Source organism: Pelmatolapia mariae, linkage group LG10_11, assembly GCF_036321145.2.
Source record: "Pelmatolapia mariae isolate MD_Pm_ZW linkage group LG10_11, Pm_UMD_F_2, whole genome shotgun sequence".
In the NCBI taxonomy this organism is placed as follows: Eukaryota; Metazoa; Chordata; class Actinopteri; order Cichliformes; family Cichlidae; genus Pelmatolapia; species Pelmatolapia mariae.
In genome coordinates this window covers 73,419,165-73,706,695 of record NC_086236.1, presented here as the reverse complement: position 1 = coordinate 73,706,695, position 287,531 = coordinate 73,419,165, and the positions used below count along the sequence as shown (strand labels likewise).

General features: G+C 43.5%; 9 protein-coding genes and 5 long non-coding RNA genes across 22 annotated transcripts; 9 read left to right on the top strand and 5 right to left on the bottom strand.

The window, feature by feature from the left end:
* Positions 1–38,155: 38,155 nt before the first annotated feature.
* LOC134637046 (uncharacterized) lies at positions 38,156–42,980 on the top strand. Of its 2 annotated transcripts, none has more exons than XR_010095055.1 (3): positions 38,156–38,597; positions 39,416–39,584; positions 42,215–42,980. It is a non-coding gene; the product is annotated as an uncharacterized LOC134637046 (long non-coding RNA). The 2 variants fall into 2 exon arrangements; XR_010095054.1 differs by having other exon boundaries at positions 39,416–39,596.
* A 21,302-nt stretch (positions 42,981–64,282) lies between these two features.
* Positions 64,283–65,056, top strand: LOC134637705 (uncharacterized). Its single transcript, XR_010095160.1, has 3 exons — positions 64,283–64,326; positions 64,397–64,494; positions 64,887–65,056. It is a non-coding gene; the product is annotated as an uncharacterized LOC134637705 (long non-coding RNA).
* Positions 65,057–67,291: 2,235 nt separating this feature from the next.
* Positions 67,292–73,680, bottom strand: LOC134636638 (uncharacterized). Its single transcript, XM_063486705.1, has 3 exons — positions 73,425–73,680; positions 69,809–69,937; positions 67,292–68,491 (listed from the first exon to the last, which is right to left on the bottom strand). Exons 1-3 carry the CDS (start codon positions 73,434–73,436, stop codon positions 68,321–68,323), a joined length of 312 nt encoding a protein of 103 aa, XP_063342775.1. The 5' UTR covers positions 73,437–73,680; the 3' UTR covers positions 67,292–68,320.
* A 2,631-nt stretch (positions 73,681–76,311) lies between these two features.
* Positions 76,312–90,047, bottom strand: dcst2 (DC-STAMP domain containing 2). The gene is made up of 14 exons (XM_063484964.1): positions 89,721–90,047; positions 88,433–88,603; positions 88,104–88,205; positions 87,612–87,806; positions 87,275–87,340; positions 86,986–87,199; positions 85,001–85,158; positions 84,708–84,872; positions 84,462–84,629; positions 82,526–82,626; positions 79,652–79,797; positions 78,604–78,731; positions 77,675–77,768; positions 76,312–76,501 (listed from the first exon to the last, which is right to left on the bottom strand). The coding sequence occupies exons 1-14, from the start codon at positions 89,908–89,910 to the stop codon at positions 76,312–76,314; spliced, it is 2,088 nt and encodes a 695-aa protein (XP_063341034.1). The 5' UTR covers positions 89,911–90,047.
* Positions 90,048–91,193: 1,146 nt separating this feature from the next.
* Positions 91,194–100,681, top strand: dcst1 (DC-STAMP domain containing 1). Its single transcript, XM_063484963.1, has 15 exons — positions 91,194–91,614; positions 91,871–91,945; positions 92,027–92,155; positions 93,305–93,444; positions 93,556–93,724; positions 93,929–94,072; positions 94,723–94,844; positions 94,931–95,085; positions 95,159–95,258; positions 95,339–95,434; positions 96,204–96,330; positions 96,839–96,955; positions 97,360–97,502; positions 100,136–100,249; positions 100,516–100,681. The coding sequence occupies exons 1-15, from the start codon at positions 91,194–91,196 to the stop codon at positions 100,612–100,614; spliced, it is 2,151 nt and encodes a 716-aa protein (XP_063341033.1). The 3' UTR covers positions 100,615–100,681.
* Positions 100,682–104,217: 3,536 nt separating this feature from the next.
* On the top strand, positions 104,218–135,593 carry adam15 (ADAM metallopeptidase domain 15). Of its 6 annotated transcripts, none has more exons than XM_063488599.1 (25): positions 104,218–104,843; positions 109,236–109,327; positions 117,019–117,095; positions 117,614–117,692; positions 117,783–117,859; positions 119,417–119,699; positions 120,345–120,410; positions 121,546–121,617; positions 121,706–121,875; positions 121,952–122,036; positions 122,206–122,354; positions 123,721–123,898; positions 124,086–124,178; positions 124,268–124,463; positions 124,882–124,990; positions 125,207–125,402; positions 125,744–125,821; positions 127,041–127,152; positions 127,240–127,393; positions 127,554–127,607; positions 128,630–128,738; positions 129,496–129,564; positions 131,415–131,480; positions 131,908–132,059; positions 132,742–132,912. In XM_063488599.1, the coding sequence occupies exons 1-25, from the start codon at positions 104,705–104,707 to the stop codon at positions 132,806–132,808; spliced, it is 2,922 nt and encodes a 973-aa protein (XP_063344669.1). In that variant the 5' UTR covers positions 104,218–104,704; the 3' UTR covers positions 132,809–132,912. The 6 variants fall into 6 exon arrangements, with proteins under 6 accessions (XP_063344669.1, XP_063344671.1, XP_063344670.1 ...); XM_063488598.1 differs by lacking the exon at positions 127,554–127,607 and adding an exon at positions 130,483–130,551 and having other exon boundaries at positions 104,219–104,843; XM_063488601.1 differs by lacking the exon at positions 129,496–129,564.
* Positions 135,594–137,238: 1,645 nt separating this feature from the next.
* On the top strand, positions 137,239–155,439 carry LOC134636250 (semaphorin-4B-like). Its single transcript, XM_063486148.1, has 14 exons — positions 137,239–137,439; positions 144,490–144,650; positions 144,754–144,816; positions 145,165–145,263; positions 145,395–145,485; positions 146,584–146,706; positions 149,235–149,362; positions 149,450–149,631; positions 150,469–150,607; positions 150,889–151,078; positions 151,269–151,384; positions 151,645–151,808; positions 152,541–152,611; positions 152,739–155,439. The coding sequence occupies exons 1-14, from the start codon at positions 137,352–137,354 to the stop codon at positions 153,449–153,451; spliced, it is 2,328 nt and encodes a 775-aa protein (XP_063342218.1). The 5' UTR covers positions 137,239–137,351; the 3' UTR covers positions 153,452–155,439.
* A 5,797-nt stretch (positions 155,440–161,236) lies between these two features.
* Positions 161,237–166,418, top strand: si:dkey-7j14.6 (uncharacterized protein LOC556585 homolog). Of its 2 annotated transcripts, none has more exons than XM_063486629.1 (7): positions 161,237–161,337; positions 162,490–162,730; positions 163,230–163,331; positions 163,422–163,478; positions 163,803–163,988; positions 164,122–164,244; positions 165,965–166,418. In XM_063486629.1, the coding sequence occupies exons 2-7, from the start codon at positions 162,527–162,529 to the stop codon at positions 166,010–166,012; spliced, it is 720 nt and encodes a 239-aa protein (XP_063342699.1). In that variant the 5' UTR covers positions 161,237–161,337; positions 162,490–162,526; the 3' UTR covers positions 166,013–166,418. The 2 variants fall into 2 exon arrangements, with proteins under 2 accessions (XP_063342699.1, XP_063342700.1); XM_063486630.1 differs by having other exon boundaries at positions 161,259–161,383.
* A 1,028-nt stretch (positions 166,419–167,446) lies between these two features.
* Positions 167,447–172,397, top strand: nudt17 (nudix (nucleoside diphosphate linked moiety X)-type motif 17). The gene is made up of 9 exons (XM_063486692.1): positions 167,447–167,518; positions 169,659–169,771; positions 169,856–169,972; positions 170,102–170,285; positions 170,457–170,482; positions 170,609–170,701; positions 170,813–170,911; positions 171,094–171,227; positions 171,600–172,397. The coding sequence occupies exons 2-9, from the start codon at positions 169,697–169,699 to the stop codon at positions 171,763–171,765; spliced, it is 894 nt and encodes a 297-aa protein (XP_063342762.1). The 5' UTR covers positions 167,447–167,518; positions 169,659–169,696; the 3' UTR covers positions 171,766–172,397.
* Positions 172,398–188,244: 15,847 nt separating this feature from the next.
* tg (thyroglobulin) lies at positions 188,245–216,405 on the bottom strand. The gene is made up of 48 exons (XM_063487686.1): positions 216,336–216,405; positions 206,754–206,862; positions 206,439–206,536; positions 205,491–205,646; positions 205,021–205,183; positions 203,858–203,964; positions 203,481–203,624; positions 202,877–203,062; positions 202,246–202,754; positions 201,456–201,840; positions 201,020–201,058; positions 200,245–200,475; positions 199,753–199,857; positions 199,598–199,675; positions 199,392–199,495; positions 198,807–198,918; positions 198,552–198,713; positions 198,173–198,364; positions 197,917–198,044; positions 197,593–197,743; positions 196,980–197,129; positions 196,552–196,695; positions 196,073–196,234; positions 195,849–195,953; positions 195,577–195,686; positions 195,373–195,478; positions 195,091–195,285; positions 194,837–195,007; positions 194,663–194,749; positions 193,695–193,760; positions 193,460–193,597; positions 192,938–193,114; positions 192,683–192,797; positions 192,508–192,587; positions 192,016–192,159; positions 191,819–191,884; positions 191,581–191,715; positions 191,110–191,500; positions 190,843–190,930; positions 190,592–190,742; positions 190,315–190,508; positions 189,994–190,149; positions 189,780–189,917; positions 189,510–189,697; positions 189,284–189,388; positions 188,897–189,037; positions 188,645–188,826; positions 188,245–188,345 (listed from the first exon to the last, which is right to left on the bottom strand). Exons 1-48 carry the CDS (start codon positions 216,403–216,405, stop codon positions 188,245–188,247), a joined length of 7,215 nt encoding a protein of 2,404 aa, XP_063343756.1.
* Positions 216,406–261,155: 44,750 nt separating this feature from the next.
* Positions 261,156–265,807, bottom strand: LOC134637683 (macrophage mannose receptor 1-like). The gene is made up of 6 exons (XM_063488172.1): positions 265,785–265,807; positions 265,450–265,613; positions 264,246–264,605; positions 262,425–262,751; positions 262,257–262,354; positions 261,156–261,864 (listed from the first exon to the last, which is right to left on the bottom strand). The coding sequence occupies exons 2-6, from the start codon at positions 265,484–265,486 to the stop codon at positions 261,727–261,729; spliced, it is 960 nt and encodes a 319-aa protein (XP_063344242.1). The 5' UTR covers positions 265,487–265,613; positions 265,785–265,807; the 3' UTR covers positions 261,156–261,726.
* A 953-nt stretch (positions 265,808–266,760) lies between these two features.
* LOC134637684 (uncharacterized) lies at positions 266,761–268,980 on the bottom strand. Its single transcript, XR_010095154.1, has 3 exons — positions 268,901–268,980; positions 267,737–268,300; positions 266,761–266,907 (listed from the first exon to the last, which is right to left on the bottom strand). It is a non-coding gene; the product is annotated as an uncharacterized LOC134637684 (long non-coding RNA).
* Positions 268,981–281,857: 12,877 nt separating this feature from the next.
* Positions 281,858–282,748, top strand: LOC135933676 (uncharacterized). 2 transcript variants are annotated; one of them, XR_010573888.1, is made up of 4 exons: positions 281,858–281,935; positions 282,247–282,335; positions 282,449–282,600; positions 282,715–282,748. It is a non-coding gene; the product is annotated as an uncharacterized LOC135933676 (long non-coding RNA). The 2 variants fall into 2 exon arrangements; XR_010573887.1 differs by lacking the exon at positions 282,715–282,748 and having other exon boundaries at positions 282,449–282,674.
* A 247-nt stretch (positions 282,749–282,995) lies between these two features.
* On the top strand, positions 282,996–283,909 carry LOC134637707 (uncharacterized). Its single transcript, XR_010095162.1, has 2 exons — positions 282,996–283,235; positions 283,697–283,909. It is a non-coding gene; the product is annotated as an uncharacterized LOC134637707 (long non-coding RNA).
* The last annotated feature ends 3,622 nt before the right edge of the window (positions 283,910–287,531 follow it).

Genomic DNA, 287,531 nt, shown 5'->3' with positions numbered 1-287,531 from the left:
GATGCCTGTCCCTCCTGCCCCATCCACCTGCTCACAGCCAGCTGCAGTTCTGCAACCCTGTGAGATATAGCGTATATTCTTAAAATGTCTTTAAAATGTTCTACTGATTCTCCAGGTGTTGATTTTGGTGTTTTGACCTCCCATCTGAAAAGTTCGATCACAAATCTTGGTGTTAAATTTGATTCTGCATTTACCTTTAATGGTCATGTAAATGGGGTGGTAAAAGCAGCTTTTTATCACCTCAGACACCTATCGAAGGTTAAGCCTTTTCTTTCCAAACACAATTTGGAAACTCTTATTCATGCTTTTATCAGCTCACGTCTGGACTATTGTAATTCCCTTTTAATAGGGGTTAGGTCGGGCACTTTGTCACGTCTGCAATTAGTGCAAAGTGAGGCGGCACGATTTTTAACCGGTAGTAGGAAATTCCTGTAGACTCCTGTCTACTTATCTGATTTGCTGAAGTCACATGTTCCTACTCGCTCGCTCCGTTCAGCTGAGCAGCTGTTCCTAAGTCGAGGCTGAAACTCAGAGGAGACCGAGCGTTTTCAATTGTGGCTCTGATGCTTTAGAATAACCTTCCCCTCCATATCAGACAAGCGTCATCAGTGCAGGTCTTTAAGTCCAGATTGAAAACCTGTTTTTATTCCCTGACTTTTAACTCTGTGGGAAACTGACACCTTTCTTATTGATTTTATTGTATTTTTAATTTTGCTAGTTGTTTTGATTTGTGTTGTTCAGCACTTTGGTCTGCCTGGTGCGTTTTTTAAAGTGCTATACAAATAAACGATGATGTTGATGTTAATTCTGTTGTTAAAAATATGTAAATATAAAATATTTTAACAAAACTAAAATCTGCTTTTCAAAATATAAATATCAATAAATATCTTTAGAAAGACTTGGATTTGACTCTTTAAATTTAATGTAATAAAATATTTTTTTTTAAAAAAAATAATATTAAAATGTTTTCCTATAAAATGTGCAGCCCTTTGATTTGTTTATTCTTTTTAGGTGATGGTCTGTGTTATCTGCTGGACAGCTATGTGGTGGAGAGGCAGGCGAGGAATGCCACTGCAGATGTCACAGTGGAAGTACAGACGTACATGGCAGATCCTTTAATACCCCAGACATAGGATCCACTCCACCTCTGAAGCAACCAGGGAGAACGCATCTCTACCATCTTGCGTTATAGTTTCTGTGCACTCCAGCCTCTTCTGTTCCATGCGAGAGGATTTTCTCTAAGGCAGGAGAAATTATCTCCAAGAAAAGAAACAGACTCAGCCCTTGCACAGTGGAACAAATTCTCTTCTTAAATAAAAAACAAATAACATAACTGTATATGCATTATGTGTTTGCTTTACAAGTTCATAAGCATTATCACTTCCCAGTTCACAACCAATTCTACCCCAGGTCAAAAAACATATAAGAAAATTTGCTGAATATAATATTTATAAACATACCTGTCCAGCTGAGCAGTGGTTATTTATTTATTTATTTATTATTGTGCTATCTACTGTACAATATAAAGCGCCTTGAGGCGACTTTTGTTGTGATTTGGCGCTATATAAATAAAATTGAATTGAATTGAATTGAATTGGTTAAATGCATAAATACGTGGAGATATGACCTCTCAGCAGAAGCATGCTCCCATAATGTGTTGTACATTATTATAACTATATTAGTGTATTTTTAATCTATTTTATTTACCAACATCAAGAAGTCACAAGCAAAGAAAGGCCACACATGATTAAACAAGGAAAGTTTATTGACCAAATTATTTATTAAACAGACAGAACATAATTTTTTTCACCAAAAAAGGTACATGTTCAAAGCAACACAAGGGTGGCCCAATATCAGACAGAACTGTGAACTCCACTCTGCAGAGTGGGCAATAATAATGAAGCAGTTGATTTTAATTTGTAGATTCAAGCTGCTCTTCATATTTTTGACCACTAGATGTCACCAGAGAGGACTGTGTTGAAAAGCTTCGAGTAATGAACCGTTTTTCAACACAAGCTTCAGAAAGCTTCATTTGGCCATCACAACCTCCCGGTTTAGTCTGGAATAGTGATGTTCGATTCGTGAACGAATCGTTCAATACTCGAGAATCACTTTACTGACTCGTGAATCATGATTCACAAGCGCAACTGACTCACTGACTCATCCCTGTTGCTATTAGCAAACGAATTCCATTAGTAGAAATATATCTAGCTTATAATTAAAATTGTGGGGAAATAAACAACAGCCAGTTTATTAACAAAAACATTCCTGCTCTGAACTGGAAGAAAAAACCCTGAGTAGAAGCTCACATCAAGACAATAGCTCCTCGGTTCACAGTAGCATCGCTCAGCTAGCATGCTAATAGCACATTTGAGGTACTCACCCCCTCCCTTGCTGTGCTGAATCATAGCATAAGCGAATCACTCAGGACTCACTAACCCCCTTCCTCCTGGCTCACAGCTCAAACGAGTTGAACGAATCACTGAATCACTCACCCCCTCCCTTTCTGTTACGAATCACTCACTGACTCACCCCCTCCCTCCTGGCTCACAGCTTCTTCTTCTTCTTGGTTGGCAACCAATGTTAAGGCACTTTATCGCCCCCTGGCTCACAGCTCAGTGGACATTTAGATGAGAAAATATATATTTGACACATTTAAGGAAAAAACAAATAAAATAAAAATTAATAAATGTTCCCTTTAGTTTTTTTTGTTCTTTTTTGCTCTAAAGAAAATAGTTGTTTTCTTTTACAATCATTCATCTTAGCAGTAGGATTTACATTAAAAGATAAACAAATTAAGTTTGAGTGAAAATATACATTTTTGCACTCTCTGGTCAACTGACTCAGTGAGTCAAATGACTCAAGAAACCCGATTCACTTTGGTGAGTGACTCATTAAAACTCAATTCAGTAAAAAGAATCGAATTTACCATCACTAGTCTGGAACACCGCAAGCACCACACAGATGGAACTTCCTTCCCACTTCTTCTTCTGGTCCATGCAGGTGACGTCCAGACTCTGAGTGTATTACCGCCACCTGCTGGTCATCACCGCAAACCTCTAGTGTGTAAAGGCCTGCTACAGAGTATGGATCGCCAGGACTGACATAATGAATTAATTAAATACACCATTAAATAATTAATTAAAATTGGAAATAATTAATTAAATAAATATTTTTGACACATTTAATTAATCCATTATGTCAGTCCTGGTGTTCCAATACAGAGGAGCTTCTGTGACAGGAAACACATTTATACAGTGACTCACACCCAGGGAGGAAAATAACATATACTACCATCATCGACGGCCAGCTGGCCAGCTCACACACAACAAAGATGCCCATCAGGTTCTGTGAGACCTGCTTGCCATGCTTCAGCACTGGAGCCAATGTTTCTCAAGAATCTCTCATGGTGTATTCTTCATGTCATCCACTGCAGCTGAAGTTTGGCCAGATGACTGAACCGGACAACATCTCAGCTGGAGCGTGGAAATCCTTTGCCCCCTCAGAGAAGTACCCTGGGTTTGGACAACCAGCACTCCAGTGCCCAGTGGAAAACATACAAAGAACAAAAGCACCAGTAAAGCTTCCCAGTTTCAAATATGCTTATTTTATCTTTGCTGCAATACAGCTGGATTTCATTTAATTGATTTGCACATCATTGCTGATCATGTTATTTACATTTTCACAGGAGCCAAACTTTCTCTACAAGATGTTCACGTTCAGTCTTTAATCAGTCTGCTCGTTACTGATCTATTTCCCGAGTTCATAACGAGTTACACTTTTCTGCCCTTTCCAGAATTATAATAATTACAGCTTCACTCAAATATGACTGAGGTGGTGACGCAGCCATGCAAACACACTCACTGCACGCGAATCCACAAGACTCTGATTCAGATTCAAATGAAGACACAAACCCGAGACCTGACGCAGCAGACAGGGTAAAGGTTTGATGCTGTGAGGAAAGCTTTATTACACTTAGAGACTAAAACTGCAGAAGAAAGTCATAGAGGATAAATGCTTGAGCACTATTTACTGTGTATGACCTCAGTCTGGTTTCATGGTTTCACAGCTCACTCACCATGTTGTGGGTGATGGAGGTCAGTCTGAGTTTGCTTCTCAGATGAATTTGAATAAGGCAGATTTTTGCATTAAGAAAATACTCCTGAAATCTTTAAACAAATAAACCTGAATGAACACTTTCACTTTCCCCTCAGCCTACGTCTGGCTTTACATGATTTACGATGCTTTTCTGAGAGAGGATTTAGGAGCAGATGTTTATTATGTGGATGATTTTAACTGTTTCCAGTTCAGCAGACTGGATGCATCTCTTCCAAATAAAGATTATCATATATGAGTCCTCACTGTGTTTTTGTGTGAGGCCGGTGTTTATACAAGAAAATGATCAGAGTGAGAGCAAACGAGGCTCCATTTAAACATATACCTCAGTTACATGTGGAGATGTTAAAAAAACAATAATAAATTGGTTTAAATACATTTTATAATATTTATTATGAAGAGAGAGCTGAGAGTAAAAGCAGATGATGTCACTTCCTGGTGTGCAGACTAAACTGACTCACAGACTTCCTTCTCACAGTAACCGGCTGTCTCCTCCTCTCTGTGGAAAATCTATCCATCAGCAGTGGTGGTCCCAGACTTTTTGGTGCCCTGGGTAAACACTCCCTGTCTACCTCCCACCCACTCCACCACATGCTGGCTAGTCAGGAGCACGTTCAGTGAGAGACTGAGATTACCAAAGAGCACCACTGAACGACACAGGAAGTCATTCCTGCCTGTTGCCATCTCCCTGTACAGCTCCTCCATCTAACACACTGTGAACACTGCAATAGCTACACCCTTTTTACACACGCTCTTTTCTACTCCTCACCTCTGTTAATCCTTGAAATTTATAATTGAGTGATCTGCATATATTAGTGCTATTTCTTAAATGTGTAGAATCTGTAACATAATGTATTGTTTGGAGTTTAGTCTGTTACTGTTGCTATTTTTACAATTTCTTCTTGGAGCAACTAACCCACACAATTTCCTTAGTATTCTGATTCTGACTGGTTCAGGATGACCTGCCATTATCCAATGACACATCTGCTTACCTGTATCTTTTGCTCGTTTCTCCTCCTCTTCTTTTCTCTTTTTTCTAAACTGAGCACCTGATGGCTTTGAACTTTTCTTGTCCATCTTCCATTGGTTTTAATTTTGCACTCCAGTATGAACACCCATCCCCCAACCTGAGGATCACCACAACATAACCTAATAGATGCCTTGTCAGATGCCCGAACCACCTCAACTGGCTCCTTTCAATGTGGAGGAGCAGCGGTTCTACTCTGAGCCCCTCCCGAATTGCCGAACTTCTCATCCTATCTCTAAGAGAGAGGCCAGCCACCCTTTGGAGGAAACCCATTTCCACCGCTTGTATTCTCATTCTTTTGGTCACTACCCACAGCTCATGACCGTAGGTGAGAGTAGGGGCGTAGATCGACCGTTAAATTGAGAGCTTCACTTTTACGCTCAGCTCTCTCTTCACCACAACAGACCGGTACAGTGTCCGCATCACTGCAGCTGCTGCACCAATCCGTCTGTAGATCTCCCGCTCCCTTCTCCCATCACTCGTGAACAAGACCCCGAGATACTTAAACTCCTCCACTTGGGGCAGGGTCTCGTCCCTGACCCGGAGTGGGCACTCCACCCTTTTCTGGCTGAGGCCCATGGCCTCTGATTTGGAGGTGCTGATTCTCATTCCCACCGCTTCACACTTGGCTGCGAACCATTCCAAGGCGAGCTGGAGGCCATCACCCGATGAAGCCAACAGAACCACATCATCTGCGAAAAGCAAAAGATGAGATCCTGAGACCATCGAAGTGAAAGCCTTCCACCACTTGGCTACGCCTAGAAATTCTGTCCATAAAAATTATGAACAGAATTGGTGACAAAGGGCAGCCCTGGCGGAGTCCATCACCCACCAGGAACGAATCCCACTTATTGCCGGCTATGCGAACCAAGCTCGTGCAATGTTCGTATAAGGACTGAATGGCCCGTAGCAATGGGCCAGACACCCCATACTCCCGGAGCACCCCCCACAGGACCCCCTGAGGGACATGGTCGAATGCCTTCTCCAAGTCCACAAAACACATGTAGACTGCTTGGGCAAACTCCCATGTGCCCTCAAGTATCCTCGAGAGGATAAAGTGCTGGTCCAGTGTTCCACGACCAGGACGAAAACCGCATTGTTCCTCCTGTATCCGTGGTTCGACTAATGGACGAACTCTCTTCTCCAGCACCCTGGCATAGACTTTCCAGGGAGGCTGAGGAGTGTGATTCCCCTGTAGTTGGAACACACCCTCCGGTCCCCATTCTTAAAGATGGGGACCACCACCCCGGTCTGCCAGTCCAGGGGTACTGCCCCTGATCTCCACGCAACATTGCAGAGACGTGTCAACCAAGACAGCCCTACAACATCCAGAGCCTTCAGGAACTCGGGGCGGACCTCGTCCACCCCAGGGGCTCTGCCACTGAGGAGTTGTTTAACTGCCTCAGTGACCTCGCCCCCAGAGATTGGCGGGTCATCCCCTTCGTCCCCAGACTCTGCTTCCACCACGGAAGACATGCCAGTGGTATTGAGGAGGTTCTCGAAGTATTCCTTCCACCGCCTGATGATTTTTTCAGTTGAAGTCAGCAGCACTCCACCCGCACTATACACAGTGCAGGTAGAGCACCGCTTTCCCCTCCTGAGTCGCCTGACGGTTTGCCAGAATCTCTTCGAGGCAGTCTGAAAGTCTTTTTCCCTGGCCTCTCCGAACTCCTCCCACGCCTGAAGTTTTGCTTCCACCACCACCCGCGCCGCATTCCGCTTGGCCTGTCGGTACCTGTCAGCTGCCTCCGGAGTCCCACAGGCTAGCCAAGCCCGGTAGGACTTGTTAGGATAAATGTACTTTTCCTGGTGCTTATTTTCTGATTATTTTGTCTTATGCATTTAATAACAGGCTAGTATACTAAAAGGCCACTTTTCAGTTATAAACTGTGTCATAGGTTATTGCTTAGCAAGACTGAAACTGTGCAGAACAGGAAGCCTTTTCTCGTTTGGCTCTCGGCAAAGGCGGTCGCACTTTTTCTCCTCTCCTCTCCCTTATCTTCCCTGCTTAGCTTCTTGTGTCCTTGTCTTGTCTCGTGTTTTTACTTCGCCCTGGAACACTCTCTCACAGTCCGTTTCTAAAACCTAAAAGAGAATTATGGATTTGATCAGCTGGTCTCTGAATGCAATTGACACGCTCTTCTCAATGAGAAGCCCCGGCTTGGGAGAGCCCGAGTGCCCTGGAGGTACTTTCCCTGCCGGATACACGATGGACGGGTGGCATAATTGGAGGGTCAGGGCTGCCCGCTGGGATTGAAACGTTGGGACGAGGCGCAACTTCTCAGAATGGGCTCATTGAGTGCAGCATGGTTAAGATCTTGGAGAAGCTTACGGCTGCCGTGAATACTCAGAATAACACCTCTGAGCGTATATTGGATTACATCAAGGAGAAGTTCACTCAGAATAACACCTCTGAGCGAAAGTTGGATAACATCTTGGAGCAGCTCACTGCAGTCGTGAGGTCTCAGAATCGGCTCTCTGAGCACAAGAATGACAACATCACGGAGCGTAAGGTTGATAACATCATGGAGAAGCTCACGGCTCTCCAACGGGAGATCAGTGTCGGAGTCGGCGTGTTAGAGAACAGCTTTGAAATTCTCATGAGTTGTTCGCACTAAAGTAAAAACCACCATCACTTCATGCGGCTATCCCGTCGGCGCCAGCTGTGGGCTCAAGGCTGGAGCTGAACAAAACTCCCTGATAACGACTGTGTTTAGACTGTTCTTCCCATTCTATGCAAGGCCACCTGGGTTGGCTGGTAGACTGTTTACTTAGCCTGGCAGGGCGAAGGACACTGTCTCAGCTGAACTATGGACACGCACACACATACACTTACACTGATAAGCACTCACTCTCCCCCCTCCCCTTCCAACGCCTTCGATGCTTGACTCCTCTTGGGGAAAACCGGCGGGTCTGGGCCCGCGCTGGAGAGACGGCGCAGTGGCAGGATGGCTGCTGTGTTGCCTAGGATTACTCCTCACCCCCTACCCACCCCTGTTGCTGGTCACATGCTCCATATTGTTGTACTGTGGACATTTATGTGCTTGTCTGTGCAGAGGAGTTTTTTTGTTTCCTGTTCTCATGCTGTCCTCCTATAGGAGCCCAGCATGAGTAGAGGTCTCTTTTTTTCCTCTTGTACTTTCCCATTGTAGTGTACATTTCAGTGGTTTTCTGTAATGCAACTGTTCTCTGACTTGTATCCCCATGTGATGTCTGTGTTGTGTGTTTATGGTCGGGGGGCGGGTTCATTCCACTGCAGGGCAACCTGCCACTGCATGTGGCGAATAAAATTTGAACTTAAACTGAACTTGAACTTGAAGCTTTGTGCAGAGTTGCAGAGAGCATCGCCTACGTTTGTGCTGCTAAAAGAGAAGAACAGGAAATGACCTCTGGGTCGTAAAACTAGACATGAGGAACTAGGGTGCAGATTCTTTTGCAGCTAGGTAGCAGACATGTAGAATTAAAATAGATAAAGTGACGGTTTTGTAGGGGAGGAGGGAGCAGACTATATTATACACATCCGGCCTATAATGCTTCAGATCTGCAGATGCTTAGCACCGTGCACATCTCCTTTCCGGAAAGTAATGATTGAATAAAATGATTATAAATACTTGATCACTCTGAGTCTGCGTCTTCTCTGGCCGGTCTCAAGAATAAAAGAATAAATAATATAAAAGAACCTGGGTCAATAGACTCCTTCTTCAGCTCGGTGGCTCCCCTCACCTCAGGTGTCCACCATTTGGTTCGGGGGTTACCACCACAACAGGCACCAACTACCTTGCAGCTCCGTGCAGCGGCTTTGGCAGTGGAGGTGCTGAACATGGTCCATTTGGACTCAATGTGCCCAGTCTCTCTCGGAATGCTGTTGAAGCTCTGCGTTGAAGATCTCGCGGACCGGGGCCTCTGCTAGACGTTCCCAGCACACCCTCACTGTACGTTTCAGTGCGCCAGGTCTGTCCAGCGTCCTCCCCCGCCACCTGATCCAACTCACCACCAGGTGGTGATCAGTTGACAGCTCAGCCCCTCTCTTTATCCGAGTGTCCAAAATATATGGCCTCAGGTCTGGTGATAGGATTACAAAATCGATCATCGACCTGTGGCCTAGAGTGTCCTGGTGCCACGTGCACTTATGGACACTGATATTCGAACATGGTGTTCGTTATGGCCAAACTGTGGTTTGCACAGAAGTCCAATAACAAAACGCCGCTCGGGTTCAGATCCGGGAGGCCGTTCCTCCCAATCACGCCCTTCCAGGTCTCACTGTCGTTGCCCACGTGAGCACTGAAGTCTCCCAGTAGGACAACAGAGTCCCCAGGAGGAGCACCCTCCAGTGCCCCACTCAGGGACTCCAAGAAGGCTGGGTACTCTGAACTGCCGCTCGGCACATAAGCATAAACGATAGTCAGGACCCGTTCCCTGACCCGAAGGCGAAGGGAACAAACCCTCTCATCCACAGGGAGAAACCCCAACATACCAGCAGCAAGCCGAGGGGATACCAAGATACCCACCCCAGCCCGACGCCTCTCACCAGGGGCAACTCCAGACTGAGACAGAGTCCAGCCCCTCTCCAGGAGACTGGTTCCAGAGCCCAGGCCATGCGTTGAGGTGAGCCCGACTATATCTAGCCGGTACCTCTCAACCTCACGCACTAGCTCAGGCTCCTTCCCCACCAGAGAGGTGACATTTCATGTCCCAATTGCCAGTCTTGGTAGCCGGGGATCGGTCCGCCAGGGCCTCCGCTCCTGGCCACCGCCCAACTCACATTGCACCCGACCCCTACAGTGCCTCCTGCAGGTGGTGGGACTGCAGGAAGATGGGCCCATGTCCCTTTTTTGGGCTGTGCCCAGCCAGGCCCCATGGACTAAGGCCCGGCCACCAGACGCTCGCCCTCGGGCACCCTCCCCGGGCTTGGCTCCAGGGCAGGGCTCCGGTAACCCTATCTCGGGCAGGGTGAACTGTTCCCTGGATGGTCTTTTCATAGGGGTCTTCTGAATCGCTCTTTGTCTGGTCCCTCACCCAGGACCAACTTGCCATGGGAGACCCTACCAGGGGGCAAAAGCCCCCAGACTACATAGACCCTGGGATCCCTGGGACACACAAACCCCTCCACCACGATAAGGTAGCAATTCGCGGAGGGGTGCCTTCATCCATCTAGATGAAAACAGACAGATTTAAAAAAACAAAAAACAAAAAAACAAATGTGAATAAATATCACTGAAAAGATCAGACAAACTAATGATACCTTTGCGCAAAAAGTATTTTCATCCATCTAGATGAAAATACTTTTTGCGCAAAGGTATCATTAGTTTGTCTGTTTATGCCATTCTAGCTAACTAACACGTTAGTGCAACAATATAGCACACTGTCAAGCTAGCACAAGTATAATAGCCCAATATGAAAGACATAGCTACTTCAAATGTAGATATTGTTTATAACTTAACCTCTGCACATAAGCTAGTTTGGCTCTACCACAGAAACTGTTGTCATAAATACACATTTCAACAACCCATACATAAAATGTATAAGTTTGTAAGATGCAACTGTTGGACAGTTGCAACTTACAAACAACCAAGAACTCCCTGTTGTGCGTCTGCTCCCATAACGTCATTATTGAGAGCACTATCCTCGTCTGATAAGGATGTTTGGGCCTCTTGTAGGATTCTGGACAATGCGTTTTGAAGCCAAGCACAGTTATTTTAAGCTCCTTTCGCTAGCCACTAAGCATCAGCTCATGATTTCATATCACTTGAGGTCATCTAGTATTGAAAAAACTCCTCTACAGGTCACAAATGTCTCAACAGTTCCTGTTGATGTTTTGAAAGAAAAAATGGCTCAGACTATTGCACAGAAATTCCCTGGTACATCTGAAGTCCACCTTGCAAAGTGTGTAAGTGTCACAACTGGGGCAGCAGCCGTGTGATGTGTGGAAAGGAGGACTCAAATGCAGCACTTATTCAGATGTGAGGGTGATTTATTAAGAATACCGAACATAAAGTGGGGATGGCAAAACAGAACTAAGGATGAACTAAACTGGGAGAAACTAAACCAAAGAGCAGCAAACCTGAACATGAAGGGAGAGCACGCAGGGGAATCACAGAGAAATGCAGAGTACGCAGGGTGACACAGAGGATGAACACAGACGACGCGACGAGGAACAGAGGCAAACACACACTATAAATACACAGAGGGACACTGGGAAATCACACACAGGTGGGAGACACAGCTGGACCTGATTAACCTGACGAGAAAGGGGAACACTAACACCAGGGACCAACAGAGGGAGCACAAACCCAGAAACCCTGTATCTAAATTCCCAAAACACAAACCATCCCAAAACAGCCCACAAATAATAATGAAAATAATAATAATAAATACACCGACCACAAAATCACTGAGTCGTGGACTCAGGATCATGACAGTAAGCAAAGGTGTAACTTTTAGAAATGCCATGATAGTTGCTCATGGGTCTACAGGTGGACTGCCTGATTTTGGAGAGATTGTTCAGATTTGTATTGTTCAGGAGAGCTTGTGTTTCATAGTGAGAAGGCTTTCTGGGTGGTACAGGGAACATTTCAGAGCCTTTGAGCTGACTGCATGTCCAAGCAGAGAGACTGTGTTGACTGAACTTGGTGAACTTGCCGATGAACACTCTTTGGCAGACTATTTTGTTGGGCTTCTAAGACTGGTGACATTAAAAAGACACATAAATGTAATATAAGGTTTGTTATCTTTTGCATGTATAATAATGTATATATCAGTTTAGTCACGAAAATCCAAATCCAATTTATTTATATAGCACATGTAAAAACAGAAGGTTTGCCGAAAGTGCTGTACAGAAACAAAGGAGTAAAACACAAGATAAAACCACTGACACTCACATAAAAACATAATAATACACATAATAAACATATGCTCACACCAGTCTGAACGCCATCGAAAAAAGGTGTGTTTTCAAAAGCGACTTAAAAACAGGAAACGAAGATGCCTGTCTAATATTTAAAGGCAGCATATTCCAAAGTTTGGGGGCCATATATGAAAAGGCTCGTTCTCCTCTACGTTTTAGCCTAGATTTTGGGACAACCAACAGCAGCTGGTCAGCTGATCTGAGGGTGGGCGAAGGAATATAAGCCCGAAGTATCTCAGAAAGGCATGGGGGAGCAAGACCATTAAGGCATTTATAAACCAGCGTTAGGACTTTGAAATTAATTCTGTCATGAACAGGAAGCCAATGAAGAGAAGACAGGATAGGTGTTACATGTTCATGCCTGTGGGTACCAGTTAAGAGGCAGGCAGCAGCATTTTGAACGAGCTGAAGACGTGCAAGAGACCCTTGGCTGACTCCAACATAAAGTGCATTACAGTAATCAAGCCGAGTTGAAATAAAGGCATGTATTACCATCTGCATGTCACATCTGGACAAAACTGGCTTCAGCTTTGCTATTTTCCTCAACTGCTTTTTTGCAACACAGAACTGATATGTTTGCCCAATCTAAAATCTGAGTCCATAATGACTCCCAAATTTATCACATGATGTTTGATATAAGACCCTAGCCAACCACAATTTCCATGCATGAAATATTATTAGGTCTAAATACAATCACCTCCGTTTTACTCTCACTGAAAATCAAAATGTTCAGAGCCATCCAAGCTTTGACATCTTCAAGGCAGTTCAATTTGGCAGTCGTCTACGTAGCAGTGAAAGGATATTTTGTGTTTTCTAAAAAGTAGACCCCAAAGGGAGCAAGTATAATGAAAAAAAGAAGAGGGCCAAGGACTGAGCCCTGGGGCACCCCACAAGGAAGGGGGGCTGAGGTGGACTCAAAATTTTCAACATTAACACAAACGCTCTGCAACTCAAATGCAAATGAACGAAGCCAATCCAGTGCTGCACCTTTGATGCCAACCAGGTGTTCCAAACGAGAGATAAGAATATTGTGGTCAACAGTATCAAACGCTGCAGTAAGATCTAAAAGCACAAGGATCACAGGACTTCCACAGTCACTAGCTAAACATGTAAAAGTGCTGTTTCAGTGGAGTGTAGATGTTTAAAACCACACTGAAAAACTTCCATGATACCATTAGTATCTAAAAACGTATTCAGTTGGGTAAAAACTATTTTTTCCAATAACTTTGAAAGGAATAGAAGTCTCGAAATGGGTCTAAAATTTGAGCAAAGGGTCAAGGCCAGGTTTTTTTTTAATAAAGGGTTTATAATTGCATGTTTAAAACCATCAGGAACCACACTGGAAGTAATACTGCTATTTATAATAGCAAGGACTGAGGTTCCAATTAAAGGGAATACCTCTTTAAAGAGCCATGCAGGGATAACATCCACGGGAGAACCAGAAGGTTTAATTTGTCTAACCATCTCGTTAAGAAGTGTAATTGAGATGGGTTCAAACTGGTATAAGGCAGCTGAACAGGGACTAAACATGGATGGGTCATATGTAAGAGGTACTATTGCTGACCTGATGGATTCAACCTTGTTTACAAAAAAAGAAAGAAACTGATTACATCTGTCAGCGGAGCCTTCCAGGGTGGTAGACTGGGCACATTTAAAATAGAGCTGATGGTCTTATAAAGTGCGCAGGGATTATGACAATTTGATGTGATCACCTGAGAAAAATGTCAGTTTTTTTCATTTTTCACTGTATTTTGATAACATTTCCAACAGTCCTTTAGCATTTCAAAAGAAACCTGCAGTTTGTCTTTCTTCCAATTTCGCTCTGCTCTCCTACATTGACGTCTGACCGCTTGGGTGGATTCATTAACCCAGGGCTGGGGAATACGTTTAGGCCGCCTGGTTTTATTGGGGCCACAATGTTTCGGGTCTCAGTACAGGTTTCTTGGAACTGCAAAAGCAGCTCATCCAGACTAAGTCCTAAACTAATTTCAGGGTCAATAAAAGCATTTTTTTTCTATAAAAGTTGAGCAGAAGAGAGCAGCAGTGGAAGAATTAAAAATTCGACAGCGCCTGGGTGGAGCGCGAGCTTTAAACTCATGCACAAGAGAAATGTCAAATAAAACAGGTTTGTGATCAGAAAACACTGAATCCCCAATTTCCGTATTAAAAACAGATAAACCACACGATAACACCAGGTCAAGAGTGTGCCCCTGCTGGTATGTAGGGCCCTGTACAGACTGTACAAAGCTAAAAGACTGAATAAGATTTAAAAACTCCTGAGCAAGCATTCAACCAGGGCAACAGACATGGACATTAAAATCACCAACTATTAAAATCCGATCATATTTAGGCGCAATGTCCGCCAAGAAACATGAAGTCATTAGCTGTGTCCCAAAACGTCGGCTGCATCCTTCGGAGGCCGCATTTGAAGGCCGATTACGTCACAGCTAGGCGACGAAGGCTGTCCCAATTCATCGACTCCTTCAAATGCGTCCTTTATTTCCCCGAATTTGACCATGGTCGGGTGTGTCCTTCATGGTCCACCATATCCCAGAATTCATAGCGCGGCCCAGCCAAATCTAGTTTCCAACAATGGCGGCCGCTACTAAGTTTTAAAATTACTCTTATTAATCTTTCTGAGTCACAAAATAAACTTTTAACATATTTTCAGGCGAGAATGTAGCTGTGTAAACTTCAAATATCTGCTCGGTTTATCAAGACATCACATATTTGCAAAAGTGCGCCGACGTTTTCTGAGACGTCTGTTAACCACCCGCTCGATAGCTAGCCGGGGGGTTCAATGGTCACTCGAGCCGGCGAGAGCAGCGGACTCCAGGCTTCATCATTTTCAGACCCCCGCTGTCTTTCTCTACTCAGGTTAAACATGATATATAAGTCACTCGGATAACTTAAAATGTAATTGTTCGGCTTTTTTCGGTGTTTTATTTGTTCCGGAGTAAATCGGTTTGGCTGAGATCAAAGTTATTAGATTATTAGATTAAATAAAACTTTATTAATCCATCGGGTGGGTTCCTCCAGGGTTTCACACAGCTGAATAAACGTCAAACAGAAAACTGATTAAACAGAAGTGTGAGCCGGTCAAGAATTTACGCCAGTGTCCTGTTATATTTTAGATAGCAAGGAGCAGACGGCCGAGTTTATTAAACTCCACCGAGACAGCGGTGATGCAGATCTGAAGGCTAGACCGTCCCATTTCACAGCCGTTTACTTCCGGCCTTCTCGGTCTTCAAAGGACCCGGCCTTCGCGGTCTACGTGGGCCGGGTCCTCCGAAGGATGCAGCCTACGTTTTGGAAGACAGCTATTGTTAAACTTCGGTGGTCGGTAGATTACCGCACACACAACTGGTTGAGAACGTCCCAGGTCAAACATCAGATGTTCAAAACTGGAGGGGGGAACCGGTACATGGAGTTGCTTGCAATGGAAGTTATTTTAAAAAACAGTCAGTGTTCCTCCTCCTCTACCTGATATCCTTGGAGCAGTCGGAGGGCAATAGTTCAGAAATAATGCTGGACTCAGCAACTCTCATCCATGTCTCAGTCACAAAAAGAAGATCCAATCCATTTGAAGAAAACAAATGTTTTCTTTGCTAAGGACCGGGCATTTATTAAAGCCATCCTCGCTTGAGCTGGAGTCTGGGTGGAAGTTGTCTGTGAAGCCCAAGTTAATGGGCGCAAATTCACAAAGTTTATTCCACGACTCCCAAGACGCGAAAAACACCGGTGAGCAGGCTCACGTCCACCCGAGCCCACGACAGGAACCAACAAGGGGCAACAGGATCCAGGAGACGCCTTGGGATGCGATGGAACAGACGATAATCCACTGGAGCAACCGCTGGAGAAACAGTAAGGCAAGCTTACTGTTTACCGCAGCGTCTGCGTCGATGTGTCGGGGCAGGAGGAAGCGCTCCACGTAGCAGGTAAGTAAGAACATGGTGGGTGGTGGATACCCTGTTGTTTGTCCTTGCTGATTAGTCAGAAAATATAGAATAGAATAGAATAGAATAGAATAGAATAGAATAGAATAATCCTTTAATTGTCCCACAAGGGGAAATTTGGTTGTAACAGCAGCCAAAAAGACACATATACAAACAAACAGTACACAGGACACAGAACAGAAACATACACAATTTTTCTTAAATATTTACATTAAGGACAATGGTTACTATAAACAGAGTACTGTACAGTTATTAAATTAAATAAAAATAACTACTAGTAAGAGGCAAACCAGGTTGTAGTGCGAATCGGTTGATTAACTTATTGCAGTTACAGCGCTGATGTAGACATCTGTGTTTGTTGGGAGCAGTTCTGATTGTACAGTCTGACAGCTACAGGGAGGAAGGAGCTGCGGAAACGCTCCTTCATGCATCTAGGATGCAGCAGTCTGTCACTGAAGCAGCTCTGCAGTTCAGCAACATTTACATGCATGGGGTGGGAGACTCTGTCCATCAGAGATTATATTTTGGCCAGAGTCCTTCTGTCTCCCACCACCTGCACTGGGTCCAGGGTGCATCCCAGAACAGAGCTGGCCTTCCTGATGAGTTTATCCAACCTCTTCTTCTCAGCTGCCGATAAACCGCTGCTCCAACATACCACACTGTAAAAAATGACAGATGCCACCACAGAGTCATAGAAGGTCTTTAAAAGCGCTCCCTGGACTCCAAATGACCTCAGCCGCCTCAGCAGGTAGAGTCTGCTCTGACCCTTCCTGTAAAGAGCATCAGTGTTGTGGCTCCAGTCCAGTTTATTATTCAGGTGAACACCCAGGTACCTATACGAGTCCACTATCTCAATGTCCACTCCCTGGATGTTCACTGGTGTCAGTGTGGTGGGTCTGCGTCTCCGGAAGTCCACCACCAACTCCTTGGTTTTCCCGGCGTTGATCAGCAGCTGGTTCTGCTGACACCAGTCCACAAAGTCCAGAGTCCACTGTCTGTACTCTGAGTCGTCCTCACCTGTGATGAGGCCGACTATGGCAGAGTCGTCAGAGAACTTCTGTAGGTGGCAGCGTGGAAAGTTGATGGAGAAGTCTGCAGTGTAGAGGGTGAAGAGGAACGGTGCCAGCACAGTTCCCTGTGGGGCCCCCGTACTGCAGACCAGCGTGTCAGAGACACAGCCCTGTGACCTCACATACTGTGGACGTTCTGTGAGGTAGTCCAGTATCCACTGGGACATGTGGTGGTCCACTCCCGATAGCTCCAGCTTGTCTCTCAGAAGTCGTGGCTGGATGGTGTTGAAAGCACTGGAGAAATCAAAGAACATGATCCTCACAGTGCTTCCAGGCTTCTCCAGGTGAGTCAGAGCTCGGTGCAGGAGGTAGATGATGGCGTCCTCCACCCCGATGCCAGGCTGGTAGGCAAACTGCAGCGGATCCAATGAAGACCTCACCAGGGGGCGCAGATGGTTTAGAACCAACCTCTCGAGGGTCTTCATCAGATGCGATGTCAGGGCTACCGGCCTGTAGCTGCTGAGGTCCTTGGGATGGGAGGTCTTTGGTACCGGTACCACACAGGAGGTCTTCCACAGCTGTGGTACTTTCCCCAGTGACAGGCTCAGGTTGAACAGATGACCTAGGATGCCTCACAGTTCATCTGCGCAGCACCTCAGGAGCCTGGAGCTGATGCCATCTGGACCTGCAGCCTTCCGCACCTTGATCTTGCGAAGCTCATTCCTCACTTGAAGTGCTGAGATGGAGAGAGGGGGTTTTGGGGGAGGGGTGTGTATGTTGGAATCCACAGAAGCCGGGGGTGGGTGTAATGACTGGGAGCTGGGAGGTGTGAAGACCTGAGATGAAGGACAGGCAGTCCCTGAAGATGAAGGAGATTGCAGCAGGGGGGACGATGCTGTGGGAGGGGTGGGTGGTTGATCAAACCTATTAAAATATTTATTTAGGTCATTCACCCACCCCAAGTCTCCTGCAGCCTGGGGGGTTGGTTTTTGTGCTGAGATTGTCTTCAGGCTGTTCCAAAACCCTCTGATGTTGTCCTGTTGCAGCTGCTCTTCCATCTTCCTCCTGTAGTTTTCCTTTCCTTGCCTTATCTTCCATTTCAGCTTCTTCTGAACAACTCTCAGCTCCTGTTTGTCTCCAGCTCTAAAGACTCTCTTCTTCTCCTTGAGGAGAGCCTTAATTTCAGGATTTATCCATGGCTTGTTGTTAGAAAAACGTCGGACCTTTTTGATGGGTACGGTGTTGTCCACACAGAAGTTCATGTAATCCGTAATGCAGTCTGTGATGCTGTTGAGGTCATCCTCCAGGGGGCTGCAGAGGTTGTCCCACACAGTAGAACGGAAACAGTCCCTCAGGGCCTCTTCAGTCTCTGCCGACCATTTCCTTACTGTGCATTTCACTACTGGTTCTCTGTGTACTAGAGGTTTATACACAGGCTGGAGATGAACCAGATTGTGATCTGAGCCCCCCAGGGGAGGGAGAGGTGATGAGCTGTATGCCTCCTTGGTGTTGGCATACAATAAGTCCAATGTTTTATTGTCTCTGGTGTGGCAGGTAACATACTGAGTGAAGGTGGGGAGAGTGGAGGACAGGGAGATGTGATTAAAGTCCCCAGAGATCAGGAAAAGGGCCTGAGGGTGCTGTGTTTGGAGTCTGCTTGTTACGGTGTGCAGGACCTCACAGGCTGCTGCAGCGCTAGCAGAGGGCGGGACATACACAGCTATCATAATCACGTGTGTAAACTCTCGCGGTAGATAGTACTGTCTCATGCTAATCGCTAGCAGCTCAATGTCCTTACAGCATAGCGTCTCTTTGATAGATAAATGCCCAGAGTTACACCATCTATCGTTCACAAACACAGCCAGACCCCCTCCTCTCTTCTTACCGCTCTCCGTTGTTCTGTCGGCCCGGATCAGATGAAAACCATCCATGTTTACGTGTGAGTCCGGAGTTAGCGCAGTTAGCCACGACTCTGTGAAGCACATCAGGCTGCACTCCCTGTAGCTCCTCTGATGTCGGGTAAGGGCTGCCAGTTCGTCTACTTTATTGGGGAGAGATCTCACATTCCCCATAATAATAGATGGAATCGCTGGCCGGTACCTCCTAACTTTACTGCGACGCCCGATCCCGGCCCGAGTACCGCGTCTCTTCCTCCTCACCTCGCGGGGGATGTTAGCTTGCTCGGCGGTAGGCATGGCAGCGGAGGCTCCGAGGGCTAACAGCTGATCCCTGCTGTAAACAATGGGAGGTCGGACCTCCACACGCTCTCCGGACAAAGACGCCGTAAAAAATGTAATAAAGAATACCATTGTCCATAGAATTCTGAGCTCCATTGTGGGGGAAAGCAGTCCACAATAGAAAAACAAAAACAGTAAACACAAAAACAACAGAGAAACATATATTAAAGAGAAAAAAGGACTCGGTCAGGTCGGAGCTGCTGATACTGGCTGCCAGCTCGGAGCGGCGCCGGAATATACCAGTCGCGAGTTGATTTGGGTGGCACAAATTGTAAAAAACAAAACAAAGAAAAACAAAATTGATAGAGACAGACGGCAAGCCACGCACACCGGCGCCATCTTGGCTTACATCATCAGTTTGTCATAATATATTCTCTTTCTCTGTCTGTTTGTGTGTCTCTCACACACACACACACGTGCACACACACAGTGCTTAACATAGTTATTAAATCATCAGCCAATATTAGGTTTAGGTCATAGCTGTAATGGTTATGCCACTATGGACAAACTCTATAATCTACATATTTTTATTGCTAAAGTACAAATATTGTTGTTATGCATTTGATTTTAAATATATTATCTTATAAAACTAGAAATAAATGGTAAAGCAAATTCTTATTCAGATACCAAATTAAAATTATTTACTTTAATTCCTGAAGAGAATGTTGTGCTTTATTAATTTGACTTCTGAGAGAATTCCAGTTCAAACTTGGTTATAAAATGTGAATAATTCATTTTGAAATTCCTCACTCCTGTTCAACATGGTAAAAAGTTGAATTCACTGAAAAGGAAAGAGTCCAAATTACAGGAATTAACTTGTTTTTTATGACAGGCATTCTAATAAATCTAAAATGTATTGAAAATTAATGTGGCATTATTTTATTTACATCCATTTTAATGGACATAGCATGGCACACTTTTATCCAAATTGCTTTGTTGACATCAGAGTTACCCTTTTGAAACGGTTAACGTTGTCTTAATTTCCTCTTTTAGGCTGAAATGGCTGCAATGGTGAAACTCAAAATCATTTTCGGAGAGAACGATTCCCGGAGTTTGATCCTTCCAAATGGGATGCCAGAGTCTGTCAGTGAACTTGTTCAGCAGATAAAGGGACAGTGTGGAGTTAATGGGGACTTCAGGCTTCAGTTCATGGATGCAGAATTTGGGAATGAATTCACCAACTTGAAGTCAATGTCGGACATTCAGGACAAAAGTACCATCAAGGTCATCTTTAGCTCAGTTGCACCTGTCCAGTCTGGTGACCCACTGCTCCCTCTTTACTCATCTGCTGCCACTTCCTGCACTCTAGATGACTCCTCATCCCTTTCATCTCCTGGGAACTCATTTGATACAGACATATTGTCTTCTCCTGAATCTACGTCCTCAAGAGCCACTGCATGGCCTGATGTCTTCCCCATTCCCTGGTTCTCTTATGAACCCAAATACAGCTACACAGGGCCAATGCTGCTTTCAGAGAAACTGGAGCTTTGTTGAATCCTGATCATAAAATTAAGTCTGCCATTCTTGATGGTTTAGCTGAAACAATTGTTCAGTACAAGGTCTACCTCTCTGACAGGGAGTTTGATGAGGTAGCAGAAGCTCTTGTAACAACCCATCCATGTTTGAAAGAGCCTGGTTCAGTCACTGGATGGAACACAAGTTTGAAGTATAAACTTTCTAACTACTGAACTAAGCTTAAATGGCTTGGATGCCCCGAAGTTACTCTGAATTCCTTAAAACATAAACCTGATGGCAAATGTACTCCTGCGTATGGCGTGAAGAAGCCAAAACAACTGAATTACTGCCCCACTTATCCAGCTGGTGAAACTGCAGAGACACTAGAAGAAATCAGAGTGGACCTCCTGTCAGAAGTTAAGAAAAAATACAATGACCACAGGATGGCTGCAATAAGATAAGATAAGATAAGATAAGATAAGATAAGATAAGATAAGATGACCTTTATTAGTCCCACACGTGGGAAATTTGTTTTGTCACAGCAGGAAGTGGACAGTGCAAAAGTTATGAAGCAAAAATTAGAATAAAATAAAATAAGAATAAATACAGTACACAACTGTACAGAATAGAATAAAAATAGAATACTATATACAGTAGAATAAAATAGAATAAAATATACAATAGGATAAAAATAGAATACAAATGCTATATACAACAGAGTGAAAAATACAACGGTGCCAGAAAGATTATTGCACATTTGTGTTATTGCACATTTGTGGATGTGTGTGTATGATCAGTTAAAGTCTTTGTTGTGGAGTCTGACAGCAGTGGGGAGGAAAGACCTGCGAAATGTCTCCGTCCCACACCGTGGGTGCCGCAGTCTCCCACTGAAGGAGCTGCTCAGTGCTGTCACAGTCTCATGCATGGGGTGGGAGATGTTGTCCAGCAGGGATGACAGCTTAGCCACCATTCTCCTGTCACTCACCACCTCCACTGGGTCCAGAGGGCATCCTAGAACAGAGCTGGCCCTTCGGATCAGCCTGTTCAGTCTCTTCCTGTCCCCAGCAGAGATGCTGCCACCCCAATGATGGAGAAGACCTTTGCTCTCAGAAGGCAAGAGGTAGTATGTGAAGCACCGATGATCGCTGATTTCAATATGAGGTGGCCAGCTCTTCCATGTGTGTGAGGTAATTGAATTTGAAAAAAACAGCAATATTTTGCTTCCATTGGATTATTATATAAAAGTAACTTGTGACCAAATGGGATTTACTGAAGGTCAGCTAAAGCAGCCTGTGTTAGCTCAGCTACAAATATGAATGCAGGAACCTAATATACAAGAAATGAATGGATTATGCATTCACGTGTATTGAACAGACTTGACTGATTTTTAAATGTGTACTGAATAATGACAACACAATCCTCTGTTAATTATTTGTTGTATCTTCCTTATTTAAGTATCCTGTTCTTTTTGAAAGGTGCTGTGTAAATCTCAGTTATAAATGTATTTTTATTATAATCCAAACTGAGTTTTGTCTATTGGATTATTATTCTGTCTTTTGCAGGTGAGTGCAGAATTCAAGAGGATTACAACAATCCATTTGCAGTCCAAGTTCTTCTCCCAGCTGGATAGTTATTTGACAAACCTTGTGAAGATATATGCCAAGAAGGGCAGAGTACAAGGGAGAAAAATTAAAACCATCATGGCACCTGCAACCCAGGTATGACCAGATATATTTATACAAGCCCAACTGAAGAAAGTTTGGATATTGTGTAAAGTGTAACTAAAACCAGAATGCAGTGATTTGCATTTCAAAACCATCTTTTACTTACAAATAAACATAGAAATTTGGTTTTTTAAATGTTTTTGTACTTGATTCTAATCTACTGCTGAGTCATTTTTGCTCTGCATGAACTGCAGCTTCTAGAACACAGTTTAGAAAACTAATCAGTTAAATTTGTAATTCACCTGTTCAGTTACATTCTATTTCACTTTGATATAGAGACAAGCTAATAGGATTTCCATGTCTCCTTTATCAGGCTGTGGGATGGTAAGCTTTAGTGTTTAAGTGAGTCCAGTTTAAATTTTCAGACTCTAATGTGCCGATGTCGCCTTACAAATAAACAACAGCACTTTAAGCAACTTCACTCAAAAATAATTTACTGGAACTACAACGTTTATTTTACTGCTCTGTTTATTAAAACATCAGATTCAACATTTGCTGCACCATTCATCATTAGTCCGTAAACAGCATGGGTGTTTTTTTACTGTTAAATTTTAGTCTTCTTTATATATTTTTAATCACCATCTGATAACGTCTCTAGAGTACACTTATAGGGATTATTTTATAGAAAAAGAGTCATATGACCCGTGAAACGCTCCTTTTAGATTGGTTAGATATTGCTAACACCACTCCTTTCATGGAAACGAGCCGGGGAAATCCTAGCTTAAGTTAATGAGTTAATAACCAATTTTGTGTGAGTCCTTATCCTGATCACCAATGTTAATCCAGATAAGGGAAAGATACCCTGGGTATGTTGAACTCGCTTCATAGGATAGGCCTCTGTTGCTCGACTTTTGGGAGAAGAATGTCGTCTCGTTCTTGTCTAATACACGATTCTAGCTGCTCTACAGAGGCCTATACTAGGAAATGGGTTCAACAGCGAGTTTGAGAATAAATACAGCAGAAAAAGAATGCAAACATGGGCTTAAACTACATACAAATTTGATATGAGGGCAGCATGTACAGCAGCGGTCCCCAACCTTTTTTGCGCCACCTATCGGTTTATGTCTGACATAACATAAACAGGTTATACTCGGCACAGATGTTCCTGTACACTATGCCGGCCACTTGGTTATGGCGCTCCATGTATGCCTTGCCTGCTAGCATCTTGCACCCTGCTGTTATGTGCTGGATTGTCTCATCTTTACACAGCCTGCACCTGGGGTCTTGCCTGGTGTGATAGACCCCAGCCTCTATGGATCTTGTGCTCAGAGCTTGTTCCTGTGCTGCCATGATTAGTGCCTCTGTGCTGTCTTTCAGTCCAGCTTTGTCCAGCCACTGGTAGGATTTCTGGATATCAGCCACCTCCTCTGTCTGCCGGTGGTACATACCGTGCTGAGGCCTTCCATGATGGTGCCTCCTCTTCCTCCTCTTTCTTGGGTTTCTGCTGCCTGAGGTATTCACTGAGGAACACAAAACATGCTAGGTGTGTTATATCATGATTCATATAATACTGATGAGGGATTTTTAGGCTAATAGTTTGGCTAACACACTGACCTCTCATCTTTTCTTCCTCCGCTTCTTTTAAGTGTCTCCCAGCGCAATTCTTAGTATATTTTGGTTCCTGCAACTGGTCCGTCGGGCTATTGTCTCGCCAGAAACACTTCCCTTGTGCTTTTGGAAATCTGTTTTTTCCTATTTCCGTTGTGTTTTGTGTGCTTTTGCTACGTTTTTCTTATTGCTGGTGTTTTATTAAGTTGCAGTCTGTTTGGCCTCTCAGGTCCACCGTACTTGCTGGATTCAAAAGGTTGTCAGCAATGGATCTCAAGTCTGGTTATTGCCAGACTGAGATGGAGGAATGTGATAAACCCAAGAAAGCTTTTGTGTGCCCTTTGGGATTTTACGAGTTCAACCGTATGCCCCAGGGGATCACCACCATCCCATTAATCACACCTTCCAGCGATTAATGGGACGGTGTATGGGCAGCCTCAATCTCAAAAAAGATGTTGTGGTGTTCTTGGATGACATCACTGTGTTCACTAGTACTTTAGAGGAACATGAAACCAAGCTTCTACATGTCATTCAGCAAGTGGGAGAATATGGGTTGAAATTTTCTCCCCAAAAGTGCTCCTTTTTCCAAAGTTCAGTGCGATACTTGAGACACGTTGTGTCTAGCAAAGGTGTAGAGAAGGATCCTGAGAAGATCAGAGCTCTCAAAACCTGGCCAAGACCCCAGACACTTGCTTGTCAGGAAGCTTTTGAGGTAATCATAGACTTAATTGGAAATTAAATCTTAAATGAAATTAAATCTTTGCTCCAGTACAGCTGGATTTCATTTAGTTGATTTGCACATGATTGCTGATCATGTTGTTTACATTTTCACAGCAACTGCTGAATCCAACTGTTACATTTGCACTTTTAACAAACAGTGATGAACTATTACAAAATAAAGAAATAACTTTTTTAAGTCCATAAAATATATATGAAAATGTTAGATATGTTTAAAATGACATTTTGAATGAAAGATATCCTGATGTGGGGCGCTGGTGTGTGAGCAGTGGCCCTTTGCTGCATGTCTTTCCCCCCACTGTCCTTTCAGTTTTCACTACATCACTACCCACTGAAGGCAAAGATGAAAAAAATATCATCTTTAAAAAGAAAGAAAACGTGCTGGGCTGTGTCCTCAGTCTGCTCGTCACTGATTTGTTTAGATAATGAGCTGAGCTTTTCTGCCCTCTCCAGAATTATAATGGTTACAGCCTCACTTAGATATCACTGAGGTGGTGACGCAGCCATGCAAACACAGTCACCGCATGGAAAACTCTGCTTCAGATTCAAGTGAAGACACAAACCTGAGACGTGATGCAGCAGACAGGGTAAACGCCTGCAGAGAGTGATAACAACAGATCACCAGGACTCCGCTGCCCTCTCTGCAGAGCATCTACCATCGCAGAGCCAGAGGAGAGCCGCTCCATCCTCAAAGACAGTCCGTGTTGGGGGTGTGTGGGGTACACACCCCCAACACGGACTGTTCACACTTCTGGCCTCGGGACGAAGGTTTAGAAGTGTGAAATCCAGAACATCTCGACTCAACAGCTCCTTCTTCCCCACTGCTATCAGCTTCTTGAACAGCTGACCTATTTTAACAGTGATAATAATTTTTACACATCAGGTCATCTTTCATATCAAACCAGCATATTCAGTTCATAGCGCTTTTGCACATAAATCTATTTAATACTTCATTTTTTTGTCTCTATTTATTTATTCATGCTATTTGTATTTATCTATTTGTACATATTAACCAGCATCTGTGTGTGGACAGCAGAGACAGAATTTCATTGTACAGAGAAATGCTTTTTTTTCGTACACATGACAATAGACGCTTTGAATCTTGAATCTTGAAAGGTTTGATGCTGTGAGAAAAGCTTTATTACACTTACAAACTAAAACTGCAGAAGAAAGTCATAGAGGATAAATGCATGAGCACTATTTACTGTGTATGACCTCAGTCTGGTTTCATGGTTTCACAGCTCACTCACCATGTTGTGGGTGATGGAGGTCAGTCTGAGTTTGCTTCTCAGTTGAATTTGAATAAGGCAGATTTTTGCATTAAGAAAATACTCCTGAAATCTTTAAACAAATAAACCTGAATGAACACTTTCACTTTCCCCTCAGCCTACGTCTGGCTTTACATGATTTACGATGCTTTTCTGAGAGAGGATTTAGGAGCAGATGTTTATTATGTGGATGATTTTAACTGTTTCCAGTTCAGCAGACTGGATGCATCTCTTCCAAATAAAGATTATCATATATGAGTCCTCACTGTGTTTTTGTGTGAGGCCGGTGTTTATACAAGAAAATGATCAGAGTGAGAGCAAACGAGGCTCCATTTAAACATATAACTCAGTTACATGTGGAGATGTTAAAAAAACAATAATAAATTGGTTTAAATACATTTTTTAATATTTATTATGAAGAGAGAGCTGACAGTAAAAACAGATGATGTCACTTCCTGGTGTGCAGACTAAACTGACTCACAGACTTCCTTCTCACAGTAACCGGCTGTCTCCTCCTCTCTGTGGAAAATCTTCCCATCAGGCTGCGTCCTCCACCTCAGCTTCACCTCCTCTCTGATCCCTTGCTCCACCAGCGTCTCCCTCACCTGAAACACAGTTTTCACACATTAACAGAAGTTCCTCATTAATCAATCACTGAGACTGATTATTGACAGTGTACAAAGAAAGCGTTACAACCTGATGAAGACACAGTGACTGATTTCTAACCAGCACAATCAGTAAGGAGTCTGAAAACACCACCGCAGGATGATTGAATTTCATTCTTTCCCAGTGAGTTATCTTATCAGCAAAGACACACAACTGTTAAACGTATCTCCATTGATCTCAGTGACTGTCTCCTGAATCCAAACTGGAAGCTGGTTCCACAGAAGAGGGGCCTGAAAACTGAAGGCTCTCCCTCCCATTCTACTTTTAAATACTCTAGGAACAACAAGTAAGCCTGCAGTGTGAGAGCGAAGTGCTCTAATAGGGTGATATGGTACTACAAGGTCATTAAGATAAGATGGGGCCTGATTATTTAAGACCTTGTATGTGAGGAGCAGGATTTTGAATTCTGGATTTAACAGGAAGCCAATGAAGGGAAGCCAATACAGGAGAAATCTGCTCTCTCTTTCTAGTCCCTGTCAGGACTCTTGCTGCAGCATTTTGGATTAACTGAAGGCTTTTCAGGGAGTTTTTAGGACTTCCTGATAATAATGAATTACAGTAGTCCAGCCTGGAAGTAATAAATGCATGAACTAGTTTTTTCAGCGTCACTCTGAGACAGGATATTTCTAACTTTAGAGATGTTGCACAAATGGAAGAAAGCAGTCTTACATATTTGTTTAATATGTGCATTTAGGGACATGTCCTGGTCAAAAATGACTCCAGTGAAAATGTGTACTATGCCTTCTGATGATACCGCCTAAGGAAAGCATGTATGTAAAGAAACCACGGCAGACCCGATGGCATTGTTATGCTTTGAAGCATCTTTAACCACTTTTACTGCACTGGTGCTGTCACAACACACCTTGGATGCAGCTTCCGTGCTGCCGGCTACACGTACACAACCACACAACCTTTATCAGCCAGCCAATCTCTAACGGAATCTAAGCAGGACTGCAAGATTTGGAGCTTAGAAACATCAGGTGGCCTAAAAGAGATATATAGCTGAATATCATCTGCATAACAATGATATGAAATATCAGAGAAAGAGCTAAGAAGTTGCAGACGAGGGAGTAAATACAACAAAAACAATAATGGTCCCAAGACAGAGCCCTGAGGCACCCCATAGGCAAGAGAGCTGACGGAGGATCTGAACTTAGGGGTAGCCACAGAGAAAGATCGATTTGACAAATAGGATTTAAACCATTCCAATGCAGTACCCGATACACCCACCCAGTGGTTTAATCTATCTAACAAAATAAGATGATCAGCTGTGTCAAAAGCAGAGGTCAGATCCAGCAACATCAAAACAGTGCACTCTCCAGCATCATAATTCATCAAAATATCATTAGACACTCTAAGAAGTGCAGTTTCGGTAGAGTGAGCCTTACGAAAGCCAGATTGAAATTTATCAAGAACGTTGTGTTCATCTAGAAAATCCGTGAGTTGCTTGGCCACAACCTTTTCCAAAATCTTGGCAATAAAAGGCAGTTTTGAGATGGGTCTGTAACTGGAAAGCAAAGAAGGATCAAGTTTAGGTTTTTTTAAAAGTGGGTGAATGACAGCACTTTTACAGTAAACAGGGACCTGACCAGAGAGTAGAGATGCATTAAGAATTTTAAGAACACTAGGACCAATAGACTCAGAAACATTTTTAAGTAAAGACCCAGATAAAATATCAAGGGGGCAAGAGGATGATCTCATTGAAGAGACCAGCTTCAACAACTCAGGTAAAGACACTGGTGAAAATCTTTCAGATATGACAGGCTTAAGTAAAATCGGAACAGGCAAATGGTACATGGAGGGAGAGATGTTGCTCCTTACATTGCTAACCTTTTCAACAAAGAAGGAAAGAAAATTTTCACAGTCTTCATTCGAAGAAATAGGGACAGCAGCAGAAGCCGGAGCAACAATATCCCTAATTGTGTCAAATAGAACCTTAGGGTTACCTCTGCTCCTAGAGACTAGGTTTGAAAAATAAGCAGCCCTTGCATCACGAATTGAAGCATTACAAGAAACTAAAAGGTCTTTTAAATGAAAGAGATGAACCTGTAAATGAGTCTTTCTCCACAAACGCTCAGCTTTACGACAGACACGCTTTAAGCAGCGAATGCTGTCGTTTATCCAGGGCGAGGGTTTTGTAACAGGGGCTAGTCTAGTTTTAGTAGGACAAATATTATCAATAATAGAAAGACAGTAATTATTAAAAAGATTTGTTAATAAATCAACATCATTAGAAGCAGGCAGAACCAAATTAAAAACGTCAGAAAATTTAGCAGCAGTAGAAGAATCTAAGACGCGCAAGCTTAGAGCACGACGCTCAGGAGGAGGAGGCAAATAAAAAGCAAATTAAATATAATACAATGATGGTCTGAAATAAAAATATCCTCAGAACTAATACAATCGATGGTTAAGTCAATAGTAAAAACAAGGTCCAGAGTGTGCCCTTTGGTGTGGGTGGGGCCAGATACATGCTGTGTGAAATGAAAAGAGTCCATGATGCTAAGAAAACCTCTGGCAAAGAGGTCATCATCAATGTGCATGTTAAAATCGCCAATTATTAGCAATCTGGACAACTTCAAGATGGAAGATAAAAAGTCACTGAATTCCTTTAAAAATTGACTGTTAGGTCCAGGTGGACGATAAACTACAGCACAGTAACACGGATCTTTAATTCCAATTTTAACCAGTCCAAAACACGCGCCGCTCACTCGCTCCTCTCGTATTTGTTTTCAGCACGCTCACTCTCACTCCACGCCACACCACCAGGGAAACAGATCGGCGTTACGGACGAGTCCGAGAACCTAAGCACAAGAGAACTGCGGTTAGCATAAACAGAGTAATCACACGAGAAACAGGGTTTATCGGGGCTATACTGACGAGAGTAACTCAACGATCCAACGAAGAAGCCTTCTGAGCCCTCAGCTTAAATAGCCCAGGAGTCCAGGTAATCAGGTAAATAATCCGAGAAACAGAGTAGGCGGGCAGCCCATCCACGATCCAGGCGGGTGGAGGGGGTCTGGACGGAAGGCACAAAGGACTGGAAAGTACAGGTTTGACTTGTGAAACATGAAACACATTGTGAATTCTCATGTTCCGGGGTAACTTGAGCTTCACAGAGACTGGATTAACCAAGGCAGAGATTTCAAACGGTCCAATGAATTTGGTTGTGAGTTTCCTGGATAAGTCCCTGATGGGAATGAAGCGAGTGGAAAGCCATACCTTCTGTCCGACAGTGTACGTGGGCACGGGAGTTCGGTGTTGGTCTGCGGCGCGCTTATAATGTTCCTTAGTGCGTAGGAGGGTGGCCCGGGTGGCCCTCCAGGCTTGGCGGCACCTGCGGAGATGACACTGGACAGATGGGACAGTGTGCTCACCTTTGACAGCAGGGAATAATGTGGGTTGGTAACCCATGGAAGCTTCAAACGGAGACAGGCCAGTGGCTGAGGAGGTGAGACTGTTATGTGCATACTCTATCCAGGGTAGCTGGTTGCTCCAGGTGGTTTGGTTAGTCGAGGTAACACAGCGTAGAGCGGCTTCCAGCTCCTGATTTACTCGTTCAGTTTGACCATTTCTTTGGGGGTGAAAACCAGAAGATAGACTGACCTTGGCACCTAGTGAGGAGCAGAATTCTCCAGAATTAGCCGTCTGCAGGTACGCCAGATTCTTGTGGTCGGTCCACACGACGAATGGTTGAGCAGAGCCCTCCAGGCAGTGTCTCCACTCCTCCAAAGCAACTCCCGATCCCCAACGTCGTAGTTTCTTTCTGCGGGTGAGAGCCGACGAGAAAAAAAAGCACACGGGTGAAGCTTACCCTCCTTCTGTTGTGACAGCACAGCCCCCACCCCAGAGTCAAAAGCATCCACTTCGACCACAAACTGGAGAGAAAGATCTGGCTGGGTAAGGATGGGTACAGAGGCAAACCGATCCTTAAGGTCCGTGAAGGCTGATTGTGCCGTGTCATCCCACAGGTACGGAACTTTCGGGGAGGTAATGCGGGTTAAGGGTAAAGCAATCTTACTGTAGTCTCGAATGAAGCGGCGGTAGAAATTGGCAAACCCCAGGAAACGCTGCAACTGGTGCCGGTTAGGAGGTTCGGGCCACTCCACCACTGCTTTCACTTTGGCTGGGTCTGGCCGATGGTTGCCCTGTTCAATGATATAGCCGAGAAAAGAGACAGTCTGGACATGGAATTCACATTTTTCACCCTTAACAAACAGTCTGTTCTCCAGGAGGCGCTGTAGAACTAGTCTGATGTGCTGCTCATGTTCTGACAGAGACTTTGAATATTTCAGAATGTCATCCAGGTAAACAAACACAAACCGGTTGATGAAATCTCGTAGCACGTCGTTGACCAAAGCCTGGAAGACTGCCGGCGCGTTGGTCAGGCCGAACGGTATCACCAGGTACTCAAAATGGCCCAGGTGGGTGTTGAATGCTGTCTTCCATTCATCGCCTTCGCGGATTCTTACCAGGTGGTAGGCGTTCCGCAGGTCCAGTTTGCTGAAGATTGTGGTCCCCTGGAGGAGCTCAAAGGAAGAGGTGAGTAAGGGTAGTGGGTATTTGTTTTTTATTGTGATGTCGTTTAGCCCAGGGAAATCTATACACAGTCTCAGTGAGTTGTCTTTCTTTTCCACAAAGAAGAAACCAGCAGCAACCGGGGATGAGGAGGGTCTAATAATCCCTGCTGCGCGTGAATCGTTAATGTATGTTTCCATGGCTTCTTGCTCGGGCTGGGAGAGGCTGTAGAGGCGGCTGGTAGGTAGCGGAGCTCCAGGGAGCAGCTCTATTGCACAATCATAGGGCCGATGTGGTGGGAGAGATGCAGCCCTGTCTTTGCGAAAAACCTCTGATAAATCATGATAGACTGAAGGAACAGAAGTTAAATCGGGTGGCTCAGAAGAGGAGGGCAGAGAGTGACCTGATCTGGATGGTGTGGCGGATTTCAGACAAGACATGTGACACTCCTCCCCCCATTCCGACACACCCCCTCTCTTCCAATTGATCACGGGGTTGTGTTGCATTAACCAGGAGTGCCCAAGAACAAGGGGTGTCTGAGGTGCGTTAAACACAAAAAAGCTAATGTTCTCCGAATGACTGCCTGAGAGAGTGAGGGTTACCGGTTCAGTGATGTGTGTTATGTCTGGGAGCCGCTGACCGGACAAAGCTGAGACGCAGAGTGCATGGGGCAATGCCTCCGTGGCTATGTTTAGCTGGGCTGCTAACTTGGTGTCCATAAAACTCTGTTCGGCACCAGAATCAATCAGGGCAGACAGGGTGTAAGTATTTGTGCTGGATGTGATTTTTGCAGGCAACATCAGACGTGGAGGAGAATCTTTCCCTGAAGTTCCGCCCACCAGTACTCCTACCCTTACTGGTTGGGGCGCCCTTTTGCTCGCGCTGGGCAGGTGGCAACAATATGTCCCTTCTGTCCACAATACAAACACTCACCGGAAGTGAGGCGGCGGTGTCGCTCCGCAGGAGTGAGATGAGAGCGCCCGATTTGCATGGGCTCTTCTTCACGCTCCGGCGTGTGGCTGGGTCCAGAAAAACTCTCCGCCGAGGCAGTGCCGGGGCACCGCAAAGGATCCTGGGAACCGTAGTTCCAGGTTGCGCGGCGTGTCATCAATGTGAATACACAGAGACATTAATTCGTGAAGTGAAGCAGGCAATTCACGCATGGCTAGCTCGTCTTTCACTTCTTCCCGGACATTATTTAATAAGGTTGACAGTAGTAATACGATGGCACTGGTCCAATATGGCGGCCAACCAAACCGGTTTGACAACCTGTTTGACCGGTTTCGTGCGTGTGCGCATGCGCGTTCAGGTGTGCTCGGGGGTATGCGTGTTCATGTGTGGAAAACACCCCCTCTGGGCGTCAGAGAGGTTATATGAGTTTATAGGTTTATATGAGTTTATGTGTTTTTGACTGGGTTTTAATTTAAACAAACCATAGGGTTTTTAATTAAACTATTTTTATCACTTTGGCGTGTCTCGACATTCAGTTATGCAGACATATGTGTCCTTAAGAGCAATTCTTTGTTTTGCGGGCAGAGTGGAAGGCGTTTTGCTTCGCAGTGCACCTTAACAAAGCAGGGATGCTTTTTATTTACATCTAGTCAAAAGTGTTGGTAATAGTGTTTTAATCATACTAATTTTCTAAATCTGACAATGTCACAGCTTGCAGTGATGCAAGCATTTTATTTTAAAAACGGCACAAATGGGAATTTCTTCTGTATGGGTAAATTCAGCCTTCAGGACTGGACACAAGCGTTTCATTTAATCAAACCACTAGTTTTAATTTAACTAGTTTTTACGCATCTACTGGGGTTTCTTTCACGGGTTGATGCGATCATTTTATTTAAAAATCGGGATTTCGGAATGTTGATCCAAGAGGGAGACAGAGCCAGCTAGTTTTTAACACAGTAAATGGTCACAAATAACATTCAGACCTTTGGAAAATAAATGCTATAAGCAGGCAGTATCGCTCTTTTCAAACTAATTGTGTTTTAATCACACTCATTTTGTGATTCTGATGTCACAGCATGCAGCGGTGCAAGCATTTTATTTATTTAAAAAACGGATCAAACGGACATTTCTTCCGTAAGGGGTTTCATGGTTTCAGAGTAGTTTTTAACACAACAGATGGTCGCAAATAACATTCAGCCCTTCAGAAAATAAACGCTGCAGTGATACTTCTAAAACCAGTCGCACAGACCCGCTCCGTCTTTTCAACAGCCGGTTAATTGTTTGAAATTGTTCAGGATTGCAAAAGCCCACCGTGGGTATCATTTAATTGTTGTGCTTCCTTAGGAAGACAAAAGATAGGTGTATCACTTAGTTGTTGAGAGTACCATGCGAACAAGGGCCCAACCTAGAGCTGGGCGATATGACCCAAAATTCATATCTCGATATTTTTTAGCTGGATGGCGATATACGATATATATCTCGATATATTTTTTTTAAGCCATAAGGTAAGAACAAAAAGAGAGTTCTTAGTCAAAGCTGTGTCCCAGATGTCACACAGGCACTTTTATTAACATACAGCGTAGATGTACATGAAAAAATTACTCAAAAATAAATTATGAGCATTTATTAAATAATAATGCTCCATAAATAAAAGAACACAATGTTGTTTTTGTGCATAACAAAAAGCTCACAATTGTGCAGTCAAAATGTAAACTAACAGATGCTGAGCATAATAACAAAGAGACAGATTTCACAGCTGCTCTGTTCCCAACTTCTACTGCGTGACTGACAGCCTGGAGTTTGAAATCCTCTTTGTAACCATCGCTGAACAGGTGCCATTTATGGTCCTTATACACACACAATACGGTAATATTACGTTGAAGCACAGTACATATCACTCCGCGAGGCTCCACTACGGTAGCCGTAATGCTCCGACAATCCATCAAGCGGTGCGGCTCCGTAGCTTACCAAAGTCGTACTAAAAAAACATTTTGACAGATTGCTGAGCGCTGTGTACCACATAAAAACTGTTCGCGGTCAGTAAGCACAGCCAGAATTCATACAGAAGGTGCACTGTCGATTTTTGAGAAAATGAAAGGATTTTAGGTCATGCAGCCCCTGTGGGCTGCATGTCGTTAGCGCGGTTAGCTCGTTAGCGTGGTTAGCTCGCTAGCACGTTGACGCCGTCCAGCCCCACGCACGGGGCGATCCGCGGTAACTCGTTAACGGAGATTTGCCGTGTTCATCTTATCGTTGCCTGCAGGTGAAGCTATGGGGGAGGAGGGGGAGTTGTGTTCAGTGAAGGAGAGGCGAGGCCGAGTAACGCAGCGTAGAGACAAAAGTGGACGAAAGAGAGGCAAACTTGCGGCTCCACAAGTATAATTATAACGTAACATAGACTATATCGATATAAACGATATTGTCACATCTTATATCTTGTATAAAAATATATCGATATTTTTTAAAAACTCGATATATCGCCCAGCACTAGCCCAACCTATTGTTTAAAGTGGCCGGTATCAGCTCTTTTTGTAATTCCTTAGGAATAGGTAAAAGCCCCGCAGGTGTAGCAGTCGGGCGGGGACCCCGCCTATTGTCTGAAGTATCGGCTCGTTTGTAATTCCTTGAGAAGACAAAAGCCCTGAAGGGTCTCATTTAAATTGGTTGGAGACATATCTTCTTTTTGGAAACACCCATCCTATATAAAACACGCTCAGAGCCCGAAACCTTTATTTACCCGTCAAGATCCGCTGCGGAGCACACCATTTTCTTTGCAATCATCAACACTAACATCGTTCTTTATAACATGGACGTCGTAAACGGTAAGTAAAACAAAACCTATTATTGTATTTTTAAAGGTGTTATGTTAACATATTATAGGATATTTAAACTATTTTTTTCCTAAAACAAAAGCTTAATTTTCAGGAGTTCGGGAGAACGGCACAGGACCAGTTTCTTTAGAAACGGGCGCTTTTACAGCTGGAACGAGTTCTCTAACAGGCACAAGGTGTGTACAGAATTACGGGATTTTTAAACGTATGTATGTTTTAAACTTGCGATTGTTTTAAATTATGTAATAACAGCGTTTTTCTTTGATTTGTTCCAGGGTTAACAAACTGAGCAGGAAAACATTCAGACACCGCGACCACAGAGCCCAACCTTACAACAGGTGTGTATACAACGGGATGTATAGTTGTGCATTTAAAAAAAACAACAACAACAAATGGGTTTAAACAATTACAAATGTTCTAAAACCGACCGTTTTACACATGCAGAGCCACCCCGAGTGAGTGGCTGCCTCCTGATTTCTCTGATGTTTTTGAGTACAGTATATCAGATTTCGATCTAGTTCATATACCCACCACCCCAGAATGTGTCAGAAATAGCGATGATTCACACATAGATTTTGAAGAAAACGGTATAACAGACTCTCAAATATCTGCGGCGTATGATGCTTACATGAACGTTGCAGACGCTCAGCCTGCTGAACAGACCCATTCTGCTTCAAAAAACGATATACTGTCTTTGATCGATGCTAAACTCAGCCAACATCAAGAAGCAGCACAGGGCGACTTGCAAGAAATGGCAGGTGCTCTAACTAGTACCCGGCAGGCAATAAACAATACCTGGGGTTTATTAGATCTCATTAGTACCAGCTTTTTAAAGCGCTGACTTTTAAAATCCACACCATGGACCCACCCCGTAAATTATTCAAACACAATGATGGTACCTCCACTCGAGCTAAATGGTTTGACTTTGAGGCTTATAACCAGTGGGCTGCGCAAATAGTAAACAAATGCCAAGTTTTGCATGCAAGACTAGTGTAGGACTGGTTAATAATGCTGATTGTACACCCGCTGTTGCACAGGCCGCTGTTGTTACTGATGCTAACCGTATTGATGCTGCTGCTGGTGATTTTGCGTCTGATGCACAACCTCGCTGGGTTACCTCTGCTGCTGCTACTGCAGTTGCTATTGAGCCTGTTACCGCTTCTACTAATACTTCTGCCACACATGCGTGTCCGGGCGCCGCTGCTGATGGTGCAACAGCGGGTGTACAATCAGCATTATTAACAACAATAGCAGGCGTAGGAACAGTCTGACAAGGACGTGTATCAGATGAGGATGATGCAGCTACACTAGTCTTGCATGCAAAACTTGGCATTTGTTTACTATTTGCGCAGCCTACTGGTTATAAGCCTCAAAGTCAAACCATTTAGCTCGAGTGGAGGTACCATCATTGTGTTTGAATAATTTACGGGGTGGGTCCATGGTGTGGATTTTAAAAGTCAGCGCTTTAAAAAGCTGGTACTAATGAGATCTAATAAACCCCAGGTATTGTTTATTACCTGCCGGGTACTAGTTAGAGCACCTGCTATTTCTTGCAAGTCGCCCTGTGCTGCTTCTTGATGTTGGCTGAGTTTAGCATCGATCAAAGACAGTATATCGTTTTTTGAAGCAGAATGGGTCTGTTCAGCAGGCTGAGCGTCTGCAACGTTCATGTAAGCATCATACGCCGCAGATATTTGAGAGTCTGTTATACCGTTTTCTTCAAAATCTATGTGTGAATCATCGCTATTTCTGACACATTCTGGGGTGGTGGGTATATGAACTAGATCGAAATCTGATATACTGTACTCAAAAACATCAGAGAAATCAGGAGGCAGCCACTCACTCGGGGGTGTTGCAGGTCCTGTGATGAAGATCGGTTCTGACTCTCCACTGTTGCACAAAGCTCCAGGTTTTTGTTGTTCTGGGAGGTCGATACTGCTTAAACATTCCAAAAACGTCAGGGATCGTTCGGTGTCCTGATCATCATGAGGAGGGGTGCTGTTCTGCAGTCTGTGAAGATAGACATATGTTAAAACATTTTATACATGTACCCATTTCAAACAGAATAAGCGTGTCTCCCTCTCTATCTCTTTTTATCTAATTTATATATGCCTATGCTTACCTTGTAGTGTGCGTTATTCCGGACGGTCCTGCTTCTCCACACACACGGTTCTCTGGCGTGGCTCTGCATGTGTAAAACAGTCGGTTTTAGAACATTTGTAATTGTTTAAACCCATTTGTTGTTGTTGTTTTTTTTAAATGCACAACTACATCCCGTTGTATACACACCTGTTGTAAGGTTGGGCTCTGTGGTCGTGGTGTCTGAATGTTTTCCTGCTCAGTTTGTTAACCCTGGAACAAATCAAAGAAAAACGCTGTTATTACATAATTTAAAACAATCGCAAGTTTAAAACATACATACGTTTAAAAATCCCGTAATTCTGTACACACCTTGTGCCTGTTAGAGAACTCGCTCCAGCTGTAAAAGCGCCCGTTTCTAAAGAAACTGGTCCTGTGCCGTTCTCCCGAACTCCTGAAAATTAAGCTTTTGTTTTAGGAAAAAAATAGTTTAAATATCCTATAATATGTTAACATAACACCTTTAAAAATACAATAATAGGTTTTGTTTTACTTACCGTTTACGACGTCCATGTTATAAAGAACGATGTTAGTGTTGATGATCGCAAAGAAAATGGTGTGCTCCGCAGCGGATCTTGACGGGTAAATAAAGGTTTCGGGCTCTGAGCGTGTTTTATATAGGATGGGTGTTTCCAAAAAGAAGATATGTCTCCAACCAATTTAAATGAGACCCTTCAGGGCTTTTGTCTTCTCAAGGAATTACAAACGAGCCGATACTTCAGACAATAGGCGGGGTCCCCGCCCGACTGCTACACCTGCGGGGCTTTTACCTATTCCTAAGGAATTACAAAAAGAGCTGATACCTATGGAGGACCACAAGAGCCACGCGCATCGAAATAAAAATTTCTGTGCTTAAATAATGAATTGTAGAATAAATTCTGCAATTGTAAATTAATTTTTGAATTAAATTGGAAATTGGAATTTTTGAATTCCAATTTAATAAACTGCATTTCAAAATCCTTTTTCCACTTGCAATTTAATAAACTGCAGTTCAAAATCCTTTTTCCATTTGCACTTTAATAAACTGCAGTTCAAAATCCTTTTTCCACTTGCAATTTAATAAACTGCAGTTCAAAATCCTTTTTCCACTTGCAATTTAATAAACTGCAGTTCAAAATCCTTTTTCCACTTGCAATTTAATAAACTGCAGTTCAAAATCCATTTCCCTTTCCTGTTCGCTCCGGGATTAGGTGCTGGATTAGCTGCTGGATTAGCTGCTGGATTAGCTCTTCGATTAACAACTTGCTGGAGGCTATTCAAATTAGCCACACTGTGGGATGTAAGGAGCTCTCTGATTGGTTGGTCAGACACAGGCTGTCTGCCAGCCTGGATTTTTCTAGCTCATAGCTTCGCCCTGCTAAGAAGCGTGTGTGCTTGTACAAAGGCCGTTCAGCCTCGGGATTTACACTCGGCTCGACTCGGATATGTGAAGAATGAAGGGACCCTGCAGCGAAACGGAGAGCGCAACCTCTGACTGAGTGCCTGTCTACACAGTCTGACCACCTGTTGAAGGTAAGGTGCTAACATGGCTTACGCTAGCATCACCGCACGTAGCCCCGTTATTTTAAGGACATCTTAGTTTATGAAAGTTTTACGTCGCAGCTGTACGAGCTCGCTACGTGTTTTGTAAGCTGCTGTGCTCTTCACAAATAAAGCTGGAAGCAGCTCAGACTGTTAGAACCAGCACTGAGGCCTGTTACATTTATACAGTGTTAGAGCAATGGCTGCAACCTACAGCCTTTAAACTAGCGATTACAATGCTGACAGTAAACTCGTCAGTCCAGATGTTACCACATTACTTTGTGATACTTAAAACAACTGAGACAGGCTGATTAAAATAACAGCTGTCAGTTCTCTCATTCCTTATATCAAGACTGGAGATCACACTACTGATTTCAGTTCATTTAATATGTGAGTGCACAGATTCATTCTCAACTGGACATAAATGATGATCAAAGGTTGTATATATGATGAATTCATCAAATCCCAGCCTCTAACACAGTGTGCTGAATCTTAGCTTTGAATGTCCAGTATATTCTAATCAGTGCAATGTAAGCATTCACTGAACCTATAGTATCTACACCTGTGTGGTAAATGTGTGGTAAAGATACAGATAATGAAATTTAATTATTAATACAATATACATCATGAAAAATGAAAGCTGAAATTGATTCAGTTTAGTACTTTTTACTTTTCTCTGTATGCTCTGTGATTATAAAGGCCTTAAATTCTGTGATATATACTGTAAATGATTTTCACAGAGGTCTTAAAGTAGTTAAATCACTGCTGATAGTCTGGTTGTTTATATTTTCACGTTTTTGTGTCTGTAGGGCTGTTTGATGACGATTTGGACTCCTCTGGGAGATGAGGACACACCCACATCTGTTCCATACTGCAGCCATGGATGGTGTTACAGCTCTGAGTCAGCTTTGGGCCATCAGACGCACACACTGGAAAACCAGCACCTGGACTTCATGCAGGAGAGATGGCCTCAGTGATGTAGGTTCATAAGTGAGTTCAAACATTTCTGGCCTCTTATCACTTAGATTCCTTAATCTTAAAAGTGGATGCATTTAAAGCAGGAACTGCACACCTAGCTGTCAAAAGTTTGGCAGCATGAGTAAAGTTTTGTAGGGTCCTTGTTAAAAATTCCACAAGCACCACATTTGTCATATATAGTTCATTTTCAGGGCTCGCAAAATCGCTAGCCCGACGTCCCGGGGCTAGCGATTTTTCCAGTCGGGCTACCAGAATCTATCCCTGCCCTGCCCGTCGGGCTATCATAGGAAGGAAAAATATATGTCAATGCTTTTGCATTCTTTCGGAAATGTAGCTGGGTAAATATGTCATTGGCATCGGTGAACCACTGTCAATATGTGACTAGGGCTGCTCAATTAATCGAATTTTAATCTAAATTACGATCTGGGCTTTCAACGATCATTAAAAATGACTGAGCCGATTATTAGCACCTCCCTCGTGCTTTACTCTCGCGCTGCTCCGTGTGGCAAATCGAGCGCACCTCTCTGCGTTTCGAACACGCCTCACAACAATTAAGAGGAGCTAACAGAGGGAAGCTCGGAAAGCTAAGCAGAAGTTATTTGGAGAGGAGAGTGACTGCCGTTGGTTGAAAAGAGGTTAAAAAAAAAACCCTTCAGTGGTGTGGAAACATTATGGGTTCGCGGAGTCAGACGTGGATCAAGTAGACATAGTGTGTAAACTTTGGTGTTGTAGCTGCACCACAGAGCGACATGGCAAAGTTCACTAAACATAGATGTTTACATTTCATTTTTTATATTGCAAACATTTGCACTGTTATCAGTATTTGCACACTATTTTATACTATTTTTGACAATCTTTAAAGCCATTATTCAATACATTTTTATTGTTAAATAAATATCATCAAATAATCGAGATCTCAATTTCAGTGAAAATAATCGTGATTATCATTTTTGCCATAATCGAGCAGCCCTCTATGTGACATATTGAAATCGCATTTGAATTTGCGCTTGTTTTTTGCTTTCACTTTGCAATCGCGCGAACTGCGTATAGAGAGCGACAGTACTGATTGGTGAGTGACGATAATTTGCGCACCAATTCCTCTGACATCGTCTTATCAATCGTTAGTTTGCTATCAAACATGACAAGTGAAATCTTCCGCAGCAAGCTTAAACATGTGAGAGGTTGATCGCGCAGAGAATCGCTGAGCGTTATGTGAGTGCGTGTGTAAAGGCAGCAGGATATATATTTTAGTTCTGCAGAGCCAAATAAGACCGGTCAGGGTGAAGAAGTGACAGCCAAAGAAAAGCTTACCACAAAACGGAAAAGTTATGACAAATCAGACTATAAGGCAAAAAGAAAGTGCAGCTTTATGGTTTCATGGACAAAAGAATTTCTGTGGCTGGAATATGACAAGCTAAATAACCAGGGGTGCACATAAGTGGTCCGCAGGTGCGCATTCGCTGTCAAAATAAAATACGCGCACAAGATAAGAAGTTGCAACGCGTGTTTGCGTCCATAAGATTTTCTGGAGGAGGACAGACATTTGTTTAGAACTCTTAAAGATGTCGAAGAAGCTCCTTTGAGCAATTACTTTGGTGTTCCTCCACCTCCAAAGAAATGTCAGATGGAGTCCGAACCACAAAAGAAGCGCGTATTCTAGGAAAAGTGGTTGCAGGAGGTGAGCTGGCTTTAAACAAATGATGAATGCACAGAGATTTGGTGCAGAATGTGCCATGAAAATCCCACTCTAGCGGACAAAAACAGTGCCTTTTATATGGACGCAAACGCGCGTTGCAACTTCTTATCTGGTGCGCGTCTTTTATTGTGACAGCGAATGCGCACATGCGGACCACTTATGTGCACCCGTGTAAATAACATAATGTTCTGCCGGGTGTGTTGTTGGTTTCCCTCGATTTCTGAGTCGACAAGTGCCTTTGTTACTGGGACCAGTAATTTTAAGAAAGGCCCCCATTAGAACCCATGAGAAATGCAAGAAATTGATTATTGCTCAGTCTGCAAATAACATACTAAAAATCAACCTGAAAAATCTGTTTAGAACAGCGTACTTTGTTGCAAAGAGTGAACTACCATTGGCAAAATTTAGCAGTCTTTGCAAACTTCAAAAAGCAAATGGCCTAGATCTTGGTTCCACTTGCCTCTTACCTGTGACTCCAGTGGAAATTTCAAATTCAGGATCTGACACAGACTGATTCCTGTTGTACAGTTCTTACAAGTTCATAGAAATTTCTGTTCAATTACAACCAAGTATTTGAGTTGATGATTGTAATTTTTATACAATATTGTAATTTGTGTTTCAACAATTTTTTGATTAATGTTTTTTTTCCGTTACGGAAACAAAACAGGAAACAAAACATAAAAAAAATTGCTCCCTTATTTATTCGGGCTACTTAAATTTATTTTGGGCTACCAAAAACTGAAGAGTCCCTGCCCGAAGGGCTACCAGGGATTTTGAAATTTTGCGAGCCCTGATTTTGTACAGGACATTTTTGAAATTATAAACTATATATTCTAGTTGTCCACTTGTCAGTAATTTTTGAGTAAATGGATGGCACTGATAAATCAGTGGTGATTCACCTGCAAATGTTTTTAACAAACTTTGTTTTTTGTAGAATTCATCAGCAGCTGTGAAGAGATGCATTTGAATATCTTCTGGTTCCACTTTTCCTAACCTGGAAGCTGAGGATGGCTGATTTCTGACAAGGACACACACCTCAGCGCTTATCATGGGTGTTACATCCTCCGTGCAGCAATTCCAGAGAAAACGAGAGAGCAACGACCACTCATTAAGACCAGACAGAAATCTGTCCCTTTTTGGCAGCTGTGGAAACTTCCAATAAGAAAGTTTGCATTCTTAGAACAATGCTGGGTCGTGTGTGATGTGTCATCATATGAGGATATTACATTTTGACTTAATTCTGCTCAATTAAGTGTTTTGATCGTTGATCCAGTATAGCAGCTTTGTGTTGTGCAGCAAGTTAAAACCCATTGTCCTCACGAGCACAGCATCTAACAACTCTCCTTAAAAAAACCGAATGACTTTAACTGGACACAATGGTTTCCAGTGGGAGATACATTCATCACTCATCCGTGACACTGGAGAAGTCACCTGGATGAGTGATAAAACAATTTTCCATGGAAAATCCAGAGGAACTAAACTTTGTTGTTGTTTCTCTGGGCTCAATTTCAGCCTCAGGAGCATCTCTCAGAAGAAAACATTTTGCCAATAATCAGATAAAAAGATTGTTGAACCAGGTGGTATTCTCTGGAGTTTAAGACCAAAACTGAACTCAGTGAATTGACATTAGACTGGAATTCATAAGATGAATCGAAATACTGCTGAAGCTGATATATATATATATATATATAATATATATATGTGTGTGTGTGTGTGTGTGTGTTTTTTCTCCAATTCACCAGGTCTGTAAAGTTCAGTATGACTGTGGTACATGATACAAAAGAATAAATACAGAAGAATAAAAACTTTATGTGAATAACTTTACTCTTCTTAAAAATAACTCATAAAACAAGTAAAAGTACAAATGTGTACAAGTTAGAGACTTCCTCAGTAAGTTTACACTCTTTTGGAGTGATTTTAATTATGTGTTAAAGAAGAAAGAGATTAGGAGGTGAGGTAGAGGATGCACAGTCCATCATCACTGAGGCCGTCTCTCCTGCATGAAGTCCAGGTGCTGGTTTTCCAGTGTGTGCGTCTGATGGCCCAAAGCTGCCTCAGAGCTGTAACACCATCCATAGCTGCAGTATGGAACAGATGTGGGTGTGTCCTCATCTCCCAGAGGAGTCCAAATCGTCATCAAACAGCCCTACAGACACAAAAACATGTGAAAATATAAACAACCAGACTATCAGCAGTGATTTAACTACTTTAAGACCTCTGTGAAAATCATTTACAGTATATATCACAGAATTTAAGGCCTTTATAATCACAGAGCATAGAGAGAAAAGTACTAAACTGAATCAATTTCAGCTTTCATTTTTCATGATGTATATTGTATTAATAATTAAATTTCATTATCTGTATCTTTACCACACATTTGCCACACAGGTGTAGATACTGTAGGTTCAGTGAATGCTTACATTGCACTGATTAGAATATACTGGACATTCAAAGCTAAGATTCAGCACACTGTGTTAGAGGCTGGGATTTGATGAATTCATCATATATACAACCTTTGATCATCATTTATGTCCAGTTGAGAATGAATCTGTGCACTCACATATTAAATCAACTGAAATCAGTAGTGTGATCTCCAGTCTTGATATAAGGAATGAGAGAACTGACAGCTGTTATTTTAATCAGCCTGTCTCAGTTGTTTTAAGTATCACAAAGTAATGTGGTAACATCTGGACTGACGAGTTTACTGTCAGCATTTTAATCGCTAGTTTAAAGGCTGTAGGTTGCAGCCATTGCTCTAACACTGTATAAATGTAACAGGCCTCAGTGCTGGTTCTAACAGTCTGAGCTGCTTCCAGCTTTATTTGTGAAGAGCACAGCAGCTTACAAAACACGTAGCGAGCTCGTACAGCTGCGACGTAAAACTTTCATTAGCTAAGATGATCTTAAAATAACGGGGCTATGTGCGGTGATGCTAGCGTTAGCCACGTTAGCACCTTACCTTCAACAGGTGGTCAGACTGTGTAGACAGGCACTCAGTCAGAGGTTGCGCTCTCCGTTTCGCTGCAGGGTCCCTTCATTCTTCACATATCCGTGTCGAGCCGAGTGTAAATCCCGAGGCTGAACGGCCTTTGTACAAGCACACACGCTTCTTAGCAGGGCGAAGCTATGAGCTAGAAAAATCCAGGCTGGCAGACAGCCTGTGTCTGACCAACCAATCAGAGAGCTCCTTACATCCCACAGTGTGGCTAATTTGAATAGCCTCCAGCAAGTTGTTAATCGAAGAGCTAATCCAGCAGCTAATCCAGCAGCTAATCCAGCAGCTAATCCCGGAGCGAACAGGAAAGGGAAATGGATTTTGAACTGCAGTTTATTAAATTGCAAGTGGAAAAAGGATTTTGAACTGCAGTTTATTAAATTGCAAGTGGAAAAAGGATTTTGAACTGCAGTTTATTAAATTGCAAGTGGAAAAAGGATTTTGAACTGCAGTTTATTAAACTGCAAGTGGAAAAAGGATTTTGAACTGCAGTTTATTAAATTGCAAGTGGAAAAAGGATTTTGAACTGCAGTTTATTAAATTGCAAGTGGAAAAAGGATTTTGAACTGCAGTTTATTAAAGTGCAACTGAAAAAGGATTTTAAAATGCAGTTTATTAAAATGCAATTGGAAAAAGGATTTTGAAATGCAATTGGAAAAAGGATTTTGAAATGCAGTTTATTAAATTGGAATTCAAAAATGAATTTACAATTGCAGAATTTATTCTACAATTCATTATTAAAGCACAGAAATTTTTATTTCGATGCGCGTGGCTCTTGTGGTCCTCCATAGATACCGGCCACTTTAAACAATAGGTTGGGCCCTTGTTCGCATGGTACTCTCAACAACTAAGTGACACACCTATCTTTTGTCTTCCTAATGTAAGGGCACATGCATGTAGATGGTTGTAGCTGCCATATAGTGCCTCAAGTGGCCTGTCTGGGTAAGGCGAGAGAAAATCAAATAGAAGTCAGAGAAGCCGTGCGCGCGCTCTGGTGTGGATGTGTGGAGCCGAGGAGAGGAGAAGTAGCTGTCTCCCGCGTGTTGCCACGTCCAGCCACATTAAGAAAGCCTCACGGTTCGACTGAGCCCAAAAGGGGTATCCGTGAGGTCAGTGAGGCAGAAATCGCGACTGCAGCAAGCTTAGACGGAGTTTCGCTCTGTGTGCAAAGCTTGGCTTGTGTAGCCGCGAGCCGCAACTGGTGTTGCTGCAGGCCACCGTCGAGGTAGATAGCGTGGGGACAGGGAGTTGGAGCGAGAGCTAACTCCAGCTGCGCTTTTCTTTAAGACCCTCCACCGTTTCCAGTTGGATTAGGCTGGGTTTGGCCGTTAAGTAAACGTTCGGAGCGAGGGAGTATAGTTAGCCGTCTCGCTGGGAGCTGACGAGCCGATGGGAGGACTTTAACCACGACACTTAGTGTTGCCCGTTGCTAGCCTGAGGTTGGATGCACTCTACGGACCCGACGTCGAGGACAAAGTGGATCATCAAGGAATAGGTTACCCTGCCATCTAGACGACGTCCTGGTTGTTCATCCTCCTGGTTACGCTGTATGTGAAAGTGTCGCCTTTTCGTAGCCCAGTGCTTTTTCCCACGCACTGTCGCCGAGAGACAAAGGTATGGTTTCTATTTTCCTTGCTTTTGTGAACCTGAAACTGGATTGCTCACTCCGGCTGCTGTAGCTTTGGGACCCTACAGTCAGCTCCTGTTCACTACAGTTACACCTTCAAAAAAGACTGTATATGGTTGCATGTTGAAAAGACATTTTGTTGGGACTGACTCGTAGGAACTGGGACTATTACTCTGTGAACATTGTAAATTGTGTTATGTTTGGGATACAGTGTTAATCATTCTAGAGAAGAGAATTTCTTTGTTTAATTTCATTATTTTATTTGTTTTGTGATTTTTGGATCCCCGTCTGTGGCTAGTGTAAACCCAGGGTTTTACAACAGTGGGGTCACAATTGCCTGTTTCATTCGTTGAACCTGATTTCTTTTTATTTCTTTTGCATTTTTGTTTCTTGCCATCCATGATTTTCAGGGCCCATCGTAACTGATGGATGGTAAAGTTCAAAGGGCCATCTGAGCAAATTAAAGTTTAACATTGCTTAGAAGAGACCGTTTCATGTTTTTGTCTAACCCAAGTTGCCTTGGAGTAGGGGCACCCTAGCTATCTTGGGGGGGGGGGGGGGGATGGGTATTGATAAGATTTTCGCGATTCCGATTCCATTTTCGATTCTGTTTAACGATTCGATTCTTTATCGATTCTTATTTTTAAAAAAAGGAGAACACTAAGGTCGATTAGAACTTTGTTTTATATCTTCTCTTTGAACAAGATAGAAATTTAGGAGTAACATGGCCTTACAAACCCAACAGTGAGATCTTAAGAGATCCACAGCCTACGGCTCTTCAATGGGGTGTCACAGGGACCCCGGGGAAAAAATTGTAAATGTAAAATAATAAAATAAATATTCTTCTGTAGCAATAACAAAGTATAACATAAATTATTCTGTAGCAATTACACAAGAATATCCAGTAATGTCCCTGCCTACAATTAAACACATTCACTTACCGAAAATCGGGGGCATCTGCTGTGACAAATGGGTGCAAGCCTTTGACCACAAACTTAGTCACTGCTCGGTGACATTCGTCTATCCTGGCCTGAAAGGAGACGCTACCGGTAGACTGCAGCGAGAACTGCCAGCATCTGAGCCAGCCAGACTCTGTCTGTCTCATCATGGTCACCTAAATGCACAGTAATGGCAGGTTTTGTAATAAGGCAGATCGCGCTAACATAATATGCACTGTTAGTTGATTATTTACCTGCCGCATTAATGGGAGAGGACGTGCAAACGTTACCGCTGCTGCTGGGTTGAGATTCACGAGTTCGGAGCGGAATTAAAAACACGACATTCATTTAAGGTCATCGCGTGTTTTGTGAGCAAATGCTTTTGCATATTCGTAGTGTTTCCTTCATTTAATGAAATATCTACTTTGCAAGTATTGCAAGTTGCCCTGTTGTCATCCGTTCTCGTAAAGTATGACCAAACTTTTGAGCGTTTGAGCCGCTTAGGCGCCATGTTTCCTGCCAGGTAAATGACGCTCCGCAACGTGGTGACGTCATTCGGGGCGACTGGAATCGATAAGGGAATCGTTTGTAAAACTGCCAAACAATTCCAAGGAATTGAAACAGTGGGAACCGGTTCTCAACAAGAACCGGTTTTCGATACCCATCCCTAGGGGGGGGGTCACGGACTCAGATCCCACCACCCTTTAGTCGTTCAGGGCAGCCTGTGCGCCTCTTCACCCCTACATAGCGGGGCTAGTAGCCCCTTACACTAAGGAAGCACAACAATTAAATGATACCCACGGTGGGCTTTTGCAATCCTGAACAATTTCAAACAATTAACCGGCTGTTGAAAAGACGGAGCGGGTCTGTGCGACTGGTTTTAGAAGTATCACTGCAGCGTTTATTTTCTGAAGGGCTGAATGTTATTTGCGACCATCTGTTGTGTTAAAAACTACTCTGAAACCATGAAACCCCTTACGGAAGAAATGTCCGTTTGATCCGTTTTTAAATAAATAAAATGCTTGCACCGCTGCATGCTGTGACATCAGAATCACAAAATGAGTGTGATTAAAACACAATTAGTTTGAAAAGAGCGATACTGCCTGCTTATAGCATTTATTTTCCAAAGGTCTGAATGTTATTTGTGACCATTTACTGTGTTAAAAACTAGCTGGCTCTGTCTCCCTCTTGGATCAACATTCCGAAATCCCGATTTTTAAATAAAATGATCGCATCAACCCGTGAAAGAAACCCCAGTAGATGCGTAAAAACTAGTTAAATTAAAACTAGTGGTTTGATTAAATGAAACGCTTGTGTCCAGTCCTGAAGGCTGAATTTACCCATACAGAAGAAATTCCCATTTGTGCCGTTTTTAAAATAAAATGCTTGCATCACTGCAAGCTGTGACATTGTCAGATTTAGAAAATTAGTATGATTAAAACACTATTACCAACACTTTTGACTAGATGTAAATAAAAAGCATCCCCGCTTTGTTAAGGTGCACTGCGAAGCAAAACGCCTTCCACTCCGCCCGCAAAACAAAGAATTGCTCTTAAGGACACATATGTCTGCATAACTGAATGTCGAGACACGCCAAAGTGATAAAAATAGTTTAATTAAAAACCCTATGGTTTGTTTAAATTAAAACCCAGTCAAAAACACATAAACTCATATAAACCTATAAACTCATATAACCTCTCTGACGCCCAGAGGGGGTGTTTTCCACACATGAACACGCATACCCCCGAGCACACCTGAACGCGCATGCGCACACGCACGAAACCGGTCAAACAGGTTGTCAAACCGGTTTGGTTGGCCGCCATATTGGACCAGTGCCATCGTATTACTACTGCTGACCTCAGGGCCTCCTCACACCAACCTGTTTCCTCCGCGAGGGTCCAGAAATCAAGAGAGTAGTCTGCCATACTTCTTCGCCCTTGTTTCAAATTGAATAAATGGTGGCCAGATGCCTCTTTTAAATCGTGCTTTTTATTTGTTTTTGTTTTTAATGTCTCTGTAAAGCACTTTGAATCACCTTGTTGTTGAATTGTGCTATATAAATAAACTTGCCTTGCCTTGCCTTGCCTTGCCTCTGTGCTCGAACCCTTATCAAAAACATCCTTGAACTGTGACAAAAACTCAGAGTAAGATATGTCAGGGTACCTTTAGAGCTGCTTGCGCCCACTTTAATGCATGATCTCATAGTAGCTGGACAAAAAAGGCGATCTTGGCTCCGTCATCCTCGTAGGCACGTTTCTGTTGACGAAAGACATGCGAGTACTGGGTGAGGAAGCCTGAGCATTTTTCTAACTCACCCGCAAACGTTTCCAGGGTTGGTAAGAAGGTCTGAGGAGCAGCAGGTGGTGGAGGTGCAGCGTTTGTTGTCGGGGTCTGTTGTGCCGTTGTGAGAGCAGCAAGGGCTCCCTGCAGCTGCTCAATCATTTGCCCTTGCTAGGTTAACAATGCTCGTTGGGCTGCAAGCGTTTGGTGGTTCCGGCAGCTGTAGTGATTCTTCTGGGTCGCCAATGAGAACGGGACTGATCCCGCTCTGCTGAGTCCATGCTGGCTGTATCGTTCTGTCACGCAGGCAAAAATGGACTCAGGCGCAGACCAGCTGAACTAGAATAGCCCCTTACTGTCTTAAATTGTACATGTACAATGAAATTGTACCAACTGTGCAGAAATAAAATATAAATATTAAGACAGCAGGAAGCAATAACAAACCTGAGAGAGATACAAACCCAACAGAAAGGTGAACACTAGAAGAACAGGTTGCAAAGTTCTTGGACGTAGTGCAAAGAAAAGACTTGGTGTGAGTATAGAGTCCGTGTGTGAGTGGGCTGGGTGATGAGGGTTACTCAGACCGTGGCTCAGACTGATGGCAGGGTGGAGTTAGCGTGTTTGTTTATCCACCTTGAGGAATCACCAGCCAAAACACTTCTTTTTTGGTTTATTTATTAAGGCACTGGGTAATTAATAAATAACATGTACATGGACCCCTTTTGTTCAGAAGACCACAGTCTGCAAGCACTCAGCCAACTTCCCAAAAGAGAGTGCCTATCTTAGCATTACACAGAGTTTTATATAGAAAATGTGCATGTATCTGATTGGTAGAAAGAGGTGGGGCGGAGCCACGGTTTAAACTCAGCTCTTCCTTCTCAAGCTGGTCCCAGCCTCTTAGCACACCGTCTCGTCCAATCCTGGGGAGCTGCATCTACAAGAGGAAGCTACCTGTGTATCAGATGTTTCCAGTTTCCTCACGTCTCTCGCCTGATAACTTGTTGTTCTAGTGACCGTGAGAGCAATTCTGGCTGAGACTGGATACTATTTTTATCTCACGCAGTCCCTGAGACGCACCTTAGAGCCTCATACAACTTAGCATACCTTCACCTTGGAGCTTCTACATTGTCATCATTTTTTAACTATTGATGATTGTTGGGAGTTTTTTCTTTGTATGTATTATTATAGGGTCTACCTTACAATATAAAGCACCTTGAGGCGACTGTTGTTGTGATTTAGTGTGTTACAAGATAAATATATATTGTTAGTGCTTATTTTCTGATTATATTGTTTTATGTATTTTAATAATAAAGGCTTGTAAAGCAAGGCCAGTTTAGACTCATAAACCAAGTGCTCAGCCAGACTGAAAAACAGCAAGTTTAGTGTAGAGCTGCAGAGGCATATTAATAAAATACAGGAAACCAGACAGAAAAAGCGGAACTAGTAACACAGAAGGAGTTGTTTTTATCGAAACTATGTGTGACGTGTGAAGGACCAAAATAACACCTATATGAGACACATTTTTAGCTTCTAATGTTAGAGATTCTGCAACTGGCTTTGGGCTGTGCAGGGCTCTCTCTTCCGGAAGATGATTGAATAAAGAATTATAAATGTTTTGCCCACTCTGAGTCGGTTTTCTCTGTTCTATCATGGGGATCAAAGAATCGGGTTTAATATGTGCTATATAAATAAAGTTGAATTGAATTGAATGGCCCAGCAGAAGAAGCTGTTAGTGAGTCTGGAGGTGTGGGACCTGACTGTCCTGAGGGGCCCACCAGAGGGCAGCAGGACAAACAGGTGGTGGTGATGGCCCTGGTTTACCTGACACAGGAGGACCTGGCGATGACCTCTGGGGGGGGGGGGGGGGGGGGGCAGCCTTCCTGTTATCAGTCGTGGCCCCTGAGTACAAACACCAGGCAGTAGGATAGCACGCTCTCACTGAGGAGCAGTAGAAGGCCAGCAGTTCCTCTGAGGTTGTTCTTCCTCAGGATACGGAGGAAGTACAGCCGCTGCTGGGCTTTGAGTAATCTGTCCTTAACTGTTTACACACCACTTTGTATTTAACCCTCTCAAGGCAGGCGTTGCAGATTTGCAACAGTTAAAACACTAACAAACTGATTACCCCACATACATATGTTATGAGGTTTTTTTACTCAGAAGTACCACTGCAGGACTTGGTTGTGCATTAGCAACTAAAACATAATTTGAGCCTGAGAGGGTTAATAATGAATCATTAATTTCTGGATGTTTTATAAATAAACCTGAGTTAAATTGAATTTGTTTACATGCTCACTATCTAAAGCAGTCATGACATAGAAAGCAACAATTATGAACTAATTTAACAGTTTTATTCCCAGAAATGCATCCAGATTTCCTGACGCAGATTCACTCTATTTGGGGATTAGGTGTAGCATTTCCTGTTGTGTAGTTTAATCTCAAACCAGGCAGAAGAATCAGAATCAGGAGAGGTGTTTGTCAGGGTACAACACTCGAAGTCATCACTAACTAGTTAACGAGGAGTAATAATTTGTTCTACATACATTATTTACACTTTACTCCGGTTTTTGGAAGAGTCGCTCACTTCCTTTAAACAAACGTGCAATTTTTAATAATAAATTCCACTTCCAGAATCTCAGTCAATAAAAATCAGTAAACAGATAATCAGTCACTTCCTGGAGTGTAGACTAAACCACCCGAGTCTTCTCTCTCAGAGTAAGCAGGAAGAGCTCCTCTGTACTCTCTGTGGAAAACGAGAGTACAGAGGAGCTCTGTTCCTCCGTCCCCTCCTGAGGTGGAAGATGTAGCATGACACCTTCCACCTCAGGCTTCGTTTGTGTTCTTACTTGATCATTTAGTTTGCGTAGTGTTGTGGCTCTCAGGTTTTTCTTTCGTCATGTCTAGAGTGTGTTACTGTTTGCCTTCTTTGTGATTGTAATTCTTCCTCCCTCGGAGTCTAGTCTTGTCTCTGTGTTTTCATCCCCAAATCACTGTGTCAAGTTCACGTCCTTTCATGTTTGCCTTTCATATCTCTTGTTTCCTGTTTTATTTTGATAGTCCTTTTTCTTGTGTTCAGTGTATTCACTTTTGTTTCCTCTCTGTCTTGTTATGTCTGATTAGTCTCAGCTGTGTTCCCGCCTGTTTCCCATCCCCTCGTTATCCTGCATGTAGAGCTGGGCGATAGAACGATAACGATATGTATTGCGAAATAACTTTTTCTCGATAGAAAAATAAAACTATTGCGATAGACCGCATCTCTCTTGTCCTCTTAAAAAAAAGAAAAAAAAGAACAGCCAATCCAAATTAAGTAGCGCAGAGCCGAACCAATCACAGCCGCAGCGTCGCGTAACGTGACTTGTTACGTACAGCACAAGTTCCAAGCCGCACGTGTATTTGTTTGGGAAGCAGCTAGCCGCCATGCCGCCCGGGTAATGGAGGAAATGAGTGTGCCGTCTAGAGAAAAATCAACCGAGAGCGTGAGCGAAGGTTACCGAAGAGAAAAGAGATGATGGTTCCAGTGCTGGAGAGATTGTCGAACGGAAGGGCCATAGAAGTTCCGTAGTGTGAAGGTATTTCGGCTATTTCAAGTCTGACAAAAAACAGAGTAGCGCGCACTGTAAATTGTGCCGAAAGCAAGTCTGGAAATACAATAAACCGGTGCATGCTCAATCTGTGACTGAAAGCGCTAATTCGTCATTCGGCTTTTGTCAGACTAAAGTCACTGTTTGAAAAGCTAAGCTATACAACAAGGAGAGATTGAGAATTTCCTTTTAGTTCTCAGTTTATTTGATATTGACAAAAGTTAGTCAATTTTGTCTGTTCTTCTGTAAAACAAACTAAGATTTATTTTTAGAATTAAAATTTTGTTTCTAAGTGGAATTGACAATTTAGTAGTCTGTTTTATTTGTTCTATTTTGAAACTTAAACGCTTTAGCGGCTGCCTTTTGTGTAGTTTGCAATATTTGCCTTTATTTATCTGAAACTGAAGTCTCACGTTCCTTAAGTACATCTACCCTGTTAAACTTATTATGGGAAATAAATATTTAAATCAAAACAAGCTGCAGATTATTTCACATTTTACTCGTGAGCAACGGCACATTTAAATCTTACAAATATAGTTATTTGGCTTATATCGTGATATATATCGTTATCGCCTGAAATGAAAAAAACATATCGTGATATGAAAAAATCTTATATCGCCCAGCTCTACCTGCATGTATATTTAAGACTTCGGTCTCCATGTTACCCATGTGTTATTGTGTTAGTTCCATGTTCTCCGGTCATGTCTCGCCAAGTTGGGAGATTCTTAGTTCTAGTTTATCTTTTGTGTGTTTCCTTAGTGTTCATGCACTTTGTTTTTAGGTCGTTTATCCAGCTAATAAAGCTCCTGCTTTAAGCCAAGCTTTTGGCGTTCCCGTCTCCGGCACGGCCGGTATCTGGCTGTTTTTTCACCTCCACTTCTCTCTGTAGCGGGGAGAGCTGAGGCTGAGACTCTGTCTCCCTGTATTATGGACTCAGTGTCTAAAAGTGTGTCTTATTTCTTTAAACACTGTTTCTTTGTTTAATGAACTCAGGACTGAAAATGTTGACCCTGCTATAACAGATTTTTACAGTGAGTGACTTAGGATCACATAATGGACCTATAGACATTGTTTCCATGGGCACTCATGCTAAGACTATTTTTGTGTGTGTGTGTGGCTGAACAACCCGCCCCAGAATTACAATAATTACAACATTATTCAAGGACACTGAAGTGGTCGGGCAGATGTCCGTCTGTTTGCATCTGTATTAACATTTGAATAAGTAATCTTCACATTAACTAGACGTGGGAGGAGGAGCGAGGATGACATTTATATCAGATGAAGAGTTCTGACTGTGTCGCAGCTGCACAGACGTCTCATCGTGTCGGTATGTTATGCATATGTTTGATTTGGTTTATTTGATAATCTCACACATTCATTATCTGGTATTCTAATAAACAAAATGATGATAATTGAATGAAGACAACAGTTTTAAAGTTGAACGTTTCAAATGTTAAATATGTTTGATAGTTTTGTTTGAATGATTCGATTCGGATAGAAATGGAGTGAAAGACAGAGACATCTGCCTCTTTGTTGATGCTGCTTTAAGTGTTCTGATTAATAATGAACGAGCAGCTGCAGATGAGATTCATGAGGACGTCTTCACAGTTTTTCAGCTCTCAGTCATGAAGAGGTGTGGACTGATCCTGCTGCTGCTCTCAGGTCTGTAAACTCATCTCAGTCGCCTCATTTATAGTTTGAATAAAACTTTTGATATCAGAAAATCAAAGAAAGCACAAAGTGAACTGCTCCATAGTGATTATTTTAAAGGTGTCTGTAAACGAGCTTCAAGCAGTCACAGAAACACTCGTACAATCTCCAAAGATCTTTGTCGTGTCAACTAAACTTCTAAAGGTTTCTTTGGGTCCAGTTAGAAGTTTGATTGACAGTTTAATAGTCGGCAGTTTGTAACAGTTTGTATAAAGTGAAGTAAAAGAGTAAAACAAGAAAGAAAGGAGGGAAGAGTCAGTGCATGAGCGTGGCTCTGTTTGTGTGCACTGCTGACAAAAACACGTCTTGATTTGATTTTCTGTGTAGAAATCTGACTGAAAGCCTGAAACGCTGCAAACCCGTCAGCTCGCTGAAACACATCCTGACTGCTTTTAGCACGTCCGTGTGCACGTGTTGTTCAGCTTTGAGCCTCGACCACCAACACGTTGTTTTCCTTCATTGTGCACACTGAAGAGGAAAAATCGTCCAAATACGGGGGTCACGTGATGCACCGAGCTGAGCAGACGTGAGTTTATGAGCTCTGCACTGGACAGCTGTAAAATTGGTATTTTAGCTCATTTTGCCAACAAATTGCCTCGAATGTTTACATAATGTCTTTAGACGAGTTTTCTGCACACCCTGGATCAAGCAAAAAGAGAGAAATGGGCAAACGAGGAGTCAAAGCGAAAGCTAGCAGTGACATGGTAGCTAGCAATAGCCCCGAAAATGAGACCGTGTGCGACGCTGAGGATGCACTAAGTGCACTGCGGGATGATGTGATTGTGGACAAGGTGACTTCTAACATATCAAAAATATTGGATAGCAAAATATCCAAAGTCATAAAGCCAATAAATGAGCTCACTGAGAAATTTGACAATCTGATAGAAAGAATGGGAACAGTGGAGCAGTGGGTCTCGGATTTAGAGGATGTCACGGCTACAAGTGAGCCACGTGTTACCGCTCTCGAGACCCAGCTTAAGAAGGCCATGGAGAGTCTGGAAAGCTTTGAGAATCAGAGCCGGCGGCAGAACGTGAGGATTGTTGGGCTAAAAGAAGGCGCGGAGGGTAGAGCACCAGTGGACTTTTTTAAAAAGTGGATACCAGAAGTCCTGGGCCTTCAGCAGGGTGTCATTACAATCGATAGATCCCATCGCACTGGACGCACAGATGGACCGCGTGCAGTACTGGTCTGGCTTCATTACTACACCGACACACAGAAGATTCTCCAGGCTGCCAGGGCTAAAGGTACCATAAACACAGAGGCAGGAGAAGTGTCCTTCTATCAGGATTTCTCCGCCGAGGTGGCACGAAAGAGAAAGGAGTCGGCGAATGCACGTAAAGCTCTCCGAGAGGCGGGGATCAAATATTCCTTCCTTTATCCTGCCATCTTTAAAATATTTAACCCCGATGGCACTAGCATCTCTCTCGCGACCATGCAGGACGTCAAGGACTATGTGAGCAAATTGTCAAGACCTAAATAAACTGTTGGTGCACGACAGTGCCATTGTAACGTAAGTTATAAACTCGAGGCTTACAGCATTACAGTACTGTTAACGAGCTAAGGTATAGAGCATACTTTGATTTTTGACATACACTCCAGTGCGGGGATGGTACGCGTCTGTATCCCCCTACAGCTGTACTGTAAAGTAGGGTACATCTAGATGTGTAATTTATTTTATTTTACTTTGTGTTATTTGTGTTGGGGAGGGCTGAGGTTTCCAGGCTTTGTGTTCAGTTTTTGCTGGGAACCAGTGTTCTTGTTTTTTGCTCAATTATTTTGGTTAATAGGTTCAGACTGGTCAAATGTAGATTTGGTTAAATATGCAAACAGCACAAAATATATATTACTCTTCTTATATGTCAGTTAAGATAAGTACTTGGAATGTTAAAGGGTCCAACAGTGTGGTGAAAAAAAGTCCATTCTAAATTCTCTGAAGAAAGATTTGATTCACGTTGCTTTTTTGCAAGAAACCCATCTGACAGATGATGAACATAAAAAATACTGTAGAGAATGGGTTGGTCAAATTTTTTTTTTCATCCTACTCCACAAATAAAATGGGGGGTTATTACCCTTATACACAAAAATCTTCCCTTCACTGTTACAGCCACTCACAAGGACAATGAAGTAGTGATGTGTCGGTCGCGAACGAAACGGCTCTTAGAGCCGACTCTTTGAAGTGAACGACGCGAGCCGTGGGGTTTCTTTTTTTTTTTTTCCTTTCTCTCACCCTCTCTCTCGCACTTTTTTTTCCGCTTCACTCCGAGCCTTGTGCTTTGCGCTGGGCAGAGGGGGGAGGGGCGGTAGTTACACTGGCAGTAGCACAGGAACAGAGCGGGAGGGAGAGAGAGAAAGAGAGCAGGGACAACAACGTCACATTAGAAAGGTATAGTAATCATCCACAACTATTTTCAGTTGCAGATGATAAAGGATTCAGAAAGTTTATTCATGCAGGCCCATATGACAGAGAATATGCATCTTATTTTTGTTTTCATATTTTAATTTATATTTAATTGTGTTGTGGTTTGCAGTGTTTTGTGTTGTTTCACTTTAAATTTGTTTAAAAGGAAAAAGCTGAAAATTTAAATAGTTAAAAGTTGAAATGTGAATAGTTGGTTTTTGTATTATATGATTTATTTATTACATTTTATGTGGAGTGAATAAATAAAAGTATATTTACGGTGGCCCCTAGAGACAAAGCACGTGCAAACTCCAAAACACATAAAAACTCCAAAACACATAAAAACTCCAAAACACGTAAAAACTCCAAAACACGTACAAACACAACAGAAGTGCTCCAGGATGCTAGGGGGCAGTGTTGAGCTTTTGTTACCTAGTGGCTACACAAGCCAGGAAGTACCAACGACCAGATTTGGTGTGTGGTAGTAACAGGTAAATGAACATTTTCTTTAATTATTTGAATATATATGAGTGCTTGAGTATAAATACACAAACAATACACATATGCTTTCAATCGTGTAATTTAAGTGATCTAGGTAGCTCTGTTTTGGAAGTTCAGTTAACGCTAGAAATGTGTTTTGGAGTTTGTACGTGTTTTGTCTCTAGGGGCCACCGCATTTATTTATATATAAACATATGTAAATAATACCACGGGGTATTTTTTTTACATTAGTAATTCCTTTTGTGCATAATTTTATATTGTTGTTAATAATAAATTAATTAAAGCAACAAAACAACCTGAAGAGCCGGTTGGGAGCTGAAAGAGCCGGCTCTTTTTAGTGAGCCGAGCCGAAAGAGCCGGTTCTCTAAAAAGAGCCGGAAATCCCATCACTACAATGAAGGAAGATATATTTTGGTTAAAGGGATGTTGCATGGGGAAACTGTTCTCCTAGGTAATATATATGCGCCGAATGCACAGGATGACGAGTTTTACACAGTATTATTTAGTCAATTAGTGGACATGGACTGTGTTAATATAATATTACCAGGTGACTTTAACTGTGTTTTATGCCCAAAAATGGATAAACTTCCCCCACAATCTACTTTGACAGAAAATTCCAAAGCCCTTTGGAAAATTGTAAATGAGCTTGACCTTGTGGACATCTGGCGACACTATAATCCACTATCTAAGGAGTACACTTTCCACTCTAACCCTCACTTGTCAGCATCTCGTATAGATTATATTTTTATGTCTAAGTGCATCAGTCAGTTAGTTCAACAGGTAAATATTGGTCATATAGGTCTCTCTGACCACGCTCCTGTGGTCCTAACCATTCAACCCATGAGACATATTGAGCGCTCCATGTCTTGGAAGATGAGCACACTGTCTCCTTTGGATGAGAAACTTATACGTTTCATAACAGAGCAAACAACATTATTTTTAGAAATAAAAGATAAAGAGGAGATAGACACGAGAACTTTATGGGATAGTTATAAGGCTTACATGAGAGGGATGATTATTTCATACACAAGTCATAAAAGAAAACAATGATTAACAAGGCAGTTAGAGATCGAGAATAATATAAAAAAGCTGGAGAAACAATATTATGTAACAAAATCAGCTGAGACATTAAGTGAGCTTAATATTGCCAGGACATCTTTGCGTAATTTGATAATGCGAAAGGCTGAAAGAGACGGCTTTTTGAATCAGCTAATAAGCCTAACCGCTTTCTGGCTCGTCTTGCAAGGAATACTCCATCAAGTTCTTTTATCACAGCTATTGTGGATGTGAATGGTGAAAGGCAAGTAGGAAACCGTCAGATTAATGAGTGCTTTAGAGAATTCTATACAAACTTATATCAGTCTGAGATGGACATAACAAGGCTTAACTCGGGCTTTTTCCTAAACGACTTAGTATTCCCTCAGCTCTCTGAAGATCAGGTTAGCCTGCTGGAGTCACCCATAACATTGATGGAGCGATATCTGCACTCCAGTCAGGGAAACGTCCTGGGGCAGATGGCTTCCCAGTAGAATTTTTAAGGTAATGAAAGTGAAGTTAAATAGTTTATTATTAAGGGTTTTCAATAAAGCATTTGAAGAATCGAAACTCCCAGAATCTATGTACCAGGCTAATATAACATTGATAGCTAAAAAAGGTAAAAATCCGGAGTCATGCTCACCTTACAGGCCTATTAGCCTTCTTGGTGTTGATAATAAGATCCTTTCAAACATACTGGCTCTTAGGCTAGAAAAAGTAATGTGCTCTATTGTGCATGCTGACCAGACAGGTTTTATTAAGGGGAGGAACTCTTACAATAATACTCGACGCCTGTTTAATATTATTCATTTTATAAATTTTCATCAAATGCCTGGGGTTGTTGTCTCTATGGATGCCGAAAAGGCATTTGATAGAACTGAATGGGAATATATGTTTGAAATAATGAGAGGATTTGGGTTTGGGAAAAGCTTTCTGGGGTGGATCAAAATTATATACAAATCACCAATAGCATCTGTGTTAACTAACGGCTTGTTATCCTCCCCAGTTACATTGAGCAGAGGTACAGCACAAGGTACCCCATTGTCACCACTATTATTTGCTTTGGCCATTGAGCCTCTGGCCATGGCCATTAGACAAAATCCAAGTGTTCATGGAGTTAAAATTGGGGATAAACAACATAAAATCCTGCTCTATGCAGACGATATTCTTCTGACACTGACTGACCCTGCTAACTCTCTACCTGTTCGTACTAGGTGTATCAAGGACTTTGGTCTTATATCTGGATACAAAGTAAATTTTGATAAATCTGTTATAATGACTCTGTGTAGTGGAGGAGACATTGAACCTTTATATGTTAAACCTTTTCACTGGGCACCATCAGGTTTTGTATATTTGGGAGTTAAAGTTACACCAAATGTTGGTCACTTATATAGAGAAAATATTAATGGAATAGTTCAAGATCTTCGAGAGATGCTGACAAGATGGAGGGCACTTCCGATATCATTTTTGGGAAGAATGAATCTCATTAAGATGGTAATCCTACCGAAAATACTATATCCCACAGGCATGTTGTTTGCAATTTTGAAATCAGAAGATATTAAAGTAATTAATGAGGCTATGGTGGATTTTATTTGGGCAGGAAGAAAACCCAAAATTAAATTGGAGACACTACAGTTACCGAAAGATCTGGGCGGGTGGGGCGTGCCAAACATCGAAAATTATGTTCTCTCAATACAAGCGAGGATTCTTTCTTCCTGGATACATGAACATTCTGATCTGCCGTGGCTAAATATTGAGGAAGTATTATGTAAACCATCCTCACCTGTTAACTTTCTAGGGAAACGCCTAAATGACTTACCTCACGTAATAAAGCACAACCCACTGATATATAATGCTATGTGGACGTGGGGAAAACGGAGAAAACTTTTTAACAGTAGTCTTCTGTTTAATATTTTGTCAACACTTATAAATAATCCAGACCTTCTGCCCTAAAACATAGGGTCGAGCTTTGTGGGATGGCATAAAGTAGGTGTAAAGAGGTTTTATGACCTCTTTAAACATGGTGAGTTTAAATCATTTGAATCCCTGAAGTCCCAGTATTCTATGTCAAATACTGAGTTTTATAAGTATTTGCAATTGAGACATTATGTGCTAAAAAATGCTAAATCATTACAAATCTCAACAGCCTCTTCTCAGTTGGATAAATTTCTTCTGGATAATGGGGAGCATAAACATTTTATATCAAAGTTTGATTCAGAGATTTATGCCCTAATTGTGGATAAATTGGCATGGTTGAGAAAATCTTGGGGGATGTTGCTTAAATGTGAAATAGATACACAGGCATGGGACAAAATCCTGCTCCTTCCATCTAAAATCTCTGTTTGTAACCGATTTAAAGAACTGCAGTACAAAATTTTGCACAATGTGTATATTTCTCCGTATATTTATAGTAAGTATAATATGGGAACATCTCCGAATTGTCTCAAGTGTAAGGCCAGAGTGGGCACTAGATTCCATTGCTTGTGGGAATGTGTTATTATTCAGTCATTTTGGAAAGAGGTCTGCGCCAATATTAGTACAGCCATTGGTCATCAGGTGACAGAAAACCCATTAATGTGTTTATTGGGATATATTCCTGTCTCACTGGTACAACATGAGCATGTAATTCAGTCACTGTTAATGTTGGCCAGGAAAAGCATTATGTTGAGATGGGTGGGGGCTGAGCCATTTCTCTATGGAAGTCGCTCATCATTGATGTTATGACTCTGATCAGGCTGGGATATTATATTGATGGGAGCTCCCGAATTTTTGTGGACAAATGGCAGAAACCACTGGAAGCACTGGGAGTAACCTGTAAACTGAATTCTAATGGACAACAATTATGGACATAAATTATCACAAGTTCTCTGTGGACTCTGGAGAATGTGTAACATTCTAGTGCTGTGCAGTGTTACTATCTTGGATGTGAACCAGTCTTGTATTTGTTGGGAAAAAAAAGTTAAATAAAAGTCTTATAAAAGGTCAAAAAAAAAAAAAAAATCATCCAAATACATGTGCAATGAGGCCAGAGTGAAAAACAAAGAAACAAACAAACACGGTTCCTCTTTAGTCTTCAAAGCAACTTTTTAACTTTTTGCCCCGACGCAGCAAACCTGTGCACAGGTGTCTACAGGGATTGTAAAAAACAATGAACCAATGCACAAGTTAGGGATCCTTTGAAGGACATATATATTAACAGACCACAACATTGTTCAAATGTCTGTAAATTCTCCTGATGAGTAAAATCGAGCTGAGGTGAGTCCAGGGGCGGATTTAGAGAAATTTTCTTAGGGTGGCAAAGAAATCAAATGGGGTGAAAAAAATCAAAGCCTTTTTTTTTCAAACACATATGCAGGTGGTTACATATGGTTAAAATGATTCAAATGCAGTAAGTATACATGTTTTTCATAGAAATATAGTCTATAACTTAATTATTGTCTGTAGCCCACATAATTAAACACTTTACTTATATAAAACATGTGAGTTTTGATGTTATGTACTGTATAGCCTGTATAATAACTAAATATGTAGCCCAATAAGTATAAAATCCAGAAAGCTACACAACATGAGGCGGTTCATTTACAAACACAGGTCTAACTTAAGTTTCACTGTTTTTTGTTAGAAAAAAAATCACATTGTTACAGCTTAAATTACACAAAATGTCAGAAATTTGCACTGTCATGAACAAAAATTTAAACCGAATATTTCATGATTTGTTAGATTAACCCTCCGAGCTCCAAAATGTAACCGGCTATTTTTGACTCCTTTTGATTTGACATTTGTATTTCACCTTTAAATTGTTTAATTTAATTTTTTTCCTGCCTTGCTTGGTTTCATTCTTTTCAGCTCAACCTCACGTGTCTGAATTTAGGTGTTTTTTCATTGACATACTGTATTAATATTACTGATTTGAAATCACACAAAAAACTTAAAATCCTAGTAGTATTTTTTTTAATGTAAAAAAACCAGACAAGTTGAGTAAATTATTTTTATAACTTGAAATTCAAATATAAAGTGTACATTCTGAAAACTTATGCACACAGTTTGTAAACATGTACAATTATTTATCTAAAAATGCAACCAATACACCTGCCGTTGTTTTTATTTTGTACAACCATTTAAAAATATTACTAAAACTAAAGTGAGAGAACAATCAGGTGTTGCAATAAGATGCCCCACAAATGATGTGTGCCAGTAAAAAAAAAATTGTCAGTCCACCAAAAGACAGAGGAGAACAGCACAGGGATAAACCTGCAGGCCTGACAGCAGGAGGTGTATCACTCCGCTGGTTTTCTACCTGGTGACAGTGTTTACATTGCAAATGTGCCTTTGTGACATTCATTAGTGCCCTCACTGACACACAAAACAAAACAACGGCTACACAACAGAACAGCTACACAAGACGACACAACACACTAACTACACAGTCCACGCTAAACGTCACAAATCTCCCACATCTAAAATCTCTCTCTCTCTCTCTCTCACTCGCTCGCTCTGTCTCGCTGCCGTTACCGTCACTCCCAAAACTCTCCCCTCTTCCGAAACAACCAGATCCTACATGCCTTTTTTAATTGGTCGACATGGTACATTTTTCCACCGATAGGAAAGAGGTGGCTTTTTTTCCCTTTCTTTACTGTTTTCATGCTGTCCTTAGAAAACGCTTAAAACACACACACACAAAAACGTGACGACAGTATTTAGAAAAAAGCGTGGCTTATATATACACTATCATAACTCTGGATTTAATGGCCTGTAATTAAAATTTCAAAACCGGTGTATACTTTGCAGACTCAGCGTGGCTGCAGCTTGTTGCTGTGTCAGCTTAAATCAGTCACGTGATTTGGAGGTGCAGCGTGTCCGTGGACCCCAGAGGGTTAATAACACTCACCTTCAATCTGAAATTCCCATGGTGTTGTTCAAAATGTGCTCTGGCACAATCATAAGCATCGCTTGCTACTGAAAACAAGAAAAAAGCTGGTCTGCGCTACGGGCTGAACCATTTGTTAATGGTGGAGGGGGGAACACTATGCAATATATTCAGTTTTAGCATTTATATTCACTGTTAACTGTAACTACGCTCAAAATTTTAATGCTGTGTTATTTTAATAAACAACACTGTCATATGCAAAACTAGGGTGGCACTTTCCACCCTTCTAGATCCGCCCCTGGGTGAGTCTGTGACCGCGCTGACTGACTCGTGTCCTCTCAGGTTACGTGATGGTCTGCCATCTTCAGTCTGATCAGTTAGTCAGACAGCTCCACCTCGTTGATCTGCAGAAGTCCTGGAACGATGCTCAGCAATACTGCAGAGATGAGTACATTGACCTCGCCATCGTTAACAGCTCAGCTCTCATCCAGGAAGCTCAGAAAAGGGCGGGGAGCACAGAGGCGTGGATTGGACTCTCCAAGAGCGGCTGGAAATGGTCTCAAACTGGTCCAGTTCAGTCATCCTGGTTTAATATGTGGTCCTGGGGACAGCCAGGGACTGATGAGTGTGTGATAATATATAAGAATGGAACATGGCTCACAAAACCGTGCTTAGAACAACGTGCCTTTTTCTGCTATAATGGTGAGTGTTTTAGACTTTGGTACCAGGGTTTGACAAACTGAACATTTTAGCTGCAGGTCTGAATCCGTCTGATCGTTTGTCTTTCAGCTGCGACTAACAAACACATCCTGGTGAAGAACTCAATGACCTGGTCTGATGCTCAGTCTTACTGCAGACAGACGTACACAGACCTGAGCACCATCACTGACATGCAGGCCAACAGCCAGGTCACTTCTATGATGACACTTTATTATATAAGCTGGATTGGACTGTACAGAAGTGGTTGGACGTGGTCAAACTCGAGCACAGCCTCCAACCTGCCGTGGGGGCCCGGGCAGCCTGATAACAGAGTAAACTGTGCCACAATAGTCGGATCAACGGGCTCCTTCAGCAGTCATAACTGTGGTGACCAACGCCCCTTCCTCTGCTCCAGAGGTGAGTCTGTCCTCTGTGTTTCTGCACAGTCTGGTCCTCCTGGGCTCATCGGCCTTTTCTTTCTCTGCAGATGTCAAACCTTCGGCCTCGAGGTCAGTGAAGGTTCAGCTGAGGGCGGGATCTGCAGACCTGAACGACCCCACAGTGCAAGAATCCATCCTGCAGCAGGTCAGAGGTCACACGGGCCCCGATACAAGGAACAGACCGCTATAACTACTGTGAAATGATAGAGAGCAGTGAGTCTGTGCAGGCTCAGGGACACGTGACAGCACACAGCTGCAGAGATACGGGGCTCGTTTAATGGGATCCCATCGATTTGTATTATTTAACCTTTTTTTAATTGGTAACTTGAAGAAGTCATTTAAATTCAGATTACTGTGAGGAGACGAAGTGAACCAATGACAGGCAATGAGGCCTAATTCCAAACTTCAGTGTCATCCCCAGCCAGTTCATTTAGTTCATTTCCCCCAGAAACAGCACGAACAACGTTTTCTGCTCACTACGGAAACAACGGCTGATTAATGAGGAGCTTCTGTTAATGTGTGAAAACTGTGTTTCAGGTGAGGGAGAAGCTGGTGGAGCAAGGAGTCACTGAGGAGGTGAAGCTGAGGTGGAGGACGCAGCCTGATGGGAAGATTTTCCACAGAGAGGAGGAGACAGCCGGTTACTGTGAGAAGGAAGACTGTGGGTCGGTTTAGTCTGAACGTTATTGGCTGATGTTCCTCAGATGATCTGCTGTGTAATTCAACTTATTTCCATCTCTGTACTCTGACTGCTGGACTGTAACAGCGTAGCTTTGCATGACTGACAGTTGGAAATAATCCTTCTTTATCCTAAGCTCAGATCACAGAGTGTCTGATGAGCTGTTTTATGCCTCTTTGTTTCTTCTGATTGGTGAAGCTAAAGTTTGCAGGTGAGCAGGTGAGCGGACCTTCTGTGTCTCAGATATAAATGTTCATGATATCCTGTCTCTACATATGAAAGTTCAAGAGGAGAAAAAAGTGAAACTGAGTGTTCAGAGCAGTCTGATGTCTGAGCTTTCTGACTTCATACATTATATTTCAAATGAGCACCCAGCAATATAACAGTAGAGATGCCGTATATGTCAGTGAATCGGGCATTTATGCTCTCTATTATGATATTAAATATACATTTTTCTGTACAAGTCTCAGAAATGTCTCTGCTGCTGTTTGATTCTGTAAACTACAGTGATGGCTCTGCATCCATCTTCATTGTAAACTCTATTCAATAAAGTCTATTGATATTTTATTGTCCCTGTCAGAACTTTAAGTTGCTTCATTTTTATGCTCTTATTTTGAATTTGATGCCAGTAACACACATCATAAATGCTGAGACAACATGAAGTTTGATGCTAAAAAATAAGACGTCTCACATACAGTGAAGCTGATTGGCAGGACAGCAGTCACATGACTGGCTATGAAATCCCAGACAGACAATCCAACAGTTTGTGAAACATCTGAATGTAAAATGCTGAAAACTTCTGCTGCTCAGAAAAATCTGTGAAAGCGACGAGACAGCTGTGTGACGGTCATTTTCTAAATAATTCAGATCAAATATTTTCTGTTTTCAAACACAAAGTGTTTCACAGTCTGATAAAACTCCACATTAAGACCAGAGTACCTGTCCACACAGCGCTGCATTCACTGCTGCACACACACTTCCACACACACACATTAGAGGAACAAAAGCCAAAAACAACAGGAAACAGATTAAAGCTCATCTAGAAAATGAGTTTTCAGCAGTCGTTTAAGACAAACTGCAGACTGAGCTGCCCTGACATGGACATGGCTGATGTGTTTACAGATACATGTCTTTATTTTTCCTTTTCATAATGATCATGTGTTTTGAATAATTGTATTGTTTGTTATATTTTCTCTTTTACCGTGGGAGGGGCTTTCATGAGAATGAAATAAAGTAAATGATGGGCTGAGGAAAGCTCTTCCAAAGTTGTGAGCTGTGACTCTGGCTCGGTTTAGTCTGCCCACCAGGAAGTGACTGATCAGCTGACTTTTAATGGCTGATGTTCACAGGTTGATTTGACTCTTTTTTATCTTTAGAAAAATGCTCGTTTTGTTGGACAATAACATTTTTGTTATTCAGTAGAAAAAGTCTGAGTGGTAATGATCGAGTTTTCCTTCAGGACTTCATCGTTGTTACTGAAAATGTGTGACTGACCATTTAAAAGTCCAACCTTTCACCTCCACAGTAACAGTTTTAGACCACGCATGGCGCCATCTGCTGGCCAAACCTTCACATTGCACTACAAGAATAAAGACGATGTAGTGTGCATCCTGGTAACTGCGGCTTGTTTACAGACTCTATTAATATACTGTGTGGAAATGTACAGAAGATTCTTTGTTTTTGTTTGTTTGTTTGTTTTGTTGCATTCAGTAAGACCTGAAATTAGAGACTGCACTTCTATACAGTCAGATTTCTTCCAACCAGACCAGCTGCCCCCTGCTGGCCTGTAGAAAGAATGCAGATTCAAAGCTTCACGTTCAGATGCACCAACGTCCATCCTTTATTTACAGCCTATGGGTGTAATGGCCGCCATAGCGGTGGGTATCAGTGTGTTTACAGTTTTGTTTACATGTGAACAAAAAGAAGGAAAGGACGGTAACTACATGCAACCAAAGACGTGATTGGCCAATGCATGTGGACTACAAATAAATATGTATATAAATAAATAAAAGCAACTTTCACCATTTTTGTTCATTTAGACAATTTGTTGCAATAAGTCATCCTCTGCCTGCTGTGTCCACAGAGGACGTGTCCACCTATAAAAGTGTGAGGGCTCAGCAAACTCCAACCCCTCCACCACTGAGGATGTAGGCCCATCCTTCCTGTCCACTCAGTGAGCCGATACACACCAACGTTGATTTTCTCACAAATAATTATTCTAATAAAAATAATAATTCAGTCGGCACACCGCAGTAGGTTTGTTATACTAAAAGCAGTCACAGGTTTATTAACATTGAGATGATCAGATGGTTTACAGTCAATAAAAACATGTTAGCAACATTCAGAGTGAATATAAATGATGTTAAAAACAAAACATCACAGTTTCAGCTAAGAGATGAAGTCTAAATGAGAAGTAATTTATAAGACTGTGTTAACTCCAGGATTACATTAAAAAAGACATTGATTAGCTAAAAACATCCTTGTTCCATGTTTGTGTTTTTGTTAGAGTGCAGTCATATCGGTGACCTTTCCCTCTGCTCTACTTGTGACAGTCCACCTACGGAGGACCAAAGCTGACTTCATGAAAATAAAGTAATACAGCTGATAAAAACAACTCATATAAAACACTTTGAAATACAAACGAAAAAATACACAATTTAATTCATTTTAAACACTTTTTCATGCTCTTTGTTCATCATTTTAGAGAACCTTGAAAATATTATTTCAGTATTTTATGATTCGAGATGAGTTTGAATGAGTCAGGCTTCAACTTCCATACAAGCAGAACAGTGACTATAATTCTCCTTTTATCCGTTTTCCCCATTTCATGTTGTATTATTTTATTATTATCATCATTTATCAATTTACTACTTGAGTATTTTGTGGACATATTATTACTCATTTGTTACTTTTCAGTGTTACATATATTTTGCGATGTATTTGGTCAAGAACGTCTTAGCTCTGTAAATCATTTTCATTTATGAAAGTTTAAATTATATTTATTCCTAAACACATGTTGTCATTTACAAATGTGTTTATTCATTTGGCCTGTTTGTTTTTCAACAAGTCACCTTTGGTCCTCCGTATTTTCAGTGGGTTTGAAACAGACTGCAGGATGTAACTCGTCTTTAATGCAAACAAAGTTTGAAAATCACCGATAGAACTCTTCTTTTTTTTGTGTCCTCATGTCCCACTGTTACCCTGCAGCGCCCCCCTGTGGTCTGCACAGAGAAAGCCGGCAGGTGTGGTGGTGTTTCTGGGCTCAGGTGTGGTGGCGTTTTGGCTTCAGGGCTCACTGCAGCAGGCAGGTGCACTTGGTGCCCTTCTCTTTGTGCATGGTGCCGAACAGCTGAAGGGCCTGGTTGTTGATCAGCTTCCAGAAGTTGTCGAAGGAGATATTCTGGCCACTCTGCACGCCCATCTGCTCCAGGACCTTACCCAGGCCTTCTTCATTCTCCACCGTCTGCAGGCAGGAAACAGCAAGTCAGTCAGCACTGCTGGAAACACTTAGTGGAAACTCAGGGGAGCGTGACCTAAGGCACAAAGTACTCCAACAGCTCTGGTCCAGAATAACAGAGAGGAGGATGTGGCCTGCTTCATTACTGTTAGCATGAAGGAGTTTTATTTCATATTTTTCTGCTCCCCTTGTATGCTTAAGCATCCATCCATCCATCTTCTTACCCGATCCTTTTTCAGGGGGTACTGGAGCCTATCCCAGCTGTCTTAGGGTGGGAGGCGGGGTACACCCTGGACAGGTCGCCAGTCTGTCACAGGGCTAACACATACAGATAGACAACCAGTCGCACTCACATGCACAACTTAGAGTTTCCAATTAACCCATCCCCACTAACTGCATGTGTTTGGAGGATGGGGGGAAGCCGGAGTACCCGGAAGAAACCCACGCAAACACGGGGAGAACATGCAAAGTCCACACAGAAAGATGCTTAAGCATCATCATATTTGTTTAAGCCATCGAACTTTATTTATACAGCTCCTTTCAAATTAATTAACACAACTCAAGCTGTTTTATCCATCAGTGACAAACACACAAGACAACGAATAATGAACAAAAAAACACTGTAAAATGAGAACATGAAAGACATGAAAGTGAGATATAACCATTTAATTATAAATTACATTTTAATGTTAATTCATATTTTTTTAATATAATACTGACTCTAATCACTTTTTACTTTCTTTTCATGCAAAGCGTGTTTTAAGATCATTTTAAGATCTTAAAAACAACGTTGAGTTGTCAGTGCACAAAGACTCGATTAGTCTGATTATTACCTAACGTGGGACATTCATTCGATGAAGACGAGCCCATAATTAAATCACCTCTGCAGCGCCCTCTGCTGTGCAGATGACTGTATTTGTATTTGTAAAAGAAAGTCTGTTGCTCAGTTGAAGCTCTCAGCGTGGACTCTGATGGATAAATAACTGACATAAAATGAGAGTTTTGCCAGCTTTGCTTCAAATAAGGTTTTAAAACCAAACCAGAACAAAAGCAGTTAAAATTTTACCGTCTGTGCAAATTTCCCTTCAGGACTTTCTGAGGACTGTGTCTCTGTCATAACGTCTCTGATCTGCAGTGAGCATTCCCGAACACGTCAGATGTCACTGAGAACGCAAATTATTCCAGCCCACCACGCCTAATTAACGAGGAACAGACACATGTTCTCCTGCAGTCTCCTTACTTGGTTAAGCAGCCTTTTCTTGGAGACTTAGTTAAATGGTAAATGATTTGTGATTGGAAGACGAGCTGTGATGTCATCAGTACCTTGGCGATTGCCGGCATGTGACTGGAGATCATGGACTGGAACTGGGTGGTGTTCATGGTCGGTCCGTTGTCTGCAGCTTTGTGAAACTCGGTGACCAACGTGTTGAGGGCCAACTCCAGCTCTGAGTACTGAAACAGGAGCAAAACAGCTGCTGTTATCAATACTGTTATTAATTCATTCATTCACATTATTTCATATTCCTGGAAACTTTGTTTCTAAATGTAAAAATCAGTGAGAGCTGCTTTCATCACTGATTTTAATAATGTGACGGTCATTCAGCAGCCTTTCATTCCCCAAATAGCTTGAAAAATGTCAAGATTTCAAGAAAATATCTTGAAGTCTGTTCCTGACAGAAAATTCAGTGAAGACAAAATCTTATGATAAACGTGTGTGTGTGTGTGTGTGTGTGTGTGTGTGTGTGTGTGTGTGTGTGTGTGTGTGTGTAAGTAAATACTCTCGCCTGTCTTGTTATTTTAGAGCTTCTTCCTTATTGGAAACTTCCGGCGTGTACAAAACTTTTGACCATCTGATATCAAACATGAACACTTTCACACGTTATTGAATGTAACAACAACCAAACTGCAGTCTGAAACCATCTTTGTAATAGTAAAGCAGCCTCTGCATGTCTGTCTACTCTGTGTTGGTCCAGTGTTTGTGATCCTCATGATCTGAACTTTACTTATTCAGCAGCAGATATGAACATTTCCACACACAGTTTGTCCTGCTGTAATTTTACAGATGGGCTTCATCCCCCCCACACTAACCCAAACTCTGACTTTAACCCTAAAACTGAGTCTTAACAGCCAGAATCTGTCCTGATACTCACCCTCTGTGACTGCAGCATCTGATGCATTTAGGGAACATGTGTAAATTACAGCTACAAGTACACTAATACTGTTAAATGAACTAAAACATGCAGAAGATTAGAAAGGTATCTCTTTTCCTGGGTAACTACAGGGTGCAGCTAAATGACACACAAAGCTGGAATCTGAAGAATTTCTAGCATCACAGATCAGCGTCTCCAATCTGAGCTGGATGATGTTTCGTGTGATAAATCCAGCAGTGCTCACAGAACAGAGGCAGCGAGGTCTCTCTCTGCACACGTTTAAAGAAACAGGATGACCCAGCCACAGCGTGTTTCCTCACAAGCACCGGGGTTTTATTCCACCCTCTCTTTACAGACTCATTGTGTCAACACTGGATCTCTGCTGTTACTCATACGCGCCTCACTCTGTTACTAACAGGATGAAGATCTGTCAGCCAATCACAATCTGGACTGATAAGGTGCTCGATTTGATTTGAAATGTCCAATGTTCATATTGCAGTTGTTATGAAGCATTAATCATTTACTCCTGAGTGAGAGATCGGTCGTTACTCTTTATGGTTTTATTTTTGTCCACTAAACTCACACACGCTTCGATTTCTGCCCCAAATCTTTTGATTTACGCTCTTCAGTTACAATATTAAGTTTCACACTGTTGTGGGTCAAATCATCCTGGATTTTATTTGTTCACTACACAAAAATATTAACATCAGAAGTTTCCTCCAAGCTCGAAACTGATTAAGACTGGGCAGGATCACAAAAATGAGGGCAGTAATCTTTAAATTATAATGAAACATAATGAGGTCCCTGCAGTGTGAGGGGTTGGGTTTGAGCTGTTTGGCTTTGCTTTGCCTCGGCCGAAGCAGAAAGTGTTAAACAGCTGAATGAGATCAGGCCGAGCGGCCCTCTGAGGGCTCGACTGCTGTTGTGAAAGAGGGCGGCGGCTGCAGAAGACTGCCTGATCCCAAACCAGAAAAACAATTTCTCCTGCTTTAACAGCTGAATTAAAGAGAAAAGATGGCTGAACATGAGCCGACACTCAGAACGTGTCAACCAGCTTTTATGTGTTTTTATTCAGAGGGTCCAAACTGCTTCAGCTCAGTCCAGAGATCCTCTGAAAACCCACTTCATGAGATTGCCCAGCATCCTTCACCCAGTTCATGTGAGCTGCTTGTGCATGGTGGGTGTTCGGTGCCTGAAGCAGATGAGCACATAAAGGGTCTGCTGTCGGCTCCACCTGTATTTTTGCATTCTCAGTGGGTTTAACCTGAGCTCAAATCTGCATCAGTGTTTGGTCCAAAGTAGAAGCTGAATGTAACACTGCCTCCCAGAGGCCAAATGCACCAACTACAGCTTTATTCAGGCAGATTTACAGCTTGTAATGGATTTCCTTACATCCATTTCATTTTGCAGAAACTACTGCATACTGTGTGCAGAAAAACAATAGACAGAAAACTAACTGTACAATATGATATCAGCTTGAAAATGAATAACGTCAGCGCAGTGTGGGAAAGCCCCACTCTTAGGGCATAAAGCCACTGCAGACGGGGCGTGGATGAACAAAGTCAAATCCAGGCCAAAGCCCGGCTGCAGCACCAGAGGTCAGTGCAAAAGTACCAAAACTCTGCTGGCTCCAAAACAGAGACAGTCCAGGTTAAAACGTCCAACTTTAGAGCTGAAACAAAACACAGTTTTAGTCTCTGTAGCTGATTTCCTCCTTCATCACAGATGTACAGGACTGAATAAAAAGAAATAAGAACTTATTTATTGGGTGAATTGACTTGTTGAGGCTCTAAGTTAGGGGTGTGGCTTCTTTGGCTGACAGGAGTCTCCACACAGCCGTCTGTTAGGCTTCAGTGGACCTGTGGGCCGTGTTTTGGAGCATCTCTAATTGGTTAGCTGACCAATAATATGGCTGCTGTGTGGTTGGATGTAACAACAGACTGAAGTCTGAGCTCCATTCTGATGAGTGAAATTTCAGCAGTCAGTCAGCACTTACCTGTGCTCATGTTTTGCACCTGTACAGTTTATGAAAGCAGCTGCTGAACCAAGCTCGCTACCTTTAGCTGATAACTCAGCGCTCCACCGAGTCGTCTACGGTCAGGTCTGTCCCCAGAACGCCAAAGGCAAACATCCCAATGCCGTCTTTTATGTACAGTCTGTTTAAAACTAAACCAAATGGGGAAGGTTTGCTGATACCATCCAACCGACATTTATTTTATTCAAATTGAGCCAGGAAAGAAAAGTTTGACTAGACTTTCAGTGCTTCAGCTTCCAGTAACTGCCGTCCTTTATCTGCATGCAGCAGCTGGTTTCATTTTCAGGTCGTCGGCCTCATTATTTCACTTTTCACTGCGCTGCTTTCATTAAAGCGTATTTATAGAAAATAATCAGTCACAGTCACACTGATGTAACATTAATTAGCCTTTAAGGTATTATAATTGTGACCTGGGTTATTCTCATAAATATTACTTTTACTGTATTACTTTCAGAGAAATAAACTCTACAGAGATGCATCCAAACACCGGACAGAGAGGAGAGAATCTGCACCTCTCGCACCTTTTATGGAAAACTGGAAGTAAATCAGTGTTCCCGTTTGATTTGATCCGTTTCCTTCATCTCTGTCTCACACATCTTCATAAACTTTATCATTTCTCTCTCCAGCAGCTTCATCGCGCAGCTCTGGGCGCCCGATCACACCCAGCAGTCCTGCGCTCCACCCGCCGAGCCAGTCTCAGCCGATCCCTCTGATCAATATGTGATCGACCAGCCGGGGAGTTCGATTATCTTACCTTAGTCTCCATCTCAGAAGTTCGGTCCCAAAAAATGAGTAAAAAAAACAAACAGCAACAACAACTAATAACTGAAAAACCACCGAAACCGAGGAGCACCGAGCGGAGAGTGCCGGAGGATTTACACGTTTCCTGCTGAGAGTCACACAAAGTCCTCCCACTCACCACACACACAGTGATACACACTCAATACACGCACTGAACACACCCACTGAACACACACACATGAATGTGTGAGCCTCCGCAGCTTTCAGACCCTCTAAACTTTGTGTAACCTCTTTGTTTGTCAGCTCTGAGCTCTTATCAGCCCCACCCACACGCGCGCGCGCATACGCGCACGCGCGCACACACAGGGGATATGACCAGTCCAAACTAACAGCAGCGTAAGATGAGCTTTCTGGAACAACCTGTTCAGGTTTGTTCTCCAATTCTTATAATTGTTAATTAGCGCAGACACGTCACAGGTCCGGTTCGGCCCGCATGGGTCCGGTTCGGCCCGCAGGGTGACCCTGCAGACCAGCCGGGTGTGTCTCTGAGGGCCTGAATAAGTCGTTCTTACGTTTAGAGTAAAAGCAGTTCTCTGACGGTGTTTCTGTTGGGACAGCAAGCGGCTCGGGGTCCAGATCCAGCCCGCCAAAGCGTCCGGTCCGCCCCTGGACGTTTTGCCCCCTGGAAGTGTGGAAGTTGCAGTGACGTCAGTGACGTTGTTTGTGTGCATAAAGTTGGCCAAATAAAGATGACTGTGATTGCGACACATGAGACAAGATGCTGATTGGACCATCCAAACGTAACGTATGAAGCTTTTATGCCTTTCCACTGTGACGTGTTTGTGAAATTCCACTCATCTTTGAGATTTCTCAGCTGTTTTTACAAAGATGACACATTAAATGATCAAAACTATTTGACAAAATACTTTCGGTTACCTGTGCTCAGGTGAACATCTTCAGACTGTTTAGCTAAAGATAAGAGAACATGGAGGGTGGCCCGTGAACTCGACTGAATCCTGATAGAGGTGACAAATTAAAGGAAAAACTAACATAGAGTTTGTTAATGTCATATATGGACCACCTTAACACCGATTCTCCAAGTTTCTGAGTCTGGGTGGATGAACACCTTTCTTCCAAAAGATAAGGTGGAGTGCACAGTTTTACACGCCGGTGGTCGTGGGGTCCGTGAAGGGCATTTCAACTCTCATCATACCTTTTAATGAAGGTGCTGACATCCTGGAAAAGACCCAGATTCCCACATGCTTTTAGCAAAAGCGCTTTATAAATAAACTTTATTCTGATAATTTTTGGATAAAACCAATAATTTATTTATTGTCAAGAACACAGCGAGCACAGTCCTGCTCTAAAAGATGATCTGCAGAAAAAAGTCTCTGCTGTCTGAAACCATAAATCAAAAAAGGAAGACACGTAATGATCGTGGCAGCAAGAAGGAAGTAGCCAGTAAATGTGGTCAGGCCTCGACAGGTGAGGCTGGCAGTTACTTCCTCCTGCAGAGCAAAACTTTCAGTGAAACAAAGAACATTTCTATCAGAACATTCAGTCTGTAGATTTCAGTGACTTATTACTCAGTGTGCTCAGCACGCCTCACACTACACACAACAATCATAATGTTATATTATCTGATGCTTTGGCAGTATGTGTTTTTACTTTCACACCAATCAAGGCCTTTTTTCACTTCTCTGTCGGTTCCTGTTGTTCCTTTGTGTCGTTTTAAGTCTCTGTGTGGTTGGTTTGGTCTCTTTTAGCTATTTATTCTCTTTTTTCTGAGGTTTTGTTTCTCCGCTGTCACTGAAACACTTTCGTGTTCTGTGCTTTACCGTGGACGGATCAGAGGATCAGTGCAGCGTTGAGACTAACGTGGACCATTTTGGGTAAAAGAGAGAGGAACCAGAAGACAGTCGGTCTACATTCTTACCATCACCTACGGCCGTCGGGTCGACAGGTAAGCTCGAAGGATCACTGATACGAGCAGCAGATAATCATCTGTAAGGTGACTGAGCTCAACAAGGCGAGGAGCTCAGAGTTGCTTGGTGGTGAAAGGTGTCAGCTGATGTCAGGTAATCTCACCTTGGAGGTTTCAGCGTTTATCCTACTGCAGGGATGTCGAACTCATTTTACACAGTGGGCCAAATATTTGGATCTTAACTGACCCAGATCTGTGAAATTCTGTCAGTGTGAAGAAATTAAACTAAACCCTCAGATTTCTTATTATAAGAAAAATAAATATACTCCAACAGTGCGTCTCAGTTCAGTTTACATGATAAAGAAATCTGTCAGCACGACGTTTTCAACTTAAAGTGTAAGAAATAAACGTGTAAAATTACAGTTCAGGTAAATCTTTGCTCAGACTGTCTTGTAATAATAAACAAAATAGATAATTATATAAAATTATAAGAAAAAAGTTTTTCTAATTCACAGAATTTTTAAATGTGGCTTTACAGTAAAAACAAAAACACAAGAAAGTTGTAAAACTTTCTTGTGTTTTGGAAAGTTTGTGCCTGCTCCACATTTTCCACATTTTCCAAACCCAACAGGAGTCTTTGCCAGGCCCATTCTGGCCCCCGGGCCTTATGTTTGACACACCTGCCCTGCTGGGATGAGCCCTTTAGATCTCGGACGTTCTCCTGTGTCCCGCTTTTTTGTGGCGGTCTCACAAACACCAACCCGAGGCTTCAGGATGTGGGTCCACAAACCTATGATCGGTTTATCTGGAGCACATCTGGATTCTCCGCCTCAGTGAGACGAGACTCGGACTTCAGAATTTGGCCCGTATTTTTGTCCCTCTGTGGAAAAAGTCGGTAAATGGAGCTAAAGTTTTGTTATCAGGTATTTCATGTGTAAATTTGCTTTAATCGCAAAGTGGAACATCTGGCTGAGCTTCATGGTCCGGGAGACGGAGCCCGGAGAGAATCCGATGGTTGTGGAAGGTCCTGGAGGTTTTGAGCACGGTCGGGTCCGTGAATGACGACTGAGACGAGGGACTCGTGCTCTGAGAGAGCAGAGTTAAAGGAGTGGTCGCTGTCGGACTCGCCTGACCCGGGTTTGTCCTGGTACATCAGGTCTGCTTCACTGGCCAGAGGGGAAAACAGATGTTCAAGACTTTTAAACTTAGAGCAGGTCACATTTAAAAATATCTACATGTGGACATGCGATCCTTTAAGTTTACCATCAGCTTCTATCAATGCCTCCTTCAGATGTGTCCTACCTGAGTTCAGAGTCCAGGTAAACACTGTCATCACTGCTGGGGCTCTCTCCTTGTTCTGCTTCCCTTCCTGAGCGGTCACTCGGACTTTCCTGCCTCGCTGTGGGGATCCTCCTCTTTATCTGCGTGTTTGTCTGGCGGGTCGACGACAAACTGGGCCGCTCATCATCAGTGGAGTCTCTAAAAGAACCAGACAGAGACAGCATAGACCAGTGGGTCCCTCAAACTGTGGGGCAGGCCCCTCTTGGGGGACACAGAGCTGCAAGATGGAGGGGACCTTTTTTCCCAGATTGTGATTCCGGGGCAGGGAAGAACATGTTTGACTGATTTAGAGGAAGCACTTCTGTGCTGAAACATCTGGATCACTCGTCTGCTCCTTCACTAAATTTAATTTGGATAATAATGTTAAGAAGCAAATATTTGTTGATGGGCCCCGAGCACAAGTCCAAAGAATTGAAATCTTTAACATGACTCTTGATGAGGAAAGTAAGGAGAACCGGTGCCGTTCTCAGCTGCTCCAACAGCTTTGGGAAACATTTATCTCTGAATGAAATTCAGAAGTGCTGAAGAGTAACAGATCATAGCTGTTAGGTTTCGGTTAACAGCGGTCAGTCTACAGGGAGGCGTGTGCCGATACTAAACGACAAAAGCAGAGACTGACAAATGTAGCTAATACAAAAACCGCAGTTCCCCTGATGGCCACTTGAGGCAGGCTGCAGCGGTAAGTCAGCCCATGTGGGGGCGTGGCCTCAGCTGTCGCTGCCAGCTGTTTGTTTTTAAACAGTGACAGTAGGCATCTCCATGGAAACCGTTGTAGTTCTGCCTCGTTACAGTTGTTTGAACCCTTCGTCACCCTGCGTCTCTGTGACGTCCCGTCACTGGATAACGTCAGAACTCAAATCCATGTGGCTACAAGAACCTCCAAGTGCCGCTTCTATGCTTTTTAAATCACTTAAAACAGAGTCAATGAGACACATGGCGTGGCTGTTACAGACACCGCTCTGGCTCAATTTTACAGCCCTTCTCTGGCGTTCACTCACAGCTCCTCCTCGCTGTCTTCCTGGAAGGTCAGAGGTCGTACACAGATGACACACGTGTTCCCCAAACTCTGGAAGCACGGCCGACAGTACACGCCTGCAAAAACAAGACGGCAGCTCGTAAAAAGAGCATTCTTTTTCATTCATGACACAAACTCTGCTCGCTTTAAATCTCTTACTACGAACTTATGAGGAAATGAAAGGACCAGTGAAACACAGAGTGACCCAGTCTGATATAATGCTCTCCTGCTGGGTGGACTGATTCAATGTCACAGATAACAGGTGTTTTTTTATTAACCAGTTCAGGTCAAACGTAATCCTCTCTCCAGCCTCCCGGCTCTGTAAAACCTAAACAGAAGCTAAAGAGTTAAATCTGCTGCAGTTACAGTTATCTCTCACTTCAGCTGAGTCAACAACAGTGAGTGCTGCAGGACACTCCCTCAGCGCGCACACACACACACAATCATGTATACACAACAAAGCTCCAGTTTACGGCGTCACACTGCAGGAATTTGTCCTGCTGTGAGAAATGATTCAGTCTTTCGCTGTTTTTTGATGTAAAGTGTTACCTCACTGTTTAAAGGGAAAGACACACCTCAGAGACTAAATCACATCACATTCATCATCAGGGAGTGAACATTTATTTATGTCCAGCAAACAGACTTCTCAGGGTTGATGCAGATATTCGGCACGTGGCTCCCTGTGCTTACTTTCTGTTGCAAATGTGCAGAAAATCTGCAAAGAATCTGGACAGGAAGAGGTGCCACGTGGAGAGGTTAAAGGTCAATCCACCAAATAAAAACTAAAAACCTCAGGACGGTTTTATTCAGTCCAGCCGGTCTTAGTGAGCGACACTAAGACAGCGAGTAACGCACTGAAAGAGACGGACAGTGAAGCCATGATTACCAGGAGAGCGCCCTCGGTGGGTTTACCTGAACAGTGCGGGGCATCACAGATGACTGCGCTCAGGTCACGCAGCCCCAGCACCTCTCCACAGACCAGACAGCAGGCAGGTGTCGACAAGCCCAGCAGGTGAGACAGGTGACCTCCTCCAGGTAACCTGACAGATTAATGAAAACAGATCACATCCTGACCTTCTGAAGGTTCTGGTCCCTTTGTTTCAATGAATAATACCAACCCTGTTATTAATGTAACCACACACAACGTTTTAACATTAAACAGACTGAAGGCGATCTACTCTGCTCATCACTGTCAGACCTGTTGCATCAAGAAACCCATTAACCACAAGCTGTGACAGTGAAGCAGCATAAAGGATCAACACATCACGCCACGATCTAAAGACACACAGTCAGTGACATCGATCAGTCTGAGAGGGTTACAGAGACTCCAGTGAACCACGGTGGGAGCCGTTATCCACACATGGACAAAACCTGGAACAGTCCTGGAACCTTCCCAGGAGCGACCGGCCGACCACAATTCATCCAGGAGGACCTGCAGGCCTCAGTTAAGGTCAGAGGTCACAATTCAACAAAATGAGAGTGAGCAAAAATGGCCTCCGTGGGAGAGTCCAATGAAAACCACTGCAGACCGAAAAGATCGTCTCACATCTGCCAACAAACATCTGGAAGATCCCAGAGACTCCTGGGAAATATTCTGTGGACTGACGAGGCAGAAACGGAACTTTCTGGAAGGTTTGAGTCCCGTTACATCTGCGTCAACCTGCACGCAGAACATCAGCCTACCACCACTATAGTCAGACACGGTGGTGGTGATGGTCTGGGCTGCTCTCAGGGAGGATGTCGGCCCATCAGGACAGAAACACAGCAGGAAGTGGTTTTTTTCTTTAATGAATGAAATCATCATTTGAAAAAAATGGAATCAGACTGAATTTGTGTTAAATTGTTTCTGCACTGAGAGAAATACAAACTGTTCTGGAGATGTGTACAATGTTTTTTCATTCCTACAGCAGCTAAAGCGTGCACGTGTTTCTGGGAGACGACTTTAGGTCAGCCTTTGTACCGTATCAGCAGAGCATGGAGACGTCCTCCTCCTCCTCCTCCTCCTCCTCCCTGGTCGGTTGTGCTCCTGCCCGCAGACCTCCTCAGGGCTCTGCGCACCCCCCTCCTCTGATCCAGGATGTGCTGGCGGAGGAACCGGATCCTCTCCTGTCGAGCGCAAAGAGAACAGCCCAGCTCATCACGATCATGTCTCACTTTTCCCTCACACATCCAGAATGTCACGCTCTGTGATTAACATCTACCACAGCAGCAACGCAACCTCTCGCTCTCTGTGAAAAATCAAAAACGCTGGCAGAGTTTCAGCGTTTGTCACGGAGAGTTAAAACATGGCGCTCAGCGGGAGGGTGAGGGCAGTTTCGCTCTGTTAGGCGAGAAAAGCGATGCAGAGATAAACGGACATGTTGCAACGACACACTGATGGCCAACAGATGAACGTGAACCTCAAACACAGCTGCGCTCTGCCTGTGACAGCTTCTTACTCTTTGTGAGGGAACATTTCAGCATAAGCAGCACAATGAAACTGGAATCATTAAAAAAATTCCACGTTAAAGAAATTAAGCATAGTTTCACATTGCAGTGACCTGCTGGTGTCATGTTCCTGCTCAGATTCCCACTGGGAATTTGTCCGTTTGCTTCTCCTGCAGCTCGTCGTGGGTTTGTTTTAACATGCAGTGAACCACGGCTAACACCGACAGCTGCTGCAGCCTCGAGGCTCACACTGACAGTTTCCTATAAAAATGACTGAAAACGACATTAATGGCACCAGAAATGTTTGGAATGTCGTTGATGAAGGAAACAGCATCAGTGAGACGAACACGGAGTAACCGACAAACCATCCTTGTATAAAACATCACGGTGTCATAAATGAACCCACGCTGTCATGTTACTGGTGGCCTGAGGGTTCAGAGGATTCACATCTAATCTGTCGAGGCTCCGACTCCAAACTAACAGAAAAATCAGCAACACAAAGCCGCCCATGAGGCCAAACTCAGCCCGGCAGCATCTCCGCAGCTCTCCCAGTCATCTAAACGAAGCCCATGAGGCTGCGCTGGGCTCAGATTTGGCGTGACACTATGTGGCATCACGCAGGAGGACGCCGGGCCAGCCAATCGCATCCCGAGCATGCACTCCTGGCAGTCAGAAAAGCAACCACGCGCAGAACTCGCGGTTGATTATATTTCAATACAAACAGAAGAAGAGGAGAAATCCACAAAGTAACATTGTTGTGATTTATTGTGTGAAAGTTGCATGCAGCCTGCGGAGCAAACAACATGTGCAGCAGACCACAAACACACACTAACGTGCAGACAGAGGAAAACCAAACACCAGCAAACTGAACTTTTTGTGAAATCAAAGCGGTCTACGGCAGTGGGTCATTTCCCAGAAATTTCACAACCACCACGACCAAAGCAAAGAAAACAGATGTGTTAACAGACACGCTTTGTCAACGTTTGCCACAGCAGTTTGTGATCAACATTAGAAACACAGTCCCCGCCTCAGAGCCGTCGACCAGCCGGGCAGCACAGGATGTTGGGTTCAGGACGACACTTCCCCGCTCTGGTTCCTGTGACCCAAACAATCAGGGTCACGCAGCAACGCGCTGCCAAAATACTTCAGGTTGAAGCGCCGAGCACACCGTTAAACCTGAGTCAGCTGTCGAGCAGCACGCCCGCCTCTAACGTTTTCAGTGTGAATGCTTCACAGTCACGAGCACGGCCTCAGAGCTGCGCTCGCCACCAAACAAGAGCAGCAGCTATTTACGTAGACGGCCTTTAGTGATGGTGTGAGTAAGTGCAGGCTGCAGCTGGGTCATCACCCGGATTTCTAACATGTGGTGAACATGGATCTATTTGAATCCTGACCATAATCCTTTCCTAAACCGCAGGCTGGATTTACAAAAGATGGCACAGCCACCGTGAAGTCAGCCGCTAGGTCTCATCCCCAGCGGCATGCTGGGAAATGTTTCTAATCTTCATTCTGCAAAGTGTTTTGGCAAAAGTCAAACGTTGGTGTTATTTGGTGGTTGTTTATTGATTGATTTCATTTTGTGGGAAATAGTCTAAGACTGGGAAAGCTTTTGGCCTTTAAACTGGAGATCGGTTCGATGAAATGAAGCCGAGTGGATGTGACAGAGTTGCCAGGCTGGTTTGTGGCAGCAGCCTGTTTTCCTGACTTTAGCTTCCGGAGGCCTCGCCCGGGTTCGGGTCTCTGTGAGGAGTCCGGACCTGCCTCCTCCTTCTTCCTCTCATTCTTTCATTCTGCAGATTCTTCAGATGCCTCTCTGCTCCGTGACCTTTCACCCACAGCAGCAGCTGTTCTTCCTCTTCACCCGTCTCACCAAAACAGCACACCTTCCTCAGAGAGGAGGAGTGGGCGGGGCATGCAGGTAAAATAAAAAAAAACCTGCCCTGGGGCACAGCTCTCCGGATCCTCGTGTTGTCAGAGGATCAGTTTACATCATCTCTGCGAGGCTGGCCGTCGTCCAAAATCCTCGAAGAAAATATGAGCCGAGGTTTAAAAAAATGCGAGCCACCCAGGAGCGGCTGCGTGCGCTGCCAGACAGTTTTGTTAGAGGGTTCAGAGCTGGTTTAAATCTGAGTTCTCCTTATAAATCCACACCACTGCAGTGCATTTAAAACTCACACACAGGAGGCATGACTGAAGTGCAGACTTCCAGCTTCTGTTCAACTGGTTTAAACAAAAACGCAGCAATAACCTGCAACAAGGTTTCCGCCCACCCACAAATTTTCTCCCATTTCTCCATTTCGGGGACGATGCCTCTCGCCCAGTGACAGCTGGAGCCCGTCCCCGCTGTCACAGGGCGACAGCAGGGAGAGGCATCGTCCAAATCATGTGACTCTAAGTGTGTGTGTACCTGCTCTCTCTCAGGATGATATGAAGCACAGATGAGGCGTCTGCAGCGCTGCATGAATCCGCTGGTCAGAGACACAAGCAGAGCCAAACCCAACAGGAAGCCTGCAACACAGACCACAACCAGTAAAACCAGTAAAGTCCCTTTATGTCTGAATGTGGTTAAAACACCGACCCTGTCTTCACGGTGTGACGGCAATCACACAGATACAACACAGATATCGGACGGCCAGCTGATTTGATTATGAAAAGGTTGCAATCAGACAAACATCACATTTCTTTCATTTGTCTGCATGTAAATCTGTGTAATCTGATGTAAGGTGAACATATTTGTGTGGAATGACAGAATGAAGTGTTCGTTGGCACACTGGGCTCTGTGCTGGGTGGGTGCTCTGTTAGAGGGTTCAGGCCTTTGCCATTTGTTTTTCTGGGTGGGTTCTTATTGATCTCAGTATTTTATTATTTCATCGTAAGGTTTGAAGAGCAGAGCTCACGCTGTGGTCTGAATAGCTGAGTAAGAGGAGCCTGTAAAGTGATGAAGGATGGTGTGACTCTGTGTTGTCACGTCATAGGAGTGTTAGAAATCCGAGCGTCTGCTCTTTCAGTTTTAATGAAACTCAAATATTCCAAAAGCTTTGGACGGATTAGTGACTGATGAGTCATTGCTACGCTCAAAACAACACAACCTCTTCCTCTGCTCGTCTTTGTTGTGATGTTTGCCATCTGCAGGTCAAAGCTGGATGAAAGCTCCTGAGCTCAGGACGTGTTTGTCTCAGAGATGCTCTGTCATCACAGCTTCTCTCAACAGTCACTCAAAACGTTGCTTCCAGTCGTCTTCGTGTTCAGACAAAACAACGCCGTCGCTCTGACACTCGGATTCCACATTCCTGGATAGTTTTTTTTTAAATCCTCTTCCTCTGCCACTCCCTCTGCTGCTACTGGCCCGTTTCCATTACAGGAAGCTTCTATGAACTCAGGAATTTGGCTTTTATTTTATTACGACTTTGCTTCCAGCAACAAAATGAAACCACTGATGCCTGAGGTGAATATCACCGATTATCTCATTACAGTCAACCTCTTGGTGTGGGATTTTTAACAACAGCAGGTGAGCAGTCAGCTGTTCGAGGTGATGCCCTGGAGGCAGGTAAAAGGCCAGTGAGTGGCCTGAGTGATTTGGGTAGGGGTCAAGCTGCACGCAGTGGTCCAAGGAAGGATGACAGGTGAAGCAGCCAGTATGCTCAGATCCCACATAAGGGTTACTGCAGCACAAAGGAGCCAGATCACTCCACCTCCACCTACAACGAGCACAGAGCCAGACCAATGGAAGGTGGTGTCCCGGTCTGATGAATTACATTTCCTTTTCCATTGTTTACCTGGAGAAGAGATGGAAGCAGGATGTACTACAGGAAGAAGTGTGTGTGTGTGTGTGTGTGTGTGTGTGTGTGTGTGTGTGTGTGTGTGTGTGTGTGTGTGGGGAAAGTATAGGTCCTCAGACTGAGACCACATTCGTCTTTCCCTTCATGGCAGCGTCCTCTTTTGTTCAGGGATCATTTGGGTAGATTGTGGATCCGTTAACAGCTAAAACTAGGAAGATTATTCAAAAAGCTGCAGATGCATAAACTGGATCTTGTAATCAGTGCCAAGTAGCAGACCTATCGATCTATTAGTACAAAATCATATTATTCGTTAGATGACTGCATTAAAACAACAGCACAGACACGCTGCAGAGGTCCGGTTAAAAGAGCTGAAACTGAGCAGACAGCTGGCAGCTACAGCCACCTGTGTCACTGCAGCCACCTGTGTCACTGCAGCCACCTGTGTCACTGCAACCACCTGTGTCACTGCAGCCACGCACTGATTTATTCTAAGCTTTATGTGGTTTGTCCTCCTTTAAAGTTCAATGAGGCCAACTGTGATTCACTTCTTGTGTGATGTCATACCGAGGATGAAACACGTGTTGTAGTTTGGTTCTGACGGCTCCAGCAGGCACTTCTTGCTGATCACGGTGATGTTTCCCCGCTGCAGGATGTTGAACGAGGCCACCACGTCTCTGTAGATGTCTGAGGCGTAACCCGACCCGTTCACCTGGACCGCCACCGTGACCGGAACTATTGGGACAGAGCGTCACGCCGGTTACCGCTCACAGTGAAAACGCAGGGCTGTTTTTGGCAGGTGTGCTGGCTCACCTCTGGCCACGATGTCCTCCGTCACCTGGTGGTGCACCTGATCCAGAATCCAGAACACCAGGAAGTCCAGCGCCACCAGCAGGCTGCCTACGATCAGGTGCCTGAAGACCGAAACCAAGCCCGCCATCACCACCCGCCGCTCTCTGTACGTCAGCTGAAACGACACTGCAGGACAGACGCGTCAGATCGATTCGATGAACATCGCTGATCCACAAACCGTGACATCGTCCGGCACCTGCTGTGTACCTGTCACACAAGCTAACAAACAAATCCACACACACGGATGTACTCACGTGGTGTAATGTAGGTCTTGGCCTCTCTGCGCGTGATTGGAAACACAGAGGCTCCGCCTACTGAGGTCACCCTTTGGTCAAGGTCTTTAAACTGAGCAGTGATGTAGATGTTATCAAATTTAATATCGTGGAGGTACCTGTGTCTGTACTGCACTGCCCTGCAGACACACAACCACATCAACACCCATCAGCAACAATCAGCATCGAGGTTAACGCAAAGCAACGCTCGTGGATGCAGGAGAAATAAAGTGAAGTGTAAAGTGTGAGACGAGGGGAAAAAGTCAAAGAAGGAAGCTCAAGGAGTAAAAATCGAATTAAAAATGCCACAAAGAGCCGAATACAACATGATAAAGTGGTTCGATGACGCAAAATACCTCAATAAGCGATAAACTTATAAACTGCAGAGATGAGATTACAGATGAGTCTCTGCTGCACAGATGTTGCTGCGTGAGCTATGAAAGACTTCCTGAATCCGTCCTTGTGTAGCTGAAGTAAACTGAAGCATGTGGTTTGCATTTGGCTAAAGTGACCTAAAGCATGCAGAGTGTGTGCAGATGTCACGAAGTAAAAAGCACAAATGAAACAAACTGAATCGTGCAGCTCGAGTAAACTGACGCCTGTGGATCAGGGAGACTGAGCAGTGCATGTGAAGCAAAAACAGAGAGTGCACATTAGAAATAATAAAACTTTTTCCTGCTTATTTTATTTTTTGCATTTTTTCACACTTACAGATCATCAAACTGATTTGAATATGATCAATGATGATTTGGTTTACAGGGAGGAAGCTCTCCAAACCCACCTGTGTGAAGAAGTAACTCAACCCTAAACCTAACACCTGGTTGTGCGACCATAACTGACGCTGTGGAGGAAGCGTGCCCCGCTCTTCTTTGCAGAATTATTTGAATTCAGTCACATTGGAGGGTTTTCCAGCATGAACAGCCTCTTCAAAGCTACGCCAAGGCTTTCATTTTGATTTTAGGCGCCACACGATGCTGTGTTCCTGATCACCGTCCCGATGGTGGAACGTTCTCCTTCATCCTGGTAGAGAGCAGAATCCATGGTTCCACCAGTTACAGCGACTCTGACCTTACCTGATGCGAGTGAGGCCTGCAGTTCTTTAGATGTTGTTCTGGGTTCTTCTGTGACCTCCCAGATGAGCCACTGATGCGTTCCCAAAGTAATTTTGGTTGACCAAAGTTTTACAGGCTTAGAAACGGATCTGCAACCCTCTCCAGACTGATGGAGGTCAGTGACTTTGTGTCTTTCTTTCGACCGAGGAATGATGTGCTGCTGTTTGGGATCTTTTGGCGTGCTTCGCTCTGTCAGACGAGCTTTGTCTAAGTCAGGGGTGTCCAACTCCAGTCTGCTGTCCTGCAGCTTTTAGATGCATCCCTGCTCCAACACAGCTGAATCAAATAGTTGTATCATCTCTTCAGCACGCCATCAAGTTTGGCAAAGGCCCAATAACAAGCCATTCATTTGATTCAGGCGTGTCGAAACAAGGATGCGTCTAAAAGCTGCAGGACGGTAGCTCTCAAGGACCGGAGTTGGACACCGCTGGTTTAAGTGATCAGCCCCGGTGTGGCTGTGAAACTGAACTCATGCTTTCCAAAAACTGTAGTTAATCACAGTTCATTCATGAGTTAAGTTTTATTGTTTTATTGTAAAATGTATCTATTTTGATTGTAAGCCCAACAAGGGACAATTGTTGAAAATTAGCAATAGCTATAAACTTATGTGCATTACATCAGTTTCCTGTTTTGTACTTGGACTAAGTTAAACTGCACTGTCCCTTTTAAATAAATAAATTCAAATTCAAGGAGGGGATGAATACTTGCGGTGTGACTGAATGATTTTAAAGTGTTGCATTGCATCTATTGGATGAACTGAAGCATGTGCACTGTGTGGAGCAACTGGAGTGTGCAGCTGTTGTACATTAGATAGATTCAGTGAACCAAATGTGTAGATGTGAGAAGAGTCCTGACCTCAGGAAGGAGCAGGCGAGCAGGACGAGGCCGATGTACGCCAGCGGTCCACTCAGCTTCTGAAACACTTGAAGTTCTGATGAAATCTCTGCCATGATGCTCTGAGACATCTGGTGCAGAGACTGGCTGCTGTTGGCATCCAGGTCAAAGTCCAGTGAGGCGGAGATGTTGAACTCAAACTCACGCTTCATCTTCTGAAACACTGCGATGACAGCTGAAAGAGGCAGGAGTCAGACTCTGTGCGGAGGCCGACAGTAAAGGCTAAACAATAAAGAGGAAATGGACTCACGAGCCGCGAGACGTTTCCTCAGGTGGTCGGCGATGTAGGAAGGGATGACGCAGAAGAACTCGCCAGCTGAAAGACCAACAGTGAGACGATTACAGAGACGTAAAGATGAACGTGAGAGCAAATACAATTTGGAATCTTTGGTTTTTAAGGCCACGCTGACATTAGAATAAAATAATTGAAATAAGTGAAAAGTGCGTAACACTGTCCTGGATCCTTTTCCAGGTTTTATTCTTTAAGTCTCAGAGATTACAGCCTGACCTTCTGTAACTTTGATATTTGTGTCCTGAATGCATCTGAGGGTTAACGTCCACACAAGGACCGGGATACATGGACGCACCGCGGGCCAGGTTGCAGAGCGGCAGGAAGCCGTCCACGATGTCGCACAGGAAGTTGAAGTCGCCCAGCAGCTCAGAGCAGTCGCTTCGAGCTTCCTCAAACAGTGACCGGCACTTCCTGTACGGAGTTCCCATCTTTTCGTTACAGATGTCACCGATATCGGCCAGGAAGCGCAGGACGTTCCTCAGCGCGCGAGCTGCAGGGTCAGAGGTCAGAGGTGTAAGGTGAGCATCTGCAGGCGTATGGTAAACACGGTCCTTATAGTGCTATACACAGTGCTATACACCTCAAGCTCCAGCCTCTGCCATCCTTTACCAAACACAGAAACTCAACTTAAAATCTGATGTCACGACACCTGTACGGTTCTGGGCGGGGCCTGCAGCTCTCTGAGAGTGTGGATTCCCAGGTATGCACATGGAAGGTGTGAAACTGCAGCCGAGCAGCCAACTGTTTTCCCTCATCTACACCAAATTGGTTAAAGAGGCTGACTTACCAACATGGCGGATGCTGTCTGTCATAGCGTAGATGAAGTTCTGGACTCTTCCCGCGACGGCGTAAGCGTTTCTGCTGATCTCCCTGATGTGGTCCAACACGGCTGAAAGCAACAAAAACACTGACGCTCACAGCTCGCCACATTCATCTGATTTGTGACTGGATCAGAAAGAATCATATGGATCCATCAAACTGAATAAAAACGGCAGCAACTGATATAAAATTCATATTTTGTTTAAAATTCTATTAAATTTCAATATAAAACATGAGTGGTATATTTTTAGGAGCACTGGCGGCTGTAACTGCAGTGGGAATGGGGGCGGGTCTTACAGAAGAGGGGCGTGGCTGCTTTCTGCATCAGTTCTTGCGTTTGATTGGCTGCCAGCTCAGCTCCACACAGCAGGCTGGAGGCGGCTCGCTCGGTGTTGTCCAACGTGTTGCTGAGCGGACCGGACACAAGCAGCGACACGAACATGAGGAGGAGGAAGTTCCTGCCATGACCTGAAACACAGGAACAGAAGCGCTGTGACGGCGTGGTCCTGGTGTCTAATTCAGAAGCTCTGACTGTCCACCTCTAATCGGGAAGAGTGACTCTGCTGGGAACTCCATGTTTATTTGGGACCTTGGGATTCAACCTCCACTTCAGAGCTCGCACTGTATCAGGTCCATTTGTGTTTGTGAGGAAGTCCAACTCTGTTCGAAGGTTAGGGAGTACGTAGTCTGTGTGTTGCTTCAAATCTATCTGAGAACTCTATTTGTGCCATTTTAGAAGTCTGCTTAGAGATTTCATACCTGGAAGCTCATAAGCAGAGAGTCACGTTTTTTCTGAATCAACATGATTTATGAGTCCTAACTCATCCCTTTGAGAGCCATGACGTCATTTAGAAATGCTTCTCTGTTTTGGAAGCTCATCTTACTCGACTGGTAGTGGAAGCGCCACAACACCAGAAGACGGTTTACTTGACTTCATGTCTAGATTTTGCACAAGAACAGCATGAGGAATTTGAATTTCTTAAAGTTGTTCCCTTTAACATAGCGAGTGACGTCGTGTGCAGTGGACAAAGATGGAGAGCTGCGTGTGACGACGTCATTTTGACCATTTCAAAGCAGAAGTTTTCAAACTGAATTGTGCAGGAGCTCAGAAGTGTCTTATTTAGAGCTTTAAAGGACAATAACAGCTCGACCTCTCAGAGTTTTCACTCTGTTTGGGACCACCATCTGAATATTGGCGCGCAGTCTCTGAGAGCTCTGTATCTGACGGCGTCACCTGTGGTCGGGGACGTAACTTTATTCAGGAGCTCTGACTTCAGTTAGAAGCTCTGCTGTCTGTTTCAGGGCTCTGGCTGTTATCGGAAGCTGCGCTGACGGGATCACTACCATCCTCATGTCGTCCAAGAAATGTCTCTGTTTTTAAATGATTTTTATTCCTTTTATTTTTATCCTTAATTTACAGAGTTTATAAGTTTCTTTAGTAGTAGTAGCACTAACGATGAGGACTTATTACAACACACAATATTGTCATTTTTGGGATGTTTTTCTCTTCTACAGCATGTCAGATTTATATCGATGAACGAAGAGAGGATCAGTATAAAACCTCAAAGGTGCGTCGCTGACAAACCTGAGCACATGGAGGGCAGCATCACCATGATGCTGGCCCTGACTCTGACTGACAGCCCCATACCGAACGCTGCCAGACCGGCCAAGCCCAGCGTGGTGTGGGCGCAGAACCACAGCGGCTGTTTCTGCAGGAGGAGAGTCATGAGTCCGTACAGAGACGCGATCAGCAGCCCGGATACAAACGCCACCATCCTCTGCCCCACCTCCACCAGGTGAGCTTTGAGCTTCCTCCTGCCGCTGAGGCGAGAGCGTCCCGCCGGTCTGTGGAAGCAAAAACAGTGAACGACATGTTCACTAACCTGCAGCACCACATAAACATGAAGCTACAGTGCTGCCACCTGCAGGCCATGACGTACACTCAGGTTCACAGTGGCTGGGATATTTATCAAAGATCAGTCTTTGTAGGACAAATTGAATAAAAAAGTAATAAAAGTTTAAAACATCAGCCCTGTCTTATTCTATTTAACAAACATGTCTCAGGACTACCTCACCTTCTACCTGCCTTTTTCCCCGAGGCTCGTCATTTCAAACACAAAAGGCTGAAAAGCCTGATTGTTGTTCCTGTTTGCATCGCGCTGGTGGACAAACAGAGACGACTATAACGGAGTTACAGACTTTAAAACTATCAAACTATCTGTGAGTTCTGAGTAAGAATAAACAGCTAAATGTCTCTGTTACACCTTTTTAATACTGGATGAATGGAATAGAAACGATGAGTTTCAGTGTGAGCTGTGAGCGCACGCTGTGCAGTAAAGGTCTGATGCTGGGTGTGAAACCAGAGATGATGAGCCCGTGTGCTTCAGGCTGCCCCGAAGCACACGTCTGTTTATCCTCGCCTTTCACCCTGATGCAGGTCGTAACTTACAAAATACCATCCTGTTGTGTAAACTCATCAGAGTTCACTGACGTCAGGCCAAGTGAGAACTCTGGGGCTGTTTCCCCAAATAAAGTCAGAGTCAGAGGAGCCCCACCCCCACAGATGAATGTTGGGTTCACTTTCAGATGCTTCCATCCTTTATATACAGTAAAATAATTTGCAGGAAGTGAAAAGGAGTGAAGTTAAAATGTTCTGTGATGAGGCTGTAGAGTAATAAATGTGAACACAAATCATTTTTTAAAAAGGTGAAAGGTTAACATCCAGGTCACTGTAAATGAGAATGTGTTAGCTCAAAGGCTAACAGTTAGCACTCAGGTGAATCTGCTTCCTCTACCTGCTCAGAGCTCCTCGGATAGTCTCTGTGACTCCGCCCCTCTTCACCTGGACTGAGATGTCACTTTTCATCAGGAGCTTTTTCCTGTCTTCACTCTTCATCTTCATCTTTTACACCAGGGGAAACGTTTCTGCGTCACCTGGAAACCAGAGACGCATCACGTGACAGGCAGAAGCTAACAGAAGCTCCAACAGTCAAACGACAACACGTTTGTAAGCGGTGTGTGCGTGAATGCAGGTTAGAGGAGTGATTTGTGGTGAATGATGGCTGACACCGGGACACGTCACGGCTGTGAGTTCACCCACAACAACTCAAAACTCAGCGTGGTGGAGCTGCTCAGCCCTGAGGCTGCCAGCCGACGGTCAAAACCTGTTTCCAGGTGTTTGTGCTTCCTTACAGCTGCGCACAGGTGCGTTCAGACCATCCTGCCTCCAGTTGTCCACCGGTTCCTCTTCAGCCAATCAGAGGAGTTTCCGGTGGCTCGCCCGCTCTTCAGGGCGCTGTTTGGAGTAGCGACCGGCACAGGTAACACCTCCAGCGACACACCTGGGCGGTTCATCTCTGATCTTAAGTCCTCACATGTTGGAAACCAGCGCGGGCATCAGAGCGAAAAGACGCCGCAGAGCTGCGCTCATTTTGGGGCCGATCAGCTGTTCGGAGGAAACAGGAGCTGCTCGCACATCAGTGCAGCACGAGCGCTCACAATCAGCCTCTCATTAAATATTCTCATTCATTGTAATATACTAGCTGATGTTATTATGACTTAGTCACATTGTTGTTGTCTTTATTTTTAATATTATTTTATCATTTGTTACTATAAATATAATGAATGCAAAGCTCTTCCTTTACTTTCCAGCTATTTTTTATTATTATTCTAAAAGGTTGTTAGAAAAAAGCTGATGTGATGTTTGACTCATGTTGTTGTTCGTCTGACCATCAGTCTTGTTCCTGGGCATTGCCCACAACCTCCCGCTGACCTTTGACCTGCAGGTGGCAGTAGGATGTTTGTTTGTTGGTGAGGCGAGGTCGCACACTCACATCTGTTCTTTGAAACACGTTTGAAACACGTGGCGATCTGACCGAGTGTGTGTGTCAGCTGTGTGTCTCGCAGGCGGACTCATGTCTTCGTCCTTCAGGTGTTCGGTCCTCCTCATGTTTCCCAGCATGCTCGGCTCCCGTGGCCGCTCCTACCTGATCCTGCTGACCTTGTCTGTGCTGTACGCAGGTAAACACACGCATAAAGACCTGTGCAGAGTGTGCACACGGTTCACAGTGTGGCCGTCACGGTCAGTGCCGTGAGCTTTTTCATGGAGTCGTATCAGAAACATTCTCGTGTCCAGTGAGTCCAAAGTTTCATGAATCTGCAGGAATTTGCACATATTTGGCTTTTTAACTGAAATAACAAAAAGAATGAGCTCAGAAGGTGATGGAGGGAGGCTCCACTCCTCTCGTCTGTACCTTTGAAAGTACAGATCTCCAAAGTGTCTTCAGTCTGCTCCCCTCGCTCCTGTGTTTGGTGAGAATCCCTCAACCAAATCATTGGTTCATCAAGAAACATCAGGAAACAAACAAAAAATCCACAAATAACTTTTCTACAACCTCCACTGTTTCATGTCAGCAAAATGTTGATCAGCAGGACAGATTTAATAACACTCAGCAGGACTTTATCAGCAAACATTAAACACTGTTAAAAACAAAGTGCAGCAATCAAACCAGCAGAGGTCAGTGCTGTCTAAAGTCACACAGACCTGCTTCCGTGTGACTTTGGGATACGCTGATATACTGATCAGTGTTAAAGAGTTCAGACAACAGCAACAATCAATATGTGCGTCGTCCCGAGGGCTCAGCCTGAGGCCGGCTGCACTTCCTTTTGGTTCATGAAGACGTTTCACTTCAGGCATCTTCAGTTTTAAAAATGAGAAGCTTCTTTGTTGAGAGGTGAAATGTCTCATCCTCATGAACCAAAAACCTTCATTTCGACCACTTAGGATGAATGAATACTAAATACATATGAATGAATTAAAGTAATTTGACAACAGTTAGAATGTCAAAGACTACAAAGACTTCTCATGTGATGGAGTGAAATAAAAGTGAGTGTTTAAAGGACGTCACTGATCCTGTGAGCCTGCACAGTAACATTTATGAGTCTGAGTGATGCAACATTAAAGTGCACTGAGACAGTCAGACGGCAGTCAGACATACTGGGTCCACAGGCCTCACTGGACCCAGTATGTCTGTGGCTGATTAAACTCATTTACTAAATACAACATAATACAACATGCAGACACGAGTGCGTATCTCAGCGGCTGAATGGGTCTGATTAACATGTCTTCAGGTGAGTTTTGTGTCATGTGATGCTGCGTCCCGTCTGCAGGCCCAGTTTCAAACATCCAGCGTAATGTAGAGGCCGCCGCTGTGTCTGTGAGCTGCAACCTGGACCTGCAGGTCCGTCACAGCAAGCTACTGTGGAGAGAAGCCATCAAGCCATTTTTGATCATCACACAGGAGCTCATGGTGAGAGGACTATGTTTCAAAGATCCTCTAATTTAACATAATAATAATTATCAACCTACCTACTGCCATGAACATGATCTGAATCAGATCCATCTTTTGCTTCTCTTCTAGGATGATAAAGAAGGTTTTGAGTTGGAGGCTTTAAATGTCAGCAAGAAGTTTCAGGACATCAGAGACGAGATGGTCCTTCAGTACGGATACGACCGATTCGAAACTAAACAAGGCGGCGGTAACAGCACCCAGGAGGAGTTCACCGCCAAGACCCTAAAGCAGTGCGACAGTAAGTCAGAAACGCCAGACGTAAAGTTCAAAGGTTTCAGGCAGGAAACACAATACAGAAGGAAAATGTTGATTATCATCCTCGTGTCACAAATACGAGAAAACAATCGCTTTAAATGTCGTCACTAATGTGATTCAAAATGATTTCACACCTGCTTCACAAACTCATTTAAAGATGAGAACTGGTGCGTGGTTTGATCCCCAGGTGTGGTGGCTCAGGGCGTGCAGCGGTGCGTCGATTGGTTCGCCAACAGGTGGACGGCGTGTTTGGAAGCGATCCCCGTCCCCGTCATCAACTACATCCTCTGCGTTTCCATGAAATTTCACTTCCTGTGTGACATCATGAAAGGTAAAAGGTTATACGTACCACGGCGTTATGAAATATCCACATCCAGCTGACCCCGCGGTCTCTACTCATTCTTTCCAGTCAGACATTTCTAACTCTCAAATATCAGCATCAGAGTAAATTTAAACTGTCACCAGAAAGTCTTTGCTTTAAAAAATAAAACTGAAATTGGGCTCCGGTACTTTGGTGTAATACCACTTTGAGCCACAAGGTGACACTGAGTTTAGCATCCAATCACAACACAGCATGACAACACTATTACTGTTAGCTTGGTGCTAGTTTGACATTTGTACAGAATTCATATGAATGTAATATTTAGCGACTTGTTCTGGGAGCTCGAAGAGTAAAAACGAGCAGTTATATTTTTAAATATTTAAAAAAACGACTACACTAAACCTTTCTGGTAAACGCTGCCATCTTGTGGTGGAAGTTTTTATTAAATTTAGCTAAAGGTTTTGCGAAAAGCACCTTTAAATTTGAAGGTGTGCAAACATTAGCTTCAGTGTTCTGAGTGGTATATCGTACTCAAGTGTCCGCAAACGTAAACGGCAGATTATTTTTGATTTATTATTTCAGGGTTGATAATCTGTGACTCTTCTGTGGTACTGAAAAGGTGCTGCTGTGATCTTTAGTTCTTCTCCTCCTCCCGTCAGTCATGACTCCGTGGTGCAGGGACAACATTCCCGTGGAGGGAAACTTTGGTCAACTCTTTGACCGGCTGAATGTTTCCGTTGACCTGCTGTCCAGAGAGTTCAGCACCGAGCTCACCGTAGAGGTCAGACCCGCACCGCCGGTCCTCCAACACCACCCACAGGACGAACCCAGAGTCGGCTGAAATGTAACCTGCGTGTCGTCTCACAGGAGGAGGAGCAGCCGGCGCTGAGCGAAGCTCTGCTGGACCAACAGTTCACCAACGCTGTCAAAACATCCTTCCAGAAACTGACGTCAACGACGGGACGGGTGCTGAACATCCTGCAGATGCTCCTCTCCTTCACCTTCATCACCATCTTCACCCAGTAAGAGTCTCACCTTCACCTTCATCTCGTTAAGATTCACACCTTTATCTCCATCTTCTTTTCTCCTCTGCAGGGCGTTTGGGTACCTCGGGCAGTACAAGAGGGACATTTGTTTCGACAACGTCTACATCACCACCTACTTCAGACAGATCGATGCCCGCAGACGGAAAGCGGTATCATTCTCATCCTCATCATCCTCACTTCAGTACAGTCCAAGGTCTGACCGTCCTGTCCTCTCCTGTGCTGCGTTTAGGGGAAGCGCTGCCTGCTGCCTCTGAGGAAATCAGAGAAAAACAAGCTGATCAACCCCTGCAGTCTGAAAATTTACCCCGAAGAGGTCAAACAAGTGGTGCGTTCAAGAGCAGTGTGAAGACTCTGGCAGTATTTAGTTATGTAGCCTAGAGTGTTTCACAAAGTGCTTTACAGGAAATAATCCACCATAATAGCAGCGGTAACGCCGACTCCTCAGTTCTTCTCACTCACCTAAAAATCAGCATATTTGTTAAAGGGTCATTACCCTAAATACCACTTTTCCATCTTTTTAGGTTTAAGTGATTTTTATAAATAACGTGTTTAGACGTGGTCCAATCAGAGTGCAGCACTCTCACAAACAGGCATGCAGCAATAGCAGATTTCTGTCCCTACAGGTGCACCTGTGCACCCGTTATTGGACCTTAGGTTAACTATATGTAGATTTCTGTACAGTTCCTTCTAGATTCAAGATGCAATTTCAGGACACAGTCTGTGTTCAGCCAAATACACCCAGAAAAGGGTGAAATCTACATTTTACTGTTTTTATAGCTGATTATCACAGTTTCCCAGTTTAGTTTAATAAAGATAAAAAAGTATTTGAGCTTCTGACTTTGAACCGTGTCCCCGTGCCTGGCAGGTTTTTCATTTAGCTGCAGAATTTCCCGTCTTACTGCTGCTCTGCACCACTTCCTGTTTCAACCCCTCAGTAACCCCACCTTTCACCTGAAGGTTCATGGTGGTGCTTACTCATCACTCCCCACCTGTCTGTCTGTAGCAGAGCTCAGAGCCAAGACTAAAGTTAATGTGTGTGTATGTGTGTGTGTGTGTGTGTGTGTGTGTGTGTGTGTGTGTGTGTGTGTTGGCAGATGTCAGGTGTGTTTCAGGTGCTGACGGTCTTCCTGCTGTCCGTTGTCCTGCTGACTGTCGACTTCTCGCTGTCCCACGTACTGGACATCATCAGCAGACACACCCTCACCCATTTCAACATCACCAGTAAACACACACACACACACACACACCACTCTCCAGTCTTAAATCCCACACATGGGTCACTTGTGTGCCGGGCAGGTGATTTGAACATCAACATGTTTGGAGCTGCTGTGGGTCATTTCGATGTCCTGCTGAAGGACCAGCAGGATGACTGGAGTGAAAGAGGTTTAAAACCTGTATTAAGTAAAACTTCATATAAGTGGAGCTGATATCAACACTCGTGTTTGAAACTCTGTGAAACACATAAACTGGACAGGATATATTCTGTTTTCACCGTGCGTCATGTTGGCGATCTGTCCGAGGTGCACCCCGTCTCTCGTCCTGTGGTAGCTCCAGCTCCCCCGCGACCCATAAATAATAAATATTTTATTTAACCTTTATTTATACAGGTAGTCCCATAATAAATGTTACTCTGCTCTTATCTCATGTGTTTGGGTTTATCTTACAGAAATGCTGCAGATCTCGCTGACTGCAGAGAGTTTCACTTTGTGACTCCGCCCCTTCTCTGCAGGTAGTCACCAGGTGGACATCAGAGTGGGAGGGGACACCATGATGGCCCGCCTCCTGAGGACGACAATTTCAGCCTTCAACAGCTCGTCCACCCTCAATATCCAAAGTGATAACCAGGGTGGGTCATAGGTTAAAGGTCACACAGGATTTGTTTAGCATGTATTCAAATTCACCAGATCATTAAACAACCAGAGAATCAGGCCAAAAAGATGACCACCAGAGGGCAGTATATAACAATACTGTTACATATGCATCCTGACAGCACAATTTAATGATTCAGATTTTCATGTTAATGTTCAATTGATGAACACAGTCACTAATTAAATCAGACTGATGTTACTATGTGTCCGTGTATGTGTCAGTTACATCTCTGACATGGGAGTAAATGTTCATGTTTGCTTTGTGGGACGCTGAAAGTTTCAGTCTTGACTGCCGAACTTTTGATGACGGCGCAGTTTGTCTCACTTATTTGTCTCAAACTACATGCAAAAGTGTCCCACACCTCTTCCTCTCCCCCCTCAGAGTGCATGTCCCCCCCCTCCACCCTCTCTGCTGAGGTCTATGTGAGATGTGTGTGTTGTGTCCTGCTGGTGGCGCTGTTCAGCTGCCTTCAGGTTTATACCAACCGGCTCCGACATGTCATTGCTGCCTTCTACAACCCCAAGGTGAGCACACACACACGCACACACACACACAGACACACACACACACACACACTGACATTTGCCTGTGGAATAAAATGAAGTAAAACATCGTCTGCAAGCAAACATATAAAATGATGAATATTTTCAGTGTTGGGGTTAAATATTTGGATTGTATGATACTAACATGCTAATTTTTCATAATACAAATTAATGTTACTGTGCTAATGTTTTAGCACAGTAACACAGTAGTACTTAAACACAGAGTAAACAAGGTGGCTCTGCGATGTTACAGTTTACACGTTCACCTAACATGAAAAATCACAGGTTTGAGACCAGAAGTAGACGTAATATCTCCAGCACCGAAATCTGTGAATCAAATATGTTGAGCCAACAGAATGGAGAACAAAACAACCCATAGTTATGTATTAAAATTGTACTTTGAGACATCATCATGCAGAGTTTCTGGGTAATTCCTCTCTGGCCTGTCCACATACATTTGGCTATAAAGTGCTGTGTGCCCTCCTACCCCTCTCCTTTCCTGCCACATAAATATATAAAGAAACTCCTTCATGTGTGAGAATAAATCAAATGTGTCAAGTCCCATTTAACTCAACTTAAGTTGGTGTTAAATCCAGATAAATCCAAGTTCATGTTATTCTTGAATGGCAAAGAGTTGTTAGCTACGTCGAGATTAAAACAATTCAAGGAACTGAAATTGAAATGGTCACATCTAACAAGTATCCAGGGATCATTATAGGTCAGAATCTGTCATTTAAAACTCACATTCAAAGGCTTGTGTCGAAGTTAAAACTAAAACTAATTTACTCCTGTTTCTCCCTCCAAGTGAGAAAACACTTGATTCATGCAACGTTTTTACCTTTATTGGATTACGGTGACCTGCTTTTTATGAATGCACCTGCCCACTACCTAAAGAGGTTGGAAACTGTGTACCATTGCACTTTACATTTTATTACTGGCTATGGAAATCCACCTTAGTATGCTGCTGCTAAATGTCCATCTTTGCATATTCACAGACTCTCCCACTGGTTGATCTTTATCTATAAATCTCTGCTTGGGCTGGTTCCCTCTTATCTGTGTGTTTATATGTGTAAAAACCACAACCAATACAGCCTGCGTTCTCACAATATCATACAAATGATTGTCCCAAAAATCAGAACAGAATTGGGGAAAAGGTTTTTAAATACGCCGCCCCTGCTTCCTGGAACAATCTGCAGGAGGAAGTGAAATGATCAGAACTGGTCACCTCGGGGGAGTTTAAGTCCGTCTTAAAGGAACGAGAGAACAACTCTTTTACTCAGTGTGATGGTTTTTAATGTCACTCTTAATTTGATCTGTTATTGTATATTTTTCACATGTTCATACAGGATATTGTATTTGTTTCAAATGTTATATACTTATGTGGTATGTGTATTTTGACTTTTGTTGCCATGATGCCAGGTCTCTCTTGGAAATGAGATTTTTAATCTCAATGAGATTTTTTACCAGGATAAATAAAGGACTGAAATTTTTTTTTTAGCAAAGTGTCATCTGCATACAGAGACATTAAATGAGAACAAAACTGATGTTGCATCTCTGATTTGTGTAAAATCAGAAGTTTGTGTGGCGTTAATATTCCGAGTTCTCTGCGTTTTGGTGATCGTTCAGCTCAGTCTTCAGTGAATATCAAAGCATTTCCTTCGTGTGTGTGTGTGTGTGTCCATTTCCTCATGGCGGTGTTTGTTGTGTTTGGTCACGACTGATCACAAACAGACAAACAGAGATTCGGATGGAGCGCGTGCAGCGGCCGCGTCGCTGTACTGTCTGTAGTGACAATAGCAGTATTTGGTGTGTTTATTAGTAAACAAAGAAACATGAAACGAGTCTTTGTTTTGGTTTGAGCGCACGCCGTGATGTCACTTCCTCTCCTGAACTGATGAAGAAGCAAACCGCTCAAACTCATTAGCACACACACTCTGTTTAAACCCTGGGAGATGCTGTAAATCTGATCTGAGAGCAGATTAGTGTAAGAGCATTACAGCTGAGCTGACTGTGGCCGAGAGACATTCAGAGAGAGAGAGAGAGAGCGAGGCTGCGAATGAATGAGCTTCAGGTGCACACGTGTTCTGCACATTCACATTCAGCACTTTGCAGTCCAGCATCAGCTGCTGATGATGACACGTTCACACGGAGGATCAGAGAGTACTCGGATACAGCCGTGATCGAGACGTTCCTTTATCCTAAAACTTTATTTAAATCTGGTCCATTCAGGTCGTTTTCTCAGGAAGCTAACAGAGTCCTGCAGGTCTGGTTCTGACCTCAAACCTGTGCCGACAGCACCTCTAACAGGAGAACAGCTTTGTGGAAACGTGTTATATTTCTGCACATTTTTACTTAGGCGTAAACATGTGAAGATTATATACAGATGAGAGCAGGTGACAGTCATTTTAATGCAACACTGGCAAGAAAAAATCCCTTTAAACTAAATCAGTGACATAATAATAATGTGCGTTGTTTCACATACAGAGAATATATGTTTCTGCTGCAGAGCATCACTCACCTGGGCACACAGTCAGCACCAGGTGATGAAGAGTAGGCCGGTCCCGAGTTAAACTTAGCATAAGTAAAACAAAACGTGACCTTTGTCTGTGTGTCAGAGGGAGAAGACGAGGATCTTGTTCCTTTACAACCTGCACATTCACGGCCGGATTTCCAGCAGCGGCAGGAAACGCATCATCAGCCGTGGACAGAGGACGGTGAGTGGGTTTCTGGTTAACATCCCGCTTCCTGCCTGTAGAACCACGTTTCACGGAAGTCTGCTCTCAGAGGTGTTTTTCACTGGGACATAAAACATCAGTCAAATCTGATTCGACACATTGCTTAAACTTTACAGATTTTTGACTCAACATAAACTTTTAAAAATGTTTTCTTGTCCTGGAGGTTTCACCTCTGCAGCTGCAAAGTTCTCACACAGACTGCAGTTCTGGATTCTTTGTGCTACGTCTCCGTGTGTGCACGTCTCCTCTGCTGCCTTCAGGTGTTCCAGCGCCTGCTCAGGTGGGGGCACTGCCTTTGCTGGCATCATCACGGACAGGAAGCGTCCAGCTCCGAGAAGACGCACTACGCCAGCGCTTAGAGGAGAGAGAGGAAGCTGCACCTGGATGAAGAAGAAGTCGTCCAGTTTTTTGTGGCAGACTCGAGGTTCAGGCAATAAAAACACATTCAGTTCAAACTGGACTGAAGCTCGTTTTATGTTTTAGTATGAGAGTGGAGTGGATTTGACTCTGTGTGAGAGGTTTCTCTGAGCTGCTTACTGTTTGCATTTATTGCAAAATTTATTTTTCTGCATCAGCCTTAACAGCTGCATCCTGCTACCGTGGTAACCCACTGCTAAATGTATGTCTCCCATTAAACCCTGTGAAACCATCAACGTGGTCAAACTGAGCCAACAGAACAATCATTCATTAACTAAACTGTACAGTCAGTACATTTGATATACAGCACTATGTGTGATCACATGATCCGATTACTCGCCGTATGTACAGAGGAGTTATGTAAGCAGCTGATCCTCTGCAGCGGCAGCAGCACGTGCCACGTTCGCTCACAGTTTCAATCTGACTCTGGATCAGTTTACAGCGGTGCTCCTCTGAGGCTGAACTGTTTCTGACCCCAGTGACCCATAATCCTCCTGAACACACTAATTATTCAGCTCCATGTGGACCACAGGAACACCAGTAACGCTGCTTTTAAACTCACATTAGTCCTTCAAACAAACATGTCTGTCATGTTCTCTTTTTCATGAAGCAGATTAGAAAATAAAATAATAAATACCATACGCTCCTCTTTCCTCTCTCCTCTGGCTGCAGCAAGTAAAACAAAAAAAAAAGTCATTTCAGTTAACTGAAAGAGTAAACTAGACAAACGGAAACATGTCTGTGAGCTTAAGAGTCTTTGGTTTTCTTCTGGTGTCTGTACGTAGCATCAACCTGCCGAGAACTGCAGATGAAAACCGGTCTTCTCCCGTAGTTTAAACACAGAACAGACTCTTAGCCACCTCCTCTGACTCCTATGGGATAATGCTGATGTTTGCATTAAACTATAAAGCACCTCGAGGCAACTGTTGTTGCTCCTCAAGTCAGCCAACATGCCCCAGGCATCTAGAAGACATCCATGAGGTATGCTACAAGATGCTGAACCATACCAACGGGCTCAACACCACAGCATCCTTCTATGAAGCTCCTTCGGTTGGAGGGATGCTTAAAATAAAGCAAAAGAATTAAAATGAAAGCAAAATAAACCTCTGTGATTTTGTGAAAGCTCCAACATATTTCCACACTGTTAGAGGACTCTAATATGTTTGCATGTCTTTGCTTGAATGGTTAATAATACTAGGCTGTATTATTAACCATTCAACCATTCAACCTGTGGACCTCTGGTCACATCAAACAGGTGACAGGAAGGGTTCAAATCCACTGAAGAATTATCATCTGTGTGTGTGTGTTGGTGTACCTTTTTTATTTTATTTTTTAACTTTTTTGTGCATGTTTTGGGAGGTTTATTTTTCCCCGTCTTACTTTACTGCCTGCCTTCGTTCCCACACAGGAAATCTTAAATATCAGGATGAGGTTTGGGTTGAAAGTTGTGGGAAGTCTTTAAAAAATTAGTGTAAGACAATGTATTGGTCTGTAAAGTGTAAAGGCTTATCAGATAATACCGCTTCCAGTCAAATTTTTCAAAGTAAAAGCCTTATTGAGCGCAAAAGACTTCATATATATACATATATATATATATATATATATATATATATATATATATATATATATATATAAATATATATATTAGGGGTGCAACGATACTCGTATCGATATTGAACCGTTTGATACAGTGCTTTCGGTTTGGTACGCATATGTATCAAACAATACAAAAATTTTTATTTATTTTATCAACTTTTCTTCTGACGATGCTGTCTGCGTTGAGAGCTCAGTGGATCTGCGTTCGACTACTCCGCCTAGGCTGCACTGTCGAGCACAGATCCACTGAGCGCAGTGCAAGCTAGCAAGACAGAAGCTAAGCTCGTTGCAACATGGCAACTTGAACCTCCCCCACCCTCATTCAGATCTGGCCTTTGGAACTATTTTGGTCTTCATGTGACGTATGACCCTGAAGGTAAGCGCATTATGGACAAAAGTAAAACAGTATGTCAGATGTGCCACGCAATGCTCAATTACATGGGTGGGAACTAGTGCTTAGCGCAGTTAGCTGGTTAACGTGTTGACTCCGTCCAGCCCCACGCACGGGTCGATCCGCGGTAGCTCGTTAACGGAGATTTGCCGTGTTGTGGCGTTAACGTCATTTCAACGAGATTAACGCTGACAGCACTAGTGGGAACACAATGAATATGACTGCACATTTACGCTGACATCATCCTAGTGCGAAGACAAGTGGAAGCAGACAAAAACAACAAGCACGCATGCTACAAACTTTACCCGAGTCATTTAGACAGCCGTTAGCACATGATTCTCCTTATGGGGACCTGATATGTTTAATATGCTGCTGAGAATATACCCCAGAAGAAGCGTATAGTATAGCTTTTATTTTGGAAAGAGCCATTTCTCTGTAATAAACTCTCTTTTCCAAAGATGAGGGATTTCTCGATCAGATAGATTTATTTTTTTTATTACTTTGTTGTTTCAGCAACATTAAATTTAAAAACTGTACTTTTGAGTTAAAATATATATTTATAATTTTAATAAATGACAAATTAAAAAAGCATGAACATTTTTTTGTATCGAAAAAATATCGAACCGTGACACCAAAGTATCGAACCGAACCGAACCGCGAATTTTGTGTATCGTTGCACCCCTAATATATATATATATATATATATATATATGTATATGAAGTCTTTTGCTCTCATCATATATATATATATCGATTGTTATAACAACAAATCAAGGCAACTCTCTTGTTTTTTTAAATTATCATAATCAAATTTTCACAGAACTCTAATGAATGGGACAGAATACATCTTTTCACAATGCTGCCAGAGGCAAAATACAGAATATGGTAACATGTTTTTATTTATTTGTTTTTATTTTAAATAAAATAATTGAATAATTTTCTTTGTATCATTTCTCTTCAATCGTGGCTCAAGAGTTGGCAGTTCGTCTTGTAATCGGAAAGTGTCCGGCAGCCTCGCCTCTGTCAGTGCGCCCCAGGGCAGCTGTGGCTACAATGTAGCTTGCCATCACCAGTGGGCGAATGGGTGGATCACTGAATGTAGCGTAAAGTGCTTTGGGGTCCTTAGGGACTAAGTAAAGTATTTGTTTTTATTTGACATAAAAACATAAAAACTTTTTTACATTAAAAAAGATAATCATCTTCCATCCATTACCACTGTGAGAAATATTTTTTATTTTATTTTATCTTGCTCATTAAAACAACGGTAAACAATTGTTTAAAAAGTAATTTTCATTATTTCTATTATTTAATCTGAATTTGTTTATTTTAAAAAGGTAATAAACACAAATACAAACTCAGCACTTTTCCAGTTAATGCTAAATCATTTTCTCTCCCATTTTGGCACAAAAATGCAGAAAAAATGAATATTGTGAACAATTTCCTCATCAAAGAGCTAAATCGTTTTATAAAACATCTAGCATTTTCTAGTAATTATAATATAATGACAATCCTTAAAATAGCTACAACACCTACATAAAGGTTTACGCTGTTTTATTTTGAAGGGTCTCTCGCTGTGTTTCCGGTCTCCTCGGCCAGCCTGCTGACGTCACCGTCAGTCCCAGTATAAACACGGACGGTCCAGAGCGCTATGTTAATAAGCAGCTTCAGGCCTCCAAACACGGACGAACAGAGCTGTCCGGAAACAAACGGCCCTAGCCGGAGGAGCTGGCGGGGTTCTCCCGGGGCTGGCGCTCAGTCTGGGACTGTAGGGACACGTTTGGCTGGAGCTGCGCAGATAACGGTCCGAACCAGAGCCGTGATTTCCCGCTACATTACCGACAGTAACGGACACTCCTCCGCCCGGGGTTCGGGACAGCACACGCCGCTTTGTGTGGGTGTTACATGGAAAAGAAGCGCCATGGAGTTTCAGCGGAGCCTCTCCCAGTGCTCGGACACGGTGAGGTAACGGGAGCGGGACGGGGTTGCCTCACACACACACATCAGACAGCAGCAACCTGTTGCTGGTTGCCGGTGACGCAGAGAGGATGAGCGGGACTACCGGGCTGTTGCTGCTACTGCTCAGCGGCCGTGCTGCGTTCATCGTCTGCCGGTCCCTGAACGCACCCCAGGATGTGGGGAGTCTGTCTCGGGACGGACAGACGGACGGTACCGACAGTCTGACAGGTAACGGTAACCGACTGATGGGGGCCGACTATCATTCAGGAATTCACCGGGAGCTTAAAAAGTAAAGATGTAATTCATCCAAAACTCACTGAATCTGGTCTTCTCATCCTATTTTTATTGAAAATAAAACAACAAGTAAAAGAACCTCTTTACATTTAATTAAAACTGTGTAAACAATGATCAAAAAAATAATCATAAAGCTGCGCATACTGTATCTCTACTTAAATTAACTTGGTAATATGAAATTTAAAAATTATAATGAGCATGTCCAAAACCCAAGAAGTCTGGGTGACCAAAGGAAAATCACTGGGATTAAAATAAAAATATTTTAATATTAATTTAATTTTTAAAAATATTTTTTAGTTTAATTTATTTATGTATGTAGTAGTTACTTAATCAAAGAACAGGAAACAATGAATGTAGCTATGATAAGTAATATAATGCAAAGGCTTTGCTTTAAATATGTGGAGACTGGTCCTGGTTATGTGCATAGCCGGCCCCCAAAATGTCAATTTTTAGATCAGGAAAAACCCAAATTAGAGGTTTAAAAAAATAATTAAATAAAAGAGAACAAATGTGCCCTACAGCCAGAAAATCTTGGAGAAATATTTCTTTAAAAACATTTAATAAAGGATTGTTTCAGTTTTCAGCCTGTTCGTGTGTTTATAAATATGTCTCTGTGGGGACCAGTGTGAGTTTTTAACCTGGAGAGTGAGGTCCTTGTGGGCAGTGAGGTCCTTGTGGGCAGTGAGGTGATGGTGGTGGTCCCAGTTCTCTGCAGCTGGATTAACCCTTTGTCTGGATTAAACTGTTGACCATTTGGATCAATCTGGGATTTCTTGGTGTTGTTGCCATTGTTGCCATAACAACACATCTTGAAGGCTACTTGAAGCACTTTTGATGAGTTTTGGAAGATTGTGTGACAGACTCAAATCTGTGACCATGGCAGCTGAGGAAAGGCTGCTATGTGGCTTCTAAAGTTTAATAATTCTGTCTGACTTTATTTTGTCACAAAGTTTTTTATTATAATTTACAGAATTATAAAAGAATTTCAGTTTCGTTTCTTCGTTTCACACCATAAAGAAAATGGGACGATTACTTACACATAGAGCTGGGCGATATAAGATTTTTTCATATCACGATATGTTTTTTTCATTTCAGGCGATAACGATATATGTCACGATATAAGCCAAATTATAACAGCGCTGGCACGGCTGGCAGCCTTAACCCAATTTCCCTCGGGATGAATAAAGTATAATCAATCAAATAACTATATTTGTAAGATTTAAATGTGCCGTTGCTCACGAGTAAAATGTGAAATAATCTGCAGCTTGTTTTGATTTAAATATTTATTTCCCATAATAAGTTTAACAGGGTAGATGTACTTAAGGAACATGAAACTTCAGTTTCAGATAAATAAAGGCAAATATTGCAAACTACACAAAAGGCAGCCGCTAAGGCGTTTAAGTTTCAAAATAGAACAAACAAACCAAACTACTAAATTGTCAATTCCACTTAGAAACAAAATTTTAATTCTAAAAATAAATCTTAGTTTGTTTTACAGAATAACAGACAAAATTGACTAACTTTTGTCAATATCAAATAAACTGAGAACTAAAAGGAAATTGTCAATCTCTCCTTGTTGTATAGCTTAGCTTTTCAAACAGTTCTAACAGTTACTTTAGTCTGACAAAAGCCGAATGACGAATTAGCGCTTTCAGTCAGAGATTGAGCATGCACCGGTTTATTGTATTTCCAGACTTGCTTTCGGCACAATTTACAGTGCGCGCTACTCTGTTTTTTGTCAGACTTGAAATAGCCGAAATACCTTCACACTACGGAACTTCTATGGCCCTTCCGTTCGACAATCTCTCCGGCATTGGAACCATCATCGGTTTTTTTCTTCGGTAACCTTCGCTCACGCTCTCGGTTGATTTTTCTCTAGTCGGCAAACTCATTTCCTCCATTATCTGGGCAGCCCGGCTGCAAAAACAAATACACATGTGCGCCTTGGCACTTGTGCTGTACGTAACAAGTCACGTGACGTGACGCTGCGGCTGTGATTGGTTCGGCTCTGCGCTACTTAATTTGGATTGGCTGTTCTTTTTTTTTCTTTTTTTTAAGAGGACAAGAGAGATGAGGCCTATCGCAATAGTTTAATTTTTCTATCGAGAAAAAGTTATTTCGCAATACATATCGTTATCGTTTTATCGCACAGCTCTACTTACACATTAAACTCCAGACGTTCCAGAATCACGTCCATCACGATTATGTACGTTCCTACAGTTAAGATTGTTTAATTAAGTGTCACCCAACAGTGTCCCTGCTCGTATAAGTTGGAGACATTTGTGCTGAAATATGGCAAAAACTCACAATCACTCTTATCTTTGATCACTGTTGATCCGCTACTTTTCACAAGTCTGGGCTAACTTTAAAAAAAAGAAAGTAACTGATTAAATAATTACATAAATGTCAAAGTTAAAAATAATGTGAAAAATAGTTGCATCCTCATGACGTCACATGTCAGAGACTAGAGAACAGTGTATGCTAATGAGAGTGCTTACAAAGATAGCAATACAAACGGGTGTAACCTTTGACCTCTTTCTAATTTAATACCTGGCGTGTTGCAATGGTAGCTAATCGGACTGCCTCTCTGTAACCAGCTGTAGCGTAAACACGACCTCCCATCCAGCCTGCGTGAGGAACACCGACAGCTCCAAACGGAGCGTCCAGACGGGCGGACAGTAGAGCAGGGCGATATGGCCAAAAATATTTATCACGATATATATTTGAAAATTTGCGATAACGATATAACTGACGATATAATTGATGCGAGACAAAATACAACTCCACAACTTTACTAGCACAAAAAAACACCATCCATTTATTTTCACTTAAACAAGAAGCTGTTTTTTATGTGCATTAAAGCTATATAAAAATTTAACAGTGCAAATGCAAATTCCTTGCTGAAAGTTTAACCAAAAGGCATTTCCAGTAGAAATGGGCTGACATATCCTGAGCATAACCATGTATAATATCCACTGAAGTTAAAAAGAGGTGCTTTGCAACATTAAACTGCAGTGTGCCAAATAAAAAAGTCAAATACATATTTTTCGGACCATAAGGTGCACGGGATTGTAAGGCACATTAAGCGAAACAAAGCAGTCAGATAAATCAAACTTTATTAAACTCATTCTTCTTGCTTCCTCCACTTCTGTACCATTGATTCATTAATGCTGTATTCTATCACAGCTGCTCTATTCCCATGTTGTTGCAGTATATTAATGACTAACCTTCTATTGTGGATGGATTATCTCAGTTGTTCTCCTGATTGAAGTTTGGTCCGTTTACAGCATCCTGCCATGCGATTGCATTTGTCTCTAACCATCAGGAAACTTCACGTTAACTTTTATTGAGTGGAAAAGTGTTAGCGTTGATTCCTCCAGCTTCACTGTTTATGTTATGCTAACATAGCTGTGTCGCTAGCGATCACGTAGCACATCATTACATACCAGCTAGCCCAACTTCAGTAACCTTACAAACGTCACTGCTGTTTAGTTTCTGTCTTCATTTTTGTTGGAAGTGATAGCAGAGCTGTACGTTTGAATTTTTCAGAAATCTCTCAGTCAGAACATGCTATATCATGCTTAGGTAACTAGCGAAACTAGCGAGCTAACTTCCGCTAGCTTCCTGCTAACTTCTAACTCCGTTAAATGTAATAAATTCTGTTTTCATGGATGCCTGGATGTTAAACTTCATAGTTACGCCTGGTAAAGCAGCAACGCTGATCGTTTTATTAAAGATGAAAGAATTTAGACAGTTTTTAACTCTTAGTGATGCTGCAGTGTTTGTTTGACTTTGGGACCTGAAGCGGAGGGAGTTTAGGACCCAGATTACTCCCAGATTTACGAGCACCTTAGTCCGACAAATACGGCAATAACGACGGCCGCTTGCATGTTCTACAAAAAAAATGTGCTTTGTTGTGTATCTGACGGACAAACACCAAACCAGTTCCACATCACTGAAGCTGCACCATTTTTACAAACCAATTCTGGTTCATCCGTTTCACTCAACAATCGGCCATGTGCGTATGAAAACAAAGGCACTGCGCATGCGCGTTTGACCCATATTCTATCGCGATATTTCATTTTCCTATCGTTGCCTAACATTATACCGGTATTACCGTGAACGGTATAATATGGCCCAGCCCTAGCGAACGGCCTCTGATTGGCTGTCAGACAGCACACACTTGGTTCTCAGATCGATTGTTAATAATTAGCAAGTATAAAACTAGCCATAGAAACAACATGATAGTGTAGCCTCTGTCTGGAACCCCGTGTTCCCAGTTCTCCCAGTAGCTCGCTGGAGTTCACCGTCTGTCTTTGTTTTCAGGTGTGGACAGACGCCAACGCCCGCTGCTGGCAAAAACTCGCCCCTTCGTTCTGGTGGACGGGCGGAGACGGAGCCTCGCGGAAGCTTTCCGGGTAGGATGAAAATGTCATTTCGAGGTGGTGCTGCTGTTTGGGTGGGGTATCTGTGTTGGTGCAGTTGTCCTGAGCTCAGTCTGGTTTCCAGCTGGAACTGGATATTCGGGATGGGTGGGAAACACATTCAAACACACTTCCCTTCCTTATTTGAGAAAACAAAGCTGATTTAACCCGCCCATCTGTTATCGCGGTTACCTGATGCGTGTATTTTGGGCACGACATGAAGGGCGTGAAGCTCTGCCTCCACAAACTGCACGTACGGCAGCGTTATGAGTACAGAGACAGCTGAAAACACAAGATGAGGAGATTTGAAATCATATTTTTCACTTTTTCTGTATTCACCAGTCCTCATTTGTAATATTTTTTCTGTTGTCAAACATCAAATCATGAAGTCCTTGTGTTGCCCGGCACTAGATTATCTCCAGCAGACGTGGCCGGGCTGTGGGGGTGGAAGTGTCAGCACAGTTTGAAAGAAAGAGAAAGTGTTTCCATACTGACGTTACGTGGACAGGTTACAGGGTCATTCCTGCACACAGAAATCATCAAACACAACATGTTGTTCTTCAGGTGATGATATAACACAAATGAGATCCTTCAGCTAAGCTACTGCTGCCTGATTGCCTTTTTCTGTGCGTGGACTTACATGTGCAGTCCTCCCACAGAGATCCACTCTGAGCCAGAAAAATGATATTTGGACATTTTTGAATGTTACTGTCCTTCTGAGAGGCCGATGCTGTCCACAGTCAGTTCCCACAGAGACGATCTCGTCCTCCGTGAGCGTTGTCCAAGTCCACCATCGTGGACTTCAGCCAGCGACCGTAGACCTTCCTGCTAATCGTAGGCTCAGACCAGAATCTGCACTAAACTCACTGAGACTGAAGTCCACTGTGGAGGGCGTGGAGTGCATCTGCAGGCCACGAGACTCCTCTGAGAAACAGCTGATTGCAGTAATCATTGAAGACTCTGGAGAAATCTTTATTTATGGAGAACATGGTACATGTTAGCCAGGCTTTGTTTGACTGTGCGTCTGTAAACTTCATCCAGCGAGTGTGGGAGCAAAGTCGTGACTCGCCGGGTTTGTGGACATGCTTGGACTGGGACTGTGTTCGATGGGTACACTGAGGCGCTGCACACTCGTCTGAGCTGCTGCTGGATGATTCATGTTAGCTAACAGGTAACTGTTCTTCTTTACTTGGTGTGTTAGTCGCACGTGTTTGTGAGGAGGCTGTTTCTTTGTGGTGTAGTTTGTAAAGAAGCTATCATGATTGAGAAAAGCGTGTGTAGCTTTATTGATAATGCTGGATAAAGTTTGTTTGACCTGAACGGAAACCGTCAAACTTGAGCGTGCCACAAAGACTGACGGCAGAGCTGCTGAGTTTATTCTGCAGACGAGCAGCAGGAATTGGTGGCTTTACTTTCTCCATCCCAGTTTCAGTCCGACTTCTGAGACGTTATGACTGTTTCAGAGAGGAAGGAAGCCGCAGCGTTGATCATTTTCACCAGAAGCTTCCTGCAGGCACGCTGAGACCTGACTGCAGGAGGGAAGAAGGGGAAGTTGGGGAAAGAGCGTTGTTAGAGGATGGACACTTCCTGCGCTGCTGAGAGAAGCTCTGAAATCATTTCCTGTAGAAACCCCCACCCATCCCAACCCCACCCAACCAGGAGCGAACGTGGAGTTTAGGAAGAGAGAGTAGGAGAGCGGGGGTGAAGGACCCCAGACCATCAGCTCTGACCAGCAAAACCATCATCGGTGGTGCTCTGCCCATAGCTCCCCATGGCTGTGGGTTTGTCTCTGTCCTAGCTCGGCACAGATTCACAGCAACAGTCTTAAGTTGCTTCGTGCTGCAAGGTGACGACCTTACAGCTGTAATCTCCAGTGATCAGATGGTCCCATATAAACTGCATACGGTGATGGTGGGGAGGAAGAACTTCCAATTAACATGGCTCAGGGTCACCTGATCCATCCCTTCACAAAGTAGCCACAGACCGTTTCCACCCGGCTCCCCCACAGTCAGCCTTTACTTCCTTTTACTCGGGGTGATCGCTCCCTCTGAGGGAGGATCTTTTCAGCAGATGTTGCAACATGTTGTGTAACGCAGTCGCAGCTGTGGCTCAGAGAACATCAAACACCTGTGGGATCAGTCCTGCTTTCCTTCACGTGAGCCATTCTTCGGCTTTCACAGAACTGGAACAAAGTTCAGCTCTGGCCTTCTTGTTTGTGTTTGGCTGTCGTTGGCGGCGCCTGACGTCGTGCTTCTCCTGTGTCTTCCTGACACTCGACGTAAACCAGGCCTCAGCTTTCTCCCTCTTATTGCTGTTTCACTCCTCCTTGTTTTTCTGCCTTTCTTCCTGCTCTGTTGTGGTCGGCAGCTCTCGGCCTCGCCCAGAGTTTCTGCAGCTCTGACATCATCTGGAGGCCGGGCGAGAGACATGACCTCACTGCATGGAGAGCGAGTTTTAGGGGCGAAGAGGGAGAAACCTGTCAAGAAGGGAGGGTGGTAACAGATGGTGAGAGTGGGCGAGAGAGGCTGAAAAACACAGCGAGGGGAGGATGAGGTTATAATTAGGTTTGTGGAACAGAATCGTACTTTGAATAAAAACTGTTCAAACAATCACAACAGTGAAAGAAAAAAGTGATGGAATGAACCCACAAAGCTTTCCTGAAGTATTGAAACACATGTATGTGTTCAGACACACGGACACAGGAGGGCTGATTATCAGCAGGCTGAGAGGGCGGGCACAGCTGTACGTGTCACCGGGCCGCGGCTGCGTCGTCTCGAGTTTGCTCAGATTGTTTTGGTTTCGTTTCAGGAGTTTGCAGGCCTCCCCTTAAATGCCCTGTAAGTTAGTCAGTAGGAACATCATCATTGCACTGTGTGGAAATGAGGCTACATATGGCATCATATTCAGGTGACTGCCTCTCCCTTATGTCTGCAGATAGCAACACATCAGGTTTCTTAAGCAAGAGGACCAGAGCTGTCCCACCGGAGTGCCCGATGGGGTCAATTCATTAATGTTTCCATATTTTCAGTGAATTGCACTGCTGTTATATAAAGAACTCCATGATCTCTGAATGTTATGTTCCTTTGTGTAACTCGCACTTGTTTCTGGCTGAAAGCTCGGAGTGAGTCGAGCTGATGGAGGAGTGATGGTGAGGGCAGACTGAGCGTGGCTCAAAGTGCTGAATGGAGCTGAAGGTGAGCGGCTGAGCCGGCAGGCGACGGTGAATCTAAGCACGGGAGAATCCAATTAGCATCGAGGGGCAAAAAAAACACAGAGCAAATTTAGCAAAACCAATCACAAAGGTCTTAGCGTCTCAGCGACGCCCAACGACCTGGCAGAGGAGAAGCGAGCCGAGGTCGATGACCTGCAGGGGACGACCTCGTGAACCTCAGCTGTGCAGGCTGATGGGAGTTCAAACACGAGAGAAGGAAGTGGAAACACGATAGGTTCAACTCACAAATGCAGAGAGACTGCAGGACACAAAGGGAACCAAGTGAGACAAGGAGACACATCCAGGACCAAAATCACAGAAATTCAATTCAATTTTATTAATAAAGCGCCAAATCACAACAACAGTCGCCTCAAGACGCTTCATAGGTACAGAGAAAAACCCAACAATCATATGACCCCCTATGAGCAAGCACTTTGGCGACAGTGGGAAGGAAAAACTCCCTTTTAACAGGAAGAAACCTCCAGCAGAACCAGGCTCAGGGAGGGGCGGGGCCATCTGCTGTGATTGGTTGGGGTGAGAGAAGGAGGACAGGATAAAGACATGCTGTGGAAGAGAGACAGAGATTAATAACAGATATGATTCGATGCAGAGAGGTCTATTAACACATAGTGAGTGAGAAGGTGACTGGAAAGGAAAAACTCAATGCATCATGGGAATCCCCCAGCAGCCTACGTCTATTGCAGCATAACTAAAGGAGGATTCAGGGTCACCTGGTCCAGCCCTAACTATATGCTTTAGCAAAAAGGAAAGTTTGAAGCCTAATCTTGAAAGTAGAGATAGTGTCTGTCTCCCGAATCCAAACTGGAAGCTGGTTCCACAGAAGAGGGGCCTGAAAACTGAAGGCTCTGCCTCCCATTCTACTTTTAAATACTCTAGGAACAACAAGTAAGCCTGCAGTGTGAGAGCGAAGTGCTCTAATAGGGTGATATGGTACTACAAGGTCATTAAGATAAGATGGGGCCTGATTATTTAAGACCTTGTATGTGAGGAGCAGGATTTTGAATTCTGGATTTAACAGGAAGCCAATGAAGGGAAGCCAATACAGGAGAAATCTGCTCTCTCTTTCTAGTCCCTGTCAGGACTCTTGCTGCAGCATTTTGGATTAACTGAAGGCTTTTCAGCGAGTTTTTAGGACTTCCTGATAATAATGAAGTGTCCAGTTTTACTGTTTGCAGTACTTAATCATAGTTCCTAAATCTATGATTATTAAACGATTGGCCAATAAGAAAGTACTTTATTTCAGATCAGAATCAGGATTTTCCAGCCGGGTGGAGCTCCTGAACCACAGCACTGTGGAGTTTCTGATTTGGCTTAAAAATCAGAGTTCCTGCAGTGGAGCTAATCAAGTTTTGTGTTTCACTCTGATTTGATTAGCAATAAATTAAGCCGACTCACGCGATAAAAACGACTCAGCAGCGACGCCGACGACGGCGTTCTCCTCCCAGAGTTTGTCTCTGCAGTTCTAAATACTGACGTCAGTCTATGAACCATCTTACATCTATAATACATTTGTTTCTTTAATAATTCTTGTACTTCAGATTAAGAGCTGCAATAACACGCTCTCCATTTTTAGTAACATGAACAGTAACATCTGTTCCAGCTGCTTCGTCTGCTTTCAGGGAATTATTTGGAGCATTTGAAAAAAAAATGCACACGAGGGCAACTCGAGTCACGCCTGTTTCTTTTAGCGGTGAAAGAAAATCTTTGTACATCAGCTGCGTGCTCTAGAAGTGAACCTAAAGGGGGCGCTGTCATGCTCGTCTGGAGGAACCAATCAGAGGTCTGAACAGCTGCATGTTTCCAGCTCGCAGAGTTTAGTGTGTCGGTGATTCAGTTTCCTCTGCGCTGCCTCTCAGAGTCAGACCCTCCCAGCTGGAACAATCATGACTCAGCCAACACCCCCCCAACACACACACACACACACACACACCCATCCTGCTGCACAATAATCTGACCCCACCACAGTACAAAGTGCAGAGAGGGTGGGGAAAACAAGCACGCCTCAGAGGGGAATTCTGTTCGCTTTTAAAGGAGAACTTCACCCAAAACCTCACCTTCAAAGCCTGCAGGACTGCAGTCCATGATGTGAGGAATAAGTGTTGTTGTTTAGTAAAAGAAGAAAGATCCGAACGGAGCGAGAGCGGTCCAGGTCACATGTTAGTCCAGCTTTCCAGAAAAACAAAACTGAAGGTTATTAATCATCGAGTGGGAGGAGAGCAGAGATGCTCACGCTGACTATTCATGAGTCAGCTGTGAGGTGTAAAGCTGCTTCTTTTTTTTTTAAAATCAGTTGTATAGTCTGTAAACTGTAAGTGTAACAAAATTAAAGATGTTCAAAGTTTGACTGTGTGCTCTGTGTGCTGTGAGACCAGAGCTGTGTGAAAGTCCCACAGTTCTTACCAGTGTGACGTGATATGATCCAGAAATCAATATAACTCCAGATTTCATGTTCTGACACTAAGAACTGCACATTTCCACGATCGCGGCGCGGCAGCGGCCTGGAGCGGCTCCGTGCTGCGTTCAGGAACCGTAAATGCACCTGGGACAGAAAAGAGAGCAGAGCTGTGTCTGCAGCTTTAAACAAACACTTCTGCTGCCGCCTCTGCACTGGACTCGCTGTGGGTGGGGCTACAGGCAGCCCCGCCCACACACAGTGATGGGGAACCAGGTGAGGCAAAGATCAGGTGTTACTCTGGGCTAGCCGGTGTTTCTACCTGGAGAGAGAGAACTGAGGAGTCCAGGTGGAGATTCAAAGAAGAGCTTCACAGTTGTGCTGAGGAAACGCGAACACGACCATCCAGATGTTCATTTAGTTTAAAGACAGCAAAAAGTGGCGTTGAATCAAAGTTCTGTGGTTTATTGATTTGTTTGATTTCTTTTCGAACAGGACATGTTCTATATTGAGTATGATATCGATCAGCGGTCCCCACCCTTTGTTGCCCCACGGACGGTTTAATGTCAGACAATATTTTCACGGACCGGCCTTTAAGGTGTCGCGGATAAATAAACACAAAATAAAATGATCCGACCAAGACAAAAACTGTGGTACTTATGGTGGTAAATATAATAATAAACGTGAATTCACTGTGTAATTGTGTAACTTTATTAGCAGCGTCCTCCTGAAATGTCACGACAACAATGAGAGTAACATCCTCCTCTCTGCCCCTCAATGCTCTCAGGTCGCTATGGTAACATGTAAATATTCCTTTCAAAATAAGACAGACAACTACAACGCGGGAAAAGACCCAGGGAAACAGAGTTAACGATAAAAACCCTGAAAATCATAAATTTCACACCCGAGCCTCAACTCTCGTGGCCCGGTACCAAACGACCCACGGCCCGGTCCGTGGCCCGGGGGGTTGGGAACCACTGATATGACACAAGAAAGAGCTCTCGTAAACTTGGGATACACCATGAACATCATCCCGGCCAGCACTGCCGAGATGATGTTTTAACAAAGGAAATTTAAATCCCATTTTGCATTGCAGTGGGAAAAGTGTAGAAGCCCAGTGCACAACATCTGGCTGATGTCAGGAACATGTGGATGGAGGGGATTTCAAAGCCATGTGTCAGGTGGTTCTAACAGGACGTCCAGCTTTAGCTTCGACCCCGGCGCAGCGGGGCCTGATTCAGTCGCTGAGCCTCGGTGCACAGCGAGGGTTTATGAGGAAAAGCAGGGCGTCATCAGCCACAAGAGCGATGGACAGAGAATGGCCACGTGGCTGCTCCCCATGAGGGGGGTTTCACAGGAAAACTGCTGCTACGCCCAGTAACACACACTCCTACACTTCCTCCAGAGCTGAGAGGAGAAAGCCGCTGGACAGGAAGTGCCTACACTTCAGAGAGAAGCTCCATTAAGACAGGAAGGTGTATTGATTAGATGGCGGATGTACTCTGCACCGCCACATCCTAAAGGAGCAGAAGAAAGGAAGTCACCGGAATGAAGTAAAAATGGTGGAAGCGGAACAATAAGAGTGGGAGTGGGCTCGCTGAATTATAAGAGTTGGTGCTTTTAATTCAGGGTATGAAATCATCATGATGATGATGATGATGAAGTTGAGCAGTAAGTGTGTTTAATAATAAAAATCCAGATGATGATTGGTTCAGGCACACATCAGCCCTCTGTGGTACCTGGAAAAGTTCAGACTGGTGTAAAAATGATCATTTTAAACTGCCGCAGACAGAGCTGTTAGAGTACAGGTGACTGGATATAGAGCAATGAGGAAGCTCCGCCCCTCCACAGCTCTGTTAGTTTCTGTATCTTAGCCAATCATTTATGCCCCCATTGTTTACCTCCACAGGTGCCCTCAGCAGCATTTTGAATGTGCAAATCCGTCTCGTTAGCCTCGGGTATTTGTGTCATTTGGAAGCGCTCCATCCTGTTCTTTTCTTTCCTGCCTCCAGAGTTTAATCGGCTCAGTAAATGAAGGAACTGTTCTTCCTGTGTTCCCAGGATGGCCACCCTGACAGGCTGCAGTGTGGGCTGGAGGTGGGAGGAAGACTCTTCCTGCTGGAGCTGGAGAAGAACCAGTGAGTCTGAGCAGCGTGACATTAAACACCACATGTACAGAACCTCCTGTGACGTTAATCTGAGACGCCGTGAGCTGATATAAATAAAAATGTTGCAGCCGTCACTGCGGATCGTGTCGGATTGAGGAGACATTTTTAATTTTATCGCTGCTATTTGATTCCGAATACTTTCTCAGTCATCATCGTCGCTTACACTCGCTGTTTCTGACTCGATCACTTCCTGTTGACGTTAGTTTACAGCTGATATGTGGGGAATAGTAGCATTGTCAGAGACTTTATTCTGAGCCCCTCCCAACTATCAGCTGTCCTTTGGTGTTGTAATATTTAACTTTTACGCCGCGGCTGCCAGTTTTGGGAAGCCGTGCTCTGACACCAGCCTGGTAGCGAACATCGCAGGTTGTTTGAAAGGCCGTAACGCGAGGGCGCGTCGCATCACTCGTTTGAATGTGATTCTGTTAATGCTGCTGTTTGATTCTCGTCGTCTCTCACACACTTTGACCTTTGTCGTGTCTCTTCAGCGACCTGCTGCCCAAACCGCCAAACGTCTTCTACTACCTCCCCAACGGTACCGGAGTGTCTGTAACGGCCAACCCTGTGGTGAGTCAGCGAACGCACCGCAGCCCGTCAGACCTTCCCCGTGGAGTCGTCCAGCTGTGACAGATGCTGTTGTGCTTATGTCGTCTGCAGACTCACTGTTATTACCACGGCAGCGTCAGAGGATTCCCCCAGTCCAGAGTGGCTCTGAGCACCTGCTCGGGACTCCGGTCAGTACCCCCACCCCCCCCAACAGGAAGGACAACCTTTGAGGCCCATCACAGCGCCCCTCGCTCTCAGCTGGAGGCTTATTTGTGGTTCACAGAGTTTCTAAAAGTAGAGCTTCTTCTGTGAAACCTCAGCTTGGTTTCAGGACACAGACATCCTCTGCTTTCAACTTTAGGTTTGAAACTTTCCTCTTTGGAGGCTGGATCAGGTGACCCTGAATCCTCCTTTCCTCTGAAAAACTAAGAGCAAGACACAACAAACTAAAGCTGAGAGAAGATAAACCTTTACATGTCACTGCCGCGTGCCACAGAGAGCGGAGGAGAAAGCCCCACTGCATCCTGGGACGTCTGCAGGAGAGTTCAGGGTCACCTGTTCCGAGTTTAAGGTGCCTCGAGACAGCTGTTAGAGGTTCCTTATGTATTAAATACAGACACACTATAAAAATACAGTAATTTTAGTCTGAGAGAGGAAGGAAGAAGAAAAGAGAGTTTCTGTGCTTAAACGCTCAAACGGACGTGAAGTCTGACAAACGGAGACGCACAGTTCAGGAGGGAGTCGTCGTGTTTAGACAGCGCTGGTTTCCGAACGCTCATCCTGTTCTGCAAAAACAGAAGCTGCAGATTTCTGCTGACGCGTCAAAGCTGGGCGTCAGGCAGGCAGCTGCTCTCTGGAGGCTCTTCTGGCCTCATTTGAATACAGAAATATGAATATTTATCGCTGACAGCTGTCTGTGTTTAGACTGACAGATGTTCACGTTCGGTCAGTGGAATTCACTGCTGCGTCACGTCCTGTGTAAAAACCAAAAACATGTCAGAAAGCTCCTTAAACCTAAAAACCTCCAATCCGCTCAGTCCAGGACTCGATGTTTCAGGTCGTTGTGTTTAATGCAGTGTTCTTGGCAGAAAACTCGAGTGAAGCGTCAGCGTTCCAGAGCCGGCCGAACTGATCCGGATCAACGACCTCTGACCTGACACAGAAAATGTTCAAGCTGCAGGACGATTATCAGGTTTATTAATCAGCACGTGAAGAGAGAGGGTCCAGCCTGAAGCCCTGAGAGTAATCGCTGAGCTCAGATTATACATGAGCTGTATTAACCTTAATTCATCAGGTTGGATTACTGAGAATGTAAAAACATTTCAAACAAGGAAAAACAAAGATTTTCTCCATCTCCACAGCTCAGCGAGCTCTGTGGTGGTTTCCTGCAGCCTGTGAGGTCACCGTGAAAAGAACTGAGTCTGGTTTGTGAAATGAATCGCTCCATTTATTTTCTAACTGCACAAAAAAAACCTGAGTCATCATTTCCCTCGATGTGATTTCGTAACTGCACGCCCAGCCTACTTCCTGTGATGTCAGCATCATAATAACAAATCAATAAAAAACAGTTTTATTCTGCTTTTTAATCGTTATGTGATAGAAATATTTACAGTGGAGGTCTGAGGTCAAAGGTAAACGCTCCTGTGTGTGTGTGTGTGTGTGTGTGTGTGTGTGTGTGTGTGTGTGTGTGTGTGTGCTTAGAAATATGAATAGGACCCCTGTTAATCAGCTGTTTCCTCCTGCAGTGGCATCATCGCCCTGAACGCCACCCTGAGCTTTGAGCTGCAGCCACAGGAGGAGCACAACCATCACCACCACCAGGCGAGGGAGGAAGAGGAGGAGGAGGGTGCAGGAGGAGAGAGTGGAGGAGGAGGCAGAAATGGAGGTAGTGGAGGAGGAGGTGATGATGATGAAGGAGGAGTCCACCTGCTGTTCTCCACCACCCCCCTGGAGGATGATGCTGCAGGAGGCTGTGGAGTGTCGCACACCGCCGTCCCCCCCATCCACAGCTCCACACACACACACAGGGTGAGACAGGCCGCCATGTTTTTATAAAGAGAGCCGAGTTCTAGTCTGCACAGTTAGGATGTGCTTACAAGGAATGTGTTACAGGTGTCTGCAAAGGTAAGGCTTAGGGCACCCAGGAGGTCAGATCTGGAGAGGCTCTGGCCCACAGTCAGTGACAGGAGCCGCGCCCCCACGGACATGGAGGGTGAAGTGATGCAGTGCTGTGCACGCAGATCTCACACACCTGAAACAATCAGCGTGTTTAAGTGTTCCAGTATTTCACCTGCAGTCAAACAGGAAGTGAAGCCGTTCCTCTCCCCCAGACTTTGTTCAATAAAGCAGGAATTTTAAAGAGTTTTAAAATGTTAGATGACGTGTTAAAAGTCAGTCCAGGTAGATCAGCAGTTCCTGTTTTATGTGAGTAAAAATCACCTCACAGAGAAGGCGATTCTCTTTAAGGTGAGCGAGTCTGGAGGCTTTAAAGATGAACAAACGCTGTCGTCTCTGTCGCCACACAAGCAGTTCAAACTGTAGGTCAGCCCTCGTGCGGCAGCTGTTGACGGGGTCGTTAAAGTTTAACTGCAGAAGTTTGATAAACTACAAATACGTCAAACTTTTACTCCCGTTTGACCTCTGACCTGACCTCTGTGTGTGTTCTGTCTGCAGACGAAGAGAGACATCCTGTCTGAGACCAAATACATCGAACTGGTGCTGGTGGCCGATCACCAGGAGGTCAGTGTGTGTGCGTGTGTGTGCGTGTGTGTGTGCGTGTGTGCGTGCGTGTGCGTGCGTGTGTGCGCGTGTGTGTGCGTGTGTGTGTGCGCGTGCGTGCGTGTGTGTGTTTGTGTGTGTATTTGAGACGGTCTGTTGATGTGTCTCTTAGGCTACGTTCACAGTGCAGGTCTTAATGCTCAATTCCGATTTTTTTTGTCTGCTTGTTCACACTACAAATAAAATGTGACTGCAAACGCGCTCTAGTGTGAACGGTTCACGGCCCTCAACGGAGCCCGCATGCGCAAAAGAAGACGTCACACACAACACGCTCTGTTTGTGGAAGGAAAAATGGCGGCTACAGAGCTAGTAGGTGTTGTTGCAGCAGTCTATCAATTTCTGCAGAGTCGTAACCGACAGAATTTTGACAAATTAATTAGAGAAAGAAGGACACTGAGAAACAAAGAGCCCGTGCTTTAACAATGGCCGCCATGCTTTCTCGTTTGTCTGCTCCGGCGCTGATAATCGGCATCTGTCTTGTGTCAGTGACGTAAAAGACGGATTTAATGCGACATGACCGTTCAAACAGCAGTCGCTTTCTAAAACATCAGATATGTATCAGATTCAGTACCATATGAAAGTGACCCAGGTCGGATTTGAAAGTATCAGATTTGAGCCGTTCACACTGTCGTACCGTGATCGGATATGGGTCGCATGGGGTCAGAAAAGTCGGATTTGATGCGCTTTCGCCTGCAGTGTGAACGTAGCCTTAGTTACCTCTTCAAAGCAGGATTTCACAGGTTTGTCATCGCAGATCTTTAACAGTTATGTCTGATGGGACCCGGCTGAATGCAGCAGAGCGGTGACCTCTGACCTGCAAAAGTCATGTGATTTGACAACTAATATGGGCTGGAGTTTGGAGCAGAGATGAGGGGCGTGCTGCAGCGAGCCAAACAAATGTCTTTTGTAGAGTTTCAGCTTTTTTTGTTTGGGGTTTTTAACCTGCAGTACCGCGTTCTCGACACAAGATGGCAGCAGTTTGTTTCACCCTAAAATGTGTCGACTGATTCTTTGTCGTTCTTGCTGCATTTGATTTGCAGTTTAACACGTTGGTTGTTACGTCCTGATGTGACTAAAGCTGCAGTCTGCTCCACAGTTTCTGAATTACCAGAAGAACAATAACACCATCATCTACCGCATGCTGGACGTGGCCAACCAGGTGGACTGGGTGAGATCTCTGACTTCCTGTCACAGCCGGCCTCTGTAACGCTGCCACAGCAGCAGCACACCTGAACCGCCTCTTCTTCCTGTTTCAGTTCTACCGTCCCCTGAACGTCCGCGTGGCGCTCACGGGTTTGGAGATCTGGAGCGACCGCGACAAGATCCGTGTGGAGAAGAGCCCGACCGACACCCTAAACAACTTCCTGGAGTGGAGGACCAGAGACCTGCTGCCACGCCTTCGCCACGACAACGCCCAGCTCGTCATGTAGGAGCACTTACCAAAATAAAAGTCTCGCATTGCTCCCGGTTCGGGTCGTCACGGGTTCGTTTCTTCTTCACAGGGGCGGGTCCTTTGACGGCACCACAGTGGGGATGGCGTCTCAGTCATCCATGTGCTCCAGAGACAGGTCGGGCGGAGTCAACGTGGTGAGTCGGCCTTCGTGTCGAGCTCTGTTTACTTCCTGTGTCGCTGTGATTTATTGATTAGTTTACATTTTTAGCCAAACAAGATTTTAGTGTAAACCATTTTGATCTTTTTTTTACAGTTTACTGACAAAACTCCATAAAAATGAAGCGATTTCTCTCTTCCTGTCAGGATCACCTGGTCAGTGTTCTGGGCGTGGCTTCAACTGTTGCTCACGAGCTAGGTCACAACCTCGGGATGAGCCACGACACCGCGGAGCGCCACTGCTCCTGCCAGAACGAGCCGCGGCTCGGGGGCTGCATCATGGAGCCCTCAACCGGGTCAGTGCCAGACTGTTTAACCCGGGTCGGCATCAGACCAGAACCCCCAACCCTGCTGAGACTCAGCTCGAGTCCTGTTTCTCTCCTTTACTCTGTGCTTTAACTGCTTTACATCTCTGAAGTCTTAAAGGTATCGTCTCAGCAGGATTTAAGCACAGCTTCTTTTAGTCGTTCCCCCTTTTCCCAAAGAATGTGCTCTTAATGTCTCACCTGGTTAAATAAAGTTAAATAAGGTTATTGAATTTTCTATTCATTTTCAATAAGTACCTCTTATTACGCCCTCGGACCCGTCAGGTCAGAGTTCGCACTTCAGGCTGAAAACAAAGGTGAACCATGTCCGTGACCTTTGCTCCGGTGCTGGATCATGTTTCCTGTGACTGTTCGATCAGCTCAGTCAGTCTGTCGTTTAAAAAACCCGTTAAAGCCTTAATGAGATTATCCACAGAGACCAAAGTGTTTGAGTTTTTGCATCAGGCTGTAAATATGCTGTAAAGTTGGACTTCTTAGGCTACGTCCACATGTACACGGGTATTTTTGAAAACAGAGATTTTCCGCTTTTGTTTTGAAAAAAAATCTCCGCCCACATGTAAACGCTAAAAACGAGATGTTGGCCAGTCAGAAGTCTATAAGCCTGGGAGGGAAAGACTAAACATGGTTTTGTATCCTCACCTGAAGTACTTCCGAACGGCAGATCATTTTGTGTTACTTTTCAAGTGCCTTCATCATTTCAAAGGTAAATAACTAAAGACAGCATTTTGGTTAGTGTAGACTCACAACTTAGGAATGAACAAAATGCATACAGCATACATAAATGTAAATTTTTAAAAAAAGTAAATTAAGTAAGTATTTAAAACCGATGTCAGGATTTGGGTTGCGACAGCGGCTGTGTTGAATGTAGAAGCCACGTCCGAAGTTCACTCTGACGCCTCTGTCTTTCTAAGCGGAGGGACGGTAACTGCGTGTTAAATGTAAGCATGGAAAAACTGCAGATAGATTAACAGCCATAGTATTTTGTCTCTATCCGCCATTGTAGAAATAATCTGATGTAAACAATAAAGGCGCACACCTTTGACGTTGCGTAACTAAACCTCAGTTTTCCTCGTCCACACGTAAACGCAAAAACTGAGTTTTCGAAAATCTGCACCCTGGCGGGAGTTTTAAAAAGTCTCAGTTATCAGTGATCGAAAACTTCGTTTACGTGTGGACGTAGCCTTAATGTGTCTGTTGTTTACTGGCTCTCTGCTGCAGCCTCAAGTGGCCATTAGAGGAACTGCAGGTTCAGTTTTGGTGTCATTTTTCAGTCCCGAGGCTTTCCTGGTTAGTTTCTACCTGTGTAATACCAGTGTCCTGTGACCTCTGACCTCAGGTTCATGCCGGGTCAGCAGTTCAGCAGCTGCAGCGCTGCTGATCTGTCCGTCAGCCTGCTGCACGGCGGCGGCATGTGTCTGTTCAACGTGCCACAGCCGGAGCATCTGCTGGGAGGACCTCGCTGTGGAAACCTCTACGTGGAGAAAGGAGAGGAGTGTGACTGCGGCCTGCTGGAGGTACTCACCTGTTCACCTGCTTCTGCTGTTCCAGCTGGAATTACTGGGCCGAGTTTATCTCGCAGCACCTTTGCTTCAGTTTCAGTCACAGTTACTCTTCGTCACTCCTAGCAGTGATGAAGGTCACACACGTTACTTTGGTTTGTTCTCCTTCTTGGTGATGCGTTGCTGTGCTCTGATTGGTCAGGAGTGTGAGGACCCCTGCTGTAACGCCTCCACCTGTAAGCTGGTTCCTGGAGCTCAGTGCTCGTCTGATGGTATCTGCTGCCAGGACTGTAAGGTCAGGCTGACGTCGATGCCCACAAATATAAAAATAATGTTTCCTGCAGTATTTTCATCTAACCCCTCCTCCTCTTCCTCCTCCATCAGCTGCGAGCGGCGGGTTCGGTGTGTCGTGAGCCTCTCGGGGAATGTGATCTCCCTGAGTATTGCACAGGCTCCTCCCCCTACTGCCCCCCCAATGTATTTCTGCAGAATGGGGAACCCTGTGAGGAGGGCGCCTCCTACTGCTATGGAGGAGTCTGCGCCAGCATGCACACCCAGTGCCAGACGCTGTGGGGACCCAGTAAGACTCCAGTCTGTACCTGTCCTCTGAATCTGCTCTGTCCTGTGCTGGATGTTCATATCAAACATGGAGGAAATAATCACTGTGAGCCACAAATGAGGACTTAAAGCTGTGTGGGGACAATTACGCAGCTGAGAATGAGCAGATAGATTTAAGCCGAGTCTAAATCACCATTAATCACAATTTATCACAGCTTATTTTAGCCTAAATCTGTTTCCACCTCACGTACCAGCGACCTGGAGTGAGTTTGACCCGCACAGTGAACCAGCACTGAAGCCAACAAAGCTTAAACCAGTTTGCACTGAGCCAGCACCTGTTTGAAGCCTGCTTTCTGTTGTACTCTGACTAAACTTTGGCTCTTTTGGTTTAAACCAGTTTAAAATGTGCATTTGTGACTGGTTTTTATTTCTGTCTTCAGATGCCACCAGCGCTCCCGCCGTCTGTTTCTCGTCTGTGAACAAAAAGGGAAACAAATATGGAAACTGTGGTCAGCTGACCAACGGCTCCTACATCCCCTGCAGGAACTCGTGAGTCCACAGGGTCACAGTCATGGTCACCGCTGCGTTACTGTACTGCTGGCCTACAAATCCCATCATGCCCGTGTGTGTGTGTGTGTGTGTCTGTGTGTGTGTGTATTCATATCTTTGTGGAGACCAAAAATTGAACGTTTGCTATACTTATGGGAACCAAAATTCCAGCTTTTCCCGCACTTCACTTCCTGTCACGTTTGCTTGCCGATGCAGGGACGTTCACTGCGGCAGGATCCAGTGTCAGGGTGGGAGGGACCGCCCCCTGCTGGGCACCAACGCAGAGATCCTCACCACCAGGGTCCACTTCAACAACAGCGACCTGGTCTGCAGAGGCACCTTCTTCCACCTGGGTGACGATGTGTCCGACCCCGCCACCGTGGCCCACGGCACCGCATGCGGCCGCAGCAAGGTCAGACAGCGCCTCCTACAGGCTGTGGAACAGTTTGTATTTGAATTAATTCTCTTTAGTTGCAGTAATTTTAATTATAACAGATGCAACAACAAAAAAGGATTAAAACCAAAGCGTCTGTGTAGGTTCACAGTCTTCCAGGTCATGGTCATCGAAGCAGCTGGGAAAGAAAAACAAGTTTCAAAGAAACTGAAAGAAGTCCAGTGGCTTTTCTCTCCAAGCTTCTTAGATAGATAAAACCAAATGTTCCACTGAAGTTCCAAATATTCAGAGTTTTGTAAGATTTTTGTGAGAATTTCTTGAAACAAACTTTTGTAGAAGTGATTTTGTTGCTGTTTCAGGCCTGTTTGAACCAGAAGTGTCAGGATGTGTCAGTGTTCGGCGTGGACGAGTGTCGCAGGAAATGCAACGGCCACGGGGTGAGTCAGATTTAAAAATGTGTGAGGTATACGTTGGCACAAAGACAGAGGTTTCCACCATGATTTCACATGAGACCAAATAAACTCATCATGGTTTATCTGCTGAGGAGTCGCCCCCTGCTGGTCATGAGAAAGACGTACCGCCTTGCACTTTGGGAGGATCCTTCACATTTAAAGCGAAAGAACGACAACCTCAGAAACTCCGTAATTCTAAAGACAATCTTATAATTCTGAGTCGATGCGTCGGCCGCACAGACAAGAACAGGAAGACGCCACCGCCAGAGACAGTCAGGAGCAGCGATGGGCAGTAACGCGTAATTATTTTTTTCAAGTAATGAGTAAAGTAAGGGATTGCTATTGCAAAAAAAAGTAATTAGATTACTGTTACTTTCCCATAAGCACGCTGCGTTACTAAACTGTGATTTTGTTAGTGAGAGTGTCTCATGACAGTGACGTCCGTGGCAGCAACAGACGTGTGCAGATCAACGATGGATAATATGGAGTGAGAGCGAGTACGACCACGCAGCGTTTTAAAGTGTGGAAGTAAACTAATTACTTTTGAAAATAAGTAATCAGTAAAGTAACAGGATTGCTTTTTTTTTTAGAAGTAATCAGTAATTAGTTACTAATTACTTAACTTGACCAGCACTGATCAGCAGGCAGGTGAGTGGGTGAACTTGTCCTAAACACAAGGGATTACCACACAAAGATCACTACACTCCTCAATGACAACAGCACCTGTGAAACCTTAAGATGAGACTCTACAAGCAGCTACAAAAAGAAAATGATCAGCTGCCTCCAAGAACTTGAAAAGGAAGAAGCCACTGACCGTCCTGCGTACCCCCGTCTGCACCCTACATCCTGTATTTACCTCCAAAGACCCAGAAAAGAAGGAGTCCCATTGTTAGCAGCAAAACCTCAGCCACCTACATCATTTCCAAACACCTCGCCACCATCCTAGCACTTGTCGTGAACACCCCCATCACATGAAAAACTCCACCAACTTCACCAACAAGGTCCACAAACTTGGATCCAGATGAGACCGTAGTGTCCTTCGATGAGGTCTCTGTTTCGTTGCACACCTCCAGCTGAGGCGGTGGAGACAGACGACAGAAGCAGCACAGTTAGACCTCCGCCTGCCACCACAGACTGTAACTACAACCAGGTCCCTGCTGTTCTTGGTGCCAGTGTGAGTCTGTTTTGTGTGTTTGTGTTGCAGGTGTGTAACAGCAACAGGAACTGTCATTGCGAGGTGGGCTGGGCTCCGCCCGACTGCAGGTACTCGGGTCACGGCGGCAGCGTGGACAGCGGCCCGGCCCGAGCGGCTCGAGGTGCGTCGCTCTGAAAAACCATCCAAAAATGAGACGATCCTCGTCTTCTCTGCAGCGCCCGTTAATCCTTCGTGTTTTTGCGTTCAGAATCGGATCCCGTCCGAGTCGCCCTGCTTGTCATCTTCCTCTTCATCCTGCCGGTGGTCCTCCTCTTCCTCGCTCTCCGTTTCCCTGGTTTCCGTCGGCGTCTCTTCTGCTTGGGACTGAACAGTCCATTTCATAAAGCTCGACAGCACAACCGGTAACTGTGTGTGTGTGTGTGTGTGTGTGTGTGTTACTGATGAAGATCAGTTAAACCAGTGAAGTCTTCCTCATGCGAAACAGTCAGCTTCATCTCAGTTATACCGCCTCTCTTCACCTCCAGCCTGGTTCTGATGTGCTTTTTCTTACCCACAATGCAGTGTGGCTGACTGTGAGATGTGGGGTTTGGAGGTAACGCCCACCCACGTCTCCAGGTACTGCTGGACCTGCAGGGTCCTCCTCTGTGCTCGGTCCCGTTAGAGTCAGAGAGGTGATGAAGCGCTGGACTGATGGATGCTGATAAAGTGTCTCTGCTGTCATTGACATGCTCGCCGCTTCCTTCACCTCTCTGACCGTCTGCTCTCACCTGCTCTCACCTGTGGAGCAGAACCACGTCAGGACTTAAAGCTGTGCGGGTCCACGTCTCCTCCTGCAGAAACTAAACAAAGTCAGAGTTTGAGGCTCCTTTAAGCAGGTCTCAGGACGCGGTTTCCTGGCGCAGCTTTAAGTCTTACCTGGATCCTTCCCACCTGACTCCTCGCAATCAGCTGTTTCTTTTCCTCAGCACTGATTTTATAAAGCCATGAAAAATGTCTCAAAAATCTGTTTTTCCAGTCAGCAAACTGAGCAGCACGGCCTCGTAGTGTTTGTTCTATGTTACATTTTTTCACTGACGTGGAGATTTATAGATTTAAAAAACCAAAAAACAAAAGTTGTGCTGTTAAATTTAGCCAAAAATCACATTCATTAAAACAAACACCCAATGAAACCGTCTGGTTGTCTATGATGTTGCACAGCTGGAGCTGTGCTGCTCAGTAAACAGACTTTTTAAATGAAACATCTCATATATATAAACTGATGGAAAGCCTGCGTAAACACAGAGCTTTGGTTTTCACAGCCAGGAATCAAATATAAAGCAGAGTGATGGTGTAGAGTCCAGCCTTTAGAGCGGCTCAGGTAATTAAAGACATGTAAAAAACATGCATTCATTCATGATGTTTGCTGATTAAAGACCCCGAGCTCCTCGTGTCCACCCTCCACAAACCTGCAGCAGCTGTAACTGGTGCGGCTGGTGCTGTGTATGTGGCCTGTAGGCAGGTAGTGACGTGCGGTGACTTTAGATCAGCTGTTCTAAAACATATAAACTGTAATAAAATAAGAGCATCACAGAGATTCTGAGGACGAGTTCACACCTGAGCTGCCCGTGTCTCTTTGATTTACTCACCTTCTCGTCCAGGACTCCGGCGATGGAGCGAGTGGACGGCAGGAACGGAGAGCAGGTCCGACCTCTCAGATACCACCTGAACCCTCAGACGGACATCCCGCTGACCCCGCCCCAAAAAGAGGTAACCAGAGTAACCGCACAGACACACCGACACTAACTGTTTGCAAATGCTTGCAGCTGGAGAGGTGCAGCACGCCATGGCAAAGCGCCTGAGCGAGCGTTAAGGATACATAGATGTATGTGTGGAGAGCGAATTTTGCATTTTAAAGTTGGTCTTTTTAATAGTAAAGATTTGAAGCAAACTGGAGGTTTTGTTGATTTTCTGTGAGTGAGGTCTACCACTCGTGGTTTGGGGTTTTTTCTTTATTTTAATCCACTAACACCTCCTACGTTTCCTTTAAAACGAACCCAGTTAAGTTCTTCTAAACCACATCCTGCTAAATATTAGACTCTGTCAAAGGCCCTGCATCCTCCCCTTAATCTCTCGAAAAGGTTTCTTGTAAGCTCCCAAAATATATTTCCATATTTCTCTTCTCGTATCAAATGACATCACAGACAGTAGCTCGTGTAACTTTGAACAAATATGACTGTGTGCGCTGTGGCGCCGCTTCCTTCTCCCCGCTGATGTCCGTTCTGAGTAAACTTCCTGTCTGCAGTGAGTAAAATTAATACTGAGACTCGAGCAGAAGTGGGCGAGGCTTCGCAGAAACATGAAGTGAAACGTCGCCGACGGCTCAGAGGAAGTGGCACGCTCCGACACCTGCACTTGATCTCTTTTCCTCTTCTGTCTGACATTAACACACCTGCCCGTTTGGCCTCTGACCTCTGAGTCTGTCAGCTGTCACTCTGCTTCTGCTTCCTGTTTTCTCTCCAATCAGGTTCATGACAGACCTGCTCCTCCCACTAAGCCACTCCCCCCAGACCCCGCTCTAAAACCTCCACCGCAGGTAACCGCTCCCCTCTAGGTGTGGGCTGTGTGTTCAGGTGTCCCGAGTGTGTTTGTGCGTGTCGTCGTGATGCATGATGTGTGTGAGTCGTGTCGTCTTAGTCGTAACGAATCATTCGTGCAGATTTATGTGATCAGTGGAAAAGCAGGAAAAGTTCAGCATTTTGAAAGATCCTCAGATTCTCTCCGTCCCCGAGTCAGAAATAAAATCAGCTGAGGTCGTCTAACGTGTCAGTGTGGGCGGGACTCTGTAAGAGACGGTCAGCAGGGAAAATAAACCAAAGACGGCATCAGCGACAGGAAGCACCGGTTACGTGAGGAGAGTGAGGCGTGCTGGTGCGTGTGCGTCACATTTTTACTTTTCCTTAAACATGACACTAAATCAGCAGACGGAGGATGACGGTCAGTGGCATTTTCAAACAGGAAAGCCTCGAGAAGGCGCTCTTCCTGCCCGGTTTCAGGCCCTCACACACCTGCACAGGTAGATCTGTTGGATCTATGAGGTGTTCAGCTGAAGTGGATCCTGGACAAACCAAACACGCTGCTTCTCTCTCCTTTCCTGCAGCAGCGAAAGCTTCTCAGCAGACGTGCAGCCAAACACGGCGTGCGTGTTTTTCTGACTAACTAACTCACTCTCCGGGACTGCCAACGACTGCAGCGATCCCTCTGAGTGTTTGTTTGCTAGCACGAAAGTGTTTTGGGTGTGAGCCGCCACAAATGCCACATAATTAAGAACACATTATTAATTTTCATAGCTGAAGTACAAAAGCTGACTTGCTCACCTGCAGAGCAACATTAACGATGAATTTTGAGGATTTCCTAAAATGTTGAACTGTTCCTCGCTGACTCAGCTCGGCCTCGTCTCGACCTCCAAACACTGACTCCATGTTCTTCTGACTTTTTATTTCCGCTGCTTCAGTTGGTTAAACAGCGACCGGCCCCCCCCACCAAGCCTCTGCCCCCCGACCCCCCCACCCCCTCCAACCAGGTACGCTACCTGTAGTGTGTAGTGTTACTGTCCGTCCCGTTTGTCTGCAGTACGTGTGTGTGTGTGTGTCGTCTGTTGGAACGTGTTGTCACTGCTGATGTAGCGCTGAAGTTATCTGAAGTTAAAACAGAATCCATGACTCAGCAAAACTGGAGCTCCGCCTTCTTGGTCTGTTAGTACAGTGACCTCACAGCAGCCATGTTATTGGTTGGATGATGTCAATAAAAAGACGCCAGCAGCATAAACATGGTCCAGAGGTCCAGTTCAGGTGAAGCTAGCAGATACCTGTCAGTCAAAGAGGCCACGCCCCTAAAAGTGCAAACTTTAATCCTTAAATACAAACTAACAGAATTCACCCCTGACTGACTCACTGCTGCCTCTGCTGGATGTTAGAGGAACTGCAGCTGCTGGTGCTTCATTTTCAGGTCCCGCTGCTCCAGTCGAGTAATAAAACTCTAAAATATTTAAATCGAAAAACATAAATAAAAAATAAAAATCCCCCCCCCTCACACCTCCCCTAATGCAGCAGGTGGTAAATTTAATCTGAAGTTCCAGGAAACTGGTGGTACTAATCGGCAGGTGAGACATCTGCCTGACAGCCTACTTTGTCTGACCCGTTTCTGTGGTTCCCCTGTTTGTGCTATTAAATCTGTTCCTGCCTGCATGCTGCTCTATCAGTCTGATATGAAATAACATCTCATTAGTGAGTCAGACCTCTCGGTTTCACGTCAGTCAGCAGAGAATTTCAAAATAAAGCTCAATGACCTCCCTGCACCTGCTGTGCTGTTTCCTCCTCACGTGTCCTCGTCTTTGTCGCTGAAGCTTCACTCTTCTTCCTCTCTTCTTCCTCGCTAACCCTCCAGCAGCTGGTGAGTCGACCAGCTCCGCCCAACAAGCCTCTCCCCCCTGACCCCGTCACACCTGGACAGGTACGCCCTACCTACCTGCATGCTGCTAGCTGCTAGCACGTAGAGAGGAGATAGTAGTGCTAAGAGCTGAAATGGTGATGGGATGGATCAATCACTGTGATTACTGAGAGCTGATGGTCAGACTGGCTGTGTGAGGGTGTGATGTGATTGGTTGGTTGGAATCAGACTGAGTAATGCCTGATATTAATGAGGCGTTCAGGAACGCAGATGAGCGTCGGGCATGCCGGCTCCTGATTGGATAGAATCACCTGTTTTATCATTTCAGACTTGGTAAGTTTAAAGCTGCAGTAATTAGCTGATTAATTTGTAAAGAGGAAACCAATCAACCGTTTTGATTTTAAAAATCCTCGAAGCTTCTCGATGATGTCACATTTCCTTCGACACAGCCGAGCAGTTACAGGTGACACTCATTTGTTTCTTTCGGCAGGTTTCTGTTCCTCTCAAACCTCTAGTCCCAAAAAAGCCCCACCCTCCAGCCATGCCGTCCAACCCCTACCTCCCGCCACACCCCGGCTACACCTCCAACAGTAAACCAGCGCCACACGGGGCAGTCGCACCTGCTGCTGCCGGGCCCAACAGGTACACCTGACAGCTTTTTGTCTCTTTCTTAAAGCTTTCTGATCTAAGACGATGATGTAAGTGTACTTCCTCCCTCCATGGAGGCCCGAGGTTTCCTGTAATCTGACAGGAAGAGAGACACGAGGACATGTTTGCATCATGAGTGAAATCGCAGCTGTGTTTGAGCCAATCAGCTCGTCCGACAGACGATAAGCGGGGCTAATCGTTCAACATGTACAGTTGTGACTTTTTAACAGGAAGCTGCTCTTTTTGTAAAGTGTTGCACAAATGCCAGGGCGTGAAAACGTGCGAGTGAGGGTGGCGGCTTCCTGTGGCGGGTATGCAGCAGGGCGGAGGCGAACGCTCAGGAATCTCTGCAAATTTGATTCAGCATCACACCTCTCAGCACCAACAAAAGAAACTAAAAAAGCGTCAAACAATAAAACCTGTTAGAAGAAACCAGATTCACAGACGTTAGTTTTTTAGGTTCACTGTGACCGTGCTGTGAGAATAAAGGCACTAAAAGAGAGGACGTTTAGGTCGAGAGAGTTTTCAGCCTGAAACAGTTTAAAGATGTAAACGTGTTGAAGCTGAATTTGAAACGTGTGCAGGAGCTCTGTTTGCTCAGCTGAAGGCCGTCTCTGATGTTAGCGTTAATGTAAAAGTGAACCGTGAGCAGTAACGGCTTCTCTCCTCTGTGCAGACGGCCTCCTCTTCCTCCGCTGCGACCCGCCGTCCCTCTGAAGGTGGAGTCCTCTCCTCCGCTCTGACTGATCACAGAGCAGCTGAAGGTGGAGACGATGGAGATGATGGAGACTCGCTGTCACCGGATTTCATCCTCACGAGTATAAATAAGCTCTGCTGTATCTCTGGAGTTCAGTGCCTTGCTCAGCAGCACCTCGGCAGCGGTTAATGTGGACGTTTGGGTGATGTCACGCTCATTCAGTGCCTTCCTTAAAGACCCTCGCACCGACCTATGATTAGTGGTTTCCAAACTGTGGTCCGCGGCCCATCTGCAGACGTTTTGGTTCTTTTTTTTAAGACGTCGTTTTTAGTGAAACTTTGTTTTTTTCCGCTGGAATAAACGCGTATCCGAGCGGACTGACTTCCTGACTGCTCCAGGATCTTCTGATCAACAAAGACTTGGATGAATGTTTGAGTGGGCAGCAGGAGACGAGTCACAGATTTGTTACATTTTATTTTCTGTGCTCGGAATATTTTTATGAAGATTCCCACACACAGGCTGGAGTTACTATTGGACAACATCCTCGCTCTTATTTTGAAAGCTGCACTGCTGCTGACTGGCGAGCTCCGGCCCGTGTTTCCCTACAGACGCTGCCTCTGTGTCTGCAGCTGGTGATGACTCTGTGCTCCTCCCTCTCCTGGGGTGCACAGTGAGCTGGACGAGCGACCAATCACACCCTGCAGCAGGTGTCCGCCACATTCACAGGTGAGGCAGCTGATGACAGCTCCTCCCGGCACAGAGTGGACGCAGAACAGCGATCCGGTTCGTTATGATCCGTGCGTGACTTCCTGCCTCACTGATGCCACATATGCAGCGTCACTGTGCAGGAAACGCCGCTGTCAGGAAGAGCGACTGCGAATAAAGCTGTAACGCTGCTAACTGTTCTGACTTTATTCTGAAAATATCTCCCTGCTAACTTTCACGTATTCACAGGAATAAAGTAAGACGAGGTTTTTGGCCGTCATCACTTTGATCTCAGAGCTTCAGCCTTTATTTTCCAAATATCACAATAAAAGATCACGACTTTATTACCTTGCTGTTACGTAATGTCAGTGTGCTTTTGTTTTTTTAAGGTTTCTACTGTAAAAACGCTGCTCTGATGACGTCAGTCTTTTCAGCTTCTGTCGTGACTTTGCAGGTTTTATTTTTGTGCTTTTTATGTACGTGTGTACTTTGACTTTATTGTGAAAATCTCTGATGTTTTTGTCCTTGTTCTTTTCTTAAATGTTCGCCACACCTCTCTCGCCTTCGCCCACGTGTTTCTACACCTGCTGACTGTTTAATTTGCTGGATTGTGTTTTTTATTTTCTGACCCGCCTTGAGATCAGAGACAGCAGGAATGTGCGCCGATAGTTTGTAACGTGACGCCAAAGAAACGCTGGGAGACTAAAGCGATGAAGATTCAGAGGAAGGTTGACGTGAGCTGCTAAAGGAGCAGTTCGCAGTTTAACCATCGCCTCGTTGCCTTCTCGCTCGCAGCTGTGTGACGTGCTTTAATTTAAAGACATCCGAGAAAACGTGACTGTTAACTTTTTGTAGTTTCTGTCTTTGGAGGTGGACCGAGCGGTCCCCAGTCACCCCGAGTGGGTTGGGGGTTTGATTCCTCAGCCTGTGTGCCTGGTATTAGATTAAACTGCAGTGACTTTAATAAAAGAAAGTCTGACGCCTCAACTTCAGTTGTTTTGTCCCAACAGTGAATAAATGTTTCTAGTTAGTGTTCAGTAGAACAGACAGCTGCTGTATTCAGAGCAGATTCACATAAACCTGCAGTAAAATAAACATATCAATAAAATATATATATTTGAAAAAGCCTGGCCTTTCTTCTAGGATAAGAGCGGACGTGCACTTTTTTTCATTTATCATGAAAGACAAATGCAAGAAGCACGGAGGGTAAAACCTCCGAGTCTGAAGCCTCCAGCTGTCGTCGGGGTTTGAGTGACTGAAGAATCTGGTTATTCCTCCTGCTTCACTAGAATGAGCAGAACCTACAAAATGCACTTTGCTTTTCTCAGTTTGACCTGAGACCCTGAACTCCTCAGGAAGTGTTGCTGAGGTCAGATCATCTCTCAGCCTCCTGTGCAACCGCAGGAACCACAGACTGTATATGAAAGAGGGATGTAGCTCGTGATGTCACCCACTGGTTTCTGCACTTTGAAGCTTTACTGTGAGTGTTTTGGACTTGAATGACCACATTTGGACAAACGGTGCAGACACTGATTCCTGTTGATGCAGAGAGCAGAGATCCCTGAATGTCACTGCTTGTTAGTACGATTACAATAATAATTACATTAAAATGCCTCGACAGTACAAACAGAGTCACTCAGAGAGGCCGCGCCCTTTGCAATGCAAACTTTAAGCCTTAAATAAATCTCAGCCCTGCAGGTCGCTGAAGCCTCGTTAATGTTTATGAAGCCAAACGTCATGAAGCCTCTGAGGTCTGATGCTGATCCAGATCACTTTCTTTAAAACTGTGTGAATAAAAACAGGAAAGAGAACAAGCACACATTCAAAGGCAGAAAGGTGAAGTCCCTGACGAGCTTCTCCTTTCTCAGTTTCTGGCTCTTTTGTTTCTTCTTCGTCTGTACTTTTTCTTGTGTTTCCAGAGGGGTGTTTTCTGTCTCCCCTGAATTTCACAGCAGCGTCTGTTTGTCTGGCTTCTTTGTAGAAGTGAATCTGAATAACGTGGGGAACGAAAGCTCTCGCTTTTCCTGACGCGGGCGACTTTCTGCAGAATTATGAACGCCACTGTAAACAAACAGTCTCATGGAGGATGTGAAAACAAGACGAAGGAAATAAAAAAGTCAGATTCACTCTTCTGTCTCTCAAATAAATAAATAAAAACAGCTGTAATGCTCGGACATCAGAAGACTTCCTGCAGATGTTAGATTAGATGTTGGCTGATATTAAGAGTATTTACAGAGTGGAATCACTCCATGATGTCTTGCGAGGTCACACAAAACACTGATCATGTTCCAGATGCCGTGAGCTGCTGTAATTATGATGGTTTAAAGAGATTATTGGGAAAACAGCCTAAAATCAGATTTGTTCGTATTGCACATGTTTGTCTCCACGGCGACCTGTAACTTTGTAGACCCCCACATCCACCTTCATCATCACCCCCTCCTCTTCAGGTTTCTCGCACCACATCCACTCTAATAGAACTCGGTTCCTCGGAGCGAGACATCTCCCGGTCTGACTGAAAGCATCGTCACATCGATCCGCCGCCACGTGACCATCAGCCCCACGTCCATTAAAGAGTCCAGCAGACTGTGAAAGTCTCTCTCTCCTCTGCTGCAGGAAAACCAAGCAAAGAGCACTTACAGCGGGCTCGGATCCCACCGGAGACTTCCCTCCCTGAGCCGCCACGCATCACTGCTGTCCAACACAAACGAGCTCGGAAGCAGGAATTTCCTTCCTGTGTTACCCCCCAGCACACGCTCCAGTCTCAGTTTCAGCTCGTGAAGGGCTCTGTTTTATCTCGCTGATGTGCATTTCAACATCAGACGGTGAACTTCACAGTCACCCGCCACTTTGTTAGGTACACCTGTTCAACTACTCATTAAAGAAAACATCTAATGACAGCCACTCCATCCATGTGGAAAAGTTCAAACAGGAGCAGAAGGTGAGTGTGGCGTGTTAGCTGGTGTCAGAAACTGCTGATCTGCTGGGATTTCCCCTCGTAAACATTTATAGAGTTTCCACAGAAAGATCCAAAAAAGACAAAAGATCCAGTGAGCAGCGGTTCTCTGGGAGAAAATGAGCTGATGGGAACAAAGTTCCAGCTCGGGTCTGCAGAAGAGCATCTCTGAATGCACAGCATGATGGGCCATAGCAGCAGCAGAATACCACACAGTGTGCACATCTTCTGATGACCGCTTCCAGCACGCAACATCTCAAACAGACGTCGGCCCAGCAGAGCACTGCAGCAGCTGCGTGGTGCTCTGAGGAATGTTTCCAGCGTTTCGATGAATCTCTGCCATGAAGAATTAATGCAGGTCTGAAGGTAAAAGGACTCAAACCCGGTGTAACTAACAAATTGGCATGTGAGTGCTGCAAGTGGCATTTTAAAGGTCATCACTCGTGCTCGGTGGCTTCTTCACGTTGGAGCAGAAACTAGTTGAAGTGGTCTTGAGCGCTGGTTTGTAGGTCAGATGCTTTTTCTTCCTGTACATGTGTGCCCCGTGGGGAGAAACGGGAAAGCAGTGGGTTGATGAGGGAGGATGTGAAACAAGGTGAAGCACCGCAGAGGAACACGAGAAGCAAAGAAAAAAACAAAGTCTCCTGATCTAATCAGCTTTCAGAGGAACAAACGGGACTCTCATTTTAGCGTCTTTAGTGAAAATAAGTGTTATCTGCACAGCATGACACGAGTCAGCTCAGCCCAGCACTGAGGCTGTGCAGAGCAGCTTTCACCCTCCTCCCTCTGACCTCCAACCGCTGTAAGGAGGAAGCTGTGGTCGTGTTGCTCGGTGATCAGAGCCGCACTGACTCAGAGCTCGGCAGAGGCGACAGACGAGCTGCACATTTAACAAAGCTCTGCTCCATCACCCTTCATCAGCTCATCCGTCATGGCTCTCCCAGCCGTCCTCCTCCTCCTCCACCTCCTGTTGAGCTCCGAGGGTTCCCTCTCTCCTCCGCGGATCTCCTTCCGTCTCAGTAAGTCCAACACTTTGGTTTAATCATGTGATTGAGTCTTGCAAGAAGAGTCTCCGTCCCTCCTTTTTTATTGGACGGTTCTTTTTTTTCTTGAAAGGGAAAAAAGTTTATGAAATCTTTGGATGTTTTTTTTAGTTTTGCTCCAAAAAGCAGATTTTTTTGTACTTTAAAAATATTTCATGCTCATATCGTCATTTATGTTCCATTTATCTGTGGTTATAGTGAGGGGAGTCAGAGTTTCTCAGTACGGGGTTAATAATGATCACTGTGATGTGAGAGGTGATGTTTTCACATCTGTTTGTCGTGTTGAAAAAATGTCAAAGCTTTTTTTGTTGCTTAAAAATCAGCTGATTTTCTGTCCGCCTGCACGGCAGAGATGCGTCTGTACGGTCTGATGGCGCGTTACACGAGTCATCTAACACAGGCCTGTAAAATGTCTTAACTTTGTTTATCTGCTGTGATGCGTTCACTTCCCCGGGGTGCTGTCCTCATTCCGAGCTTGGGAAACAGAGTTCGGTCACATGTTCAGCTGAGACTCGTGAATATGACGAGTTTGTCTGAAAAACAGGAAAATGATCTAACAGGAAATATTGTGTTGAGCTCATTTCACACATAGCTGCATGTTGCAAATATTAAGGTGTGACACCAGCGCGCACTGCACAATAATCCTTCGTTGTCTTCCACCGGCGCCGCAGTTCATCCACGCTGCGTGCAGACTGATGTATTTCACGTTTCTGACAACAAATCGGTCCACACAGTGTTTTACTAATCAGTCACATGCAGCCGGGTCAAAGCTGTGCTGTGCTCGGGCGTGGACGCACAGAGGAGTCGTGCCAGATGTTTTGTCAGCTGGACGGACTTTCAGAGCTATCGCTTTCTGTAGGCTGCAGCTGTGGCCACGAGTTTTCCAGGAGAGTTTGTGCAATCGTTTGGCTTCGCACGCTGGAAATGTGTATACGTGTTTACAGCAGTGGGATCGAAGCAGCTGGGATTCATCATCAACTCTCGCGGGAACCTCCGCAGTTCCAGATTTTCCCACCCAAACCCGTAATCCGAGCGAACTTCATCATTCTCCATTCTTTGCTTCTGATTCATATATAAATGATGCAAACCCCATCGGGAGCAGCCTCTGGTCGGTCGAAGCCAGTGTCACCTTCAGAGTAAAAAACACAGCTGCTGCAGCACAGAAACTCGCACCTCCAGCAGCTCCAGTTCACTGGAACCAGTCACGTAAGGGTTAACACTGCTGCTGACAGGCAGGATAACTGATGTGGGGTTAGGGTTATCCTGTCAGGCTCCAGAAGTTGGAGACAGGCTAAGTTTGGGTACCAGAGAAGCTTCCGGCTGAACGGCACACGACAGCTTCCGAGTCTCAGTAACAGAGCAGTCTGTGTGGATGCAAAACGACCCCCTGCACATTCAGCAGGAGGCCTGCACCCAGAGCTTGGTGCAACAGTTACTTCTCCATTTCAGAAAAGAAGTTGGTCCTTTATCGAGTTGGGGTTAGTTGGTTACACATTATCGTCGTTGAGCAATGGCATCAGCCTCAGTAAACCGCTAGCTTTGGTTCATCGCTTTATTGGTTAATTAATTATATCACTTAATTATATCAGTCACAAGGACGTGAAAGCTTCACTATATTATCTCACTAGTTTACAGCTCCACATAAACTCTGTTAAACAACAGTTTGATATAACTTATAACTTTGATATAACTTTCAGTCTTCTTAGTGCTTGAACCCTTTTAACTTTTAACTTCTTCGGGGATTATCTCTACAGCTGGAGATGCCGCCATCTCCCACAGGAACTTGGGTCCAGTAAACCAGTTTAATGTGAGAAGCTTGCTGCAGTGCAAACATATCACCACTGCTGAGGGGATGTACTGAGATGTATTTTGCAAATCTTATTTGATAGAATAGAATAGAATAGAATAGCTTTTTATTGTCACTGTTACAAGAACAATGATATATGTATATATACATATTTGCATCCGTACATACATACACACACATATTTCCACATACACGCTTACATCTATATACATACACATACATGCCATCTAACTAGCAGCTGCATTGAGAGGTGCAGTGTGATCAGTGATGTTGCACATTGAGTGGGTGGTGCTGTTGGAACTATACTAAATAAGGTTATAATAAATACAGTTTAAAGAGGTAGGGGTGTTGGTTGCATTGAAGTATAAATAGAAATATGATTTATAAATAAGGTGTAATGTGAGTGTTGGACATTAGTACAAATGTGTGCAAACCACGGGCCTCGTTGTTGATGTGCCCCAGTACAACCTTGGAGTCTGTCCAGAAGTTCTTCCTTTCGAGTACTGCTTGCAGCAGCAGTCAGCTCTAAGTTGGGGATGGTCACAGCCTTGATTGGAGCTGCTCTGGCTTTGCCATGATCACAGCACAATAAACAGTTCCTTGTTTCAAATATGAACACTGCTCACATCAGAGAGGTGATGTAGCTCTCTCCTTGTGACATTTCCAAAGACTTTTGGTACGCAGCAGCTAGGTATGGTGACTTTCTCCAAATTTTCCAGATCACTCTTCCAGCCTCTCCAGACTGGCTGCAGTTCACTGATGGCTGGCTCGTTCCAGCCTGTATCAGTCTCTTCTGTCTCACGCTCGTCCAGTTCCAAAAGCCTGCGACTTTGACAGCATTTTCACATGGTTATGCTTCTGGTTATGGTGGCTAGCGCCGTGTTTCACACAGCCTCACACAGCCACAATGACGACGTGATGAAAGTCTCTGACATCTCCCCCCAGAGCCTGAAACAACAACAACAAACAGCTAATTAAAGCGAGCTGAGAAAAGGTTGGTGAGTAAACTTTTCTACGTCTGTTAAGCTCCTGAATCCATATTCAAAACACTGGATCAATGCTGCACTTCAAGAAACTTTTGAATGTGCAACAAATTTGTTATAAAGGTCAAACATAAACAAGGGAGCCCGAGAAAAACAAAGGAAAGAGGAAGAGCAGAAACCAACCGCACAGCAGGCCGCTGGACTCAGCACTAAGGACGAATCAGAGGAGAGCAGGTCAACGAGGACGATAACACAGCAGTCAGTAGATGAGCACATTAAACATCTTTGCTCTCTCTGCCAACACACACCTGTGACCGTGTGCGCGTGCATCACTGCAGCCACGCCATTGGCTCATGAGTTTCCCGGTCAGGCTGCTGATTGGCTCTTTGCTGCTGCAGAATTCTCTAGTTTTCCTCTCAGGACTCCTTCAGTGGCTCTTTAACGTCTCTGATTAGATGAGGTGTGTTTAAACGGTCTGCTGTGAATGCTGGAGAGGACAGCGGAGGACACTATGACATCATACATCTGCCAGAGCACGCTGGCTCCTACAACTGCAGCACGCCTCACATCAAGCTGTTCATGTTAGTGTTTTCCGGACTTTTGTGGCCATCAGATCGTTATTCATGCGGGCATTCAGTGACACATAAAAAAGCCATAAAAACCAGTCTGAGTCAGCGTAACCATGGTAACAGACGTTCATTCATGCCTGCGGTGAGATTGGAAAGCAGAAGTAAGTTGTGATGAAACCAGAACTGCGTATAAGACACAGTTTAACAAGATTTAAGGAAGATTTCACTGCCAAGCATTACTGTTTCAAACTGTGAAACTCTGTACAACCACTTTACTAAATTTAATGAAGTCACCTGTCAACAGTCTCCAAGTTACAACATGCTGCAGGTTTTAGATCTCACCCTGGGTCAACACTCCTGAATCACATGATTAGTTCATTACCAGGCCTCTGGAGAACTTCACGACATGTTGAGGAGGTCATTTAGCCTTTAAATCAGTTGAGACATCTAAAACCTGCAGGACACCGGCCCCTGACGCCTGGAGTTCCCCACCCCTCCTCCAGGTGATCAAGGTAATGCAGTTTTGCCACCATGGTGTATCTTAAGTGTAAGTGACAGCAGCTCTCGAGCTGCACAGATTCCACCATCTCTACTTATTTTCTCCCAGCGTTGTTTGAACTGATCCTGCCAGGCCTCTGCGACTGCTTCAACAATCGGATCAACTCAGAACTCGGATCTGGTTTATTCAGTTCTTCTATATCACAGCAAAATTAGGTTCGCTGAGGCTGAGATGACTGCATGCTCTCGCGGTCGCTGTCATGGGGAAACATATATATATATATATATATATATTAGAAACCATAATCAACCGCTCTGTGGGTATGAATGTTAATGAGAGGTTTTATATTTTCACTGAGTTATGAGCTACAGTGAGGCTTCAAACAAAAAGCAGATTTAGTTGGACAAAGAAGAGAGAAGTTGAGGGAAAACACAGGTAACACGTGAAGAAACTCTGAAGGGAACAGCGAACAAAAGCAGAAGACAGTGAAAGCCGTTTTGTTGCTGTCACTGATCTTCAGCAAGGACTCGTTTCACTTTTCTGTCCTTCGCCGTGAATTGCAACACGTCTGACCCGCCCTGAGCGGCGCTTCTTGTTTCTGCTCTTGGAAAGTTGTTCACCGGCGCTCCTCGTCTTCTGAGACCAGACAAACTTCCTCTGACAGGACTTCTGCTGATGGGAGTCTCATGTTTATGATTAGAAGACACTTTCCTGTCTCTCAGTGACCGAGTTTGATCTGTTGGTGTTCAGATGATGATCATTCCTTTGGTCCTGACGTGGATCCACTGAGCAGTTTTAGAGCTCCACAAACTGCCATGACTGACCAGAGCCATCCCTCTTTTTCTTTTTTCTGATGCTTATGATTATTTTTCAAGCATTCCGATTCTAACAGCAAAAAACAAAAAACAAAAAGCATGCGTGCTGAGCTATTAAAAACAAGTTCAGTGGGTGCAGAGTCCTTAAAAACCTGTAAATGGTTGCAAGAATTCATCAGCGCTCACAAATCACTCCAGTACTGTGTGCTCATTTCCTTATATTTTACTTGAAAGACATTATGGACACACATCTGTGGTTTCGTGTTGATGTTTTAATGCATCGATCAGGCATGTTTGAGGTGAACAAGCCTCCGGTGGGGCGATCAGGTCCACCTGAGCGTCCGACGGCTGTTTCAGTACAAAGTTAACGTGGTCACTGCTTCAGTTTCACCGTTGACAAAATCAGTTCCTTATTTTGTTTGTCACAGATTCTTAGTTCTCAAATCCTCCAATTTTCAGATAATTTTCAGGTTTTATGACCTTCAGTTTGCTGTTCAGTTATTTTATTTGAGTTGTTGGTATCAAACTAATCTCTATTAAAAGACTGAAATATATCAATCTTGTAAGATTTCTGGTTTCTCGTGAAATTGTGAGTGTGAGTCATGCTTGCGTAGGCTTTGGTTGCATGCAAGCTAAAAGTACGTCACCAACCGTCCTCTTTTTTTTGCACTTGTTGACCGAAAAGCCTGCATGACAGTTTTTATTTCACCATTCAATAACCGCACAGAGAAGTTTTCTTTAAGCAAACAGTATTATTAAAGTTCTTCGTGACTTTGGAAATCAAAATATGGTCACCCTGTTAGGCTAAAAGTCTGCGAAGCAAACGAGGGGTCACGTTAGCTGACGATGACTTCACTTTTTATTGTCTTCGGCTACGTCCACACGTACTCGGGTATTTTTGAAAAAGCTGATTTTTCGATGCGTTTGCACCTTTCGTCCACACGTAAACACCGTTTTTAGTCACTGAAAACTGAGATTTTTAAAACCTCCTGCCAGGATGGAGATCTTTGAAAACTCAGTTTTTGCGTTTACGTGTGGACGAGGAAAACGGAGAAAACACAGCGTCAAAGGTGTGCGCCTTTTTTGACGTCACACTGTGCGCCACGTTATTGTTTTGCTGAAATGAATTTCTACAATGACGGACTTAGACAAAATACTGTTAATTTTACTCTCTGCAGTGTTTAAATGCTTACAAACACACACAGTTTCTGTCCCTCTACACCTGCTGCTTTGGCATGGTCCTTGGCAGCGTTTTCCTTCGTTTTTGGTGTTTACGTGTGGACGGGATTTAAAAAAAAAACGAAAATGGAAAATCTCCGTTTTCAAAAATATGTGTGGACGTAGCCTTCGTACAAATATATCTGCATTCATAAACAAAGAGCCACGCACAGCGCAGGAAGTACTGAGCCAGCTTCCTGTTAAGTTCTTAAAAACGTTCAGATGTAACATTCAAAACTCTAATTAACAGAAAGCAGTAAAAGTGAATCGAGTCAGTAAGAAGGGGCCATCTTTACTCAAGCTTAAAGGAGTAAATCAATAAAATGTCACATGATCAGAAGTATTGCAGAGGTAGTAGCAGTGTGACTTCACACTGGAGAGCTGAGTCTTCTGAGAAATCTGCTGCTGAGATGTTTCCATGTTCTTATTTTTAAATCTTATCGTTCGTATGTGGAGAGTTTCTCTGCAGCTCTGAACCACATCCTCTCCAAACCTGCAGCCTCACAAACAGGCAGTGCTGCTGTCTCTGTGCCGGTCAGCTAACCAGTGAAGCGCACAACATGTTGCGGGCGCTCTTATTCACTGAGCTGCGTCCTCTCACCTCCTGTTACAGTCTCCATCTGGTCTCGCAGATCTTTATTTATCCCTGTCTGAAGATAAGCTCACAACAGAAACCACAGCGCTGAGCAGAGCTGCGCGGTAAAACTTCAAAAGAAATCTTGCATCGAAGGAACTTTGTTTTGATGTTTTCATTTTTGATAAACTTGTATGATATGCTTTCTTTGCTCTGTTTGCACTTCTGACTAACACTTATCTTTTTAAATGTTAGCTACATTGACCTGCCCCGTATTATGACCCTTCTGCGGCGTCCTTCAAGGTTACAGAGCGTTTTCAGTTAGAGCTCACGGCTCAGACACGCTGCGCCTGAATCACCCTGCGTGTGATCTTTTAGAGCAAGGCCCTTATGTTTACTTAATATTAGCTTCCTCCAAGTGTTTACTGAGATCCTCGATTTAGATTTCTCTTTGAATCTGCTGTGCATCCACCCCCGTATCGGCTTGAGTCCAGCTCCTGTGCCACCTGGAGTTTCCTCAGACTGTAACAGCTGTTGTGGTTTCTGTGTGTTTGTGTCCAGACTCCACAGACAGACCTCTGCTCCACTTTGGCCACGGCGACCTCCACAACACCACCGCTCTGCTGCTGAGCAGGGACAGCTCCACTCTTTATGTTGGGGCACAAAACACCATCCTGTCGCTGGACGTCAACCAGAGTGATGTCATCAGACTGAACAAGAAGGTGCTCAGAAGAAACTGTTTGAATTTTACTGAACTATTATTATTTTTACTGCTGAGGTCCTGTGATGCCGGAGTACCCAACAGTTCGTCTGTGTTTTGTTCAGGTGCAGTGGAGTCCATCTGATAAGGAGATAAAGGATTGCACGGGGAAAGGAAAGAATGTAAAGGTAAATATAAAATCCAGACACAGCAGGAATTGTGTATGAATATGAATCCTTTTTTCTTTTCACTGTATGGTGAATTTTCACCAGTAAGGAAAGATCCAAATTTATTTAACGCTGCAGAGAATTTAAAACCTGATTCCTGGACCACTTCACCCCACGTTGGTCCCGCTGCTCCCTTTTCTACCTGGCCCTAATGTAGCTGGATATAAAAAAGCAAATACGCCCACCAAAGATAAAACTTTGAGATATTTTAACCAGAAGAGCTTCATACTGTTTAAAGCTACGGAGGAGTCAATAGGAGTATGTAAAGGAAAGATGTACAGATTTTATTCAATTTCTGTTGTTTTGCAGAATGAATGTCCAAACTTTATCCACGTGTTACAACCTCTAAACTCCACCCATCTCTACACCTGTGGCAGCTACGCTTACAGCCCCCAAGAAGCCTACATCGTAAGTTCACACATGCTGTCAGCTTCAATCAAGTCAGTCTATTAACCAGATGAGAAAAATCTTATGTCTTATATAAATGACAGTTCAGACACAGCTGGATGTTCAGCTGAGCTTTTGTTTGTCTTCATCAGGACACCCAAAGTTTCTCCATTGTCAAAAAAACCAGCGCTAAAGGTCGCTGTCCGTTCAGCCCCTTCGAGAGGAGCGCTGTCGTCATCGCAGGTCAGTGTGCTGAGCTGCAACTTTCCGCTGGGCTCGCATGCAGCGATAAAGTGGTCAAACCTCAAGGTCTTTGCACGTAACTCAGCAAGAATCTTTGCAGAGTTGATATTTTGGAGATGAGGAGTGCTGCAAAATTTGAATCTGAATTTAAAAACTACTTTCCATTAGTTTTTGTTTTTTTATCTTCCTTTTGTTTTCAAAAAGTTTAGTTTCAGTTCTTTCCAGAGTTTTTTTTTACTCATTTCAGTTTAGTTTCAGAGTAACTGAGAGTGAATGTTTAGCTTTTATTAAGTTTCAGTCACAGTTTTACTTCGGTTCTTTTTTCTTTTTTTTTTTTTAATAAAAATGGAGTAATAGAGTTTCAGTATGACAATTCTTTTTCAGTTTCTCCAGAAGCTTAGCTTTAATTACATTATAAATGAAACGTTAGTACACACTTAATTTTCATCTTTTGTTGTGTTTTAGTTGCCATATAAGTTTAGCTCTCAGTGGAAAAATCTGAAATTGGAAAAAATTGGAATTGGAAAAGTCTATAGGAGTAAATGTCTTAACTTTGTGATCTTTAATGTGGAGGATGCAATGCATTCTAAAACAAGCGCAAAACTATCTGATTCAGTTTGGATGTCAGCTGCAATAAAAAAAAGTTACTTTTTTCACCTTTTGCACAAACCACAGTTGCATGAGAGAATTTCATATGAAGCACAGCATCTGTGGGTGGCATGGTGTCACTGGCTGTGACCCACAAACCAAACAGCAGCAGCGTGTACTCTCTGACACAGAGCGTGCCTGTCATTTCCTTCCCTGTGCACAGCAGAGCGTACTGTGTTTATGTCCTGCAGACAGATGCACTGCATCTATCTAATAAAAAAGCTGAAAAAGGCATCAGATAGCTGTTTTCATGACACACTGGTTACTACGATCGCTAATGGAAGCAATATTAACACTGATGTGCGAGTCGGCACACATGAATACACTTATATTGTGTACTGTGTTGTTATTTTACCAAAGCAGAGACGACATTTGTCGGCGTCGTATGTTCTCACGTTAATATTTGCTTTAAAACAAACACTCGGAGCTCTCACGTTTATTTCTGTGCAGACGGCGAGCTGTTCACAGCCACAACAACCGACTTCAGAGGACTCAAACCACAGATTTTGCGATACTTCAGCAAAGACGGCCGTCCAGACGTCAGCCTGGAGACGTCGATCAGCCTACTGGAAGGTGAGCGAACATGATCAGGATAAATCAAGCTGCAAAAAGCCCAGCTTCTCCAAGATGTGAATCTTTCTGTTTTTGTTCTGCAGGTTTGATTAAACGTGTACAAACAGACACAGATAATGAGAACAAAGTGTCGCAGTCAGATAAAGACAGAGAAAAGGGGAAGGAAAAATAATGGTGTCACAAAGAAACAAATGGGTGCAGAAACTAAAAGAACAAACTGGACTTTTCTGCTTTACACCTGAATTTCACTACAATTTCAGGCAAATGAAAAACCCTATAATATGGAAGCACAAATGAAAGACAATGAGTGCTCAGTGAATACTTCCTGGAACATTTCATGTCCATGTTTCTCGAACACTGGAGGGATGAACAGACACAAAATGAACAAAAGACGGTTGTGATGGACGGAGCAGTGAAGAAAAGTCATGCACATGGGTAAAGTCCAAAAAATGGTTTTTTATTTAACCCAAAAATAAACTTGGTTAAATTATACAGAAACGAGGTGAAAGTAACAGAACTCTACTCAAAAGCTGGCGACAAACAAAACTGTTTGTCTGATCAGCCCACAAAACACACAAAAAGGGTTAGAACACACAAGAACCGGACTGAAACTAGCGTAACAAATTCCATTTCCCCCCGATGACCCAGAGTTGTGGTATGACCCACTTTGCAGGTCTCCATATAGGCTTGCTCCGCCCCTTTTTCACCTCTTAGCTCATCAACCAAGGGACCTGGTGCAGCTGCCACTGAGGCTACTCAGAAAACAGAGAAAGATTCAATCGTACATACATAACAGTGTAAACTGAAATGTGCGCACTTATTTTAGAATTCAGTATTACGTGATTGTATAAATAAATTAATTCTTTACCCTGTAAATGAAATCATATATTTAAAGAAAGACTAATCTAAGTGTAGTGTTATGTGTGAGCTTCTGCTGTTACCCTGATGTTTGGTAGATGTCACCACGTGTGGCTGTAGCTGCATCACGGTGGTGAAGAGCGTTCAGCCACTTTAGTCCATATCACACTCATGGATCTGCATCAGCGTCATCAAATGTGGGCTGTTGGCCACAATTAGTAAACATAATTACTGACATCTGTCTCACACACCTACATGCATATCTGTGATAATGTGATATATGTCTCACCACTGAAACCACCACTAATATAGGAGCATGCGTAGGAGTCCTGTGACACCTCCACCCCCAAACCCAAGGTGGTGAAAGAGAATTATTTAAAAAAATCACCTGTGTGGGATTACTTTAGGTTTTGAGCAGATGAAACTCAGGCCTCGGTTTACAGCCTCAAATTAGAGTTGAGTGGAGTTGACATATGCTATTTAATGATTGGGGTGTCCGATCTGTAATATGTTAAATAAAAAGTAGCTTTATAATCTATCCTGGACTCAGAACTGTGCCAAAGATGGGACTGGAGACATCCAGCCTGGTGTTCAGGTCTCATCTTCTCATCTGTCATATCTGAGTCTTCGTCAGTATCTCAGTACAACTGTCCACTCGAGCTCGACACACAAACCAAAGCACCTGTCCAGTTACCTGAGCCTAGGTGTCTCTTCATTGTTCCTGTTTAAACAGGTTCCACATATAACATTCAGTGCCACTAAAGACCAGGATGAAGGACGTCACTCTTCTACTCATCCGAATGACAAATGTCAGCCAGGGCACAGTGTTTATGCTGCGTACAGTTGCTGCAGCATCCTGCATGGGCATGGTAGGGCAGGGAGGCCAAAGCCAAAGTGGCAAATATGAATCGTTGCACATTCAGTGCCAGGTTTTGTACAGGAAACTGCAAATGGACAATTAAACTCTTCTTGGACCTTGGAGGTTGGGTCTATGGGGTCCAAAACAGCAAAGGTTCAGTCCGGTTCAAGGCTACTCTGCGTCTTTGTTGGAGCTGCTGCTCCTTCTGAGCATCAACAAGCAAAATCCTCAATTTATTAGGTCCGTCTACTAAAGCTCGAATATTCCTGTGATGAGGTTGTTGTGAAGAAACTCCAGAGAGGTGTTCCTGATATTTAAACTACATTTTTATTAATGAAGAAGCAAAAGCAGAAAAAGCCTTCCATAACCTGCTGCAACACCCTCGATGTGGATCACTGTCTTACACAACGAGGCAGTGACTCTGCCAACACTTAGATGTTGGTCATAACTACTGTTCTTTAAAACACTGACATGGAAAAACCACAAAAACCTCATAAACATGGATCAGACATGTTTGTGTCAGCTCAAATACTTTCAACCAAACCGCAGCTGTGAGGTTTGCAGAATTCCCTGCGTTCTGTCTCCAACGGCTCATTTCCTCTTTGTCTTAGAAGTCGCAGTGTCTTCATATGTGTCATTTTAAAAAGTTATGTCTGCTGCAGATAAACACATTATATTACGTTTTGAATCTTTCTCCACCCGTCGGTCTGTCAGCTGAGTACTTCGTACGCTGCAGATCACTTTCCCCTACATTCAGACCACATGGCACAGCCCCTGTTCTGTACTCACTTCCTGCACTTCTGTATTTCAGAGCCCACATTTGTCAGCTCATCACTGGACCCAGCAGAGGGGAAACTCTACTTCTTCTTTAGTGAAGTTGGGAAAGAGTTCAGTTACGTAGATGAACTGAAAACCGCTCGGGTGGCTCAAGTCTGCAAGGTGACAGCAAACAGCGAGAGCGCATAATGTAAATGTGCTTATTAACATTAATATTACATGAAGGACTGTTCTGTGCTGGTTTTACAGGATGATGTTGGTGGAGTGAGGACTCTGCAGAAGAAATGGACATCCTTTACCAAAGCCACTCTGCTCTGTCAGTTTGAGAATCAGCTTCCCTTCAATATTCTCCAGGATGTGTTCACCCTCCCGCCACCAGAGGGCGGCGACACTGCTGACACTCTGTTCTACGGTGTCTTCACGACTCAGTGGTAGGTAAACAATAAACAGGAAATAAGAGGGATGATGTTTGGATTGTCCTGGTCTTAAATGTTTTAACTGTCACATCTGCTTGTTTTTTTTGTTAAAGCCATGTTTACACCTAGTTACTGCCTAATAAACAGCTGAGAATCAACCCCCACATTTCCCAGCTTGGATGTTCAGATGAGTGATTGGTGACTGCTCTTACAAAGGATTTTCCCATGCTGTGGATATGTTCTGTCAATTACTTATTTGGCCATGAGCGATGAAAACAACATGAGCCAGGGTGGCATGGCTCCATGGTCAACAAACACAAACTAGTAGCAGAAAAAGAAAAATGTTCCCTTCCTGCTTGCCCAATACTTGCAATACGGCCCCAGGGGGCCCGATACCCCCATAGACCCCCTTCACAGCTGAGAGATTTACTGTACAAGAGCAAATTTGTGCAGTCTTTATGTTCATGCATGAGAACATTTCAATAAACCAAGTTTTTAGGAGACAGTCACGTTAAAATAAACAGTGGAAGATCAGAGGAGTCTATTTGGGCTTCACTGGATCATCGTTGAGCTGAAATGAGATTCTTTCTTGAACTGCGTCTTTGGGCACATTTTCTTTTAATGTATGGGATATTTGGTAACCATGGCAACGAAAGCAACAGAACCATCAAATTCAGCAGGATCTCGTGTATGTCCTGATTTTAGGCCAATCATTGTTGACTCAAATAAAACAAACCCACAACTCCAACTTTAGCACTTTAGCTCTGTTTCTAAAAATACCTGTTCAAGTCAGGACGTCTCAAATCTGTTTTAAAGACGTCGACGTAACCGTTGCAATCTGGTTTATTTCAGGCCCAGAGGTCCAGAGTCTGCAGTTTGTGTCTTTAGACTTGAGGACATCAAAGACGTGTTCAAGGGGAGCTACAGGACCTTCGTAACGCTGACCCACCAGTGGAGTACGCAACAGGAAACGCACAGCTACCTGGGAACGGTAGGGGGGTTCATGTTTTCTCTAGACTTCCTGAATCCTCAAAGCAATCGTAAAATCAAAGATAGATTTACTCATTTATGTCAGACATACTGTATGCACCTTTCAAGTTTCCATCTGCACTTTACTAAAAACATTTCTTCATTAACCCGCTCGAGGAGAATAAAATGGAGCAGAAAATTCAGTTAAAAACAAAAATTATTTAATGCCGTTTGTTAGAGTCATAAAATGAGCTGTGTTTTCGGATCTTACCCTTTGACCCTCCCTCCATGTTCTCTTGACAGTGTGGACTTGGCAATTCTACTGACGCCGTTCTGGGGGAAGTGAAGAAGAGTTTCCTGACCAAAAATGCTGTGACGCCTGTCGGGAAAGGTCCGGTCGTCGTCTCATTGGAGCAGCAGTACAGTCGTGTGGCTGTGATGAGAGCACGCGCAGCCAATGATACACAGTATACCATCCTGTTCCTTATCACAGGTGAGACTGTGAACATAGACGAGCCCAACCAGTCAGTGCATGGACATGTGATCGAAATGATAGTTGTTACTGAATACAAAAGTTCAGTGATATAAACGGTCAAATCCTGCTTGTAGTAAAGAGCTTTGAAAGGGTTTTTGTGGTTCTTGGATGACTTAAAACAACTTATCCTTTCTCTCTACTGTCCAAGAGTCTGGATTTCTCCACAAAGTGGTTTTGCTTGATCAGGGTCCTTGGGTCATTGAGGAGATTCAGGTCTTCGCCCAGCCTCAGACAGTCCAAAGCATGGTCCTCTCCACCTCCAAGGTAAGCTGCACAATTCATTGACTGATCAGCAAACAAAGTATCCTGTTCACTTTCAAATGTTTTTGACTCACACTCAAAAAATAAAAAGATCAAAAGTTAATCATAGAGAACTACTGGGAAGCACAAGCCTTCACACTGGTGCAGGTAGAGATGTGTACAGGATGACCGTGCATCTCACAGATTTGAACACCTTTGCTCTGAAACCTGAGAGATCTGTCGGATGTGCATTCATCTGGCTGACTGTTTCTCTGCTCCTGCAGGGAGTCCTCTATGTGGGGACATCTGAAGGCGTGACTGCCGTACCTGTGGCCGACTGCTCGACCTACACAACCTGCAGTCAGTGCCTCCTGGCCAGAGATCCTCTGTGTGGATGGAGCCGCACTAGCAGGGCCTGTACCCGTGTGCATGGCAGTCATGAGGACATGTAAGTAAAACTTACTCTGAGATAGTCCAGAACAGATGTGACCTGCATATACAAAATAAACCATCAGCTTTCTTTAAGATTCCCGATTGATATTTGTCTCTTTATCTAATATACTTTAAGAAATGAGTCTTGAAATGATTGGATACTTTAGATGAAACCATCGTGGGCTTTTCAATCCTGGATAAATGACACCAACATTTCTGAAACCCTGATTTTAGTTTAAATTCTTTCAGAAATGTTGGTGCAGGACTCTTGTGACCGTTGTTCTAATAATAATAATTGTCATTATTCATTCATTGTAGTTGTCTTTGCAGCGTTTCCTTGAAGTGCTGAGAGTGATGCCACATATAGCAGATACTCTCTGGTGTTTATGACACGTGGACCATTAAAATTGACACGTAGCTGCAGCTTGAAAACTATCACGTGTGTTTATTTTAAGAACAGAGTAAAATAGAATAGCCCTTTATTGTCATTGTACGCATTTAAAGAAATTGCACAAAAGCAATACATTCTCTAATTTAACAAAAGCTGCAACCACTTGAGAAAGGGGGCTTTATTTAATGTGGGGAAATTAAGATTAAGATGATGAATGGGTGAGACGGAGCTTTGACCATGCTTAAAGCTGCAGCAGATCTTAACAGGAGAATGTCCTGTGAAAGGATAAATATGGAAGCAAAGGGCCAACAGCTCTACAACCAACAGATAATCTGCAAACCATGTTTTCCTTTTCAGGGTTCAGAACCTGGAAGACAGTAATGTGGAAGACAGATGCCAGGGGCAAACCACGGCCGAGAAGATCACAGGTGATGTCATCTTTACTAAATATAAAAATCTGTTGGCAGATATGAAGACTGTGAGAGATTATGTTGAACGTGTTCTGGAAACAAGTTCAGAGTTTTAACCTTGATGCTGTAACGTTGCTGCCTGCAGTGGTCCGTGCTCACGTGAATGAAGTGGTGACGCTTTCGTGTCAAACACCTTCCAACTTGGCCACTCTGACCTGGGCCTTCCCTCAGCCAGAGAAGTTCTTCATCCAATCAGATAACGGCAGTCTCAGCTTCATCTTCACTAACGACTCTTCAGGGGTTTACCGCTGTGAGGCAGAGGAAGCCGGGTACAAGCAAGTAGTTAAAAGCTATGACGTACAATTGATACGCTCTAGAAACTTGACCCCAAGAACCCACGAAACTGCGGTGCCGGACGAGACCTACGAGAGCATTGTTACCGACGATCCAACAATGTTTCTGACACAACTCGTACACACCAACGACTACACCACCGACGACAGTAAGAATGGATTTACAACCAGTCCTACGGGCAAGGTGACCTCCAAAGAACATCGCGGAACAAACAGGAACCTTCAGAGCAGTAGTTCTGACACCCAGTACAGGGTAAAGCCCGACGACGTGACTCCGAAGGAGAAGAGTTACTACAGTGAGCTTGTAGGTGTTTCACTCATGCTGGCCTTGTGCATCTGCATCATGATTCTTGGATCGCTCCACATGTGGCAAAAAAGGAAAGTTAGTCTCAGGAAGGATCCACTGGTCACTCCGGAGGAGGGCAGCAGCATAAACAGGCCTGTGGAGATTTGCTCTCTGAGCAGCCGGGCGGAGCTCGAGCCTGAGCTGAAGGTGGTGGAGTAACTGAAGACGCCTTAACTTACAACTTGCAGCTGGTTTAGCCGGACACTTATCACCAAAGACATCGTGAAAGTAGGAGAGTGTAAGAATCCTTGGAAAGCAGTTTGAGATTTTTAATGTTTACCTCATTGAGTCCTGTTTTTACCGCAGCCTAAAACCAAACGTCATGAGCGTGTCGCAGATGTGACTGAGACACAGAGGGATACCTCACAGTCTTACCGTAGCATCTTAACAGTTCCAAGATGGCTCCAAGCTAAAGCATAATGATGGGACCTTTATTTCCAAAGTGAACATCGTGTTTTATTCAATAAGACCATAAACTCATTAGGGAAGAGTTGACTGAGCTCACACACGTTTTCAGATGATTTAGATCAGCGGTCCCCAACCCCCGGGCCACGGACCAGTACCGGTCCGTGAGTCGTTTGGTACCGGGCCGCGAGAGTTGAGGTTCGGGTGTGAAATGTATGGTTTTCAGGGTTTTTATCGGTTTCTAGCGTTATTTTGTTTTCGTTTTTGTCGTTTACTCGGTTTTTCTGGGTCGTTTCACGTGTGTTATGAATAAATCTTCTTTTTTCGGTACCGGTACTAGTTTTATTTTGTTGTATTTATTTGCGACACCTTAAAGACCGGTCCGTGAAAATATTTTCGGGCATAAACCGGTCCATGGCGCAATAAAGGTTGGGGACCGCTGATTTAGATGTCTACATAATTGGACTCGTTTTCGCCCCCTGCTGGCGAATTGAAAGAATGCAGGCGTAAAGCACCTTTCAGCCCCATGAGCTACAGTTCTATAATAATTATAGAGGAAATGGAATAAGTCTTAAGTCTGAGGTCTCAGAGCCGCTGGACTTAGGCTAATGCTGTGAAGCTAGCATGATTTGAAAGGTGCTCTTCTTATTTACTTTAATATTAAATACGCTCATTTTTGCAAAGGTTTGCATGCTGAACAAGACAAAAAGGTACCCGGCTTTTCTTTAAAGTGGTGTAAAGTGTAAAGCTTTGAGTGCAGTTTGTAAATGGCTGATATACAAACACGTCCCCCCTGTGCAGACAGAAGCAAGCAGCTACCACAGAAACTGCAGAGTTTGGTACTTCCACGTTTTCTGAGGTTGTCTCTTGGTTTGAGGAGGTCCACAGGAACCTTTAATGAATCTGCTGCTTGATATGAAATTTAAGAAAACATTTGAATTGTTTCTGTTGATGCTCGAGTTTCAGAGTCCTTTTATTTCCTGATGTTTTTATGAGTTTTGTGTTTTGTATCTGTTAATATTCTTTGATTTGAAATGTCATGTGTGGAACTTATCACTTTTCTGTTTTAAACTCAGGGCTTTGAAGACAGTGATAAAGACAGTGGGTGTATTTTATTAGTTAACGTTAACGATGTCTTTAAGAATGGATTGAACAAATCATCCTGCATACACGCACTCATTTTAATCTTTTACATTTTTTATTTAATAAGATCTCTTTTGAATTTACAAGGCAGGTCAACTTAACCAGGACAATGAATTTTTTCTTTTTTTGTGAAACTGTTCAGTTTTTATAAAAATCTTGCCTCATACCAAGAAAAAGCTCACTGTTTTCTATTTAACATTTCCTGTTCCTGTTCTTGAGAGGATGTTTTAATTGTTTGTTTTAAATTTTATTTTTTTAAACTTTTTTTTGGTTATTTTACTCAGTGACGTGATTTCTGTGTGGATTTTGTGCACGTTACAGAATTTCTCTGTAACTGTGTTTCTCAGGCAAAATTGAATCTGGTGTTAGTGAATCTATATGATGTATACATTTTCCGATGCATGTTGAATGACTGATGTTTTTATGTGTGAATACTCTGATAAATCATCTATATGCATTTCAAAGATTTAGGCTACATATTTGTGTTAAATGAATGTGCACAGTCAGTCACTGTATGTCAATGAATGTATGTAAACTGTTAAATGTGAAACCTGCTTTGAATGTAACACGAGCTAAGATTCAATAAAACAGTCAGTAAATCCATGCTTTATGATTGTAGGTATGAATGAATGTCGCCCCCTTGTGGTGTAAGTGAACTACACACGTGAACTTGTCGAGGTTGAGTTAAGAAATGAGGCGACTGGTCATTTCGTTCCTGGTATGTTGATGTAAGATAATGTGGTGTTGCTCAGGCCTAATGTTGAATGTCCTTTATGAGTTGAAATCACCTTCATCATTATTTGATCTCCAAAATGTGAACAGTCATCAATAAATCACGAGCAGAAGAATCTCTACCCCTCCTCCTTAATTTGATCACCGCATTTGGCAAAATTTCAGGATATACGATCAATTGGGTCAAAAGTGAACTTGTGCCTTTATCTAAAACCTGTTAATAACCATTTCACATATCTTGGACTGACTGTCCCTAAAGATCCCAAATTATTTTTAGCTTGAACTTTGCTGAATTTTTATCAACATTAAAGCATAATATGGAGTCATGGAAAATTCTTCCCTTATCCATGATTGGTCATATAAATTCCATAAAAATGGTCTCTCTTCCTAGATTTTTGTATCTTTGCCAGAATCTTCCTATTTATCTCACTTCCTCTTTCTTTAAGGAGTTGGACTCGATTATCACTTCTTAGATATGGAACAACAAGAATCCTAGAATAGATGTAGATGTAGAAAACTACATCTCTAGAGGCCCTGCTTTTCCCAAGAGTGGGGAAGGCTGAGATTTTTAAGAAATTAGGGTTTGTTCCAAAACAATCGGAGCATATTTTAAACCAAATTAGAGGTTTCCTTGAATTGCCAAACTCCTCTTTGCAGGCACCAATATGCTTTTTTGCCTCCCTCGGATGATAAATCCTACCATGTTTGGAGAGAGAAGGGCTTAATCAAATTCAAACATCTTTATATAGATGGAAAATTTGCATAATTTAGTCAGGTTAGGCAAAATTTCACTTTAACACATTCAGTTTTTTAACCGCTGCCTACAAATTAGGCATTTTGTGCAATCCAATATCAAGAATGATCGCGATATTCCAAATGAACACAACTTTTTTAATGTGCCCCTGAGCCCTCCTTACTCCAAACATCTGATCTCTACAGTTGTACATGTGTTTGATGAAAGTGTTGAGGCGCGGACTACGAGGATAAGAGACGCTCGGAGGGAGGAACTGGGTGTAGGAATATCAGAATCAATGTGGGACAAGTGCTTATCAAAAATTCATTCCTGCTCTGTTAACATCTGACATCAATTAATATGATTCAAAGTTGTCCATCGGCTACATTACTCCAAGGTTGGACTACACAAAATTTGTTCTTCGACTTCCCCCATATGTGACAGATGTAAAGACAGATAGCACACTGGCTCATGCGTTTTGGCATTGCCCCTCATTGACTAATTTCTGGTCCAGAATATTTGATTGGTACTCTAAAGCTTATGGGATCTTCATCACACCCAATCCAGAAATTGCAGTTTTTGGCTGCGTATGTTCCAGAACTATTCCTGCAACTATGCAGGTGCCAGTCGATCATGATGGTTGCAAAAAGACTTATCCTAAAGGCAAGGGCGTAGATTTGGTTCTGGCATTGGTGGGGACGGATGATTCAGCCACCGAACCCTGCCCTGTTTCTTTTTTTTTCCTTTTTGTCGTTGCTTCTTGATAAAAAAGGAAAAATATACTTCCCTGCATATGCTATTCTACATGCTTTTAAACCATTTAAAATTACAATTCATAGTTTTATATGTGAATTATATAATGTTAAATTACTATTAAACAAATGACTGACTATTTTAGACTTTAGTTTACTTCAGCCATATTCCATATAAATCAGGTATCATACAAAAATAAAAATACAGTCATGACAATAAAAGAATATGACTTTAAGGACTTAACAACATTACTTCAGTTATAGTACACCAACATCTCTGATACATTAGCACTAAGGGAACACTGAATGACCTGCTGGTTTTTGTCCATAAAACTACTCATCTAAGATTACCACAAAGTAAAAGATCTCTCAGCAAAATCATGCAACATTTTAGGCACACGACTGCCCCGATCAAATCAGTGAACTGGGATTTTTTATTCTAAACATGAACTACTGTTACAGCAACAGACATGGACTACTGGTGCCCCACACAACAACTCAATGTCCACTATGTGAAGGAGCCAAACGCATGCCTTCTCCTCTTGTTAACTGAGATAAACTCAGTACATGCGTTTAATCCTCAGATTAAAATTATTATTCTCTGCTTGATGTGCCTCACCTTTGGCCCTGGCTCCTCCCCTCTGACTGCACTAGGACATATTGCCACCTGATAAAATAACACATTGATTCGTGCCATATAAAAAGTGGGACATGTCAATTCAGATTCTTTGTCAAATATACACTAATGAATCAATTTACATCAGCAGCCTAACAACTGTCATGATAATAAATACTAGTTAATCTATAGCACCGAATCATCAGTCAGTCACCTGTGACCTCGCCTCTTCACCTCTGTCTGAGCTACAACATGGCAGAGCTGCCTCTGTCACCTGATAAATAACAGTGAGACACTCCACATACATGCAGTCACACATGTGCTTCAAATACAGTCATGAACCATCAAATCATCATCCAATTCCACCTGTGATCTTGTATCACCATTGCTCTCTGAGCTTTGTGTTAGTTCTTCTGTCATCTGACAAATAGGACATACATGACAATAAGAATAAAATGGGTAGCTGCTTCAGTGTTTCTGTCACTTTGTGCAGATCTTGACTCATCAGTAATGTTTGTAGGGTGAGTGCATTTTTAAAACAATTTGTGCAAACTGCACTACAAGTTGAAATATTTGCAAAATCACGACTACCTCATGATATTTTGTCTCAAAAATGAACCCTATGAATATGTCAACACTATTAGGATGAAATTATTGTGTCACCAACATTTTAACGTTAGACATATAATTTTAACAGCGTCTGTAAACTAATATCCTGGCTTGCTCGAGGCTGCCGTTTTCTCTGACAGTTTCAATCAAAATTAGAAATGCTGCTCTGAGACTGAGAGAACTAATACTGCTGCCTGTTGTGCAGTTAGTTTCCAAAACACGTTATTTATGGTTACATACAATTTTAGACTGATGTGGGCCAAAGCCGAGCATAGCCTGTAACGTTATTATGACGGACACATTTTATGAGTGAACTTGACTTTAAGTGACTTACAGGTTTCTTTGAAAAATACTTTCTTATATCGAGGTTCTTCCTTTTTGCTGCCATCCTCCTCTCCTCCTCTCAGCGCAGGCTTGCCGCTGCTAAAACTAAACAGAGCTCCCTGAAAGGCACAGCCAATCACATTGGCCATATTTGTCACATGATGTAGAGAACGTAATTTAACTCTTTCTGCACCGCTGGGTGAATGAGACGTTGACAGATCGTTTTTTTTTCTTTCTATCGGGTTTGTTTTTCTTTACTCGAAGAGATCAAATTATTGGTGGGGACAATTCAATAATCGCTGGATATTGGTGGGGACGTGTCCCTTCCGTCCATGCCAAATCTACGCCCTTGCCTAAAGGAATGAAAGTCTGCTGTTCCTCCTTCCTTCAATGTCTGGCTCAATGACATGCTATCAGTCATAAAATGGAAAATATTCTATACCTACAAACTTCTGCAGCAAATGTTTTCTCAAAATCCTGGACTCCATTTTTTAACTACCTTGGGAAAGCTCCCATTATATGAACATGTACCATGGTGCTGCGGTTTCTCTGTTTGTTACGTATTCATGATATTTGATGTACTTTGGATGCTGGTAGTTCTTATCATTACAGTGATATTTCTTGTCTTCTTGCCTTAGCACCTGAGCTGTATTTGTTTGTTGATGGGGTTTTCTATATTGAAAAATTTAAATAAAACATTGCAAACAATCGTTACCCCCCCCCCCCCCCCCCCAACAACACCACCAACAAAAAAATATGTATTAAAAAATATGAAACCTGCTTTGAATGTAATTATTTGACTGTAACACGGGCCAAGATTCAATAAAACAGTCAATAAATCCATGCTTTATGATTGTAGGTATGAATGAATGTCGCCCCCTTGTGGTGTAAGTGAACTACACACATGTACTTGTCGAGGTTGAGTTCAGATGTTGATGTAAGATAATCTGGTGTTGATCAGGCTGAATGCTGAATGTCCTTTATGAGTTGAAATCACCTTCATCGATATTTGATCTCCAAAATGTGAACAGTCATCGATAAATCACGAGCAGGACTTTGTTCTGTTTTTTAAAATACCTTCATTGAATTAAAATTCTAAAGGCAATGTTTGGCTCTTGTAGAGTATGATGTGCATTTAGTCTCACAGATGTAAAACCTTTACGTCGTGATCCTCAGACACGTATGTGAATCCTGGAGGAGAAAAAGTACATAAGATCTCCGATGCTGTCATCTGCTCGTCAAATAAGTAATAAAAGTCTGTTAAACCTGTGCAAACATGCCGTCTTGTTTTTCCCCAGAAGCATGTGACTGTTGACTTGTGTGTTTGTCTACAGACAGACTCTGAAAGGGGGCGCTCTTCTGCTCAGTTCCGGCTCGGTGTTTTTATTTAATTTAAAAGCATATCCAGGCCCTGTCTTTAGCTTCTGTCTCAAGTTCAAGCTCTCACCTTTTGCAGCATATGGTAAATGGCTGTTTACTTAGTCCCTAAGGACCCCAAAGAACTTTACACTACATTCAGTCATCCACCCATTCACACACTGGTGATGGCAAGCTACATTGTAGCCACAGCTGCCCTGGGGCACACTGAAAGAAGCGAGGCTGCCAGACCCTGGCGCCACCGGGCCCTCTGACCCCCACCAGTAGGCAACAGGTAAAGTGTCTTGCCCAAGGACACAACGACCGAGACTGTCGGAGCCGGGGCTCGAACTGGCAACCTTCCGATTACAAGATGAACTGCCAACTCTTGAGCCACAATGATATTTACCTTCATAATTTGCTCCTTTAAAAGTCCAGGTTCCTGTGATTGGCTAACTTGTGGAAGCCTGCCAAGGGGCAGTACACAGAGGGTATCCCCAAACTAAATATCAGCTGTTTGTTGCTAATGTCTGAAACAGTCTGCGGACTCAGTCACTGATGACTGACGGAGGTTTTTCCGCTGGGATCCTGAACCCTTCATTGTCTGGGACCAAAGATTTGGGTTAAAACTTTCACAGTGTGAGGCACATCTTTGGGAATGAATACACAGCCACGATGCCAGTGGGGCTCCTCTGAGATGTCGTGAAACATCACGGATCAAAATCTCCCAGGAGTGTTTGCAGCACCTTGTTGAAACTGAGCTAAGAACTGTGGGGGCCGTGTAAAGGGTGTAACTAATAAAGTGGCATGTGAATGTATCATAAAAACGATAGGCCCCCGTAAAAGGAGGCAGGGAAGGTTGTTGCAAAGTTGGTTTTTCACGTTGATTCTGGGAAATGTTTCCTTGTGCTGCCTTCAGGTGTTGTTGGAATTATGCCGACATTTCCCTTCATATCAAGCAGATCCACACACAGGAAAAACATGTTCGTGATTTAAAAGTTATGATGTTGTATTTTAATTATTTTTTAAAAACAACACACCTGAAAGTGTCTTTAAAAGTTACACACAGTGATTAAAGACTGAATCTTCTGAAATCATTCCTTGTTATGTTTTTTTTTTTTTTTTTAAAAAAGGTCAGAAAAAATCCAAAGAAACAGCTCAGTTTATTTATGTTATTGTATTTGAAGCAATATTTCATCGTTTAATTAAATTGGACTGGAACTTCATCACATCATGTTCTTCCCGACAGTTGTTTGGTAAATCAGAATTCCGAGTTTACAGTTTGCTCCTGAAGGCAGCCTAACTTGATCCTGAACAGAATCAACAGCAGCTGTTGTTCAGGTCAGAGAACTTCCGTGTGTCCAGCTGACTGCAGGTAATGCTCAGCAGTAATCCTCAGGAGTAATCCTCAGCGTGGTCAGGTAATCCGTGCGTGTTTGCAGATGTTTCAGAGAGCAGCGCAGCCTCGAGATGATTGTTAGTCGATGTATTTGATCTAATGCGCAGATATACTTCCGGTTAGTTTATCGAGATTTGTTCGCGCGATTCTTATCTTAAAAAACAAAACAAAACAAAACAAAGAAAAACGTCGAAAAGCTCTCGTGTAGGGATAACTGCGATTTCAAAAGTCTGATATTTAACGTCGAACTAAAAAACAAACAGCCGTTTTATTTTCCGGGTAAGCGCACTTCCTTATCACGCAGTAGGAAACTCCAAACCAGAATCCATGTTAAATCCGGGGACTTTTGTTTAACAAAAGATTTTATAGCAACGTTTGGAAGTTTGATGAGTGACCAGTGGATACATGTTATCATCTCAAAATGTCAAACAAAAAGGAAGAAGCGCGGTGAACAGTGCGGCCCACAGCAGTCATAAGCTCATATTTATTTTGATTATTAGTTTACTATTATTCCCGTGTTGACTGTAATACTGGTGATAATGTGAGACTGTGTGCTATGTTGGTAATGAGGTGCCGATCCCCGGACAGATCCCTGGAGCGTCTCGGGGCCAACAGCGCACATCGTTACACGTGTTGTCTTTGCTGCTCCGTTCCGGGGAAATCACCCTTCAGCTGCTTCTGCTGAATCATTAAAGCGGGACTTCCAGTCAATCAATCAATTAAAACAGATTATTAATGAATTCAAAATCTTATTAGGTTTTCATAAGTACCTCTTTTCACCGACATCAACTTTAATAGCAGGAAGTTAACTTTCTCTGTTTTTGTTGTCTATATTTGATAACAGCATCATAAACCTGAAAACTGTGTTTTTGGTGGCCCCCATTTGGCCACCCCTGAATGTCGAGCTCTTTTAGATTCTTAAAATGTCATAAAGGCAAAAATCAGAGAATTATTGCTAAACCAGAATAATTTTCTCCTGTAAGTTTGTCTGAAGAACATCTGGAAGCTAAAGTCGATCAGTTTTTGCGGCACCAGCTGGCACTGCAGCTGCTGCAAATTCCCTTCTCCTCCCTAATACTCAAACATTGTTTTCCCCTCCCTCATTGTTTGCACTTGTGATTTTTCCAGTTTTCCCTCTGAGCTTCTGTGACCTCTGACCTTTATTATGGCATCCACATCTATCACCACCGTCGGTGGAGTGATGGTCGTGACTCAGGTCATTCCCAAGGATGACGGCTCCATCCAGCTCCAGAATGCCGGCAGCTCCACTACACCGGCCCCTCCCCCTGTCAAAAAGACCACGCCCATCCCAGTCAAGATGGACGACATGACCGTCGCCTTCATGCGGGGACAGCCGCACGCTCTCGGGGTGAGTGTCTGGACTCTGACCATCAGATTCATCACAACAAAGCGCAGACACAAACACGTTGTCACAGTCAGTGCGACTTACATGTCATGATGATGTCATCACCTCTGACCAACTAGAATAAACTGCAGAACTTTCCTGACAGTCTTCATGTTTTTAGCTGTTCTTCAGTTTCAGAGTAATACAGCCTGTTAATTATAGGAGGCTCACTAAGTCATGTGATCAGAATGGCTTATGGTAAATTTAAGGTTTAAATTGTTAAAGGTAGGTTGAGCTAAAGGAAGATGCACATGGATCAGATTTTATTGTAATAATAAAGGTTTAATAAAGCTGCCAGAAGGAGTTTGTGACCTGTGACAACACAGGCTGGTCTCAGCCTGCACACAGGTCTCATCTTTGATGCTGTTTTTGCTGTTTTAACAAGAACTTCACCTGCTAAAACTTTTAAAATCTGCATTATTTTTCATCTTTGCTCATGTTGTGCCTCCGTCTGTGTCCTCAGGTCGTTCAGATCATGATCGGGCTGCTGTGCATCCTGTTCGGTCTGACCGCCGTCTACTCGTGGGCCATGATTGCCTACTCTCCATTCGCCCTTGGCGCCGCTGTACGTACACACAAACATGATTAATAACCTCCAGGTAAAGCCTCACAGGTGTCATGTGTCATCTAACCACGCCTCTCTGCTGTCGTGCAGTTTGTCGTCTCCGGCTCGGTGGCCCTGGCGGCAGGGAGACGCACTTCCATCTCACTGGTGAGTTTTAGAGAAACCAGAAAGAGGATGTATGATTGACAGGTCAGCAAACTCAGACCTGCTGATTACAGCTGAATGACAAACTAATGAAATACAAAAGCTGCAGCTCCGCCTCCTTGGACAGTCTGTTAGTACCGTGACCTCACAGCAGCCATATTGTTGGTCAGATGATGTCATTAAAAGTGGTGCAGTTCAGGGACGGTTAGCTGCAGGTGTGATACCTCTGGATCTTCAGTTAAAGTCATAGACTGTATATCAAAGATGGATGAAGCCATTGTACTTCGTTAGCCGCTGTTAGTTTAGCCATATATGGTGTTTGTGCAGGTTTGGGGGTCCCTGGTGTCCAACGTGATAAGCGTCCTGATTGGCCTGGCCGGTGTGGCCTACACCTGCTGGCTGCTGGCCGAATGCCCCCCCTCCTATCGCTTCTGTGACCGACAGAGCTTCATCGAGTTCGAGGACGTAGAAGACCTGAGGAGGAGATGCAGCCAAAATTTTTATACGCTGAATGTAAGTTTATCTCTCGGTCTGGTCCTCAAGGCCGGACTCTCGGTGCACCTCAGATCTGGTCCCGGGGCCTTCCCTGAGGACAGGAGCAGGTTGTTCCTTGTGTGTATTTCCTGTTTCATATTTCCTGTTTCAGGTGGTTCTTTACGGGCTGCTCGGCCTCTTCCTGGTTCTCCTCGTCCTGCAGACCTGCGTCACCATCGTCGTCTGTGTTTTCTCTGGCAAAGCCATCCGGCTCCGCACACCATCTTCTCTCAGCGTAAGACTCCTCCTACCAATAATATTAACTCCGCCTCTCAGGAAATGCTGATGTGTTCAGTCGCAAGAGAAAAAAAGAAAATTGGCAAAATAATAATAAGACCTGCTGAAATACATTTTTAATATCAGCTTTTCTTGCATAAAAAGATTTGACGAATCAGAAAAATATTTTCAGTTTTTGTAAACTGGGATTTATTATTTATTATCATTTATTTCCTCCTGCTTTAAATATATTTTTTCTTATCAAATAGCCAGAGATAAAACTGAAGTGCAGAGCGCTTTCACCACCCAGAAAACTTTATACAGATTACTGACACGCTGACGTGCAGGACTGTCAGGAGATGATTTATATATAGAATAAGTTTCACTTTGGTCCTTTCAGCTCCCGTCTCAAACAGACCCGACTTTTATGTCGTGTGTCCGAGCCTGAAGGCATCGCCGCAGGTTCATTTCCTAAAATGAAATTCAAGTTGAAAGATTGCTATTTTGGCGCAGTAGAAGAAATCGTGTGCACATCACAGACGCTGATGTGCACGCGGTCAGAACGCGAAATTCAGCAAGTGATTAAAAAATATCAAGAGCATCAAAATTGACCTCATGGTGCACAAGAAGACGAGCCTGATGTTAGTGGTGCAACGGATCACGGTTGATTTAAGCAGCCCTTTGCTGCCCAGTCCGACCGGGATGAAGCTATTACAAAAGCTATTGGGGTGTTTAGCTGCAGACGGAGGCCTTATTCTCTTGTGCAAAACAAGGGGTTTAAACTAGTCAACGCGTTAGTTAACACATTGACGCCGTGCAGCTCCATGCACGGGGCGATCCGCGGTAACTAGTTAACGGAGATTTGCCGCATTAATGCAGTTATGGCATTAACGTCATTTTAACGAGATTTACGCTGACAGCACTAGTTTAAACTATGATGAACGTGCTTGAGCCACGCTATGATATCCTGTCGCGCGTCCACTTCAGTGACAAGATCGCTCCAAGCATGCATGAGCAGGAAAAGTTTAAAGTTATGGCTGAACTGTCCCAGGCATCTTCTGTTGCCCTAACTACAAATGGGTGGACCTCCAGGGCAACGGAAAGCTACGTGACCATGACCGCTCATTATATCACAGCGGAGTGGTAGATAGAAAGCACCTTAATTTGTTTTTATATAATTGCATGGAATGAGTCTTGAGTTGAATGTTTTTTAATAGGCAAAAAATACTTAAATAAGTAAATGGCGAGTTAAATTTTTGTCTTCTTTTTTTTTCTGCTGATCCGAAAATTGATCCGATCCGTGACGGAAAAAAAACGTGATCCGATCCGAACCGTGAGACTTTTGAGCCGTTGCACCACTAGCTGACAAATTTAAATGTTTCGATTTGATGTCTGATCACCAAAAATGTGTAACTACGCCTCCTGCAGTGACGGAGGAATGGAACGGTCCGTTATTCACACCTAAAGGATTCAAAACCTGAAATATTCACTTCAGTAACATTAACTCATTGAATCCCTTTAACTGAAAATGATCTGTGATTGTTTAACGAGGCTTTTGCAGGTTTAAGAGAGAGAAATAAAAACATAAAATATCAAAAATTACAGTCAGACATTTACAAGGAAAAAAAAACAGGATTAGTTCCAAACTTTATTCTCAGGTATGAAGCATTTTAAATGTTTGTTTTTGAGAACATTTCCAGAACAGCCGATGTTGATGTCGTCTGACCTTTGACCCGCAGGTGGAGTCTGATGATCGCAGAGGTCTGCTGCCGGCCTACTCACCCTGAGAGGAGGAATCTGCAGGAGTCTGACTCCGTCTGTCTTTTCTTGCTTTTTTTTTTTTTTTTTTTTACTGAGGTGTCACTGGCAACTGTTGCACAGCATTCTGGGTAATTTAGGGGGAAATCTGCCATGTTAGTGTAATCAAAGCTTAATCATCATTATTACTGACAGTCATTTCAAATCACACTCTTGTATTGTAACGTTACCACTACAATAAATTGTTTTCCAACAGAGCTGCATTATAATTGCACTTTTTAAAGGGAGGCTGGAAACACAGCCAAAGTTATGTTTGCAGATGCATCTGACGTTTTTGTCTGACCTTCAATATGAATGTGAGGCAGCTGAGCCTCCACAGCCTCCAAGTCTCTGATTTCTCTGCATCATCTAAGAATTAAACACCTGTCACTTACAGTATTTGTGCTGAATACATTTTCTGTCTTTGAAACTGCAAAAAACTTTCAGAATGTCAGTAAAAGGATTAATTGTCTCCAGCTGTTTTAGAGCCAAATAACAAGAAGAGAAATGGACTGATTCTTATATAGCACTTTTCTACTCTCCCAGAGTACTCAAAGCGCTCTATACAACATGCCACATTCACCCAGTCACACCCATCCTCACAAGCACTGACTCTAAACTGAGTGCTATCTAACAACATTCACACACACAGTCAAACTTCGATGGATGCATCGGAGAGCAACTTGGGGTTAGTATCTTGCCCAAGGATACTTGGCCAAGGATACCTGGAGGAGCCAGGTATCGAACCCCCAACCTTCCGATCAGTAGGTGACCAGCTCTACCTCCTGAGTTAAAGCCACCCTGAAAAAAATGCTCTCAATAAAAAAGTTTTCCCGATATACCTTTTCCATTTTCTAACAAAAGTTTCATTGACAGGATTTCATAAACAACAAAGGTATACTCATAGTGTGTTAAAAGCCAGGGCATAAAAATGTGTCTTTAGTAGTGATTTAAAGTGATCAAGTGTTTGTGCAGATCTAATATTTAGGGGGAGACTATTCCAAAGTCTGGGATGCCACAGAAGGCTCTATCGCCACGAGATTTGAGATAAGTCCGTAGGACGGACAGCATTAATTTTGAGCTAGACCTCAGGGTTTTTCCTGGAGCAGAAACAGAAAGGAGCTCAGACAGGTAGGAAGGGGCTCGGGCGTTAAGCGACTTAAAAACAAAAAGTCAAAGTGTAAATTGGATCCTGTAGGAGACCGGAAGCCAGTGTAGAGAAGCTAAAACTGGGGTTATATGCTGTCTCTGTTTGGTACCAGTTAGTAGGCGAGCAGCTGCTAACTATTATAATTTATTTAATCTGTTTCTGTATAATACCATGATGGGGGAAGTTAATGGTTCAGGATTATTCCATAAACAATAAAAAATACGAAGATTGAATCAGTTCGACCCAAAACGAAGAAGAAAAGCTTTTATTTTGAAGTATGGAAGCGGAAGTTGGATCCGGTTGAAATGACCTGGAGGAGTTAGCGAGCGCCTTCTTCTGTTTTTCAGTAGGTTTCTGCTTCTTCTGTTGTGTTTCTGAGCGAGCCTGTGGGGTTAACCCGTAATCCCTTCACTAACACATGTACAGGTTAATGTGTAGGAAGCTGTTTTTTCCAGAGCGTTTTACTTCCGCTAAATGAGGGTGTTAGCTAAAGGTAGTTAGCTTTGTGGACAGTTAACGTTTGAGCCCAAAGTCCCAGCTGTTGCCAGCTGTTCTGCTAACAGGCGGTCTGTATTTGTCTGGTTTAAACAGCTGGACTCGGCACTAAAGTTATGAATATGAGCTGCTTAAAAGTAATATCTTTATTTTATATAAAACACTCTCAGAAGTTATCAATATCAGATATTAGACATTTAAAATACACTAAAAACACACAGAACCATCACAAATCACTTCTTAGCACAACACCGGGATCTCACTGCCCCTTTAAATATTTCTCTTTCTCCTTTTTCACACTTGTGCTGAGTGTGAGTCATTCCAGCATTTCTAGGCCATGAAATAGAGAAACAATGTTGCTGTTCTGTGTAATAGTTTGGAAACATGACACTGATCCAACACCTCGAGGTCCTGTAGAAAGTTCCTGCAGGATCACCGAGGCTTTCAGGATCTGTAGATCTTTACAGTCTGATGCTTTCGTGTTTTGATGATTTACTTTTGCCACTACATTAAAAAAGTAAAAGGAGTCCTGAATATGTTCTGACCAGCCACGTCTCCCACATAGTGATATGATCCTTCCAATTTAATTAAAATGCACTTTTTCCAGTGAAAGATCAGCAGATCAAATATCCTGGGGATCGGTGCAGGTTAGTTATTGATGCGTCCATCAGGATACCGATGCTTAACTGAGTCACAGAAAAAATAATGAACCAAAAACAGTTTTTAGCAGAGCTGTAATGTGTTTTTGTGTGGAGAGATCAAAAATGCTGAAAAGTTAATGAATTTAAAAAATTCAACATTTCATCCCATTTTATGCACTTCATATTCTAGTATTTGTAGTATAGAGGTGAAATTGAGCAAATATCAGCTGATTGTGAGGCAACAGGTGGGACAAACATGTTAATGTTTTTGGATTTATTACATGTTTGCAGTCATTTTAGCTTAAACTCTGTGTGTTATGTATTAAAACCGGTGATGGGATTAACAGCGTTACAAGTAACGGTGTTACTTTTTTCAGTAACGAGTAATCTAACTAATTACTATTCCTATCGTTACAACGCCGTTACAGTTACTAACAAGGAAACGCGGTCCGTTACTATTTTTCAACAAACAGACGGTTGAAGCTGTCTTCAGCTTACCGCATCTTATATCAGCTGCAGGAAGTAGCTGTAAGTAATCTGGACGCTACAGCTTTAAGCAGCCGCGCGCTCCCGCCGACGGTAATCACTTTTTGGCACAACAGCTGGAGCTAAGGGGGCAAAACAATCGCATGAGTGCTGCTGTTTGACTGAGGAAGAATAAAGTAGTCGTGGTAAGCCAATCACATGACCACTTAAAGACAAAGCAACAAGGTGATATATACCAGTTTATAAACTGTGTCGATAGGCCACGTAAAACCAGAGTCATGATAAACAAGATATACGCGTGTTTTTCCTCAATAGTTTCGTCACGTTTACTGTCTAAGGACAGCACAGCGAGCACTCTCTGCTTATGACCAAAAAATAAAAAAACAAAACAAAAAACAGCCCTTTCGTGTTGGTGGAAAAATGCACCATGTCGACCAAAGTTATAAAAAATATAACTTTTTCTACTCGGATCTTATGTTTTTTGTCTGATTTTAGATCAATTGTGTTAATACAGTTTGTCAAAATGAAAACATGACTGTAAATTCAGACACGTGAGGTTGTGCTGACAACAATGATACCAAACAAGGCAAATAAATCGTCTTTAAGGGTAAAATGTAGAGGAAACATCAAAAGTAGTTAAAAATGACCAATTACACCCTGGACCCCAGAGGGTTAAACGTTTATTTAAAGTAACGCAATAGTTACTTTTCAAGTAATTAATTAACTCAGTTACTAACTCAGTTACTTTTTTGAAGAAGTAACTTGTAACTATAATTAATTACTTTTTTAAAGTAACTTGCCCAACACTGATTAAAATGGAGTGGACTGCCCGTTTTTCAATGCGTGTTGTGGTCACGTGTTCAGCTCCCGCAGACGGACGTGGTCGGGGTCGAGGGGTCGCCATGGATAAAGTGAGGAGGATCCTGGTGTATGTGTGCAAAGATCGAGCGGCTCCACGGCGAGCTCAGTTTGTCCAGGTTGGTGCAGATGTTGTCTCACACCATCTTTAGAGCAACAGAGGGGGCGCTGTTGTCATCTTTCTTCTTCTTGGTGTGTCTCAGAGTGTAACGGGTCACTTCACTGACAGCGGCGAGGATGAGGTGGAGGTGAGCTGCACGCTGGAGAAAAATCAGTTCATTCTTTACAAAGGAGACAGAGGACGAGGGGTCCCGCTGAAGGTCAGACACGCTGAGCATTCGCCCCCCTACATCCGTACTCAGTTCAGTTTAATTCAGTTGTATTTATATAGCACCCATTCACAACAACTGCTGTCCCAAGCTCAGGGTTTCCTGCTATTTCTCTCTCAGAGACCTGCTTTCTGTCCCATCAAACACCTGTCAGCCACAGACGCAGCTGCAATCCCATTGGATGTCCAACAGCGTGGAGTGGATGTGGGTGTGGCTATCCTCCTGCAGACAGCCAATCAGAGAGTGTTGCTGACACGGCGGGCAAAGGAGCTTCGCATATTTCCCAACGTCTGGGTTCCTCCAGGTTCAGCACACACAGATCTGTGTTTGCACACATTATTACATTATTGCACACACACACACACACACACACACACACACACACACACACACACACACACACACACACACACACGCTCGCTGTTATGGGTTTTCTTGTTTTGTAATGCTCTTCATGTATTGTGTTAATATTTAGGAGGTCATGTGGAGCTAGATGAGACGGTAAATGTTTCCTTTGCTTCCCAGCATCATTTTACGTGTCGTTTAGTCAGTGTGACGACGTGTGCAACAACGCAAACGAGGTTAACAAAGTAACTGTGTGAACTTTATTCCTGTAACGGTGTGAAGCTGCTGGGTGCAGGTCTGAGAGAGCTGCACGAGGAAACTGGACTCAAACTGGAGCCGGAGCAGGTTTCTCCAACAGTCCTGGGCCTGTGGGAGGTGAGAGAGTGACCCGAGTATCTTTTAATCACTGCCTGCTGCTCCTGTTTACATCGTACACCGTGAGGTTATATATGTCACAGCCCTCTGTGTGTTCTGTCTGACCATCAGTCGGTGTTTCCTCCCATGCTGTCCAGAGGACTTCCTCAGAGACACCACGTAGTCATCTACATGCTGCTGCACTCGTCTCTCACTCACCTGCAGTTACAGGTAACAGCTGAGGGCGGTTCAGGCTGCCTCCTCTCTCATGGTGGATGTGATTTTGGATAATTTTGGCACGTAATGAATGATTTGACATGATCTTCTGTCTATGTGATGTTGGATGATGATAAAATGTTATTTTAAAGTGAGCCAGCCTCTTGTGTGATTCCTCTCGTTGTCTCCACCCGCAGCCATCTCTCAGGCCTTCGCCTGCTGAGGTCAGCGCGTGTCTGTGGGCGGACAGCCGGCTGGTCAGAGCCATCGTGTCCGCTGTGGACGGAGAGGACGCCAGTGTTCAGCTGGATGACCTGCCGAGCAGCATCAGGTATCACGGGTTTAGATGCAGAGCTGGACGCCACGAAGCTTCCAGCTCACAGAGTTTGTGCTGATGTTAATACCTGAGATGTGCTTGTGAGTACATTAGAGCTCAGCTGCTTGTGTTATGAAGCACAGCTTGTTTTGTAGTTGGATGTTTTCTACAGAAACAGAGAGGATATTGTGCATCCTGTAAATTGTGTTCTTTCCTGTTATGTATGTGAGGCTTTGAGTCGCCCCCTGGCCTGACAGGTCAGAGACAAATAAAGCATGCTGCCCTCCTAAAAACTGCAGACACTGACATTAATGCAGCACAAACTGTGAGCTGGAAGCTTCATGGCATGGGTATGTGCTTCTTTTCTGAGCCCTTCTGTGTCTCCAGCGTGTCGCAGGTCTCTGCAGACGGAGCTCTGACCGAGTCTTCGATGCCTCTGGCAGTCTTCACCAGTCGGGCTCCAGCCAGCGGTCCCGACGTGGAGCGGGTCAGCACCGGGACCAAGTTCGCCCTGGAGCTGTGGTTGAGGAGCCTCGATGTCCCTGACCTCTGACCCCGACCCCCTTTTAAAGCCCACCCTGCAGACATCAGGAAGGACGCACCGGGATGAGAGAAATGATGCTGCTGTGGATCCCACTGCTGTTCTTCACTGAAACACTGAACACTGCAAGTCATGTGTGTTTTACTTCAGGCCAGCAGGGGGCAGTGCAGGCCAGTGCACAGGTGGCTGTTTAACACAGGAGAGGAGGGGGTCACACAGGTGGCTGTTTAATGAGCTCATCTTTCAGTCTCATGTAAAAACAGTAAAACAAATTAATGTACAGACTTTTATCAGATGGCATTCTGAAGGAGCTCATGTTTGCAGCGTCACATTTCTGTATAAATAATATAATAAACCCATAGTTTTGGTTTTGGCGTCTCCTCAGAGACGTCCGAGAAGACGAGTTTTCCAAAATCCTGTTTCTGAGTACGGCCGTCCTGGACTTATTATCTGAAACGATCATGTCATTCAAATAAAAATCTGTTTCCTTTTCACATAAATTCGATTTTTATTATTTAAATAAAGGTTTCCACTGCACAGCAGACCTCATCACGGTCAGAGGAAGCTCGTGTACTGTGGAAACTTAAAAACTGGACGTTTGGTTAGTTTGTCTTTTGACACTGCAATAAATATCCTGTCCTGAACTCCTGTTTTTTTCTTGTTTTAATATTTTGCTTTTCAGAGCCGGCCTTTCTGCTCTTTCACTCACTGTCAGTCTCTGTGCCTGAGCATTTACAGACGAATGTTTTGTCTTTGTTAAACCACTGACCTATGAATCATTCCAGGATAAAACAGGAGCCAACTCATGGAAACCAGTGTTGTGACAACTAAGCAAAGAACCAAGTTTAAAAAGTGTCTTTGGGCTCTTTGTCACACAAACACATCTGTTCGTGAAACATACAGTGAAGCAAACAAGGTGATTCTCAAAGAGCTGAAAACCTGGAATGTCTCAGCGTGCTCTGTGTGAGCCGGACAACTGGAGGAGAAAACAAGTGTCAGACCTTCAGCCTCCAACTTCTGATCATGTTTGATACTCCAGAGACATAAAACAACAGCTGGAAACTAATCTTTGCTTAACGTTAGCGTTACAGTTGAGCTGAAAATAATGTAAGCAAAGAGTCAGAGAATATCTGATATGAAATTATTGACACGTAAAATTCTATATTTGTATTCAGATTGAACGTAGAAGAAATTTTGGCTTAACTGAATGATTTACATTTATAAACTATTTTAATTTGTGACTATGTCAGTAAAGTTTGGGGGAAATTGAAGAGTTAAAACTGTCCCTCCGACCACCTTCTGCAGTGACGGTTATTTACTGTTTCTAAGGTCGACGTGCAGAGTTTCAGCTCTTTTTCACGAATCATATCTTCTTCCTGTCGCACAGGATGGAAACCTAACAGCCTTTCTGTTTGGGTTTCTGTTTTTTCCATCAGCTTCAAAGCAAAACAATGCATTTGTATACAGGTAAACAATATGAAGGAGGAACCCGAATAAGACAGAGGGAGTAAAACACAGACTAAAGAGACTACAGAGAGAAAGAGGCACAGGTGAACACGATCAAGACAGTGACAAGAGCTGACTTCCTGTTTCAAAAGAAGCCCCACCTGCTCTCCAAACCTGTTTGTGAGGGGCAGCCAATCAGAAGAAAGTTGGTTTATAAGGAGACCTCAGTTCACCTTCACATGTCCTGCTGTTGGATAATAATAATTTTATTAAAACTGTGAATCTTGCAGATTTATTCTAGTAGAGCCCAAGACGTTAAGTAAAGAGGTGAGAATCAAGTAAAGCTGCTTTAAAATGCTTTTCTGAATCTTGAGAATAAATAACTTCCTGTGCGCGGTGTGAACACGCGGCGCTGTACAGGTGCTAATCACGATGTTTGTGACCTGGCTCAGTTTCAGATAAGCAGCTGTGGTTGCGGTGGTTGGCCACACCTTTAACCAACGAAACCAGGAATGACGTCAGTTTGGATCAGAAGTGTTATCACTCCCCTCCCAGGGTGGAGCCTCTCCATCCACAGTGCCTGAGGTGTACCACCCTCCCACTCTGTGTTTCACTGCTTTCATATGTTTTGCAGGAGACGCCGCTGTCACACATGACTCTGTAATAGCCTGCAGTCCTGTCTTACCTGGACCAGTCTCACTGGGATTCAATAGTCCTGACCTACATTTTGTTTTAAAAAAAGCTCCAGAGTAAAATTTCACACTGCTGCCAAGGCAGAGCTGCGCCTGAGCCAGATTTGGGGACACCCACGTGTGATTTTAAGCCGGGCTGCAGACCAACTTCTGTTTATATCTTTTCCTTAAAGTGTTCCAGTGCGCGGTACAGGTGCATCCCTTATTCAAGAGGTAATAAGAGGAACCACTGGCCTCTGTGTGGTGTTGTAATGGAGACAATGGCATGACAGCACTATCACCTGGTGTGTCTGACAGTTACAAATGAAGGCAAACAAATGCCAACTGTGATACTCCCAGCTCCTGTCCCACAGGAGAACAGCAGGGATGGTGGGTGTGGAAAGTCATGGAGAAGGTTCAATTCTTTTATGATCAGACACAGAAGCAGAGCCGAGAGGTGGCCGGAGGGCAGGCGCCGCACACACACCGCGTCGCTCAGCATGTATAAAATCCCATTAGCCTGCTTAAATAATGACCTTGAATCCAACTGGGAAGTCTGAAAAACTGTTACAAAGCCCAGCTTCATAGAAGGAATAAATCCGAACCGTTCCAGGTTCATTCCATGTAAAATCAATCAAACTTGGGTAAACTTTGAGGAGACATCGTGTGGCCTCGGTGGCTGCTTAAATCAAGTTATGTCATATTTGATGCCTTGTAGTCATAAATGCTTCTATTTTCCTCTTTTAACAAAGCTCACGGCTGTGAAACAGCAACATTGATGTCAAATGTTTTTATAAGAGTTTGTCTGATGATGAACTGATGTTCTGAGCAGTACTGAACACATGATTAGAACGTTTGGTTATAAATCATAAGCTGAACCAGTCTATACCTGGATGACCCGTCACTGTGAAACTGTTCAAAGTGTGAAGGTAACATTTTGCATGGCTTCAGTAAATATACTAAAGTTACTGTAGAAAAAACATCAGCTGATTCTGGCGGTCAGGTGACAGGACAACAGGATGTTCCTGGCAGAATATTTTGTGTGTATTTTACAAGAAGTTATTTTTAGCACTTAAATCCACTGAAATCATTTAGATTCATAGTTTTTTATTGTTTTCCATTTTGAATAAAGCATCATTGTTCCATACGCGAGGCCTTTGACGTCACATGAGACAGCATCAAGTTCAACAGTGCGAGGCGTTCAGGTGCATCACTGCAGAAGGGGAAGTCATTGAAATGATAACGAAGAAAAATAAAACAGGAAGCTGGAAATACTGATGAGAACAATCATATGTGGCTGTATGTGTGTTCATGCTTCCTCTTACATGCGTGGCATATAAAAGCTCTTCAAAATTTGCAGAAACACAAAGATGGTGGATTTTTAAAATCACACCACTTATAGATATCTGTACATGATTATTCCACATTAACCTAACATCACTGTTTACATCTTCTCGTCCACTGAAATCTTTTGTGTTATTTCTTATAATAAGAAACACTAATAGCTTTATTTATAAATTTCATAAGAAAGATCAGCTGTTTTTAACATTTAGAGGAAAAGGATTTGTCCTACATACTCATCCATAGTTTGGTACTTGAAAGGAAAAAGACGACTTTTGGCTGCTCAATAAACTGAATGTGACTTTTTGAAAAGGGAAAATAATTAGATTGTGTAACAAAGTTCCTGCCCTGACGTCAGCATCCACAGGGAGGTTTGTGGAAAGGCAGACACTCCCGCAGAGCTGTCCGAGCTCGGGCCGTTGTGTTCCTGAGGTGAATAAAAAGTAAAAGTCAACAGAACGGCCGAGCCCTGTCGCGGTCATATGAGTTTCCTTTCAAAGCATTCACTCAGGTGAGTCAGGCAGATGAATACCTATCAGCCTGTCAGTCATCATGAAACCTGAGCCCTTAAGTACATTACACATGTGTTATATCTAAGGGTGTTTCAAGCACTGATAACAGAGGGCCTGACTTGTTTCTTGTTATGAGCTGTTAAAGCTGGATTTGGATTTAGAGTCCAGATTTGTCCAAGCGACCCACCCAGCAAACAATTCCACTCTGACCAACCGTCAGCTGAGGTCTTCTCTCAGCATCGTCTTGGTTTAAAAATAGCTCTGAAATAAAACTTGTGCTGATGTCAAAGAACCAATTCTGCTATTGGCAGGACGTGCTGTTTGTTCAAATGTTGTTTTATATTTTTTATTGATGGCTGATGTTTATGGCACTTACATATGTCAGAAATATGAGGTATGTCTTTTTGTATAACTTGTTGTTCCTAGAGTATTTAAAAGTAGAATGGGAGGCAGAGCCTTCAGTTTTCAGGCCCCTCTTCTGTGGAACCAGCTTCCAGTTTGGATTCAGGAGACAGACACTATCTCTACTTTTAAGATTAGGCTTCAAACTTTCCTTTTTGCTAAAGCATATAGTTAGGGCTGGACCAGGTGACCCTGAATCCTCCCTTAGTTATGCTGCAATAGGTGTAGGCTGCCGGGGATTCCCATGATGCACCGAATACTTCTCCTTCACTCCTCAATGTTTCTGTTAGAGTTTACTTCCTATTAAAAAGGAGTTCTGCTTCCCTGCTGTTACCACTGTTGCTCACTGGAGATGATTTGATCAGTGAGGTTTCTCTCTAATGTTTTAGGGTCTTTAACTCATAATATAAAACCCCTTCTGGTGACTGTTACACTGGGGCTAAACGTAAAATTGAACTGGAGGATAGGGCAGGACATGTCCTTCAACGCACATATTAAACAAATATGTAAGACTGCTTTCTTCCATTTGTGCAACATCTCTAAAATTAGAAATATCCTGTCTCAGAGTGATGCTGAAAAACTAGTTCATGCATTTATTACTTCCAGGCTGGACGACTGTAATTCATTATTATCAGGAAGTCTTAAAAACTCCCTGAAAACCCTTCAGTTAATCCAAAATGCTGCAGCAAGAGTCCTGACAGGGACTAGAAAGAGAGAGCAGATTTCTCCTGTATTGGCTTCCCTTCATTGGCTTCCTGTTAAATCCAGAATTCAAAATCCTGCTCCTCACATACAAGGTCTTAAATAATCAGGCCCCATCTTATCTTAATGACCTTGTAGTACCATATCACCCTATTAGAGCACTTCGCTCTCACACTGCAGGCTTACTTGTTGTTCCTAGAGTATTTAAAAGTAGAATGGGAGGCAGAGCCTTCAGTTTTCAGGCCCCTCTTCTGTGGAACCAGCTTCCAGTTTGGATTCAGGAGACAGACACTATCTCTACTTTCAAGATTAGGCTTCAAACTTTCCTTTTTGCTAAAGCATATAGTTAGGGCTGGACCAGGTGACCCTGAATCCTCCCTTAGTTATGCTGCAATAGACGTAGACTGCCGGGGATTCCCATGATGCACTGGGTGTTTCTTCTTCACTAACTATGTGTTAACAGACCTCTCTGCATTGAATCATATCTGTTATTAATCTCTGTCTCTCTTCCACAGCATGTCTTTATCCTGTCTTCCTTCTCTCACCCCAACCAATCACAGCAGATGGCCCCGCCCCTCCCTGAGCCTGGTTCTGCCGGAGGTTTCTTCCTGTTAAAAGGGAGTTTTTCCTTCCCACTGTCGCCAAAGTGCTGTTCATAGGGGGTCATATGATTGTTGGGTTTTCTCTGTATGTATTATTGTAGGGTCGACCTTACAATATAAAGCACCTTGAGGCGACTGTGGTTGTGATTTGGCGCTGTATAAATAAAACTGAATTGAACTGAAGGCTTCATCTGTAACGTGGTACCTTCTACATTTAGATGAATATAAGATATTGATGCTGTGGAAACGATGTGTTAAAGTTAAACAAAGACAAATCTGTAACAACATAAATACACATGATGACAAACAACGATACAATAAACTTTTGCAGATTTGTTTATTCAGATAAAATATAAAACATTAAAAAAAAGCCCAGAGAAATGGAAACCTTAAACGAGTGAGCGTGTTTCTCTTCGCTGGGGTTGCTGTGATGCTGACTCAGTTCAGAGCCCATCCCAGCCTCTTTATGTTGATATCTGCTTTATCACTCCTGCTAAACGCTCCCAAGTTCATACATTCCTCCGCAGCTCCGCCCGCTCCACGCCCGCCTTCTCTTTCTGTCTTTGTGACCGAGCTGCTTTGTTGGAAAGAATAAACTTAGACTTTGGTTTGAAAAGATGAATCAAACCTGCAACAATGAGGATTTGCTTTCAGGCCCGTTGTCCCGCTGCAAACATAGCAAACAAAAAAGTGGGACATTGGAGCCGCTGCCAAACCAACACACGCAATAAAAGTACAAATAATAGCAAAGTTATTACCAGGAAAGAAAAACAGTGGGAAAAGAAGCACGAACATTTCTTTTAAACCCTCAATAGTCTTAAAAATAACACGAAGGATTGATTTAGGTGTAAAAAGAAGAGTACCATGGGACACAAGTGGAAACAAGAGTATCATATCATGTGTTTTCATGAACTGTTAGTGTCACTGGCGGCTATAGAAACAGTGAAAATATGGAGCATATATAATTACAGGCACAGCTGACGGTGTTTGTATAGAAAATCACGTTTTGTATTCTGTAGCTTTTTATATCAATAATAATATAATTAAATGGCTGCTGAGTAGGTGTGACGTTACGTTCTCCAGCAGTAAGGAGGGAATATACAACGATGAAGTGAAATATGTAATGTTTGAAAAGTGTATTTATGCAGTGAAACTGCACCTCACCAGCCACTTCATTAGGTACACCTGTAAACGTTCCTGGAAACCAGATTTTGGTCCATGTCGATGTGACATCATCGTACAGCTTCCTCCACATCTCAAAGGCGCTCAGTGGAACTGAGATCTGTGACTGTGGACGTCAACTGGGGACCGTGAATTCATCGTCATGTTCAAGAAACCAGTTTGAGACGATCTGAGCTGTGTGACACGAGCAGCCAATCAGAAGATGGTGCGCTGTGGTCATAAAGGTTTGGACACGGTCAGCGACAAGACTCGGGTCGGCATGGAGTTGAAATGATGCCCAAAGTGTGCCCAGAAAATATCCCCCAGTCCATCACACCACCAGCAGCGTGAACCGTTAATACAAGGCAGGACGGATCCATGCGTTCATGCTGTTTACACCCAATTCTGATCCTACGGACTCGGTAGATCAGTGTTTTTGTCCAGGTTTGGTGAGTGTTTGTGAGCTTCAGTTTCCTGTTCTTAGCTGACAGAAGTGGCCCCCGGTGTGGTCGCCTGCTGCTGAAGCCCATCTGCTTCGAGCTTCGACGTGTGTAACGAGTGGACGCTGGAGTGACTGTTGCCTTTATCAGCTCAAAGGTGTCCATTCCCATGGACCTCTGGCGGTGTCTCCCAGCTGCTCACTGGCTGTTTTCTCGCTTTTGGACCGTTCTCTGTGAACTTAGAGATGGTGGTGTGGGAACATCCCAGTACATCTCCTTTTTCTGAAATGCTCAGACCAACAACTCGACCAAAGTCACTTAAATCACTTCAGCCTGGCTTGAGCATGTCCAGATGTGTGAACACACTGAGTTGGAGCCATGTGATTGGCTGATTAGATATTTGGATGAGCCTAACTGGTGTACCTAATGCAATGGCAAGTTAATGTACATCCTGTCGCAAAAAGTGGCAAAAGATAATCTAAAGTAATCTAACCTAACGATCATCACAACATCAACTTAGGAATTAAAAATAATGTGAAATGATTTTGATTTTTAAGAGGAAACAAAGCCAAAGTAATACTGGTCAAATAGAAACGTAAATATGAAGGATTTTTACTAAGATTGCAAAATGTGACAGACTGCAAGGAATGAAAATCAGATACATGTAAAATTTGTTTTAAAATTGTGACAACATAATAAAAATATGATAACAAAAGTAAAATATAAATGACACCCTAAATCCACCGATCAGTGTGACTGTGTGTTTCTGATTTTTCTATTTTGTTTCCCTTTAAATAAAATTGTATTTTCTGCTTGTTGTTGAGAACTTTAAAAAACAACAACAAAGCAACAACAGTTTTTTTCAGAGAATAAATTAATGTTCATGACATTAAAACAGTAATTATGACAGATGTTCATAAAAAAGACCGAGAGATACAAAGTAAACGTGTTGAGTTGGTCTGATCCTCGATGACTGGGCGTCCGCGTTTAGCTCGGCCGCTCGGTCTGCTCCTGAAAAAGATGGACGAGCATCGAGATTATTTAAGCAGCACTCGTTCCTCAATTATTCACCAATAACACAACAGCTGTGGGCGGAAGCAGTGAATATTATCTTAATTATTGATTTTGGAAAGTGACAATAAGTGTCATAAATCCTGCACCGTTATTGGCGTTTGCAGATAAAATAACTGTTAGTGTCATAAAGGGGAAAAGGTGGTGAATGTAAACTGTGATCAGCAGTAATGATTTACAGACGTATGAAAAGGCGTAACTTTACCCAGCGCGTGCTGATAACAAAAGCTAAAGTATTTTAGTGGCTTGGTTTTTAAAAATATTTACTAAAGTCAATATTCACTCAGCCCTTGTTTGTCCAATTCCTTTCAGTCATAGTCACTTTATTAAATTACGGGAAGGTTCGACCTGGATTTTTTTTACATTTCCACTGTGACTATCCCAGTCCACGAGCTGTAACACTGCGTCCACGGGACCTTTACTTCTGGGACACTTCAGTGCAGGATTCACTCTAAACTTGTTTTATTCCTTTTAAAACGGTTCTTCTGAGAGCTGCAGATAACGTGGGCGGTGCTGAGGCTGAAGTTCTTATTTTTCTGCTGGTCTAAGAGAAGATAAGAGTGAGACGAGACTCATCTAAATCTCGTCTCCTGCAGGGAATGAGACGTTTTCCCAGGCGTCACGTTAGCGCACACAAAGACGCAGCCAGCGCGCTCTCTGCTGTGTGTCTGCGCCTTCAGCTCCACACACACACCTCTATGATTGTGAGGACATTGTTGTAATCTTGCCTTCGAGAACATTTGGGTTGTTCACCTCCTGAAGACAGTCGCTTTTAGAAGGCTCCTCACAAGCGACTGTCAAAATCTGCAGTTTCTCTAACGTCCACTAGAGGTGCCAGCAGTGAGTCAGTCATGTTTAGAGCCTGATACAAAATGTCTCTATCGCTAATATCCTAAACCTAACATATGAGGCGCCGTTTGTAAAGTGAAACATGCTGAAATTAACGGCAACATTTTTCCACATTTAGCTCAAAACCTTACAAAAACATGTTTTTTCAAGTCATTTTTTACAACATTTAATAAAATATTTGTAACTTTTCATGTTTAAAACACAATTTTAAATGTTTAATCTAAATGTTAAATACTAATATTAAATTTAACATTTAACAGTTAGATTTAACTGAGTCTGAGCTCAAAAAGGACTCGTTTTGAGCTAAATGTAGAAAATGTTGCCGTTCATTTCCGCATGTTTCACTTTACAAACGGCGCCCCACACTAACATCTGTACAGCGGCTCGAGAAGACATTTACTTGTCTCACATTCCGCATTTTTAAAGGTTAGCATAGCTAGCGTAGCATGAGCTGATAACTCCACCTTCTCACCTCTCTGATGGATGGGCCAATCGATGATGTCACAACATGTGTGTCCGCTGTCTCAGGTCAGTCATCGTGTGTTAAATAAGGTCTGTAGTTAACACATTAGAGACCTTTGACCTAAAGTTGGAAGATGTGACGTGTCCCAGAGGTGTGATCATAGACGTTGATGTATGGTGATGCAGTTTGTTAATGTTTCAAAAATGATGAAATGTGTGTTCATTCATGAGTTTAATGTCACTGAACGTGGTGGAACTTGTACACAGATTATTTTCTGCATGAGCCTGTCGGCTTTTTGCTCAGGGATCCAGGATGGTGCTAACTTCTGAGCTGGCCTATGAAAAACCAGTGACAAATATCCAATATGAGGACACGGGCAGTGTGACATGTCCTCACGAGCATCAGGGGCGAACTGGCGGGTGGCCTCTGAGGACTTCCAAGAGGTTACTGTGACCCTCTTTGTGAGGACATGATTAATTTTACGTGAACCCTTCAAATATTTGTAAGTTTGGACTTACGTATGGTTTCCCATTGGTGCCTTCAAAGCGCCCGTGAGTGGTGTAGAGAGGGATGTCATCTCTGCTGTTCAGGTGGTCGTAGGGACTGAAGCCTTGGGAGCGCCCCCTGCAGCAGCAGCACCACACCAGCTGGAGAGACAAAACAATTAGCCTGACTCAGTCTGAATGTTTAAAATCCACAGTGATGATGAAAGGAGGAAGCTTATTAAACACGAGATATGTTTGCTGTGTGCAAATATACATGGCCATCAGGCAGAAACTTAGACTGTCTGCTGAGGGTGCTCGTGCCAATCATGTGCTCCAATCAGTGTTTATTATTATTGTTGCCACATAAATGCACAGAATCTGAAGTTTTTGCCTGTAATAAGGCCTTAAAGAAGCATTTCTGCTGTCACTATGGGGAGTGGCTGTTTCAGTCTCAGATTTTGTGTGAATTCAGTGAACTCTGAGTCAGTATTTTAGCTACAAAACGCTCTGACTTTGGTCCAGCTCCGGGGCAAATGCTAAATGCCCGTGTCGTGTTTCACTGCTGATCATTGCTCTCGCAGTGAAGAATAAGACTCCTGTAGTCCTCGTCCATGAGTCAGAAGTGTGGTGTTTCTTATAATCGCTCAAACCTCGGGGGTATTTGCCTTTTTTTCTTTTCTTTCTTTTTTTCTGCTGCCTCAGATTTCTCAGTGAGCAAAAAAATTTAGGATGTAAAGCTAAAATGTAAAATTGGTGCTGATAAAAATCTACAGGGTGACCAATGATTGAATTAAGCAGCAAGTCCTGAAGAACATGCAGGACTCAAATAACGACCACATTACTCTGGAGGAAGAACGTGCTGAGACCACAGCAGGCTGCAGATGTCACCAGCACGTTTCAGACGCGCGCTTTGATTACTGGGATGGAAAGCTCAGCAAATTTGTGTTGATTTCTTAGTGGTTAAAAAAAGGAAACCCTGAATTGACTGCAGTAACTTTGAAGACAAAGAGGATATTTAAAACTAGACGGAAAGAAAGCAGAGAAGTCTAAAGACCTGCTAAAAGCATGTAAGGTAATAACTGGTTTGGTCTCGGGCCCGAGGATCTGATACACTGCACAGATTGTTCAATTTGCGCTCTAATTACAACAATGTCACCATGTTGCCCAGCAACCACCGACCAACAGGATAACATTACATTTATGTAGCAATTCTTCAGATAGAAAACAGAGAAACATTTTATTATTTGAATTTCGTAACATTAACGTCTAATTTAACTTCAATGTTATGATATATGACATTTGATGCTGGCATGTTGCCAGCATCAAATGTCATGACCATTGCCATTGATCAATGGTCATGAGAATTTGCATATTAATGATCAAGGAACTGACCTCCCAGCACATTGTTCATGCAGTGCTGCCAGTTTCAGTCATTGTGCAAATATACTGTTTATAAGGTTGGGGAAACCTGCAGTCAGCTGAGACTGAAGAAGTCACCTGGATGAGTGACGAAACGTTTCTCCCACTGAAAACGTCCAGATGAACAGACTCAACCTTTTGGGCTTGTGTTGTGTTGACTAAACTAGTGAGTTTGGGATTTCAGGACCAAAGTGCACCTCTGTAAAGGAAACACTTGATTCGTAGTTTACGAAAATAAATGTTGAACGACAGAATGATGAGTGAATTCAAAATGTGACGATGCCCCGACCTAATGAGGCCAGAAACGTGATGCCAAAGGATGCTTTGGGTGTGTCTGTGAGATGCAGCTTTGATAAAATGCTGGTATTTGAAACCTTGGCAGCGGTTACCAAATGTGGCGCAGTCCCTGAACGCACCACGGACCAGAACGGAGGCAGAGTGTTGGTCTTCATATTTGCTGTGATGGATTGTGGGGTGTCTCTAAAGACGTGATTTGACTTCCTGGGGTGAAGGTGAACTGTGTGCACTCACCAGTCCGATCAGCAGCAGGAGCAGCAGCAGCAGAACCACAGCCGCCAGGACCAGCAGAGCTATGCCCCACCCAGGAACCCCCGCACTGCTGCCGGCCGCAGACGCCGCCGTGCTCTGGGTCGTACTCGTGGCGGTGCTCGGAGTTGTGATCGACTGGTTTGTGGCCGTTCCGTTGCTTGCTGTGGAAGGGGGGGATGTCGCGGAGGAATTGGTGTTAGTGCCGTTACTGGGCGAAGCGGTTGTAGAGGTTGTGTTGTTTGCTGAAGAGCTGTTGTGCGGGGTCGTGGGCGGCTCGGTGACATTCGGAGAGGCGTTCGTCGGGTTCGTCACCACTGCGGTGGTGTTGGTGGTACTGGGAGCAGATGTGCTGTTGGTATTGGATCCAGTAGATGCTGTTGTGTTGTTAGAAGAGGTGCTGAGGGAGGAATTGGTGATGTGAATGATGGTGGATGCAGTTGGTGTTGTGATGGTACTGGTGGTGTCGGTCCCATTGGTTGAGTTTGTTCCAGAGGCCACTAATGGAACAAGAACAGTTTTTAAATGGCTGTGAAACAGTTTTCAAAGCTACTGAATAAACTCAGTCAAGCTTATGATGACTGTGACCGAGGCAGGAATCAAAGGTATCGATGTTTGTGATTTTAATGAGGCTGCAAAGTGCAGTATATACTACTTCACTGCCTTCATTTCACACTGCTCACCTCATCTGTGAGCTCAGTTAACACCAGTCAGTCGGTAGCCCCAATCACTAGTTTTAATGAATAAAACCTTATTAAATCATGCCGCAGTTACAGGGAAAAAACATGATCATGGAGGATGATGAATTTTAGTTTTAGATAGATCTTCCTACAAGGTAAAGGGAAAAATCTATCTATCTCACAGAGATCCCGTGTTGTTTCCGTCAGATCACTTCTTTCACACTAACAGCTGTTAAACACCAAATAAAACAGAGATTGAGTCTATAACATCTTTTCCCCCTGACGAGGCTTCACCACCACATGTGAAGCCTCCCAAAATATCTGATGGTTCTCTCACATGCTGAGATTTGCTGTTTTTTGAGGTTAAAATAATAACGATGAAGTAAATGATGAAGACAACAGACCATGGAAAGGCAATCTGTGCTGCACTGAAACATGACACAGACGTCACAGTAAAGTGAATCTCAGGGTTCGAGGCCGATGCTCACACACAAAAGAAAATGTTTGAAAACTGAATGTAACTATTTCTGGACAGTTTATCAATCGGCAGGTTAATAAATGATGGAAACAATCAGACCGAGTCTGCTCAGCTCCAGGACTATTCTTTCTCTTTTATATCTTTGACAGCTTTTGTTTCCATTGTTTAACATGTTTGTGTTCCTCTGATGCTCAATTTCTATTTTATTTTGAGCCTGAGATGGAACAGAAAAGAGTAAAACAGAAGATATAAAAACTGCAAAGGTGTAGTTTAGGTGTAGTTTTCCAACCTGAGACGGTGAGGCTGAGAGCGAAGCAGAGCACGAGCAGTTTCTCCATCTTTCTGCAGGAAATCCAAAAGTTTGTGACAAAGATCTCAGTGTGAGTGGCTGCCGGAGTCTGTTTCCATCCAGAGAAAGACTCCTTTATACACCCGCCTCACCTGCACACAGGTGGGGGAGAGAGAGGGGGGAGGGGCTGCGTTCCTCCGCCTTCCAACATGCCTTTGGGTTTCAGCAACAGCAGAGCTCCACTCTGTGGTCACAGCTCAGTTTCCTGTTTCTCCCACTTTGTGTGTTTGTGCAGCTGTTTAAACCCGAGAGATAAAAAACAAACCAAACGAGGAATACCTGATCCGAGTGTGCCGACACGGAACGCTGCAGCTTTAGGGATGGATCCATAACATCATAGATCAATATGGAAATAAACACACACTCACCAGCGTCAGCAGCCCGTTAAGTGTAGATTGTACAGAAGTGTGTTTGTGCCACACAGTTCTTCAGATATGTGTCAAAGCATGTGGAAAAAATAGTCTAAGATTGTAAGATTTTACTCTTCTGTTTATCTTTCAACTCATCTTTGTTTATTTTCTATGTATTTTTACCTTCTGATTAAAACAGCAGGTTTAGGAGAAACTGTCGCTCGACACAGACTGAAGGTGGAAAGGTTGCCAGGTTTCACCGGTTGGCTGGCTGTCGATGCTTCGGGCATGCGTGGCCGCACTGAGTGGGGTGTTCCCCTCGTAGACGGGAGGTTAGCTGGACGAGGACCAGCCGAGTCGTCTGTTTGCATTTATACATCAGAAACTGTACAATAAATGACATTTTCCGGTTTCATTGAAGTTAACATAAACGTTGGAACATTGTTGCTGTTTTGTGTGTAGCTGTGATTGATGCATCACACAAAACTGGTACATTTATGAGGACAAGTGTTTGTTTGTTTTAGTCAAGGAGCAATTTCACTTCAGTTTTCAAGCTTAAGGTGGAAGGTAACATTTCAGTGCTTCGAACAATAACTCAGAAGAAATGTTGAAATTCAGATGTGTTTCCGTTTTTCACCGTAATAAATATGAGTGGACATTAATGCTTCAGCTATCTGTGATTCTATTGATGAATCAAGTAATCGGATAAGAAACACTTTTGTCTTATTAAAGAGGACTTGGAAATATTCAAAACAGGAAAAAGCAGTTTTCTTCTGCTTATGCTCTGCAACAACATTTTGCAGCTGCGTGGGATATTTTTGGTAAATTTGGTGTTTTTTAGGGCTCTGAATCCAAATAAATCTCCATTTCCCTCCATCTCGTACAGGGTTTTTTGCAAACATTAGGAGTTTCCATTTAAAAAAGCACAACAGCAATGAAAAAAATCTGTTTTTTTTTTTTTTTTTACAATTAACTATGCATAATGTTTCTTATAATTGAACAAAGAAACAAAAAACTTCTTCATGTTTACTCTTTTTGTCTGTGAAACCTTTTCTTCTTCTCTTTGATGCTCCTCCGAACACAGATTTCAGTTTAAAAAGGGAAACTGTACGCTTAATTAAACTAGAAACAGGAGTTTTGCGAGAAAACCTGACGAGAATTTTTTTAAAAAATTTCTGGTTTCAGGGAGAAAAAATCTGGAAGAAACACTCAAAAAAAGGTCATGTGCAGTTCTTTGGTTGCAGACCTGTGCCTACCAGCGCCGGGTCAGATGCTTACCGTTTTATTCCCCCAGGAATATTTTCCCTGTCTACAAAAAAACCAAGCTTTTTATTTTTAGTTTTTTTGAAAATATTAGTGCAATTTAGTTAGTATAACCAATAAATCTTATGAAAAATAAAGTTACTAAAGCTTTGAGGTAAATGTGGCGCAGTACGCCTGTGTTCCTCTTTAGACTTGCTTGTTACTCTGTATCTGTAACTACTAGTGTAATACTGTAACTAGTATTACAGTATTAAACTAAATCAGTACAAACTGAAAGCTGATTTATCCATAGACTGTATATTAAAGATGGCTGTAGCCACCGTCAAGTCAGGACTTAATTTGTGAAACCCCACAGTGAAGTCTTAAAATGTCTACATGCATCATCACGTAGCTTCACCCTCCAAACGAGACCACGAGGTGCAAATGAACATTCATGCTGTTTTAGTAAAACTGAGGGCGTAAAGTCATCAGGAAAGGGTCAACTGAGGTCAAAGGTTGGTGAGAAATGCAGTCGTTTTCACAGATTCACAATCAAACATCTTTAAACAACCAGAGGAGTCGCCCCCTGCTGGCTGTGAGAAAGAATGCAGGTCGTTCACTTTTTGACACTGCCTGAAAATTGTGATGCAGTCACAAAATCTGTGTTCTTTGATACAAAGCTGCTCCAAGTGTCCATGTCTCATGTTGCTGCCTGATTCAGGTGAGGTGAACAGGGTGGAGCCGCAGAGCAGCTGACTGTGATTGGCTGATTAACCACAGGTAACCACGGCGCACACTCGTCTTACACAGGTAGTCATTGGCCTCACAGGGGTGCGCAACGAAGCAGACGAATGAGTTATGATGTGCTCAAATGTGCTAGAACATAAACATATGCTAATATCTGCAGGTGATAAATGACCGACTGCTTTTATGGAGTTGTCTACATTAATCTCTGGCACCCGTTCCACAGATGTCTGACACATGATTGGACATTCATGCTACTTTAGCCATGCAAGCCCCTTTTTACCTGAGTCAGAGGCAGAAAGCCTGAGTTAACAAAGGAAGCTAAAAAACTGATCCAACCTCACACTGAACAAAGCTGGATGACTGCACAGCAACTCAACACTGAACCCTGATTAAACGAGAAGCACAGCTGGGAGTTTAAGATGCTTTTTATTAATGATTATGAGCAAAACTGATCAACAGCAACCATCTGAATCAAAGTGAATTATGGGAGATGAAACTGCATGAAGTCCCCTAAGCGGGTGATGATGTCATTAGTTTAGCTGTAGGCATCTTTCTCAGTCTGGGATTGGCTGGATGGAGTAGCCACTGGGAGTTCAGGGGTCAGCGCAGGCTGAACAGGCTCCGCCCCCGACGTACCTGGAAACCAAAGGAAAAAGAAAAGTCAGAAAGATGGTTTCCCTTACTCTCTGCTGCTTCAGTACTCTGAGCTGTGAGTCAAAGTTTAGAATGACTAATCAGATGAACTCTTTGTTTCTGTAAAGGTGAAGAAAAGTAGATTTAACAGGAAACAGGAAGATTTGAATCGAACAGAGTGCTGAATGAGGCGAAAGGACCTCAGGTGAGACAGCAGAGGAGCAAACTGAAGAGCAGGTTCGAGTGGAGCAGAATAGAGGGCACAGGTGAAACCAGTAGAAACCAGTAGAAAGCTCTGTCACCTGTCAGACTCGCCAGTTTGGGCGCCAGTTGGGTCCAGAAGGAGCAGGAGCTCTGACTCAAACCCCGCTGATGATGGAGGTTGGTGCTTAGCTCCAGGTAGGTGGGCAGAGCCTCTGAGGACAGCACTGGCTGCCAGCGGGGCAGAACTGACTCCGCCCACGATCGGGATGGGTTTGGGTTCCTGAGAGCATAAAAAAAATGAATAAATCGGCTCCAGACGCAGGACACGGAGGTTCGAGTGTTAGCCTCACCCGCTCCGTATGAAGCTGGAGACGTAGGTCATCATGGCAAGAGAGAGGCGCCGATCAGAGGAGGTGAAGCGCTGAGAGCTCATTGGATGATGAGGTGTCCCGAAGGCGAGCTGAACGTCCAGAGGAAGGTAAACGTCGGCCCTGCAGACACACAGGAGAGCCTTTTACACCCAACAGCACCTCTGATGTTTACAGCCTGATGCAGACACAGTGTAGGTCGCCATCACCACGCCGGGTGATGGGTGCTGTGGGGTAAGGATGGTCCGAGAAGTGACATCGAGCGTTTATCTGTATGTTAATTACAACTCCGCCCTCTTATCAAATATGTTCTGTGTTAGAGGCGAAGGCTGAACATTGATGTTTAGCGCTGAGTTAGACACTGCGCACCTGTCGTGAGCGCTGGAGGCCGGTTGGTGGTACAGGAAGATGTTAGCTTTGCTCTCAGCCCAGTGACTCGCCATCTGGAGCGTGGGACAGATGATGAACAGGTCTCTGCAAAGCAAACACATGAAAGCGTTCACCAGAAACACGACAACAGTGTGTGTGTGTGTGTGTGTGTGTGTGTGTGTGTGTGTGTGTGTGTGTGTGTGTGTGTGACAAAGTCGGTTCTGACCTGGTGGCGTTGTTGAGCGCTCTGGAGAACAGGTTGTATCCAGCAGCTGAGGGGCTGTGATCCAACGAGTAGAACCACGCCGCCGCCTCCTTCAGCAGCTCATTTCCCGTGGCTCCGCCCAGCGAGCGGCTCAGAGCCTCGTAAAATGCCGTCTTGCTGTCAGCTCGGCCCTGCAGAGACTCAAAGTCCTGATGAAAATTATGCCGCCGTTACTCTCTTAAACTGAACCTCTTGAGTAGATTTACAGGTAGTTTAAGCGTGACCTCTGACCTTTATCTTGCGAGCACGACTGATCAGACCATCGTGCTCTGATGTTCCCAGCAGCAGGTCCACTCTGTGGAAGGACGACCGAGAGACGGACTGACGGACCGGAGACCAGGACTGAAACGGCCCGCTGACCGCCAACAGCTGCGGGGCGAACACAGCGCAGGTGAGACACGTGACACGAGGACTTGCACCAGCACAAACCGTGTAAGACGTCTACCTTTGTCTGAGCGGCGTTGAGCGTGTGGACAGATGTTGCTCGGAGGCAGGCCGCGAGCTCAGAGGTCACACAGCCGACCTCCTTGGCCAGATCGAGGGCCTGACGTCTGGAGGTGGACGGAGTCTGAACCAGTGATGGAGAAAACGCTGACCCGCCCTGCAGGAGGAGGAGGAGATAAAAGTGATGAAGATCTTTGAGGTTGGCTCGTGGTCTGCAGGTCATCGTTCCTCTTCAGGGCATCTGCTCCACTGCTGATAAAACAACTGCACAGTTAGTCTCCGCCTGCTGTCTGGAGGAAGGAAGGACTACTCGAGGTCTCACCATCAGCATCATCCTCAGGAACAGAGGACGAGACGAAGACAGGAGGTGAAGGCTGGTGATGTCAGCACCACCACGCTCCGCCCCCACCGTCACTCTGCTGTTGTCTCCGCCCATCAGCGAGATGTGGTCTTTAACCCAGCGCAGCGCTGCCTCCTGGTCCGAGAGGCCGTAGTTACCATGGAGACCAGACTCACCTGGAGAAAGAGGTGGAGAGGAGGCCAGGTGAGTCATTTAGCGTGTGTGTTTTTCTCTCTTTGTTTGTTTGTTTGTAAGTCACCTGTGCTCAGGAATCCCAGCGCCGCCGTCCGGTAACTCGCTGTTACCACGACGATATTACCCACAGCAGCGAGGGTGGAGCCATCCAACATTCCTGGGTTCTCATTGGCCGAAGGGTTGAAGAAGAAAACCAGGACTGGAACACGCCCCCTCTGGTTTAACAGCAAACAACAGAAAAAACAGAAACAAAGATAATCAAAGAAAATAAAACGTGAATAAATGAAATAACGAGGGCGTTGAGTCAGTTTTCACCAGGTCAGCAGGAGTGAAGATGTTGAGGTAGAGACAGTCCTCACTGGAGGCTGCAGAGGCTACGTCACCAGGCTGGATGCAGCTGGGGCTGACGGGTGAAGAGATAAAGATGATCAGTTATCGGGTTTATTCATATCTGGAATCTGCAGATGGATAATGCCACTTCCTGTACAGGTGAGACCGCTGTTTTTCACTATATCCTGGTTGTGGGTGCCTTGGGTGACCACGTGCTGTGGGACAGGCGTTTGTGGTCACACGGGTAGTTACCGTGGTTTGGTGGCGTCCCAGGTTCCCATCCACTCAGCCGGCTGAGCTGCTTCAAAGCGGAGCGATCCTATTGGAGGACGAGCGTACGGGACTCCGAGGAACTGAATGACTGTCCTCCTGTCTGATGCCAGTGCTGTTTCCATGGCTATGCCTTGCAGCACCCCCTGGCCCGGGATAGAGACGGAAGTACGTGACGGCTCTGGGAAAGCACCGCGTCTCAGGTACACCTGGGGGGCGGGCTCTCTCACGACCAGTTGACAGGAAGATGAGGCGGGGGATTCAGGGGCGGAGCTTAGGCCACAGACTGTTGTGTCAGGGTACAGGATGCAGCGTGTGGCGGACTCCACCTCACTGAGTGATACAGCCACACAAGACTCCGCCTCCTGGCAGGCTGATGAGAAGCAGAGCAGAGTCAGGATCTGACAGCGAGGTACACCAAAGAGTAGTAAAAAAACCCCCACATATGGTTACCATGGAGACACCAGTCCCTGGTCATATCTCTGTCATCGGCGATATCACGGCTCACGTGGATGACATCATAGGTAGAGAGAGACGGGTCGACGAGGACTGAAGAGTCGGCGAGGAGACTCCAGTCGTCCAGCGAAACTGTGAAAAATGCTCAGGGGTGAGCGATAAAAGACGTAATGGCAGTACTTTAAGTACTTTTGACAGTATTACTGCGAGTATCTACATGTGGGTGGAGTCTTACTGTTGGTTTCGGTCGGTGGCAGGCTGAACGGAGGACAGAGAGCAGGAGACGAACTCCACTGATTCACTGCAAAGCAGAACACAGTCTTTATTCACACAGAGCTCTGCCTCCTTCAGCCTCATGTTCAGATAAACTGAAGGCCTGCCGCCTTAAAGCGTGCGTGTGTGCGTGTGCGTGCGTGCATGCGTTTTCAGTACCGGGTTTCTGGTACCAGCCAAAGGGGTCCGGTGTGGTCTTCACTGCTGACGGTCTGCAGTCCTGAGTCCTCCAGGTCGTCACGTTGTCTTCGCTGCAGGTCTGAACCCCGAGACTAATCAGAGCTAAACACACCACATCAGACCCTCCTGCACACACACACACACACACACACACACACACACACACACACACACACACACACACACACACACACACACACACACACCAGAGTTGATGTCACTCAGTGGTTTTTGCCTTATCTGCTCTTTGCCGATGTTGTGCACAGAGTGGGTCTGACTGGGAATGAGCCTGTTTTCTGACTCCACTGAGATGCTCATCGTGTTATATTCAGTTTACTGAGGTCACAGATAAACAGCTTATGCTGTAAGACTTCTACAAAATCATTTTGCAACCAGAAGAGTTACCGTTAAAAAGTATGAAGATTAAAAAACAAAAACTTTCCACACACAGAGCTACAGTTTTATGGATACCTCTGGATTTGGTGTCACGGACAAAGCCGACGCCACGGCAGCAGGGATCCTCGTCGCAACGGCGCTCGCACTCCATGAACCTGCAGCAGATCCACCGCACTGAGGTTTTACTATTTAAAGTATTTTCTGAAATCTTTCAACACGAAACCAAACATTTTGTGTGTGTGTGTGTTACCCCTCAGACAGCGGTGTGTTTTCTCTCAGGCTGACTCGGCTGCGTACAGAGTAAGAAACCATCTTCTTGAAGGAAACTCTCTCATAGAAACTCTTCACCGGTCCAGAAAGATCCACTAAATGCACACACATGTACACGCACACACACACACACACACACACACACACACACACACACACACACACACACGGTGTTTAAAAACAGCAGGAGCAGCTATGAAGTCATGACAGTGACTCTCTGAGCTCCCCTCTTTACCCTTCTTGCTGTAGGTGTTGTTGGGCGCTCTGTCCAGCAGGGGCCTGCAGGGTCGTCTCAGAGGTTTATCGTAAGCTCCACAAACTCTGCTGTCCGGATACAACGAGCAGCTGAAGAAACCTGCCGAGTCAGCATCTCTGAGGTCAGCAATGGAGCACTGCAGCTCCTCTTCACAACCTGAAACCACACAGCGTCTCAGGACTGATGGAGGAAACCACCGAGGAGCAACGCTGACGTGATGCCAGCGTGAAAGACTGAAAGACTGAGGCAGCTGTCCCGACACAGACACTAACCTGTCCGCGCATTTTCAGGGGTTCCAGCATATAAACAGCATGGCTAATGACAGGCCAACTATCAATCGGTTTGCCCTCCTTAACTCCACATGCAGAGAACTGAAGCTGCTACATGATTGGTCAATGGGACTTTTACAACAAGCAGAACCCAGAAAACCAGAATCTGCATTTTCATATTCAGATGTGTGTTCAGAGACAGATTACAGGAAGAGAAGGCAGCTTCACATACGCGTGAGACACCACAGCTGTGCCTGCTGGGAGTTGTAGTTGTTCTTGTTGAGCCAGAAGGAGAGAACGGGCAGCTTCCTCTGAGGATCCACGAGAACGTCGTCCTCAGACAGAGACGCAAACTTCAGCTGAACTGACGCTGCAAACACAAACAGAGCCCATAAAAGCGTTCGGTTCACTGACACGCTGCCAACCATCCAACAGAAACTTCAGACTTTTGTTCTGTTTGTACAAACCGTCCAGAGGAGGGCTGAGCTCAGCTGCAGCACACGAAGAAGAACCAGAACCACCGACGGCCGAAGCTGCATCACAACAACAAACAAGCAGAACTGAGACAATGTCATCAGCGAGTGATTTAAAGGAATTATTTTAGCACATTTTATTTTTGAATCTCTTTGAGAGAATAACAGTAAGTGACAGTTCCCTCAGTTTTATTTTGAAACTTTAGTTGTCCCTTCCTGTCTCATGGTTTCATTACTGGCTAGCTCTCTGTGGTGGTCCTTTTTGATCTTCTGAGAACCTCTGATCATTTCTACTATCTGGACCACCTGTTCAGTAGGGGGCGCTCTTGAGCTTGTCCAGAAACTAAACCTCGACAGAACTGTAGATGTAAATCTCACAGGAGAAACATGTTTTTGGAAGAACGGCTTAAGAGAATAAACAGATTTGGATTATAGTAAAATAACTTTCAGCAACATCACCGCTCCATGAACCACGACGACATCCACTGTCTAGTTATTGCCTGGAAACAAACGTCATCGACGGAGGAAGTCTTCACCCAACCAATCAGCATGGAGCAGAAACATTTAGGGGTTTATGTGAAGTCACTAAGAAAAACTAAAGTAAGTGCTGTTTTATTTCAGTACTGTCATCAATGCTGTTTCTGTAAACATTACAGAGTCTGATCTTTTTTTCTTGCAGGTGTAAATAATTATTATTTTGGTGTAATTGTAGCCAGTTTCTCCCACAGCAGCTCTGCTTCCTCAGAGAGGATCTCATCCTGCAGCTGGTTTATGGGCAGTCCTGCTCTGGAGATCTGCTGTGCTGTGCTCACAGAATGAGGACGTCCTCTCTATCAGACACCCAACAGCAGAGCTGGAGGTCGTGTGCAGGATGAGACTCACCGGAGAGGCAGCTGATCATAGTTCTCTGTTATGTATTTTTCATGAAGTGCTAAAATATGTCCTCAAATAGGTACAGGTACCAGTGTTCAGGTAGATGGCTTGGAAGCTGATGATGGAGGCCTGATAGTCCTTCTTGTTCTTGCTGTCAGCTGGCAGAGCAGAATCAGCTGGAAGGAAGAAACAGGAAGTGCTTTAGTCGCGTGGTTACGTGTTTTATTAGTGACGGATTTTAGCCGTGACTTGATTTTTCTTACTGATGGTGAACTTCTGTCCTCCAAAGTCAAACACAAAACTGCGTTGTTGCTCGTTGTAGGTAAGCCCCGCCCCGCAAGTGCGTTTGGCCGCTCCCTGACCAATCACATCCCAGTCCTGGTCCCCGCACGTCAGCACTGATGGAGCTCTCAACCAGCCACAGAGCAGGGTACCTGACAGAGACAAATCGAGACGAGGCACTTTAATTCATCAGCTATCACCTGTCCGTGTCTCCATGGTCTCCATGGTAACGTACCTCCCTCCAGGCTGTTCTGGTTAAGGATGAATCCGTCGCAGCAGGTGTCGCGGCTGCAGCCGTCCTGACAGAAACGATGAGCGTCGGAAAGAGAGGTCCGCCTGGAGGAGAACACCTGAGTCCTGAACACACCTGAGACCGCCTTCATCATCCTCATCCTCACAAAACTGTGCTGCTGCGAGGAAAACTCTGCATCTGAAACACACACACACACCAGACTGAGCACACAGGTACACACAGCTGCAGCACACCTCAGTCACATGGTTCTGATGATAGCAGTACCTTTCTTTCTGATGACCAGCAGATCTGAAGCTCCGCCCCTCACTCTCAGATAGCAGCTTAGCGAATCAAACAGCTCAGCCTGAGCATTACCCAGAAAACCAGTGGCCTAAAAAAACAAATTAAAATTTTATGTTTATTTATGTAAATCTGTTATTTCTAAGGATATGTGTTTATGTGTGTGTGTAGGTGTGTGTAGGTGTGTACCTGCTGGGAGGTGTTGCAGTGTGTGTTCAGGCTGTGTGTGCTGTACAGTTCACACTGAGTCTGGCTGTTGAATAACGCCACATGGTGGCAGGAAGGCTGTGCTGCACACGCTGTGACAGAAACAGCAGCAGTGTTGATGAGTTTTTACACCACAAACCAAAAATACTCCAGAGTTACTCGTCAGATTGCTGAGGCTGGATCCAGAGCAGGAAAATAATCCAGCGGCCCTGAATAATGGAGAAACTCCTGAAAATAAGAGACACGTGCATTACCCCGGACACAGGCAGTGAGGTCAGAGGTCATCGTCTGCAGCACTTCAGCATCTGCAGCTCCAACAATCAGGTCTGATCTGGGAACAGCTTGAAACCTCCTGAGAACTGCAATACACACACACACACACACACACGCACACACACACACACACACACACACTAAAGAGAATGCTCAAAAACAAACTTGTGAACAGCTGCTCTCTGATTGGCTGCTACATCTTCACCTGAGCACTCGTCATCAGTCAGAACCTTTTCGCTGCTGCTCCACTCGAGCTCCACCACGCTGTTGAAGCACCTCCACCTGCCCGCGAGGACATCCGGCTGCGCTGGCAGGAAGTCACCTCGCTGTGAGCACCGCAGGCCCCGCCTCTGGCACTCGGTCACACCTGACACACGCATGCACAAACACAAAGTGTTCGACACTCACGCTTCTCTCTATTAAGGTTTGATGATCACACTGATTATAGATCAGAGATCTTTAACGAGTTCGTAAAACATGCAGTTTTCAATAATTTTAGAATAAAATAACAGAAATATTTTGAGCCATCTGAGGCACGCAGATAGAATAAAACATAAATATAATAAACACATTAACAGGAAGTGGCTTCATGATGTAGTTTAAACTTTCACCTAAAACACAAAATCTCCCGGTTTGGTTTCAGTCACGTCATAAATAAATGAATCCTGGTTTAAAAACACTCACATTCTTTGACAGATGATGCTCCAGCAGGTGATGACCCTGTGGGACACCTGTTGCAGAAGTCCCGCCCCTCTTCGTCCTGATAGGTCCCCTGAAGACACAGATGACACACCCCCTCCTGGGAGAAACTGCCAGCAGGACAAACGACTGGAAACAGAGAAACTAGACTGAGTTACGGGACAAACAGACGACTGCAGAGACGGAGACATGGACCCGACACACCTCTTACTGAGCTCCAGGTGAAGACGCACCTGTGCGTATTTTATTCTGATATAAGCCACGAGGATCAAACGAGGCTCAAACTATGGTGTTTATACAGAAAACCACAAACGAAGGGCACCAAAGTTTGAGTGAAGGAGACCCCACACTCCCCACACTCTGAAACACTCTGCGGTCCAGAGTCTGGATGTCTGAGCTGAACAGAGACTCACCACAGCCCTCGCCGTCACTGTCCAGATGGTAACCATGGGAACAGCCGAAGCTCGGTGTAGTCACAGAAACCAGTTTGGGCTCTGATGACAACACGGAGCGCAGAATTCCCTGAAGTCCCTCCAGAAGTCTGGACTCATTCAGGAAGAGACCTGAAATAATAAAAATAAACTCAAAATGTAACTTTATGAGAAAAAAGTCTTCTAGAATAAAACCAGATTTGTACCCATTTAAACTCTCCGGATTTCACTCATTGTGCTAAACCTTAGACCTGTGATGTCATCAAACACGTTCCCTCTCAGGTCGTTGAATTGAAATTTAAAAACTTGATGAACAAATAGCTAAAAAGTTTAAAGTGGATGTCTCCGTCTTATTTACATGATTTTATTCTTGGGCTCAACTAGAGCAGCTTTGCATCGTCCTCTATTTGAAACGAGCTGTTTAAGCTCCTCCCAACTGTCTCCTGATTGGCTACTAATTGTAAACGTCAGGGTTGAAAAGAATATGAGTTTGACCTTTGTGCTAAAAAAAACTGTGAAATCATGTGAAAGCCCAAAACCAAATGGGTCACAGTGGTTATGCCCATCTTTTGTATACAGTCTATGGTCTGCTCACCAACGTCATGGAGGTCTGGGAGGTCAGAGGTCGGGAGGTCATAGAGAGCAGCGCTCCATCTCACCGTCAACCTCAGCGAGTTGTCACCGTCACACTGCAGAGTCACCGAGGAGTCGTCACATAGCGACACAGCGCGGCCTGATGAGGGAAGCTACACACACACACACACACACACACACACACACTGAATGAACAGGGAAAGAAATGTGTGTGCAGATCCTGAACTGATACATGTCCCAGAAACACAATGTTTTCAATGAGACCTGCATTCTGCATCTCCAACAATAGAGAAAATGAATACAGACTGTAAACAGGTAAGGTCACCTGTGCAGAACAGAGCCCCCTGCTGGTCATTGTGTTGAACAGCAGAGACTGTAACCGGCTGATCTGGGAGCAGGACGAGGGCAACACCCAGAGCTGCGAGGCGGACACGGACTGCGGAGGCCGAGAGACTGAACAACAGAATAAAAGTTGATTTTAAAATAAGCAAAATAGAAAACAGGTTTGCTTAAAAGTGACACACAAAAGTTTAAAAACAGTGGTGTAGCCCTTTAAGGAGGTCAGAGGTCAGGCATCTCACTTTGACAGGCTCCGCTCAGCGGCTTCTGGTCTGCATCCCATCTCCGACTCGCAGTCTCACACAGGAAGCTGCTGATAGCAAGTGAGTTCTGGTAGCCATGGTAACAAGCAAGGTCACAGCTCTGGCGTCCATCAGCTGGTGGGCGGCACACCAGTGCACCATGGGTAATGATGGGGGCGGGGCACAGAGGACCTGGAGAAGACATATACCATCAGAGCCAAGCCACAGAGAGCCAATCCACTTCCTGTTGATCCTACGGTTACTGTGATAGTAACAATTCACCCAGAGGGCGCTGATGAGCTACGAGTGAAGTTCATCAACGCAAACTGACACAGGAAGGAAATACACCATCCCGCCACAGAGCTCAGCTAGTTCTTACGGTCACATGATGGCGTGCGGCCTGTCTGTCGAGATGTTCTCGTCCTGCCCACTTCTTGTCCATTCTCGGACACGCACCAGCAGGAAGTGACATCACACTGAAGAGGAGTGAAGGAGCCATCAGGGCGACACTGGAGTCCTTGTAGCTGACACCAGCTGGGACCTGAACGCACCACACAGAGTTTACAGAGTCAAGCAAGACAGTGAATGCATCACTAAGAGGAGCGTGTGCGTGTGCATGTGTGTGTGCGTATACATGTCAGCTGTCCTGTTGCGTTTGGTGTTGCCGTTTGTATCGTCCCTCCACTCAGAGGGTTCACGCACCAGCCTGCAGCGCCCCCTGTCTGCAGCACCAAGAAACGACCGTCCTGAAACAAACACACACACACACACACACACACACACACACACACACACACACACACACAGAGTTCAGATGAAATACAACTTTATCTAAGTAAAGGCAGTTTGAGCAGCTGAAGGTCGTAAAACACTGAAAGCTACTTTCAGCTGCTCTCCTGCCACAGACGTCAGCGCGCAGCTCCGCATCATCATCATCATCATCATCATCATCCTGACAACAGCCCAAAGAAGATTTGTGTCTCCGGCTGGAATCCAACCAGAAAGTATTTTTCTTGGTTTGTTTCCCTACAAAAATCATATTCAGTGGTTTCACTGGTTTCACTGGTCGTTACGTCCCACCTGCAGTAGCTCTGTTGTTCTCATCAGCATCTCACAGTTGCTGAGAGAGATGTGACAAAGTTTAATCCCTGGCTGATGTGTGTTCACAGGAGTGTCAGCTTGCTGGGAAAAGGGTGTATGCATGTTTGTGGGTTAATACCTGCTCACAGGTTGGGTGGTAAGGTGAGGAAGTGGTGATGTCAGAGCCTTTCATCCAACCGGAGAGCAGGGAGCGAGCCTTTGCTCTCTGACAGCGAGTCAAACCTGCAGGGAAACAAACACACAAAGGTTATGATTGCAACAAAGACTGATGTGGCTAAGTGAACTTTGTGTTTGTGTGTTTGTGTGTGTGTGTGTGTGTCTTACATTTGGGCAGGCTGAGCGAGCGGCTGGTCAGAGAATCAGAGATGTACTCTCCGTCTTCATCGACACACCAACACTGACCTGAAAAACACATTTATTCTGTAAAAAAGTGTGTGTGTTCGTGTGTGTGTTTGTGTGTGTGTGTCAGAGAGACAGACCTGTGCTGTGGTAACACTGCGTGAGCAGCCAGCGTCCGTCGGCGTCACACCGAGGAGTAAACGGCTGGTACGAGCGACGCTGAGGAGGCAGCAGCATCTGAACAGCTGAGCAGGAAGAAGACGAGCGTCAGCGCGATGACATGAAGGCGGGACACGCATATTCAAATAATTAAGGAAAATGTGCTTAGTATACGCACTCCAAGAACGTTTTCTCTTTCTTTCAGATCATCTGTCTTTCAGCTCTTTGTCATTTTGTTCATCTGGTTTCTACGAGGCCTTTTTTAAAATAGTGCTTGTGTGACTCTCGTTTAAAAACCTGCACAAGGTTCAAGTCCAATGAAAAAATGTTCAGATTTTTCTTTTGTTTGTTGTTTTAGTTCCTTGAGAACACTTCCTGGGACTACAGGAAGCACGACAGTAACTACATTTTTATACCACAATAAAAGTATTTTTATATATTGATTTAAATCCTTTTGAAAGTCTGTGACTCACTGGAGAAAGCAGCCAATCGCAGAGCAGCTCTGGGGCGCCTCAGTAGCGTCTCAGAAACTTGCAGTTCCTCCTCTGATTGGCTGATCTGGAGTTCCTCACGGGTCAGACGCAGACCTTCGGCCAGTAGGAATCCATATCCCAGAGGGATGTGGGAGGAGTTAGAGAGCGAGACGACGCTCTTCACTTCCTGTCTGAAGGTCTCGACCTCGGCCAACGCCTTCGAGCACCGACCTGCAGAGACCACAACAGACTCGTTTAGACGGTGGAGGACAAAAGCTGCCAAAATCAAAACTAAATAACTAACTCATCAAATAAATGTATGTCACATGACCTAAAGATGACTTTTTAGCAATTTAGTGCGATATAAGTTGACATTTACTTTTGTTTATTTATCTTTGTTTTCATTTATAGAACATTTATCGTTTATAAATACTTTTGTATTTCTGTATTTTTTCACTGTTTTGTATTTATTTTTTAAAACATTCTTTTTTCTTTTTGCCTGATTTGCAACAAACGTATCAACAGACACGTCGTTCAGTCAGATGACAGCGAGAGAAAAGAAGCGCTGAGTTAAAATAACTGTAACCGCCTGACTGTGAGTCAGGAAATTTAAACAATCAGAGAAAGAAAGAAAGAAAATTCACGTGAAAGACAAAGTTCATCAAGCACAAAAACAATTTGTCACATAAATTAATGAAACCGTTTATGTTTAATGTCCCAAAATTGAGGCTGAACTTTGGGTCTGATTGGACTCAGGCGTCAGGTTTGATCTGACCTGCAGAGGATCGAAGCGTCTGTGCTTTTCTCTCTGGACCTGAAACGAAACAACAGAGCATCCTGTAACTTTGTGAACGCAAAGTGTAAAATACAAAAAACCCAAAACAAGACAAAACCGGATCTTTACAGAAGAACCACTTATAGTTTAGAACTGCTGTAATCTGAGTTTTTTCAAGGTAAAACTCTTGAAGCACTGCTGGAGGAAAAAGCGAGTCTGTGGTTACTGCGTCTGTGCTGCACAGCAGCTGCTCAGAATTCAATCTGATGATGAGCGAGTGTTTAATGATCGCCTGCTGCTTTTACGCTTCTTCTTGCACTTTAATAAGATTTATTTTTTTCTTCCTGTTTTTATTCCAACATAAAAAAGAGAAGAAACAAAAATTTGAGGGAAAACAATACAAATATCTCTGAGCTGAAATATTTCTGAGTCTTACACGTGACAGCGCCCCCTGCTGGCCCAGCAGTCATTGTCTTCCCATCAGCGTCCACGCAGAAGCACCGTGAGCCGACGCACTGCAGCGGCAGGAAGTCTCCGTCCTGCGAGCACGCCGGGATGTGGATTTCAGCACCAGCCGCCATGTTCGATCTCACCTCGAGGGCCACCGCCCGCGCTCTCTCACAGGGGGACGGACAGCGAGGTCGTCGAGCGACGGTCCGAGACCCCTTCACCTCCCGCCCCTGAGGGTCAACACACCAACACTCTGCACCCTGACACTGGACCTCCTGGAAAGCACCGCTCTGTGTGCAGCTGGGAACAAAGATGGCCGCCAGGTCATCGTCATCACCAGCGGAGCAGGAGCGCAGCAGAGGAGCGAGGACCTGGAAAATATCAACATTTTTAACTGATGATGGAGAAAAACTAGATGCGCACGAGTCAACAGAAGATGATGGGATGAACTGGTAGGTTAGACGCTGATGTTGTTCCAGCTTCTCTTTAAAAGCAGAACCAGGCAGGATGTTCAGGTGTGTGTCACAGTTTGCTGGATGAGATGTGAGCCTGTTCTCATGGCTGCATTTGTCCACAGGTCAGATTTAAATGGCTGAATAAGGCTGAGCCCTGATGCTTGCTGATATCAGCAGAAGAATTTCAGAAAGTCTCTGAAAGTTCTGCAGATTTCATAGATTTATTTATTTGTAGTTTTTGACCAGTTGAGGCAGAGGGAGAGGTACAGTACCACAAAAACACACCTGTTTCACAAATGCACGGCAGCGTGGAAACGTCACCTGTTCCACGGAGGCAGACTGAGAGCTGCTGAGACCCGTCAGCGTCTGCTGGAGGGTGGAGAGGAAGGCGGGGTCCTCCAGGGCTCTGCTGACAGACTGGACCAGGTCCTGGTTCCTCTGCAGGCGGACAGCGAGGGTCTGAGAGGATGGCCGGTCCAGACTGAGAGCTCCCCGAGATCCCACCGCCCCACTGAAGTTAAAAGCTGCTGCGTTCTTCAGGAACTTCCCTCCAAACAGATTCTCCTGGAAGCGCTGGGGGGAGGAGCGAGTCAGAGCCTGCAGAGCCCCGCCCACAGAGGGGAACAGGCCATGCAGGACTTCGACCAGCTGAGACAGAAAGGAGGTGGGGTCAGAGTCTACTGGGAGGAGGTCCCTGAGAGGCTGGAGGAGGGAGAGACAGGAGGCTGGAGGGCTACCAGAGGAGGCCTGAAAAGGAGGCTCAACGGGACCAGAGAAGAGACGGGACAGAGCCAGACGACGCTGAGAGCGGCAGTCAGCTGGACCTGAACCTGGAGGAGGAGAAAAGATAAACGAGATAAGACATCAGGAGGTTTGAAGACAGATGCAGAAACTGTGAGACAAATGAGAAGAAGTGTAGAAACATTCGGACCCTCTGAGCTCAAACACTCACTGCAGGTCAGGGAGTCTCCGTGCTGTCGAGTCCCAGGAAGCTCACTCCCCGCGGGGTCAACGCACCAGCACTGCCCCCCCAGCTGGCACTGTTTGGAGGCGAAGGCTCCTCCGCTCTCACAGGACGGGATGAACACGCTGTTCGCCTCCATTGCTGCTCGCCGCTCCTCCTCGCAGGGAGATGGACCTGAGACAGAGAGCAGGATGGGAGGTGGAGGTCACATACGTGTTTAAACCAGTGTTAACTGATCCAGCGGTCACCTGCTGCTACACTTTAAAACGAGATGATCCACGAACAGGAAACTTTCCATGTAGCTGTTCCATTCTACCTCCAACACTCCCAGTAGAGGATGAAAGCTCTGATATCACAGCGAGGTGTTTGTCCAGGTGCAACAATGGCCTCTGACCTCCACAACAACATGAAACACTTGCCTGACTTACACAGTTGAACACATTACAGTTAACCTACAATAAAACTACTAAACCACAGTCCAAACCAATCCAGCTAACCCAACCAGCTTTGACCAGTGTCTCCACCTTACAGCAGCGATAACTCTGTTTGAAAAGATTGAACCAGCAGGAGACGTTTTTCTAAATAATTTTACATCTGAAGTGTCCTGTGAGGGCGAGGCGGACTCCCAGCATCCTCCTCTGCAGGACTCGGTAGATGTTGGTTTGAGAGAAGGAGTGACCGGAGCGAAGACCAGAGAACGCCGAGTCGTACACCTCAGACAGGAGGAGCTCCACACCTGGGCAGAAAGAGCACACCTTCATCACAGTCACCGCTGTTATCATCATCATCATCATCCTTACTGATGTACTTATGTTCTCGTGTCTACTCATCAAATTTATCCATTCAGTCCTTTAATGTGCAACTCTGGACCTGATGATTCTGTCACAGCACTGATTCTGATGAAGATTTTCTTGATGAATAAATACATTTTGTTAGTGTGTGTGTGTGTGTGTGTGTGTGTGTACGTACCTGTGTTCTCCAGCTCTCGGCCTCGGCTGTCTGAGCAGAAGCAGTAGGAGGAAACCAGCGGGAAAAACTTCCTGAAGCTGCTGAAAGTCTCAAAGGCTTCTGGAAACCTGAAACAACAAACACACTCACAGCGCCACTTCCTGTTTTATTTTGAAATCTTTGTTTTGCTGCACAGGTGACTTTACTTCCACCCATTGCTCTTTTCACCACCAGTTTTCTGCAACACTCGTCACTCTGCTTTCCCATGTTTTCCAGGGCTTTTCCGAGTCCTGGTGTATCTTGTTACATTTTCATGTTTGGCTTTGTTTCCCTCACTGTCCCGTGATGATCTTTTATATGCACTCTGTGATCTGACCTCAGACATGGATTCAAGGGTTTTCTGCTCTACTGTCTGACTTGTCTCACATTGTTGGTGTAAACATGAGGACATGACTACAGTAAAACTTGTTTTGGGTGAAGCATCATCACTGATCCTTTAACCACAGCAGGAAATATTCTTTCAAAAGGATTAATGTTGCTAACAAGAGTTCAACTCACAAGATTACTTAATTAAACTTTAATGAAATAAACAAAAGCAGCTGCAGGACCAGCTAAAGCTCCGCCTGCAGGTCGCAGGAGATCCGGTCCAAAAGCATGATGACATCAGCAGCTGCTGCTTTCAGATTAAACACCAACCTTCAACGTTAATTTTGAACTAGTGTCACGTTTTCAAAGCCGCAGCAACAGTACGCTCATTGTTACTGTACCTTGGCTACAGTGAATAATATTTACATAATAATCATCTTTACATATTTATGTTTCATATTTACAGAGATGATAAAAACACTACTGCACACGCGCACAAGCTCCGCCCTCACCCAGCGCCCGCCTCCTGGTCCTTTCTGGCTCTGATGGAAGCATCATTTCCAAAAGTTTTATTCAATAAGAACTAAAACAGCGACTGAGACCATAAACTCATCAGGAGGATGAGTGAGGTCACAGATCATGTGACCAGTCGGCTCATCACTGTTTACAGAGCCAGACTTAAAATGCTTCCAGGCAACATCGCATTTGTGTGAAGGTGCAGGCAGGTGTGCAGGCAGGTGTGCAGGCAGGTGTGCAGGCAGGTGTGCAGGCAGGTGTGCAGGCAGGTGTGCAGGCAGGTGTGCAGGCAGGTATGTTACCTGTTGAAGGCGTGCAGCAGGTCCAGCTCTGTTCTGTCTGTGGTGTTGATGAATTTACACTGGACCGGGAGGAAGCTGCTATCTTCAGCACACTGAGGAGGAGAAGACGACCTGGAGGAGCTGTGAAGGAGCCGCCTGGACCTCACCTCACAGCCGCCAGGACCTGAAGGTCAGAGGTCAGCAAGTCGATGAGTCTGATTATCTCAGACAGTCCAGCAAACACAGTTTAACAGAAATCAGAGCAGGAGGCGGGAGGAGGAGACAGAGTAACAGGTTTGTATAAGCTGGTAAGTTAAAAACTTTGTGTTCAGATAAACAAAGATTAGCCACATGAACCACGTGCTTTAAACTTCATTCCAGCTTCCAGTGAAGAGAGCAAACAGCCCACAGAGCTCCAGCAACACCCAAACACTCAGAGCTGCAGCACTAAGCAGCTGGTTTCACACCCACTCTGGAGAACAGAGACTTACAGCGGCGGGGTCTCCCGTCTTGTCTGGTCCCGTAGAGCTCCATGCCGTCCCGATCCACACACCAGCACTGCCCCCTGCTGGAGTCACACTGAACTGGCTCAAAGAGGCCTGAAGGCGAACACCGCAGGCCGGCCTGCAGCTGGCAGGGAGACGGGCCTGCGCACACAGATACTCACGTTACTGTTCCTCCTCCGAACTTCTTCTTGCTCTTTTTGTGTCTTTGTTTGCTCTTTTGTACCGCTCACTGCTTCTCAGAGTGGAGATCCATGAATTTCTTATTCATCATCTTCTGTTTTTATTTATTTAGATTTAAATTTTTATAAAGTGTCGATTTTAATTGAGATAATAGCAAAATAGCTTATCCCACATAACCTCCCCACTCTGCTATTTAAATTTGTTTTATGTCTTATGCTTTTATGATTGTGTAAACTGCTTGCTCTTATGTTGCTTTTATTATTCTGCTGTATTATTATTATTATTATTAAAAAATAAAAAAGGAGAAGAAAGCAGATCATAATAAGAAACATGTGTTTAGTATTGTAAATTTGTGTATATAAAATCTAAATGTAATCCTTTAATCTTTATAAATAAAAAATTCTCAGAGCTTCATTTTCCTGAAGTTAAATATTGAAATATGCAAGAAAAAAATGTTAAGAAAGATTACAGTAATGTTTAAGCTATTTATGATTATTTTTATATGAATGAGCAATTTTCAAAAGTTTGTGTTTTTTATTTAAAACTAATGATGTAATTTGTTTTTATTATCATTTTTATTCTTTCCTACCTGTCTGTGCTGTATGCTGTTATATGTTGATTTATTTTCCACATTATTATCATCATCATCATCATACAACATCACATCTCCAGCAGGAGAATTAAACGTGATGTTAAGAGCAGAGGAGAAGGTTTACAGCTGATTTCCATCAGACGTGTTTTGGTGTTTCTCACAGTGAGGAGCTGAGCTGCTGGTTCGAGTCCCGATGACCTCCTGACCTTCAGTGTCGACACACCAACACTCCTGACCCCGCCCACTGCATTGCACAGGTCTACACACACACACACACACACACACACACACACACACACACACGTAGAAACTGTTAATCTGGCTGGTGAATATAAAATGTTTGAGGACTTCTGTATAAAGCTGTTCGTGCTTCATAAGTTGAACTTTTTAAAGTATTATATATGAGTGTTCATATTGTGGCTCAGAGGTGCTGCTGATATTTCGTTATCAGGATTATAAAAAACCAAATCCAGCACCTGAACCTGCCGTCCTCAGTGCAGTGAGGGATCTCATCTTGCTCTTTGGCAACAGCGACGCCTCTCAGCAGCTCACATCGGCTCAGTGTCTCTGACTCCAGCTGGTACTCTGAACAACGACAGGAAACATCATCATCAATGAACGGCAACAGGGGCGGACAGACGAGCGCCTTCAGCAGCGGCGTCTGTCCAACCATGACGGGGACGACGTGCAAAACAGGGAAAATGCTAAAAACACAGAATTATTTATTGTCATCAACAAACCTGTCTTTATCCAAGTGTAAACACCTGCAGACAGGCAGGACGTGAATACCTGTAACTGTAACAGAGACTGAGCACTAATGTCTCACCAACGGAAAGAGTCCTAAATGCTTTAACACCGCACAGAAGGAAACAAAGCAAGGATGGACACGTCTGCTGAAAGATGAGTGAAGTTTATGTCAGAGTTAGTGAGCTGCTCGTCATCAAGTATTATTTAAGACAGTGTCAAGAGGAGAAATATTTTACTGCTATTATTTGTTGTTATTTTTATAATCATCATTACCATTTCATTATTAATAGTGATGTTGCATTTAGATGCATTCAGATGTTCAAATATATTGGTATTATATAAGTCTTTATTCTAGGTCCAAGAAGAACCACTTTAAATTGTTGAGTTGAATCTATAATTTAAAGGTTTTTGAATGTTTTTATATTCTTACACATAGTCTTCAGTGGGTGACAGGCGGAGTTGCAGGCTGACAGGAAACACGTCTGCAGGGCATGCTTCTGCAGAAGCGAAACTGAAACCAGAGTCTAAGTGCAAGTTAAGAGCAGGTTATTTTTTTATGCATTTATCGCTGATTAAGCTTTAAGTAGTTGTATTAGATTGGAACATTTGTTTTATACATTTTACATATAAGTCAAGATTGGCACACACATAGTTTCAGTTGTGCTGGCCTTCTGTCTAGTGGAAAGGTTAAGGTCTAGCTGGGGAGCTGAGAGGTGAAACAAAGTGCAAGCAGAGGCTGACACATACACACACACACATCGTAGATAGACTCAGTAATATAGGTAAAAGTTAATCTTATGTTTTGCTTGCAACTGCAAAAATTGTGCGTGCATATGTGACTGTTTGATGAAGAAGCAGGTGCAGGATGTTCTAGAGACAAGCGACAGCGAAGGCGAGCGTCCGGGGACAACAGGAAGGCACCTGGATGGAGACGAGACGATGTTCTTTTCAAACTATGTTAAAAGTCATTGTGGTTTTGGTTTCTGCCTGGCAACAGAAAGGGGGGCTGTACTGTTTCACCCCTATAAATATTGGGTTCTGACAATTGTAAGGGAGTTCAACACTGAATCTGTACAGTGTTGGCTCCACGCTGCGTGTATTCATTAAAATGCCGTCTAATTGCACCCGGCCGGATCAGTGGTCATTATTTTGGTCTACCTCCTCAATTCCTGAACCCAACATTTGGGGGCTCGTCCGGTGGAAAAAGGGGGATTTTGGAGGTGTAGACGGAGAGATCCGGGGTCCGTGGTGATTAGACGGGCAGACACTAATCAGTGGTGAAAGTGAGGAGGCATTCCCCGGGGCATTTAAAGGTAAGACACGGCCTGTTGAAATATATTTCCAAAAGGTGTCACATTGGGCATGTCAAATTAAAGCCTGGTCACTGTAATTACTGGTGAAGGTCTGTTTTGATTTTGGTGATAATGAAAGTAATAAAGTACAGTACTGAGAAAGTTAAAAGCGGTTGGAGCCGCTGAGAGAATTAAGAACGGTTGGAGCCGTTGAGAGAGTTAAAGCAGTTGGACTGCTAATTTAGTGTGGTAGGGAATTTGGTCATTTTGTGGGTGAGAATCCCCATTGGTCAGACACGTTGGACGTGCTTCAGTTATACCCTTTTCTGGGGGGTTAACGGGTGTTTCAAAGTATTATAAATTTTCTAGAACGGCAGCTGGGCTGCTAAGAAGCGCATAGCCCGGACGTTGCGATCCCTCCTCGATGTGGACGCGCATTGTTGACCTATCGGCGAATAGGATTAGCTCGGTTTGGCTTGACCATGGGGTACAGGGCATCCTGAGATAAGCTAGTGGTTGGACCACTTTACCGTTTGGAACGGTATCTGCGCTTTTTTGGCCAGCAGAAGTTGGACTTCGGGCATGTAACTTTAACTTAAAACTTCGGGGAAGCCTGGGATGTGAAATGCCCAAAAATAGAGCTTCAGGCAGAGTTTGGGTTGGTTCACGCTTTTAAATTGAGTTAGGGATCTTAGAAATTGGGCCAGAAACTGTTGGACAGATACTGGTTAATTGATTACAAAAAAGTTGGACTTTATCGGTTGGACCGTTAACTTAAATTTGTCAAAATTATATAGGTTTTTAAAAGGCCTAAAATCTGTGCAGTTGTATTTATAAGATCTGTGTAAAATTATGTATAAACAGTGGTGTGTGATGAGTCTGACTGAGTGACAGGATGCTACAGTCCTGTGAGTTATTTTTAGAGAGCCTGTGAGAATGCAAATGAGGAGCGGTGACGCGCATGGAGAGTGTTGCTTTCAGTTTAGAGTGTGATTGAGCTTTATAAATATTGTCTGTAAATTTTCCTAAATGCCTGTGACTGAGATGCTGGTTTTGCTCACTAGAATTGTATAAATAGAGTGTGGATTGATTACTGTAGATGTATAGGAGTTGACTGACTTTTGATTGATATATATATAGATTGAGTGCATTGTACAGTACCTAAGACCAATATATTATTTTAAAGTAGTAACCTATCTTGAGCCACAAATGCTGGTGTGTTTTATTTTTTCAGTTATGTGTGTGCTGTGAGAATGATTAGAGGTTTAAATTGTTTTTGTTTGACTTGCTTTTATGATTATGAAAAGGATGTCTAAAATACTCCTAGGAGAGTGTATTTTGAGTGATTTTAACTGTGTGAATGATGTAAGTATTTGAGTGACTGTGCGTGATTTGTATAAAATAAGTAAATAGGTAATAATAACACTCAGGAGGTTGATAGTAGAGTGAGTGAAAAAGTGGAAGTTTAAGAGAAAAGGCAGTGAGTGAGACGATTACTGAATGACAAAAGAGCTCTATTTAAAAGTGTGAGTGAACTAAAGCTGTATTGTTTTTAGATGAAGATTTAGTAGAATTAAAGAGGGTCTGTAGACTATAAATACGATGAAAAACAAAAGAGTTAGATTAGTCTGAAGAAACAGGAAATATGGCTCTGTGTGCCTGTGTGTGTGTAACCGGGGCTGCATGCCCATAAAAGGAACGGAGTGTGTGAAGAGAGAACCCAGAGAGAGAGACGAGTTAAACTCTGGGTGGAGAAAGCACAGAAGAGAAAAGAAATGAAAAGGATATTAATTGTATGGTTTAGTGTGTTAATACAGGTGGAGGTCTTTAAACCTGGAACCGTGAGTTCAGCAGCAAAAGCATAGATCAACACAATTGGGAAAACAGGCCAGTTTTTTGGCTAAAAGTTGATAGCTTCACCTGTCACTTTGTCCGGACTCTGAGAAGAAGCTTAAAGGACAGTTAATCTCCTGAGGAAGACCGACAGAACATCATGGAAGAATTGACTGCAGCCAAAAGGCAGTGCAAGTGAAAGCATTAACACTGACGACGACTGATGAGTCCAGCAGTATGAATGAAAGCACGTGATGCAATATGCCCAGTTGCTGGTGAAGAACAGTGGGATATGTCTGCTTGAAGGCACTGACTCTCATATTTGCCATGCGTGAGGTAATCTTGAGAGAGAAGACTGAAAAGATGGATGGAGAAGTAAAAAAAAAAGTGCAAATAAAATATGACTGTATGACGACTCCAGAAGCAGAATGAAGGAAACCACGTGACAAAACATGCACGGGGAAACTGGAGGCTGGTAATGAAAAGTGTCACATGACTGGGGGGCACTGAGTCGAAGGCCCTGAACGTGATATTTTGCCAGACTGGAACTCAACTTAAGAGAAGAATACTGAAACATCAAAACAGAGAAGAAACAGACTGTGTTTGTTGGAGCTTTGAAGGCCGGACAGGACACTGTGAAGAGAGGGACCGGTGTCAGGTGAAGCAGGACAAGTTTGACTGCGAGTATATAGGATATGATTGGGTTGAAATTTGAAGGCTGGACTTTTGGTGGTTTAGGGAGGTCCACCACGTCACAACAAACAGGTAAATAATAGAGAAGGTAAAAATAATGAAGGTAAATAACTGACAACTACATTAATGAATAGAAAACACACATGCACAAATTGTTACATGTGAAATTATTTTTGGAGAGAAGCAGAAGTGAGATAGTTTGAATCCAGAACTCAGAGGAAAGACGCATTAAGTAAAGCTGATTACAATTTAAAATGCAATGAAGAAACAGCTTACACTGCATTTACATGACCCCATAATGCAAGGAAGAACACGCTTACATACATGACATAAGTTGGTATTTCTGACCAGAGAAAGAGAAATGGGTCGTTTAGGTACCCGTGATAATAATGAAAATGTCTCAGTTTTGTTATTTTCAGGAGCAAAGCAGACCTGGACCAATTCTCCACAGCCGCGGTCAGAAGAAATTATAGGTTAACATCAATGGATATGTTAAGGCAAGTTTCTGGTTGAATTGTTCACAGCATGATGTGTCCAGGAACCTGAAAGCAAGCCCTAACTCCTGGCTGAAGACTAGGAGGGCTGTTATTTAAGGTGGGAAATCGAAAAGTTTGGGCTAGTAATTCGGGAAGGAGAAAACTGACTGTTTAACTGGAGAATTGTGAAGGAGTCTGAATCACTGCAAAGCAACACATACAAAATGACCCACACAAACAGAAAATGCACTAACCTTAAGAAGATAGAGACAAGCTTGTGAAGAGTAATGCAAAGATAGTGATTAAACTTGGCTAAAGGACACAAACACATGCAATTAAATCAGCTTGCTAATTGTATGAGTGATAGAATGGTGTGAATGTTTAATAAGATAGATAAAAGCTTGAAGTTGACTCAAAAGAAGCTGTATGACAAGGGAGTGAGTTATGGAAAAAACAAACAGAACAGTGATTAAAGTAGTTTTTATAAGAGTGAGTCAGGAGTGCTCTTGCACTGAATGATCAAAGCAAGTGATTAGTATAGAAAGAAAATGAAAATAATTCAATAATGTGATAAGGTTTAAACATGCATTTTTCTTGTGAAGTTGGCTGTTGAGCTGTGAGTCACTATGCAAATTAGCTGGAGTGAGTGAGTGACAAAGACACTTCCTGTGTCTGTGTCTCGGAGGCTTTCAGTTCGAGAGAGAGCGGTGGCGGTTGAGGATTATTGGGCGAAATATATAATGGTAAAGTAACAGGATAATTGATTACGGTGGTCAGGTCTGTTCAGAGATGCAGATTTGGACAGGATATTTATAATGTAGTGATGATACGTTGTTGTAATGGGTGTATATCTTATGCTGAATGTAAGTATGGTGAAGTGTCTAGGGAGACGTGTGGAAAACGGTGCAGCTTTTGACGGGGTTTTCGGTGTGTTGAACGGGTGACATTTGGGATTGGTTAAGATTTGTGAGGTTGCTGTTTTTATTTTAATAGAAGGAGTTTTAATAAACATGGACATGTCGAAAAGGGCCCATAGTTTTTGTAGTAGTGCACTTAGGAAAAACCTGTCAGGTGATTTTGTTTTGTACTTTGATGAGCTAATAAGCAGCTCTCTTTTTCTCATTTTTTGTTCTGAAGCAGGCCTGGAAGAGGGTGAGCAGCGCTGACAAAATTCTCGGGAGAACAAAATGTAAGGTGGGCTTTTCAGATTGTAATTGGCTGAAGAGGAGTCCATCGTGGGGACCTGATTGGCTGTGAGTCTCTGTCTAAAAGGATTGTAGCGATTCAATCCAGACAAAAGCCTAAAGGACTATTTTCCTAAAAAGGACAACAAAATAAAACAAATGATTGAGCTCATTTTGCTGATGTGGAGTATCTGATTATTTGAAGGCTCGATATCAGCAAACATCATGTGTGAATGCGTGTGAGTGAATGTGAGTGACTGGACCAAAGAGGGGATGAATGAATGTGGACAAACAGTTTACCATGCCAGGAAGAGAAATGGGATGCTTTGTTTTGCTTTTGTCATAAGCAGGACAAGGGGGAGACTTAATTCGGGGGATGCTGACTTTTGAGTTGCTTTGAGGGAATTTCTGCTTTACTGACTGGGGTTAGATTCGTATTATGCTGATATTTCTGCTGCTATTTTTTATAATGTATTTGTTTGATGATTGTGCTGTTTTGGGGTTTCTTTCTTATAACACAGATTGGATCATAAAGGGGGAGAGTTGGTTATGAAATGTAAAGTACAGGTTTTTGTTTCCAGGAAGTTCCAAGGATCCAGACTTTGCATGAAGCAAGGAGTTTGAGAAGATTTGACATAATGATTAGATTGATTTTATTCCTTAAACACAGGTTTTTAGGGCAAAATACCTGGGAGGAGGATGGCTGTAGTGTTTGAGTGTTTAGAGAGATGATATGACTAACCTTTTTTCCCTTTAATTTCTTAAGCCTGGGTGACACATTTTGAGTTTTATTTGGACACACATGGGAAGTCCAAATAAAAAGGGGGATTAAATTTGAAATGGGTTTTAGGATGAGTTTATAATTATGGGGTTTTTTGTGATAATTTAGATATGGTAAAACTGAGGCAGGAATTGTTATTTTTATGTCTAAGCTAAAGGAGTAAAATGAACTGAATTCTGTTCAGAAGATAAATGGTGTCCATAAGAAGTTGCACACCAAACTTAAAGGGAAACTGTGGGAATAACAATAATAACGGGAAAGATTAGTGAAATTTTGATGAGCAGAAATGTGTGATTTCTTTTGATTTGTAGAATAAGCTGTTATAATGTAGGCTTTAGAAACAGATATTAAATAGATTTATTTCTAGGGTAGAGGAGAGCTTTTTATGAGGATATTAAAAGTGTCACTGACCCAAAGGAATAGCATTGAAGATTACATACATAGAAATGATTTCATACACATTGCATTCAGGATGTTGATGATCAGATAAGGGAGAAGAGAGCGAGCAACAGGAAGTGGATGTGAAAGCAGCACTTTGAGAGTTTTATACATGATGAGTGATGTTGAATAATATATAGAAATGAACGTTAAGTTGAATCAGGTTTAAATGAAGAGAGCAATTGAGGGACATAAGGTAGGGAAGTCGTAGTAGGGAGAAAGTGTTTTCTATCCCTTAGAGGAGAAGATGTCCACTAGAGAGGGACCTAGAAAAGGAGCAGAGACCACTTAAGCATGAAGTGTTTTTAAGTAGGAGCTGGCATTTTATTATTAAGACCACCTAGATGACATGGGGTTGTCTGGTCCGCTAAGTCACAGAATGCCAAGAGAGGGTCAGAGTGGGAAAAGTGATCCTAATGTACATGACGTCATGGGTGGATAGGGAAGCAGATGAATGGGCCAAGGAGTGACCCAACATAATGTATGGCGACCTCTGGTGGTCCAGAGGTCGAGAGAGGGAGTGTCAAGAGGAGAAATATTTTACTGCTATTATTTGTTGTTATTTTTATAATCATCATTACCATTTCATTATTAATAGTGATGTTGCATTTAGATGCATTCAGATGTTCAAATATATTGGTATTATATAAGTCTTTATTCTAGGTCCAAGAAGAACCACTTTAAATTGTTGAGTTGAATCTATAATTTAAAGGTTTTTGAATGTTTTTATATTCTTACACATAGTCTTCAGTGGGTGACAGGCGGAGTTGCAGGCTGACAGGAAACACGTCTGCAGGGCATGCTTCTGCAGAAGCGAAACTGAAACCAGAGTCTAAGTGCAAGTTAAGAGCAGGTTATTTTTTATGCATTTATCGCTGATTAAGCTTTAAGTAGTTGTATTAGATTGGAACATTTGTTTTATACATTTTACATATAAGTCAAGATTGGCACACACATAGTTTCAGTTGTGCTGGCCTTCTGTCTAGTGGAAAGGTTAAGGTCTAGCTGGGGAGCTGAGAGGTGAAACAAAGTGCAAGCAGAGGCTGACACATACACACACACACATCGTAGATAGACTCAGTAATATAGGTAAAAGTTAATCTTATGTTTTGCTTGCAACTGCAAAAATTGTGCGTGCATATGTGACTGTTTGATGAAGAAGCAGGTGCAGGATGTTCTAGAGACAAGCGACAGCGAAGGCGAGCGTCCGGGGACAACAGGAAGGCACCTGGATGGAGACGCGACGATGTTCTTTTCAAACTATGTTAAAAGTCATTGTGGTTTTGGTTTCTGCCTGGCAACAGAAAGGGGGGCTGTACTGTTTCACCCCTATAAATATTGGGTTCTGACAATTGTAAGGGAGTTCAACACTGAATCTGTACAGTGTTGGCTCCACGCTGCGTGTATTCATTAAAATGCCGTCTAATTGCACCCGGCCGGATCAGTGGTCATTATTTTGGTCTACCTCCTCAATTCCTGAACCCAACAACAGTTACTTAGATCTTGGAGAAATAGTGGATACATTCAACTTTTATATTACAAATATCAACATTAATTATAACTGAAAACACAAAGAAAAAAAAGACAAATTAAAATCTGATACACCAAAGTCGAGCAATGAAAAAAAGCTAAACACAGGCTGAGAAAACGAGGAGGCACCGATCTGCATCCACACGGGAGAGGAGACAAAGGAAAACAGGAAGTAACCAAGAGACAAATAATGAACATGAAGGAGGAGACCCGAGGGAGGACGCACAAGAAGAAGGTTGAACTTTGATTACAGTTAACCTGAAAGATAATTTAAGGTGAAAATCTGCCACAGCCTGGTTTTGAGGGAATTCAGACTCTTAAAGGTGAACAGAAGGAAAGAGCTGTGCTGAAAGCCAAAATCAGAGAATTACTGCAGTCGTCCGCATCTCGCTAACAACCGGCTCTCTGCTGTTCACAGGAACTGCACTAAACTGCACACATGATGAATAAGAAACCTCGTGTTCTGTAACAGCCATAAACACTGATTTAAACGCTGATAAATGAGCACCTGCAGCAGGTGAGACTGCTGGCTCCACAGTCTGATTAATCACTCAGTCGTTCAGAAACCGGCTCGTAGTTTCACACTCGGCGTCGTTACCGTCCCCTCGTTAGTCTGGAGGACTCGTCTGGACACTACTGCTCTGACCGAGGACTGTGCAGGACGGATTTACAGTTTTTAGCTGAGCTGTATCGGCTGAGGTCCCGACCCTCAGAGGGTCACTGCTCCACTGCTTTCTGCTTGGGTTTGAAGGTGGATCTGATTTTTGGTAGAATACGTCCTTTTGGACAGTTCAGCTGTGCCCGTGTGTCCTTTAAATCTAATGTCCACTGACTCAGTTTCACCTCCCTCAGTTTTAATTTTAAAATGTCATTCTGCCCAAACTGAATACAACAATGATCTTCAGTAGGAACCAAAGCAGAGCTGTGAGCAGGAAACAAATGCAGGTAAAAAAAAATAGCACCACCAACTTCCCTCCATCACTGTGTTAGTTTTAATATCCTGGATTAGTGCACCTTAAATAAAACTCTAATGAAATCCGAGCACAGTGGCAGACTCACAGGTGACAGGTTCAGGTGTGCTTACCTGAAGCTTTGCCCTGCAGCAGCGCGGGGCAGCAGACCAGGATGCAGGCAATGCGGAGCAGCCAGGCCATCGTCTCCGTGGTGACAGACCGAGGTTCGCTGCCTCCTTATAAAGCTGCACAGCTGCTGAGTCACCGTGAGGAGGCCCTGCTGAAAAACACTTCTTCATCCATCGGTGTGGAACCAGGAGTGCTCGACTCCAGGTCAGGAGGCGAGCGGCGAGCCGTGAAGCCTTCTGATTGGATGAGAGGAGCTCTACAACTGGTGGCTCCGCCCTCATTGTGATGGTTTTTGATTCAGGTTGTGAACAGCCAACACCAAAAACCCGTCTCCACTTTTGTTAAAGTTATCTGTATAAATTATATTACAGAATTCAATAAAACGCAGACAAACACTGAAGCTGGACACAAACGCAGCACCAGCAATGCACAAAACACTTTTAGCTTTTATTGAGATCAGACAGCAGAGAGAGGACAGTCTCAGGAGTCAGGACAGAGTCAGCCCAGCTCACAGCCTCACAGCACCGGGTTCTAGTTAATAATAATAAAAATCTTTGTATGTGCGTTTACTGCACTTTTGTCTCTTCTGTGGTTTATGAGAGTGAAGCTGATCGTGGATTTGAAAACTGGAAATACTCAGGAGCTAATTAATAACTCTCTGAGTGACTCATCAGTTTCATGCTCGCTATTGAAACTAAAACAAACTGTGTCTGCCTCAGAGAGAAAGAACCACTCGAGGCTCCAGCAGTGAGTCAGGCCTGTAAACATCTGTGTTTACAGCCTGATACAAAAACTGTTCTGGACTAACAGCTGAGCTCAGAACATGATGCAGCTCATGCAGGGCTTTGCTTGGACAGTGCTCCATGTGGGAGTGATGAAACATGATTGGAGCTCCAGAGCCTGAGAGTGATGGCCGGGGTCAGGAGAATCCTCGGTGAGGCAGAGTTAGAGACACTTTTGATATTTGCCTATCGTACTGTCAGACTTGATGTCAGTCAAAGATTTACAAACAGCATCATGTTGAACTGAATCTTCTGTTTTTGCTTTGTATCAGGATTTCAGAGCTTCCTCTCCCTGCTGCATATACACTCTCTCTTTACACTGTCTCAAAGATTCAGGTTAAATGACACCAAAGGTACGAGCACCTCGATAAAAGCAGAGGTTGGTGTTGATGATTCAGGCTTCTGTCCCCAGAATCTACAGCCCGGCAAATTCAACCAAAGCTCAGACTGTGCAACGCTCCATCTCAGACTCTACGGGCCTCAGTTGGCACGTTAAAGGTTAAAGTTCATCACGCAGCAATAGGAAAAAACCTGAACAAGTGTGGCTTGTTTGGAAGGGCTGCAAAAAACCCTCTTCTCTCTAAAAAGCACATGGCAGCATGGATTAAGTTTACAAAGCTGCACCTAAACAAAGACTTCTGGAACAAACGAGACCAGAGTGGAGATGTTTGGCGATAATGCACAGCAGCACAGTCAGATACAACCAAACATCATATCAACACCTCACACCAGCTGCAGCACAGTGATGCAGTCACAGAGTGACCACGTGAGGCCGTCTGTCCCACAGCTGAAGCGTGGACTGAACTGTGTCACCAGCAGAACGATGACCCGAGCACAGCAGCAGCTCTGCAGCAGAACGGCTGAAAAAGGAAAGAATGGAGCTGCTGCAGTGGTGCAGTCAGAGTGTGAGATGCTGTGGTGGGACCTTCTCAGAGCTGTGCATGAATAATCCTGCAAACCTCAATGAGCTGAAGCAATGCTTTAAAGAAGAGTGGGTCAAAACTCCTCCACAGTGATGCGAGAGACCGATAAAGTCCCACAGGAAACCATCGCTTTGAGTTACTGCTGCTGCACGAGGTTCTACGAGTTCTGTCCACATTTACACTGTCTGTGTGTCTAATAACGAAGCAGTTTGACACAGGAAATCACACCACTGAGCTAATTTTAGTAGGAAAGAGAAGTCATTATGAAAAACACTATTCTAACTTATTGAAAATAAAAGGAGGAAGTGGGAGTTTGTTGGCAAAGACACCGAGCCCACAGTCTCCCTGCATCAGTGTGTGCTGCAGATGCTGCAGGTTCATTTCAAGCACAAGCTTCTAATTATCAAAAGCAGATAAATGTTTCCAATAAAACAGTAACAGCATCATGTGTGAGTGCACAGTGTGTCTCTAATGTTCACAGCCTTGTTTGTCTGCTGCTCGTTCCTCACTGCGCAGCTATTTTGACTACAAACACATTAAATTCACCATCTCAGTGTGTCAGAAATAATCCAGTCATCTAACAAAAACACAGAGACGTGTCTGTCTGTGGGGCTGATGGTGGGATTTTAACAAGTTTTCACTTTTCTTTGGTTCACTTTGGTCAAACTACTTCACCTGCAGGTATGATTTTTGAATTTTAAATAAAAAATAAGGAGTTTGGCTCAAAGTCATATTTCAAATCTGCAGAAGAGGCATCGGTGCCTGTGCCTGTGTGTGCATGTGTGCATGTGTGCGTGTGTCTGTGTGTGTGTGGGTGTGTGCGTGTGTGGTTACTGAGAACAGTGAGCGTGTGTGGCTGGAGTGTTGGTTTTACTCACCGTGTGCAGTGAACTTTATTCTCCCATCACACAGATACACAAACATGTGATGGTAGAATGAAGCTGTCAGCTTACACAGGAACATTAATAGTTAGCATGCGTCTGTTTACAGTTTACATCATATCAGCCAAGAGGTGGAACCTAACTTGACATGGATGAAATGATAAATATGGCGAGGGTCCATGTTATTGGTCATTCTGCTGCAGCTGATTGGACCTGAGCCAGGTGAGAGCTTCTGCTTCTGATGTCAGAGGCGTGGAGCAGCAGACTCTTTCCCACCTGCAGAGGTGAGAGAGGACAACGGGGAGTCTGTTGGCCCCGAGCGTCGGTCAAACAGATCTCACAGTACAGATACAGGAAGTGACTCGCAGGTGTTAGAAGAGAACTTCAAATACAAAATGAAAACCTTTGGTTCCTACCAAAAGGTCAATAATATCATAAGATTTTTAATTTGACATCTAAAAATGAGCAAAAACTGTTTTTGGCCCAAAATTCGGGAGTGAAAATGTGTTTGAATCGTTTCAGGTTGAATGAAGAACTTATTTCGGGGGAATTGAGCCAAGCAAAAAATTGAAAACATCATTTTCAGTTTCAGTGACCAAAAATGAGTCAAGTATGGAGCTTTGTGTCTGTGAGGATGAGCAAAAATGGGCAAGTGTCAAGTGTTTGGAGATCATTTATCTGAATTTCAGGAGCATGACCACACCTCCATACATGCCTCTATATGTAACCTCCCACACACCACAGGCTGGACGATCTGTTTTCAGTTCATTCTCTCCTCATTAGTACCTGGGGATGTGCCCCTGAGCTGCTGCCATGCTCCTCTGAGACCTTCCCCAGACCGCAGCCTCAATTCATGTTCAAGCCGTCTGCCATCAACTGCTGGAAACGCTGTCAAACCTGAATGAGGATGTGGTCCAAGCAAGTGAACCGATACTTGTGTGTCTGTTTAGCAAACCTGGTTGGCCAGGTGACCATATAGTCAAAGCTCAGCACAGTGTCCTGGGTTAGGTCCGACTCAGGGCCCTTCACTGCATGTTTCCAATGTTGAACAAATAAAGACTAACATCCATCCATTTTGTTCTTCACTTTAGGGTCACAGGGGGGTTGGGTAGGGTGACCAACCATCCTCTTTTCCCCGGACATGTCCACTTATCACGTTCTGTCCGGGGGGTCCGGGAGGATTTTCGAGATTGATGAAAATGTCCGGGTTTTTCTATAGGCCTACAGAGGAACCATATGTGTGATGTCATCCCCGAGCTGACGCTTGTTCTGCGCTCACAGACTGGACAGATGATGATGTTTAAAAGACGTCAAATCACAAGTGGAGCTTTTCAGATAAACTGCAAAATAAATTTCCCTCGTACGGTCCCGGTAATTTTTCTTATAAAGATGAGGCTTTATTTCTGTACCATTATTTAATTCCAGAGGTTTTTGAGTTTTTTTTTTGCCCATGTTGACTTGTAAAAGCCTAAATGACATTTTTGTTTCACCATTCATTAACCGCACAGAGAAGGCATTGTTTAAATGTGTTAAAAATTTCTTTAAGCAAACAGTATTATTAAAGTTCTTCATGAATGGGCCAAGTGTCCTCTTTTTTGGAAATCAAAATATGGTCACCCTAGGGTTGGGTCTTATTCCAGCTTTCACAGGACGTGAGGTGGGGCACACCACGGCGTAAAAATAGAAGACAGACAAATATTTACGCCCATTTAGAATTAATTACCCAACCTAGAAAGAACATGCAGACTCCACATGGAAAGGATTCAAACTCAGGACCTTCTTACTGTGAGCCGACAGTGCTAACCATCTCATCGCTACGCTGCCTGCACAAAAGCTAATGCTTTAATGCTAAACTCCAACAATACTAAAACAAAGGCTGGGCAGGATCAAGGCATCCAAAAACTAGACACACGACCATAACGGAGGCATTAAATACACCAGTGAAAAGGACACAGGACACCTGGGAGGACAGCTGGACCTAACGCAGAGAACGAGACAGCGGATTCAAAGCACAGCAGACAAAGTAAAACAGGAAGCAACAGAAATGCCGACACAAAATAAGGAGGGCAGAAAAAACTACAATTGCAAAACGCACACACACACACACACACACACACACACACACACACACACACACACACACACACACACACACACACACACACACACACACACACACACACACCTTCCCTAGCTGCTTAGAACTGAATGCCTAACCCTGAGCCTCAAACCTAACCATAACCCTGACACTAAAAACACGTTGTGAGTCTCAAGCTTGTGGGGATGGACACTTTTGACATCACCAGCATCCTCCTGTCACACCAACCCTCTGCATGTCCATCTTCAGTCTTTTCTGTGGTCTTTTTTTTCTTCCTGGCAGTTGTACCTCTTGTCCAACATATCTACTCTCCCTCCTCTGCACATCTTCAAATCATCTCAGCCTCACCTGCAGCTCTGATCTACTCATTTGTAATCCTGCACATCCTGGTCACCCCCAATAAAGATCTCCAGCTCCACTTCCTGTCTGTTTTGTTTACTCCCTGTACTCCCGTCTACTTTCTTCATCTCTTGCCTATCCCACTTTTGTTTGCATTTACATTTTACACAGATTCCAACTTCTCCAGAATTTTTCTAACATAAAATTAGGAAAGATATATATACTCTTCCTGTTTGACAGTTTTTCAAATTTTTGCTAAACTGAGTCACTGTGTTGAATCTCATCTATCAACTCTGTTGTTGCTCTGTTTCCAGGTGCTGTGGGTCAAACTGTGATCGTTCCTTTCACGTCTACCTGCGCTGTCAGAGGATCCACTGTCACCCTCCCCTGCACCTTTAAACCTCGGAAGTCTTTCGATGATGGTGGGAAAGAAGTTCCACTAAACATCGTTAGTGTCCGCTGGTGTAAGAACCATGAGATGTGTCAGGACAGCACTCCCTCTGTGTATGACAGTGACTCAGCAAACAACCGTTATCGATATCTGGGAGACATGAAGACAAACTGCACTTTACAGATCAGAGATGTTCAGCAGGGAGACAACGCAACCTTTCGCTTCAGGATGGAAGCTGATCATCGTGAAGGACATTTTACTAACAAGACAGGAGTGACTGTCAGAGTTGATGGTGAGAGAAAAATGTCCTGATTCTGACACAGATTAAAGTGTTCAGTTAAACTCATCTACACTTTCCTTTTAGATTCGACCAAAATGAGATAAGATGAAGATAAAAAGTTGAGCAGAGGTGAAAACATCACACTGCTCTGTGCTTCAATCTGTACTTTCCACCAACTGGAGGTCAAAAGGCAAAGGTTAAAATATCAGTACTACAGTCTAAATATCAGGAGAGCAAATCAATATGCTTTCAGATGTGTGGCTACATGTTGGTGACCTTTTCCTGGATTCTGGCTGACAGGTGAGTCATGACTGGTAATCGGCATGGGTGGCATGTTGAACCTCGCCTCGTTAATTAATTAATCCTAAATGTTTAGCATTTATAAACACTGGAAAGCACTGAAGATGTTCTGTGGAGTTTTATTTCACCGAACAAGCATTTTCCTGTCTTATCTTCACTAAGCCACCTACATAAAGCCGGTCTAAATTAGTTACAGTAACAAAAGCGTCATTAACGAGTTTCACATCAGCACAGAACACAGATGTGACTGTTTCCAATGTTCCTTCATGTTCAAACCATGGACTGTATAAATAGATGATAGCTGTGTCAGGAAGCAGATAATCATCTCACCCTGCTGATGTCATTCACACAGGCTGCTGGTGAGGAAGGGGCACCGTGTTTCCTGTGGAGACTATAAACAGTGTTGCTGCACAAAATGGGAATGCTCTTATGTGTCATATTTTAGCTTCACTGTTATCTGCAGGGAGAAAATGCTTATGTGTAGTCCGTCTATGTAAAGTCTGTGGCTCAGAGGGTAGAGCAGGTCATCTACTAATCTGCAGATTGGTGGTTTGATCCCTGGCTGCTACAGTCTGCGTTCCAAATGCATCACTTTGTTCTCCGATGCATCCATCCAAGTGGGAATGTTAGAAATAAGTTCTGGTGTGAATGAGGCATGTAGTATAAAGTGCTTTGAGTGGGGAGGTGGTGCAGAAAAGCACTATATAAGCACAGGAATGTTCAATTTCAATTCACTTCAGTTTTATTCATATAGCGCCAAATCACAACAACAGTCTCCTCAAGGAGCTTTATATTGGAAGGTAGACCCTACAATAATACACACAGAGAAAAACCCAACAATGAAATGAAAAGGCTGACAGAACAGTACAAAATAAAAAGGGTGAAGACAATGCAAAGCTAAACAATAATTTAAACTGGGAAACATAGAAAGAAAACATGAAGCATCCTAAACATGAAAAAACCTGGCGAGGCGAAAATAACAAGAAAAACCTTAAACATGGCAGACTGACGTGGATATATAAACCCTGAGAGCACGACGTGTGGAAACAAAGCAGACGATCGGACGAGGTATGAGTGGAAACACACAGACTGAAAGCTTCACAGGACGTGATCGGGGGAAGTGACAAACATGGAGAAACAGCTGACACAAATGGACATAGTAAAACTAAACACACTGAACATGGAAACACAAGACCTTTTCAAAATAAAACAGGAAACAATGACATATTGACACAGAAGGCAAGAAAAAATTAATGAGTCAGGAATTAAAGGAGAAACTACAATGAAACTCAACCAAACCCTAACTAATAATCACGAAACAAGAGCTGAGCAATCTTCAGTATAACATAAGAAATCATAAAGTATAAAATGAACTGAAAATGCTGGGTCACAGACTCAGCCCCTGACAGGGGCCCACATGAGGACTGGCAGGGATGAACTCTGCCCTTGAAAGTTATTTGATATCCTCCGTTCATAGGAAACATTTAAATTGCTTGAATGAAATTTTTTTTACAGTGAACGTTTGTGACAAATCTATTAAATCTATTAAAGCTGAAGAAATATGTTGTCCAGCTGTGTTTATCAGTGCTGAGCTGTCTGCTGTCGCCTTGTTGGCTTCCTCATAATCTCACCTCTGCTTCCTGTTGTAGCCTCCAGACTTCACTGAGGAGCTGCGAACCAACGAAGAAGAACGAGGCCAGGCCGTGTGAATTCATCACTATTATAGTTAACAGGCTTATGTCTAATAATTCTTGGTGTAACAGTTAAAGCACTCTATCACTGCGAGGCTCCACAGACAGACTGTGATCTGCTCACTGCTTTAGAATAAATCCAAAAAGCAGTGCAACCTGTTCATAATCAGAATATCATCCAGAAGCTTCAGCTGAGTCCAACATCATGCACTCAAAGGTTTATGATGAAACGTGTGCTGTTAATCATCCTGAACATCAGACCTTTCTGTGTGTCTGCAGCTGTTATGGTGGAGCTCACTGGTTCTCTTTTAGACGCGTGATTTTTTTGCCTCAGTTTGAGATTTCTAAAATTGTGTCTGATGAAACAGTACAGCTAGAAAAACAAGGAGTCTGGCCTCACACACATTACACATGTGCTGTACTGTTTGATTTGTGTAGTTTTTTCTACATTTCTTGGCTGTTTCACAAAATATTTTAATAACATTTAAATTTCTTTGTATTATTGTGAGTTTATGAACAGAATATTATGAACTTCATGATCTTAACATTTAATCAAATCAGAATCAGGTTACATTCATTGTCGAGTGTCTTCATTAGCCTTACAGACAGGTCTGTACACAGCAAACATGAGAACTACTTTTTTGAGGTTTATTGAGTTTGTTGTTTCTTTGACATGAGCTAAAAGGCTTTTCTTTGATAAGATACACTAATGAAGCTTCCCCTTACTCAGACTGAGGTTCTTGGTCAGCCTGAGAGCGTGAGAATGACAGTAACCCTGAGTAAGAAGCATGAGACTTATCAACACTAAAATAAGCAGAAATTATTTAATGATGTGAAACAACAAAAACAGGACAGTTAAAAGTTTTAACACCAGTAAATCGCTTCATGTTTCAGCGCATCATTTTTTCTCTCCTTATATTTTTGGATTTGGTCGTCTCTATGTCAACACGACCTCTCTGTGGTGCATTTCAGAGGAGCTAACAGTGAAACTCAAACCTGTGAGTTCCTCCTCACCCAGGCCGCACTTCACGACATGTTCCAGTTACAATGAACTTATTGAAAAATCAAAGGAAGTGAAACACTGACCACAGAGACATTAAACTCACCACCTCAGTGTTTCAGTCAGTGTCTTCATCAGCACTGCTGCAGTTTGATCACACATTTAAAGAAGAAGTCATTCAGTCGGCTCATTAAAATGTAAGGATGGCAGTTTGGGACAAAAGCAGTCTGTGGGGGCTCCTGTTCCTGCTGGCAGGTAAGACTCTGACTGTGATGATGATGATCGTTTGATTTGCTTTTCAAACTTTGGTTTGGTATAATTTTGGCCAAAAAGCTTCTGTTTTCCCATCAAACTGTTGTTAAAGAACAAATTTAATTGAGTTAAATGAGTTTTTAATATCTTGAATGTTTCAGATGGATCAAAAATTCTCTCTCTCAGCGAGCAAGAAAATCTGAACAGTAAAGAAGTTTGAATCTTTGTGTCTGATGTTGATCTGATGACATTACCTTTGCATTCTGCATCAAAAATCCAGAACTTTTCAAAGATCTGATTGTTTGAACTGAAACCTTGTTTTAGTGCTTCACACACTGCAGTCTGTATTTACTGACGATCCCTGGCTCCCCCAGTCTGCATGGCAAATATCCTTCGGCAAGATGCTAACCCTAAGTTGCTCTCCGATGCAGCCATCGGTGTATGAAAGCACTGACAAGCATATAAAACAGTGTTTGTGTGAATGGGTGAACGTGGCATGTTGTATAAAGCGCTATATAAGAATCAGTCCATTTACCCTCCATCACTAAACTGAGTCACTGCGTTCTAATCGCTGTTTGCTCCTCTTTAGGTGCTGTGGGTCAAACTGTGATCTATCCTCTCTGGTCTACCTGTGCTGTCAGAGGATCCACTGTCACCCTCCCCTGCACCTTCACACTCACTTTCAATGAGAGTGAAGTTTCACGAGAGACCATCAGAGTCGTCTGGTATCAGAGCCGGTGGTATCAACTCTGTCAGCTCAACAAACCATTTGTATACGACAGTGATTCAAAAAACAACACACAACGCTTTGAATATCTGGGAGACAAGAAGACAAACTGCACTTTACAGATCAGAGATGTTCAGGTGAAAGGTGAGGAAACCTTTTGCTTCAGTATGGAAGTCGATCACACTGAAGTCAATTTTAGTACCAGCAGAGGAGTGACTGTCAGAGTTGTTGGTAAGAACAAGATCTCCTAATTCTGACGCATATATAGGGTTGCCAACTCCCTGAAAAAAATTAAATAAGGGACGCCTCATGGCCAGGGCTGGGCGACCCGATTGTCTTCACCCTTCCCAGTGTGGGGAATTTCTTAGCTCTTTTTATTGTGTGTGTAATTATTTTTTTAACCATTTGACAAAGTGCGTCCCTTTTCAGCTCAATACTTTTGTTTCTAAATACGGAACGATTCCGTTTTTCAAGGGACGGTTGGCAACCCTACCCACATATTCATCATTAATATTAATGTGTTGGAAGAAAGAAATAATGTATTAATGTATTGTTATGTATAATTTAATGTATATTTTAGATGGGTTTAAAATGAGAATAATCCGCTCCAGTGATTATAAAAAGTTCTGCAGAGGTGAAACCGTCACACTGCTCTGCACTTCAGTCTGCACTTTCCACCAACTGGAGGTCACCTGGTTCAAAGATGGCAACGCCCTCTCAGAGACTGGTTCCTCCCTCCAGCTCGGCCATCTGACTGCAGAGGATTCTGGGAACTACACCTGTGCTCTCAAAATCAACTTAACAACTGTCTCTGAGCCGTACAGCCTGCAGGTGACGGGAGAGGCAGGTTGGTGTGATCAGTTTTCGTTCTCCTCTGTCAAACAGGAAGCGACGCCTTGCACACACAAACAACTGTAAAATTTTATTACTTATATATCTGTCAGCTAAATATTATCTATTAGCTCACAAATGCAAGTGAAAGATGATTTTTTTAACAATTTCTTGTGTAAAAATTGCAATAAAACACTATGAAAACATCTCACTACACATAAAACTGTATTATTGAAAAGCTGTATATAAAGTATCAAAAGTGAAGGTCCTTTTACTGAAGCAAAATGTTACCTGTCAGTGTTACGTGGATCAATATTATTGTTGCAGATGTTAAAGGTTTACCTCACTTACACCTCAGAGCAGTGAAAGCACAGCTAGCTACAACGTGTCTTGTACAGAGTCTCCCATCCATTCCCCGTCAGAGATAACAGTTATGCAAACGTGCAAACAACCAGAAAAAGCTGCTGGCCTCTCAGCGAGCTTCAGCCACTGTAAATGCAACACAGACATGCCCATGAGAACACCCAGCCCATACTGATTTTAGTGCCTCTGTAATCAAGCGCCATTAATTCTGCTTCCAGAGACATTAGTCAACTACAGCCACAAGATGGCAGTCATGTAAAAGATGGATGTAAGCAGCAGTAAGAGAAGCTTTATGACAGAACACTGTTTAAGATGAAAGGAGAGAAATTATAAACTAGCGATGCCTTACACAAGCAAACAGTTATATTATTACTTATATATTCATCAGCTAAATATTATCTGGTAGGTGGTCAAATCTCTGCAAAACCTCATATCCAGTCTCAGAAATGTCTGATCTTCTTTACAGGAGTCAAACTGGGCAAACTGGGCAAACTGACAGTTGTCCGACTGGTTCTGTTCAGTGCTCACACAGTGCTCATCATCATTATGGCATCAATAATAATCAGAAGGTAACTTCTACCCACTCATTTAAATTAACTGCGTGCTGTGTAGTGCATGCAAAGAGCCAAAGTTGTGTTAGCAGCATAGCTGGACTGGCCATGGTTTTTTTGTTTGTTTTGTAACGGTATAAACAATGAACGGTGGTGGATTGGCCAGATGCTGGCTGATGTGTAAAAATAACTCAGTTGTTTGGTGGTGGCTGTGGCGGAGCTTCCACTGAGGCCAGCAGGTGGATGAGGGAAGGGGAGGCAGGAGGAGGAGAGACCCGAGGCGGTGAACTGAACTTCAGGTAAGAAGTTATGACCTGCAGTCTATCTGGGTCAGATATAAAGTTTAGGTGTAGTTTATTTTCCTTGTGCTGACTTTTTACAGTCAGTTACAATAACTCGTACTGCGTGCTAGCTAGCATGACGGAGTTTCTATACAGCTGGGTGGGTGCTATGATGTTACTGATAGTGAACTTTATTTTATTTATAAGGTTAGTTATTTCCAAGCGTCCCGTAAAAAGACGGAATCGTCTCGTATTCAGAGAAAATATTACGCGTTTCGTATTGAGCTGAAAAGGAACAGTTTGTCCCGAACTTTAGCTAGAATGGAAAAAGACACAAAGCTGGAGTTATTCTGCGTCTTTACGCTGCAGCTGCCTCTCCTCCTCTCATTCTCTCCCCCTCCCTCTCCTGTTGCTACTTCAATCATGAAACTGATCAATGATCAGCTGATCGTCTCTCTTGTTTGTTTATCGCCCACTTTGCGCCAGAAAGAGGAAACCAGCGGAGGTCGCGCTAAACAACAGCAGCAGGTTTAAGCTTGATCAGCTGTTGTTAGAATTTATTTAATATTAATTTCTAGTATCAGCTGATGTTTGCTGGAGCCACAGCTGTAAAGCTGCTGGTCATGATGTCGGTTTGGATATGTGGTTAGAGGGAAACATGAAGATGAAACCAGGAGATGTCCTTACTGAATCATCAGAGCTGAACAGGTGATGGAGAAACAGGTTTACCTTTTAGGTGACATGAATGAGTTGAAGTTATGAACCGTTTCTGAGAGACAAATAACACCAGGATCCTTTTCTAAGTAGCTGACAGCTGGTAACTGTGCAGGGGCGGGTCTAGCAAAGTTTTGCCAGGGGGGCAGGTAGGGCATTAACAGGGAGAGGGGGGCACAAAGAAATACTTTTCTTTCTTATTCTCATTTCAAATGCTTTTATTAAATAATTATCTGAATCTTACAACCAAAGTTTTTATCTGATGTAAAATGTATAGAAATCATACATATACCAATAAGATGGCGTTCGTTTTCATTCAAAGTCTTTATGGCTTTTCCTATAATACCTGGTGGATGCAGTTTCCACTTTACCATCACGCTCTCGTCCTTTTGTGCAATGAAAATACAGTAAATTAATAGGATGAATACATGAATGATGAGATGATAGGTGATAGATGGACAAGCAGACTAACAATTCCAAGGAACAGTAGTAGTGGTTCTCTACAAGAACCGTCTGATTCCCTTCCTAGCCACAGAGCATGTGTAAAATCAGCTTAGATGGTACTCAGGAGTCACCACAGCCAGCAGCTCTGAAAGAAATGCGTCCTGCAGCTGGACCTGGAATGTGTATTTACTTCTTGGACTCTTAAAGAAGAGCTTCCCTGTTGGTTATTTTCATGTGCCAATCCCATGTGTCAGTATTTATTTTGACTCTCTCCCTTAGGTCACTCTTTCAGAACAAACTTCAGTTATTACTTCCTTTGTTGTTCTCTTGTGCCCATTCCTACTTCCTAATGTTGTAGAGTTTTAACCCTCAAAGTGTCTTGAGTGACTGTTGTTGTGATCTGATGCTATAAAAATAAAACTGAAAATAAAATTGACTTTTCACTGATAAATCGTGGCCGAACACACATGTAAAATATACTATCAAACATTTCAACAATATTTTTTATTTTTTATTGAAAGTTAAACTGTTCTTCTTGTTTCTGCTCAGGAATATTGTTTGCAGGTCAGCAGCAGAGAGCTGAAGACGTTTGGAAGCTCAGGTGAGTCACAGTATTGCACAGGTATAAAACACAAGATCTGTGAACTGATTTGACTTTCAGTGCAGTGCTTCTTCTTTTACATTTGTTCGCTAACTTATTTAACTAAAACTCTGATTTATAAACTCCTTTGTTGGAAATTCAGAGCTGCAGTGTTTCTCCCTGCAGGCTGGAGCTGTGTCTCCCCCTTCTGGCAGAGAGAGTAATTACACAAACACTGTCAGTGCTGAGGATGAGAAAAAGCCTCAGCAACGGTCACAGATGGCTTTCTCTGTCAGACTGTAATCCTTCCTCTGAACACTGAGGCTCTTTTTATCTGAATCATCACAAACTGAACTCTGTTTGCATCACTTGTCATGATTTGGAGTTTGAGCCTGTTTATCAGCACCGACCTGTCTGCTGCTGTCTTCTTCTCTTCCTCGTTATCTCATCGCTGCTGTTTGAACTCTGCTTCCTGTTGTAGCCTCCAGACGTCACTGAGGAGCCGAGGACCAACGAAGAAGAACGAGGCCAACGCCACTATCACCTGTAATATACCTGCTGCAGTCTCTTTTTATCTGAATCATCACAAACTGTATTTCTTCACATTTGCTCTGTTCTCCTTGTTCTTTCAAAATAAATGAACACTCCTGCCACCATCAAAATAATAAAACTTAATTTAAAGATTCTCCCCACAGCCTCGTGTGTTCTGTAACTCCTCAGTAAGTCCAGCTGAAAATGACTCCTGTCTGCTCCTTTCTGATTCCAAACTCTCACTGTGCCTCTTTAGTAAATCCCAACTAGCTTTTTAACACTAATGGTTGACTTGCAACTGCTGCAGAGCGTTAGGAAATCTGGCCATATTCCAACTCGCATGAAGAAGTGAAATTTTCCATCCATCTGCAGTCTAAGCAGCAGGGAGAGCAGGGTGATCCCAGCCAAGCAAAGAGCCAGATCTCTCCAGCGTGTCCTGGCTCTGCCCTGGAGCCTCCTCCCTGTAGGACATCTCTAGAAGACGTCACTTAGGAAGCGACCAGGATGCCAGTGATAGAGACAAATGACAGAGCTCCTCCTGTCTCTAAGACAAAGACCAGCTGCACGCCAACCGAAACTCATTTCATCTCAGCCCATGGAGATTTGCCCCGTCACTGTCACAACTACTACCATGACCTCACCTGCAGTGATGGGTGAGTCATTCTCCTCTTCCCCGGATTCGATGTTCTCTGTGGAAGGCGTGGCAGTGGGAGTGGCCACTACCTTCTCCTCTCAAATCAAGTTACAGTTTGCTAGAATCATTTCAGGGCCAGCTGAAAGTCTTGCTTCATGTCCTGTCCAAACTCCTACTGAATTTTCCTTTCAGCCGCTGCCTGAGCCACACTGGTCAATGTTGAGGCTGCAGCTCATGCTTCCACCATGTGGAAGAGGCCTCTGCAAGATCCTCCCAGCACATATATGTTTAGAAACGCCAGGTCTGTCGCGTACCAAGCACCTGAATCAAGTCACCACCAAGTGCTGATCAGCTGAGCTTCTCTCTCTTCACCCGTGTGTCCAAGAAACTGCAGATCTGATGGTATGATGACAAAATCAACCACTGACCTGTAACCGAGAGTCCCGTTCAACACCATCACTCACTGAATCATACACGCTCTCTTTCTGAGGAGTGCTGGAACATCACATTTTCTCTCTGCACTCATGTTGAAGTCAACTTTAACAGTTAACACCTGTTAAAGTCGGTGTAAACCCGCCTCCACTGGTTTACACCGACCTCAGCAGGCATTTCCAACCTTCTTCAAATCTCTGCTCTAAATCAGATTCCAGAACAAAGTGGTTGAGTCGCAGCGTTGTGATTAAGTCTGCACAGTGTACTGTTTCAGCTGTCGTCACATGTAAAGTGCCCACTCAGAGAGAAGGTTATAACCTACATGTGGCTGAAGCTTCCTGTTGGTGACCCATATTTGTCAGTAAACAGCTAACCACAGGACGCTGCAGGCTGAATATTGCTCCATTACTTTATTATCTGCTGTCACAGAGCAGATATATTGACCGGACCCTAGATTAGCGATGCCCTGCTAGTATCAGCTTGGACCCTTTTTGCATTCAGAGCTGTCTTAGTTCTGAGATTCAGTAAGATGCTGGAAACGTCCTCAGAGACGTTAGTCCATAAGGACAGATAGCATCACACAGCGGCTGCAGGTCGCTGATGTGAATCTTCTGCTCCCCCATATTTCAAAAGTCCTCTATTGGGCTGAGATCTGAACCCAGATCTCAGTTACTTGTCCAACAAGTAACCAGTTTGAGATGATTGGAGCTTTGTGACATGTTACATGCCTAAAACTGTTTTAGGCAGGTGAGAAAAAACGCTGTAAAGAAAGAATGCTTTCAGAAATGGAAGTGCTAATCATTTATTATTATCAATCAGCAAAATGCAGTGAATGAACAAAAGAGAAATCACATCAATATTTGGTGGGACCACCCTTTGCCTTCTTCTAGGTCCACTTGCACACAGTTTTTGAAGGAACTCGGCTGGTAGGTTGTTCCAAACATCGCGGAGAACTAAGCACAGATCTTCTGTGGATGAAGGCTTCCTCACATCCTTCTGTCTCTTCCCTGAATAAATGTGGTTATCCCAGCTGGACTTTTGTCAAAGTTGGAAAGGCACCTAAAGAAAGCTCCAGCCGATCCAGGAGAGAAGGACAACCGCTGCCTAAGAGAAAACCTGTAGTGATCCCATATGTGTCTGGAGTATCGGAGCAGTTGAGACGCATTTTTTCTAAACACCGGGTCTCTGTGGCTTTTAAACCCCAAAACACGCTGCGCCAAAAACTGGTCCACCCCAAGGATCGGGTCCCCCGACACAAACAGAGTAACATAGTGTACGCTGTTAAGTGTCAGGAGGATTGGCAGGATTTATACATCGGGGAAACCAAACAACCTCTGGCTACAACACAGAAGAGCTACCTCGTCAGGCCAGGACTCTGCAGTCTATTTACACCTACAGGCCAGTGGACACTCTTTCAATGATGAGGATGTACACATCCTGGACAGGGAGGAACGCTGGTTTGAGGGCGGAGTCAAGGAGGCCATTTACGTGAAAAGGGAAAGACCATCTCTGAATGGAGGAGGGGGCCTAAGGGTACATCTGTCACCATCTTACAATGCTGTGACTGCAGCCATTCCCCAACTCTCTGTGGATGGGACTCATGGGTCTTTTATATTTCTGAAAGCTTTTTGTTTACAGCATTTTTCACACCTGCCTAAAACTTTTGAGTACTCAGGGAGGCTGTGATGTTTGAATAATGCTCAGATGGTACTGATGAGCCCAAAGTGTAGCGTGAAAATGTCGCGACTCATCAGACCAGACGACATTTTCCAGTTGTCTGCTGTCCAGCTCTGGCGAAGCCGTGTGAACTGTCGCCTCAGTTTCCTGTTTATATCTGTTCAGAGATGCGTCTGCAAAGTGTGCAGGCGGCATTTTAAGATACTGTTTCTGTCAGTGGTAAGACATTATAAAACACATTGAAGGAATACAAAAACAGTCAGAGTTTTGTTCAGAGAACTACGTGCGCACGGGTGAGTGATCGGGTGATACTCACACCGAGGCGTTGTAGTCAGCTTTATTTATACTCAAGCATGTTTGCGTCACAGACCCATGTAGGAAGAGATAACATATAACTCACGTTCAACTGTCAGTAAGGAACTGGTCAAGCCTATCTTAAGGGAAACAGAAGCCAGTTGGTTCCTGTTCCCAACGGCAGACTCAGCAAACTCAGCAAAGGTGAGGTTTCCTGTGGCAACCTCCTTATGCCAGTCATTTTCTTAGAAGTCAGCAAGGCTCACCTGAATGTGTAGTGACAAGATACATGTAGTATAAAATATATGAACATCATTGTACATTCGCAAACCTATTTAGGGAAAGCATGTTATTTAATAAAACATTAAACAAAATCTCTTAACATTCCCTGCTGTTGTTCAAATATTTTTTACATACTTCAACTTCTAGTCACTTGTGTATACATTTTCAACCAGAGTATCATTTAGTAAAATTTATATGATCAACATTTAGGTTTGTTTTCACTTTGTTGACAATAATTAAAAATTTTCTTCTTCTTCAAAGTCTGTATTTCGGTCCTGATGTGTAAGCAACATCATCGTCTCTTGATGAAACGTAACATGTGGTGTGATGGCAGTTGCTATGAGTCTGTTGATTAATGCTCTAATGCAGGGAATACAACAACATCCACATAGAGTGAGTATTGCTGCAAATACAGCCATGGACACTAGAACTGATGACACCAAAGTACGGTACTTCCCGAACATGTCCATCCAGCTGTCCTACATCGAAGTGTCGACTCCCGAATGTTCTTTCATTTTTTCATTTAGGGTCTTTAAACCTTCCAGGGCTCTGGTGAGGCTTCCATCCGCCGCTGTATTGTTGGGTATGAATGTGCAGCATTGTTCTCCAAACATTGAACATACCCCATTCTTTTCACTCAGGAGCATGTCCAGTGCGATCCTATTCTGGAACGACATTAGGGATGTGGCTCTCAGTTGCTCAGCTACTGCGTGGAGGCCGTTTCGTTACAGGGGTTCAATCCTTTCACCTGGCTCTTGATGGCCACCAACCACAAGAGTGTACATAGTACTGTGATGACAGGTGTCATTGTAGCACTTTTATTGTCTTTAAATATTCTTTTGTTTTGTGAGTGAGTTTCTTCTTGACCCCTTGTCACTCCCAGGGCCCCTGGTGAGTAGACCTCAGCCAGAGGAGCGGGATCCCAAGTGTTGCCACTGATCACCCTACTCCCCACCGAGCGAACACCAGAGGTTAGGGAGGACTGGAATCTAGGCTGTTGCTCACTTTAGTCTGACGTCGATGAATCCTGGAGTAGTTCGACCTTCTTCGTGTGGCTTTGGTGGATCCAGGAGGACTTGGTAGGGTCCTTCCCACCTCGGGGAACTCCAATTTTTCTTCTGGAGCACTTTTATCAGGATCCAATCACCTGCCTTCAACCTGGAAAATACTGGAGAAGAGTCACACAGCAGTTTGTTGTTCAACACAGTTTCTGTATTTTCTAGCAACTTTGCCATCCACTCTGCTAGAGTAGTCTCTCTAGCTGATTTGTTTACTGGTTCACTCAGTATTAGTAGTGGGAAAAGGTCTTCCATGAATTATTTCAAATGGCGTCAATTTTTGTAAGCCTGCCATTCAGGCCATGGTCTCCCTGTTACTTCCATGCATTTCCTCAGTCTCTGTTTTATCGTGCCGTTAGTTCTTTCCACTAGTCCGGCACTTTGTGGGTGGTAAGCACAGTGGTGTTTGATGCTGAATCCTAGTGCTTCAGAGACCTTGCTGATTACTTCATTTACAAAGTGTGTTCCATTGTCTCATCTTATTAGGGACGGTATGCCATATGTTGGAACAAAATGGTTGCATAGGCATTTTGCTACAGAGATTGCATCTGCCTTTTTCACAGGATAAATTTCCTGGCCATTTTGAGAACACATCTATAATCACTAGAGCGTCTTTTGAACCTTGGCTTCATTTAGCTCAATAAAATCCATGTGAATGGTATGAAATGGGTGAGGTGGTGTGGGAAAGGATGTGGCGGCGTTGGGAAATGGCCTCTCTTTGGCCTTAAATTTCCCTGTGCATTATGTTTTTGGCATATCATGCATGTTCTTATATATGCTTTGGCTGAGTTTTCAAAATTTTTTGAGTAGAATTGAATTGTTTAGAAAGAATATCTATCTACCATCCCTGCTGTTGACAAATGGCAATGCCCATGTGTCACTAATGCCGCTGTTTTATGTAGGGATGTAGGTAGAACAGGTTTCCCATTACACGTCATAATATCATCTTTCAGAATTGCGCCATCTTTTAACCACGAGGATTTTTCATTTTGTGGGGCCGCCTTTTGTTCGTCTTTGAGGACTTCTATCGGTATCAGGGAGCACGAGGTTAATGTGAGAACATTTGTTTCTTGCCGTGCAGCCTCTTTTGCTGCGTAATCTGCAAAGTTATTTCCTTTAGTGATGTAAGAGTCATCTTTTTGATGTGCAGCACATTTGCATAGTGCTAACTGTTTTGGCAATGTTATCACTTCCAACAGTGCCTTTAAAAGATTTCCGTGTTGCACTGGATTGCCAGTAGAAGTAATCATACCTCTATTCTGCCAAATTCTTGCAAAATGATGTACTGACTGAAAAAACATACTGACTGTCTGTGTGTCTCTCTGCCTGTCTGCGTCCTTGACACAGTCAGCTCCTTTTATGGGCATGTAGTTCCTGTTACACACACGATTTCCTGTCACAGACATAACACAGGCTCTAGACTAACCAAACTCTTTGTTGAACTTTCCATATAGCGACAATAAGTTTCCAACATTTGAGAGTTGTCTCACATGTGTCAGGTAAGATAAATTGGCTGGGATTTAAAATTGAAGTCACTGCATGGGGCACTTTGATGATTAAAGTGTGTCCTAAAACATTGTCAGCTGACTTTTTACTGCCTCTGTTGCGGCTACACCGGTTCGCATACATGTGGGCAGGCCTGACGCAACAGAGTCTAATTTACAGAAGTAAAATGCAAGCATACGTTGTTTTTCTCCAAATGCCTGTGTTAAAACAGCTTTCATGTAACCTGCACTTCCATCTACATGTAAATAGAAAGGCTGTTTCCAAGTTACTGAATACTTCTTCTTTTTTCCCTTTGTAGATACAGCACTACATATTACTTAAGGCATTTTAGACAATTTCTATTTTGTTTTAAAAGAATTCATGTATCTCATACATGTTACATATGTCAAACTTCTAAGTTGGGAAAAACTTGGCATTGCTTACAGCTCATAGCTCACAGCTCTAAAACTAGGCATTAGCAAATCATATGCTTAATCATTATGTGTCATTGTGATCCAGAGGCATGATCACAAATTTGTTTCCAAAAAAAACAAAATAATCAAACCAAAACAAAACATACATGAGTCAGGACACATAAAAAGAAAAAGCTGCTGTCAGAAACAAAGCAGAAGTGTAAGGAAAAAACTGAGCTCACAGACAGCTGCATGTATAAGCTTTAATATCATGCAGCTTCTGCTCTTGCAACAACAATTAAATAAAAAATATGTAACTTGCTCATTAGCTTGGTAGTGTCCACATATTTAATTCAACTTCTCAAACCTGTAGCTTTAGCTGTTGTATACAGGGTTTGGCTTATTAGTTGTTAGTATAGGTTTGCTCTTCATCTTAACAAAATCTCATATATCATTATACTGAGTTTGAGCAAACCTTAAGCTTGAATCAGACTACTTTTAACAATTATCCACCTCACATCATAACTGAATAGGATGCTTCTTCTCATTAATATTATGTCATTATTAATATTATTATTAATAATTATTTTCTCTTATTTCTATATAACATCAATAGTATATTACAATATACTACTATACTACAAATATACAATAGTCTATTATAATATTTCATATATATTTTATTATGTATCCATCAAGGGCTGGGGGTGATCTGCAGTTTCACCCCCACCCAAGCCGGAGACATTTACCTTTTCACACTTTCCTTGGCTGGAAATAACACAGCCTTAATATACCTTATGGATCTCTCTTTTTTTTTTTTTTTTGATATACTTTCGTGTGAATTATCTGGATTTATGCATTCTATTCATTCTAGGCACGTTCGTCATGCCAACTATATTTCATTGTTAATACCAGTACACAGGTTGTTATCCTTCCCATCATTAGTTTGAATACATCAGATAAACTCTATTTTAATTTAACCTTTCGTTTATTCCACTTCATTCCTCTTTACAAATTTTAAAATATTACAGCTCTTATGTACTCTTTGGTTTCTTTTTAGGATTCTTTTCAGTATTTATTTCCACTTGGAGGGTTTCTTTTAATTTAGTCAATACGGAGGGGCTACATTTTCCCTCCCATGTGGGACATTAAATTTTCTTTTTTTTGGGGGGATCCCTCCATCTATATGCACTAATTTGTCCGGCGCCTGGACATTCTTTCTCTAACCACTGCTCGTCAGCAGTGGGCTTTGAAGCTTCGTTACCCATTTTAATCTTATTTAGTCGATGCAATATTTATATTTTTTATTTATTAATACTACCAACACACACACTGTGGGACGTTCTGGTACTAGAGTCAGAGGAGGTTTATTAAGTCAGCCTTCTACCCTGAACTAAATTCAGGGCGGACTTAATTTTTATGCGTTGATGCGCAACCTTTCTCTTCCTCACCATTCAGTACTCACAGGAAAACACTAGGAGTAGTGCAGGAGCCTAGAGTTCCTATTCAATGAAGCACTTACTCCTCAACAAACATACAGCGCGCTTAGAAAAATCCTATTTTTATTTGACACTCTCGTTACCTTTCACTCCCGGAGTGAAATGAAACCACGAGCTACCAACCTTTACTTTTGTTGCGGAATGGGCCCACACAAGGCGAATTATCCCGTCTTACACAGGCGAGCGTTTACGTGCGGGTCCACACAAGGCCCGGTCCACACAGGACGTTTTACAATAGGACACGTCTGTCCTTTTGGTCCACACAGGACCCTTCTACTTTGAGCAGTGTCAAGCTAAAAATCGATTATTCAACGCAAAGTGTTTCTGGCTGCTTTATATTCACCTTCAATGTTGCGCTGTGTTCTTTTTTCCGGCGTCACCGGGTCCTGGCGTCGTGGACCTGTATACGACACTGGCCAGTAGGCGAATCTACGACTCTGGGCTTTTCCTCGCTTCGCTGGAAGCGGTGGTTTCAGTGCAGGTACTCACGACGTCAGGATCCGGTGGCTCCGTCTGTGAATAGTTAGATGATATAATAATATCAATCAACAATCCGGCTCGAAGGACCAATTAAATGTCAGTGGTAAGACATTATAAAACACATTGAAGGAATACAAAAACAGTCAGAGTTTTGTTCAGAGAACTACGTGCGCACGGGTGAGTGATCGGGTGATACTCACACCGAGGCGTTGTAGTCAGCTTTATTTATACTCAAGCATGTTTGCGTCACAGACCCATGTAGGAAGAGATAACATATAACTCACGTTCAACTGTCAGTAAGGAACTGGTCAAGCCTATCTTAAGGGAAACAGAAGCCAGTTGGTTCCTGTTCCCAACGGCAGACTCAGCAAACTCAGCAAAGGTGAGGTTTCCTGTGGCAACCTCCTTATGCCAGTCATTTTCTTAGAAGTCAGCAAGGCTCACCTGAATGTGTAGTGACAAGATACATGTAGTATAAAATATATGAACATCATTGTACATTCACAAACCTATTTAGGGAAAGCATGTTATTTAATAAAACATTAAACAAAATCTCTTAACAGTTTCCTTCTCGTGAGCTCAAAGCAGACCAAGCATTCCCTCAGTACCCCAAAGCATTTTCACCCAGAGAACTGTCACTCACTGGGTATTTTCTATTTTAGGACTATGAGTACCTAATAAAGTGATCATTGAGTACATATACAGTACTATGGAAAGTGTAAAGTAACCACACATTTATTTATAGTTTGTTTCCAGGGAGCCAGAGTTTCTTAATAGTTCTCCGGGATTCACAAAAGTCAAAGTTTTTCCGTGTCGCCTAAACATCATTTGTTCTCAGCTGAACTCTTCGACTGTTCTTCAATTAAATCTACAACAAATAGCAAAAATAATCACCAACAAGCTGATTCCTAAAGAGCTATGAGCAGACTACCTGAGATAGCTCAGCACTGACAGAAGCACAGAGCTGGAGATGTTAAGATTTTCACTGGAGGTGATCCGATTGGACAGAAATTAGAAATGAGGAGATGAGAGGGACAGCTGAGCGGTTTGGAGCCCAACTTAGAGACACGAGGCTGAGGTGTTATTGAGGATTTCCTAACCTGAGAAAAGGACGAGAGAGGATCCCGAAGTTTGGGAGGATTTAGTCGCGTCACACCAAATAACAAACATTATGTTCTGCACTAACCTGTGAATCATTCATGTAAATAAAGGTACCTAGCTCAGTTTACCATAAACACCACTTCCTCCTCTTAGGAGGTGAGAGGCCACCTCCTGCAGCTGTAACGCAACACCTTTGACCAAAAACCACAGCTGGCCACTTGTCTCGATCTGTTTTCCACTCATACCTGTGAAGTAAGAAGGCTGCTCGTCATTGCTTTGACTTCTTCTCTTCTCCAACCTTTACTTTTCTACCATGCGGTCTATAAATAGAAACACCAAAACAGTTTCCTGTAGAACACAGGTGTCGAACTCCAGGCCTCGAGGGCTGGTGTCCTGCAGGTTTTAGATGTGTGAATGATCCATCACAGCTGATTTAAAGGCCAATGACCTCCTCAACATGTCTTGAAGTTCTCCAGAGGCCTGGTGATGAACTAACCATGTGATTCAGGTGTGTTGACCCAGGCTGAGATCTGAAACCTGCAGGACACCGGCCCTCGGGGCCTGGAGTTCAAAACCCCTGCTGTAGAAGATTCCTGGTTAGCTAACATCTGTAACGAGACGCACTCCAAAAACAAAAAGCAGACAAACATACAGGTCTGCTGTGGTGTGTGTGAGAGCACAACAAAGGCTTCTGTGCTGAGACCAGTTCTGTTTACATTATACAGGATATATTTTCATGACTATTTAGATGATATCCAACTTCATCTGTCTGTGAATCACCACGACACGAATCTCTGTCACCCTGAGGCGAGTGTTGCTCTGTTTAACTATAGAAATGTCGAATACTGAAATTGATTTAAATGTGTTTTCTGTCTTTTAAGGTTTGTTATATTTACCCAGTTTCTTTAACAGCACCTAAAATGCTTGTCTTTGTTGAAGGACTCATGAGGCTTCCACATATTTGAAGCGAGGTTTCTTTTGCAGAATAAGAGCATGAGCATGAAGGTAAATGCCAGAAGTATGATAATAATTAGTGACATGAAACCTTCTTGTTTCCCCCTCTTCATCTCTCTGTGCTGCACAGTGAAGCTCTAACCTGTTGTTTTCTCCTCCCTGTACTTCAATAGTACTGCAACAGTAAAGCTTTGAACAAACAGAGGAAGTGAAACACTGACCACAAAGACAAACCAGCGTCTCCGTCTGTCTGTCAGTGTCTTCATCAGCACTGCTGCAGACATTCAAACAATAAATCGGCTCCTTATAACGTAAGGATGGCAGTTTGGGACAAAAACACTCTGTGGGGTTTCCTGTTGCTGCTCACAGGTAAGACTCTGACTGTGACACTGATGATGGATTTTATGGTTTTTTGGTTTTACTTTGAATTATTTTTAGCCAAACCGCTTCTGCTTTTTTCCCTCTTGGTCGAAATCAATCAGATTTCATTGGCTGTTTACCAGCACAACCACCTCTCTGTGGTGCATTTCATAGAGCTACCAGTGAAACTCAAACATTTAAGTTCCTCCTCACCCAGGCCGCACTTCATGACATGTTTCAGTAACAGGTAATGCTCTCTAAAGATCTCCAAAAAATCAGAGGAAATGAGACACGACCACAAAGCTAAGACGATGTCAGTCAGTGTCTTCATCAGCACTGCTGCAGTTTGATCGCACGTTTAAAGAAGAAGTCATTCAGTCGGCTCATTAAAACGTGAGGATGGCAGTTTGGGACAAAAACAGTCTGTGGGGGCTCCTGTTCCTGCTGGCAGGTAAGACTCTGACTGTGATGATGATGAAGCTTCTGTTTTCACATCAAACTGTTGTTAAAGAACAAACTCCACTGTGACTGAAGCCTTTTTCGTGATATCTTGTTTCAGGCGTATGAAATGTTATGTCGCTCAGAAACAACAGAACGAGAACACAGAATTAAACACGTTTGAATCTTTAAGTCTGAAGTTGATCTGGGGACACTTTTTGACTTCTGCATCAGAGTGTTTGATTCCAGATTCAAAGATCTGATTGTTTGAACTGAATCTTTGTTTTAGAGCTTCACACACAGCAGTCTGTATTTTCTGTCTCTAAACTGAGTCACTGTGTTTGAATCTCAGCTCTGTGTTTGCTCCTCTTTAGGTGCTGTGGGTCAAACTGTGATCTATCCTCTCACGTCTACCTGTGCTGTCAGAGGATCCACTGTCACCCTCCCCTGCACCTTCACACCTCTGAAGTCTTTCAGTGATGGTCGGAGAGAAGTTCCACCAGAGCTGATCAGAGTCGTCTGGTATCAGAGCCAGCAGCATCAGCTCTGTCAGCTCAACAAACCATTTGTATACGACAGTGATTCAAAAAATCACAAACAACGCTTTGAATATCTGGGAGACAAGAAGACAAATTGCACTTTACAGATCAGAGACGTGCAGCAGAGAGATCACGCAACCTTTTGCTTCAGTATGGAAGTCGATCACACAAAAGTACATTTTAATATCAGCAGAGGAGTGACTGTCAGAGTTGTTGGTAAGAACATGTTGTGCCAGCACAAACATCTGCTGTATAAATTATATTATAAATCTAGAGGTGCTATTATATTTATCTTGAACACCTCGCTGACTTTAGTCTGTGTTATAACATCCAGAGACTTATCTGATCTAACAAGCGTCATAGAGTCGAACACCAGCAGTAATGAAGAATTTATAATAAATCATCACAAGTTTAACAAACAAAAGTTAAGTATCAGCAGTCATTACATGAGTGAAACTTCATCTCTAAATAAAAAATATCATAGAATAGAATTCAAATTTATTGTCATTGCACATGTCACAGGTACAAGGCAACGAAATGCAGTTTGCATCCATCCAGAAGTGCTTTAGCCATGATATAGATATATTACAGTAATGGGTCTGTTAGTATGAGGGTACGAAATCTGAGTCTATTATGGGTATGTTACAATGTACACGGTATGAAGGTATGTTATGAATATGCTATGACTATAAGTATGTACAGGCTGTGGTGGGTGTGCAAGCTATGCACAGGATATAAATATTAAAACTACACAGAAATATGAAATATGAACATACAAGTTGTAAACAGTTGTAGAATTATAATTATCATATTGTACAGATTGATTGTCTATACAGCATTTACAGTAGTGCAGTTAAGATCAGTGAGATATGTGAATAATTTCTACAGAGGCTATATAAAGTGCTGGTGGTTGTGAGTGGTGGTTCAGTCCATGTTATTATTGTGTGTATGAGGGTCCAGTTGTCCATTTGTTTGTTTTTGTCCATTGTGTGTGTGTAGGTGGTTGTGTGTGTGTGTATGTTCAGTCTATGAGTTTAATGTGGGTCAGATGTCAGGAGGCAGAGTTCAGGAGTCTGACAGCTGTAGGGAAGAAGCTGTTCCGGTACCTGGTGGTCTTAGTCCGGAGGCTCCTGTAGCGCCTCCCAGAGACAGTTGGTCAGGATGCTCTCGATGGTGCAGCGATAGAAGTTCACCAGGAAGTGGTTCTTCTTCAGAGTCCTCAGGAAGAAGAGGTGCTGGTGAGCCTTCTTGATCAGCTTGGAGCAGTTGGTCGTCCAGATGAGATCCTCGGAGATGTGGACACCCCGGAACCTGAAGCTGTTCACACGACCACAGCTGTCCCTTTAATTTGGATGGGTGGATGTGGGTCAGCATTCCTCCCATAGTCCACGATGAGCTCCTTGGTCTTCTCGGTGTTGAGCAGCAGGTTGTTTGTGTCGCACCACTCAGCCAGACGATCCACCTCCTCCCTGTAGGCGGCCTTATATTTGTCTTTGATGTCTGCAGGTCTGCAGTCATGGGTGATCATACATGTGTGCACAGCTCACATGTCAGATGTTAGAGTGATTTTAGACTCCTCAAACTTACAACAGACGGCTGGTGTTTAGAATAGAGTCGAATAAATAGTAAAAACATCATTTGATTGTTTCTGAAGCAGTCTTACAGACCTCCACATACAGCTTCAGCATCATATTCAATATGTTTCTGCTCCCGCTCAAAAGGCTCGAATTTCCTCCTGGATTAAATATTTTCATATTAGTTTAAATTCAGAATAATCTGTTAAAATAATAAAGTCTTATCTTAACTTTGATCTCAGACAAACTTGCTCAGGAAGAAATAACGCAAACAATAACAGCTGGAAATCCTCTAAGTGACTTATATCGTCTTTAACTTTCACTGAGTGGTGAAAGTCAGCGCGGGGTTTGAAAACTGCGTGCTGGGAGTGAAACGCTCTCGCGAGCCTCGACTTCCTGCTCGACTGACAACTGCTGAGACATCCGGGCTGCGAGACCAGCAGCAACAAACATCTCTGAAAATGTTGGAGCAATTTTGCAAATAAGCAATGTTTTGATAAATTGGCGAGATATTTGAGATTTACATGTGTATATATTGTGTCAAATAAGCATATTTCAAACTTTCTTACAGTTTTAGCCGCTCTCATCCACCATTGCGGCTTTTTGGGTTTCAGACAAAATGCATTCTGGGATACTAAGCTGCACCAAGTTCACCTAACTTCATCACGTGCCCTCAATAGAGCCACAAGTCCACAATAACACAAGTAAACATGAGCACGCTTACTGAGAAACGGCCTCCGAATTCTTGGCTAGCGTTGCGTTAACATGGCGTCTGTGCAGATGCTTGCAAAGAGCCAAAGTTGTGTTAGCAGTACACCGCAGCCTGGCACGCAGATAACTGAAGAACTGTCGTAATGCGAGTAACAACATGACTGTAACTGTAATGTAATTACTGAAATTATTGAATTACTGAAAAATGTAACGTGTTTATACACAACACTGGTCCAGAGGGGGAAACAATGGGACTGGATGTAAAACTTCATATTCAACTGTGTGTTTTAAAATTAACTTCAAGCTTTTATGTTCGTTACTTTAAAAATACAGCCTTCTGAAATCAAATGATCAATTCTGATACATCCTGTATTAAATTAATGAAACTGTTATGAATTCAGCACCATGGACAGCACATGAGTCTTAACACATGTTTTTAGTATTAGAGCGACACAAATCTCCTCCATGAAATCTATAAATCTATTGATTTGTTTTGGATTTACAGATTTCCAGCCATTTCCGGTTTGTTTTATCCCTTTTAAGTTGTCTTCAAACAAGAACGCTACAGAAATGTTGTCACACAGTTTACAGTCCCACACTGAAGTCTGTTATTCTCATTTTAGATTCGACTAAATAGCTCTTGAGCTCGACTTCCTGACTGCAGAGGATTCTGGGAACTACACCTGTGCTCTGAAGGCCAACATTGAGACGCTCTCTGAGCCGTACAGCCTGCAGGTGACGGGACAGGCAGGTTGGTGTGATCAGTTTCCTTTTTCCTCTGTCAAACTGCTGTGTGACGTTAAACTGATTAAAGCTGGTTTACTGTACTGCCCCCTGCTGGTTCTTGTCCACTTTAACAAGCACGCTCCTCGTTTGCATGTGTGCAGCACAGTGAAGGATGTTTAAGCTGCAATTAACTGAACATTGCTGAGTCAACAAGCAGGTCTTCACAAACTGTTTCTTTAAAGAAATAATATTCACATTTACAGTCAGCTTGGAGGAACAATAACTCTGCTTAGAGTGACATGCTTGCCTCATTTTCCTTTGACCATCAGCTAACTGGTGCAAAGATATCCATCTATACAGATTCTTTCACTTATCCAGTTCAGGTTTGCAGAGGGGTGGAGGTGAGACAGTACACAGGTGTCCAGAGTCTGTGAAAACACACAGAGAGGCATTCACGCTCACATTCACACCTGCAGTCAGTTAACCCACCTGTCAGCAGTCTGGAGTACCCAGAGAGAACCCACAGAGATGAGGAAGAATATGAAAACACACAGAAAGGTTGGGATTCAAACCAACGACTTTCTTGCTGTGTGGTGACAGTGCTACTACCTCAGTGCTGCAGTGTGAGAAATGTATCATCTGCACCCTGTCTCATGGTTGTGTGTGGTACTAAATTAAATCACGTGGCAGGAAGTGAACACAGAACACATCCCGCCACCAACAAACACAGCTCTGCTATTTAGCAGCATTTTTCCAGCTTTATTCTTCTCCCAGGCTGAGTCACTGTGTTCGAATCTCAGCTCTGTGTTTGCTCTTCTTTAGGTGCTGTGGGTCAAACTGTGATCTATCCTCTCACGTCTACCTGCGCTGTCAGAGGATCCACTGTCACCCTCCCCTGCACCTTCACACCACCTAAGTCTGTCGATCAGAGAGGAAGAGAAGTTCCACTAAAGATCGTCAGAGTCCTCTGGTATCAGCTCTATCAGCTCACCAAACCATCTGTGTACGACAGTGATTCAACAAACATCGATCCTCGTTATCAATATCTGGGAGACTTGAAGACAAACTGCACTTTACAGATCAGAGATGTTCAGCAGGGAGACAACGCAACCTTTTCCTTCAGGATGGGAGTTAATCATCGTGGGGGACATTTTACTAACGGCACAGGAGTGACTGTCAGAGTTACTGGTGACAACAATCTCCTCAGTCTACGACTAATATTCATCATTAATGTGTCTTTGAGTCAAACTGATCTATATTCTCATTTTAGACGGGATTAGGATGGGAATAATCAGCTCCAGTGATGATAACAAGTTCAGAAAAAAAGAAACCGTCACACTGCTCTGTGCTTCAGTCTGCACTTTTCATCACCTGGAGGTCACCTGGTTCAAAGATGGCTGCATCCTGTCAGAAACAGGCTCCTCCCTCCAGCTGAGCTCTCTGACTGCAGAGGATTCTGGGAACTACACCTGTGCTCTGAAGACCAACATGCAGACTCTGTCTGAGCCGTACAGCCTGCAGGTGGAGGCGGAGGCAGGTTGGTGTTCCTCTCTGAAAGAAGCTGTTTCTTTATCCAGTGGAGCCACTTTACAAACAGCAATGTGACTTTAAGCCTCCACTGCAGCTCACACACACAATTAGGCTGTTCATGTTCCAACTAGCCTTTGAAGGAAATGAGTTCGGTCTGCATTTGTGCTATGTAACTGTAACTGTTTTATAACTGTTTTTGTTGGAATCTGCTTTGCTGCCTTGTGTGAAGCACTTTGTTAGAAACTGTCCTTTTTAAATGTGTTATAGAAATAAAAATGGTTGGTTGGTTGTGGCTATTGTGTAGAAACAAACCACAGGTATGTCACAGCACCGTGACGAGCAGATACCTTGTAAGCTGGAAAGGAAACGGTATGTTCACGTGATCCAATGGGAGACAAGTTATTAAGGGAGGTGGTCAAATCTCTATAAAAAAGTTAATATTCAGTTTCAGAAATGTCAAATCTTTTTCACAGGAGTCAAAGTGGACAACCTGACAGTTGTCCGTCTGCTTCTGTTCAGTGCTCACACTGTGCTCATCATCTTTCTGGCATCAGTAATACTCAAAGGTAATTTACACCCACTTATCTTTCTGTTTCCTTCTCCTCCCTCCGTCTGTTTCTTTACAGTCATTTTTCATACATGAACTTTTGAGGAGTGCCTGGGTTGCCTAACCGTTTGACCTTTACTTTCATAGTGCCAAAGGTCAAAGTTGACCGTGAAAAAACATTTTAAGAAACCTTATCAAGTAGAAAATATCACATGACGGGGCACAGAGAGAGCAGCACAACACTTGTTAATCTTCCTCACATAAAACGTTAGTCATGAAGCACCACAGGAACCATGTGCTCGAACCCATTCAATTCAACTCATCTATTAAATGTATTTTACTGTGTACGTTATACATTATATGGCATGAATTTTCACTGCGCTGTATATCACAGCAGATGACGCACAATTATATGTATCTGCAAAGCCAGACGACACAGATTTGTGAAGCTAATGTGAGGTTTTGAAGACATAAAGACCTGGATGACCTCTAATGTCCTGCTTCTTTATTCAAATAAAACTGATGTTATTGAACTCAGCCATAAGATTTTAGAAACTGTCTAACTAGATGCCGTAACTCTGTGAGGACTTTTTGACCAGGACATGTCCTTCAATGCACATATTAAACAAATACGTAGGACTGCTTTCTTCCATGTGTGCAACATTTCTAAAATTAGAAATATGCTGTCTCAGAGTGAATATCTAGTTCATCAGTATTTTTTAGATAATGTAAATTCATTCACCTCTAACTGTTCTTGATTGTGTACAGGACATGTTGTCTGCAGGTCAGGAGAGGGTCAGCAGCAGACAGCTGAGAGACTTGTGGCGGTGAGTCACATTATTACATAAAGTGTACATGATGGATATAAGCTAACACACAATAGTTGTGGATGTGGGCGGTTGGAAAAACCTCCATCTGACATTTTGTGATTTTCACCGATTTGATGGAGGCAGACGCAGAGGTCCATCACACACCGTTTGCTGACTTCATGGAATAAACTCCAGAGCTGCAGTGTTTCTCCCTGCAGGCTGGAGCTGTGTCTCCCCCTTCTGGCAGAGAGAGTAATTACACAAACACTGTCAGTGCTGAGGATGAGAAAAAGCCTCAGCAACGGTCACAGATGGCTTTCTCTGTCAGACTGTAATCCTTCCTCTGAACACTGAGGCTCTTTTTATCTGAATCATCACAAACTGAACTCTGTTTGCATCACTTGTCATGATTTGGAGTTTGAGCCTGTTTATCAGCACCGACCTGTCTGCTGCTGTCTTCTTCTCTTCCTCGTTATCTCATCGCTGCTGTTTGAACTCTGCTTCCTGTTGTAGCCTCCAAACGTCACTGAGGAGCCGAGGACCAACGAAGAAGAACGAGGCCAGGCTGTGTGACGGCGAAAATACTTCCATGTGAAGAATGAGTACAACCATGAAAATATGGAGCTGTGGTGTTTAATTAATGTGAGGAATGTTAAAGATTAAATGATGTTTGTGTGTATATACTATTTTATTTGTGGATGCGTTTACAAAGTCATCTCATTAGCTGTTAATAAAGACGACCTCAGACCATAAACCTGCAGTGTTAATGATCTGATGTTCTTTCTGTGCCTGTGAACATTAACTGTGTCAGCAATGAAAACTCTTATCATGAAGGTATTTAGTAAATGTGGCTTTCACAAGCTGCTGCTGTGTGATGTTTGTGGACTTTGGTATCAGGTCACCGAAGCTTTGCTGGTTTAAATAACAGAGTCGGTGGCTGTTGTGCTAAAGACTGAGTCCTTACACTGTGTGTGTGTGTGTGTGTGGAACCTGTATTTCCTACACCCTACATGTTGTCTAACCTGATCATTCTTTCAGAGAGAAATATGAGATTTTTATTATTATTATATTTATTACAGAATTATATTTTAAGGACAAACATCAGACACCAAAACATGCAACCATCTCAGGAAACGTTCCTGTGGTTATCAACACGACCCCAGTTCTCTGCTGCTCTTCAGAAGAGCGGCTGTGAAGCTCCATTCTTTTACTTCCTCCTTTGATCTAATCTTTACTTCACGACATCTTTCAGTGACAAATGAAAAAGTCACGTTTTCTCTTTTGGACCGAGTTGTTGTTTCACTTCCTCCTTTTAGGATGCCTCCGTCTGACATTCTGACACCTGAGAGCAGGACACAAAAATAGTTGCTGAAAAACCAAATGAGGAAGTTCAGTACTCATCACAAAGACATCAAACCCACCATCACAGTGCATTGGTCAGTGTCTTTATCAGCACTGCTGCAGTTTGATTGCACATTTAAAGAAGAATCATTCAGTCAGGATGGCAGGTTGGGACAAACTTTGGGGTCTCCTGTTCCTGCTCACAGGTAAGACGTGATCTCAGAGTGTTTATGTTTTAACTGCACAATTTGCTCTTTTTATGTCATGCAAGGTCCAAACTCTGTCTGTTTTTCATGAAACACTGAATCATGATGCATCATGGTTGAGCGGCACCGATGAGTACATCTTTCTTTCTGTCATAAAAAAACAATGACCAGTAAAGTCTGAATCTTTTGTCATGTTTTTTTCAAAAACTCACTTTACTTATGTTGATTATTCAAACACACATCACAAACACAACACTTTACATTTTCACTAAAATATATTTAGATTTTAATAATATAAAATATAAACCTGAATAAAAAGACTCAAACGACTCACATATTGAATAAATGGACTCTGATTTTTACAACATTTTAGTGGAACCCTTCATGGTGCATCTTATGTTTTCCAGTTTTATATTTTGCATCGTATCTCTTATCCAAAGGCCATAAGTTGGAGGTTTTGTGTCCATGTAGTGTTGTAGGTACATTGGAGGGTTTTTTTATATACTATCAACACCACTGAATAATGTAGACGGTGTATGACTTTAAACTGTATTCGTGCATGACGTGAGCAGAGGGATGATGTATGTGCTCTGCAGTGCTTTCTCCCACTCTTCATCAGGGAACAGAGCCCCCATATCCTCAGTCTATTCTTCCCTTATTTGATTAACAGAAGGCTTGACTTTGTTCAGTGACTTGCTTCTCTCATGCAGTCGTTGATCCTCTTCTTTTGTTTATTAGCTTTACCTTCAGCAAAGAGTCTAAACAGGATGCTGAGGGGTGTGCCGGTGTGTCAGCCTCCCTGCAGCGGTGACACACCAGAGCTGCATCAGCTCATCACGCCTACTCTGCATTCATGTTTGTGCTGGGTGCTGACGTTGTTGTTTACAGACACGGCTGCAAGCTGAAAAGCTGCAGCCGTGTCTGTAAAAAAGCTACTGTGAATAAAATATGCTGGAAAGCATGAAAATGTGATCAGGTCTGCCGTAGATCTTTTACAAGGGGATATCTGGAGAATTTACAAACTTCTTACAAAGTCTCCAATTTGTCGATAGCGATAAAATGTGTATTTGATAGCCTGTAGTTTATAGTGTTATAGAGTGTGGCCTGCTTGTATTAAATTCAATCTCAAGCCAGGCTGGGGGTGAGCCATTCCAGTCTTTAACTATAATGAAGTTGGCAGCCTGGTGGTATGTGCGGATGTTTGGCAGGGACAGTCTAAGCTTCTTATGCACACTGACTTGTTGTTCCATATATAGTGCCTTGCAAAAGTATTCGGCTCCCTTGAACTTTTCCACATTTTGTCACATTACAGCCACAAACATGAATCAATTTTATTGGAATTCCACGTGAAAGACCAATACAAAGTGGTGTACACGTGAGAAGTGGAACGAAAATCATACATGATTCCAAACATTTTTTACAAATAAATAACTACAAAGTGGGGTGTGCGTAATTATTCAGCCCCCTGAGTCAATACTTTGTAGAACCATCTTTTGCTGCAATTCCAGCTGCCAGTCTTTTAGGGTATGTCTCTACCAGCTTTGCACATCTACAGACTGAAATCCTTGCCCATTCTTCTTTGCAAAACAGCTCCAGCTCAGTCAGATTAGATGGACAGCGTTTGTGAACAGCAGTTTTCAGATCTTGCCACAGATTCTGGATTGGATTTAGATCTGGACTTTGACTGGGCCATTCTAACACATGGATATGTTTTGTTTGAAACCATTCCACTGTTGCCCTGGCTTTATGTTTAGGGTCGCTGTCCTGCTGGAAGGTGAACCTCCGCCCCAGTCTCAAGTCTTTTGCAGACTCCAAGAGGTTTTCTTCCAAGATTGCCCTGTATTTGGCTCCATCCATCTTCCCATCAACTCTGACCAGCTTCCCTGTCCCTGCTGAAGAGAAGCACCCCCAGAGCATGATGCTGCCACCACCATATTTGACAGTGGGGATGGTGTGTTCAGAGTGATGTGCAGTGTTAGTTTTCCGCCACACATAGCGTTTTGCATTTTGGTCTCATCTGACCAGAGCACCTTCTTCCACATGTTTGCTGTGTCCCCCACATGGCTTGTGGCAAACTGCAAACGGGACTTCTTATGGTTTTCTGTTAACAATGGCTTTCTTCTTGCCACTCTTCCATAAAGGCCAACTTTGTGCAGTGCACGACTAATAGTTGTCCTATGGACAGATTCCCCCACCTGAGCTGTAGATCTCTGCAGCTCGTCCAGAGTCACCATGGGCCTCTTGGCTGCATTTCTGATCAGCGCTCTCCTTGTTCGGCCTGTGAGTTTAGGTGGACGGCCTTGTCTTGGTAGGTTTACAGTTGTGCCATACTCCTTCCATTTCTGAATGATGGCTTGAACAGTGCTCCGTGGGATGTTCAAGGCTTGGGAAATCTTTTTGTAGCCTAAGCCTGCTTTAAATTTCTCAATAACTTTATCCCTGACCTGTCTGCTGTGTTCTTTGGACTTCATGGTGTTGTTGCTCCCAATATTCTCTTAGACAACCTCTGAGGCCGTCACAGAGCAGCTGTATTTGTACTGACATTAGATTACACACAGGTGCACTCTATTTAGTCATTAGCACTCATCAGGCAATGTCTATGGGCAACTGACTGCACTGGCTGCAATCCAATTATTCTTACAAGAGGGCGCCAATAACCCCCAAAAAAACCGTCTAACATGTATCTTTATGTAACAATGCAAAACTAAACAACAAATCAGTATAATCAGCAATATACAGCACTACTAAATGGCAATGAAAATTTTTCCTTCCACATTTAGCCCAAATTACTTTCATGTTCTTCATATTGATTTATCCTTTTAAGTATGTAACACATTTTAAACGGTGCATGTTTGTACAACTCTTAAGATTATGTTGAAGAGAATTCCATATTCTTATACCTTTAACTGTCGGACACATTTGCCTTTGTGTGTTCCTAGCAAACTGATGCTTAAAGTCAAACTTCCTTCTACTGTCCCCACTTCCTGAACACAATACAAACAAACTTTGTAACTTAAGAGGTAATGTATTATTTCTTGCCTTGAACATGATTAATAATGTCTGTCATTTCACTAAGTCTTCAAATTTCAACAATTTCGATTTTATAAACAGATTATTTGTATGTTCTCTATATTTAACATTATGAACCATTCGAACCACTTTCTTCTGTAACAAGTATAGAGGATTTCTATAAGTCGCATATGTATTCCCCCATACTTCAGCACAATAACTGAGATAGGGGAACATAAGTGAGAAATATAAAATATGCATTGCCTTATAATCTAGTATATCTCTGACATTACCCAGAATATGAATATTTTTAACCATCTTTTTTCTAACATGTTCAATATGAGATTTCCATTTTAATTTATCATCCAATACTTCCCCCAAAAAACGGAGTTCAGTAACTCTCTCAATTGGAACTCCATCAATGGACAGAATTACTTCATCCTCTTTTACCCGATTTCCAAAAATCATAAATTTTGTTTTTGTCAAGTTGAAAGATAATTTGTTTACATCAAACCATTTTTTTTTAAGATTTTCCATTTCAGAAACCATTAATTCAGCCAATTCTTTCAATTTATCCCCAGCACAATAAAAATTTGTATCATGTGCAAACAAAACGAAATTTAAAGTTTTGGACACATCGCAAATATCATTTATATATAAATTAAAACGTTTTGGTCCCAAAACAGACCCTTGAGGAACGCCACATTCAATTTTCAGTCTTTCAGAGGAATTGTCTAAATAATGCACATACTGGGACCTATTTTCTAGATAACTACTTAACCAGTTTAATGCAATTCCTCTCACCCCATAAGTATTAAGCTTACAAATCAAAATAGAATGTTGCAGCGTATCAAAAGCTTTTTTTTAAGTCAATAAATAACCCTATTGTATATTTATTATTGTCTGTTGCACATGAAATATCGCAATAGTAGTCATCAGTGCTAATGCCGTTGATCTATTTTTCCGAAATCCATATTGATTTTCACTTAGTAATTGATGTTTTTCAATAAAGCTATCAAGTCTTTCCACAAAAAGTTTTTCAAGTTCTTTAGAAAACTGTGACAAAAGTAACACTGGCCTATAGTTGTTAAAACTATGTTTATCTCCCTTTTTATACAGAGGTATCACTTTTGCCACTTTCATTCTGTCAGGAAATACGCCAGTATGGAATGAAAGATTGAAAATATAACAAAGAGGAGTAATTATACAGTCAAATGTCTTTTTAACTATAACCATATCTAAACCATCGCAATCGGTAGATGTGTTATTTTTAGTCCTGTTTAAAATTGCTGCAATTTCTTTTTCAGTGATATCAGCTAAAAATATAGACGTAACTACTCTGCTTTCACCTTTCCACCTTACCTTTGTTTTTGTATAGCGCTTTACTAGTCCCTAAGGATGCCAAACGCTTTACACGTTCAGTCATTCACACACACATTCACACACTGGTGATGGCAAGCTACATTGTTGCCACAGCTGGGCCAGTTCCATTAGTAATACTTGTAGCAAAGCAGCAGACGCATGGCTTACCTCTTGAAAGGAGTCGGTAGAGGCTTGTGTAGCACCTACCGCCTTTGCTAGTGCCTCCATGTGCTTGGTGTTAGCATCTTCCGATTTAGCTGCACTTCTCATGTTTGTTCAGCCTTCTCTACCATCTTTGCCAGGGTCTTTAATCGTTTTATGTGACATCTTTACAGGTGTTTTATGTTCACTAGTCACTAAACTGAGTCACTGTGTTCGAATCTCAGCTCTCATCTCTGCGTTCTGTCTTTTTAGGTGCTGTGGGTCAAACTGTGGTCTATCCTTTCACGTCTACCTGTGCTGTCAGAGGATCCACTGTCACCCTCCCCTGCACCTTCACACCTCGGAAGTCTTTCAGTGATGGTCAGAGAGAAGTTCCTCTAAATATCTTCAGAGTTCTCTGGTGTCAGAACAATGTGTTCTGTCTGAGACCTGCGCCATCTGTGTGGGACAGTGACTCAAAAACCAGTGACCCTCGTTATCAGTATCTGGGAGACATGATGACAAAATGCACTTTACAGATCAGAGATGTTCAGCAGAGAGACAGCGCAACCTTTCGCTTCAGGATGGAAGCTGATCATCATGAAGGACATTTTACTAATATGACAGGAGTGACTGTCAGAGTTGACGGTGAGAGAAAAAATATATAATTTCTGAAACAAATATTAACCATTAATATAAATGGGCTTTGATAATCATAAATGAGGCATCTGTTGTTGTGATTTGATGTTATAGAAATACAATTTGTATTTGAATTAAGAGAATTTAATTAATCTTTTTATTTTAGATGGGTCTAAAATGAGAATAATTCGCTCCAGTGATGATAAAAAGTTGAGCAGAGGTGAAACCGTCACACTGCTCTGTGCTTCAGTCTGCACTTTCCACCAACTGGAGGTCACCTGGTTCAAAGATGGCCACGCCCTCTCAGAGATTGGCCCCTCCCTCCTTCTCAGCCCTCTGAATGCAGAAGATTCTGGGAACTACACCTGTGCTCTGAAGAAGAACATGGAGACTGTCTCTGAGCCGTACAGCCTGCAGGTGGAGGCAGGTTGGTGTGATCAGTTTCCCTCAGATTTTCCTCTCCGTCAACCAGCTGCATGATGTTAAACCTTTTGCCCCAAAAGTTCATTCTGTTCATCTGGACGTAGCGTTTTCAGGATGTAGCGTAGGCAGCTGTTGTTCTTCTCCCCCGGATCGCCTGGAGCTTTCTTTAGGTGCCTTCCCAGCTTTGACAAATGTCCAGCTGGGATAACCACATTTACTCAGAAAACGCACTATTTATAAGGTTGGGGAAACCTGCAGTCAGCTCAGACAGAAGAAGTCACTTAGATGAGTGACGCAACGTTTCTCCCGCTGAAAACATCCAGATGAACATTATCAACCTTTTGGGATTTCCTTGCCTGGATGATTGAGCATGCATCCAAACCTTTACTGTGCTGCACTCGTCCCTATAACATGTGTTAACCTGCAGCTCCAGGATCCAGAAGGTACATATATTAGATCTGTGTGGCGTCTGTATCCAGTCTCAGAAATGTCTGATCTTCTTCACAGGAAACCTGGACGAGCTCACAGTCATCCGTCTGGTTCTGTTCAGCGCTCACATGCTGCTCATCGTCACTGTGGCATCAATAATAATCAAAAGGTAATTTTCTCCCACTCACCATTCTGTTTTCTTTTCCTCTCTCTTTCTGTCACTGTCGAGACATTTTTGCCGCAAGCAGCAGGAAGCACACATAAAGCCCACTGACTAGCAATTAATCCACTGGAGCATCAGCTGCACTTTTCACAGATTTTACGGTTATCTTATAACTTTGGTTCCCTGAGTAAGAGACTATCTCTCTGCTCTGTTACATATTCCATATGTAGTAAGGGGTAAAGGAATACTTCTTTAAGACACCATGGGTTGCCTGGCTATGCTGGAGCTGGAGAGTTGGACATGTCAGTCATTAATAGAAAAAAGGTTACAATATAACCGTACATTCTCTGTCGTTTTGAGACTGTATCTCCAGTCAAACATATACACACGCATGTTAACGGGAAGGAAGTATGTGAGAACATATACACCTGCTAAATGGGACATGCTGGGCTTTGGCAAGGGTCTACCCAAAATCGCAGGGTTATGACAGAGAAAGAGCTGGTCATTTTCCCAAATGGTCCTGGTGTACCTGATGAACCAAGAATGAGAGCAAACGGAGGGAAGATGTAGCAGAGAGTATGAGCTAGGGCATCCCACGCCAGAGCAGGATCATTGTTATGCAGGGAGAAGAACAGATGGCGGTGTTTTGACTCCACAGAGTCTCTACCCTTCCACAGAGACGGCTAATTCGCTCAACCATCTGAGGATGGAGTCTCCACTCTGCTGAACTCGAGCCCCCTCTCAGCATGGTGTGAGTTGCTAAGCTGAACACTAGCTAATGTACTGCCCTTAGCAAGGAGAAGAGGGGGTGAGCCCATTGCCACAACTGAGTTGCCAGCTTGCAAAGGAGACGAGAGGCTAGGCCTCTTGCCTGTTGATATATGGTGCTGCAACCATTCCGTCTGTCCTGATAATAACATATCTTAATCTCAGCAGAAACTATCGGAGCGCAAGGAGGACAGCTCTTAGCTAACATATTTATGTACTGGGTTTCTCAGTGGTTGGTCCAGTGGCTGTTGACCCTGCAGTCCTTATGAGCAGTGCCCAAGCCAATGGGGGACACATTTGTGAAGATCAGCTGAGGGTCAGTTTCTGGTTTCACTGCATGTCCCTGCTCTAGGGTTGGGTGAGTCCCTCCACCAGGTGATGGCTCGCTGAACTCCCCATGATACTAAAGTCACTCTCTGATGAGACTGTTGTGGACACAGGCCCAGCTTCAGCGGGTGCTGTTAGACCCGTCAGATAAAAAGGAGTGATAGCAGGACTACTTGTATCATGACTGCCATGAGGCATAGTCTCAAGTTGACCCAAGAGTGTAGTCTGGAACAGCAAATTTTGAAGGCCTTTTGCGACTCTTCGGTCAGGGAAAAAGTGGCTCTGTTGAAGTCCAAAGTCGAACCTAGTCATGACCTGGGATGGGTGGAGCTTGGTCGGAAGAGCATGGCTATGTGGCTGCAGCACTGTTTTTCAGAGACTGCATAGATCAGCCATTGAAGTGAATGTTCGAGGAGCCAGAGGAATGCTGGCTCCTATCTATCAACGCCTGAAGCTGGAGGTAACACAAAGAAAAACATTAAGGTGAAAACATAAACAGTAACCAAACTAAGGATTGAACTGAACAGAATTAATGATAAACAGAACCTAAGAGTCCAAAAACCTCAAAAGACCCATGACACCATGAAACGACCAAGTCTTGAAAAGCTAGAAAGATTTTCTTAATGAAAATTCATGTTTCCGCCTGTAACTGTTCTTGTCTGTGTACAGGACGTGTTGTTTGCAGGTCAGGAGCAGGTTAGCAGAAGAAACTCAAGAGACAGGTGAGTCACGTTATTACACAACTTCTTCCAAGCTTATGAAATATTGAGCCACTTAAAGCAGACCTTTACAGCTGTTCGTAAAGGTCACACACCGTTTGCTGACTTCATGGAATAAACTCCAGAGCTACAGTGTTTCTCCCTGCAGGCTGGAGCTGTGTCTCCCCCTTCTGGCAGAGAGAGTAATTACACAAACGCTGTCAGTGCTGAGGATGAGAAAAAGCCTCAGCAACGGTCACAGATGGCTTTCTCTGTCAGACTGTAATCCTTCCTCTGAACACTGAGGCTCTTTTTATCTGAATCATCACAAACTTTTCTCTGTTTGCATCACTTGTCATGATTTGGAGTTTGAGCCTGTTTATCAGCACCAACCTGTCTGCTGCTGTCTTCTTCTCGTCCTCGTTATCTCATCGCTGCTGTTTGAACTCTGCTTCCTGTTGTAGCCTCCAGACGTCACTGAGGAGCCGAGGACCAACGAAGAAGAACGAGGCCAGGCTGTGTGAATTCATCAGTATTATATTTAACAGGGTTATTTCTCTCGTGTAAAACAGTTAAAGTGCTCTTCTGCTTCAAGCTGTCAATAAAAATCAATCAGTAAGGCTCAACAGAAAGACTGTGAGCAGTTCACTGGTTTAAAATAAATCCACCTGTTTATGACCAGAATATCATCAGGAAGTCAAAACATCATGTACTGGAAGGTTTAAGATAAAACACGTGTTGGTAAAACCTGATTGTGTGTGTGCTGCTGTTATTGTATGATCGTGTGTGGATTGATACTAAAGTACTCATCCGTCCAATAGCAGATATTTGTGTTTTATAATTGATTCTCCAATTAAAATATTGATATTTTAGTAATTTGCGCTAAATTTGTTAACAGTAACAGGAACACAGTGGGAAACTACTTTATTGAGATCATCTAAATGATTGGTAGAACTACTTCTTCTTCCACCTGTCATAGTGATATGTCAAATACGGAGGTGTAAATGCGGATGATAATAATGGATGATCGCAAACAGCCAAGACGCGGCTGGTGACACGTGGTAAGACCACAAACCTCGTCTAACACAAAAGCAAATCATAACACAGAATGTGATGATGTGTTTATGATGAAGTGAACTGAGATGATAACGGGGTTCTTGCTGATCACAGCTGGCTTGGCCCTGGCTTATCGAAGATTAAAGAAAGCGGAATCGGCTGTTCAAAACCCCACAAGGCTGCCCGCTGGGATTGAAACGATGGGACGGGTCGTGACTTCTCAAAATGGGCTCGTTGAACGCAACACGGATAAGATCTTGGAGAAGCTCACGGCTCTCCAATGGGAGATTGAGAGACCAGTGACGGACTGCTAGATCGGCAGATAGATTGTTCGTACTAAAGGAAAACCACCATCATTTCATGCGGCCACCATATCGGCTCCAGCTGTGGTCTCAGGGCTGGAGCTGAAAATAACAAATTCTCACACTGATAACAGACGGCGTTTAGACTGTTCCTCCCCTATGCAAGGCCACCTGGGTCGGCTGGAAGACTGTTAACTTAGCCTGGCAGGGTGAAGGACACTCTCTCAGCTAAACTCAGGACACACACACACACACATACACTGATACACACTCATCCCCCCTCCCTTTCCAAACGCCTTCGATGCTTGTGTACTCCTGGGGAAGATGGCGGTCGACTGGACCAGCGCAGACATGCTACAGGACCGGATGCGCTGTCTACACCGGCTCTCTCTTACCCTTTACCCGCCCCTGTTGCTTGTCTTGTTTCTATGGTGTATTGATAGTCATGTGCTTTTTGTATGCGCTGAGGTGGGGTTTTTTTTTCTGATCTCAAACTGATCTCCCTGTTGGAGCTCAGTCTGGGGGGAGTTCTTTTTTCTCCTTGTCTTTCCTCATGTGGTGCATTTTCCATTATTATACCTCTCTGACCTGTTTTCCCCATGTGATGTTTGTGTAATGTATGTATGGTCGGAAGGGTAAGATGGCGCTGGCACGGCTGGCAGCCTTAACCCAATTTCCCTCGGGATGAATAAAGTATGATCAATCAATCAATCAATCAATCAATCAAACCTGTGACTGCTTTTAGTATAACAAACCTACTGCGGTGTGCCGACTGAATTATTATTTTTATTAGAATAATTATTTGTGAGAAAATCAACGTTGGTGTGTATCGGCTCACTGAGTGGACAGGAAGGATGGGCCTACATCCTCAGTGGTGGAGGGGTTGGAGTTTGCTGAGCCCTCACACTTTTATAGGTGGACACGTCCTCTGTGGACACAGCAGGCAGAGGATGACTTATTGCAACAAATTGTCTAAATGAACAAAAATGGTGAAAGTTGCTTTTATTTATTTATATACATATTTATTTGTAGTCCACATGCATTGGCCAATCACGTCTTTGGTTTCATGTAGTTACCGTCCTGTCTTTCTTTTTGTTCACATGTAAACAAAACTGTAAACACACTGATACCCACCGCTATGGCGGCCATTACACCCATAGGCTGTAAATAAAGGATGGACGTTGGTGCATCTGAACGTGAAGCTTTGAATCTGCATTCTTTCTACAGGCCAGCAGGGGGCAGCTGGTCTGGTTGGAAGAAATCTGACTGTATAGAAGTGCAGTCTCTAATTTCAGGTCTTACTGAATGCAACAAAACAAACAAACAAACAAAAACAAAGAATCTTCTGTACATTTCCACACAGTATATTAATAGAGTCTGTAAACAAGCCGCAGTTACCAGGATGCACACTACATCGTCTTTATTCTTGTAGTGCAATGTGAAGGTTTGGCCAGCAGATGGCGCCATGCGTGGTCTAAAACTGTTACTGTGGAGGTGAAAGGTTGGACTTTTAAATGGTCAGTCACACATTTTCAGTAACAACGATGAAGTCCTGAAGGAAAACTCGATCATTACCACTCAGACTTTTTCTACTGAATAACAAAAATGTTATTGTCCAACAAAACGAGCATTTTTCTAAAGATAAAAAAGAGTCAAATCAACCTGTGAACATCAGCCATTAAAAGTCAGCTGATCAGTCACTTCCTGGTGGGCAGACTAAACCGAGCCAGAGTCACAGCTCACAACTTTGGAAGAGCTTTCCTCAGCCCATCATTTACTTTATTTCATTCTCATGAAAGCCCCTCCCACGGTAAAAGAGAAAATATAACAAACAATACAATTATTCAAAACACATGATCATTATGAAAAGGAAAAATAAAGACATGTATCTGTAAACACATCAGCCATGTCCATGTCAGGGCAGCTCAGTCTGCAGTTTGTCTTAAACGACTGCTGAAAACTCATTTTATAGATGAGCTTTAATCTGTTTCCTGTTGTTTTTGGCTTTTGTTCCTCTAATGTGTGTGTGTGTGGAAGTGTGTGTGCAGCAGTGAATGCAGCGCTGTGTGGACAGGTACTCTGGTCTTAATGTGGAGTTTTATCAGACTGTGAAACACTTTGTGTTTGAAAACAGAAAATATTTGATCTGAATTATTTAGAAAATGACCGTCACACAGCTGTCTCGTCGCTTTCACAGATTTTTCTGTGAACAGATGAGCAGCACAAGTTTTCAGCATTTTACATTCAGATGTTTCACAAACTGTTGGATTGTCTGTCTGGGATTTCATAGCCAGTCATGTGACTGCTGTCCTGCCAATCAGCTTCACTGTATGTGAGACGTCTTATTTTTTAGCATCAAACTTCATGTTGTCTCAGCATTTATGATGTGTGTTACTGGCATCAAATTCAAAATAAGAGCATAAAAATGAAGCAACTTAAAGTTCTGACAGGGACAATAAAATATCAATAGACTTTATTGAATAGAGTTTACAATGAAGATGGATGCAGAGCCATCACTGTAGTTTACAGAATCAAACAGCAGCAGAGACATTTCTGAGACTTGTACAGAAAAATGTATATTTAATATCATAATAGAGAGCATAAATGCCCGATTCACTGACATATACGGCATCTCTACTGTTATATTGCTGGGTGCTCATTTGAAATATAATGTATGAAGTCAGAAAGCTCAGACATCAGACTGCTCTGAACACTCAGTTTCACTTTTTTCTCCTCTTGAACTTTCATATGTAGAGACAGGATATCATGAACATTTATATCTGAGACACAGAAGGTCCGCTCACCTGCTCACCTGCAAACTTTAGCTTCACCAATCAGAAGAAACAAAGAGGCATAAAACAGCTCATCAGACACTCTGTGATCTGAGCTTAGGATAAAGAAGGATTATTTCCAACTGTCAGTCATGCAAAGCTACGCTGTTACAGTCCAGCAGTCAGAGTACAGAGATGGAAATAAGTTGAAGTACACAGCAGATCATCTGAGGAACATCAGCCAATAACGTTCAGACTAAACCGACCCACAGTCTTCCTTCTCACAGTAACCGGCTGTCTCCTCCTCTCTGTGGAAAATCTTCCCATCAGGCTGCGTCCTCCACCTCAGCTTCACCTCCTCTCTGATCCCTTGCTCCACCAGCTTCTCCCTCACCTGAAACACAGTTTTCACACATTAACAGAAGCTCCTCATTAATCAGCCGTTGTTTCCGTAGTGAGCAGAAAACGTTGTTCGTGCTGTTTCTGGGGGAAATGAACTAAATGAACTGGCTGGGGATGAAACTGAAGTTTGGAATTAGGCCTCATTGCCTGTCATTGGTTCACTTCGTCTCCTCACAGTAATCTGAATTTAAATGACTTCTTCAAGTTACCAATTAAAAAAAGGTTAAATAATACAAATCGATGGGATCCCATTAAACGAGCCCCGTATCTCTGCAGCTGTGTGCTGTCACGTGTCCCTGAGCCTGCACAGACTCACTGCTCTCTATCATTTCACAGTAGTTATAGCGGTCTGTTCCTTGTATCGGGGCCCGTGTGACCTCTGACCTGCTGCAGGATGGATTCTTGCACTGTGGGGTCGTTCAGGTCTGCAGATCCCGCCCTCAGCTGAACCTTCACTGACCTCGAGGCCGAAGGTTTGACATCTGCAGAGAAAGAAAAGGCCGATGAGCCCAGGAGGACCAGACTGTGCAGAAACACAGAGGACAGACTCACCTCTGGAGCAGAGGAAGGGGCGTTGGTCACCACAGTTATGACTGTTGAAGGAGCCTGTTGATCCAACTATTGTGGCACAGTTTACTCTGTCATCAGGCTGCCCGGGCCCCCACGGCAGGTTGGAGGCTGTGCTCGAGTTTGACCACGTCCAGTAATTTCTGTACAGTCCAATCCAGGCGTCAACAGTAAATGGCAACATGAAAGCTATCTGGTTGTTGTCCGACCAGTCGGTGATGGTGCTCAGGTCTGTGTACGTCTGTCTGCAGTAAGACTGAGCATCAGACCAGGTCATTGAGTTCTTCACCAGGATGTGTTTGTTAGTCGCAGCTGAAAGACAAACGATCAGACGGATTCAGACCTGCAGCCAGTGGCGGTCCTAGCCTGTTTGGCGCTCTGCTGTCACAGATGCCAACAGACTAACTAAACTGATCCACAAGGCCAGTAATGTTGTGGGGATGGAGCTAGACTCTGTTAGGGTGGTGTCTGAGAGGCAGATGTTGTCCAAGATAAGGACAATCATGGATAATACCTCCCACCTACTCCATGACATGCTGGCTAGTCACAGGAGCACGTTCAGTGAGAGACTGAGATTACCCATGATGCACCACTGACCGACACAGGAAGTCATTCCTGCCTGTTGCCATCTCCCTGTACAGCTCCTCCATCTAACACACTGTGAACACTGCAATAGCTACACCCTTTTTACACACACTCTTTTCTACTCTGGAATATTCTTGATATTTATTTATAATCACCTCTGTTAATCCTTGATATTTATAACTGAGTGATCTGTATATATTAGTGCTATTTCTTAAATGTGTAAAACTGTAACATAATGTATTGTTTGGAGTTTAGTCTGTTACTGTTACTATTTTTACCATTTCTTCTTGGAGTAACTGTGACCCACATCATTTCCTCAGGGATTAATAAAGTATTCTGATTCTGATTGTTTCAGGATGACCTGCCATTATCCAATGACACATCTGCTTACCTGTATCTTTTGCTCGTTACTCTTCCTCTTCTTTTCTCTTTTTTCTAAACTGAGCACCTGATGGCTTTGAACTTTTCTTGTCCATCTTCCATTGGTTTTAATTTTGCACTCCAGTATGAACACAAATCCCCCAACCCGAGGATCACCACAACATAACCTAACAGACCTACACCTTAGTTCACAGATTCACTTTGTCTAAGGTTTATTTCTGGGATTTTGCACAACCCAGGATTCAAATCATGAATACATAATGGACTTGGATTTACAACATTATGAATGAAATGTGCTCTATTTGGAAGCAGCCCCTCCCCTTTCTACAGGTTATGTGAGACTTTAAATCATCAAACTGTAAATTATAAATGTTAAATTGTTATTGATCCCTTTACCCCTGGTCCTAAAGTGTATATTTATTTTCTTACTCTTCTTATATTTATTGTTTGTTTACTTGCACTGCTGTAACTGGAGCCTCGTCGTCTCGTCTCTCTCTATACTGGACTGTATGTAGTGGAGATGACAATAAAGTTTACTTTGACTTCAGCAGCGAGCAGGCGCACCGAGGGCTCTCCCGCTCACTTTATAGAATTTTGAAAAAACATCGGTGCAAATTTTAAGTCTGTATCATGATGTCTGCTGTTTCGGTGCCCATGCCTCCCCAGAATGCGCTGGCATGATGTCGGGGCAGCATGAGTACGAGCAACCTTATTTTTTTTGCCGATACCCGTGATGCCGCCCTGGGCAACCGCCCATCTCGCCCATATCAAAAACCGCAAGTGCCTGCAGCTAAAATGTTCAGTTTGTCAAACCCTGGTACCAAAGTCTGAAACACTCACCATTATAGCAGACAAAGTAATAACGAGCTGAGCACTGTCTTGTGGACCATGATCCAAATTTAGATATTGTAACACACTCATCAGTCCCTGGCTGTCCCCAGGACCAGGAATTAAACCAGGATGACTGAACTGGACCAGTTTGAGACCATTTCCAGCCGCTCTTGGAGAGTCCAATCCACGCCTCTGTGCTCCCCGCCCTTTTCTGAGCTTCCTGGATGAGAGCTGAGCTGTTAACGATGGCGAGGTCAATGTACTCATCTCTGCAGTATTGCTGAGCATCGTTCCAGGACTTCTGCAGGTCAACGAGGTGGAGCTGTCTGACTAACTGATCAGACTGAAGATGGCAGACCATCACGTAACCTGAGAGGACACGAGTCAGTCAGCGCGGTCACAGACTCACCTCAGCTCGACTATTTTAGTCATCAGGAGAATAAATTCTTTACATACTACCACAACGCAAATGTTTTGTTGACATCTTTAAAGACATGTTAATATATGTGTCCTTCAAAGGATGTGTAACTCGTGTACTGGTTAAAATGTGTTTACAATGCCTGTGGACACCTACACACTGGTTTCCTGCTCCAGGGCAAAACTCTCACATCAGGTTAAAAAGCTGCTTTAACAGTGTTAAGTTTGTTTTTCACTCTGGCCTTATTGCACATGTATTTGGACGATTTTTCCTCTTCAGTGTGCACAATGAAGGAAAACAACGTGTTGGTGGTCGAGGCTCAAAGCTGAACAACACGTGCACACGGACGTGCTAAAAGCAGTCAGGATGTGTTTCAGCGAGCTGACGGGTTTGCAGCGTTTCAGGCTTTCAGTCAGATTTCTACACAGAAAATCAAATCAAGACGTGTTTTTGTCAGCAGTGCACACAAACAGAGCCACGCTCATGCACTGACTCTTCCCTCCTTTCTTTCTTTTTTTACTCTTTTACTTCACTTTATACAAACTGTTACAAACTGCCGACTATTAAACTGTCAATCAAACTTCTAACTGGACCCAAAGAAACCTTTAGAAGTTTAGTTGACATGACAAAGATCTTTGGAGATTGTACGAGTGTTTCTGTGACTGCTTGAAGCTCGTTTACAGACACCTTTAAAATAATCACTATGGAGCAGTTCACTTTGTGCTTTCTTTGATTTTCTGATATCAAAAGTTTCATTCAAACTATAAATGAGGCGACTGAGATGAGTTTACAGACCTGAGAGCAGCAGCAGGATCAGTCCACACCTCTTCATGACTGAGAGCTGAAAAACTGTGAAGACGTCCTCATGAATCTCATCTGCAGCTGCTCGTTCATTATTAATCAGAACACTTAAAGCAGCATCAACAAAGAGGCAGATGTCTCTGTCATTCACTCCATTTCTATCCGAATCGAATCATTCAAACAAAACTATCAAACATATTTAACATTTGAAACGTTCAACTTTAAAACTGTTGTCTTCATTCAATTATCATCATTTTGTTTATTAGAATACCAGATAATGAATGTGTGAGATTATCAAATAAACCAAATCAAACATATGCATAACATACCGACACGATGAGACGTCTGTGCAGCTGCGACACAGTCAGAACTCTTCATCTGATATAAATGTCATCCTCGCTCCTCCTCCCACGTCTATCAGAGACTTTGTAAAAGTGGTTTTAGAAAGCAGCCCAGTGGTCATTACAGTGCATTTGATTAAAGATGCTCAGAGTCATTTAACTGAAGATGACTTATTCAAAGTTATTACAGATGCAAACAGACTGACGTCTGGCAGAACGGGCTGTGAACTGGAGCTAAACCAGGTCACGGGCGTCGAACCATGAAACTAGGACTGAGGTTAAAGGCAGTAAACGGGCCGTTCGCTTTCAGGCTTCAGTCTCTGTGAGAGGAAGAACATGCTTCTCCTCCTGACTGGAGGTCAGCGTGTCTGCTGCATCATCAGCAAAGATGGACGCACTTGGAAATGTTTGCGTCTTCATTTGAATCCAAAGCCGAGGTTTGCGGGTTTGCTTGCTGTGCATGCGTTTGCATGGATACAGCACTGATCCCGACCACTTCAGTCTTATTTGAATAATGTTGTCATTATTATAATTGGGACAAAAGAGCGTTCAAGCTCGACTCCTCCAAACAAATCAGTGATGATGAAGACACAACCCGACACATTTCACATGTCAGTTCCAATCATAGAGAACAAATAGTTTTTATTTTGTTCCTTGTTTGTTTGGCTTCAGCGTGTTTTTTAATGATATTACACTTTTAGTGCATCTCCTCTGAAAGTGCAAAGCTTGCTTTGAGAGTCTCACACAGCACCACTTCCAAAGATGGAGGCTCAGTCACATACAAATAAAATGCACTGATTTTAAAGTCACCACTAAATTTCACTGAAAGTAAGTAAATAAAATGTTGTTTGTGTAGCGCCTCACAATGCGAAGATCAGAAAGTGCTTCACAAAGAAATACCAAGGAATTTAACAGAAAAGTGAAACTTTTTAAATATCATTATTGGATGTGCTGCAGGTGGTGATGCTGATACAGGACATACCTGTTCCAGTGATCACACGGTGAACGGTGTTGCCACGGCAGCCGGATGCCAGCTCGTTGCCCGTGGTGACGGAGAAGTCCACCTTTGCTGGGTGTCAGCGTTGGTCTGTTCTGCTCGACGCCGGCGGTGCTGAGGAAGGAGAGAGCGCTCCTATATTTATTTTCAGTTTTTAGTTTCATTCAATGGAAACTTTTAGATTTTCTTCTTGTTAGGACTCAGAAAACTTTACTATCCACATGACAGAGCACTCGGTCTCATATCTGATTATGTGTAAGATGAAGAGAATATCAGAAATGATGGTAAACCTGAAGTCTGCTTTGGATTATTCTCTTTAACTATCAGTTGGCAACATTTTAACTTTGTGTTTTGAAGGTTTGAGTAATTGCAGCCACCACGAGTACATGAAAAAGGACTCGAGGTCTTTTTTAAACCTGTGTTTCCATCCTGTCTGAGCACAGCCGACAAACATCATGAAAATGATTCAACACAAAAGTAACCAGTTGTTAGTTAAACTCTGTTTTCTATGTGAAAACTGTCGTTTCAGCTCCGTGTGATGGGAGAACATTACAGCCATGCGCTGAGTCCCCTTACACAACAACGATGCTAAGTTTAGTAAAACAGTTTGCTAGTGTAGCTGCTGACACTAGTCTCATTTCAGTTTGATGGTACAAATGTAACAGGAGTGACATCATTGATATTTTCCTATATATGCACCATTTTGGAAAAAGAAAGCTCAGTGGTGGAATCAAATATGACATTTCAGTCAAAATTCAAGGTATTTATTTCTATTTCATATCATTTATGACTCCTGTGTGAAAGCTTTAGTTATATTTAAGGACAATATCCCAAAAATAAAGTCAGAGTTTTGATCCTTGTGTGTTTCAGATGAAATGAAGACAAACTGATGCAGTAAATATTCTTTTAGTGATGAGAAAACTGTGCAGTATAATTTACTTACGATGTTGAAGATATGAGAGCATTAAACAGGCTGATGTTTGGAGGCTCTAACAGGAGAGAGATGATACAGAAACATGACATCTTTCTAAAATACTGACACACTTTATGAAGGGACAACTTTGTATTTAAATGAGCTGCATACTCTTCCCACTGAAACCAGCACAATCCCACTGTGATGAAAACAATATTTGAACTAAATATATTCTGGATAAATCAAAGCATTATCAAAGTTGTCCGTGGTTCCCTTATTTTTCCTTCTTTCCCTGTCAGATCCTGTCCTGCAGGATAAACAGCAGTGAGTGGTTCCCTGTGTGCAGCTGTTACAGTTTGTGTTGGAGATACTTCTGCAGATACAGGAAGCAAATATCGAGAAAGTGTTTTCAATGTTTTTAGCAGTCCCTCAACTGCAGAGAGCTGTCTGCTCTCCTCTGCATCTCTCAGCTGCTGCTGGCTCCTCTTCCTCCTCCTCTTCCTCACACATTGTCCTGGATCTGTCCTGGTGTCTCATCAGGGGTGGAGAGCCTCCGTCTCCTCTCACCTTCTCAGGCTCTTCTGACTCTGGACACTTGCAGAAGGAAATCAACCACGGCAGTTAGCAACTAAAGCAGCAGAAGTTTATCAAATATCTGAACTTGCAGGATGAAAACACAGTTTTCTCTTAGAATCACAAAGACACACTTTATGCATTTTAATCAGAGAAAGGAGAAACAGGACAGGATCCTGCAGAGTGTTGGTCTTTATAACAAAGGTGACAGACTCAGGTTGTTTGATATAAGCCGGACAAAAACAGGAGGAGGACTTCTCCATCTACTGTCTGTCTCATTATTAGTGCTTAATACAGGATGAGAGCTCTTTAAGGACAAACTGCAGCACAGCATGCTTGAGTCTGCGTCCTCACCGCAGTTCGCGGGCCAGATATTTGCTCAACCGTCTGCGCGGTGTTTCCTGAACCGTTTAAGTACGTTTGGCTTCACACCGACAAACAGACGCAGCGTCGGCAGAAACCTGAACTAACTAACCGACCAAAGAGCCGCGTTAAACGGCGATATCACCAACGTCACGTAGCTTAGCCGAAGGTTCGCTAAATGTGACTTTTTAAGACTTTTCATTACGCTAACATTTGTTCCGCGGTATATTTGAAGTGAGATAAAAGCGCAGCGCTTACTTTGAAGACTTTATTTCTGGACAGCTTCACTTCGGCCGTCCACCATTTTTCTTCATCCGTTGACTCGCAGTGAATTCTGGGATATGGTGAGCGCGCGGCTTCTATCCGTGTGCGCGTGCGTTCTTTATGACGTCACTGGCAGATCAAAGGAATTAGCTTTTGCTTTGATCGTCACAGCCACATCACAGGCAGGAAAAGCCTTAAATAGAAGCATTACTGCTCATCTGTTTGCAAATGTTCAACAGTCGGCGTTCTCCAAAACAAGGAAATTATCCCGCGGTTCTCTCAAACCCAGAAAATCTAATGTGCGATACAAACATGTCAACACGCAGCGAAAATGAAAATTCAGTCCTGGTCACACCAGACCAGATTATGCCACCTATCAACAGGTGCTTCGAAAGGCTCTCTGGAGTTCAGTGGAGCATGATAGAAAGTGGCGCATACGACTCTGGCGTCATAGCGGTGCTCGCTGATATGATTTGTGAAATCATTCAGATCACCTCTACTAGAATCATCAGAAATGCCCTTCCTGTTATTCAGGAGCGCATGACGAAGGCAGATCCGGAGCCTTTAGGTGCGGGGAAAATAAGCCCGTCCCTCGGAGACTCGATCTCAGCCGCCATCGCAAGCGCTCTTAACGTCCCGAAACAGCGACATGAGAGCGCTGACGAGCTGACACGGATGGTTGAGGAAGAGATCTCCGAAAAGGTCAGCTCAACAGTCCAACTCATTAGAGAAAGCCCCGATCTCCCGCAAGACCCCGCCGTTTATGTCAGCGGCAAGTGTAGTAATATTAAAAAGCTGCACCGCATGGTTTGCCACGCTGCCTCGTGCCTTAAAAGGCATGTAGCACGTAGGCTGCGCTGCCGGTGCGCGTCGAGTGGCTCTGATTCCGGTACAGAAAGTACGGATTCAAAGATGTCCGTGAAATCAGCAATCACAGAGATTTCTGTGATTCTGTCATCAAGGAGCTCAGATGGAGAGATGACAGATAAAAATGAGGACGAGGAAGAAACTCTAACAGAAAAGGACGAAATCAAACCAGCTGCAGGAAGCCAAAGTATCCGAGCTCCAACCCCAGTAGAAGTGGTTGCAGCTGACATCGTAAATGAGATACTTGGCAACATGGATTTAAGCAGTGAAGAGCACTGTGAGAGGTGCAGCTTACCCAAACCTGCCTTTAATGCAGGATTACTTATCAACAAGCTGAGAGACTTCTTCTCCAGATGTTTGCCATCCACCTCTCACTCCGGGCTCAAAGCACGCAAACAGCGCTTTTCCATGTTTGCGAGAAAACAATTTGACAAAATGAAAAAAGAGCTGAGAAAAGTAATAAAGGCAAACAGAAAATTTTTTGTTTGTCTAAAAAACATGTGCAAGTACCCCAAAGGTGACACCGTGCCCTCAGATGAAGGTATGGTTTCCAGTCTCCCAGGGTCCCAGAGTACAGAGGCTCATCGAGCCCCTTCTCGAAACACACTGCTCCGTTACATACGTTCCTCTCCCGTCGACTTTGACGCCATTGGAGCAGACGTTAATCAGTTATATAAGAAATTAACGACGAAAGAAAAACTTTTCGTCGTCCACAAAACAGTGGAAAACTTTAGAACTAGTGGGGGAACCAGAGATTTTACTGTGGAGTTAACGGCAAAAATGTTTGATCTACTCATGACGGATCGGCTGTATGAAATCCCCGAACCTGTAATGGGTAGATCTCTCTCAGACACCGTCATCTGCAGGACTCCACAACCAGCACATGGATCAAAGCGTCCCTTTTCTCCTGAAGTCCTCTATGTGCTCGTAGAAGACGCAGTAGAAAAGTTTGTACAAAAGCTTTTACTCTGGGTGGAGAACGAAGACCAAGACCAACTGATTGAGGACAAGGTTTCTGTGGCTGTGGAAGAAATCCAGGACTTTATTAAAAGAACAAGGACCACAACCAAGGGAACAAGCACAGATTCAGATGGCAGTGGAAGAGAATCTGTTCCATTACCTGTAACACCAAAATCTGGGAGCAGTACCCCAGAAAAATGCTCTCTGGTACCTGATCATACACCTGATCAGACACCACAATCTGGGAGCTGTACCCCAGAAAAATGCTCTCAGTCACCTGATCAGTCACCTGATCAGACACCACAATCTGGGAGCATTACCCCAGAAAAATGCTCTCAGTCACCTGATCAGTCACCTGATCAGACACCACAATCTGGGAGCATTTCTCCCCCAAAACGCTCTCTGACACCTGATCGGTCACCTGATCAGACACATAAATCTGGGAGCATTTCTCCCCCAAAATGCTCTCTGACACCTGATCGGTCACCTGATCAGACACATCAATCTGGGAGCATTTCTCCCCAAAAACGCTCTCTGACACCTGATCGGTCACCTGATCAGACACATCAATCTGGGAGCATTTCTCCCCCAAAATGCTCTCCGACACCTGATCAGACACCTGATCAGACACATAAATCTGGGAGCATTACCCCAGAGAAATGCTCTCTGGAACCTGATCTGGCACCAAAATCTGGGAGCATTTCTCCCCCAAAATGCTCTCCGACACCTGATCAGACACCTGATCTGGCACCAGAATCTGGGAGCATTTCTCCCCCAAAATGCTCTCCGACACCTGATCAGACACCTGATCTGGCACCAGAATCTGGGAGCAGTACCCCAGAAAAATGCTCTCTGGAACCTGATCAGACACATAAATCTGGGAGCATTTCTCCCCAAAAATGCTCTCTGGAACATGATCAGTCACCTGATCTGGCACCAAAATCTGGGAGCATTTCTCCCCAAAAACGCTCTGCCAGTGTTTCAGGCTCTCCCAAGGATTCCTCTGACATGTCAGAGATGAGGTCTGTATCAGTGTCATCTTCTGATGCTGAGAGAATTTCCGATGACCTCGCTTTGATCCTCCTGATGAGAATCATCAGAAAATCAGAACCTGAAACTAAACAGTTTTTTCGCAGCATCTCATGTACTACAAAAGAAATAGACACGCTCCTCAAGCGTCTGAGAGATGTGATGCAGCCTGAACTCAGCAGCACAGAGTCGGCCACAAGTCTGATGAAGGACAAGAAGAAGTTCATCAAGAAAATAGCCAAATGCCTCATCAAGGAGTTTGGCTCCCCAGACAATGTGTTAAAGGCTGCGATGGCAAAGGATGCGTCTTTTGATGAGGCTCTGATAAAGCATCTAAAAATGCTCCTCGGAGTCATCCCCAGTCCTCCCAAAAAGTCCAAAATTTCCAGGTTTTTTTCAGCGTTGGGAAAAACTCTGGGAAAACCCTTTAGGTGGTTCACTAAAGCCAGAGATGATTAAAATGACCATCCTGGCTTTTCCCCGCCGCCCTGCTTCTTTTAACATCTTGAAGCAGAATTTTAGCACCAAATCCAAATTTTAACAACTGTACTTCACGCCATCTCGTCTCCTTTTTGATTTCCATCCCCCCCAACCGGTCGCAGCGGATGGCCGCCCCTTCTGAGCCCGGTTCCGTTGGAAGTTTCTTCCTCTTAAAGGGAGTTTTTCTTCCCCACAGTCGCCTCGTGCTTGCTCAGAGGGGGATCATTTGATTGTTGGGGTTCTCTGTAGTACTGTAGGGTTTTCACCTTACAGTACAAACAGAGAAGAGACTTTGTGATTTGGCGTTTGATTTTTTAAATATCTGATTTGGCATCAAATAAAAAAATCTAAATTAAAAATACATTCCGACTTTGTTTGTGTTTTTCTTCTGTTGTCAAATATGTAGAAAGTGTTGCACGTGTGATTTTAGTCATTTTGCATCAACATGTAGCCAACATGTGTCTGTTTGTGATTATGCTGCATCTATTTTTGTCTGATTTGTGTCTTACTTTAGTCGATTTACATCTATTTTGTGGCCCAAATGTGTGGATCCTGTTTGATGTTGCTCTGTTTTGTCTTAATGCTTCACTTTGGTTGTTGATGTTTGTGCTCATGTTGATTCTAGATGTAGACCTGCCATCTGAACATTAGCACCTCGCCCACTTGGAGCATTTGTTCTTTAGTCCAGGGGTTAACACGTTTTCTTTCAAAAAGGGGAAATACCTCAGTTACTTTACTACTGACCAAATAAATGATGACATAGACAGACAACGATGTAAGCTCTATGTGCAGGCAAATACTGTTTGACACAAGTTCAGCTTTTGTTCACTTCCAGTTTAAGTGATTTTGTTGATTTATGTTTGTTGCATACCGTTATATACTGCCCCCTTGTGGTCAGGAGACCTAGAGGGGGTAGTGCCAGTCAGATGTTTGTAGCTGTGGGTGTTTGGACTTTTAAAGCACTTTGAAGAAAGTTAATGTTCACTTTTAGAGATCGACTGGATGGCTCTAGTAACAGTGTGATTTTAGCACTCACAGATCTGACAGTGAGTGGTTCCTGTTACTCATGCAGTCTGAGGAAGCAGCGGTTGAAGTGTTTGTGTATTTATTCATTTCTTTTAAGTCACTGTGTATTTTTAGTACTTTTTCCTTTGGGAAGGTACCATCTGTACAGTCTGCAATTCTGTTGAAGAAAGATGTTGAATCTATTTAAGTATTGTAGAAAAATGATTGATTTCTGTGCATTTTTTTTTTTTTTACACGTGCATTAAATTAAAGTTCTTGCTGGGAGTTTGCAACCCTATTAGTTAGGTTGTTTAATATTCCTGCTAAGTACTCTTTAAAATACCAGAATAGGGAGGATGATGCAGGTCTAAGTTTATTAGATTGATCATTTTTGCTGAACTATGAAATATTTTGGGTGCAGTGTATTTTTTTGCATACAAGTATAACAGAATAGCTTTAGTGTTTTTAGCGTAGGATAGTTTCTGAGTTGAGAATAAAAGAATATTTAACAGTAAGTGTACCAATGTTGTTGTGTACTAAGCACAGATTAATATGTATTAGGTTGTAATTGTATAGAAATGTACATTTAATGAGTTACAGTAAAAAGAAGTGCCTGTAAACGGTAATATAAACACAACCTTTTCTATTAATGGAAAATATCAGTTAACAATACAGAAAATATACTCAATAAACAGAATTTTCAGTTTTATAGCCGAAGGAAAAGCCAGAGCACCGTCCTTCCAAAATGTCAGCGTCACCTTCAAGACATGACAGCAGCTGTGACAACAAAGTCCCAGCTGTTGGCTTTGTAAGTTTCTCTCTCTTATTCTTGGCCCTTATTTTCCCCGCTTCTCCCCGTTGTTCCTGAATTTTAGTGCTGTAAGTAAAGGAAGCCGATCGGAAATGTTGACTGCAGCCAGGAGGAGGAGGCGGGATTTAAGCTCTGCTGTGTCTTATGTGGGCGTAGGCTATGATGTAAGCCACGCCCCCAGGGCTATTCACTGGAAAATTGTAAATAGGAGGAAAGAACAGTGAGTCCTGACAGGGTAACAGATCATCTACAAACACATACTCACTGTATTTCAGAGCATCACTGCTATTCTGTCTCTTCATTAGTGGATTTAACTGAAAGAGGGGGAGGTGGACGTTTAACAGTGGCATTACAGCACATCACACACTCTGATTCTGCACACCGAAGGGCTGCCTGGGCCGTCAGGCCTATCATTCCCCCTTATGCTCATTCTTATTTTCTTAAATACCTTCCAACAGCACATGTTCTTATTAAACATTCCAGATAATGAGTATGTGAGCAAAGATCAGGCTTCAGACTGCTCCACAAAGTCTCTGTGACGTCAAAGGGAGCAGATATCCCTAATGTGATCATCGTAGGAGTAACATTCACAGGAGCAAAGGAACAAATGCAGAAATGTCCGGTAAGAACGTCGCACTTGTCCTGTAGTTTACATAAACTTTGATTATCTCAGTGTGATGCGTTCAGGGTACATCTGTAGCTCCGAGTACAAAAACAGGGGCTGCGCTCTTCTCAATGGGACTGCTGAGATAAATGAGTCTTCAATTTCAATTTCAATTTTATTTCTATAGCACATTTAAAAGTCTCAAGTACAACAAAGTGCTTCACAGACGAGCCGCATTTGCGGGTTACAGCAGTAAAAGAGCAGGAAATACAATTGTCAGCAAAAGAAATACAGTTATAGAATGGTGTTATAGGCAATTATGAAGACTGTTTTGATCACGTGGACTGGGAAATGTTTCACGTGGCTGCTAAAGACATTGATGAGTACACAGACTCAGTCTGCGGATTTATCAGAAAATGCGTGGAAGATGTCGTCCCATCCAGAACAGTTAAATCCTTCCCAAATCAAAAACCCTGGATTAACGGAGATGTTCGCACAGCACTGGCGGCACGGAGCACCGCTTTTGCCTCCGCGAACACATCGGACTACAAACACGCACATTACCAACTCCGGAAGACGATCAAAGCAGCCAAACGTGAGTACAGGGACAAGGTGGAGCAACATTTTGACAACCCTCGGAGTATGTGGCAGGGACTAAACACGATCACAGACTTTAGAGGGAAAACCAGCACACCGCAGACCACGGCCTCTCTGTGTGAGGATCTAAACGTATTCTACGCTAGATTCGACACAGCGAACACCACGAGACCGGACAGTGTGCGCACCGCGGATGACGTCAGTGCGCACACTGTGTCTGAGGAGGATGTGCGGAAGTGCTTCAGGAGGGTGAACGCACGCAAAGCTACTGGTCCGGACGGGATTCCCGGCCGCGTCCTCAAGTCATGCGCGGCTCAGCTGGCTGGAGTGTTTACACACATCTTCAACCTTTCCCTCTCTCTGTCTGTAGTCCCAGCCTGCTTCAAAATGGCCACCATCGTCCCTGTACCCAAATCCTCCACCATCTCCTCATTGAACGACTGGCGACCCATAGCCCTGACCCCCATCGTGAGCAAATGCTTCGAGAAGCTGGTCAGGGACTTCATCTGCTCTGCACTACCCGACTCACTGGACCTTCTACAGTTCGCATACCGCCACAACAGGTCCACTGATGATGCCATAGCCCTGACACTCCATGCTGCCCTGTCACACCTGGAGAAGAGAGACACGTATGTGAGAATGCTGTTTGTAGATTACAGCTCAGCATTCAACACCATCGTTCCCTCGAAGCTGGACAGGAAACTGCAGGATCTAGGACTGAGCAGCTCCCTCGGCAGCTGGATCCTTAACTTCCTGTCTGACAGACGCCAAGTGGTCAGACTGGGCAGCACCACCTCATCCCCCATCACACTGAACACTGGTGCTCCACAGGGGTGTGTACTGAGCCCTCTCCTGTACTCACTCTACACCTACGACTGCAGGGCCAACAGAAACTCCAACATCATTGTGAAGTTTGCGGACGACACTACAGTGGTGGGTCTTATTACCAACGGTGATGAGACGGCCTACAGGGAGGAGGTCAGCGCCCTGACCCACTGGTGTCAAGACAACCATCTCACCCTCAACGTCGCAAAGACAAAGGAGTTGATAGTGGACTTCCGGAGGTGCAGAGGAGTACACACCCCCATCACCATCAACGGCGCCGCTGTGGAGAGAGTGAGCAGCTTCCGCTTCCTTGGTGTACATCTGGCTGAGGATCTTACGTGGTCAGTACACATAAACAAAACAGTGAAGAAGGCGCAGCAGCGCCTCTTCTTTCTCAGGAGACTGAAGAGATTCGGCATGAGCCCCCGCATCCTCAGGACCTTCTATCGCTGTGCCATTGAGAGCATCCTCGCTGGATGCATCACCACCTGGTACGGCAACAGCACCGCTCACAACCGCAAAGCTCTCCAGAGAGTAGTGCGGTGTGCTGAACGGATAATTGGAGGTGAGCTTCCCTCCCTCCAAGACATCTACAGGAAGCGGTGCCTGAGGAAAGCGGGGAGGATCATCAAGGACTCCAGTCACCCCAGCCATAAACTGTTCAGACTACTTCCATCAGGAAGGAGGTTCTGCAGCATCCGGTCCCGTACCAGCAGACTGAGAGACAGCTTTTTCCATCAGGCCATCAGACTGCTGAACACGTCATAGACACCTCACCCTCACTACTGGAACTTCAACATTATGCACTCCATACTGTATATAAATACCACTGTTTTGCACATACCAACCTCTGTATATTTTATATATCTTATTTTATTGTTTACTTTATTTCATTTGTAAAATATGTATATACATACTATATACACACTCAAACACACACACGTAGAAAAACATATTTAGTATACACATTCAGTAATGTATATACCTTTACATATTGTACATATATTTATTACTTTTTAGATTAGCCATTTTTATATTTTGCTTGTTTTACATTATTGTATTTTGCACAACTCTGTTGCTTGTGAAGCTCGCACACAAGAATTTCACTCACATGTACTGTACCAGTGTACCTGCACATGTGATGTGACAATAAAAGTGATTTGATTTGATTTGAGAATGTCCAAGGAGATCTGAAGTTTGTCTTTCTTCCATCTCCTCTCAGCTTGGCGACATTCACGTCTGAGAGTACGGGTGCAGTCATTCAGCCATGGTTGATGGGACGGTTTAAGGCGTTTAGTCTTTAAAGGAGCCACAGTGTCTAAGATAGAAGTACAAGTGGCGATAAAAGAGTGAACGAGTTCGTTAACCGGTGTAGCTGTATTACAGTTAGCATCGTAGAAGGCAGAGTTAGTCAGGGCCATAGAGAACTGGGCAATAGTCTCCGAATTGATCATACGCACATTTTGCACAGGACCCTCACGTTTAAGCTCCATATTACACATGTTGACATTGAACAAAACCGGGAAATGGTCAGAAATCCCAGGGTTGTAAATGTCAGTGATGCAAATGTCCAGGCTGTAGGACAGTACCAAGTCAAGCGTGTGGCCCTTAATATGAGTTGGTTTACTGACCCACTGAGTAAGGATAAAAGAGTCTATAAGGGCAAGAAAGTCCTTGACCAGCGGGTCCAACTCACAGCAAACATGGATATTAAAATCACCAGTGATGAAAATACAGTCATAACTTACAAATGGCTTTTTCTGAGCTTCTTCCGCCAGGCTGTCGTTTTTTCAACTCTCCCAGGTCTTCTGGCAAAGGTGGAGGCCTTGCCTGTGTTTTTAAATCAGTTTATGACTGTCATCAGATTTCATCTTCCTCCTTTTCCACCTTTGAACTGCAGCTTCTTAAACTGAACTCATCTATTCCATTACTGTGTGCAGTGGTGTACCGTCCTCCCAAATTCAACAAAGACTTTATTAGTGAGTTTGGGGAATTCTTATCAGGACTTTCAGTAGATTTTGATCATTTTCTTATTGCTGGCGATCTGAATATCCATGTGTGTTGTCCATCTAAACCTCTGGTTAGAGACTTTGTATCACTGCTGGACTCCTTTAACCTGACTCAGTGTGTGTCTGGCTCCACACATGAGAAAGGTCACACACTGGACCTCGTCATGTCCCACGGCCTGAGCATCCACTTCTCTGAAATCTGTGAGAGTGCGTGTATCTCTGACCACCGTCCTGTTCTGTTTTCTGCCACTGCACAATGTTCTGTTGCTGCAGTTAAAGCTCCTTCACGCCGCCACCGGATCATCAATACCCATGTATCATCCCAGTTTTCTGCTGCTTTTAACAACTCTGAGCTCTCCACGGTGGACTGGATTGACTCCCTGTGTGCAGAAGATTTAACTGCTCTTTTTAACTCAACATGCACTTCTATTCTGGACTCCATCGCTCCCCTAAAATCACTCCGTCCCAAAGCTCACGCTGAACCCTGGATTACAGACTCTGTTCGCGCTCTCAGGCGCTCCTGCAGGAGTGCTGAGAGAAAGTGGAAAAAGGACAAGCTGCAAATCTCCTTCAATATCCTGAGAGACTCTCTTTTAACTTATCAGAAAGCTGCTAAAGACGCTAAGTCCACCTACATACCTAACCTGGTTAGCAATAATGTCCATAAACCTCAGACTTTGTTTCGTGTTTTAAACTCCATTGTTGATCCTCATACGTCCACTTGCCTCACACCTTCTGTCACCCTTTGCAATGACTTTTTATGTTTCTTTGTTAATAAGATTTCCCTTCTGCAGTCTGTCATTCCACCTCCACCTTTAAATCCCTGTGTTTCTCTCCCGTGCCAATCTGCCTTTAATCAGTTTGAGCTAATTTCTCTTTCTCAGCTGCATGAAACAGTCTGTAAGGTCAAGTCCACCAACTGTTCCACTGACGCTATTCCCTCTAGTCTTCTGAAGCAGGTCCTGGACTCAGTTGGACCTTTCCTTCTGGTCCTGATCAATGCCTGTCTCAGCTCTGGTTGTTTCCCAACACTTTTTAAGCATGCTGTTGTTCAACCTCTCCTCAAAAAGCCTAATCTGGATCCATCTATACTCTCTAATTATAGGCCCATCTCCAATCTGCCCTTTCTGTCCAAAGTATTGGAACGAGTTGTCTTCAGGCAGCTCCAGTCATTTTTAGACAACAACAGTCTCTATGAGAAGTTTCAGTCTGGTTTTAGAGCTCGTCATAGCACTGAAACCGCCTTACTGAGAGTTTTTAATGATTTGCTTTTAACTGTAGACTCTGGTCGTGCTGCTGTCCTAGTAACCTTAGACCTGACAGCAGCCTTCGACACTGTCGATCATAACATACTGTTATCCCGCCTAGAACACTGTGTCGGTCTGAAAGGTACTGTTTTAAAGTTTTTCCAGTCCTACCTGGATAACAGGAGTTTTTCTGTTCACCTTGGTGAACTGTCATCTCCCAGAGCTCCTTTAACTTGTGGTGTACCTCAGGGGTCCATTCTAGGCCCCCTGCTGTTTATTCTGTATTTGCTCCCTCTGGGCGATGTGCTGCGCAAACATAATGTGTCCTTCCACTTTTTTGCTGATGACATTCAGATCTACCTCCCTCTGAGGTTTGACTGTAAGGACTCTTTGCAGCCGTTATTCTCCTGTCTGTCTGACGTTAAGACTTGGATGGCTCTTAACTTTCCACATCTAAATGAAAGTAAAACTGAAGTCATTGTGTTTGGGCTTCCTAAAGACCCTAACCCTTCTTTTGATTTTATGGGACCCCTAACTTCTGAATGTACTTCCTCCATTAAGAGCCTCGGTGTTACTTTTGACAGTGCTTTTAAATTTGATAAACAAATCAGCTCCGTAGTCAAGGGATCTTTTTATCACCTACGGATTTTAGCTAAAGTCAAGTCCTACCTGTGCAGGAATGATCTAGAAAGGGTGGTCCATGCTTTTATTACTTCACGGCTGGACTACTGTAACTCCCTTTATGCTGGTTTAGATCGTTCCTGTTTGCATCGCCTCCAACTGGTGCAGAACGCTGCTGCTCGCATGCTGACCGGTTCCAAAAAGAGAGACCACATCACTCCGGTCCTCTGCTCTCTCCACTGGCTCCCAGTTGCTTTTAGGATTGATTTTAAAATTTTACTGCTGGTTTTTAAGGTTCTTAACGGCACTGCACCTCCTTACCTGGCAGAGCTTCTTAGCATTTACTGCCCCAGGAGATCTTTGAGGTCAGCAGACTTGATGCTTTTAGATGTTCCCAGGTACAGATTAAAGACTAGGGGAGAGAGGGCTTTTGCTGTGGCTGCACCCAGACTGTGGAACAGTCTACCCCCTCACATCAGATTCTCCACAAGCCTAGGAACTTTTAAAACTGCTCTTAAAACTCACCTATTTTCATTGGCTTTTAGCAAGGTTTAACCTATTGTTTTTAATTTATTGTTTTATCAGTGAGGTACTTACCCAGATAGCAAGACGACATTGAATCTATGTTGATTTTTCATCCGAACCGTCGTATATGGTCGGGGTTGAAATGCCAATGTTGTAACAACGTTGAAATACTGTGGTAAACCGACGGTCTTACTATAGAGACGTTGTAACGATGTTGATTCACCGTTGTTTTTTTGTCATTGATATTTGATCTATTTATAGTCGACCAGGTGACAACAACAACATCGAGAAAACGTCTATTTATAGTTGACGATCATTCGGCTCCGGTCACCATCAAAAACCATCGATTTGTAGTTGAGCATTAAATTGCATTGCAACTGATCGGGTATAAAGTACCAGAGAAAGTAGATTTATTGTTCATTTGTTATCAATGACTTGGTCTAGTTCACCAGCTTTAAAAAATCGTGTCTACGTGCAATTTATGTATAGTTGACCGGGAAATTAAAGCAGCGATCACTTGGACTATTCCGCAGCACCCCTCTCACATTGGTACACCCCCCCCCCGGTATTCATTGTCTTCTACAGTAGAGCGGGACATTTAATTTACTGTCAGCGGAATTGACCGGAGAAGGCATCAGTTCATGCACTGCACTGGCCCGCACCACGATTAGTATAAGGTAAGAATGAATGATTTTTTTTTCCTACTCGGTATTTCCATGTTTGCATTTGAATAACAGTAAAAAAAAACTTGTTAATGTTGTACATTAACGAGTTTTTTTACTGTTATTTAAATTGTGTCTACTTCTTACAATCCGGCAACAAATAAATTGCACTGCGAACAAAGTATATCAACAAAGAAAACATTTTCGTTTCATAATTTCTTCGTTATATTCCCTTACAAAGCTAGCTTTAACGCTTCGAGGTTTCCTTTGTTCTTGCCGTCGCCTTGGCGCTTGACCCAGACTTTCGCTCTGTAGTTGCTTAGTACTACAAAAAATTCTAAATCTGTGATATATGATTGATAAACGTAAAGTTAACTGTATAAACGTGTTCAATGACTTTGTTACTTTTGATGATTGGAGAGCACTCGCTTCAATGCGCACACGAAAACTTTAGACTCAGTTTGAAAGCTCACGCAGCATGCGTGACTGTACGTTGCACGCTCACCTAACTTTACGTTGCACGCGTACATGACTTTCCGTTTGTGCCTTGAATAATGAATAAGGCTACGTCCACACGTACCAGCGCATTTTTGAAACCGCTGATTTTTCTATGCGTTTGCACCTTTTGTCCACAGGTAATGTATGTCTGGCCGTACATTGTGTTTGTATTTCCAGGCACATTTCACGAAGCAGAACGCAGTCTTCAGAGATATCCACGTGAACGCTGTGATACGTCTGACCTTCAGTCCGAAGAAGAAACCCAGACCAGTCTTAAAAGAAAGCACAAGTAAAACCTTTATATTCACAAACATATCTTTGATTGTTAAGAATTTATGATCTTGTCTTTTATACATATCTGTGGTGCTTGCATACTGCAATATCACCACATAATATAGTCCAAAAAGTGGAAGTTTGTAAACTTTTTAAAAATGCAAAGCCGTGTACACTTGTGCACTTCAAAAATTCATTGTATACTGTACCTTCTTGCAAGTCTCTGTTTCCTGTGTGTGTTGTTAGAAATCAAACTAACTTTAGGAAACAATATGCCAAAAGCATATTTACAATTACTTAAGACCGTTTTTAATTTCTTTTCTTTAGACCAAATCCCCTGTACACATATACGGACTCAGAGGATGAGCAGCCTACAAAAAAACGGTTTCCCCAGGCCCCTCGAGTGAAAATACCAGGTAATAAAATACTGTCTAGTGTCTGTGTACATATCTGTGTCTGACACGAGGAAACTTTTTTGACAAGTTGTCTGTATTCTTAAATACTTAAAAAATTATCTTTTTCTAAACAGCCCTCATCACTCCGCAGTCTGCCCCCCAGCCCACTGATAGCAACCATCATAATGCCCCACCCAGCTTCCGGCACCTTTTGCCACTCCGGCACAAACCGACACAGCTTTGCGATCTCGCCAGCATGCAGAGTCTGATGTCTTCCCTATAGATGGTATGCTTTTAAAAAAGCTTTAAAGCTGCATCACAATGTCATTGTACTCTTATCTTCAAAACACCAGTTTATACTCCTGAATGTCATCTTGTTGTGACTTTTTTTTTTCTGTAGATTCCAGAGACTCTGTGAGGCCACTATTACAAGGCAAGTTTGAAAATCTTGGAATTTCACAGTTTACATGGTATAACAAATATATGTGACAGGCAAAAACTAGTAAACACTTTTAGCAGTTACAAGAACTAACAAATGAATATCCAACAAAAGGGAATAGAAATACATTGCACTGCCAATACTTTGGTTTATTCTTTGTATGACTTAAAAATCAGGCTTTAGGGAAAACTAAATGACATGTTTCTATCATCAATTACATGAAGTAAACACACAAGCACTTGCATACACATTTAAGACATGAGACTCGCTAATTCCATCTCATAAAATGTGTCTATAGGTGAGACGCTTTGCGTTGATTGGTGCTGCTGGACCACACTGGAGGTGCGAGTCCGCCGTGTAATGGTTTATGCCATTACAAAGGAGCTGGCCTCTGTACTCAACTGGGCAGGGAAAAAATACCAAGGACCAGACAAAGCAAAAAAGGGCATTTAAAGAGACAGCGCTGTGCAGATGCATATTTGGTAAGTTTTAACATTTATTGTAGTTTTATGAGCCTAAAGTGAACAATAAAGGGATCAATTGATGTGCTGGGTGCGTTTCACATTTCCTATGTCTGTTTTTTGCTATATTACTTTGTCTTTCTTAATAACAAGACTTTCATGTCCGGTTAATCTGGAGATGGAGTCTTTGGTCTTCGGCTTGTTTTGTCCTCGGGTTGTACACTTTGTACAGCCCGAGGACCCCATGTTTTCTTTTTTTTTTTTTAAAGGATACATGGCACACCATGCTAAGACATATCGCATTTTCAGCTTATAGCTCTTTGGGAATCAAATGCGGCAGTTTGCTGATTTCTGCCTGGTGACTTTCATGTTTATCAGCCTAGGAGTTTACATACTTTCTCCCTGCTGAAGACAATTAACAAGAGCTTATTCATGTGCTCTAATTCCCTTTTTTTGTGTGTGTGTCTATTTTTTTGTCCTAGATGGCCTGGCGCAGCAGGTAGGGGCGAACTCTATGTCTGAGTTGGTCTTTGCTCAAGCAGTCCAGAAATGGCTCAGATATGCTCCAGATCGTACGGGTGGCGCGCAGGAAGCACATCATCCATCCCCATCCCGGAGTAAATAATAAAAAGTGACGTGAAACATAGAAATGTAAATAGGAAACTTTGTCTTTTAATAAAGTATTTTGCAAATGATACATGTCTATTGACCTTTTTTGGTTTTTTGTTTTTTTTCAATAAAAAGCAACTGTGTGAAAGAGGTGGAAAATCAATACCGTATCTCAACAGTGTTTCAATATCAGAATCTGACATTGTTTCAATGTCAACAGTGTTAGAAAATATAACGTCGAATCAATGTCAGGTTTCAACATTGATTCAACATCAAAACCTGACGTTGTTTCAACGTTAAAAATGGGTGCAAGAGTGATGTTGGGTCAACGTCACACTTCAACGTTGCTTCAATGACGTCGCCTGATATTGACTCAACATTGTTTCAATGTTTCCTTGCTATCTGGGTATGTACCTGTGTTTTTATAGTATTTTATATTTGTATTTTATTGTACAGCACTTTGGTCAGCCTTGGTTGTTTTTAAATGTGCTTTATAAATAAACTTGACTTGACTTGACTTGACAAAGAGGTTTCCTAGAAAGTCAGCGAACTCGCAGATAAAATCCTTATTGAATTTTGGTGGATGATATACCACCGCACAGAGAGTCGGGGAGGAGCAGACCAGCTCAAGTAGTTGCACCTCAAAGCTAGAGAATATGGCAGGGGGAAGCTGTCGCACACGGAATTTATTTTTAAAAACCGTGACTAGCCCTCCACCTCTGCCCGAGGTCCTAGGGGTGCTAACAAAGGTACATTCCGGTGGAAGAAATTCCGATAGGGAGACGGACTCACCGGGGCGAATCCAGGTTTCTGTCAGGAATAGGAAGTCCCGCTCGGAAGAGAGAAAACAATCATTCAGGACGAAGGACTTGTTCACCAGCGATCTGGTATTAAGCACAGCCATCTGGATCGTAGTCATCTCATTGTTGTTCGGAGCACGCCTCAGCAGACGTAAGTTGCTGTGGTTCACGCCACCACCACGAGCCCACATCCAGCTTCTAGTCGGTAGATGATCAGCCAGTAACTCCGAGTGAGCAAGTTGTCCGACTTGGCGGGTCCATCGATGACGGAATAGTCTGATGGTGTGCTGGTCGTGGGAAGAAAATAGGGGTTGAAAGATATCCGAGATGGCATGGTAGTTGGTTACTCCATGTAATTTTAAATAGGCTTTGATGCGAGTCCGGATGCCGCTCCGTTTTCCCCGTCGTCTGGGCCGTTTCTTAGCAGGGAGGAAAAAAGGCAAGCAGCGTACGCACGCAGTCGTGTCTGTGGGAAATGGAGTGTCATTTCCCAGTTTCCAGTACGGGTTTGCTGGTTAATGTTTCAGAGGTCGGAGATCCAACAGCGTTTGACGATCATAAACAATTAGTGTGGTAAAATCCAGGAAACACATAGAAAATAAAACAGCCAACAACAGGTAGAACTCGGGGAAGCGGAGACGGCTTGCCGTGCACACTGGCCCCATCTTGCTGTCTTGTTGTCTTAACAAACATATGTTAAAATATGTTTTTAGCCACTCTGGTGGAGTCGGGACTAAAGAGGAGGATAAATGTGGAAATGAGTGGAAGAGCTCCACTCCATCATAAAATTCCTGCACACACTGGAATTCCAGGAAGTGAGGGCACATGCCAAAACACCAGAGGCTTTGAATCCAGCCCATTTTCTGTGCTTTCAGAAACAAATGTAGTCAGAAAGCACAGAGTTTGAGTCTGCAGGTGCACGTGGGCTAAAGTCCAGCCCACACGGGGTCACAGCAACACCAACTACAAGCTATTCTTCTGTTGTGTGTGTCGCTTTCTATGCAGCAGTGATCTGTTTTAATGCACATCTTGTTTCCTGCTCAGAGGTTTTCCAGAGACACAGGAGCAGTCACCCTTACATGAATATGAGCTTTTTAATCACACAACACGTAACACAGTCTTTACTATTTAAATGATCAAATATTACTAAGTATTCACAGTTCTCATGGATACAACTACTGCATATTCATCATTTATGTGGGACAATTAAAGGAAACTATAATAATAAGTAATATCTCTGTATAAATAAAGATGACGGGCAAAACTAGAAGCTGGTGCAGTCATAAATCATATACTCCTCACCTTCAGCCAACAGTTTATGAGTTAATGTAATAAGAGAATAAAGAGACACAGAATGATGTGAAATAACACAATGTTAGCACAAAGTGTGGTAGTCTTCCATTAGTGATGTAAAAATGGTGCAAAACAGGAAAAAGATTTTTCAAAGATGACAAAGAGGCACAAAATGATGGAAAAACTGAACACACAACACAGATATAAAATGACACTAAATCATAAAAAGACAAATGTATACGTACAGTCAAGCCCATAATTATTCATACCCCTGGCAAATTTGACTTAAAATTACTTTTATTCAAACAGCAAGTTATTTTTTGACCAGAAAGGACACCAGTGTCTCCCAAAAGATAATAAGATGATGTACAAGAGGCATTATTTTTGAAAAAAAAAACCCCAACAAAACAAAACTTCTCAGCTTTTATTTACATTTGAGCAAAGTTTGGCGTAAAAAAGGAGAAGCCTTTAACCCAAAGAACACCGCCCCTACTGTCAAACATGGTGGTGGGAACCTAATGCTCTGGGGGTGTTTTTCAGCCAGTGGACCAGGGAACCTAATCACTTTAAACAGCACCATGAAAAAAGAGCAATACATGAAGATTCTCAACAACAACATCAGGCAGTCTGCAGAGGAACTTGGCAGATGTGTGGACTCGAGTCACATGACTTGGACTCGAGTCACATGACTTCATTAATTTTATGACTTTAGACTTGACTTGAAAAAAGGTTGTAAGACTTGTGACTTGACTTGGACTTTTACACCAGTGACTTGGGACTTGAATTGGACTTGAACCTGTTTACTTGAAAAGACTTGATATTTTACCCAAATCTAAAATTTAACATACATATTATATAAAAAGTGCAGACCATTAATTTACTTTATTCATTCATTCATTCTTACCACACTCCGTATGTATGTGAGCGTGAGCTGTAGCACAGCCAATCAAATTAACCAGATTTTAAAAAAACAAAAACAAAAACGCTCGAGCCAAAAATGCTGCCAAGACTAATTTCTTTCGGGTACATAAACTACGAAGTAGTCAACAAAAAAAGAAATGCAACATGCAAAACATGCAAGAAGAGAATCACAGACGGAGATGGAACAACTTCCAACTTTGTCCGACATTTGAAGTTGCATAAAGAACGGTAGGTGGTGCTTTTTTTGCTACGATGAGACAGCTGACTTAGCTAACTTCATCTTATTAGCAAATGTTCTCCGGGCTACGTTGATGATACTGTTTGGCTTTAACAGGTATGATATGTTTGTCATGCTATTTTAAATCCAAGAATAACATGCAGCTTTAGCTCACAATTGTCGGTGAATGGTGAGCAGGGTCCGTTTCAGAAAGTGGGCTCTGTAGCTGTACTCAGGGAAGAGAGTTTCTCTCCGTCTCCTCCCCATCATTAACCCCGTAGATTTAACCCAGTTTGGACTGACAAATATTTATTTTACCATCACATCACAATTCAAAATCACTGTGTTTAATCTGCAATTAGTGTATGGTCGTGTTTAACTTCTGCATGTCTGAGCCAGGGAAATTTTTTTTGGTTAGAAAATCTGGCCCACCTTAGTGTGTAATTGAGTAGTCCTGCTATACATGGCCTTTTTCTT

Coding starts and splice junctions, on each gene's coding strand:
- LOC134636638 (XM_063486705.1), bottom strand. Junction 68,492..69,808: donor ACATGCCGGCAATCGCCAAG/GTACTGATGACA, acceptor TCCTGCCTGCAG/ACGGTGGAGAATGAAGAAGG.
- dcst2 (XM_063484964.1), bottom strand. CDS start 89,910: ATGGTGGCGTTTGTATCCGGGCTGCTGATCGCGTCTCTGTACGGACTC. Junction 88,206..88,432: donor AGCAGCCACGCCCCTCTTCT/GTAAGACCCGCC, acceptor TGTTGCTTTCAG/CCGTGTTGGACCACATCAGG. Junction 79,798..82,525: donor ATCATCCTGAGAGAGAGCAG/GTACACACACAC, acceptor TGCGCTCGACAG/GAGAGGATCCGGTTCCTCCG.
- dcst1 (XM_063484963.1), top strand. CDS start 91,194: ATGGCTGACACCGGGACACGTCACGGCTGTGAGTTCACCCACAACAAC. Junction 96,331..96,838: donor CACCCATTTCAACATCACCA/GTAAACACACAC, acceptor CCTTCTCTGCAG/GTAGTCACCAGGTGGACATC. Junction 97,503..100,135: donor CTGCCTTCTACAACCCCAAG/GTGAGCACACAC, acceptor TCTGTGTGTCAG/AGGGAGAAGACGAGGATCTT.
- adam15 (XM_063488598.1), top strand. CDS start 104,705: ATGAGCGGGACTACCGGGCTGTTGCTGCTACTGCTCAGCGGCCGTGCT. Junction 121,618..121,705: donor TGGCCAACCAGGTGGACTGG/GTGAGATCTCTG, acceptor TTCCTGTTTCAG/TTCTACCGTCCCCTGAACGT. Junction 124,464..124,881: donor CCAGACGCTGTGGGGACCCA/GTAAGACTCCAG, acceptor TTCTGTCTTCAG/ATGCCACCAGCGCTCCCGCC.
- LOC134636250 (XM_063486148.1), top strand. CDS start 137,352: ATGGCTCTCCCAGCCGTCCTCCTCCTCCTCCACCTCCTGTTGAGCTCC. Junction 149,632..150,468: donor GGTGTCTTCACGACTCAGTG/GTAGGTAAACAA, acceptor GGTTTATTTCAG/GCCCAGAGGTCCAGAGTCTG. Junction 151,809..152,540: donor CATGGCAGTCATGAGGACAT/GTAAGTAAAACT, acceptor TTTCCTTTTCAG/GGTTCAGAACCTGGAAGACA.
- si:dkey-7j14.6 (XM_063486629.1), top strand. CDS start 162,527: ATGGCATCCACATCTATCACCACCGTCGGTGGAGTGATGGTCGTGACT. Junction 162,731..163,229: donor GACAGCCGCACGCTCTCGGG/GTGAGTGTCTGG, acceptor CTGTGTCCTCAG/GTCGTTCAGATCATGATCGG. Junction 163,989..164,121: donor AAAATTTTTATACGCTGAAT/GTAAGTTTATCT, acceptor TTCCTGTTTCAG/GTGGTTCTTTACGGGCTGCT.
- nudt17 (XM_063486692.1), top strand. CDS start 169,697: ATGGATAAAGTGAGGAGGATCCTGGTGTATGTGTGCAAAGATCGAGCG. Junction 170,702..170,812: donor CAGTCCTGGGCCTGTGGGAG/GTGAGAGAGTGA, acceptor TCTGACCATCAG/TCGGTGTTTCCTCCCATGCT. Junction 171,228..171,599: donor GACCTGCCGAGCAGCATCAG/GTATCACGGGTT, acceptor CTGTGTCTCCAG/CGTGTCGCAGGTCTCTGCAG.
- tg (XM_063487686.1), bottom strand. CDS start 216,405: ATGGCCTGGCTGCTCCGCATTGCCTGCATCCTGGTCTGCTGCCCCGCG. Junction 206,863..216,335: donor GCTGCAGGGCAAAGCTTCAG/GTAAGCACACCT, acceptor GTCGTTGTTCAG/AGTACCAGCTGGAGTCAGAG. Junction 206,537..206,753: donor ACTGAGGACGGCAGGTTCAG/GTGCTGGATTTG, acceptor GTGTGTGTGTAG/ACCTGTGCAATGCAGTGGGC.
- LOC134637683 (XM_063488172.1), bottom strand. CDS start 265,486: ATGAAGAGGTGTGGACTGATCCTGCTGCTGCTCTCAG. Junction 262,752..264,245: donor TTACTTTGTCTGCTATAATG/GTGAGTGTTTCA, acceptor TTTGTCTTTCAG/CTGCGACTAACAAACACATC. Junction 262,355..262,424: donor CCCCTTCCTCTGCTCCAGAG/GTGAGTCTGTCC, acceptor CTTTCTCTGCAG/ATGTCAAACCTTCGGCCTCG.